At 52.3% G+C, this 278,896-nt stretch overlaps 10 protein-coding genes and 1 pseudogene across 26 annotated transcripts in view; 6 read left to right on the top strand and 5 right to left on the bottom strand.

Annotated features, from left to right (window-relative positions):
• Mcf2l (MCF.2 cell line derived transforming sequence like) overlaps positions 1–86,843 on the top strand; it is an 87,597-nt gene extending 754 nt beyond the window's left edge. Inside the window, exons 1-32 of one of the 5 annotated variants that reach the window (XM_070002588.1) lie at positions 13,304–13,683; positions 38,885–38,968; positions 42,068–42,182; positions 48,184–48,274; positions 54,256–54,375; positions 57,038–57,154; positions 57,674–57,823; positions 58,649–58,773; positions 59,935–60,049; positions 64,084–64,203; positions 64,572–64,763; positions 65,578–65,769; positions 66,256–66,415; positions 67,733–67,806; positions 68,017–68,093; positions 69,824–69,890; positions 70,570–70,685; positions 71,791–71,860; positions 73,891–73,983; positions 74,064–74,156; positions 74,710–74,835; positions 75,197–75,418; positions 75,642–75,734; positions 76,637–76,715; positions 76,817–76,883; positions 80,152–80,267; positions 81,084–81,176; positions 82,370–82,444; positions 83,950–84,071; positions 85,691–85,803; positions 86,019–86,122; positions 86,215–86,843. In XM_070002588.1, coding sequence (XP_069858689.1) covers positions 13,551–13,683; positions 38,885–38,968; positions 42,068–42,182; positions 48,184–48,274; positions 54,256–54,375; positions 57,038–57,154; positions 57,674–57,823; positions 58,649–58,773; positions 59,935–60,049; positions 64,084–64,203; positions 64,572–64,763; positions 65,578–65,769; positions 66,256–66,415; positions 67,733–67,806; positions 68,017–68,093; positions 69,824–69,890; positions 70,570–70,685; positions 71,791–71,860; positions 73,891–73,983; positions 74,064–74,156; positions 74,710–74,835; positions 75,197–75,418; positions 75,642–75,734; positions 76,637–76,715; positions 76,817–76,883; positions 80,152–80,267; positions 81,084–81,176; positions 82,370–82,444; positions 83,950–84,071; positions 85,691–85,803; positions 86,019–86,122; positions 86,215–86,300 — 3,600 coding nt within the window. In that variant the 5' untranslated portion in view covers positions 13,304–13,550 and the 3' untranslated portion in view covers positions 86,301–86,843. Of the gene's footprint in view, positions 1–13,303; positions 13,684–38,884; positions 38,969–42,067; positions 42,183–48,183; positions 48,275–54,255; positions 54,376–57,037; positions 57,155–57,673; positions 57,824–58,648; positions 58,774–59,934; positions 60,050–64,083; positions 64,204–64,571; positions 64,764–65,577; positions 65,770–66,255; positions 66,416–67,732; positions 67,807–68,016; positions 68,094–69,823; positions 69,891–70,569; positions 70,686–71,790; positions 71,861–73,890; positions 73,984–74,063; positions 74,157–74,709; positions 74,836–75,196; positions 75,419–75,641; positions 75,735–76,636; positions 76,716–76,816; positions 76,884–80,151; positions 80,268–81,083; positions 81,177–82,369; positions 82,445–83,949; positions 84,072–85,690; positions 85,808–86,018; positions 86,123–86,214 lie in introns of those variants that run through there. The other 4 variants (XM_070002589.1, XM_070002590.1, XM_070002591.1 and 1 more) reach the window with 4 other exon arrangements.
• Positions 86,844–90,478: 3,635 nt separating this feature from the next.
• F7 (coagulation factor VII) lies at positions 90,479–100,186 on the top strand. 2 transcript variants are annotated; one of them, XM_070001923.1, is made up of 8 exons: positions 90,479–90,582; positions 93,862–94,022; positions 95,990–96,014; positions 96,089–96,202; positions 96,892–97,032; positions 97,878–97,987; positions 98,167–98,290; positions 99,205–100,186. In XM_070001923.1, the coding sequence occupies exons 1-8, from the start codon at positions 90,504–90,506 to the stop codon at positions 99,795–99,797; spliced, it is 1,347 nt and encodes a 448-aa protein (XP_069858024.1). In that variant the 5' UTR covers positions 90,479–90,503; the 3' UTR covers positions 99,798–100,186. The 2 variants fall into 2 exon arrangements, with proteins under 2 accessions (XP_069858024.1, XP_069858023.1); XM_070001922.1 differs by having other exon boundaries at positions 90,479–90,606.
• A 3,248-nt stretch (positions 100,187–103,434) lies between these two features.
• On the top strand, positions 103,435–119,179 carry F10 (coagulation factor X). Of its 3 annotated transcripts, XM_070002584.1 has the most exons (8): positions 103,438–103,557; positions 105,275–105,435; positions 111,726–111,750; positions 112,913–113,026; positions 114,981–115,112; positions 116,867–117,108; positions 117,342–117,459; positions 118,530–119,179. In XM_070002584.1, exons 1-8 carry the CDS (start codon positions 103,491–103,493, stop codon positions 119,159–119,161), a joined length of 1,491 nt encoding a protein of 496 aa, XP_069858685.1. In that variant the 5' UTR covers positions 103,438–103,490; the 3' UTR covers positions 119,162–119,179. The 3 variants fall into 3 exon arrangements, with proteins under 3 accessions (XP_069858686.1, XP_069858685.1, XP_069858688.1); XM_070002585.1 differs by lacking the exon at positions 111,726–111,750 and having other exon boundaries at positions 103,435–103,557; positions 114,981–115,071; XM_070002587.1 differs by lacking the exon at positions 103,438–103,557 and having other exon boundaries at positions 105,370–105,435; positions 114,981–115,071.
• Positions 119,180–124,232: 5,053 nt separating this feature from the next.
• On the bottom strand, positions 124,233–125,797 carry LOC138813479 (high mobility group protein B1-like; annotated as a pseudogene).
• Positions 125,798–125,969: 172 nt separating this feature from the next.
• On the top strand, positions 125,970–136,173 carry Proz (protein Z, vitamin K dependent plasma glycoprotein). 2 transcript variants are annotated; one of them, XM_070001919.1, is made up of 8 exons: positions 125,970–126,051; positions 128,084–128,247; positions 129,200–129,224; positions 129,819–129,932; positions 130,396–130,527; positions 130,990–131,075; positions 134,584–134,701; positions 135,452–136,173. In XM_070001919.1, the coding sequence occupies exons 1-8, from the start codon at positions 125,982–125,984 to the stop codon at positions 135,967–135,969; spliced, it is 1,227 nt and encodes a 408-aa protein (XP_069858020.1). In that variant the 5' UTR covers positions 125,970–125,981; the 3' UTR covers positions 135,970–136,173. The 2 variants fall into 2 exon arrangements, with proteins under 2 accessions (XP_069858020.1, XP_069858021.1); XM_070001920.1 differs by lacking the exon at positions 129,819–129,932.
• A 1,130-nt stretch (positions 136,174–137,303) lies between these two features.
• LOC138813964 (PCI domain-containing protein 2) lies at positions 137,304–159,573 on the bottom strand. 3 transcript variants are annotated; one of them, XM_070002601.1, is made up of 14 exons: positions 159,464–159,573; positions 156,347–156,436; positions 154,302–154,375; positions 152,973–153,038; positions 151,127–151,168; positions 150,178–150,232; positions 146,610–146,713; positions 143,565–143,640; positions 142,471–142,612; positions 139,740–139,840; positions 139,053–139,126; positions 138,823–138,948; positions 138,133–138,260; positions 137,304–137,775 (listed from the first exon to the last, which is right to left on the bottom strand). In XM_070002601.1, exons 1-14 carry the CDS (start codon positions 159,497–159,499, stop codon positions 137,612–137,614), a joined length of 1,278 nt encoding a protein of 425 aa, XP_069858702.1. In that variant the 5' UTR covers positions 159,500–159,573; the 3' UTR covers positions 137,304–137,611. The 3 variants fall into 3 exon arrangements, with proteins under 3 accessions (XP_069858702.1, XP_069858700.1, XP_069858699.1); XM_070002599.1 differs by having other exon boundaries at positions 138,170–138,260; positions 159,464–159,571; XM_070002598.1 differs by having other exon boundaries at positions 138,137–138,260; positions 159,464–159,568.
• Positions 159,574–160,083: 510 nt separating this feature from the next.
• On the top strand, positions 160,084–198,480 carry LOC138813963 (cullin-4A). 2 transcript variants are annotated; one of them, XM_070002596.1, is made up of 20 exons: positions 160,086–160,257; positions 160,484–160,599; positions 169,430–169,534; positions 175,099–175,167; positions 176,295–176,368; positions 176,963–177,125; positions 177,467–177,556; positions 178,242–178,324; positions 180,383–180,450; positions 184,528–184,646; positions 185,334–185,526; positions 187,873–187,977; positions 188,098–188,208; positions 188,313–188,398; positions 188,669–188,776; positions 190,599–190,712; positions 192,631–192,736; positions 192,978–193,150; positions 195,895–196,047; positions 197,276–198,480. In XM_070002596.1, exons 1-20 carry the CDS (start codon positions 160,110–160,112, stop codon positions 197,369–197,371), a joined length of 2,280 nt encoding a protein of 759 aa, XP_069858697.1. In that variant the 5' UTR covers positions 160,086–160,109; the 3' UTR covers positions 197,372–198,480. The 2 variants fall into 2 exon arrangements, with proteins under 2 accessions (XP_069858698.1, XP_069858697.1); XM_070002597.1 differs by lacking the exons at positions 195,895–196,047; positions 197,276–198,480 and adding an exon at positions 194,821–195,495 and having other exon boundaries at positions 160,084–160,257.
• Positions 198,481–199,727: 1,247 nt separating this feature from the next.
• Positions 199,728–216,652, top strand: LOC138813958 (lysosome-associated membrane glycoprotein 1-like). Its single transcript, XM_070002583.1, has 9 exons — positions 199,728–199,928; positions 206,884–207,005; positions 210,181–210,394; positions 210,531–210,689; positions 213,486–213,754; positions 214,205–214,330; positions 215,050–215,116; positions 215,200–215,370; positions 215,764–216,652. The coding sequence occupies exons 1-9, from the start codon at positions 199,880–199,882 to the stop codon at positions 215,901–215,903; spliced, it is 1,317 nt and encodes a 438-aa protein (XP_069858684.1). The 5' UTR covers positions 199,728–199,879; the 3' UTR covers positions 215,904–216,652.
• A 1,552-nt stretch (positions 216,653–218,204) lies between these two features.
• On the bottom strand, positions 218,205–234,354 carry LOC138813957 (growth hormone-regulated TBC protein 1). 6 transcript variants are annotated; one of them, XM_070002577.1, is made up of 8 exons: positions 234,176–234,354; positions 233,843–233,994; positions 232,304–232,462; positions 230,920–231,044; positions 228,901–228,997; positions 221,833–222,005; positions 221,573–221,758; positions 218,205–218,557 (listed from the first exon to the last, which is right to left on the bottom strand). In XM_070002577.1, exons 1-8 carry the CDS (start codon positions 234,220–234,222, stop codon positions 218,468–218,470), a joined length of 1,029 nt encoding a protein of 342 aa, XP_069858678.1. In that variant the 5' UTR covers positions 234,223–234,354; the 3' UTR covers positions 218,205–218,467. The 6 variants fall into 6 exon arrangements, with proteins under 6 accessions (XP_069858678.1, XP_069858683.1, XP_069858679.1 ...); XM_070002582.1 differs by lacking the exons at positions 233,843–233,994; positions 234,176–234,354 and adding an exon at positions 233,559–233,735; XM_070002578.1 differs by lacking the exons at positions 233,843–233,994; positions 234,176–234,354 and adding an exon at positions 233,162–233,552.
• Positions 234,355–243,053: 8,699 nt separating this feature from the next.
• On the bottom strand, positions 243,054–254,087 carry LOC138813955 (collagen alpha-1(I) chain-like). Its single transcript, XM_070002574.1, has 2 exons — positions 254,007–254,087; positions 243,054–249,902 (listed from the first exon to the last, which is right to left on the bottom strand). Exons 1-2 carry the CDS (start codon positions 254,066–254,068, stop codon positions 245,822–245,824), a joined length of 4,143 nt encoding a protein of 1,380 aa, XP_069858675.1. The 5' UTR covers positions 254,069–254,087; the 3' UTR covers positions 243,054–245,821.
• A 6,833-nt stretch (positions 254,088–260,920) lies between these two features.
• On the bottom strand, positions 260,921–276,023 carry LOC138813956 (inactive ADP-ribosyltransferase ARH2). Its single transcript, XM_070002575.1, has 7 exons — positions 275,744–276,023; positions 271,472–271,636; positions 266,994–267,119; positions 265,017–265,157; positions 263,132–263,259; positions 262,863–262,995; positions 260,921–261,341 (listed from the first exon to the last, which is right to left on the bottom strand). Exons 1-7 carry the CDS (start codon positions 275,952–275,954, stop codon positions 261,184–261,186), a joined length of 1,062 nt encoding a protein of 353 aa, XP_069858676.1. The 5' UTR covers positions 275,955–276,023; the 3' UTR covers positions 260,921–261,183.
• Positions 276,024–278,896: the final 2,873 nt, after the last annotated feature.

The raw sequence follows: 278,896 nt of genomic DNA, 5'->3' as shown, positions 1-278,896 counted from the left end.
GCAGATCCGGCACAGGGCACAGTGGAGGCGCCCGGAGGGAGGAGTGGGATCTCTGGTGGGAGCTGCTCCAGCGCTGATGTCACCCTGGGTGGGAGGAAGTTTCTTCATGCCATCTCAGGGAATCGGGAGATGGCAGCTGCTTACTTAGTGTGAGGGGCAGCTGGGGTGCTAGCGTGCCTGTGGCCACCGCTGTCTCATGGGAAGCAGGCCGCATGCCAGCTCTTCCGCAGCACCCTAGCTGCAGGCCAACCCAGGTCCGGTCCCCAGGGGGCCATAACCATTGCTTTGTTGGAGGTGAGCTGCCTGCGGCCATCCCCTGCTTGCCTATTCTTTAGCTCAGTCCAGTCTTGCTTCTTGCTTCCTGATGTGGGGGCATGCCTGCAGGAGGCTGCAAACTATGGCACAAGAGACCTGCGTATGGCAGTGTGGACAGGAGCGGTGCACACACGGGGTACCTGCAGCATGCCCTGAGGGGAAGGAGCAAGCTCTCCTTACCCCAACCGCCATCTCACGTTTCCCTGCTGGCATCTGCTCAAGGATCCCTGTAGCACAGTGACTTTGGCTCAAGGTCATATATAGTCGCTCCTACTCCAGGGTTTGGATGGTGGGAGATGTGGGCAAATGACTTGATCTGGTAGCTGGTATGAGTGCTCAGAGCCAGGGGACCTCACTGGCCTCTGGAGGATGGGGTCATGGCTAGAGGCTTGAGCCAATGGCTGCCCTGAAGCTGCCTCTGGCTAGAGCTACCGTCGCTCTGCTGTGGCCCCCTAGGTGTTTTCTTGGCCATCTATTCAGGACACGCTCTTCTGACTCCAGATGACCTGGAACTGTCACCACCTGCGCTGAGCTGCATGAAGGGGACCACGTGAGATGTCCAGATGGCCTGAGAATCTGCATCCCTGACCTTGAGCATTTAGATTTCACAGGGATTCTGCTCCTAAGTCTGCTCTTCAGAACCATGTCCAGGAGCTCTTTCCAGCAGCAGCAGAGGCCTGTGTGATAGTATTCTTTTCTAGTGTTTTCAACTCTTTTGGTGTTCTTTTTAGATGGACAGTAATTCATTTTAGGGAGAAATGATACATGGACCTAGATTGGGGTGTTTATGAATGCAGAACTGGTGGCCTCAAGCTAGAATGTGCCTCTCAGTGCCTCTGACTCATGGGGTATGGGCAGAGTAAGGTCTAAGAATTTTCACCTTTAAGTCCCCAGGTTATATACATGCTCCTGGTTTAGAAATCAAATGTGGAAAACCATTGTAGTGGCAGTGTTGACTTCAAGTGGAGTCTTAAGCTTTGTGAATGGTGAAGATGTGGATGGATGGATAGATAAATGGATGGAGGGATGATGGGTAGATGGATGGGTAGGTTGGTGGGTGGTGACATGGATGGATGGATGGATGGATGGATGGATGGATGGACAAATGGATTTATGAATAGTTAAATGTGTGTGTAGTATGGGTGGGTGGATGGATATATATAGATGGATAGATGGATAGATAGGTGGATGGATGGATGGATTGGTGGGTAGGAAGATAAATGAATAGATGGATGGTGGTTAGATGGATGGATGGTGGGTAGTTGGATGGATGAATGGATGGATGGTGGGTAGTTGGATGGATGAGTGGATGGATAAATGGTGGGTAGATGGATGGATGGCTAGATGGATGGATGGTTAGATAGATGGATGGTGGGTGGATGTAGGAATGAAGGGTATATAGATGGATGGGCAGGTTGGATGGATAGATGGGTGGGTGGATGGATACATGGATGGGTTGATGGATGGATAGTTGGATGGATGGATAGATAGAGGGATGAATGGATGGATGGGTAGATGGCTGGATGGTGAATGGATGGATGAATGGATAGATGGGTGGATTGTGAATAGATGGACAGGTGGGTGGATTGGCTGGATAGATGAATTGGGTGGATGGTGGGTGAGTGCAAAGATGGATGGATGGTGGGTGGATGGATGGTGAGTGGATGGATGGATGGTGGGTAGTTGGATGGGTGAGTGGATGGATGGTGGGCGGATGGATAGATGGTTAGTGTATGGATAGTGGGTGAATGGATGGATGAGTGAATGAATGGATGGTGGGCAGATGTATGGATGGATAGTTGGATGGATGGGTAGTGGGTGAATGGATGGATGGATGAATGAATGGATGAATGGTGGTTGGATGGATAAGTGGTGGGTGGATGGATGAATGGTAAATGGATGGGTGGATGAGTGGGGGGGGTGGATAAATGGATGGTGGATGGATGGATAATGAATAGATGGATGGGTGAGGAGTGGATGGATGGTAGGTGGATGGGTGGAGGAGTGGATGGATGGATGGTAGATGCATAGATAATGGGTGGATAGATGGAGATGTGGATGGATGGATGGTTAGGTGGGTACATTTGGGAATGATGGGTAGATGGATGGTGGGTCGGGAGGTGACTGTAAGGATGAATGGGTAAATAACTAGGCAGTGAAAATGTGTTATATGACAAAGGTGGTAATGCTGGGGTGTGGCTAATGACCTTTGACTATTTATAGATGGAATGTGAGTTTGCCCCAGATGTGGATGGTGGAAGGATGCTTACAGGCCTGAGCCTCTGTCTGCTGTTGGGGTTCACCTTTGGTACCCATTCCTGTTGACCAAGCATTTCTTTTTCTCTTGTCACATCATCTCACAAACCAAGAACTAAATTTTGACTTTGAACTCAACCATTCTGGGGACTTTTTTTGTCCTATGTGATTTGTGAGCATCTTTTCAACATGCTCCTCTGAGGAACCCCAGCACCCATTGTGGTGTTCTCAGTCCAGACACCACATTAGAGAACGGGGTGCAGCCAGGCTTTCCGGGAAGGTTTGTCTCTAATCTCCAGGGAAGGCCGAAGCGGGACAAGAGCAGGCCTGTCGTGACTGGTAAGTGAAGGTTCTTGCTAGCAAAGGCAGGTGGTAGAAGGGAAGAGAGAAGCAAAAGCAAGCATAGCACTCAGATATACAGGCAGTGGGAGGAACTGGCATGTTGTGCTGTGAGTTCTACCCATCTACCCAACCATCCATCCACCTACCATCCATCCAAACCTGGCCTTTCAGGGATTCCCTGTGAGGTCAACTGGGGCGGAACTCCAGTGAGCAAGTGTGCTGTCTCCTGGGGTCATCGCAAAGTCGGGGTGGAAACAGCAGCCCAGCAGCGCACGTCACCTGTCCAGGCTCTGGATACCAGTTGTGAGGGCCCAGGAGCCTGCTTTTATGGTTGACTCAGTGACCGTTGGAGGGCCAGAAACGTGTCAGGAGGTCCTCACCCTGCTCTCGTGAGGCTGTGGGGGGCCATTAGAAAGAGGTCTTTGCTGGCCAGGCAGTGGCTTGGTCCCTCTCCTCCCCTACTGAGCCAGCATTTCTGTAAAATCCATCCATCCGTCTGTCTGTCCATCCGCCATCAGGGAACATTGCTGGTTGTGCTCCTGATAGAGGCACATCAACGGTATGGCTGTAAATTGGGGTGCTCTGCCTGTGGCACACAGAAGGCACATAGCACGCCGGACAAGGAGAGGAGCCCCTTCACGCCACTGTTGTGGTGGAGGAAATAACTCAGAAGTGGAAAGAGGAGGACATAGCAGCATTCTAAGATAGAGGGAAAAAAATAGAAATAGCTTAAGTGCATCACCATGGGGAACAAAAGTTATCGTGAAATTGTCACTGATGAAATATGTAAGCAGCCCCCTAATCTGTGAAGGAGTCCTGGGAACCCCTGAAGCCCCCATCAGTGCTGGGCCCCAGGCTTGCCACAACCATGGTCAGTGCTGGGCCCCATGCTCACCACGACCACAGTCAGCGCCACAACCACAGTCAGTGCCAGGCCCCACGCTCACCACGACCATGGTCAGTGCCGGGCCCCACACATGCCATTTTTCTGTCTCTGCCCTAGCACCAGGGTCTGAAGTGAGGCATGTGGCCACTGGGCTCATAGAAGAGTGCAGGACCCCGCATGGCTTATGGAAGTGCACAGGTCCCCGCGTGGCTCATGGAAGAGTACAGGACCCCATGAGGTTCACAGAAGAGCGCAGGACCTTGCATGGCTCACAGAAGAGCACAGGACCCTGCATGGCTCACAGAAGAGCACAGGACCTCCCATGGCTAACAGAAGAGTACAGGAGCCCACTTGGCTCACGGAAGACCACAGGTCCCCGTGTGGCTCACAGAAGAGTACAGGTCCCCGCGTGGCTCACAGAAGTGCCAGGACCCCACGTGGCTCACCGAAGTGCCAGGATCCCGTGTGGCTCACGGAAGTACACAGGTCCCCTCGTGGCTCACAGGAGAGCACAGGTCCCCGCGTGGCCCAGTTGGAGCAGCTTGTGATGTAGCATCGCTGCCATCAGTGACTGACATGGGAAGCAGAGTTAACATGGCCAGTGAACAACTGGATGTCCACATAGGAGAGGAGAGGCCTTCGGGTGATTCTACTCTCTTGATTTAAAATAGGTTGAATTTCACTGTTTTCCTTTGACTACAGTTAGGGAAAGAGAAGCTTCCCAAAGGCATGGCCATGCCCTTTAAGCACCTGAATCCTGCTAGAGGACACAGATGTCCTCTTCAGGGACCCGAGCTGAACAAAAAGAAAGCTCTCCAGGGGTAGGAATTGGAAAGCAGATACTACGAGGAACACTTTCTTTGGTATTCTGGAGCCAGGCTCCTTGGTCCTGTCAGGGTGGCGGAGAGGACCGGTCCCCGTGGTGTGCTGGTTGCCAGCCAGCTGGTGTCCTGTAGTGCTCCCTGGTGGCTTTTAACATTGCTCTGAACATTTTAAAACCTTCTCTGATTTCTCCATGTGCAATGGTTAGGACTATAAAACACCAAAGTCTGCTTTTCAGAAAAGCGTGTCAACCTAGGTGGCTGAAGACACAACAGACGCTGCTGTGAGTTCACACTGCATTTGCACATCTGGCTTATAACCGTGTGTAAGGGCTGGGTATGAGGTCATGCACCTGTAATTGTGGCCTCTTGAGAGGTGGAGGGACAACAGGATCTCAGTCTGAGGTCAGTCTGGGCAAAGTCAGCATGAGGCCCTGTCTGAGAGAGCTGAGTGGCTCAAACAGTGGAACGCTGGCCGCACGTGCTCAAGGCCCCAAGTTCAGTCTCCAGCACCACAACAAACTGTAACTCTGCATCTGTATTAAGCATGTTCCTACATTTTTTTGTCCCTGTTCCATAAAAGATCAGATACACAGCTGTTCACCTGGCACTGCTGTATTATATATCATAGCACTCCAGACACATTTCAAGTATAGGAAGGACATGGGTGAGTTCTGTGCAGATGTAACACCACTGTGGACGTCTGTGGAGGTGGGTGTCTGTGGAGGTGGGCGTCTGTGGAGGTGAGTGTCTGTGGAGTTGGGCGTCTGTGGAGGTGGGTGTCTGTGGAGGTGGGTGTCTGTGGAGGTGAGTGTCTGTGGAGTTGGGTGTCTGTGGAGGTGGGCGTCTGTGGAGGTAGGCGGCTTTGGGGTCCTGGATCCAATCCCCATGGAGAATTGCATCTCAAGGTATAGTGGAGGCCCCAGAACAGCATCTGGGAGATTCCTGCACATGATGAAGGGAGGATCTTGGTTTAGATTTGTAGAGACCCATATATTCATGCTTTGGTGGTGATTTGCTTGCTATGCTTTTCTTGGGTAAAACAGACAACTATAAAGCCGGTTTGAGCTGTGCTGGCTGTGCAGCCTTCTTGCTGCTGCTCCTTACCTTTCTGTCTTCCTGTGTCCCTCTCGTGATGACGTTACAAGGCAATGTCATCACGCCTGCTGGCTCTGTTCTTGCCCCGAGTCGGTTCCCGGTGGCTCCACCCTCACCTTCCACTTTTCCATAAGGGCCCTGTTAGGTATTTCATTGTGTGTGGCTCTGTGTTGTTTGCTGGTTACTTCATGGCAGTGGCTGCTTCTCTCTAACCACATTTGGAGTTGCCTAAGAACAATGTTCATGTGTGTACCCTGCAACCCCAATAGGCTGTCTGATCTGATGGTCTCCTGTCAGTCTGACAGATCTGATGGTCCCCTGTCAGTCTGATGATCTGATGGTCCCGTGTCAGTCTAAAGGATCTGATGGTCCCCTGTCAGTCTGATGGATCTGATGGTCCCCTGTCAGTCTGATGGATCTGATAGTCCCCTGTCAGTCTGGTGGATCCGATGGTCTGGTGAGTAAATGGGTGCTGAACCTTATGTTCCTTTTTTGTCCTTGGAGACGTTCTGGGGAGAGAATTTCACAATCAAACCACCTTTTCTTGTAATAAACAAGAAACAAACATTACAGAGAAAACTGACAAATATTTTCATTAGTAGAGAGCAATTGTTACAGTCCCCTAGGGCCCACAGATTCACTATTCAGCCAAACACAGCATGCCTTACCGAGTACAGATCTGCAGTTTAATCAAGTACAGATCTACAATGTACCAGGTACACATTCACAGTTTCCAAGCACGGATCCACACTTAGTCAAGTATAAATCCATGATTTACCAAGCACAGATCCACAATTTACCAAGTACAAATTCAAAGTGTAAGCAAGTACAGATCCATGAATTACCAAGTGCAGGTTCAGAATTTAATCAAGCTTAGTCTTCCATAGGTTCCCGATGAGAACTAGGCTACCTTTGTGTGTTTGCTTTATTCCTCGCATTTTTCCACAACTCAGGCTTGTGTGCACACGTGTGCCTGTTATCACACACGAAGTGCCGGTGCTGGAGATGTAGTGGCTTCCGGGCAAGTGAGAGGGAAGGGAGGTCAGAGGGCTTAGGCAGTGGTGGCCAGCCCTGCACCAGGGTCCTTGTGGTGGAAGAGACCCAACTGCACCAGGCACACAGAGCCCTCGAGTCTGGGCTCCTCATGCAGCTCTCTTTTTTTTTTTTTTTTTTTTAATTTTTTTTATTGTAGAGATACTATACAGAGGGTTACAGTTACATGAGTGAGGTAATGAGTACACTTCCACTTCCTCTTGAACATTGTTACCCCCTCCATTGTTTTCCCCCTACCATCCCCTCCCTCCCTCCCTTCCCCAAGGTTCTTTTTTTTTTTTTTTTTTTTTGATTTTTTTGATCGTGATTAAGTGATTACTTAATTTCCGGAAATTCACAGTATTGTGGAATAATGATGCTCATTTAAAGTCACAAGTTCATTCTAACTTTCCTGGAGCAAATTGTCTATCACAGTCTGTAATATATAACGGTGCTCATATGTTATATACCATATATGTGATCAGCAGCATGGGGATATTTAGTAGTGGTTCAACCAGATGAGTGGGAGTTCTTTGTTTCTTAAGTCCTGTTAGTTTTGTCATATCACCTAACATTTTGGATTCATCATCCACTTATCAGGGAGACCATGTACTGTTTGTCTCTTCGTTCTTGGCTTACCTCGCTCAACATGATTCCTTCTAGCTCCATCCATTTCCCTGCAAATGCCATTATTTTGTCATTTCTAATGGCTGCATAATATTCCATTGTGTATAGATACCACAATTTTTGGATCCATTCATCTGTGGTGGGGCATCTAGGTTGTTTCCATATCCTAGCTATTGCGAACAGTGCTGCAATAAACATGGAGGTGCATGTGTCTTTGTATATTGGTTCCTGTTGTTCAGGGTAGATGCCTAGAAGTGGTATGACTGGGTCGTAAGGGAGGTCAATCTTTAGCTTTCTAAGGACCCTCCAGACTGCTTTCCAAAGTGGTTGTATGAGTGTACATTCCCACCAGCAGTGTAATAGCGTTCCTCGTTCTCCACATCCCCTCCAGCATTTGTCGTTGGCTGATTTGTGGATGTGGGACATTCTGACTGGGGTAAGGTGGTATCTCAGGGTTGTCTTTATTTGCATTTCCTTCACCACCAGGGATGATGAACATTTCCTCATGTGTTTCTTTGCCATTTTTATTTCTTCATTTGAGAAGTCCCTCTTTAGTTCCCTTGCCCATTTAGTAATTGGTTTGTTGGGTTTGGGAGGGATTAGTTTCTTGAGTTCCCTGTATATACAGGATGTTAACCCCTTGTCTGATATATTGCTGGTAAATATTTTTTCCCAATTAGTTGGTTGTCTTTCTAGCTTGGTTGCGATAGCTTTATCTGTGCAGAAGCTTTTTATTTTAAGGTAATCCCATTTGTCGAGTCTCTCTCCAATTTGTTGTGACCCTGGGACTCTGTTCAGGAAGTTCCTTCCTGTGCCTATTAGTTCAAGTGTCTCTCCTACTCTGTCCTGCAGTAGTTTCAGAGATTCAGGTTTAATGTTAAGGTCTTTAATCCATTTTGAGTTGATGTTGGTGCATGGTGATAGGCTGGGGTCCACTTTTAGTTTTCTGCATGTGGCTACCCAGTTTTCCCAGCACCAGCGGTTGAAGAGGCTGTGTTTCTTCCATTGTATGTCTTTGGCTCCTTTGTCGAATATCAGCTGGCTGTAGGCCTGTGGATTTATTTCTGGATCTTCTATTCTGTTCCATTGGTCTTCGGGTCTGTTTTTGTGCCAGTACCATGCTGTCTTTGTTATTATAGCTCTGTAGTAGAGTTTGAAGTTCGGCATGGATAGCCCTCCCATATTGTCTTTATCCCCTAGAATTGTTTTGGCTATTCTAGGTCTTTTGTTGTTCCATATGAATTTTTGGACTGTTTTCTGTATTTCAGAGATGTACGTCATTGGGATTTTAATAGGAATTGCGTTGAATTTGTATATTAGTTTTGGAAGTATTACCATCTTTACTATATTAAGTCGGCCTATCCAGGAGCATGGGAGGTCTTTCCATTTCCTAGTGTCTTCTGCAATTTCTTTCTTTAACTTTTTATAGTTCTCATTAAATAGTTCTTTTACATCTTTGGTTAGGTTAATTCCTAAATATTTTATTTTTCGGGAGGTTATTGTGAATGGGGTTGCTCCCTTTATTTCCCTCTCTTCCTGTACATTATCAGTGTATAGGAAGGCAACTGATTTTTGTGGGTTTATTTTGTATCCTGCTATTTTGCCAAAGTGATTTATGATTTCTAAGAGTTTGGGGATGGAGTTTTTGGGATCTTGGAGGTATAGTATCATGTCGTCTGCAAAAAGGGATAGTTTAACTTCTTCTTTTCCTATGCGGATCCCTTTAATGTCTTTTTCTTGCCTTATTGCCCTGGCTAAGGGTTCTAGGACTATATTGAAGAGGAGTGGAGACAGTGGGCATCCTTGCCTTGTTCCTGATTTTAGGAGAATTGGTTGTAGCTTTTCCCCATTAAGTATAATATTGGCTATTGGTCTGTCATAAATGGCTTTTATTGTTTTTAGAAATGTTCCTTCTATTCCTATTTTCTCCAGAGCTTTTAGCATGAATGAATGTTGAATTTTGTCAAAGGCCTTTTCTGCATCTGTAGCGATAATCATGTGATTCTTGACCTTGGCTCTGTTGATATGTTGGATTACATTTATTGACTTACGTATGTTAAACCATCCCTGTGTCTCTGGGATGAAGCCTACCTGGTCATAGTGAATTATTTTTTTTATGTGTTTCTGGATTCTGTTAGCTAGAATCTTGTTAAGGATCTTTGCATCTGTGTTCATCAAGGAGATTGGCCTGTAATTCTCCTTTTTGGTTGGGTCTTTGCCTGGTTTGGGGATGAGTGTGATATTGGCTTCGTAGAATGAGTTTGGGATAGCTCCTTCCTTCTCTGTTTCTCTGAAGAGCTTGAGGAGTATGGGTATTAGTTCTTGTTTGAAGGTCTTATAGAATTCTGCTGTGAATCCATCTGGTCCTGGGCTTTTTTTTGTTGGAAGACTTTTGATAGCTTCCTGTATCTCATAGGATATTGGCTTATTTAATTGGTTAACTTCTTCTTTGCTCAGTTTGGGCAACTTGTATTTCTCTAAAAATGCATCCATTTCTCATGCAGCTCTCTTTAAAGAGATTTTGAAGTATCTGCCTGCCGGGTCCCTCCGAGGAGCCTTTGCTCAGATTGCAAAGATTCACAAGTACTGGGGTGGGGAGAGAGGGGGCATCTAAATCTAGGGAAGAGTCACTGAAGAAAGCTGAAGATACAAAGCTAGAAAATACAAACGTGCTGATTGTTCTTGGTGAGTTATGAGATGAGCCAGTTCTTCTGAATCTAAATTGCACATGCTCTGGGTTTTCTGTTGCTCATGTATTAATGCTGGATCCCAAAACATAAAACCTAGATTCTCAGTTGAAAGGAAGACACCCCTGGGCTACTTTACTCTGGCATTGCATTTCCTGAACGTGGCTGGGCAGGGCGGGGAGACGGGGAGGCCATCACTGGGAGGCTGCACCATCCTTGCAGATGGTGGTCAGAGCTGGGAGTCGGACCTGGGCTCTCCCATGCCAGAACAGCACGCTTCCCCTGAGCTGCAGCCAAGCCTTGCGCTCTGCACCTGGGTGGACGTTGCCGCTGCTGGACTTGGGCAAAATCTCTGAACATCGTTGTAGTGATTGGTCAGCATGATGTAGCTGTTGCTTACAAAGCCAGGAGGAGTGATTAAAAGGCTTGCGTCGAAGGTGGCAGGTTGCACACTGTGCAGGTCTCGTGTCCACCTTGGGCCCCTCCTGGTTTGTTCCTGGGTTCCTCATAGACCACCTCCATCGCAGGCCCAGCCCCCTCTCTCTGTGGGAAGGAAGAGGTTGGCATCAAAGCTGACAGAAAGCCTCTGAGCACAGCTCCCTGTGTACACCGCGCAAGTGGAAAGTGACCGGCAGTGGGGGGCACGCAGCGGCCACGTGCTCAGCCATGACTTGCTTCCCTGCCAGGTGGTGAGGTGGGGACTGGCTCCGGAGCAGCCCTGGCCAGAGCTGACCCGAGCTGAGGACTTGGCCGAGGGCCAACCTGGCCCTCCCTGGCCTTCTTGGCCAGTGTGTTGGCCAGAGCCAGGCTGGACCTTCCTGGCTGGGATGGGGCAGGAGGACATGGGGGAGGGGCTGTGGGGCCTCTCACTTGGAACCTGTGCAGTGGGGGTCCCGGGGCCCTGGGGGGTGGTGGGGCAGGCCAGTGGGCAGCATGGAGCCCAGGAGAGAAGCTGCTGTCTTTGCAGGGCTCTCAGGCCCTGGCCTGGGGCGCCTTGGATGCTGGGACTGTGTGTGCGGCTTGGAGATGCACCCAGCTCCATGTGTGTCTAGTGCGGCTTGCGCTTTTCTGTACAGAGCCCTTCCCAAGGCAGGGAGCCTTGTCTGACACCAGGTTACGGCTTGCTGGGGCTTCAGTTCCCCTACCCGGTCCCCAGCCTGCATCTGACTCCATCAGATTAAGGAAAGCAGGACGCTGAGGTTGTAATAAAGTTTATACTGTGACTTTCTTCATGGTAGCTAGAGGCCACCCCATCAAACACTCGGTTTCAGAAAAGCCGATCTTCCCCAGCGTCCTCCCTTCATTTAAGTGCCCGCCCTGTGGAGACACTCAGACCTCCGAGTGTTTGTCTGTTCTCACCGGAGCTGTCTAGGGCAGGGCGGAAATGGCCACTGCCGGACACAGGAGAGGAAACGAGCAGATTGAGAGTGAGGGTTCTTGAAAAAAGCTTTGGGCAGTAACGTGCTGAAACACGTTGAGTTCTATGGAGAGAATTGACCTAACCTTGGCCCTTGGAGGCCCTTGACCTGCACACTGCCCAGTGCATGGCCTCTGGCTGGCCTGCTCAGGGAGAGGGGTTGGGGCTGGTCCCAGAGCCAGGCCTGGCCACATTCCCGTGGCTGCATCTGCGGAGACCCATAGATGTAGAAGCGAGCACGTAGGACTCAATCCAGGATGTGGGAAGAGGCGTGGGTCTGGGAGCACCTACATCCATGGCCATCTGTGTCCCCTGAGTGTAGCGACTCAGTCGTGCACTTGCTTCTGTCTGGACACACAGGTGTGGGTGCAGAGGAGGCTCCCACGGGGAGGCGGACCTTACAGGGTGGCCTGGCCTCCACTTTGGTCAAGGACATCCCTTTGGCTTCTGAGTGGCTGGGCAGCCCAGGTGTCTCTCTGGGCTCTTCTGGGCTTTCTTAGCAGGATGCACAAAGAGGCCAGGCTGGGGTAGTAGTCTTCCGGACCACCATGCTGCCTCTGCAGGAAGCAGCTCCTGTGGATGTGCAGGGTAGGAGAGGGTGTGGGGCATCTGCCCTTCCAGCTGGAGCTGAACTCTGGCCTGGGTACTGTCCCTGAGCTCTTCAGCTCAAGGCTAGCGCTCTACCACTTGAGCCACAGTGCCATTCTAGGCCTTTTCTACTTAACGTGGTGCCGAGAATCGAACCCAGGGCCTTGTGCATGCAAGACAAGCACTGTACCACTGAGCCATGTGTCCAGCCCCTCGGAGGACATTCTAGATAGCAGCCCTGTTCCTCTGCACGGCTGCAGTGTGCACCTTGCAGTGGGCACTTCCTGCCCCTCATTCCCTGGGCTGTTGCAAGAAGATGAAAGGGGCAGGTCCTGGGAGGAGGCCATTCTGAGCATCAGAGGCCAGGTGTACACGTGGGTTCCTGCAGAGCAAGTGTGTGTGCCCGTGTGCGCCAGCCACTGCGAAGGGCAGCAAGGTGCCCGGAGAGGGGTATCTTCCAGAAGCCCTCCCGTTCATGGCCCCCGTTCAGTGTCCCCTACTACGCCTGGACATAGGAAAATAATGGTATGACAAGGACAGTGCTTCAGCCCTGGGCACCTTTGCAGTATCCTTATTAAAACGGAGCCGAGCCAGTGGCTCACACCTGCCATCCTGGGTACTCAGGAGGCTGAGAGCCAGAGGACTACTGTTTGAAGTCAACATGGGCAGAAAAGGCCACTAGACTCCATCTCTAAAAATAACCAGCAAAAAGCAGGGCTAGAGATGTGGCTCAGGTGCTCAAACACCAGAGGAGCAAGCAAGCAGGCCGAGCAAGTGTGAGGCCCCTAGTTCAAACCCCAATATTACCAAACAAAAACAGACCAAAACCAAACCCACCAGTGCTAAAATAGAGCGCCACAGCAGTGCCTGAGCCCGTGGGCAGCCCTCACTGGGGCCTGGCACTGCCCTGGCGTGGGATGGCCAGCCCCTTGGAAAGTGTCCTTGCAGGGCCAGCTCCTTGTGCTTCCTCCCCCCGACCCCTCCCCTGGCTGGCTGCAGAACTTCCCAGTTTGTTTCAAAAAGCCGGCAGCCGTCCCTCCCTTCCTCTCAGGCCTCTGGTTGTTTGTTTGAACTTGAGACTTCCTGAGGTGGGGAAGGTGTTTTGGCCTGAGCAGCTCCCAGCACTTTGTCCCGCCAGCCGTGCTAGGAAGGAAGCCCCAGCACGGACACACGGATGGGTGGGTGCGGCCGTCCCCACTCTGCCCGCCTCCAGCGGCACCACGGCACCATTTCCCCCCGTGCTCTGGAGCAGGCGCTGGCCCAGGGTTTGCAGGCTGGAGGCCGGGAGGGCTGTTTGTCCCTCTTTCTTTTGCTTTGCGACACGGTGAGAACCAAGGTCACCAGGACATCGGTTCTCGTGACTCATAGTGCCCAGGTGCCTCCTGTAGGCCCTGGCACACGCACGGCTTCCCAGCTCCCAGTGTGCCTGCGGGGGTGTTCACCGCCGGCCTCACGCGTGACCTGGGCTGGAGATTGACCCAATGTCGGAGCAGGGTCTGTCCAGGGGGCCCACCCGGCGGCTCCGGGCAGAGAAGGTTATGTCCAGGGGGCCCGCCCGGCGGCTCTGGTCACTGCCGAGGAGACGCAGAGGAGTCCCAGGGCGGGGAAAGCCGGGTGAGTCTGGAGATGGGGACGGTGTTGGCATCCTAGTACGCGGGCCTCTCTCGATAGTGTGTCTTCTACTATCAGACACAGCTTCAGGAAACTTGCAGGAGTCTGAACTGTGGACAGGTGGCCTACTGGGCATCTTCATTCGCCCCACACAGGCTGAGTCTGGCTTTGTCTGCTTTTTTCCTGGTTGGCATCTGTCCCCGGCTGGCTGGAGGCCCTGGCTGGACTGCTGCTTGCTACGAGTGCCAGTGGTCAGGAAGAGGACGCAGCCAGGCCTGTTTTCTGGAGGCATCCTCTCCGGCACCTTCTCCGATGGGCAAGTTAGGTGGGTAGGTGGCCCGGGGCTGCTGGTCACCTTAGCGTCCGAAGCATGGGCACTGCAGCGTGTTCAAATGGACAGTGCAGTGTTAATCCTTACAGCTCTCAGAATAATATTTCACACATTAACTTCCCAAGGAGCCAGCAGGGTGTTCCAGGAGGGTGAGCGGGACACAAGTCCGTTGTTGACTAACGTTCTGGCAGGAACCTGTGCCTGTCTCCCATCTAGAGATTTGGAACCTGCACTGTAAAGAATTTGGGGCTGCTTCAGCTTCAGGTTTGTGTGTGGCATTGTTAGGGTACTTGTGTGTGGCATTGTTCCCTGGGTACTTGAGAAACAAAGAGACAGTGTGCCAGCCCTAGGCCCTTTGCATCTGCTCCTCATGGTAGTTTGCGGGTGTTTTCAGCTCTACACGGACACCCTACTGTTTAGGTGGGTCAAGGTTTGCCTCAGGGTGGATGGTCAGCAGGTAGTCAGTGCCCAAGCAGAGCAGAGTGGATGTCCAGACCTAGCAGAGCTGGCCACAGCAGGCTGGGCGGCTGGCGGTTTGGTGTGCAGTGTGTGTGCAGATCGCCTAGGCAGTGATGCCCTCTGGGATGGCATCCCCACTGGAGGCTGCAGACGTGACAGACATGACAGTTGTTTAAAAGCAGTTGATACTTCAGGGACAAGGAGTCTGCACAGTAGCTCCTTGCTGTCTGTGTCTGGTGAGAAGTGAAGTCTGGGCTTGAGCTGGTGTACCATCCCCATGTGACAGTGCACAGATGAACAGGGGACACTGCAGAGAGTGGCGGGCGAGGATGGGATCCTGGGAATATGAGGACCGGCAGGGCAGGGCTCCCAGAGGGACAGGCTTCTAGTCAGATGGCCCCAGAGCCACTGCAGCAGGCAGGCTGTGTGCTCCACAGAAGCGGAGCGGGCCCAGGGCCAGAGTTGGCAGCCTGAGCACATGGCTGACACTCGGGAGGTGGGGATTTGGGGGAGTAGGCTGGGGGTGTGTGTGAACTCTTCTAGTGCTGTGTGTTCGGGGAGGGGCTGTTCCACTGCCTTTGTCCTGGATCATTTTCAGTTGTCTGTGAGTCATAAGAGATAGAAACACCTCCAAGCTGAAAGATGTAAATGGCCTCAGCAGGAGCGGAGCCCTGGGCTTGGCCTCCCAGAAGAGCCTCACTCACCGCAGGCCAAAGGCCTCCTCTGGAGGGGCCCTGCCCTCCCCCAGCCCACAGAGGTGGAGCCCACACTTCGTTCCTGGAACCTGCTGTGCTTGGTGCTGCTGGGGAGGGGGGCGGGGAGGGGGTGAGGAGGTGGGGGTACAGTGCCAGGACAGTCATCAGGAGGCTGCGGCCTCTACTGTAGCACCATTACCACACATACATGGTGGGCAGGATGCTGTGCATGGGAGCACCTGGTCGCTGGTGACACCTTGTGGCCACCTCCCCTCCTGCTCCTTAGTTCAGTCTTAGAGCTAGTGTTGCAGGAATGACAGGTGAAAAATGGTTGACATGTGGGTGTCACTAATTTTGTGCCCGGACTGGCCTCTAACCTCAATCCTTGTATGTGTGCAAACCACCATACTTGGTCTTCAAAGTAGCTTTAAATGTGCACATGCATCTGGAAAATGGTGCTGATGTGGCCTCTGTGACATGTGGTCCTGCAGTCAGTCAGATGGTCCTGCAGTCAGATGGTCCTGCAGTCAGTCAGATGGTCCTGCTGTCAGTCAGATGGTCCTGCTGTCAGTCAGATGGTTCTGCAGTCAGTCAGATGGTCCTGCGGTCAGTCAGATGGTCTTGCAGTCAGTCAGATGGTCCTGCAGTCAGATGGTCCTGCAGTCAGTCAGATGGTCCTGCTGTCAGCCAGATGATCCTGCTGTCAGTCAGATGGTCCTGTGGTCAGTCAGATGGTCCTGCAGTCAGATGGCCCTGTAGTCAGTCAGATGGTCCTGCAGTCAGATGGCCCTGTAGTCAGTCAGATGGTCCTGTAGTCAGTCAGTCAGTCAGATGGTCCTGCAGTCAGTCAGATGGTCCTGTGGTCAGCCACATGGTCCTGCAGTCAGTCAGATGGTCCTGCAGTCAGTCAGAGGGTCCTGCAGTCAGTCAGATGGTTCTGTGGTCAGTCAGATGGTCCTGCAGTCAGATAGTCTGGCAGTCAGTCTAATGGTCCTGTGGTCAGTCAGATGGTCCTGCAGTCAGTCAGATGGTCCTGCAGTCAGATAGTCCTGCAGTCAGTCAGATGGTCCTGCAGTCAGATGGTCCTGTGGTCAGTCAGATGGTCATGCAGTCAGTCAGATGGTCCTGCAGTCAGTCAGATGGTCTTTTGGTCAGTCAGATCATCCTGCGGTCAGTCAGACCATCCTGCAGTATGGACTTACATTCACAGACTTGGTTTTCATTTCTTCAGAAGCTCCAATAGACAGAAAGGCAGCTTTCAGCTTGGCTGTTGCTGTTCTCTGTAATACTTTAGAACCAGCCAGCAGGTGCGGGTGAGGATGGGAAGGCAGCAGCAGCTTGCTGTGATTCACAGTTTTGTTGTTTGTTTGTTTGTTTTTAATCTCAGGGAAGTTGGAGTGAAAGGCATTTTCTCACTGCACCCCTTGGGCTTGTGTGTGAGAAGGGGTTTCATGGTCTGGAGAAATCTAGTGGTTGTTACCATGTGGACATTTTGGGCAGCCTGGTCAAAATCAGTTTCTGGCTCCCATTTCTCCAGGTCACTTGAGGGCCTCTGTACAGGCAGAGAAAAACGCCAGGCCAGGGGCCTGTCCCCAGCCGTGTCCCACTTCTCTGTCCCGTCCCCTGTCCCACGTCCCATCCCCTGTCCTGTCCCCAGCCATGTGTCTGTGTCTCAGGCTGCAGAGAACAGCTTGATTCATCCTTCCCCTGAAGTTGCTCACAGGCCCCGCCAGGCGTGTGTAAATAAATACGCAGGGTGGAGCGAGGGGAAGTTAGCCGGGAGCAATTACCCTTCGAGCTGCATCCTGGTTAATGGTGAAATGAAAGCCAGGCAAGCAGAGCTGCACCTCACAGCGAGCGCCTGGAGCAGGACAGCGCTCATGGCCCACGGACAGTCTGTGCAAATTTCCGTGGCAGAAATGAAAAGCTACTATATCTACTCAGAGTGGTGCTCCTGGCTGCGCTCTGTGGCTGAGGGTGAGTGCCCATGGGGCCACGGGCTGTGGTGGGGGCCCTGCAGTGTGGACACAAGGAGAGGAGGAGAGACAGGGTCCCTTCTGGGCTGACCAGATGCAGCCATCTGAGCTGACTGGACAGAAGATGGCGTGTGGAGGGCACGGCCATGCACCTGCAGAGCCCCCAGTGGCTCGGGCTTTGAGGCCTGGCCCAGGGTGGCCTGTCTGCCCGCCCCCACCATGGCCCAGGGTCCCCTGTCTGTGCGGCTCTGCCCCCCCCCAAGGCCCAGGGTGGCCTGTCTGTACAGTTCTGCCCACCCCACCCCCCATATGGCCCAGGGTGCCCTATCTGTGCGGCTCTGGCCCTCTCCTCCCTCCCCACCCCCCGCCAAGGCCCAGAGTGGCCTGTCTGTGCAGCCCTGCTACCCCCATGTGGCCCAGGGTGCCCTGTCTGTGCGGCTCTGGCCCCCCCCCCCGCCAAGGCCCAGAGTGGCCTGTCTGTGCAGCCCTGCTACCCCCATGTCACCCCTCATGAAGCCACTATATGGCACTTTCTGCTGAGTCTGCCTTCTCCCTGTTTCTCATGAAAGGCCCAGCTTCCTCTCCTGGTTCCTAGGGACCACTGTCCACGTGGTGGTGAGGCCCGCAGAAGTGCTGCCTCAGACCGCAGCCAGGCTGCTGCCTCCCACGAGGCTGGAAGAAAGGCTGAGCCAGAGGCCAAATAGGGAACTGAAATCACCTTCTGTGGCCTGTGGCCCAGCAGACCAGGTCCTGGCATTCACAATCTTAGCCCCCCCATCTAGAGAGAGCAAGGGGCCCGGGAGGGACCTGTAGCAGGTGAGGCACCCAGAGCACGTCCATGGGCACGTCCACATGTTCGCACATGGGCAGATGGACTTCCCTCTGCCTCCTCAGCACTGAGCTTGGTGTTTTTACTTGAGGGAGCTGAGGAGACTAAGCTAACTTGTTCATCAGAGCCTCTGTGGGGAAGGGAAGGTCCTAGACCCTCTGCTTCCTGTCTGTGCACTAGTGTCCCTGCCCTGGGCCAGGCAGGGCTGGGGCAGGCAGGGCTGGGGCAGGCGAAGTGGGACATGATGACATCTAGCCACATCATTGCTGTACAAGTCGTGTTGCACACTGAGCCCACCCTGGAGAGAGCGTACCCTTACTCAGCTGATAAGTTGAACAGGGCTGCGGTCAAGACTGCTCTGAGGAGAGAGCTGGAGTCTAGAGGAAATCTGAGGGGTGGTCAGGGAGGTAGACGTCACTCTATGGACACGGGCAGCCATCCTGGCTCTGAGGCCCTCCTTTCAGCTCAGTGTCTGGGGCTCAGCTGCCCCTCAGGGCTGTTGATGTTTCTACTCTGCCCCCTGTGTTTTTTCTAATGTGATGTGATGAGCCTAGGTGAAGCATCCTCTGCACTGGGAAAGATCTCAGAGTACTCGGGGGAGGGATGGAGTACAGTGGGCTGGCAGCTGGGCTGGGTGGGCTGGTCCTCTTCCTCCTAGCCTGGTGGGGGGGAGGGGGTGTGTGGATCTCCTACGTGGCTCTGTGTGTGTGTGTGTGTGTGTGTGTGTGTGTGTGTGTGTGTGTGGCGCACGCGTGCTCACTAACCCCCAGCTGGCTCTGCTTTCTTGCTCCTGGGCTATATGAGTTCAGTGGTTTCTTTTGACTGTGTCAGCCACGACATCTTGTAGAGCTGTGGCGCTGTCTCCGTCATGACACCAGTGTGAGCCAGTGAACCCCGTGTGTGTGTGGCCCCGGGGGTGTGGAGGGGAACCTGCTGTGTGGTGTTCTCCTGGAGTCTAGGGCAATAGACTGCATCTCCTGGGAAATCTGCATCTCTATGGTAGAGAACTGAGTAATAAAACCAGCACCAAGGCTTGTCCTGCACATGGTACCTCCCCGGAGAAAAATGAAGACATTTCTCCAGACACTTGAGGTGGGGAGGGACCAGCTGACTACATGTGGCTCCACTTGGGGGGGGCACCTCTCTTTCCACAGTTGCCTAAACATCATCCCAAGTACTCCTCTCCAGGTCTTCTGTCTACAGACAGGAGTTTTCAGAAATAGAAACTTTTGTGATCAGGTAAGGATAAATGGACAAGATTCTAAAGGCCTAGTCCTTCCCCTCATTCATTCATTCATTCATTCATTCATTCATTCAACTCACCCGGGAAGCAGGCACTGAATGCCTGCTGTAGGCCAGGCCCTGTGGAGATACTGGAGAATAGGAACTCTCTTTGTGTGACTGGTGCTCACACCTGTAATCCTAGCTACTCAGGAGCTTAGAAAAGGAGGGTGGCAGTGCCAGGCCACCCAGGCAGAGAAGGTCATAAGACCTGTTCTTCACCCCTGGTTGCGGGCTGCAGCGCTACACCCTGTCCTCCCAGGCTACAATGGAGGCTGAGACTTAGGGGGCCAGCATGCCAGGCCGGCCTAGACAGAAGTCTGTGATACCGTCTCCACAGAGGAAGGCTGGGAGCGGCTTGCGCCTGTGATCTCCGCGTTGGCCTGAAGCGGAGGTGAACTCTGACGAGGGTCTTGCTCACATGAGACGTGAGACGCTATCCTGAGAGCAGCCTGTGAAAAACAAGGCTGGAGGCATGTCTCCGTGGAGTGTGTCAGCCTAGCTCGTGTGCACCCTCAAAATCAGTTCATGTTCTTATGGAAAATCACACCGTCTGTTGAGCCACCTGAAGCGGAGTAAAGGCTGAAGGCCGAGCTGGGCTGCCACAGGCCAGCTCCTTTCTTCCCCAGCCCTGCCTGGCAGGCATGGGCAGGAAACAAAGTCTGTTCCCGGACACAGGAGCTCCCTGCTGGTGCTGGACCCCGCCCTGCACCTGGCCCGTAAAAGAGCAGCTACCCTTCCACGTGCTGAGGACTGTATCCCGGCTCTGAGGACATAGCTCTTCCACCACACCCTGCCCTGCCAGCTTGCTTCAGGCCAGCCCTGCTCACCTCCATTGACCTGACCCCTGCCGGGGATTCCTACCCCCATTGGAGGATCCCTCTGAGCACAGGCTCCTCCTTGCAGGCATGCTCTCTGAGGATGTCACTCAGGCAGCAGGTTTTATAAAGCATGATTTGGTTGGAATGCTGGGAAATCTCAGAAGTGATAAGCAGCACAGCCAGTATGGTGCAACAGCACTCTCCTGTAATACCGGCATTCAAGAAGGCTGCAAAGCAGAAGGAAGATGGTGTATCCCAGGCAAGCCTGGGCTTTCTTAGCAAGTCCCTGTCTTAAAGAAATTAATCACTCCCCAAATTCTTCAAGACCATGAGTGGGTTAGGGGGATGCTGAGCACTGGACAAAATCTGTGCTTCCATCGATCCTGCTTTTTACCACTTATGACCAGTGGGCTGGCCTTCCTGCCCACAAATCATGCCACAGTAGGCTAGCCTTCACACCCAGGTCTCACACACGCAGTGGGCTGACCTTCACACCCAGGTCACTGACCTTCACACCCAGGTCACACATGCAGTGGGCTGGCCTTCACACCCAGGCCACACATGAAGTGGGCTTGCTTCACACAAGGACACACACACATACACACACACACAGTGGGCTGGCCTTCATACCCAGGTCACACATGCAGTAGGCTGGCCTTCACACCCAGGTCTTTCACATACAATGGGCTGACCTTCAGACCTAGGTCACATACGTAGTATCTGGCCTTCACACCCAGGTCACACATATAGTAGCTGGCCTTCACACCCAAGTCTCACATATACAGTGGGCTGGCCTTCACACCCAGGTCACATACATACAGTGGGCTGGCCTTCACACCCAGGTCACACATGCAGTGGGCTGGCCACACCCAGGCCACAAATGAAGTGGGCTTGCTTCACACTAGGACACACACACACACACACATACACACACAGTGGGCTGGCCTTCACACCCAGGCCTCAGGCCTCACACACACAGTGGGCTGACCTTCACACCCAGATCTTTCTTGTCTGAGGTCCTGGGAATCACAGAAGCCACTTTCTGCGCATGGGGGTGTGGCTTGCTCTGGTCTCCAAGCATCCCCTCCCCCCCCATCAGCAGACCCTTCAGGTGTCTCTGGGACCGGCTGTTTCTTTACTTGAGGAGAGTGGCTTTCTATCGGTGGACATTGAGCACTGTCTATTCAAGGCCTAGACTGCACTGTGCAGTCAAATCTGAGCCTAAAACTTACCTGTGAGTACAGGCATGCAGGGGCAGCCCTCAGCCTGAGCCAGTCAGGCTACTGGCTGGGAGTCTACAGTAATACCCTCCTCATCAAGCCCTGCTCCCTGGAGATTGGGTGCCTGCCTGAACCATGGGGAGCAGAAGGTGGGACTGGCTGGCTGAGCCCACAGGACGGGGACGGGGAAGCTTTCTCGGATCCCATTCTTCACCAAACTGGTTTTAACATTCTACTTAGGGCATGGCCCTTGCTTTTCCCTCCCCCTCGTCTCTCAGTGACTTTGTAGTTAGTCCATGGTGCGTGGCTGCACTGGGACTTCAGTGTTCGAAGGCAGACATCAGTAGAAGGTCAGAAACATGAGAAGCCTCACTCTAGCTCTGGTTTGCAAAGCACTGATGAGTGAGTTGTGCTTGAGCTCTGAACAAGATAAAAGAATCTCAACATTTGTGTGTATCTCACATGGCTGCCCGCAGAGATAACGAGATCAAGTCCTCACTTCCTGCAGTAGCCTGGCCTTTACCAAGCTCGGGCCAGGCACCCAGCTGTTCACCTCTGCAGACCACAGAAGATGCCTAGGAGGAGGCAAGGGAGGCTGGCTGTCCAGGAGCTCACAGGACACTCTGGGCGATGGTGGCTGGTATGGCTCGTTCTGATCTTGAGGGAGGGGTGGCTGGGTTTGGGACGGGAGACACCCAAAAAAAGCATGTCACATGCTAGTGTAGATGCAGAGCTGAAATGCAGGAGTTGCCTACCGCAGACAGCAGGTACTGACCAACAGTGAGTGCCCACTGACAGACAGCAGGTATCCACTGACAGCTGGTGTCCACTGACAGTGGGGTCAGGCTGACTGGGAGCTATGCTAGTAGTCAGGGGGCTTCAATTTCAGTCCAGGAACTTGACTCAACCACAGAGACCACCATGGAATTGTAGGCAGAGATGGGACATGAAACCTCTCTCACCAAAGAAATGTGGGAACTGTGGTCTCCCGTGGGACCTGCTGGATCCCTCAGTCCCAGCAGCAGGTCCCATGATCCAGACCTTTGGAGCTCGAGGGGTAGAGCACCAGCCTTCGTACTGCGTGCGTGTAGCGTGTGACACGAAGGCTGCAAGCAAGACATCTGGGAGCCCAGACTGAGGGCAACGAGGACCGTGCTAAAGGCTGAGTCACATCCGTGAAGAAAAGATGGAATTTCAGCGTGCGGCAGTGAAATATAAACTTTGGGGTGCGGGATAAAACAAGAATCCCAACCTCAGATCAGTCAACCAGAGGGACTATGGTGAGTCTGAGGGATGCGGTATGCCACCCAGAAAGTCATGCCAAGGTGGAGACTGGTGTATGCCCTGGGAGCCAGCGAGGAGCCGAGGGAGATGGGTCCAGGCAAGAAAGGGGCCACAGATACACAGCACCTGCTTGACACCTTACTCCTAGGGCCAGGGCAGGTGGTTCCAGACCATTTTTCTTGATTAAAAAAAAAAAGTGTATGAAGCTGCGCACTGGGCGCTCACACCAGGCTGCTGACCCACGGCCGGGCTGTGTGGGCCTCCTGACAGGCTACCATGCCTTTGTGGCAAATGTGTCATGATCGGAACCTTTCAGCCTTTCAGCTTCGTGACCAGTTTGAAGAAGTGAGTCAGCTTGTCCAAAGGGAATTTAAGGATTTTTGATACTTAAAAAGTGTTTTCTCGCCCCCCACACATTTGTTACAAGTGCAGCTAACAGAGTTACACAAGAAGCATTTCCCCTCTGAGCAGCCACACAGCTGTACCAGAGTCTGAGCATGGTGAACAGCCCTGCCCAGAAAGTGCACCTGACACCTGGGTGTCACTGTCCCACGCCCCTGTTCTCAAGCACTGTGTGTGTGTGTGTGTGTGTGTGTGTGTGTGTGTGTGCCTGCCTGCCTGTGTGTGTTGTGCGTGTGTGTTTGTGTATGTGTGAGCACACCAGTACTAGGCCTTGAACTCAGGTCCTGGGTGCTGGCTGTCCATTAGCTTTTTTCACTCAAGGCTGGTGCTCTCCCACTTGAGCCAAAGCTCCACTTCTGGCTTTGTTTTGTTTTCTTGGTGACTAGTAGAAACAAGAGTTTCATAGACTTTCCTGCCTGGGATGGCTTCAAAACACCATGGGGAACTCTGACATACACGGGATCTAGGACATGCATGGGAACTAGGACCGGGTTACAGTATCCCATGCAGCTCACAGAAATCTCATGGAGGTGTTTCATGGCATGCAAGACTTGAGTGTGCACCTCTTCCCTCTGCCTCCCCTGCATCTGCCCCAAGCATCTCTCCTCTAGATGCAGGTCTGAGGGCTGGGGCAGCTGACAGGGCCCAAGTCTGGGCAGAGCCCAGAGCTTCCTGGAATCCCAGGCTGCCTCCTTCCTTCTGCCACCCCCTCGAAACTCAAGCACAAACCTTAGACACACCTTGGCACCAGCTGAGGTTCAGGTGTGGCCAGGCAGCCATGCAGGGCCGGCCCCCGCAGGCTGCTCACAGAGGCGGTAGCATCCTCTTGGCCTGTGCTTCTCAGTGGGAGAGATCCAGACAGAGCAGCTTCCCAGCGCCAAGTCTGAGTTGGAACCCAGGATCCGCAGGTGGGCCCCAAGCCCCAGACCTGCAGGGTCAAGCGAGCCCTGGGCTTCCACCCACGGTGCCGAGTCCAGAGCCGCAGTGGCTGCTTGAGCGTCCAGACTTGTGATGTGTGGGCTGTGTGGGCAAGTGGAGGTCCCCAATGCCTGGCAGAGACATTTTGCCTGAGATAGGACCCCTGTTGGGGCCCCTCTGACTGCTGTCCCAACCCTGTCCTTGCGGCCCTGGGCCCTCGTGTGCCAGCAGAGTCCTGGAGCCCCGACGTGTCCACACTCTGGGTCTCCTGCTTCTGTGGCTTTTCGTTGACTTAGGATCCACCTGTGTTTGCTTTGCACATTGTTATCAGCCCACAGCCCACAGCTGCTGGCCCAGGCCGGCCCATTAGGTTAGTGATCAGAGGAGATGGCCACAGCTGCCCGGGGAATTTGGACCCTAGCCCTGTCCATCACACCTAATAGAGCGTTCACCACTGCCTTCCATGGGGGCAGGCCCACCGGACACAGGTTCAAGGCCTTTTCTGAGCATAGGGACACAGAGGATCTGGAGCTGCCTGGCTGTTTTCCTCATAGTTTCCTTGTCACAGTGTCTCCCTGTGTGTCTGATGAGTATTGCAAGGTCTGCTCACAGCCATGGCTCCCTGTGGCCAGGGCCTGGGGTTGAGTTTCATGAGGCCCGAGGTGTATTTGGGCTCAGCCGTAGTGCTGCGGCCTCTCTCTGCTAGTATCCCTGTGTTGTTAGGGGTGTCACTCCTGCCAGCCATTGAACCAGCAGTGAGACGTGGGGCTTAATAGTGATGTAAGCAGTGCTGAGCTGCCTGTTCCCTCCACCCTGTTAATCTCTGTAATCCCAAGGCCTGAGGCTCACCACTGCTGTTGTCACACGCATGAACACCCGGGAAATAGTACACGAAATAGAGTAATGTGAAGTCCCAGAGGCACAACGGGGTAGCGTGGGGGGGGGGAAGGGCAGGCTGCTGGTCAGGTGTGCCTCGGCTGCCACCTTGCTGGCCCAGGCCTTGTGTGGCTTTGCTGGGAGGAACGCTGGCCATCTCCTGACCACCGGGCAGGAGTGCAGGTGTGCACACTCCTCTCGGAGCGCTGCCTCTTCCACATCCAAAATCTCTTCACCTAGGCCACACAGGCCCACAGCCTCGGGGAAGCAGAGCATGATTGAGTTTTCCTGTCTGCAGTTTTTGGTCCAGAGTTCAGACTTTGACCTTGATTGGCCAGCAGTCAGCTGAACCGGTCAGGAGCTGAGTAGAGAATGTTGTTCTTCACTTCACCCAAGCTTTAACTTCAGACATTCTACCAGGTGCAATGTCAGCAAGCGGCAGTTGGGCCTAGAGCCCAGGCAGACCGCCTCCCGCCCCTTCCCTCCCCCCACCTCCCCTCTTTCACGGAGCCTTCCCTGGGGAAGCAGAGAGGACAGGGCAGCATGGTCCCAGCAGGAGTGGCCTGCTGGTTCCATGCTAGGCCTGTGGAGGACAAAGGGTTCGGTCACTCCTGGGGTCACAGGCCCCTACTATGTGCATACTTAGCACCAGGAGGGCACTGGAATTGGTGCATACTTCCATGTACAGGTGGAGAGTGAGAGTCACTGGAGGAGCTAGACCCTAGAGAGAGGACATGGGGGCCTGGGGACAGCCCCCCCCCCAACCAGAGCCCAGCTTCCTTGAGATGGGCCCATCGGGCCTAGGAATAACACTTTTCTTGGACTCAAGCCTGGGCCTGACACCCTCAGGTTCTGAGGCTCAGTTCTGGTCCCCTGACTAGTGACCTCACCTCACCCCAGAGCTTATGAACAGAGGCACAGGGCCCCCATGTGGATCACAGAGCCAAGCCCTGTCCTCCCAGGGCCTCCTGGATCTCGCGTGGTGTTGACTTGTGCTGTGCGGGACAGGCAGGTTCCTGTGTCCTACTAATATACCTCCTGTCCCACATCCTTTACTCCTTGGCTGGCTGACTTGTGAGAACTGTAAGGCCCTGCTCCCAGCTGTAAAAAGGGCTGACTGTGGGACAGATGGTGAAAGGGAAAACACACACACATGCACACATGTGAGTGCACACCCACGCATACGTCCAGAGCGGGTGTCACAGGGAGGTGCAGGCACACACATGTGCACCCATGTGCACACACAGGCCCCCTCAGCGGGTGTCAGGGGAGGCACACGCCATATGGGCAAGCTCCCCTGGGCAGCTCCTGCTGCTGTCCCCTGCAGCTCAGGTCCCTGTGCCCACTCCCTACTCGGCTGCCTTTGTGGATGGGACCTGGCTGAGCCAGGGCCCCTGCAGGGGGGGTCCAGACAGGCAACAGGGGTGCCTGAAGCTGCTGCCAGAGGCTCAGCTGCTGCTAGGCTTTCAAGAGTTAACGTCTGCAGGATCAGGGAGCCTCACCGGCTCTTTAATCAGGGACATCGAATCCGAGTGCCTGGGAGGAGCAGCAGCCGCCTTCAGAGGCCAGTGCTGCAGCAAGCCCAGGAGCAGCCCAGGGAGCAGTCGTGCCTGGGGCAGCCCAGGATGGAGCTTCGCAGCCTTCCTTTGTGTGCCCCAGGTGGGCGTTCCGGGAAACAGGTCCCTGGCCCCTGACAGACAGCCAGGGCTGGTGACATGGTGACGGCATGACGTTGAGCCTCCTCTCCCTCTTGTCCCAGGACATCACGGCCCTGTGGCTCCTGCTGAAGGCCCGTGCAGGTGTGTGGGGTTCCTGGGGTGACTGGGGGCGGGGACCTTTGCGGCTGGCAGAGGTGGGAGGGGCCCTGGGCTGGGCTGGCAAGTAAATGACGGGGTAGAGGCTGGTGTGGGGGATGGTACAGGCAGCTGCGCCTTTGAGGTGGGGGCGCTCCCTGTGGCCCCTGGACCCGCCCCTGTATCTGCTCCTGGAATGGAGTCGCATGTACCTGCGCGGAAGGACGGGAAACGGGGGTGCTCCTCTGCCTCCTTTGTTCAGGATTTCTCCTGTGTGGCCGGCGAACGAGGGAAGGCCGGCCTGGGAGTATTGTCCAGAGCCGGGTGCTTCCTCAGTGGGAGAGCAGTGCTGGTCACCAGCTTTGGGACTAAGAGGACAAGGTTCCTAGGGAAGGGAATGCAGCCACCAGCAAGGAAAAGGAGTACCGGCACACAGAGAGGAAGCAGTCATTGCTAAGAAAGGAAGGAAATGCATTTTGAGGTAATTGGCAATAATTATTTTGCAGAGGCCATTTCTGCCAAGTAATGATGAATAATTCATATTTTCTGTGTATTTTCACGAATGGAACCTCAACTGTCAGTCACAACAAATAAACATAGAAAGTTTGCCACTTTAAAATGAAACAACCGATGTGATAAATGGTGAGTTAAAGGGGCATGCCCGGCCTCCAAGGCTGGGCAAGGGTGGCAAGTTCCAGCAGCATTCAGGCTGCACCGGCCTCCTCTGCCTGGCCAGCTTTGCATTAGTGAGGTCCACAGGACTGCAGAACCAAGGCCCCAGCCCTCCTGGGCTCCATTCCTCCCTCTCTGTCTTCTTCAGTCTCTGTCACTCAGTCTCGAAATCTATGACTTTAAGGTAATCTCCTTGTCTCTCCCTATTTCTCTGCCTGTACCTGTCTCTGTTTTTTCTGTCCGTCTGTCTGTCTGTCTCTCTCACACACACACACACACACACACACACACACACACACACACTGGTGGCTCTGATCAGCTCACCCAGGGACACTAAGGGTGTCCCTGGAGTCACCTGTGCCCTTCTCCAGGGCAGGTCTTTGCCTGTACCTTGGTGAGGCTGGCCTTCTGTCCACACTATTGTTCGTTGCTTTTGTTTGTCTGAGAGGTGTTTGGTGAGTGCTAATGTAATTTCTTGTTTGCGCTGAGATTTTGTGAAGTCTGTAGCTAGTGGGGAAAATGTGCATGTCTGCAATTGGACTTTGAGAGCGGATGGGAATCCTGGGCCTGGGCCTGGCGCCTGGTACTGGGATGGGACAGACCGGCAGAGCACCTTTCCAGAGAGGCAGGCAGCTCACATGAGCTCCAGCAGGAAGGCCAGGCATCTGTTGGGGTCATCATGTTTTTCTGAGCTTTAATGGAATGATTTTTGTTTTCCTGTTAACAAATAATTATTCTAGAACTGGTAAAAAAAAAAAAAAAGGAAAACATCCACCAAAGTCTACCATCAAAAGCTCCTTTTCTAAAGAGCAGTGGATGGTGTACCAGGAACATGTGACATGTGAGTGTGCCCTGTGCATGTGACATGTGCACCATACCCGCACCTGTTCTATAAAAGTCAGCTGACACATAGAGGCCTCAGCAGGATGTGGGGCAGTGTAGGAAGTCCGGGCCTGGTATGGGCTGCAGCTCACCTGGCGGAGGCTTCCTGTGGAGTCGGTGTGCACCTGGGGAATGCAGGCAGGCACCACCCTGGCCTTTCTGGCCAGGTCACAGAGACCGTGCACAGAGACCATGTGTGCTTTACTCACACTAATTTTTGCTGTATCTGCATCCCCAGCATTGAGCTTCTAAACAGGGCAACCCCCTTGGTTGGATTTGCACCATGCTATCTGGTTGGGAGAGTTGCCCGTTGGTTGGATTTGCAGTGTGCCATTGTCTATTGGTGGAGTTGCCCGTTGGTTGGATTTGTGGTGTGTCATTGTTGGTGGAGTTACCCATTGGTTGGATTTGCAGTGTGCCATTGTCTGTTGGTGGAGTTGCCCGTTGGTTGGATTTGCAGTATGCCATCGTCTGTTGGTGGAGTTGTCTGTTGGTGGAGTTGCCCGTTGGTTGGATTTGTGGTGTGTCATTGTCTGTTGGTGGAGTTGCCCATTGGTTGGAATTGTAGTGTGTCATTGTCTGTTGGTGGAGTTGCCCATTGGTTGGATTTGCAGTGTGCCATTGTCTGTTGGTGGAGTTGCCTGTTGGTTGGATTTGTGGTGTGTCATTGTCTGTTGGTGGAGTTGACCGTTGGTTGGATTTGTGGTGTGCCATTGTCTGTTGGTGGAGTTGCCCGTTGGTTGGATTTGCAGTGTGCTATCGTCTGTTGGTGGAGTTGTCTTGGTGGAGTTGCCCCTTGGTTGGATTTGTGGTGTGCCATTGTCTGTTGGTGGAGTTGTCCCTTGGTTGGATTTGCAGTGTGCTATCGTCTGTTGGTGGAGTTGACCCTTGGTTGGATTTGCGGTGTGCCATCATCTGGTTGGTGAGCGTGGCGGTGGAGCTCTTCCCAGCCTCTGCTGGCCACCTGCAGGTTGCTTTCTGGCATGGACAAGTGTCAGGTTCACTGGAATTGGCCTTGTGGCATGACCTCTTGGCTTTTTCTCCCTTGGGCACAAGTCCCAGCAGCACGGGCCTTCTCTCATGACCCTCAGGCCTATGTGGAGGGCCTTACCTGCTGGAGGCTTGGGGGGGGTCAGGCCAGGGACTCCAAATAGTCCCAAACTCTGCCTCCAGCCCTGCTAGGCCCCTGGTCCAGTATACCATGGCCCACCCAGCACTCTGGCTGGAGATGAGGCTCAGGGAAGGGAATCTACCGTATACCATATGCATATGCACACATATGCACACAGAGCACAGGGACCAGCCCTTCCTAATGGGGTGTGTAAGCAGGTAGTGAGGGCAAGAACATACCCAGGGGATGTTGGTCATTGACCGGGCCTGGGACAAAAACAACTTGGACTTTGCCAGAGCTTTTGGGTTGCAGAACGATTTCTGAGAAACACCAGTGCTTGCTTCCTTCCAGTAGCCTGTGCGTGACCTGAGTGGGTGGGTTTGCATTTGTTAAGTAGAATTACTGAATTCGGCAGACTCTGAGGAACCGGGGGCACCCAGCACAAGGAAATGTGAGCCGGTGTGCGAGGCACGGCAGTTTCTGGGTTGCCTGGTGTACGTGGTTTCTGCCTCAGTAGCCGGGCACCCAGGCTCACCTGTCCATCTCTCAGCCATAGTCTCATGCTGGTCAGGCAGAGCCCAGGCCAACCCTGAGTCAGCCTCTCCCAATCCAACCTGCTGAGAGAGCGAACCTGCACTGAATGCAGCCTAGGGTGGCACAGCCACCTGGCGCACGTAGCCTTCACCCCACTGTCCTGCTCCAGCCGTACCTCACTGTGTGGGGCGTCTGGCTGCCCCTCCAGATGCCCTGGGGGGCCATGCTGAGGCCCCAGGTCCAGAGGAGGCCTGTCTGGCACAGCTGTGGCTCCTTGGACCTGAACAGTGACTGATGGAATAATCCTAATGTGCCATCCCTCCGCTCAACCCACCACTTCTCCACTGTATTCCTGCTGCACCCCTGCCCCCGGGACCCCTAAACCTTTTGGCCCCAGCCCCCAGAATGGGTGAGGGAAGCTGGCTGGCAGGATGGTGGGGCCAGGTGACCCTCCACTTCAGAGTTGGGGTCTGCCCCACAGGGGCCCTGCGCCATGGTCTGGAACACTGAGCAGGGACGAGGGCACCTCTGTCCCCACGGTGCACTGTGTGTGAGATGTGCTGAGGGAGGCTGAGGAGTTCCAGCACACACACCTGTGTGTATGCGCGCATACGTGCAATTTACACACACACACACACACACACACACACACACACACACACACACACGCACATGGTGACTGTGGAGAGGACTGCGCTCATCTCATCATTGTAGTCAGCATTTCATCACGTAACGTATGTTAATGTACCACATGGTGCTCTTTTAAGTGGCAGGATTTGTTTTAAATATTTTTTGTCCAAGACTGGGTATTGAATTTGGTAGATCTGATGCTTTTGCTCATTGGCTGGTGCACTGCCACCTGAGCCACACTTCCAACCCCTTTAAATGTGTTTAATTCTCTTTAAGTAGTTGTACAAAGGAGTGCCCATCCACCAAATCCATTTATGAATACTGTGTACCTTGATCAGTGTCACCCCTCCCATTGTTCTTTCTCACCCTTCCTGCTCCCTCAATCCCCTCGGTTCTGGAGGATCTATGTTTATGTCTGTGTGCACCCCTCTTCCTCTCTTCATTCATCTAACTCCTCCCCTTGACCTCAGCCCTCGCCTTTTACACGCCTGTTTCCTGGTGATCACTTTGTTGGACTGTGAGTTAGAAAAGCACAGGTCTTACTTGTTTTCTCAGTGAGTCTGGGGAACACAGAAACCGAGGTTGGGAGACCTTGCTGCATTCAGGTCCTGTACAGATAGCATGGCAGGCGCAGGCGCATGAAAGCCGGAGAGCGGAACCAGCTGCTCAGGCCGCAGGGAGAGCGGGATGGGCTGCAAGGGCCAAGTGGAGAGAGCGGGAGAGAGGAACGGGCCACACAGACTGCAGGGAGGGTGGGGATGGGCCAAGTGGGCTGAACAGAGAGAGCAGGAGAGCAGAACGGGCAGCTCAGGCCGCAGGGAGAGCGGGACGGGCCACACAGGCTGTTCTCAAGAAATAAATACTAAAGCCACCACAAGCCCACCCAAGCTTTCCCCAAGCCCCCTGCTGTCCCCATGACCTTCCTACCCCCAAGCTGGGGCCTCGATTACTGGTCTCCTGGAGGCCATCAGCCAGCCAGTATTAGCTGTGTGTGCACGAGGTGTACAGCAGGAGTGCTTCCCCGGTGACCACAGGGGCAGGATGACCAGACTGCCATGTGTCCTGAGTCTCTCTGTCCCTGTGCAGGAGGTGGCCGTCGGAGAGCCCTGCCTGGTGCCCTGCCCCACGGCCACCAGCTGTTCTGGGTGCAGCAGCTGCAGGGTCCACCCAGTACGCATACTGCTGGGTGAGCCCTCAGCTGCTGTCAGCACACACAGGCCTTGTGAGAAGAGGCAAGAGGGCAGGTGTGCCTCGGGCCCACTGGAGGGGTCAGGATAGGCAGGGAGGGATGCGTACTCCACATGCTAGCCTCTCCTCCCCGAGAGCTCAGGTGGCCCTGAGAGACGGGAGAGCCTTGGTCTATGCCCAGGGGAGGCCCAGAGCTGGAGGCCCAGAGCCAGAGGCCAGTCTGCTTTTGACGGCTCTCCTACATGGCAAACACTCTGAGCAGCTCTGCACAGCACCCTTCCTCCCCGTGGGGCCTCAGAGTGGTCAGATCTGGGGGTCAGCACTGAGTGCTCAGCACCCCCATCCCTGGCCCCTGAATGTACCACTAGTACCAAAGCCAGGAGAGGCAGAGGCATCAGAGTGGACTGGACAGCATGGCTAGGGTCTGTGCACTCTCCCTGGGCCCATGCGCCCCCTCAGCCTGCACCTCTGTGTGGACTCGTCCACCACCCTCCATGTGGTCCCTGTGTCTCAACCCCTTTATGCATTGTTTGTTTTTCAGCAGTACTGGAGTTTAAATCGAGGGTTTCATACTCACCTTAGCCAGCACTCTACCACTTGAACCATGCCTTTATCCCAGCCTTTTGCTGGTTATTTTGCTATTTTGGAATCTCACAGACCTTTCTGTCTGGGCTGACTCTGAACTACAGTCCTCTAGATCTCTTGAGTAGCTAAGATTACAGGCATTGGCCACTGGTACCCTGCTCTGTTACACTCTTAAAGCATGATTCAAAGAACTACAAAGAGCTCCAAGCCTCAGTATTTACTGAAAACTTCATCAGAGGTTTTCCAGTATTAATTTACATAAGGTATCAGTGGCATCCCAGGGGTGATTTCTTCTTTGACAGTTTTTTGTTGCCTAATTGGTTATGTCATTGTTAAACCTAGACATATGTTAGGGCTGTTTTCACCCCCTTCCACCACACGTCCTGCCCTTCCCACTAAGAGGTCATATCTGCAGTAGGTTTACACTGTCCGCTTGTGATGGGCAAGTCCAGTCCTGGCCAGTGGCAGGGTCACCGCCCAGATTGCTCAAGAAAGTAGAAAAGGCCAAGTTCGCATCACTAGGAAAGTGGTGTGGAGCCTAGCTGAAGTGACATATGTTTTTCTTTAAAACACCAACAACAAAAATCCAAGCCGGGCACCAGTGGCTCATATCAGTAATCCTAGATACTCAGGAGGCTGACATCTGAGGATCGTGGTTCAAAGCCAACACAGGCAGGGAAGTCCTTGAGACTCTTATCTCTAATCACCAGAAAACTGGAAGTAGTTCTGTGGCTCAAGTGGTAGAGCACTAGCCTTGAGCTGAAGAGCTGAGGGACAGTGCCCAGGCCTAGAGTTCACATACCACGACTGACAAAAAACAAACAAACAAACAAAAACCCAAAACACAAAAAAAAACCCAGGCCAGTTGCCAACAGCTCATGCCTATAGTCCTAGCTATTCAGGAGGCTGAGATCTAAGGATCGAAGTACCAAACCAGCCTGGGCAGAAAAGTGTGAGAATCTCATCTCCAATTAACCACAAAAAGCCAGAGGTGAAGCTGTGTAGAGTGCTAGCCTTGAGGGAAAAAAAGAGGGCTCAGGGATAGTGCCCAGGTCCTGAGTTCAAGCCCGGGACTGGCACACATGCACATGCATGCTCACATGCTCACATGCGCGCGTGCATACACACACACACACACACACACACACTAAACCCAAGACAAGCATCAGCTGTGGCTGGAGCCAGGCCTCCTGGGACAGTGCATGTCTTCCCTGTGTCTGCATCACACGGAGGCATCTCTGCAGAGCACCTGCTCAGTCCAGACCCTGGCTCTGCCCTTCCCCAGGATGTGTCCATGGAGGGCTGAAGGGCAGGTGCAGCTGGACGGCTGGCACTGAATCGTGAGCAAGGCTAGGAGCCCTTTCAGGCCCAGGCTTTGGGCCGGTTGCCGCATCATCTCTACGTCTTTCATCGTGTCATTGCTACAGGTGTATCCCAGGCCAGGGCTGGGGTGTGGTAGGTCCTGGGGTGTAGAAGTGGCTTCTTCAGAGGACCTGGAAACCTGACCACCAGGAGTGGAAAGGACCACATGAGGGCCAGACATGGCGCCTGGATCATTGGCTCCTGACACCTCACGTCGTCCCGGATTCGACCATGTCTGTCTCTGATGGACTCCTTTTGTGGTCCTGGGTCTGGTCGGTCCCTGACCCCTTATGTGTTTCTGTGCCTGGCTCCCATAGGGCACTGGAGGTCGGCACAGCAGCCCCACCCTCATCTGCCCTCAGGTCAGTTTCTGTGGCTCGTTCCCAGTCACTCTACAACGCACAGTGTACCCCAAGCCCTGCACCCCACTCCACTGGGACCGTGCCACTCCCAGCTCACCCCCGGAGGGGGTGGCTTACCTCTGGTCAGCACATGGTGCTGACCTCTGAGCAGCGGTGTTTCCCCACAGCAGGGGCAGCTTGGTGGGCCTTCTTCGTGCAAATGCAGATCGGAGTCTCTGAAGTCTCAGATCAGAAGCTGACTTTCAGACTTCACCATGTTGTTCTGGCTTCTCTCCTATGCTGAGAGACGGCGGGGGGGGGGGGGGAGGGGCGCTATTGTCCCAAAGCGGGGTCCTCATAGGAGGCCCACCCTAGAGCTGGGCTGCCCACAGAGGTGAAAGTTCAGTGAGTTCAACTCACCAGGCACTGTTGGCTCATGCCTGTAATCTCAGCTGCATGGGAAGCTAAGAGCGGGAGGGTTGTGGTTCGAGGCCATCTCAGAAAATGGTCACAAGACCCCATTTCAACCCATCAGTGAGCCATAGTGGGGTGCGCCTGCAATGCTGAACTGAGGTTGGGAGGAGAACTGTGCGGGCCATCCTGGAAAAAGATTGTGTCTCCATGGAGAGGGTGGGACGTTGTGGCACACGCCTGCAAGCCCAGGCTCTCAAGAAAGCCGAGCTCTTCCTTCAGGGCCCAGGGCAGGGATGGGTTCTTGATGCCCAGGACAGAGGGCATGGTGGTGGGGGAGGGGAGAAGGGAGGGCGGCAGCACTTCCCTGGGATGTGGGCTTGGGGCTGGGGAACTGGATGGTCAGACATCCCAGGCTTGGTGGCGGTGTGGAAGAGCAGCAGTTGCAGGTGCGCAGAGGGGCAGGCCCAGGTTGCAGGGCCCTGATGGTGGGGCAGGGGCAGGGGGGGGGGAAGCTCAGACCAGGGGCTGACACTCAGCACCAGGCCTCATCCACGTGTCTGGGGCCAGGGCCCCTTGGCAGATGGAGGGCGTAGAGTGGCTCCAGAGGACCGAGTCACCAGGGTGACTGGGGCCACCACATGGGGGGGGTCCACTGTGACCCCTCGCCATGCCAGCCACAGCGGCTCCCAACCCTGCCAGCTCTGCCCCACAGCCCACTCCGTCTCTCCAAGCAGGGGTCTGGGATGAGGCGTCCTGTGGTTAACGTGGCACCACCCTCACCCTCCCACCCCCGCACGGTCATCTGCTCTTTTAACAACAAAAATATATTTATGTCATCTTTTCTGTGCATCTTTATCTCAAAAGTTGTGAGGACCCATGGGCGAAAACATTTAGTGATGAAGTCAATTTAGGTGCTGCGTGTATGAGAAATATTTGTGGCTCACCCAAGAAAAGGATGGAGACTTAAAATGTGACAATTCTGCTAGCCCAGCTGGTGGAAATCTCAGACGTTCTGAGCAGCTGAATCCAACACAGCCCTCAGCATAGCAACAGCCTGTGCAAGAACTCCGTCCTTCTGGGACGAGTGACATCAAATATCCTCCTTACCAAATTGAAGTCTATTCTGCATCCTGCTGGCTTTTCCTCTGGCCCTTTTCTGTGGACATCCGGCCCTTGGTCGAGACTCTGGTGGGCCTGAGGGGTAGACACAGCCCCTCTGTGGCCTGTGACGCAATCCCCCGGGACCCTCAACCCCAGACACTGAAAAGATGCGATTGTATCTGACAGGGCGCAAATGCCCTGGAGAATAGGCTCTTTGCCAGCTATAAATAAAGGGTGATAATTAGCAAATAATAGGCTTTACTGTGTGGCCGGAGGTGCCCTCCTGGCTGAGTGGGCAGGGAGCCCTTTCTTCCCCCATCCCTGTGAGGGAGGCCGGGCCAAAGTCACCAGCAAACAGTAGGCCTGCCTCCACCGCGGGCAGTTGCTCCCCACCTTGGGCAGGTGCCCCCCCACCCACTGCCTTTCCTCTCTCTGTCTACCTGGCAGGGCCATAGTGGCCCTTGACTGCAGGATGCTGCTGTCTGGGCTGCCTTGTGCTCACACACAGGAGCTCTGTGAGGGCCGGCCCTGCCCTTTGACCCCATGAGGAGGGGCCAACCCATTTCCTGTTAGGACATTATTTCCTGGGAGACCCAGGTCACTGCAGGGTCTCTGTCTCCTTCCTGTCTGTCCACACATTGTGATTCTTGGATTTCTTATCTTGTATTGATTGGTACCGGGTTTTAGACGTCCCACTCAGAGCCCAGGGCTCCTGTGTGAGGTCCAGATGCTCCTTGCATGCCAAGTAGAGACACGGTGAAGGACAGATGGATCTGTGACATGACAGCAGTCAGTGCGTCTTCAGCCATCTCCATGGTACAGACATTGGCTTCAGGTTAAATAGGGAAAATTGGGGGCACATGGGAAAGCAGTCCCAGGTCAGAGGTGTAGACTGGTTGACCTCTAGCTCAGTCTTTGACTTTGAGGCTTGGTGTGTCAGCCATAGGGCTGGCTGTTCACTGCAAGGTGACAAGAAGACATCGCCTGTCCAAGGGCCAGTTTACCTTTGGTCACAAGATGCTTATGACAGGCCTGGCTTTTGAGAGGCCCGAGATGATCACAAAGTGGCTGCAGGATGAATGGCTTGAATGCAAGGGCACAGTCGTGAAGTTGCTGTGGGGCTGGGTGCCGGCTTTTACCTTGTTTTTAGTTAATTTACCAATCCAGCCTCTTATCCACAAAGCACAGATTGGACGAGATTAAGAATGCTCTCATCACATACCTTGGCTCTGTCCCATCAGTCCACAGTGGGCATAAAAAGGTAGGAAGGAAAAAAACTAGCACGGAGGTGAGCTTGAAGCACAAAGCACCCCAGGGCCTGCTGTCTGAGAAAGCCTCGCGAATGTCCTCGGTCGGCTGCATGCCAGGGCTGACCAGTGGCCAGGAAGATGCCCCTGGCCTTTTGACCAAGCATCATGGGGACAGTAGAGGGCAGGGTGCCTGCAGGGTTGGGGACGTGGTATCACACAGGGTGAGGGCCTTGAAACCGGACTAAAGCTGGGTAGAGAAAGACTCTAGCTGCAGGACAAGAGCTCTCACCTGAGGGCAGCCACACCTAGGCCTACCTGCACACACAGAAGCTGGTCAGCTTGCAGGGGACACATCTTCTGGCAGCCTGTTTGAACCCATGGAAAGTCAGCCACCCTCAGCCAACTGAGGCCCAGGAATGACACCATGTGCTCAGGAGCCTGGGTGTACCCCCATTGGAGTGCAGGGTTGGGGGGCATCTCAGCATTACCATCCGGAACCCACAGAATAAACGTGAGGAACCATCCAGACCACAGTGCTAGTCAGGACTCAGAATGTTCACATCAGGAGCCCTTACACTCAGCTTCTCCTGTCCTGGGTGGGGGCAGTCAGAAGTCTTTCCTTTTCCAGGGGGTGCAGTCAGACGTGCTTGGGGCAGGTCTGTAGACCCGGGGCCGACGTCTCTCTCATCATGGCCAGGCCCAGGTGGATCTTGGCCAGCCTAAGGCTCAGGCCTCATCCCGGGCATTCTGAACGACTGTCCAGTTTGTCCTGGATGCAAAGAGCACACTGGCCCCAGTGCCACTGGCGAACTCCCCGTGGTTTCTCACACCTTCACGAAAACCGCCAGTGTATCCCGCGAGAGGCATGGGTGTGCAGGCCGCAGCTCCCCTGGCCCAGCACATGATGTGTCGCCTTTGTGGGACTGTGGTCTTCAGTCCTACAGTCCCCACAAGTGGAAGCCCGGCCCCTGTCATTGGGCTGACACTGGGAAGTGCGCCCTGTGTGTTGAGGAGGTCTGTGTCTGAAGAAGGTGACTGTCATCTACTTCCCAACTCCTCGTGCACAGGGCATGCCATGCCATGCGGCTCTGACAGGCATGGGTAGGCCTAGCAGAGCCTCACCAGCCCCAGTAGAGGGGCCGGCAGGGGCAGGCTACTCATGTCGCCAGCCAGCAGTCAGGCACTGGGCTCGGGGCGGCTGTGTTCTGGCTTGTCTACATGGCTGGAGCCACAGGATCTAAGGTCGAGGCTGCACACATCTTCGGCCATTGTGGCCGGTCACCCAGGTGCCTGTGGCACGCCACAGGCACACGGTCCACAGGATCAGTCTCCAGTGTCTGTCAGTGCTTCTGTGCTGTGGGGCGTGGACAGATTCTACTGTGATGACGGAGTGTGGACAGCAGCATGCCAGCTGGAGGCCAGCCCTGTCCTGCACGGTGGCATCCATCTCTGCTCCAGCAGAGTCCAGCTGGGCCTGCTCCCTGTCCATCCCCAGGCTGCTGACCTGGAATTTGTGGTGGACAGAGCCGCCTATCCGTGCCTGAGGTCAGGACTCGAGCCTGCTCCGAGCCTGCTCCTGTTCTGCTTCACCTGAATCATGCACTGGAAAAGGCCATGGGCGTGTGGCCATGGCATTTGTGGAGCCCATGGGCCTCCAGGGTTGGGGTGGGGCGACAGGTGTCCTTGCCGGCCAGCACATCATTGATAGGCAACAGGTGAGCGCACAAGTGGTCTGGATGTCTGCCAGGACTAGGTGGGGAGCAGAGCAGGAGCTTGTTTACTTCATGAGTCAGGCCTAGCCCTTCCCCCCCTTCTCCCTCCTCCTCCTGTCCCTCCCCCTCCTTTCCCTCCTCCTCCCTTTTTTCCCCTCCTTTCCTTCTTCCTCTTGTCCCTCCTCCTCCTTTCCCTCCCCCTCTTCTTCCTCCCCTTCCTCCTCCTTTCCCTCCCCCTCCTTTCCCTTCCTCCTCTGTTCCTTCCCTCCTCCTTCCCCGACCTCCATCTGTCACTCTGTTTCTTTGCCTCCTCTCTCCATCATACACACATTTTAACCATTGATGGTGGCTCTCTGTGCTGGGAGAAACAAAAAGCTTGCTCCCATTGGAACCTGAAATACCTTTTTCCAGCACGTGATCTGACTGCAGCTCCCGTGTTTGTGGCGCTGCTGGCCAGGCTGGTCCCTGTCCCCCGGGCCCTACCTGTGGGTGTGGGCGCGGCTTCCTGCGGTGACGGTGCCTCTGCTCTTCCTGCAGATGAAATCATGCACCAGGACATCGTCCCGCTCTGCGCGGCTGACATCCAGGAGCAGCTGAAGAAGCGTTTCGCTTACCTGTCCGGTGAGTTCCGGAGGCTGGGAAGGCTGGGGGAAGGGGCAGCCTCTGTGCAGGGACCTGGCACTGCCTGGGCTGTCCTGGGACGGCACACCTCCCGGGGCTGAACTAGTCGCACAAGGCCTTCCAGACTGCTCCCAGCCACTGCCTGGGGAGAAGCCGGTAGCACGGCCACCCTGGCCACCCTGTCGTTAACCGGAGGGGTGGCCCGTCTATCTCCTCGGCTCATAACACAACACCCCAGGCTGGGTGAGTCATCCAGAGCTAGATCACGGTGCACACACCTATAATCCCAACTCCTCAGGAGGTAGAGATGGAAGGATTTGAGTACAAAGCCAACAAAATTAGTGAGGACCCCCCCCCCTTTTTAAAAAGTAAAATAGAAATAAAACAGCTAAGGGGCATACATAGCTCAAGTGGTAGAGTACTTGCTTAGCAAGTGTGATTGCTAGTAGCACAGAGAGAGACTGAGACAAAAACAGAGCACATGAGAGCCCAGGTCTCAAGAGGATGAGGTCAGAACTGCCCTGGGTTGAGGGCTGAGCAGCCAAAGCTTGTGAAGATGCTACGGTCCACCACCCAGTCTCCCTCCTAGCCTCCCACCACCCCTTGCCACCCCCATGCCCCAGCCTTGGGCCACTGGCTCCCACATTAACTGTGAGCTGCCCTGCCCTGTGGGCTGTATGTACCTGCGGTCGGCCCCACTGTATGCATCTCTCCCTGGCGTTCAGGAAACACCAGCCTGGAGCGTCAAGGTCCTTGTCAGAAGAGATCAAGGTTCAGGTCAGTCACAGCTTTCCTCAGTGGGCCTGACCAGATCAGCTAGTCCTGCAGGACAGGCTCTCCCTGCACAACAGACTCCAGACACCAAGTCGCACAGTGGATTCCTCCTCTGGCTGCTCAGATCCTGAGCTGGTGTCCCTCACTGCTCCACAGCCCGTCCATGCCAGGGTGTCCATCCATGCCAGAGTGCTATCCATGCCAGAGTGCCTATCTACTGCTTTATGCTGCTGCCCTCCAGAGGGCGCCCTGGGGTTTGAGAGGCCTAAGATGAAGCATCTCAGTGCTTACTGGTGCAGGCTTCTGCCTTTCATTTTCACCTCACCTGGCCCTCGAGGCAGCGTCCCTGCCACCCCCAGCACCTGGACCAACGGCAGTGCTATCAGTTCAAGAGCTGGGCCCTTCCGATCTGGGCGGGGCCAGGCCTCACACCAGCCTAGAGGTGGTGACTCTGGGAGGCCAAGGAGGCCCTGATGAGCCCACTCTCGGCCTGTGGAGTGGGCCACCTCCCCCCTGGGGGTTCCTGGGCCTCTACCCTGCATGAGGCCGCTGCCCACGCTTCTCTCAACACCTGCCAGTGTCCACAGCCTTATCTGCTTGGCTTCCTGCTCGGCTCTTTCCCACATGATAGTAAGGTTCTGAGTAGTTGAACTGCAGTTCTTTCCAAATGTGAAGCCACTGGTGTCCTGAGAGCCCTAAGGCCTCCTCCCTGCCTCCAGCACCTGGAGCCAGCACCTCTCTGGAAGTCACAGCAGTTGCTTCAGCCCATGCGCCTCACAAGGCAAGACCCATTGGGGCCGCTCAGAGTCAGCCAGGTGGAGTCAGCCAGGCCCTGGGGCCTCAGAGAGGCCCAGGTGCACCCGTCATCTGGGGCCAGCCTGCCCGCCCAGCGTCACATCGGAGGCTCCGGCACCACCCATGTGGTCTGGTTCCGGGTCCCCCGGAGCAGCCTAGAACCAGGGCAAAGGCCTTGCTGTGGCCATGATGGCACTTAGTTGGTGGCAGGGTAGCCCGGGGAGCAGCTGTGCTCTAGAACGTTCCCACAGGATGGATCCTGTGCTTGCAGGGGACGTGCTCATTGGGCATTGCACTCGGTGTGAGCAGAGCAAGCCCTTCCCATTCCCACACCACGTCAGAAAGCCACACAGTCACACTCGCATAGCTATGCCGTTGCAGCAGGTGGAGAAGAGTGTGTTCCCGTGGCGCGTTCCCCTGGCGCATTCCGTGGCAGGGAGAGACAGGGTCCAGGCCACATGGGCTCCTCCGTGGCCTGACTGCCGGTGTGGGGAGGCGGGGACTCACACACCTTGGAATTGCTATGGGAGCAGCTGTAGCCTGTGGTCAGCTTGCCGCCCACACAGGAACCCAGTGGACATGGAGCCGGCTGTACCGCATTCCCAGTGAGTCCTGTCAGAAAGCAAAGGGCAGGCGTGGCCACCCCCCCTTCCCCAGGCTTGCTGGCCTCTTCGGGTACCGTCCTCCTGCCCTTCATGAATGAAAAGTTGTCTCCTAGCGCCACATGAAGCTGAGCCACGGCAGGTCCAATCCCCAAAGGGCTGTTAACTGGGACAGATCGGACAATGGACAAAGCTTTCAGTCTGTGCAGCAGGGACCTGACCTTTCTTTTGAGCAGCAAGAATTCAAGATGACGAAGGATGGTTGAGAACCGAAGACAGCTCTGCTCAGCGCCACAAGGAACACTTCTTCAGTCAGGACAGGGCCGGAAGGCCAAGAGCCTCTGAGGCAATAGGCAGAGCATGGCTACTCAGAAGGGACACTTCTAGCCTGTGGCCCTGACTGGGATTAAGAGTTGGGGGACAGATGTCCTGTTTGAGGGTCACTAAATATTCCTTCTGTACATGTGCAGTTTTTTTCATAGATAATACAAGTCAGGTGCCAATGACTCCTGTCTATAATCCTAGCTACTCAGGAAGCTGAGATCTGAGAATCACTTGTTTGAAGCCAGCCTGGGCAGGAAAGTCCATGAGACTCTTATCTCTACAAAACTACTAGAAAAGCCAGAAATGGATCTGTGGCTCTAGTGGTAGAATGCCAGTCTTGAGTGAGGAAGCTAAGGGACAGTGCCCAGGCTGAGTTCAAGCCCCAGTACTTGTGTATGTGTGTGTATGTGTGTGCACGTATGCACTCTCTCACACACACACACACACACACACACACACACACACACACACACACACACACACACACACACACACACACACAAGAAAATACAGAACTGTGTGAGCCAGCCTTAGTTTCATTGACAGGGTACCGCCATTGTGGCTGGGCAGGAGACCCTGCTGAGTTTCCGTCATGTCTCCCCAGGTGGGCGGGGCCAGGACGGCAGCCCGGTCATCACGTTCCCTGACTATCCAGCCTTCAGCGAGATCCCGGACAAGGAGTTCCAGAATGTCATGACCTACCTCACCAGCATCCCCAGGTACGTGCCGAGAAGCCCAGAGCTGCTGTGGCCATGGCTGCGTGTGCTCGCTGTGTCGAGGAAGCCACATGCAGGCTTTGGGGGCGTCGAGGAAGCCGCGTGCGGGCTTCGGGGGGTGGCAACACTCCGTCAGGCAGGGGGCGTGGTCGGAGGATTTGGGAGCCTGTCTGACCATTTGTCTGGCTCAGCCCTGGGGGGTACGCTTCACCCTGGCTGTGCATTTCTAGCGGAATCATCCGTGACCTTGTATGTGTAAGGGCCAAGAGTGTTAAGTGAGCAGCAGTGTGTGTGCCAGGCCTCTTGCTAGGCCCACGCTGAAACAGAAAGTTCTACGCTGTGTCCTGCCTCCTTCTGCAGGAGCTGAGGGCTGGGGGACATCAGGTCTCCCCCCTCCCCAAGGTGCAGGGGACCACAGCATCCCTGAGGTTCAGGTTGCTTTCTGTCCAGCAGCAGTTCACCAAGTCCTTCAGCTGCGTACCTGGCTCTTTCTGAGGATGCAGGATGCCCCACTGTGCACCTCCTGCTGCAGGGGCCCCGTGGACCACACCTGGCTGAGCATGGCTATGGTGAGGGCCGGCGCTGGACTAGCTGGGCTTCCGCAGTCCTGGGTGGGGACAGGCGGTCCTTGGCGGAGCTGGGTCCGGGCTGTCCGTTCCCTCCTTTGCTGTGTGCTAGCGGCACTCCCGCCAGGGCCGCGTGAAATGCGCAGCTGGGCAGAGATCTCTCGTCACCGCTGGCTTTACTGGCTGTGCCTCCCCCAGGTCATCATAGACTTGACCTCAGCTACCTGCACCAGTTTTCTACTCAGAGTCCAGTGCTCCTGAGCACTCGAGACCCTCCATGCGATCTGGGGGCCCCAGGGCCCAGCACCGTGGTGACCCCTTCGCATGAGATTCCATCCTGTGCCTGCCGAAGTCACATCCTTCTGAAGCCACCTCATCCTGTGTCACCTCCGCGTACCCCCCCCGTCACCTCCGCATCCCCCGTCACCTCCCCATCCCCCATCACCTCCCCATCCTCATCACCTCAGCATCCCCCATCACCTCCCCATCCCCATCACCTCCCCATCCCCATCAGCTCCCCATCCCCCGTCACCTCCCCACCCCCATCAGCTCCCCATCCCCTGTCACCTCCCCACCCCAATCACCTCTCCACCCCCATCACCTCCCCATCCCCCATCACCACCCCACCCCATCACCTCCCCATCCCCCGTCACCTCCCCACCCCAATCACCTCTCCATCCCCATCACCTCCCCATCCCCATCACCTCCCCATCCCCATCACCTCCCCATCCCCATCACCTCCCCATCCCCCATCACCTCCCCACCTCCATGACCTCTCCACTCCATCCCCTGTCACCTCCCCGTTTCTCCCCCCCTCACCTCCCCACCCCCATCTCCTCCTCATCCCCATCACCTCCTTGTCCTGTGTCACCTCCCCTCCCCTGTCACCTCCTCATCCATTGTTCCATCATCTCCCATCACCTCCATGCATCCTGATATCTACTAACCTTGGTGAACGGTGCAGTTGAAATTCCTCCCAGAGCTGGCTTGCTTCTGTCCACACATGACCAGGGTTGTTCTGTGGCCATCGTGGTTTGTGACATGCCACAGCAACAGCCCCACATTCTTCATGCAAAGCCAAGACCAGGGACTGTCCAGGGTGCTGGCCCTGCCGAAGGCGTATCGCCTTTAGTTGTGAGGAAGTACCTCGAAGTAGAGGCCGCACCTTGGGTACCCTTGGAGGAACAGACAGCGGCTCAGGCACCCTAGGAGGTAGGGGCCACAGCTGGGATTTCCCTCAGAGGTCGGGGCCGCAGCTGGGCTTTCCCAAGATGCAGGGGCCGCAGCTTGGGTTTTCCAAGAGGCAGGGACCACAGCTCGGGTTTTCCTAGGAGGTAGGGGCCGCAGCTTGGGTTTTCCTAGGAGGTAGGGGCCGCAGCTTGGGTTTTCTTAGGAGATAGGGGTCGCAGCTCAGGTCTTCCTAGGATGTAGAGGCTGCAGCTCAGGCACCTTTACCTCCCAGCCCTGTTACAGCACCCAGCTTGCCATGTTACCCAGCCATCCCACGGGGGCTAGGCACCCCTCCTCCCCCAGGGGTGAACTGGATGAGGAACAGAGGGCGTCTGGAGCTTGAGCTTGACCTTGCAGATGCAGAGCAGTCACTGGGGCCGAGGCCCTGGGGTGAGGTTCTGCAAACCCTTGGAGGAGCTGCTGGGTGAGGCAGAGCAAACTTTACCTGGGGCTTCAGAGCTACAGAGCAGGCCTGGCCCCAGGCCTCTGCAGCTGTGGCCTCTAGGTGAGGCAGGGGAGGCAGGGCATCCCCTGTCCGTTGGTTTCTTCACCCAAGCTTATGAGCAGCTGGTCTTGTGACCTGGGCAGGTAGAGCCTGTCAAGCCTCAGGAGGGGACAGAGCACATTGCTCCGAGGGGCTTTGGCCAGGCGGGGGTGGGGGAGGTGGTCGGCTAGAGGTCAAGGGAACCAGGCCGGCTGAGCCACTGCCTGCCCATCCACCTACTCCCCGTCCGCCTACAGCCAGGGCTATATCTGGCGGGGTGTGTGTCTCTCTGGCCAGTTCAAGCAGCAAGGTCTCTTAATTCCCTGCTCTCCTCTAGAGTTACAGAGGAGGGGAACTGAGCCCAGTCCTGCCCTGAGGCTGAGGGTTTCATTTGATCTCCTGGGAAATTCTCTTCCTCCTCCCTTTGTCCCCAAGGAGGGATGAGGTGGTATTTCATGCCTGTGTGGTGTCTGAGGACCTCTGCACCCTCCACACACATGCATGTACACATGCATGCTCACATGCATACTCATACACATACAAGCATGAATGTACACACATGTACACATGCATGACTGCCCACATGCATGTCCATATACATACATGAACATGTGCACATGCACGCTCACATTCATACACATATATAAATGTATGCATGCACACATGCATGGATACCCACATGTACACTCACACACGTTCATACACATACATGCATGAACACATGCATACACGCTCACTCATACACATGCATAAGCACACACGCTCACATACATGAACACAATGCGCGCGCACTGCTCATACACATGTACACATTCACACACATACCTGAGCACATGCATGCACATGCACATGCACACACACTCTGGGACTCTAACCCCTACATGACACCCCAAATTGGAGATCCTGGCAGTGGCTGGGGCAGTACCTGCAGAGGGGAGCCTGGAAGATGTCTGCCCAGAGCTCAGTATGAGTAAGTTCTGCTCCCCCCACCCCTCCCACCTGAGGAGACCCCCCTCCCCAGCCTGGTGTGCCCCAGAGGTCTCCAATAGCCTTCATCCTGCTCCCTCCGCCTCTTGGACTCTTGCCTGATGGTCACCCCGTGTGGAGATTCCTAGCCCTTCTCCCCCCCAGAGCCAGCCAGAGGCCCAGGAGAAAACAGGCACCCAGGAAGATGGCCCCACAGCCCTGGGACCTGCTCAGGACTCAGCCATGCCCTGTGTGCACTGTGCCTGCACACTGCCCTGTCTGTGTAGTAGGCAGTAATGCCTGGCAGGCTGGGGGCCCGGGATCAGAGATAACGCCCGGATGCCAACCCTGCCTATGGCCTGTGGTTTTGCATGCTCACCACAAGAGGGCATGATTTGTCAGACTGCCCTTCAGAGACTAAACCTGCCTGGTGCCTCTGCCCTGCTCCAGAGCCTCACCTGTGGTTTTGTTTCAAACTGTTCCTTCGGCTAATCAGCCGGGGCCTCGCGTCTGCACCTGTGGGCAGGAAAGAGCTTTGTGGGGGATGCAGACAGAGTGGGGGTGAGGCTGTGACCCGCCATCATCACAGCCAGGCTGTGCGGCTCACAGAACCTTGACTCCGTACGTGGGTGTTCACCGTGGAGCGGAACATAGCTGTGCCGTGGTTATTCCAGTGTGTGCAGAGCGGGAAGTGGAGGCGGTTCTCGGCTGTGTCCCTGCAGGGCAGCCTCTGAGGGCCTGTGTCCCGCAGGGAGCGGGTGTCTGCCCGTCCATCCTGTCCTCATGGGGGTGGAGTGGCTTTTAGCAGACCTCACGGGGGCCTTTGAGGGCATTTCTCAAGATCACAAGTTTTTTGGTGGTGGTGGTGGTGGTGGTGGTCTTGGGGCATGAACTCAGGGTCTGGGTGCTGTCCCTGAGCTTTTTTGTTCAAGGCTAGTGTTCTACCACTTTGAGCCACAGCACCACTTCCAGTTTGCTGGTGGTTAATTGGTGATAATAGTCTAGCAGACATTACTGCTTGGGCTGGCTTTGAACCACAATCCTCAGATCTTAGCCTCTTGGGTAGCTAGGATGACCGGCACCTGGCTAGAGCACAAATTTTGTACTGAAAATTTACTACTGGGCCCATTGGTCTGAAGCATGTATAATGCCAGCCAGTCTTTCTGGGCCTCTCCTCTGTCACTATAGGGAGAGACGGGGCTTGGCTTCCTGACCAAGTCCCCCAAAGGCATCCCGGTGTATCTCCTTCAGTGCCATATGAAGGGGAGTTCCGAAGGGGGCGGCGGGCATGAGGGAGGGGCGGGGTCCTGCTGGCCGCAGTCTCCAGAGGCTCCAGGATGTCGCAGTTGCAGGCTGTGTATCTGGAGATCAGGTCTGACGCTGCAGAGTGCGTTTGGAGGCTTCTGCCTCTACAGGGTTTGCGGTCCACATAGACGCAGCGATCCGGTGGCCTTGTCCACCTTGCACTGAGCCATGAACCATGTGACCCAGGCCAAGACAGCAGGGTGGGAGTCACTCACAAAAGTAGCCAAGTCCCTCATGGGGCCACTGAGAAAGGGCTGGTGCACCTCAGGGCTCCAGGCTCTGGGCTCAGGGCTCCTGCAGTGCAGCCCAGAGCAGGGGACAGCACTCTTCTGTGTCTACCTCTCTTCGGAACAGTTCAGCTGGGCAAAGCAGATCTGCAGTCCTGCTGAGCAGTCGGAGGCAGGAGGCTATTAGGAGTAAAAGTTCAGATTTATGTGTGCATTTACCTGGAAGTATGTTTGCTATTCTTGAGCCAACTTACCGTCCACACGTGAAATCCTCCATTCTCCGGTGCGTGGTGTAACGTGTCATTGTTGAGTGTGCTCTGAGCGCCCCTGCTGTTAAACCAGAGGATCCTCGTTATAAAGTCACAGCCTCACAGACTGCACAATTAATGATGACGTCCGTAGAATCCTGACTTCCCCTTAACCCAGAAACGGCTCGCCTGGGCACTTTCTCAGGTTTAGAGCCAGGGCTTCTGCTGGCCGGTCCGCCTCCCTCCAATGGTGATTGGCTGGTGGTGGCAGCTGCTGGCACCACATGATTGGCTTGGATGTGAAACTCCCCAGCGGGATGCACACTTCCCTCTCCCACCCTGTGACTCAGGCTGGGGCTGAGCTGCGAAGCGGAGGGAGAGGAGGTTACACAACGGCGAGATGCTGGCCTGGCTCTGCCACCAACGTCGCTGCTGCCAAGAAGCGCTCATGTCCCATTCCCCACGGAGGCTCCGGAGCCTGAAGATGCCTTGGGGATTTTCTTCCCAAGTTGTAGCAATGCCACCGGAAGCGATTTTTTGATGCAGCTGAACGGGGAGGGAGAGCACAGATGCTGGGACTTGAGTGATGTGTGGGTCCTAGGATTGTTTCGGAGGGCTTAGTCAGCTGACCACGAAGGAAAGGGAAATCGTGGAATATACTACCCCACTCCCTTACTCCCCCTTCCCCCCTCCCGCCGTGTGACTGGAATGATGGGCCTGCCTGACCGGGGACTTGATGTGGCTGGTGGCAGGCTGAGCAGGAGCAACACGCCCATCCCTGCCCTCCTTTAGCCAAGAGTGAGTCGTGGCAGCCTTGCGATGGGGCTGCCCAGGGCCCTGGCCACGCTGCCGTCCGCCGAGGCCCCTCCCTGGCGTGCATTCTGATTTGCAGTGCGGGATGGCGTGGGCTTGCAGGATCGCGCTGTAACGTGGAAGCCTGGCTTCCTGAGCTGACGGCAGCCTTTCTCTTCGTTTCAGCTTGCAAGATGCTGGCATCGGATTCATCCTGGTCATAGACCGAAGGCAGGACAAATGGACTTCCGTGAAGGCGTCGGTCCTTCGCATAGCCGTAAGTGCCTCCCAGTCCTGGCGGTGGTGAGTGCTAGCTCCTCTCCCCTAGGCCCTGCAGTTTGTGTCCTGCTGTTTCTGCTGGGCAGGGAGGTATTGCCTGGAGGTGGCCAGCTGGGGTCCAGCTCAGAATGGGCAGAGTCCTGAACCCACAAGGGCTCTGAGCTGCTGGCCATGTGTGCATATGTGCATGTGTGTGTGCACACGAGTGCATGTGTGTGTGTGTGTGTGTGTGTGTGTGTGCATGGTGTGTTCTCATGTGGGTACTCTCAAAGAGTCTGTTCTAATTTGTGTCTTCTCTTAAATGGAGCATAAAAGTTCTGAGCAGACGCTGTGTGTTAGTCTTCAGGCTGGAGATGGAAATTACTGGACAGCTCTTTCTAAGCGACCCTTTCCTTTCCACATTCGTGCGGGCTACTTTGTCTTTAGATTTGCGAGCAGATGCCTGAGCCTTCCTTAGAGACCCCCCCCCCGCCCCCGTGCACCCTGGGCCCTGGGGCTGCAGCAGGGTGGGCAAGCCCCCGGGGCTGCTGTTTTTAGCCTGCAGTAATCATTTCAGAGGAGCGAGAAGGAGCTGGCAGAAATCTTATTTTCGGAAGTCTCTCCCCTCCCACCCACAACTACATGGCGCGCTTCTTGTGAGCTGAGCTCTCCACACCCCCTCTCCCGCCTGCCAGCCGCGGCCTTGCAGCTGCCAAGGACCCAGCGTTGCGTTATCCACAGCAGAGGCGGGTGCGTCACTGTTCTCTGCCCGCCAGACACCCCATCTCAGGGGCCCCCCATCACCCCAGCTATCCTCAGGTCCCATCCGCTCGGAGGCTCAGGTCCTGCTCTGCAGGCTCCTGGTCTCATCCTGAAGGAGAATGAAGGGCTGCACATCTGCTCTGATGCTCTCAGCCCACCTGCGGGGCTTGGCCCGGCCCCTCTGTGCGGTTCTGTGGGGCGTGCCCCATCCGCAGCCCCCACCAAGCCCTCCCAGGCCTCATCCATCCGAACGCCTCCCAGCGCTTGACAGGCTCAAAAAAGGCAGGTCTAGCCACCACATGGCCGCTGCCCACAGGACCACATGCCTGGCCCTGCAGTCCGTCCAGTCAGTCTCTTCTAGTGCACGTATACACACACACACACACACACACACACACACACACACACACACACACACACACACATCAGTGTTTCAACCCAGATAATTTTCATGTGCAATGTAGAGAACATCTGTGTGTGATCGCAAGGGACTGGACAGCCACATTTCCCTCAGAGGGCCAGCCGTTCCTTGGTACACACCCGAGGCTCCCGGCGGGGTATAAAGAAATAGCCACCCTGGCTTGTCAGCTTCACGCTCAGGCCCTAAGGACTCCCACACAGATGCCCTCCATGGAAGGCTGTCCCAAGGCATGGACCTGGAAGCCACAGAAACGGGGGTCCCCTGGCCCCCAGGGAGGGCCTGGGGGTTCTCGGGTCCCCAGGGAGGTATAGGGGTCCTCTGGTCTCCAGGGAGGGTCTGGGGGTCCCCCAGCCTCCTGACACACAGGTCTTCAGTGAGCTGCACTGACGTAATTCTTAAGATTCCCGCTATTCTTAGCCGCACACATCCCGCCTCGTGCTCTTTTCTCTACGGATGTCTTCAGCTTGGCTTGGAATAGAAAAGTAAAACATGGGCGGAGCCGAGACCCAGTGTTCCCCAAGTCAGCCCTGTGGGCCGCCAGGAACAGAGCCCGTTCCTGGTCTGACTGTGGGTGGAGGATGAGGTGTATGCCTGGTCTGAACCAAGGGCACAGGTGGAGGTGACAAGGCCCGGAGCTGAGAACGAGGTGCCTCCCTCCTCCAGGAGCGGGCTTGGAGCTCGCATGCCCCTGCAGGGCTGTCCCCATGGGACACCGGAGTGCCTGTTGTCCGCTGCTCCTACTCCATGGTGTGTGCGTTGTGACCTCTCCCGTTCTACTGTCTGTGTTCACATTCACATTTTGAATGGAGAAGCCTACACCCAATTCCATCTGTGCTCTAGAATCTTCAGCTCCAGGAAATCGAATGTAAAGTACTGTCTTGTGGGCTGGGGCCGGACTCCGCTTTACTCTGGGGCCAGTGCAGGGAGACACAGGCTGGAGCAGAGCAGAGCATGGTGAGCAGAGCACCACTGTGGTGAACGCCACGGCTGGTCTCCTGCCTGAGGACCGGGTACAGTGCTCCAAGGCTGAGATGGCAGCAGGGGCAGAGCAACTGGTAGCTGTGGCATGGGAGCCAACTCTGGAAGGCTTCTCCGCAGACTGGAAGCCGGGCAGAAAGGGCAGGCTCCAGACAGAGGGAATGGGTTTTTCCCAGAGCACAAGGCATAGGCACCAGCCAGAGAAGGTAGCCAGTGAGTGACCCCAAGTGGTCCTGTTGAGCACAGGCCACTGGGACAGGGTGGTGGTACCACAGCCCTCCCTGAAGAGGGGACACGCAGAAGGACAGGGAGCTGACCTTCAGGGAGCCTGGGCCCAGGCCCAATCCCCAGACTCTCCTCTAGAGGGCGCCTCTCCTCATTTTTCAGTGTGTCAGGGCCACACTCCTGTGCCCCGCAGGCCTGCTCCTCCCCCGTGGTTCCAATGGAGAGAGCGATGGCTACTTCCCCTGGGCCATAGGGTGCGAAATACACCTTGGGGGTCTTCCTGGAGCTTTGTCCTGTGTCCTTGTGGCTGTGCCGGCCCACTGACAATGCTTCTCAGCCTCCTTGCTGCAACAGGAGAGCTGCAACGGGCCCACCCAGCGTAGGCACTGCCGGCCAGCGTCTCCCATTCAGACCCAGAGGTGGTTTCTGTCTTCACACTGAGACTCCAACTTTCAAATGAAATTTTATTCGCCGTTGGCTACTTTCAGACAAATGTGACTGGTCAGGTCCTGGCTGCTGTATTTAATATTAAATAGACAACGTTAAAATATTAACTAGATGACAGGCCCGTGGGTGTGGCTTTGAACCTTAAGAAAAGTGACTGGGGCTTGAGGAGGGTTTTAAATTGTGGCCAGCCCAGTCGGAGCTGAGGAGAGCCGGGTGGGCTGCAGCTTCCCGGAAGGCTGCCGGAAGGGCGGTTTCCTTCAGTAGGGTCATAGAGGCCGATGTAGGAGTGTCCTCAGCCTCCGACTCAGCAAGGCTGCGTTCTCCCGACTGAGGAGTCACCACCTGCAAGTCAGCGGGTACACTGCACAGTGGTACACTTGACAGTGGTACACTGGACAGAGAGTATACTGGACAGAGGGTACACTGGACAGAGGGTACACTGGACAGAGGGTATACTGCACAGTGGTACACTTGACAGTGGTACACTGGACAGGGGGTACACTGGACAGAGGGTACACTGGACAGCGGGTACACTGGACAGCAGTACACTGGACAGAGGGTATACTGGACAGAGGGTACACTGGACAGAGGGTATACTGCACAGTGGTACACTTGACAGTGGTACACTGGACAGAGGGTATACTGGACAGAGGGTACACTGGACAGAGGGTACACTGGACAGTGCGTATACTGGACAACAGTACACTGGACAGCGGTACACTGGATGGTGGGTACAATAGACAGTGGGTACACCCGACAGCAGTACACTGGACAGCAGTACACCAGACAGCGGTACACTGGAAAATAATACACTGGACAGTGGGTACCCTGGACAGCGGTACACCGGACAGCTGTACACTGGACAGAGGATAAACTGGACAGCAGTATACCAGACAGGGTATACCAGACAGCAGTACACTGGACAGAGGGTACACTGGGCAGTGGTACACTGGACAGTGGTACACTGGACAGAGGGTACACTGGATAGAGGGTACACTGGACAGCAGTACACCAGACAGAGGGTACACTGGACAGCGGTACACTGGACAGAGGGTACACCAGACAGTGGTAGATTGGACAGAGGGTACACTGGAGAGAGGGTACACTGGACAACGGGTACACCAGACAGAGGGTACACTGGACAGAGGTGCACTAGACAGAGGGTACACCAGACAGTTGTACATCGGACAGAGGGTACACTGGACAGAGGGTACACTGGACAGCAGTACACCAGACAGAGGGTACACTGGACAGCGGTACACTGGACAGAGGGTACACCAGACAGTGGTACATCGGACAGAGGGTACACTGGACAGAGGGTACACCAGACAATGGGTACACCAGACAGAGGGTACACTGGACAGAGGTGCACTAGACAGAGGGTACACTGGACAGAGGGTACACTAAACAGCGGTACACTGGACAGTGTTACACTGGACAGCAGGGTACACTGGACAGCAGGTACACTGGACAGCAGGTACGCTGGACAGAGGGTACATTGAGCAGCAGGTACACTGGACAGCAGTACACCGGACAGTGGCACACTGGACAGCAGTACACTGGACAGCAGGTACACCGGACAGGGTACACTGGACAGTGGTACACTGGACAGTGGGTACACTAGCATCATGTGCATCGGGCATTGTGTGTGCTGGGCATCGTGGGCACCGGGCATCGTGGGCACTGGGCACCAGGTGCACTAGCTACCAGCACAGGTGTGGTCACTGGTGGCACTTCCTCCTGTTCTCCCCCAGGGCATCCTGGTCATAGACGTGGGTATCCCTGCAGGTAGAGATAGGCGTGAGTGTGGGCTGGGTCTCTCTCTGGGGTCTAGGGGTCCCTGGGTCACTTCAGCACAGCCTCTGGGTCTGTGGATGGAGCAGATGAGCTGGAGGACGTAGCCTGCCTAGAGAGGCCAGGATAGCTCCCAGCTCTCTCCTTCCCTAACCAGGAAAAGCCCCACCCAGCACCACTGCCCATGCCATGTTGAGGGTCTTATGGGCACTGATGCAGCACTGTCCCCTTCTAGAGCAAAGCCAGTGTCCACTGCCCTGGTGGGAGGTCATCCATCCAGGCCAGGCCACCGTCTACTGCCCTTGAGTTGGCTTGAGTTGCGGATGGGTCAGCCGTCTTCCTGGCAGTCAACTGCAGGTCCACTGCCCTGAGAGCGGGTCAGCCACAGGTCAGCTGCAGGTCTGTGTCCTCTGCCTAGGATTCAGGTCAGCTGCAGGTTAGCATCCACTGCCCTGAGAGCAGCCGGCTACCAGTCACATGCCTGCTTGGCCCTTAGCTGTCACATCTGATCTGGCGTCAGGGCTCGGCCACTGTCCTGCCTCTCCTATTTAAGAGCTTTTCACCTGATGATACAGAAGTCAGACTCAGGTCTGTCTCTGAGTCTGGGTCTCCCTGGACCCCACCAGCTGAGTGTGGCTGGGCTTTGGAGCAGCCCCATGAGTACCACCCTGTGGGGCTGCCCCAGGTCCACACTAGACACCAAGCATGCCTGGAGACACTCCTTTTTCAGACAGGGGGAACACAGGTTCAGCTTGGTCTCCATTTTGAAGATGGAGAAACTGAGGCATATAGGAGTCAGGTAACTAGGGTCACACCCCTTCTAAGTAGGTTGAGCAGTGACCAAACGCGCGTGTGGCTATTCAAGGGCTAAGAGTGGCGCTGCGGGCGGCTTGGCTTGCTTTTCTGTTTCAGACACCACAGATATGGCTGTTTAGCTTTTTTGCGGTTGTTTCGCAAGCCTGTTAGTGTCAGAGTACCCCAGACATGGTGGCTTAAGCAGCAAAAAAATCCGTTCTCCTGCGAGTTCTTGGGAGCAGAGGGCTTTGGAGGCTGATGGCCAAGAACCTGGGGTATTGCTCTGCTTGTGGAAACAGCCCCCTGTGTATGCCTGGCTTCACACACATGCTTTCAAGTGCATGTGTGCATCCAGGCTTCCTTCTGGTACAGCCTGCCCTGGGTCAGGGCCAGGGTCCGCCCCATGACCTCATGTGCCTGGTTACTGACCCAAGAGAAGACACCCCTCCAAATAAGGGTTGTCTTCCAACCCATGACAGCTTTTTACAAAGCAGCGGGGCAGCAGCGCGGCAGTGCAGCAGTGCAGCTCTGCATCCTCAGGCTGGGATGTGTGTGCCACGGGCTCTTCTTTCTCACAGGCAGCATTCCCAGCAAACCTGCAGCTGGTCCTAGTTCTCCGGCCCACGGGATTTTTCCAGAGGACTCTGTCAGACATCGCCTTCAAGTTCAATAGAGATGACTTTAAGATGAAGGTTCCGGTGAGTGTGCCTCCTACCTCGCCAGCAGCGGGACTGAACCTGACTGCATTTTTGGCCCACTGTGACTATCGGAATTCTCTAAGTAATCCCCGTGCCTCCGCCACAGAGCAAACCCCCAGGCCTCGTGGGAGGATGAGCCTCCTCACGGCTCCGTGCCCCACCTCCCCACCCCGCCTCACCCCAGGCTGCGTGGTGGCCCAGGGCTGGGCCCTATGGGGCAGCTCTAGAGTCACAGGGCATTTTTGCTCCAAGCCTCGGCCTTGCCAGAGCCCCACAAAAAAAGGAAGGTGTGGGAGGAGGGCGTGGGCAGCCCCAGGCCATGGAGGGAGCCCCCGGCCATCCCTGGTCATGGATGGACAGGGGCCTGGAACAGCCCAGAGAGCCCTAACTCCTCCTTGTGACTTCAGCCAGCACAGGGCAGCCCGTCCCTGCCTGTGTAGCTTAGCTCTGTGTGCTTTAAAATCGGAGGCTTTTTAAAGTCTTGGAAGCCTACACAATCCAGAGACCGCATAGCCTGACCTTTTAGCCTGTGTGACAGCTCTCCTGGACTCAGGGCAAACTACCATGAGTTCATTTCCTCCTCATGAAGAGGAGGGGAACAGGGACCACACCCGGCCCCTTGGAATTACCACCCATGCTACCCAGATGGCTTCTGGAAATCAAAACTTCTGGAAGCAACCGCCACCCTCCAGGCTATGGCTGCTCTCAGAATCTGGCCACAGCCTCTGACCTTCACAAAGCTGCTGCTACCCCCTCCCACGCTGCCGTCCCCTGCCCAAATAAGCTGAGGCCCTCTCTGAGCACATCAGGTCATTCTAGAATTACAGAAGAACATGCTGTTAAACGGTGTCAGTGTCTTTCTCAGATGTGGTGTGCAGCCTCGGTGCTGGGGAGAACAGCCAGGGGGCACGTGTGTAGCCCCGGCAGCTGACACTGAGGCATGGGGCACCGAGGGAAGTGACCACTTGCCTGGATTGCTCAGCCCAAAACCTCTGGAAGCTTGCAATTTTATTATTTTGGGGGGGGGGGGTTCGGTCATGGGGCCTGATCTCTGGGCCTGGACGCTGTCCCTCAGCTCTTCAGCTCAAGGCTAGCGCTCTACCACTTGAGCCATAGCGCCACTTCCAGCTTTTTTCTTTTTGCTTATGTGGTGCTGAGGAATGGAACCCAGGGCCTCATGCATGCAAGGCAAGCGCTCTACCACTGAGCCACCTTCCCAACCCCTTATAATTATAATAATAATAATTATTATTATTGTCAGTCATGGGGCTTGAACTCTGGACCTGGGGGCTGTCCCTCAGCTCTTTAGCTGGAGGCAAGCGCCCTACCACTTGAGCCACAGCACCACTTCTGGTTTTCTGAGTGGTTAATTGGAGATTAGAGTCTCACGGACTTTCCAGCTTGGGCTGGCTTTCAACCGCCATCCTCAGATCTCAGCCTCCTGAGTAGCTAGGATTACAGGTGTGAGCCACTGGTGCTTAGCACATATTATTTTATTTGATGAACAAGAAGTGGAATCAGCCCTATGACTGTTCCAAGTTTCAGTGAGAATCTGGCTTTTGTGTCTGTGCTTGTGTCAGTCCTGGGGCTTGAATTCAGGGCTAGGTCACTGTCCCCGAGTTTCTATTGCTCAAAGCATTTGAGCCGCTGCTCTACTTCTGGCTTTCTGCTGGTTAATTGGAGATGGACTCTCCTGCCCAGGCTGGCTTCAAATCATCATCCTCAGATCTCAGCCTCCTGAGTAGCTACGATGACAGGCATGAGCCACCTTTGCCTGGTAATCTAACATTTGTTAGAGCGGACAGCATGCTCCACTCTGGCTCTCAGCATCAGCCTGCTTACAGGTACTGCTGAGTGATTCCTTGCTGTGTGGCCACCCACGTGGAAAAGCCACGGGAGCCTTCCCCGGAGCCACAGACAGCTTGTCTCCAGGCGCCAGCAGACGTCTCTCAGGCAGAGTTGTCCTTGTGGGAATCCCTGCTCTAACACAGCGCTCAATAATACATGTCTGCTATCAAGTAGCACGGGCCTGGCCTCGGGCCCTCAGGACCTGATAGCTTTCAAAGTCGTCCATACTTCCCCTAAAGCTCAGTGGCATCCTGGCTTCACAAAGGGCAGGAGAAATGCAGAGCCGAGAAGGTGCAGTGTGGGAGGAGCTGGCGTGGCCCTGCCCCGATGGGTCCTGAGTACACCTTTCAGGAAGTGCTGGTTGCAACAAACACAGGGGCCTGGCTTTGTGGCTGCTAAGAGCGACTTCCTGTGAGGAGGATGCACCATTCCCTGCAGGGGCTGTGACAGCGCTGTCTTCTGCCCAGGTCGCGCCGTGCATTTTGCATCAGAGCTCCCCTCCTGAGAGGGGTGCATGTACCCACTGGGGCATCCCTGCTGGCCAGGCTCTCTGCCCTGGCTTCCCTGTGTGCCCTCGGGCCAGCATCGGCCCTCAGCTATGCCTGATGAGGCTTGTGCTACCACGTGTGCCCAGTGTACCAATGAGAGAGCCGGGTTGTGGAGAGAATAAGCCAGTCCTGGGGTCAGCCAGCCCGGAGGGCCAGGGCCACAGTGGTGTCACCAGCCATGCCATCCACCGTCCCTTGGTGTCCAGTCCTTCAGGACACAGCCTTCCCACTCCCCCGTCCTGCTGATGCCGGTCCTGTCCCCTCAGGTCATAATGCTAAGCTCAGTACCAGAGCTGCATGGCTACATCGATAAGTCCCAGCTGACCGAGGACCTCGGGGGGACCCTGTCCTACTGCCACTCCAGGTGGCTGTGCCACCGCACGGTGAGTGCCTGGGTCTCTGTGCTGTGCCCTGGCTGGGGCATGGTTAGTCCAGCAGGCCATTGCCTGCTCGGAAAGCTTGCTCGATTCGCTGGAGTTTCCTCCCCACGATGAGGCGATGGTCTCAATAGACCTTAGTCAGTGTAAAGAAATAGCCGGAAGAAATAGTCATAAGTTTGGGCGTGGCTTTGTCTTGTCCTTGGAGACAAAACTGTGTTGTTCAGTCCGGCACTTCCTTAACAAGGAGGGACACAGCAGACAGACAGACAGACAGAATGACTCCCATGCTGGGGAGATTTGTAAATCTGATGGTACATTCCTGACGAGGTGTGAGTCCACGGTCATAAGAAGGCATTTCCTTGCACACGTGTGTGTGCTGCCCTGCTGGTGCTCCCTGCACGCGTATGTGCTGCCTTGCTTGTGGCTCCCCTTTCTGAGGACTGTCGCGGTGGTGGAGGCTTTCAGGGTGGTGGCGGCGGCGGTGGGGTGAGCAGTCTCTGACCCGGCTCTGCTCTTCCCAAGGCCATCGAAAGCTTCGCCCTCATGGTGAAGCGGACGGCGCAGATGCTGCAGACCTTCGGGACCGAGCTGGCCGAGACTGAGCTGCCCAATGATGTGCAGTCGACCGGGGCAGTGCTGCGTGCCCACACGGAGAAGAAGGGCAAAGCGAAAGTAAGTGCCGGTTCCTGGGGGTACAGCTGGACCCCACCTGCCGGTGCCAGACGGGGGTGGGGTGGGGCGGGAGGGACCGGCAACTGAGCACAGTGTTGGACCAGCCTGGGGACGTGGGCATTTCAGATCTGCCTTCTCACACCGTGAGAGCCAGCTCTGAACCCCGTAAAACACAGTTCATATCTGCGGGTGGCTAGTACGGCCCCGGTGCAGAGCGGCTCTGAGACCTCGGGGCCTGCATTGAGCCAGGGCGGCGCAGCGTGGCTCACCCTGAGACCGGGTGGCGCCCTGGCAGCTGTGGTGTAGGCGGCTGTCATTTTGGGGCCAGGTTCTCTCGCCAGTGATCATGACAGGCGAGGCTGAACTTCCTGTTTAATCCTCTCATGCTCACTTTCCCCGGTACAGGCCGAGTCGCTCGCATTGCTGGTCAGCAACGTGGCTGGCTTTGAAGAGGGGGTGTCCACCAGATGGCTGGCACTGGCCAGGCCTCTGAGGACCGTGCCCAGCCTCTGCCAGTGCCCCCCCCGCCCCCATGAGGCAAGGCTGGCTGCAGGTGGGCAGGAGAAGAGCTGGTTTCTGGTTTCCTTTTTACCTAATCCTGTGCCCCAGGTGACGGTAACCCTAGCTCTGCCCCACCACCAGGAGCGAGCACCTGACAGCTGCTTAGACAGACGTCTAAGTGCAAGCAGGCTCATGATGGAGAGATGGTTTTGCACCCATCACGCACAATGCATCCGGGCACGCCAGACCACTGGGAGCCTGGACTGGGAGCCGCTGCGGGCCACCCGCCGCGGGCTGAGGTGCAAGGCTGCGTTGTCTCCGCAGGAGGACCTGCAGCTGGCGCTGAAGGAAGGGAATAACATCCTGGCGAGCCTCAGGGAGCCGCTGGCCGAGAGCACGGTGCTCAGCGTGAACCAGGACCAGCTGGACAGCCAGGCCACAGTGCAGAGGTGAGGCCCGGTCCTGCTGCCCATGCACCCCAGAGGCTCTCAGGCAAGGGAGTGGCAGCCAGTGCAGCAGGGGCACCATGGTGGCTCCTCTGAGTGCAGAGCAGGGTCCCCGGCGCACAGCCTCCAGGCTGAGGTGTCCGGCCGGGTGGGGATGGAAAGACACTGCAGGCCGTGGAGCTTCTGCAGGCCGAGTACCTTTGTGAGCAGGAAAGCAGTCAGGAGCCTGTGGCTCCAGCCTGGTTTGGGGGTGCAGGTTGGACTGTGGTTGTACAGGTGGAGCTGGTACCAGTCTCTCTTGAGTCTCCGCCCTCACTACAGAGCATAGGACAAAGCATTGCACACTTAGGGTCAGCAGGTGCCCGGAACTTGGGGGTGTCCTACCCTCACCCTCCAGGACAGGTGGGCACTGTCCCTGCTCCCACACAAGGGGACAGGCTCATGGCGCCTAGGCGGAGCCTTGCCCAGTGGCTCGGTGGCTGGCCAGGCCTGCTTGCCTGGCTGTTTGATGGACTTCTCCTGCCTGGCCACACACAAGGCAGGCGTGCTGTCCCAGGAGCATGGGGGCGGGGTGTGTGTGCCAGGGGCACAGAGCAGGCATTTGGTTAAGTGGTGCCCACCCTGGCCCACGAGGAGAAGGTCTGCCCGCTCTGTGGTGGGGACCTGGCCAGGGCCCTAAGTCTTCCTCGTCTGCCACAAGGAGCCCGCCCAAGCCCAGCCTGTGGGGTGCCGGGGGTGGAGGTGTCTGGGAGCCGTGCTGGCACTGGGTAAACAGAGCGGCAGGGGTGAGGCGGTGCTGGCCAGCATGACTCCAGGCCTCCCCGTGGCAGCCGCAGCTCTGCCCTGACCCAGGGCTGTGAACAGGAGCCTGGGCTTGCCCCGGCCGACCTTCAGGAAGGAATGGAGGCTGCTCTACCCATGACAGGAAGCGAGGACAGGGCTGGGTTTTGTCAGAAGTGCCTGTCCTTCATATCCCAGGGTCCATGGGTCCCACCTGCACACCCCAAGCATAGGGTCCTTAGGGGGCTGGTGGAGCTGAGCCCTGCCCCACCCAGGTGCTAGGAGATGCTGTCCGGGGGCCCTGCCCCATCCAGGTGCTGGCAGGCGCTGTCTGTGGGGGCCTGACCCGCCCAGGTGCTGTCCACTCACTGCTGACTCTCCCAGGCTCCTGGCACAGCTGAATGACACCGAGGCTGCCTTCGACGAGTTCTGGGCCAAGCATCAGCAGAAGCTGGAGCAGTGCCTGCAGCTGCGGCATTTTGAACAGGGTTTCCGGGAGGTGAGTGGGGGGTGCAGGGGTGGAGGATGTGGGGCCGTGCACCATGCTATGTGTGGCACACATCAAAATGCCAGCATGGGGGTGGCCAGGGACCGAGGAAGGCTGCTGGGAGCAGGTCGCCCTTTGGTGAAACTCGCAGACAAGCACAGATACCCGCACATGAGTAAGGACTGACCCCGGGTCCCCCGGTCCACGGTGGTCACTAACCACAGAGCAGCCACCACACCATGTCTGCCGTCGTGGCTGTGGATAGGACGTCCACCCCACCAGGACCGCTGGGTGCCCTTAGCAGCCAGCCGCTCAGCTCTTGGAGATCACTGTCACTTCCTCCTGCCATTTTGAGAACACTGTGTGTGGGGCACAGCGTGTGAGCGGCGGGACTGGCTCTCAGCATTGGTCACTGGTGGCAGGGGGTAGCTGTGCTTCCCTCCTTCTTACAGCAGGGTGGTACTGTGGTGCAGCAGATCCTCCCCAACCATCTGCCCACTGAACCATACTGGCGTCTTTCCGGGGTCCCCTGGACACCATGGTCAGGGCTGCTGGGAACATTTGGTTCATGTGTCCGTGTGGATGGTCGCTGAGCAGATGGAATCACATGTTTGCCGGTCCTTGTGGCATGACCAGCACCGTGCAGGTCTCCACACGTTTGCCAGTTCACATGGCATGACTAGCACCTGTATACATCACCACACATTTATTTAATCAGTGTTGTGTAGTTTTCAGTGGATGATTACAGCAGGTCGCGTTTGATTTACTTTATCCCATTTTTTTTGTGTATGTGCTGGGCCTTGGACTTGAACTCAGGATCTCACACTCTGACCTGGCTTTGTTTTGTACAAGGCTGGACCTTTACCATTTGAGCCACTCCATTTCTAGCTTTTTGCTATTTAGAGATGAGTCTTGCAGACTTTTCTGCCTGGGCTGGCTTCAAATCTGGATCCTCAGATCTCAGCCTCCTGAATAGCTAGGATTGTAGATGTGAGCCACTGATGCCAGGCTAAGTATCCTGTTTTTAAAAAAGAAATTGAAGTGGTGTATTTGTAACTTTAGTGTCCATGTATCCATTGCTAAATGTAGAAATAAGTTAATGCCTGTATATTCATGCTGCCTTCTGTAACCTTACTGAACATGTTTATCCTAGTATTCTGTTGGGGTTTTACACACTGATGATCAAGCCCTGCACAAAAGGGCTGACTTCTCCCCTTTGGCCATAGGCTTCCCATTTATTTCTCTTCTCCCTTATTACCCTGGCGACAGCTGCACCATTTGAACAAGGTGCTGGCAGGTGGGCATCCTCAGTTTTCCCCTCTCAGGGGAGAGCTCAGGCCTCTGGCCACCAGGCAGCAGGGGTGCGACAAGGATTTGTTTGTTTGTTTGGCAGTACTGGTGTTTGAATTCAGGGCCTCCTATTTGCTGGGCAGGCACTCTACTATTGAGCCACCCCTCCAGCCCTGCTGCAGGGTTTTGGTAGGTGTTATTTTTTAATCAACCTCAGTTTTTCTCCAGTCCTGTTTCTCTGGGAGATTCTAAAAGCCTAAGAGGCCGTTTATTTCCAGCAAATGCCTTTTCTGCATTGATTGGCATAACTGTGGTTTTTCTGTTTGGATTTGCTGATGTGGCAGGTGATACAGATTGGTGCTCACAGTCTGGACCAGCTGTGTGTCTCTGAAATAACTCGGTCATGGTGGTGTTTAGTTATTTTAATAACTTGCTCGATTCTACTTGATAATGGTTTGTTAGCAGTCTTTGCATCTGTGTTCAGGGAGGGACGCTGGCCTGTAGTTTTCTTTCCTTTTCTGGTTTTGGTGATGTTAGCTTCATAAAGTAAATGAGTGATGTTCCCTGTGCCCACTTTCTGGAAGTTGCATGCTGTGGTTCTGCTTCCTCTTCAAATGCTTGGTAGGATACTCCAGGAAATCCACCTGGTCCTGGGGGGCTTTTTAAAGTACAAATTCAGCATCTCCATCAGTTCTAGGGCTGCTGGAATTACCTGTTTCACACAGAGCAAGAGGTGGCAGTGTGACTTGAAGAGCCGGTCCCCTCTGTCTAAGCCGTGGGAGTCCTGTGTCCAGACTCCCTTCTGATCCAGCTTTCACCTTTCTCTCCCCAGCAGGCTCTGCGGTCACAGTCCTGGTTCCACTGTGGACACTGGTGATTCGCCACTTCCCTCTTCCTCTTCTGTGGTTGGAGGTCCATCACTGCCCCTCTTTTCAGAGAAACAACTCTGCTTTGTTGATTGTCTCATCACTGTCTGTTTTCAATTTGATTGCCTTCTGGTTTTATCTCTATTGTTCTGGATTTGTTTTAGTGTTTTCCTGGGTTCTTGAGGCAGAGCTTACATTATTTACTTAAGAAAATTCTTCTTTTTTAATAATATAAATATATATATATATATATATATATATACACACATGCATACACACACACATATATGGAATGCTATGAATTTTCCTCATGCGACTCCTTTAGCTGCATCATCAAAATTTTGATATTTGTATTTTCATTTAATTCATTTTCCCTGAACTTCCTCTTGATTGGTAATGTGTGTGGTTTCCAAGTGTCCACAGATTTTTCTTGTTACCTTTCTATTCCTGACTTCAGGCTGGAGTCACTGTGACCAGAGAACAAATACAGTTCTCATGTTTCATTTCTGAATCAGAGGTTCATCTCATGCCCCAGGATGCATTCTGACTGGGAACATTTCCCCAGGTCTGGGATAGAGGGTACTCTGCTGTGTATGATGCCCTCTGAAAACACCATCACACTGGGCTGGGTTCTGGTACTGAGCTCTGAATCTTGGCTGTAATTGGTCTATAGTCACAGAGACCCTAAGTCAAAGTGTAGGTGTGCTGGTCTCTCTCTCCCCACCTCGCCTGGTTCAGGGTGCATGCCTCCAAGCTCTGTTGGGCACACACACAGGATCCCCGTCACATGGTGTCCCTGCTTGTCTCTGTGACCCCCAGTGTTACGGAGTCTTCCTCAGTGTTCACCCAGCCCCTCCTGCTCTCCAGCCAGTGGCTGTGTTCTCATCCATTGCCTTCCACCTGCGGGCACTATTGCTTGAATGAGGTGCACTCAGCTGGCCACGCTGCTCTCCAGTCCTCTCTGCAATGCTGTCCTTCACTGGGTGGATTCCATGGCTCACAGTCAGAGCACTGGGTGGATTCCATGGCTCACAGTCAGAGCACTGGGTGGATTCCGTGGCTCACAGTCAGAGCACTGGGTGGATTCCATGGCTCACAGTCAGAGCACTGGGTGGATTCCATGGCTCACAGTCAGAGCACTGGTGGATTCTGTGGCTCACAGTCAGATCACTGGGTAGATTCCATGGCTCACAGTCAGAGTGCTGGTAGATTCTGTGGCTCATGGCCAGGGATTACTGGTGGATTCCGTGGCTCACAGTCAGAGCACTTACAGGTCCATGAGGGATTAAGATGGTCTCCTGGTTTTGTATTTTCTGTTTGTGATGTTTCTGCTTTTTTTGTTTCCTTTTTCCTGCTTTCCTATGGTCGCCTAGACATTTTCTGGAATTTCGTCTGTGGTGTTGGAGTTTGGTCTTGTGCGGCTCTTTCAGTGGTTGTCCTGCATACCAGTCCATACTTCCCAGATGGACGGCATCAATTACTGAGTGCCTACGACGTGCATCTGTATCTAATTCTTCTGCATGCCTTTAGGGCTATGTTGGCATAATTTCACTTTGAGCACAACATCTATACGATGAAAACTTGTCTTCCTTTGGGTACCAGAACTATGAGACATGAGAGATTTTGCCATCCCAGAGGAAGTGAGCCCTCTGCTGCCCCCAACAGCGGGGATGGGCCGGCCCTGGGTGTAGCCCACCACGTCCTTCCAGCACAATGGCAGGCTGGACAGAGAAGAGTGGGCGTCAGGGGTCTGAGGCCGGGCCCGTGCCTGGGTTCTCGGCCCAGTGTGACCCCCAGTGCCTCCTCCCTTTGCAGGCTGCCTCCTCTGCGCTTGGCCCGGGTGTCCTGTGCCAGGCATGGAGGTTCTGAGATGCCCTTCCTCCACTGCAGGTCAAAGCTGCCTTGGACACAGTGTCCCAGAAGATAGCCACCTTCACCGACGTTGGCAACAGCCTGGCACATGTGCACCACCTGGTGAAGGACCTGGACAGCTTCGAGGCGAAGTCCAGTGTGAGAGGGGTTTGTGGGTGGAGGGCCAGTGCCAAGCCATCACCAGAGGGCCCTGTACCCCCTGCTGTCAGCCACCTGAGCAGAGGTCCCCAGGGCTGCCAAGGTGTGTCACAGGCAGGCGCCTCCCCCTCCCCTCCCCGGGCCCACACACACCCCAGGCACGTGCCCTGTAGTCCGTAGCTCCTCTGCCATGCACTGTAAAGTATCAACTGATTTGCAAGAACAGTGCTCCTCAAGGCCAGGCCACCCGGGGCCTTGGCCCTAAGGTGGCTCCAGGATTTGGTAGCCCCAGCTTTGGGACAGGAATCCCTCGGGGTTGGGCCAAAGCGAGCTGTGCTGACCTTTCTTTGGGTGGCTGTGTCTTGCAGGCGGCTGTGGACAGGGCCCGAGCTCTGTCCCTCGAGGGCCAGCAGCTCATTGAGAACAAGCACTACGCCGTGGACTCCATTCAGCCAAAGTGCCAGGAGCTTCAGCACCTCTGCGACCACTTTGCCGCCGAGATCAGCAGGAGGAGAGAGCTGCTGAGCAAGTCCCTGGAGCTGCACAGCCTCCTGGAGATGGTAGGGGCCTGCCCGCACACCTGTCTACCCGCTGACCTCACACCTGTCCACCCATTGCCTGCACACTTGTTCACCCGCTGACCTCCCACCTGTCCACCCACTGCCCACACACCTGTCTGCCCGCTGCCCGCACACCTGTCCACCCACTGACCTCATGTGTCTACCTGCTGTCCGCACACCTGTCCACCTGCTGCCCGCACACCTCTCACCTGCTGATCTCATCTCTCCGCTCGCTGCCTGTACATCTGTCCACCTGCTCCCCGCATACCTCTCCACTCGCTGACCTCAGACCAGTCCACCTGCTGTCCACATACTTGTCCACCCACTGACCGCACCTGTCCACCTGCTGCCTGCAAACCCATCCACCTACTGCCTGCAAGCCTGTCCAGTCACTGACCTCAGACATGTCCACCTGCTGGCCACACAGCTGTCCACCCACTGACTGCACACCTGTCCTCTCCTCTCCCCCCACTAATGAGAGGAACCTGCCCCTGAGTACCTTCTGGCCCAGCCGAGCTCCTCACTGGCTGATTGGTTATTGCTTGAAGACTCGGTGCACCCCCTCCTTTCCTCACCATTGGGGGTGTCCGCACAGTACCAGCCCATAGGGCTCATGGCCTAGGAACTCAGCCTGCTGTTCACTTACACAGTGCCCTGCCCGCCTGCAGGGCAGGTCCAGCCCGGGGTATCTGTTGGACTCTATCCTCTGGCCTCCATGGCCGAGCTCCATCAGCAGATACACGGGACGCAGGGGGTGGGGCGCCACAGGGGAGACGGCCAGGCGCTAACCCTCATGGTGATGCTTTGTTCCCAGTCCATGAAGTGGTGCGATGAGGGCATCTACCTGCTGGCCTCGCAGCCCGTGGATAAATGCCAGTCCCAGGACGGTGCCGAGGCAGCTCTCCAGGAGATCGAGAAGTTTCTAGAGACTGGTGCAGAAAATAAGATCCAAGAGCTCAATAAAATTTACAAAGACTATGAATCTATCCTCAACCAGGACCTAATGGTAATTGGACCCGAGCATCCCTTCTTAAGTCCAGAGTCCTGGCGGCGGGGAGTTACCTTGCGGGGTGTCGGGAGGAATCCTTTAGGGAAAGGCCACAGACAGGGCATGCTGGGGGTGCAGAAGAGGAGGAAGGTGACAGAGGCCAGGCCTCCCCGCTGCACCCATCCACTAGCACAGGGGTCTCCTACCGCTTCCGGACACCCCCTGTGGCCACCTTGTGCCAAGGGTGGCATTCACACACGTGATTCTGGTAGTCCACCAAAGCTGGACTCCCCACTTCCAGCTGCCGGCCCCAGCCCCCCTTCAGGCCAGCAGGAGGGAGCTCTGCACCTCCTATGGCTGCTCCCTGCCCCAGGCCCAAGATAGATGCTGCCTGGGAGCCTTTGGGTAGGGAGGCTGGGCACAGTGAGGCCCATCCTGCCTCAGGATTGGTTTAACGACCAACACCCACCTCTATAAGATGCCTCAGCAGCTGTGTCGTTCCAGGACCACGTGCAAAAGGTCATTCAGAAGCAGGAGAGTATGCAGGACATGTTTCACCGCAGACAGGCCAGCCTAAAGAAGCTGGCAGCCAAGCAGACTCGGCCTGTGCAGCCCGTGGCCCCCAGGCCGGAAGCACTCACCAAGTCACCCTGTCCCTCCCCAGGTGGGTGCCGCCACCTCACCCCGTCGGGGGTCCTTGAGCTGGGGCAGCTGAGGAAGCCCCGTGCATGTTCCCCCTTCATGGCCTTCCCCTCTTCTCACCTGGGCCTCCTCCAGGGCCAGCAGTCTGCAGCCCAGGGTTCATCCGGTCTTAGCCCCACCCTTTTTATTTATTTATTTATTTTGTCAGTCCTGAGGCTTGAACCCTGGGCCTGGGTGCTTTCCCTCAGCTCAAGGCCAGCACTCTACCACTTGAGCCACATCACCACTTCCGGTTTTCTGAGTGGTTTATTGGCGATAAGAGTCTCTCGGACGTACTTCCCCAGGCTGGCTTTGAACCGAGATCCCCAGATCTCAGCCTCCTGAGGTGCTAGGATGACAAGCCTGAGCCACCTGCACCCAGCCCCACCCTGTTTTAAACAACAAGCCTCCAGAGAACTGCTTTGTGCCTCTTTATCCGAGGCCTGCACCTATAGCAGAGTGCTTCGTCCCTGCCTGAGTCCCACAAAGCTGGGCATGCTGGTGGTCCACCAAGGAAAGTTCCTCGGGTTGTCTCCCCTTCCCTTCTGCCCAGTACCCACTGCCCACTGTTACCAAAGCAGCACCCCCTCACTCTGCTCTGACTGCTCCAGCCCTCTGGCCATTCCCGACCCAGGGCACCATGTCCTGGGCCCTACCATGGGACCCCACTGGCTGCGGACCTTCCCTGCCCTGTTCCCCAGCCAGGTTCTCCCCAGAAGCTCTCCTCCACTGCCACGGCAGACACGGCTCCATCTTCTGAAACTCCATCTCCTGCTGTCAGAGCATTTCCTTTCCTTCCTTGCTTGGCTCTGTCACAGGGACAGAGATGAGGGGGCATGGGGCGGGGTCTCCTGTGGGCCTCAGGGCCTTGGCAAATGTCCAACACAAGGACTGAGTGCCTGGAGAACCAGGCTCTGCCTTCCTGCGTGTTGGGTTGAAAGGAGAATGCTTCCTGACCCATGTGGAGCCCCCAGGGGTCGCCCAGGGACCTTCCCGCCTGCCTGCCCTGTTCCCACCATTCCCTCCCTCTCACCAGCCAGTTCCTGCCTCGGCCCCTCCCTCTGCCTGCACTGTTTCATTCAGGCCCATCCCGCCCCGCCCAGGGGCTGTGGGGTGGTCCCTAGCTTTCTTGGGGAGCTCTCCATCCCTCCACTCCCTCACCCCCCTCACGCCCCACATCTACCTTCTCCATTCCCGTCCTTTCATCCACAGGCCTTTTCCTTTCCCTCCCCTCCCCCCGCTGGGCATGTTTCCCCCTCCAGGAAGAGCTAATGCCTCCTCCCCCCACTGTCCACCACAGGTACCTGGCGGGGATCCGAGAATACGAGCTCTGAGGGCAGTGTGGTCCGGAGGGGCCCCTACCGGAGGGCCAAGGTGAGGCAGGGGCGGGATGAGCCACGTAGCCCATCTGGGTGGCACAGCCAAGGCTTCTTAGCCCTCCCCAAGTGGCCACTTCCTGACCTGTGGGTCCATCCTTCGGAGACTGGCCCTCAGATGGGGACGGGGCCGGGTCTGGCGGGGAGAGCTGGCCTTTGAGGCTGCTTCTCCCCGATTTCAAAATTAGCACTGCTGTTCTCTTCTCAGAGTGAAATGAGTGAGACCCGGCCAGGCCGGGCCAGTTCCACGGGGGATGAGGACGAGAGCCTGGCCGTCCTGCGCAGGTGTGTGGCTGTCCCCCTCCCCCCTTCCCTCTCCCTTACCTCCCCCCTCCCCCAGTGGCCAGGCTGCGCTCAGCTCTGGCTGACAGTGTCTGGGTGTTGGTGAGCCATGCACTTCCATCCTGACGGGCAGAGTGGGAAGGAAGCTCGAACTGACTGAGCACACCACCTTAGGGGCCGATGTGCCTCTCTGCACGGCTGGGCTTGGCCAGATCCAGGGCTCTTACCCAGGCTGCCACCCTCCCCCACTTCACAAGGGCACCTGAAGGTCACTGAGTGCATGCTGTTTCACACGGCCAGCGGGACTTAGCTACCGAGTGGCTGGTCGGGTCTGCTTAAGCTCTTCGGTTTCCCCACAGTGCTGGGTCCCTAGACTCAGGGAGCCTCATGCAAACTGAAAAGCAGCTCCTCTTTGACCCCTGACCTGGGAGAAAGAAAGGTCTCACTGATCCAGGCAGGCAACACAAGCTCAGGGTGTGCAAACTGGAAAAAACAGAGCAGCAGGGGATGGGGGGCTTGCGCTAGTCTGGGAGGATGTCTCAAGGTGGTTGGCACTGTAGATGATGTGTGTATGTGTGTGTGTGTGTGTGTGTGTGTGTGTGTGTGTGTGTGTGTGTGTTTGTGTGTGTGTGACAGACACCATGGCTGACATGTGTGTCTGTTGGTCCCTGGATGGCTTCTGTCCTTCATGTTTTCTCTGAGGGCCTCCACCAAGGGAATGCAAGTAGGTCCCTCTGGCTGCTGGGGACAGTTTTGGAAGCATTTGAGCAAGCCGGTGCACAGGCAGCCCCCTTCCCTGAGCCTCTGCAGGAGTCTGTGAACAGAGCGAATTCTAGAGTCAGAATAACCCCGCTTGTTGATGAGCAGATCCCAACCCTCTGGCTTCTGAAGGAAGCTGAGGAGGCAGAGGCGGAGGAGGGAGGGTGTGGGGGAAGCTTCCCGGCAGAGCAGACTACTGGGTCCTGTGGCTCAGAGGGTGGCCTCCTTTCTGGCTGTCCGGGTGCAACAGGAGGGGCAGGCCCCTGAACCGTCCACCCCTGTCCACCTTGTCCACACCAGGACCTGGACATGCCGTGCATGCTGATGGTTAGACTGACCCATGCAAGCCCCAGTCCAGGAGCCCCACCTGCTCCTGCTGTCCTGAATTTAATCCAGGTCCACTGTGAGCCTCGCAGTAGGCCCATGTGGGAAGAAGGTCTGAATGGCCGATGGATCTGTAGCCCCGACGGTGGCCCGTGCAGGAGCGGAGTGCGTGCTGCAGGCCCAGGGGTGGGGCTGAGGCCGAGCTGCGGAGCCACACTGGATGTGGCTGGCCTGGGAGGGCCAGAAGACTCAGTGTGGGGAGGGCCAGGGTCTGCTGGTAGAGGAGCCTGCAGAGAGCCGACTGACCCACGTATGCGCGCAGAGGGAGAGCTGACTGACCCTCATGCACATGCACACGGGTGGAGCTGGAGGGTTGGCTTGTGCACATGGGGCCAGAAGGCTGGAGTGAGTTAGATCCCTTCTAGAAGGTTGTAGAGCTGGCCAGCCACCGTCCCGAGGGGCGAGGGCCAGGTGGGAAGGGCGGTCAGGGCATGTGCACCCTTGGACTCCACTTCCCCTTTTATCTTTCCCTGAGCAAGTCCTCTTAAGCATACCACTGTGTTTCTTGGTCCACACGTAAGACCAGAGACCCAGTTCTTCCTGCTGCCCCTCCTGCTCTAACCCGTGTGGCTCTCCATGCCCGTCCATAGACACGTGATGAACGAACTCCTGGACACAGAGCGGGCCTATGTGGAGGAGCTGCTCTGCGTTCTGGAGGTGAGGCTGGACAGGACAGGGGGGAAGGAGGAGGGGAAGGGGAGGCTGGACATGATGGGGTTGGGGAGAGAGGGAGAAAACCCACATCACCCTTGCTCTGTAGCTTCATTTTGAAACTCCTCTCAGAAACGAGGGCTCATTTGTATACACACAAAGCACGTGCCTTGTTCATAGGGGTCCCATTGGTAGCACCATGTCCTTCAGCCGGGAAGGTGCGGGAGGGGGTTGGAATGCAAGGTCTGCACTGGGAACAGGAACACCTGACCTTCTAGCATGATGAGATGTGTATGGAGGCTTCCAGAATGAGGCAGGGGTGGAGGTGCTGAATGCTCCCCGTGGTGCACTGGGGCGAACAGCTGCAGCTGGTCTTGAATGCAGGCGGGAGTGTGGTAAAAGAGATAAGCTTCCACCAGCAGCACCCACACCAGCTGCTGTTCATAATGCCCGTGTACAGCTTTGTCCAGATGAACTGCTTGAGAGACAATTGCCAATGATTAGGAGTGGAGCTGCTTTGTTAGTTCATTCACGTTTGTGGTGTTGAGAAGCAAGCTGAGAGCATTCGTGCCAGCTCAGTGCTCTGCCCTGGACTGGCCCGTCAACACCGAGCGACCAGAGCCAGCAATGCCCAGCTGCGGCCTGAGGCCTGGGCTGTCCGGGCTGACCCGTCCTCTCCCTACAGGGCTACGCCGCAGAGATGGATAACCCCCTGATGGCTCATCTCATCTCCACGGGCCTGCACAGCAAGAAGGACGTTTTGTTTGGGAACATGGAGGAGATCTACCACTTCCATAACAGGTGGGTCACCCTTGGTGCACTTCAGCACACACCGTCCGGTCCCTTGCTCTCACAGCTCCTTCACCCACCTGCAGGCCCTGGCTGTGCGTGGCTGACAGTCGTCCAGGATACGCTCAGAGCGGCAGGCCTGGGATTGGGGTGCAGGGAAGCAGGACAGGCTGGCTAGCCCCCGAGCTGTCCTCCCCCACCCCCAAGGTTAAGCTTTGGCACTGGGGACCTGAAAGCCACATTACCACTTTGGCTCATTCTTGAAAAGGATGGCGAACAGGTGTCACTCTTAGGAGAGCTAAAGGGCTGTCTGTCCCCAGAGAACAGGAGTGGCCTCTCTGTGGCTTTGTTGTTGGATGGCATAGCCATCCACTGGCATGCTGACCCGTGGCTCCACTTTGCTATTTTGTGGCTGTAACCTAATGAGCAGGTGCTTGCTTGCTGGAGCGCAGATGAGCCGGTAGACATTCCACACGGGTTTGGGGGAGGCGGACAGTGGACGTTTGCACCCCTGTCCCAAAGAGGCCTGGCACGAGCAGACCCCATCCACAGCACTGCCGTGGGGACTGGGCCCTGGAACCCTGGCCTCTGCCACCCCTCCTCTGCCTCACCGTCTCTCACCAAGAAAGATGCTGCCCATCACTTGCCCTGCAGGGCTACACACTTCCTGAGGGTTCCAGAACTTTCTCATGCAGCCGGGGTGTGGCCCCACAGCTCAAAGCTGCACTGCTCCCATGCAGAACGGCCCACAGTTGCTTCTTCTCTGGGGCTTCTTCCCAGGAGATGAACACAAGCCGGGTGTTGAGAGCAGAATCAGCCCTGCACTGGGGCTAGTGCCACCCGTGTCCTCCCGTCCATGCCAGGCCTGCTCTTCACAGCTCACATCTGTGCCTCTGCACCCACCCAGACACAGCTCCAGCTTCTGTGTGCACACTGGGTCGGAAGCAGGGACATAGCACAGGATGGGGTGGGTGACATTACAGGTCAAAGCATGATGTCCCCTGGAAAATGGCCACCACCGCAGGATGGTGTGGGTGACATTACGGGTCAAAGCATGATGTCCCCTGGAAAATGGCCACCACGTCTGTGCGTCTTGAGCACGTGCCCCTCTGCTTAGGATCTTCCTGCGGGAGCTGGAGAGCTGCATGGACTGCCCGGAGCTGGTGGGGAGGTGCTTCCTGGAGCGGGTATGTACCACCACATCGGCACGCACCGCGCCGCTCCCCAGACTACTCAGTCCCTATCTGTGACTCCAGTTTCCACAGCAGTTCCCAGCCCCAACCAAAGTACCGAGCACTAGTGCCCCCTGACCCCAGAAGGCCTCCAAGTTGGGGGGAGGGCAAAGAAAAGTTTTGAAGATTAATAACTAGCTTTTAAAAAGAGAAAACCCAGGGCTGGGAAGGTGGCTCAAGTGGTAGAGCGCTAGCCTTGAGCTGAAGAGCTGAGAGACAGCGCCCAGGCCCAGAGTTAAGGCCCCATGACCGGAAATTTAAAAAAAAAAAAAAAGAAAAAGAAAAAAAAGAGAAAACCCATAAAACACACGCTTTGGGGATACTAAAGTCAAGGCCGGCTGCAAGTTAGAGAGGCGGTGGGACTTTCCCACACAGGATGGTGCTGTTTGTATTTGGGTCTGGCCCTGGCTCAGACTCCTCACTTGTTCGATGACACTGGACAAGTTGCTGGTGCCCTCCCAGACCCAGAGGACACCGTCAGGTGGCGTGCAGGAGCTGCTAGTTCAGCAGTGTGGGAAGGAAGCTCACGTAGGAGACTGGAGCGATTTCAGGAAATAAAGAATGGGAGGCTGAGGTTGTCTGGGGTTGGCACTGAGTGAGGAAGCAGGAGGAGGAGCCGTATTTGTCCCAGCTCAGCCAAAAGAGATGCTGTTCAGGGGCGCTGTTCTGGGGCCAGGGTCACCTCACCCGCGGTGGTGCCCCGGGAAGCTCTCAGCAGTGCAGGTGCTCCGGCCAGCCACGCAGAGCTCTCAGCGGTGCATCCTTCATGGTGCCACGCCCACCCAGCAGGCCAAACCTGGAGGGGCCGCAGCCCCTTGTTCTGGGGGGAACGCCGCCGTCTGAGCCAGTTTTCAGGTGTCCGGGGAAGCTCCCTGTGGCAGGAGGCACGGATGGGCGCTGAGCTGCGCGGCAGGAAGGGCGGGGACGGTGGTGGACACGAGCTGACGCTGCCCCTCCCCGCCCAGGCTCTGTACTCACCCTAGTGCTGCTGCTGTGGCTCCTCGGCTGCACAACTGTCCCTCAAGGCGGGTGGACAGGGTGCTCACCAGGGAGGTCGGGGAGGCCTGGAGGCTCCGTGTCAGGGACGAAGCGGGGCAGGCCAGGGTGGACTGTGTCAGGGAGGACTCGGGAAGGGGGGGCAGGCTAGGGTGGACTGTTTTCAGGGAGGACTCGGGAGGTCGGCAGGCCAGGGTGGACTATTCAGGGAAGACTCGGGAAGGCAGGCAGGCCAGGGTGGCCTGCATCAGGGGACCCAGCCTGGCATTCTTGCTGAAGCTGGGCAGGGTGAGCGATATTTGAGGTATCACCTGAGCTGTCCCTGCCCTGGAGCCATCTCCACCCCAAAACTGTCTGTGTCCCAAAGCCCCTGTGTTCTGTGGCTATCAGTACCCCTAGAGTTACCTAAACTCTTAAACCAAGATGGTCTTAAAGAAAGATAGACCCTGATGCTGTCCTGCAGCATCTCTAGCCTAGTCCAGTGAGCCACAGCAGTTCTATTTCACACAGGGCTCAGGTGTGCTTGTTATAAAAACACTTGTATCAGTTTCCAAACTGCCTGAGAAGACCCTAGAACTGTGTGTAAATAACCAGACAGAGAACGGTAATAAACATAGCTGGCTACTGAAGGATAGATGCTGTGATTGATTGATGGACTGTCTGATAAAGATCTATATAGATAGGTAGGTAGATAGATAATAGATAAGTAATAGGTGATAGATAATAAATAATAGATGATAAATAATAGTTGGTAGGTAACAGATAAATAATAGATACATGATAGATAATAATAGGTGATAGACAGAGAGAGATGATAGATAGATGCATGCTACTGAAGAACAGGATGTGGCAGAACCCAGAGCACCATCACCACTGGACCACCCACGCCTGTGATCTGAGATGGTCAATAAGGAGCAGGAGCTCTCCACTGATAAGCAGAAGGGTCTGGCTGGGAGCCATGCATATTCCACTCCTTCCTCCTGCCGCAGATGGAAGACTTCCAGATCTATGAGAAATACTGTCAGAACAAACCACGCTCCGAGAGCCTGTGGAGACAGTGCTCCGACTGCCCCTTCTTCCAGGTAAGGCTTAGCCCTGCCTGACAAGCCTTCTCAGACAGAAGCTGGGGCCTTGCCTAACCTCAGCTGCTTGGCGGTTCCAGGAGTGCCAGAAGAAGCTGGATCACAAGCTGAGCCTGGACTCCTACCTGCTGAAGCCTGTGCAGAGAATAACCAAGTACCAGCTGCTGCTCAAGGTGCGCCCCGCCCCAGCAGCCCCCGCCTGTGGGTAGGCGTTTGCAGCTGCTTCCACACCACACGCAGGCCTGGGGATTTCCCTCAGCCGCTCTGCCCTGGCCCATTCTGACACCCGTGAGACCTGTGTGCTAGACTAGGTAGTGTGGGGGGAACCCGAAGATGAGCAGCCAAAGGGATCCCTGGGCCCCTGCTCATCCCGCTCCAGGGTTTTGTGCAGACAGGACCCTGCATCCCCGGATTCAAGACAGGCCTGTGCCCTCCCACCTGCCAGCCCACAGCCCAGTGGGAGCGGAGAACAGGGAGGTTCAAGTTTGCCCTGCATGGCAGGAAACAGTCGTGGCTATGTCTTTGGCCCTGGTCATAAGAGGAGGTGGAGGGCCAGGACTCACCCTTGCTGAGCCTTGAGCCGGGCAGTTCACTGGGGAGCTGCGGAGTGTGGTGCTCTGGCCCAGCTCCCGAGGCGCCCATCATGAGGGCAGGCATGGGTCTGTGCTGCTGAGAGCTGTCTCCATGTGTGAACACGTCCTCCGGCCTCCCCACACACACCCTTAGGAGATGCTGAAATACAGCAAGAACTGTGAGGGAGCCGCAGATCTGCAGGAGGCGCTGAGCTCCATCCTGGGCATCCTCAAGGCCGTGAACGACTCCATGCACCTCATCGCCATCACCGGCTATGACGTAAGGGGCCGGGCTGGGATGCCGAGGACGCAGCCCACTGGGTGCTCCTCGCTCCATCTGAGCTCCTAGGCCTTGATGTGAACACACATCACCCTGCGCCTAGGGAAAACCCAGGTTCTGAGCCAGGAGGCCCGGGTGGAACTGAGCAAGCAACCAGATCAACCATGAGGGTGCCAGCTGCATGGGGTGTCTCTGTGGGGGCATGGCCTCTCCAGCCCCAGTATCATCCACTCCCTCAGGTCCTGTCTGTCCCCGATGACCAGCAGGCATCCCCAGAGAGCAGAGGGGTCAGTCTTGGGTTTCTAGAAGATGAAGTGGGGAAGAGCAGTGTGTGTGTGTGCTGAGTATCCAAGTATTGCAGGGAAACCTCAGCGACCTGGGTAAGCTGCTCATGCAGGGCTCCTTCAGCGTGTGGACCGACCACAAGAAGGGGCACACCAAGGTAAAGGAGCTGGCCCGGTTCAAGCCCATGCAGAGGCACCTGTTCCTGCACGAGAAGGCCGTGCTCTTCTGCAAGAAGAGGGAGGAGAGCGGCGAGGGCTACGAGAAGGCCCCATCCTACAGCTACAAGCAGTCCTTGAATGTAAGCGCATGTGGCCTGAGCAGCGTGGCTCTGGCCTGCGGTGAAATCCGTGGCCAGACCCTGTTCCAGCAGATGCCAAGGGGCACAGACACCCAGCTCCCCTCTGCGCACATGGGCGTTGAGGGGGTCCTGCCATCTTTCCCTCCCACTCCCCAAATACTTCATCTTTGGATGAGGCGGGAGGTTGATAATGCTATTGCCTGTCTGGTTCTGCTCTTGACAGATGACGGCCGTTGGCATCACAGAGAATGTGAAAGGCGATGCCAAGAAGTTTGAGATCTGGTACAACGCGAGAGAGGAGGTCTACATCATCCAGGTAGGCGCTGGCCTGTGTCCAGATCATCCGGCGGGGCTCAGGCCATCCCACAGGCCAGGGGTCGGGAACTCTCGGGCCTTGCCTAAGTGGCTGAAACTCCATTCAGAACTCTGTGGTTCATTGCTGAGGGGCAGGAGCTGGTCCAAGATGGCCTTGGGGAGCAAGTTCAGACCCAGGTGCTGGGGATGCAGTCCCAGGAGCCACTCTGCGGACCTGGCTCCCTGATGGGGAGGATACAGCTAGCGGGTGGACTCAAGACAGCACCCTTTGCAGGAGCTCTGCCAGGGACTGAGCCACGTCCAGGCAGGGGCTTCAAGTTCTGATTCTAACACATGAGGACTCTCACCAGCCAAGACACTGCCACAGCAGCGTCACAGTCCCATCCTGTTGTCCAATGCAGCAGCCCCATAGAGCAGAAGCTGGACAGGGCCCCGCTCTGGCCCTGGGCGGCACCAGTGTGGCTGCCAGGCTTGGCTCCTCAGCAGCCCACTGTTAACCTGCAGCACCTAAGGCAGAGAGCCTCTTCTTTCTTGAGACAAAATATTAGTCCCTGGGTATAGCTGGTGCCAGTCGAGCGGCCCCACCATCCACCTGTGGGTTTCACACTTGTCATTGTCCTCACAACCACTCTGAGGTCATCTGTACGCAGAGTTCCCTCCACATGCCTAGCGGCCACAGCCCCTGCAGGCCGCCACTCCCCCTCATGGCCCTCTGCCCCTGATAGCTGCACCATCCATCCCGTACCACAGCAGGGGGGACACACACAGGCCTGCCCCCCCCCCCGCCTCCCACATGCCTGATGTGCTGGTCCATCCAGTGGTCCTAGCATGTCAAGACAAGAGTTAGGTTCACAGGGCCTGAGTTCTAACCCTGTGCTGACGCCAGCTTTCTTTGGGGAACAGGCACCCACTCCTGAAATTAAAGCAGCTTGGGTGAGTGAAATCCGGAAAGTGCTGACCAGCCAACTGCAGGCCTGCAGAGGTGAGGCTGCCTTCCGCTGTGGTTTTCTCTAACACTCATGGGCAAAACACTCAATGTTTTGCATGGGCAAAACACTCAACCCAACGTGTCCCCTCCCACAGAAGCCAGCCAGCACAGGGCCCTGGAGCAGTCCCACAGCCTACCTCTGCCCGCACCAGCCAGTACCAGGTAAGCACCAGATGCGTGTCCAGGGCTCAAGGAAGCAGGGCTTCTAATCTGGCATGGTGGCACATGCACTGAAGAGGGCTGAGGCAGGAGGAATACAGGTTCAAGGCCAGCCAGGCTACACAGAAAGTCCTTGTTTCCAAAAAAAGAAGAGCAGGACTTTTGCATGTGCCCTTGAGTTTGCTCCCTATGGTCATGGACCTCATGTGTTGGGGTGAGTTTACCCAGGAACCCATAATATCTGGACCTCACCTGCTGGTTCTCATTCTCAGTTAGTCCCAAAGACACCATCTCTGGTGCTCTGCCTGCAAGCACTGGTCCTGGCTCTTCATGGGTTTCTACTGGTGGATTACCACCTCTCACAGTTGGCACAGGCCAGGGGACCTGGGTCTCGACACTGGGTGATAAATGAACCTAGGACAGGCGCTGGCACTAAACACGGGTGCCTGACTCCAGGTCTGAGGCTAGTACTTGTTCACCCTCAGAGATGGCTTCCTGGTAACTTGTCTACCCCTGGGTCCTTTGTTATTTTATTTTCCTTTTTCCCTGCCCATTTCTTTAATCAATCCATGGGCCATCGGACAGTTAGTTATTTGTGTATTTACATAATATTTTAAAATTAAGGTGTTGTACAGATTACCATTTAATAAGTTGGGTAATGAGTACAATTCCTTAGACAATGTTGTCCCTTCCTTTGCTTCCCCCCAGTTTCCTCCTCCCATCCTTGGCTAAAAGTTATTTTCCACACCATTTACACTGAATAAGCCTATCTCATGCCTGTAAGCCTAGCTACTCAGGAGGCTGAGATCTGAGAGTTACAGTACACACACACACACACACACACACACACACACACACACACACACACACACACACACACACACACACACACACTGAATAACATGACAGCATTTGTTCCCCCTCCCTCTCTCCCTTTCTGTGGCCCCGCCCTTCATCCCACTACAACAAAAACATCCCCAAAGCAAAAACAAACATCACCATCACCACCATCACCATTACCACCACCATCACTATCACTACCACCACCACCACCAATAGCAACAAAACACCCATATTTCCATTTCTTGGAGTTCATTTCAATAGATGCCTTTTTTCAGTAGTTTTTTGTGCTGATCCTGGGGCTTGAACTTGAACTCAGGGCCTGGTCACTGTCCCTGAGCTTTTTTGCTCAAGGCTAGTGCTCTACCACTTGAGCTACAGTTCCATTTCTGTCTTCTTTGTGATTAATTGGAGATGAGTCTCACAGGCTAAGAAAGCCCTGGTTGGCTTTGAACCATGACAGTATTTTAAATGTTCAGAGTAATTATACCTTTAGGTTCCACCCCTAAGAGCATCCTTCTTTAGTCTGATGTTTTGTATGTGAATTCCTAGAGTCCTGGATACATTATCATATCTAGTTGTATTTTAGATCTAGCTTCCACATATGAGATAAAACATGCAACATTTGTCTCTCTGAGCCTGGCATACCTCACTTAACATGATTTGTTCTAGGTCCATCTGTTTCCTTGCAAATGATGTAATCTTACTTTTACTAATGGATGGGTAAAATTCCATTGTGTATAGGTACCATATTTTATTGATCCTATCATCTTTTGTAGGGCATCTGGGCTGTTTCTAGAACTTGGCTATTGTAAATAGTGCAGTAGTGAACATGGATGTGCAAGTGTATTTACCATTTTTTGGCTTGTGATGTTCTGGGTAGATGTCTAGGAGTAGTATGGCTGGGTCATAGGAAAGTTCTGTGTTTAGTTTTTTGGGGAACCTCCAAACTGCCATCCAAAGTGGTTATAGTAGTTTACATTCACACTAACAGTGAAATAGAGTTTCTTGTCCCCCACATCCCCCCGAGCATTCATTGTTGTTTGAGTTCATGATGTTGGCCAATCTAACTGGGGCTAGATGGAATCTCAGAGTTGTTTGGATTTGCACTTCCTTTATGGCCAGAGTCAGTAGGCATTTCCTCATGTGTTTATTTGCCAGTTGTTAGTATCATCCCCACCTTTGGCAAAGGCATTGTAGGACTGCAGGCTAGGTCCCAGGGCTGCTGGTCAGACCCCCATCCAAAGTGGGAGAGGGAGTAAATCCACTGGGGGACCTATCCCAGGTTTTGGCACCAAATGTAAGAATCCTTCACAACCATCCCAGGGGACCATGCAGAGGCAGGCAGACACAGGAGAAACATTACTATAAGGTTTATCAGAGGGACCATATTCCTCCAGGAGAGGGAGCACATAGTGTCTGCCCCATCCAGGTGGCAGGTGGTCTGGAGGAGGAAGTGAGGGCAAAAGTGAGGTAGGTGTGTGCAAGGTGGGTCTGGGCAAAGAGGGAGGGTCCAGCTGTATGGCAGGAACTGTAGAGCAGGGAGGAGCTCAGGTCTAGTTGGAGCTGAGGACCAGAGGTCTTACCTCTTCTTCTGAGAAGTCTCTTTAGTTCCCTTGTCCATTTTGTAATTGGTTTATTAGCTTTGGGAAGGGTTAGTTTCTTGAGCTCCTTGTGTTTTTCCGATATTAAGCTTTGTCAGATGTATTGCTGGTGAAGATCTTCTCCCAGTCTTTTGGCTGTCCTTCTAGTTTAGTAACTGTGTCCTTCGCTATGCAGAAACTTTATATTTTGATATAATCCCATTTGTCAAGTGTCTTTCCTATCTGCTGTGCCCCTGAGAATTTTTTCAAAAAGTTTCTGCCTATGACTATGAGTTTTAGTGTTTCTCCTACTCCATCTTGCAGTAATTTCGAAGTTTCAAGTTTCCAGTCTGACACTGAGGTCTTTGATCCTCTTGGAGTTGATTTTAGTGCATGGCAACAAACAGGGATCTGCTTTTAGTTTTCTACATATGGATGTCCAGTTTTCCCAACACCGATTATTGAAGAGGCAGCCTTTTTCCCACCAAATGTTTTGGGCTCCTTTGCATAGGAGTCATTTTAAAACAGACACCTGCTGCTGCCTCCTATTTGATAGGCAGGGACGGGGCTTCCTTCCATGTGGCTATGTCAGTGTCATGGCCACTTTGGGGCAGGCCCACGCAGGCAGTGCAATGGACAGCCTCCGGGTCCATGCAGGCAGGTCCATGGCCATCTCGGGGTGGGTCCGTGCAGAGAGTGTCACAGCCACCTCGGGACAGGTCCACGAAGACAGTGAGATCGGCAGCCTCAGGAGGGTTTCACGCAGGCAGCAAGGTGGACAGTCTCAGGGCGGGACACGGAGGAACTAACCCGCATGTGGTTCCTTTCTTGGCATCCGATGCCACCAGTCCCTGCAGAGGAAGCGGCAGGAGCGCCCGGAGGCCGGAGGACAGGAAGACGGATGCGCTGAGCTTGGAGGGCTATGTGAGCTCGCCACCGGCCCGGCCCCCCGAAAAGGGCAGAGGTGGGTGACCCCCTGGGGAGGCCGCATCTGTCTGCACCGGGCCACAAGGGCGGCCCTCCCACAGCGCTGTGCACCAGGGCAGGGGCATGCAGCCTCCTAGGGCCCGCCATCCCTCCCTCTACACCACGCATGTTCTGTGCCTCCTCCCTCCCTCCACACATGCTTTCTGCTTCCTGTCCTCCACATCACACATGCTCTCTGCCTCCTGTCCCTTCCCACCACACATGTTTTCTGCCTCCTGTCCCTACACAGCACGCATGCTTTCTGCCTCCTGTCCCTACACACCATGCATGCTCTCTGCCTCCTGTCCTCCACACCACACATGTGCTCTTCCTCCTGTTCTTCCACACCACACAGGCTCTCTGCCTTCTGTCCCTCCGCACCACGCATGCTCTCTGCCTCCTGTCCCTTCCCACCACCCATGCTCCTGTCCCTTCCCACCACCCATGCTCTCTGCCTCCTGTCCTTCCCTCCAACCGCGCATGTTCCTCTGCCTCCTGTCCCTCCACACCATACATGCTCTCTACCTTCTGTCCTTCCCTCCACACCACGCATGCTCTCTGCCTCCTGTCCCTCCATACCACGCATGCTCTCTGCCTTCTGTCCTGTTCCTCCACACCACACCTACTTTCTGCCTCTGTCACTCCTTCCACTCCACACCTCCCATGCTCTCTTCCTCCTCTCCCTCCACACCTCCCATGCTCTCTTCCTCCTCTCCCTCCACACCACACATGCTCTCTTCCTCCACACCACCCATGCCTCCTGTCCCACCCTCCCAAACCACACATTCTTGGCCTTCTGTCTTCTCCCTCCTAGACGAAGCAGTCTCTAGCTCCACCTCTGAGAGCTCAGCGCTTTCCATAAAGCGCTTCACGCTGCAGGGCTTTGGTAACCTCAAAGGTCAGAAAGGTAAAGATGGGGTACTTGAACCACCTCCACTCCCTCCTCGGTACCTTGTGCCATGACCCCCTATGGGGACCAGCTCAGGTGCCCCCACACACACACCACACCATGCTTGCTGAATGATGTTCATCTCCACGAGAGTCAAATGCCTAAAGTTATCTTTTAGGGGTGCCTCTTGGAAACACAAAAGGCCAGCTTTGCAAGAGCAGCAGTCAGAAGTTCTCACCTGCTTTTCTGGTTGGAGGCCTCCTCTTTGTCTGTTCTCTCCACCTTTCTTCTTTGCCTGTGGTCCCTTCCCAGCTGCAGTCTCTTTCCTGCAGAGTGTCCTCTGAGCTTTGGGGAACCGCCGCCACCATGGGTGCTTTGCCCAGGCTGCTCAGGCCGCTCTCCACACACTGCTCAGGACCCGGAGGCTGCTCAGGCCACTCTCCACACACCACTCAGGGTCCGGAGGCTGCGCAGGCCACTCTCCACTCATCGCTCAGGGCCCTGGCTGCACAGGCCACTCTCCACACACCACTCAGGACCCAGAAGGCTGCACAGGCCACTCTCCACACACCACTCAGGACCCAGGACGCTGCACAGGCTGCTTTCCACACACCAGGTCCATGAGGTCCCTCAGTGGGGCAGGCCTTGGTTGGAAGAGGGTTTTCTACGATTTATTTTGTACTTCTTTATTCATTATGTACTAAGCTTGAATTCAGCTTGCACTCTGTTTTAGCTCCTTAGTTTTAGCTTTTTCACTCAAGGCTGGTGCTCTACCACTTGAGCCACAGCTCCACTTAAGTGATTCACAAACTTTCTTGCCTGGGCTGACTTCAAATCATGATCTTCAGATCTCAGCCACCTGACTAGCTAGGATTACAGATAGGAGCTACTGGCTCCTGGCTGTGAAATACTTTTTAAGTTAGTCAAAAGCTTGAAGACTCACTGCCGGCACTGTTCTTGTAAAGCTGAGAGGTCCACGAGGCAGCCCCTAAGACGGTGACCGATGGCCAGTGTCATGACCTCCAGTGCCACGTCCACCAACACATCTGCTCTTGGGGGGGGGGGTGGGGGGAAGAGGGCTCTTCCCTCCCCTGGGAGGCCCTGGACCATTTCATTCATTCACAAACATTCCACTTGCTACCTCTCCTTGCTTGGCCATTCCTCACACTTGCTCTGTCCTGTTGTATTTTTGCCTCTTCCTCCTCCTGCAGCTTCTCCAACCAGTCCTGACAAAAAAGCTAAGCGACATGAAGTAAAGAGCGACCCGACTCCCTTTGGTTTACGAGGTAGTATGCTGCTGGTCTTGAACATCAGCCAGGCGGACCATGGGCCGTGCTAGTGCCAGGGTGGCAGTCGGGCGAGCTGGGAGTAGTCAGGGTGGCTGGCAGCCTCGTGCCCCGGGCAGGCACTGGGCACTGGGACACCAGGACACCATGCTTGCTGCCCTTTGGAGGCCCAGTACCGCTTGCCGCTGCTGCCCCCTGGTGGGTGTGAGTGCTGCTCACCTGCCCCAGGATACCAGCTGGAGGGTAGGGGGGTCTGCACAGAAGGCTCCCCTCCTCAAGTTCCCCATGACCTCCCATACACAGGAGAACCGTCCCCTCATGCAAGCCGAAGGGGCCCTGCTGCATGCTGGGAGTCAGGCTACTCTGTCTTGTGTTCCAGGGGTCTTCCCAAGTCACCTGCCCCGTCCCCCAGGATTCAGTTCATGGAGCTGGCCTTGTGCTTTCATTCCTGAGCTTTCCTAGCACTTGCAAAGCTGCATCATACCTCAGCCCCAGCAGCCAGCACGCGGGGCTGGAGCCAGGGCCCGGCTGTCTATCCTCTCCCCCTCCCCCCCCCCCCCCCCCCCGTTCCCAGACAAGGCCCCAGCGGTGCTTCAGAGTCACGGCCCACGAGAGACCGTCTCTGAGCCAGGTTGCCCAGCGCCTGTGTACTTTCCTAGCCTGTTGGTGTCTGAGGAGCACCAAGGCCCAGCCCCCCACTTTCCTAGGGAGATAAGAGAGGGTTTTCCAGAGCTGCGTAGTAGAAGCTCTCCATTCTACTGTGGGCCGGCCTCAGCCTGGATGCTGGTAGAGACAGAACCCTCCGGCTGCCCAGTTCCACAGGATGGGGACACAGCCAGGTCCTCATGAACCAGCACCCCCTCCTTCTAGAGAAACGCATGCTTATGGCCATGTTGGATATGCCCAGGTTCACATCTGCCTCCCTGGTGGGCTTGGTGTTGGTGGACAGTTCCCACATGTGGCAACTGCGTGTACCTCCGCCCGAGTGCAGCCACTAGCAGGAACCCGCTTTCTCCACCTCCCCCAAGTGGGAACTGCTGTCACCACCATCTGACACAGCAGGACCGGAGCGAGGCAATGGTGCAGGGTCAGGTCTCTGTTGTCTGTGCCAGGGGGTCGGCAAGAATGCTGGCCCGGTCACAGCTGGCCGGTCCGGGGCCACGTGGTGTTTTTATGAGACTGTTCCTCTGGGCGCCTGGTAGGTGTTGGCCATCATGGCAATGACGGAAGGCGCTGCTCTTCTGCATCAGCTCAGGGCAGGCGTGGGCCCCAGGAGGGGTGCCGTGCTGCGGGGGGCTCCCACAGAGCACATGCTTCCAGCCCGGTCCTCACCGCTGTGCAGTTGGAGCAAGCGTGTGGGACGATTTGGAAGTGGGCAGCCTGGGCTGGGACAACGCCGTCACTGCAGGAGTGAGTGTGAACCGACGGGTGAGGCCCATGGACCGCACTTGAGGAACGGCGACCCTGGCCTTGGCGTGGCCCTCATGGGAACCTGTGTCCCTCAGGCTGGAGCAAAACGTCCCACTCCCTGGAGGGCCCCGAGGACGAGGGCGGCTGGTCCAGTGCCGAGGAGCTTGCCAACTCCTCCGACGCAGAGGAAGATGGCGGCCTTGGGCCCACAAAGCTGGTAAGCGTGTCCTCCCAGAGGAGCTCAGATGCCCCTAGGCCTCTTCTTCGCTCTGTGTCCTCCCCATCCCCATGACCTCCCCATCGTCCATGTCCTCCCTGTCCCGCTGTGTCCTCCCATCCTCCCCATCCTCCCTAGCCCCCGTGTCCTCCCTGTCCCCCATGTCCTCCCCACCTCCCCATGTCCTCCTCATCCCCTCCTGTTCTCCCCATCCCTGTGTCCTCCCCATCCCCTGTGTCCTCCCATCCCCCCATGCCCTCCCCATATCCCATGTTCTCCCCATCCCCTGTGTCCTCCCCGTGTCCCCCGTGGCTCAGATGTCTTCTCACAAGGACGTGTCACGGGGTCTGCCTCCTCTGATTCCTGTGAGGGAGCCACAGTTCCTCACACTGGTCACTTGGGTTAGTGTCCAGCGTCAAGGCCCTGCAGCACACAGGCCTCCACTAGAGCTGGAGCATGGTATGTCCTTTGCTTAGGGGTGTGCCATGCTTTCACCCACATCCGCAAGATGTTCTGGCCTGGCTTACTTTGAGAAGCCACAGTGTCCCAAGGACAGACCCGGAAGACATACTTGCAGTGTGGCTCACATACTGCCTTTGTCCTGTTTTCAGTAGTGGGAGAGAAGACCTAGCACACACCAGGACTGGGGTGAATGTGTTCACCAGAGTGAGCGTGCTCACCAGAGTGAGCGTGCTCATGACCCACACCTGCCTGGCTGCAGTGTCCAGGCCAGGCCATGGGTGGCAGGGGCGGGGAGGGGGAGGGAGCATAGTCAGACAGCCGCTCCCAAGGACAGCATGAGCCAGGCTGCGAGACTCAGGGCAGAGGCAGCCTGGGGAGTCGAGGGGGCTGGGAAGGGCCTGGAAGGCCTGGGTGTGCTCCAGTGAGGGTGGCTCTGCCACACGAGGGCCACCGAGCCTGGTGCTGGCCTGGCCCCTGAGCCAGTGCCAGTGAGAAGCAAGGGCTCGTCTTGCTCCCCCCTCCAGCCCCCACCCTGCCTCCCCTTATACCGTGTGCTGGGAGCCTCCACCCCACAGTCCACATCCCACAGCCAAACTTACTCTGCCAGTGTGGGCCAGCCGCTGCCCTGAGCGGGAGGGGCCAAGGAGGCTCAGAGTGTGCATGCATTAGTAAGAGTGTGCATTCGTTAGTGAGAGTGCATGCATTAGTAAGACTGGGTGCATTAGTAAGTATGCATTCGTTAGTAAGAGTGTGTGTGTATTAGTCAGCAAGACCTGCAGCTGAGAAAGAGCACTTCAGGAAGCCGGGTTGGTGCAGAAGTCCTGGGCTTCAGGAGGGCACTGGGAGACCAGTGAGAAGCTTTATGTGGGCAGCCACACTGGTACATCTTTTCATTAACAGGATAGTGATAGCAGAGGTAGCTTTGTCCTGAGACTGGAGAGACGGGGGTCTCCAGTGTGAGCCAGTGGTCTGAGTTGCCCCAGCAGAGCCCTGGTCTGTGTCCTCACTGCTGGACAGTTCAGGTCCACTAGGGTGCACTCACCACTGTCTGGATCTCCATGGGGTGGGTGGTGGGCAGACACTGTGGTTTGCCTGCTGGCCCAGGGGGCAGAAAGTGCCGGCACACTGCATCTCAGCCACATGTGTCCGTGCCTCAGGTGCCGGGGAGATACACGGTGGCAGTGGACCATGAGAAGGGAGGCCCGGACACCCTCGCCATGAGAAGCGGGGACCTGGTGGAGGTGGTGGAGGAGGGCGCCCAGGGGCTCTGGTGAGAGGGTACTCCTGCCTGCCCCGTGCCAAACCTGCCCCTCCCTCCCACACCCCTGCCCGATTCCCTCACACCTGCCCCTCCCTCCTCACACACCTGCCCCCTCCTTCCCCACACACCTGCCCCTCCCTCACATGCCCAGCCTCGTGCCCCCCACACACACACCCCCACCAACGATGATGGAGAGGCCTCAGCTCCCTGCTCCCTCATTTCAGGTATGTCCGGGATCTGACCAGCAGCAGGGAGGGCTGGGTGCCGGCCAGCAGCCTGTCCACTCTCCTGGGCAAGTCCAGTTCAGCCCAGTGTCTGAGCAGCTCAGGTGAGCTCCCGGCCCTCACCGCCCTTTCGGGGCAGGGGTGAGGCGTGTGCGTGCCGGGAGAGGGCCGAGGAACTCACCCTGGTTTCCCGCAGAGTCGAGCCCGGGGTCGGCTGTGCTGAGCAACTCGTCCAGCTGCAGTGAGGGCTGCCCTGCGCCCTTCCCTGGCGTCCAGGCGTAGCGAGCCTCCGGGCACCTCTGCCACCCTCGGTAGGCCCGCATGCCAGCGTTGAGGTTTTCTCTTGCTTGGGTTTGCCAAGTTTGGGGAGGGTCCAAAATCAGGAAAACCCAGACAACCCTTGAGCCAAAGGGACCTCGGACCTCAGCACCAGGACCCACCTGGAGCAGAAGCTAGCGCCAGCTCCAGCTCCACTCCGGCTCCGGCTCCAGGAGGCAGACACCCACCAGAGCTTCCACATGGACAGGAAGGGCTGTGGTGATCCGCCCCTCGGCCACGGGCCTTGCCCAATCCGGGGGCCTCCGCTGAGCAGCCTCTCCACAGCTACCTGCTGTCTCTGGTTTGGTGCTCTCCATGGGATGACATCCGCAGGAGGAAGGGTCAGGGGACTCTGGTCTTTTATAGGTTTTTGATTTTTTTACACGGGAATTACTCCATGGCCATTTTTGTGGTACTTTGGCCTCGGCTCTTTACCAAGAATCACTGTGTTTACATGCAATGACAATTTGATATTGTATTTGATATAAAACTATTTTTTGTTACTGGGGTTTACTTGGAAGCACGCTGTTTATTCCGCTCACTGATGTGGGGACATGCTGGGGGCGCCTGGCACGGCGGCCGGGGTACTGCTGCAGCCACACCGCGTCTCCCAGACGAGCGCAGTGGGCCACGGAGTTCCTCGCGCCTGCAGACGGTTCATTTCCACCTGGAAGTTCCGACTCTAATTTAAAATCTTAACCTTCTTTTCTACAACAAAGGTTTTTTTTTTAAAAGCTCTTCATGGAATTAGGGTATTTTTATTGTTTTTAAAGAAAATGTAAAGATGCAGTCTCGGTGAGGCTTCTGGGAGCCGCTGCATCACAGGTGAGCACAGCTCGACCCATGCCTGGCACGCCTGCGTCCCCTCTCGGGAGCCACTTGCCATCTGCAGCAGCACCGCCCGGCACCGCCAGAACCACCGGGCCACACCGCGGCGGGCGGAGTGCAATGCTTCCCCTGGCCTCTGTGTTTGGGAGGCGCACGCTGTGCCTGTTGGGACGGACGGTTCCATGTGTGTAGATATGTCTCGTGTGTACATAGAGCTGGTGTAAAGGATGTATTTATCATCTCATGCTGCTGAATGTCTGTCACTTTACAGTCCCTCTCTGTCCCTTCTGCCACCAGACCACTGTAGCTCTTCCCTCCCTCCCCCTGCCCCCCTGATCCTTCCCCCCTGTCCTTGCCCTGGCCTACAGAGCCGTCCCTGGCCAGGCCTCCAGAGAATGATAATAAAAAGAACGTATTATACAAAGATTTCATCACGTTCCTGCTGGTGCAGATGTTACTTGAAAAATGAGGAACGAAACCTGCCTGCTCTCTGGTTAGACACTGACCCTTTCAACTCAATCACTTTACAATGTCACATTTCCACAGCTACTTGTCGTCTCCCACGTGATGTCCAGAGTCTCCATGGTATGGGTGACCTTGGAGTAAATGTCACCAGTTCCCGCCATCTCTTCCCTCAAAGGCACGGGTCCCCAGTGGCTTGCACACAAGTATGACTTGAGGCAGGATAGCAGAAGGGACCCTAGCACACACAGCTTTGTTCTGTCAGACAGTGGTAATGGCAACAAAAATGTGGAGGTGAGCCAGGTGCTGGTGGCTACTTGTAATCCTAGTGACTAAAGGCTGAGATGTGAGGATCGCAGTTTGAAGCCAGGCTGGGCAGAAAATTTTCTGTCTGTGAGACTCCTGTCTCCAATAAACTACTCAAAAAAGGCCAGAAGTAGTACTATGGCTCAAGTGGTGGAGCATTACTCTTGACGCTCGGGACAGTGCCCAGGCCCTGAGTTCAAGCCCCAGAACCAGCAAAGCAAAAAAGTGAAGGTGCCCAAAGAAATGTAGAGGAACCACGACAGAACAGTAATAATCACAGGGGTGGAGAATGAAGGAGGACATTGTCCACAGAAGGGAAGGGCATGGGAAACAGCACTAAATGTAGTGAAGAAATGAGTTGGGCTCTGTTTGACTTGTGTGCCAGAGACCTTAGTATATTCAGTGGACCTACTGGAAGAGCACGACGGACTGACAGCTGCTAAGGAAATCCTGAGGAAATGATTCAATGATTGGAAACACAAGGGAAGGATGGCCTATATAAAGAGCTGGTGATAGTGCCATCCCAAAATGGGATGTGGAATCCGGTGCTGCATCACAAGTATGCAGGTGTCTGATAATGAGGCTTGAACTACAGAGCCCGCCCCAGCTCTCAGGAGAAGGGCTTACTATCACTCATAAAAGTGGATCCTTGTTTAGTCATAAAAATAAAATATGTACCCTTTCAGCAACCATAGAACTTAACATGGAATATTTACAAAACAATAAACAAGGTTGTTTTTAAAGGTATGTAGGATTTTTAAATAGTGCTTCTAAGTTTGCTAGAAAGGCAATGTTATTGGGATCCTGATGGCGCTGCAGCTGACCTGGTATCTGTTGGCACACAGCTGAAAACGACAGAAATAGTGAGTTACCATTTAAGGATGCTAAAGAGTTAAAGAGCTAAAACTCAAGGGAAGTTTTTGATGGAATAACTATTACTAACGGAAGAAAATAAACCAAAGAAAAAGATGTCAAAACCAACAACGCTCCTCAGGGCTCAGCAGTCATGTGTGCAGGTTCCAGTGCAGGATCAGTGACTGACTGTGTGTGCAGGTTCCATGACCAAGTGTGCAGGCTCAGTGGCCACATGTGCAGGATCAGTGACCATGTGTGCAGGCTCAGTGACTGTGTACGGGATCAGTGACCGTGTGTGCAGGCTCAGTGACAGTGTGTGCAGGTTCCATGACCAAGTGTGCAGGCTCAGTGGCCACATGTGCAGGATCAGTGACTATGTGTGCAGGCTCAGTGACTGTGTGCGGGATCAGTGACCGTGTGTGCAGGCTCAGTGACCATGTGTGCAGGCTCAGTGACTGTGTGCGGGATCAGTGACCGTGTATGCAGGCTCAGTGACTGAGTGCGGGATCAGTGACTGAGTGTGAAGGATCAGTGACCACGTCTGCAGGATCAGTGACTGCATAGGCAGGCTCAGTGACCGCGTGTGCAGGATGAGTGACAGCGTGTGCAGGATCAGTGACCACGTCTGCAGGATCAGTGACCGCATATGCAGGCTCAGTGACAGTGTGTGCAGGATCAGTGACCGCATGTGCAGGCTCAGTGACCATGTGTGCAGGATCAGTGACAGTGTATGCAGGCTCAGTGACAGTGTGTACAGGATCAGTGACCACATCTGCAGGATCAGTGACCGCATATACAGGCTCAGTGACAGTGTGTGCGGGCTCAGCGGACTGAGTGTGCAGGCTCAGTGACCGCATGTGCAGGCTCAGCAGACTGAGTGTGCAGGATCAGTGACCGCATGTACAGGATCAGTGACCATGTGTACAGGATCAGTGACTGTGTGTGCAGGCTCAGTGGCTGCGTGTGCAGGATCAGCAGCTGCGTGTGCAGTCTCAGTGACCACGTGTGCAGGCTCAGTGACCACATGTGCAGGCTCAGTGATCGCGTGTGCAGGCTCAGTGACCGCGTGTGCAGGATCAGTGACAGTGTGTTCAGGATCAGTGACAGTGTGTGCAGGATCAGTGACCACATCTGCAGGATCAGTGACTGCATATGCAGGCTCAGTGACTGAGTGTGCAGGATCAGTGACCGCATGTATAGGATCAGTGACTGTGTGTGCAGGCTCAGTGGCCAAATGTGCAGGATCAGTAGCTGCGTGTGCAGTCTCAGTGGCTGTCTCAAGCTCTGTGGCTGTGTGCAGGTTCGGTGGCTGTGTGTGTTCAGGCCTGGTGCTGACTACTGACTCAAGCCTGGAGCTGGACTACTGACTCAAGCCTGGAGCTGACTACTGACTGATCCTGGAGCTGACCACTGACTGGCCCTGGAGCTGACCACTGGCTCCGGCCCTGGAGCTGACCAGTGACTCAGGCCTGGAGCTGACTACTAACTTGGGCCCGGAGCTGGCATTGACTGGTCCTGGAGCTGACCACTGACTCTGGCCCTAGAGCTGAACACTGACTCAGGCCTGGAGCTAACCACTGACTGGCCCTGGAGCTGACCACTGGCTCAGGCCTGAGCTGACCTCTGACCTAGCTGTGGCTATGTCCCAGCCTCCCCCCTTCCCTCCTCTTGACCTTTGCACTCCTGGAATGTCCAAGCAGGAAGCCGCGGCCCAGCATGGCTCTCCGGGCTCAGGCTCGCGGGCTCACCCTGCTCTGCTTTCTGCTCTGGCTTCAGGCATCCCAGGAGACGTCAGGTCTGTCCTCCGCTCTGCGCATGGGTGAGAACGGCAGCAGGCTGTTGGCTCAGGCTCTGGGGTGCCCAGGCCTCCAGCCTCGCCTATGTTCCTGCCACTCCAGTCGGCAGGGTCGTCACCAGGGCTCCCTTGGTTCAGGTCGTGCAAAGGACTGGGCCCTGGCTGCTCCCAAGGGAGAGTCTGGGCTGACAGGGTTCAAAGAACTTTTAGCCATAGGGTGCTGTCTCCCCTGGCCCCCACCCCCTATCAAGTCAGACAGGGAAGCGGGGTGGGCTGCTCGGGTGGAACTGCTTACCCCTCATCTCTGTGTCAATGGCCATGCCCTTGTGCAAAGCTAAGGCCTCAGGAGGGGGGCCGGGGGCATGTTGAAGGCCGGGAGCCCCTCAGACGCAAGATGGGGGGTAGGCCTGGGGCCCGTGTTGAAGGCCAGAAGCCCCTCAGACGCAAGCCGGGCCACATGGTGCCTGCTGGCCGCCACCATCACTGTCATACTCAACTTCAAAACGTGGCAGTGTCACCTTTCCAGCCCCAGACTATGAATTAACCTGGGACCCCGAAGGCTGTGAGGCTGCGTGGCTGGTGGAGCCTCCAGAGCCCAAAAGCTAGCAAGTTAGAGCTGCGCTCCTAGAGGGACAGAGCCAGGCAGGACTCTGCGGCTCTTCTTTGTTTTATTCTGTCCTTTTCGAATTCTCTTCAGTCTCTGGATTGCTTTGTGAGGCGATTTTCTGGGTCTCAGCTCTTCTGGTGCAGGCTTGCACGCTTCCAAGGTCCGGGGGTCAGCATCGATCATGTGCCACTGAGGTGTGAGGTTCTGTGGTGTGTGAACCTCTGCTGCCCTCCACACCCTGCTTCTGCTCAGGCAGGCTCTGCCCTGTGAGTCCCAGCGGCTCTCACCAAACCACTGGCTCCCAGGAATGGCGACAAGGGATGATCTCCAGATTAGAAAGAAAACATGTGACCTTCCGAGTGAGATACAGGGTCCCCCCCCTCCCTCCCAGTATGACACAGGATCCTCCCCTTCCTCCCTCCCTGTGTGACACAGGACCCTCCCCCTCCTCCCTCCCTGTGTGACACAGGATCCTGCCCCTCTTCCCTCCCTGTGTGACACAGGATCATCCCCCTCCTCCCTCCCTGCGTGACACAGGACCCTCCCCCTCCTCCCTGTGTGACACAGGGTCCTCTCCCTCCTCCCTGTGTGACACAGGGTCCTCCCCCTCCTCCCTCCCTGTGTGACACAGGGTCCTCCCTCTCCTTCCTCCCTGTGTGACACAGGATCTTCCCCCTCCTCCCTGTGTGACACAGGACCCTCCCCCTCCTCCCTCCCTGTGTGACACAGGACCCTCCCCCTCCTCCTTCCCTGTGTGACACAGTACCCTCCCCATCCTCCCTCCCTGTGTGACACAGGATCCTCCCCCTCCTCCCTATGTGACACAGGGTCCTCTCCCTCCTCCCTGTGTAACACAGGGTCCTCCCCCTCCCTCTCTTTTCACATTCACTTCTCAGCCCACAAAGCACAGCAGCAGGTTGCAGTGCCCCACCAGGGCCGCCTCCACCCCTCCAGGCCCTGAGAGCTCCTTCCAGGAGCCTGCCTCACCGCTGGGGCACTCAGCCCCTCCTGAGACGCAGGGGCCCTGCCTGCTTCCTCTCTAGGGGTCTTTGCTCCCCCAGCCACTCACCTTCCCACCCTTGCTCACCGCCTTGTCCTGTACAGCCCCACACCAGACTGGCCAGTGCACCCTCCCTTGAGGGCATTCCTGGCTCCAATGGCGCCCCACAATGAGAACACCCTCCTCTCCATCGCCACGCACCTGCCTGGTACATAGCCCTCCTATTTATTCGGGTATCCTTAAGAATTCTCAAAAATTACTTCTGTTCAAGCTGGAATTGGGTTTTAGACCTAAGGCCCCAACTCCAGGAGTCCCACACCAAGTCTGGCCACTCACCCTACAAACCAAATAAAGAGAAGTGGTGGAGCAAAAGTAGAAATTTATTCCGAGGCAGCACTGCTGGGCCTCTCTGATGATCTTTGAGGAGCGGGCTTGTGCCTCCGACTGGGGAGCAGGCGAACTGGCGAGGTTTGCATCTACCCTTGGGTGACCCTTCAATCTTTGTCCCAGAGCTGTGGCTGCTGTTTCGAGCCGTGGGTAGGAGGGACAAGTTCTCTGAGGGGGATCTGGCCTGAGTTTCAGCTCTTCTCTAAGGACGTTTTGCCTCTGGCTACAAGATGGTTTTCAGTGGGTCCTGTTTTCATGACTGTGGTTTTTCCTGGAGGTGATGGGGTACCTGGGTGAAGCTGAGGCTCATTCAACACGTCCCTAGGAGGTAAGGGGGCACTCTGGTCACCTCCTAGTCCCCAAAGTCACCAGTGTGCATTGAGAGCCGCCTCCCTCCCGGTGAAGGTGTGAGGAGGATTAGAGGGTTCCGTAGGCTGGCTGTCAGCACCCAGGACCCACAAGCTGGAGCAAGCAGCTCTGATGTCACCAAGCCTGTGGATGGCAGGCTGGGCCTGGCCTTCTGCCCTCCAGACACAGATAGGGCAGAACTGAGGATTTAGTTTCCAGGTCATGCCTGTGAGCTGCTGGGCAGCATCTATGTATCTTCTTTACCCTTGGTACCACTTTCTTAATCTTTGTATCTCATGATAGCATGGGAGGCCACGGTTTGTCAGACTATTATTTCCAACACCTTCCTCCGGGATAAGTGTTTGTAGAGTCTGAGTGCTTCCTTGTGATAATTTCCAAAGTGATGGTAGCCAGGTCAAAAAGAATGTCTGGTCAATTAACTTCATGAACGCATTGCCCTGCACTCACATGAAGGGTGCGGGGTAGCTAGTCATCCATGAAAGGCACGTACACTCAGACGCACATGCAGCAAGGCCTTGGGTTGTACCAGTAGGCCAGGCATACAGAGAACTAGCCCTTAGCAGAGGTGGGGACCCCCGATTCCTACCACCAAAAAAGAGAAAAATGTGGGGAAATAGTTCTGTGGCTGAGACCCTGCAGCCAGGGTAGTTTCCACGAGACCATTTGGCCTGGGTGGATTCTATGGCTGATGAGTACAATCCCACGTGGTGGTTTCCATCACTGAACAGACAGTCCCAAAACAGTACAGTCCCACATGGTCCCACCACTGAATGGACAGTCCCGAAACGGTACAGTCCTGCATGGTGGTTCCCATCACTGAATGGACAGTCCACAGGGTGGTTTCCACCACTGAACGGACAGTCCTAAGTGCTGGTTTCCACGCAGCTGCCATCTTTCACAAGGCTCTCTGTCTCAGTCTTCTTAGCCCAGGAGGAAGCGGACAATGTCTTGCATAGGCATAAGCGCGCCAACCATTTCCTGGAGGAGCTGAGACCCGGCAACCTGGAGAGGGAGTGTAAGGAGGAGCAGTGCTCGTTCGAGGAGGCCCTGGAGATCTTCAAGAGCCCAGAGAGGACAGTGAGTGCCCCTCCAGGACACCCCAGGCCCACCACGCACATAGGGGTGTCTGCCGGCCCACTGCTGTGGCATGTGGGGCACTGGGAGCCCTGGGAGCACACACACAGTCCCCAGGCACAAGTTGCTGCCTGGCCATGGTTCTTCTTTGTGTGCAAGCCTCCTTACCAGGCACACAGCTCCCTCTGCCGCTTCACATGCTAATTTTACATCAGAAAGGTCATTCAAATGCACACACAGTGTGTCCCATGACTTCTGGATGTGCTTCCATTCTCTAGGGAGCCAGGGTCACCCATGAAGGCATCCTAAGGGAAAGAGCAGCCCTAGCAGGGAGGGAGGGAGGGAGCTGTAGGTACAGCCTCTCACCGCCTGGCCCTGGCAGGAGCTTCCGTGAAAAGTGGGAAGAATAAGTAGTGAGCCAGAGTAACTGCACAGCATTGTCTTCTGATTTCTGATTTCACACACACACACACACACACACACACACACACACACACACACACACACACACACACACACACACACACACACACACACACACACACACACACACACACACACACACACACACACACACCTTGTTTTGAGACAAGGTCTTAAGGTGAAGCCCAGGCTAGCTCATAGTCCTTCTGCCGTAGCTTCCCGAGTGCTGGGCTCCATGAGGCTGATATATGTAAGACAGGAATCCGTCATAGCTCTTGGTGTCATTGCCAGGGTCTCCTAAAGCCCACGTGTGAGTCATGGCATGTTGCACTCCCAGAAGCCTCACACACACAGGACAGCTCCCACTTGCAAGAAGTCTCACAAGAGCTGCCCTCCTGGACATCCACCCACCCACTCACCAGGAGGTTGGCGGTTTGTTTTCTTTTTTTTTTCTTTTTTTTTTTTGTTTTTTTTGGTCGGTCGTGGGGCTTGAACTCTCGGCCTGGGCGCTGTCCCTCAGCTCTTCAGCTAAAGACGAGCGCTCTACCACTTGAGCTACAGCACCACTTCTGGTTTTCTGGTGGTTTATCGGAGATAGGAGTCTCACGGTCTTTCTTGCCCGGGCTGGCTTTGAACCACAATCCTCAGATCTCAGCCTCCTGAGTAGCTAGGATTACAGGCGTGAGCCACCAGTGCCCGGCTAGGAGTTGGCAGTTTGATGTCGAGGCTGGCTTGAGGTTTCAAGGCTCGCTTGACTCTCCAGCCAAATGGAGAATTTTTTTTTTTTTTGGTCAGTTGTGGGGCTTGAACTCTGGGCCTGGGCCCTATCCCTGTGCTCTTCAGCCCTGTGCTCTACCACTTGAGCCACAGCATCACTTCTGGTTTTTTAGTGGTTTATTGGAGACACGAGTCTCAGTTTCCTGCCCGGGCTGGCTTTGAACCATGATCCTCAGATCTCAGCCTCCTGAGTAGCTAGGATTACAGGTATGAGCCACCGGAGCCCAGCTAACTGGAGAATTTTATACCTTCTGATTATGTGCTAGTTTCCAGAGCACTTTCACGTTTATTTTTTGTTTACCTATTTTTATTATCTTTAAGGAGTTGTACAAAGGAGTTACCATTCAACAAAGCCTTTTATGGATGCAGTGACATCTATCTATTCTGTTTCCACCACAACCATGAGTTTGAAGGTCAATTGGCTCAAAGTCTTTTTATGAGTCAGTTTGCTCTCTGTGGCCTGTAACAGTCTGTGGAGGGCTTTGTCACCTGTCATTCCCACGTGCAGACGAGGTGTGTGCATCCACACGTGCACACACCTGGCAGTTGGGCTTTGTGCCACATGTCTGCTGGAGGGCAGTTCGGGCTGGCACTTGGCTGCTCTGACTGGAGGAGGGCAGCCTCCGCTGTCCCTGAGAGGGGATGATGAGATGATGAGCCCCTGTCACGCAGAGGAAATCCGCTCCCGAGCTCCGTGACCCTACTCGGGATTCTGCAGATGTTGAAGCCGCCTCTGTGGTGTGTCTCACATGGCTCTTCTTGTTCCTTAGAAGCAGTTCTGGAGTCTCTACACTGGTGAGCAGGAAAAGGGCCATTGGATCCTGCCCCACAGGCCTGCTCTTCAGCACACTAACGCAGCTCACCCACAGACGGGGACCAATGCGCCTCCAATCCGTGCCAGCACGGAGGTTCCTGCATGGACCAGCTCCAGTCCTACATCTGCTTCTGCCTCCCGAACTTCGAGGGCCGAAACTGTGAGACAGGTGAGGCCTGCTCCCGCCAGGCACACCCCAGGCCCAAGGAGCCCTGGCTGGCGGCTGCCCCAAGACTCCGGAGTTTGGACCCGGCCTCTGCGCAAGCTTTACCCTGTGCTAGAACCCTCTGGTTGCCCAGTACACATAGATACCAAAGGGCTCCCTGGGCCGTTACTGCTTCTTGATCCCAGCAGAACAGGAAGTGAAGGGTGAGGAGGGACTGAGGGCCTGGGTAAGTCCTGGTTGTGAGTCCCAGTGCAGGCCTGTCTGCCAAGCCAGCCCCTGACTCCCATCCAACCAGAGCAGGCTGGCAGTCCTTGGGCCCAGGCCCACACTACTCCTCTCCTCATGCAGGGCCAAGGGTCTGGGTTGCACACTGCGGCGGGGGTGGGATGGGGCTGTCCCCACACAGCCGGCCTGCGCACACTGCACACTGCAGGGAGGGGGAGGGGGAGGGGGAAGGGGAGGGGGAGGGGGAGGGGGAGGGAAAGGGGGAGGGGAAGGGAAGGGTCCCCACACAGCCAGCCCACCGCACACTGCGTGGCTACCTAGAGGCAGGTCTCACCCTTCCAGATTGTGCCACAGCACAGGAGATGCCCACAGCAGTGTGCGGCCCCCCTTCGTGGGGGCACTTGGGGGCGGGGACTGGCTCCTGCTGGCCTCACAGAATCTCCCGAGGCTGCCCCTCCCGTCCCCAGACAAGGACTCCCAACTGATCTGCGCCAATGAGAACGGCGGCTGTGAGCAGTACTGCAGCGACCACCCGGGAGCAAAGCGCTCCTGCGGGTGCCACGAGGGGTACGCGCTGCTGCCCGACGGGGTGTCCTGCGCCCCCACAGGTAACCGGCTGGGGGCCGGGGACGCCTTGTGCTCTGGAGGGCGGGCTGCCAGATCTGGGCGGCCACAAGTTAGCTCCTCAGCTTGGAGGCAGAGATGGGTCCTGACAGTTCCCCAGCACCCACCAGGCCCCTTAGGGTGGCCAGGGAGCAACCCAGCACAGTACGCCAGGGCAGCTGAAGCATGGTCTTGGACACCTGTGCACTGTAAAGGTGCTCTCACCACCCACACCTCACCTGGGTCCGCTGCAGGGCGCTGGACACCCAAGATCCCCCACTCTGTGTCCACTGCTGCCGGGTTCTGGACTCTGCATTCCCATTAGTGTGTGCTCCTAAGAAAATGAGGACTTCCACAACCTTGGGCCTGCAGGGCTGCACTCCGAAGCTGGGGAGCCCCAAACTCCATCTCCGCAGAGCACGGGGCTGTGCCTAGCTTGATGTCCACAGCCCAGGGCTTCTCCGGCTCTGGTACACGTGCATTCTGCCTATAGGGTTTCGTGATGCGGGTGGCAGGGCAGGGCGGGTCTTGCACCGATTGCTGTTGGTGCTGTGGATTCACTGCAAAGTGCAGTGGCGTCACCACTGCCCCTGCCTTGCATCTTCCCCAAACAACGCTGTGGCTTCTGACCCTGCCTGTGCCCTCAGCACCTGCCCTAGCGCCTTCCAGGGCCTCCCAGGGCCTTCCAGGGCCTGTCCTGCCCTCAGAACAGAGGCAAGGTGCCCATCTCCTCCGCCCCGCCCTTGGGCCTGAGGGGTGCCAGCCTGGAGCTTCTCAGCATTCGAGTGGTCTGAACGTCTACAGAGGAGCACCCCCACCTCAAAATCCCCTTGTGCTGATGTGTTCACAGTTGACTATCCCTGTGGGAAAGTGCCGATTCTGGAAAAAAGAAATAGCAGTGGCCCCCAAGGTCGAATTGTGGGAGGCAGGGTGTGCCCAAAAGGGGAGTGTCCATGGCAGGTAGGTGCCCCACCTCCTCCACCCCATCCACACCCACTGGGCAGACCCTGATCCAGCCCCGGGACCCTGCCCAGTGGATGGGGTCACGGATTCTGTGGGAGAGTGGTGAGGAGTGGGCTGGGCAAGGCCAGGCCTGCAGCCCAGGACGCACTGGCATGTTCCACGTCCACGTTCCCCAGGCCGCGCTAATCGTGCAGGGGCAGCTGCTGTGTGGGGGTATCCTGCTGACCCCCAGCTGGCTGGTGTCTGCAGCCCACTGCTTCGACAAGATCCACACCTGGAGGAACGTGTCCGTGGTGCTGGGTAGGTTGGCCCGCCCGAACGTGGGCAGCCCTGGGGCCCCACGTCCCTCACCTCCCTGACCATGGACACCCACCTGGGAGGGTCACCTCATCTCCTTGACCACGGATGTCCTGCAAGGGTCATCTCACCTCCGTGACCATGGACACCCACCTGGGAGGACTACCTCACCTCCTTGACCACTAATGTCCACCTGGGAAGGTCACCTGGCTGCATCCTCTCAGCCCTCTCCCACTCAGAAATCTGAAAGCCTTGGGGCTGCTGCACCCCTGCCTGCCCCTGCTGCCCTGCTCCACCTCTGCCCTGCCCACCCTGCAGCACCCCTGCCTGCCCCGCCCACCCCTCTGCCCTGCCCACCCTGCCCCACCCCTGCCTGCCCTTGCCCACCTGTCACACCCCTGATGCCCCTGCCCACCCTGCCACACCTCTGCTCCACTTGTCTCCCTCAAGCTCCCAGCAAGCCATGTGGGCTGGGCCTCTGTCTCGTGGACAGATGGGCAGATTGTGCTGGGAGAAGGTCAGGGACGTGTACCCCTCCAAACCCGGCACAGCTGCCCACGTTCTCCCCCCCTCCTCCCCATATCTCCCCCCCTCCCCCCACACACACTTGCCTAAACACCCAGGCTCTTGGCTTACCTTGCTCACACCCTTTCTCTGGTGTGGGCATGCCCTGCGTGCCTGCCACTGGAGGCTCTGCCTGAGGACCAGACAAGAATGGCTCCAGCCTGTCCCCACGGTCCTGGGACCAGACGAGAACAGCTCCAGCCTGTCCCCATGGTCCTGGGACCAGACAAGAATACCTCCAGCCTGTCCCCATGGTCCGGGCCAGGAGGGCGGATGTTGGGACAGGGGACGTGGCCACCACAGGGCATGTGGCCACTGTGGAAGTCCGGGTGTGACCGGGCTGCTTCCTCCAGGTGAGCATGACCTCAGCGAGGTGGAAGGCACGGAGCAGGTACGGTGGATGGCACAGCTCATCATTCCCAGCAAGTACATCGTCGGCAAGACGGACCATGACATTGCACTGCTGCGCCTGCACAGGCCCGTGGTCCTCAGTGACTACGTGGTGCCCCTCTGCCTGCCCAAGCGGGCCTTCTCTGAGGGCACGCTGGCCAGCATCCGCTTCTCGTGGGTCAGCGGCTGGGGCCAGCTGCTGGACCGCGGGGCCACCACCCTGGAGCTCATGGCCGTGGACGTGCCCCGCATGCTAACCCAGGACTGCCTGGAGCAGTCGCGGCAGACGCCCGAGAGCCCGGCGCTCACCGAGAACATGTTCTGTGCCGGCTACCTGGACGGCAGCAAGGATTCCTGCAAGGGTGACAGCGGCGGCCCGCACGCCACGCTCTACCGTGGCACATGGTACCTGACAGGCGTGGTCAGCTGGGGCGAGGGCTGCGCCGCTGTGGGCCACGTCGGTGTGTACACCAGAGTCTCCCGGTACACAGAGTGGCTGATCAAGCACATGAGCTCCAGGCCCCGTCTGGGCATCATGCGAGCCCCGCTGGATTAGCTCCCTGCACAGAGAGGGGGCAGACACAGCTGCCTGGAGGGGCCTTGGGAGGAGGGGAGCTAGAGAGAGGAGAGAGGCAGAGAGAGGGCAGGAGCTCTGCTTCAGAGACCAAGAAGACATGGCTGCACGTGTGGGAGAGGAGACAACCGCGGGCAGGAAGAGCGCCCGGCCAGCAACGCTGCCAGGGCTGCTCCCCACAGCTCATCCTGCCTGTGGGTGCCCTGACTGCCCTGCGGGGAACAGTAGGGATGTGCACACACATGTGCACACGCATGCACACACTCACACACATGCATACTTTCTCTGAAGGCTGTTCCGTGCTTCCATTGCTTCCCCTTCTGTGCAAGTGCGGTACTCTCACTTCAAATAAAGGACAGGCAACACATGCATGCGTTGGTGACACGCCTTTGGGTTTCCTGCAGGAGGATGCTTACTGTACCAGCTGCTCATGGTCCTCGGGCTGTGCCGCCGTTCTTCTGACTGGACGATGATGAGCAGTGAGGCTCCATGGCTCTGCGTGGCTTGTGGCACTGGCCGGGATGGGGAGCTGCATGGCTCTGTGGCTCCATGTGGCCTGCGTGGTGCTTGTTGGGATTGGGGAGTGTGTGGAAAAGGCTCCATGGCTCTGCGTGGCCTGCATGGTGCTGGCCGGGAGCCGTGTGGCAGAGGCTCCGTGGCTCTGCGTGGCCTGTGCGGCATGAGCCAGGATCGGGAGCCGTGTGACAGGAGGCTCCATGGCTCCACGTGGCCCATGTGGTGCTGGCTGTGATGGGGGCCGCGTGGCAGAGGCTCCGTGGCTCTGTGTGGCCATGGCGCTGGTGCTCACCGAGCCCTGCTGTCAGTTTCATCATCCCTGAAGCAAGCATCCAGGTGGGGGTGTCCTTTAAGAAGTTCCTGCCAGTGTTGAGATGGCCACAGACCCCGTGGAGTAGTCTCCCCCTGCCCTCGAGACGTCTGAGGACACAGGGCACACGTGCCTAGGAACGACCAGGGTTGCATCACAGAACACAGACCCCCGTGTCCCGGCCTGGCTGACAGCGCAGGTGGGGAAGGCCCCTCCCCAGCACCACCACACCCGTAGCCAGCAGAGGCGTGAGGGAGGGAGAAGGGGAAACAGAGCCCGAGTGCTGACCCACTGGTGCTGCCGGTATGTGGACAAGTGAGCTAGAAGCAGACCCAGCCCCGCCCTCGTCAGCCCTCACAGGGCTGCGAGGTGTCCCCACGTCAGGGCACCCACACCAGGAAGCAGTCTCGAGACTGGCCTTGCATCTAGCGACATTCACTTCAGAGCAGCCCAGAGGCCAGCAAATCATGGCCATGTGTTTGTAAACAAAGATTTCTTTGTGCACACCCATTTCTTTGTTTAGCCTCTGTGAGTGGTCCAGACGGGGACCAGCCAGCCACCAAACCCATCTGGCCCACACAGCAAGGGCAGGAAGGGTTGGCTCAGCCAGACCAATTCCCAGCCGTCTTCCAAGCCCATGCCAGACTCCAGAGCCCTGTCCATCTTCACTCTGTGCCTTGGTTTCCCCATGTGGAACAGGCACCGGCTTCCGTGTGTTGTAGGGACAGGATCAGTACTGGTGTCCTGAGGACCTGCAAGAGTGCAGTCAGCACCCATGCCCCTCGCCGTCCCCCTCTGGAGTGAAGCAGAGCCATGTCTGGGGTGCATGCTCCCTGGAAGCAGCGTTAGCATCATAGAGGGAAACTGACAGGAGAAGATGGGCAGGGGGTAAAGGGGGCTGGCAGCGCCCCAAACCATGCAAGAGGGAAATGGAGGCAGCGGGAATCCCAGGGTAACACTTGCCAGCCTCAGTTTCCCAACTCACAGGAGTAATAGCCGATGCTCAGAGCTGGCCAAAGAGGTACATCTGTAGGAGGACCTGATACCAGGCCTGAGATCTGAAGATGCCCGGGCATGCTGTGCTGGTTGTGAAGTGGGTCCCCCTCTCTGGGTAAGGCCAGGAGAGGGTGAGGACTGATATTCCAGAATGAAATCACTGTTCATCCTTGGTCCCTGACCTCAAGTCTGCCACAAGCATCTCACCTTTTACCCTCACACAATCGCGTGCGCTCTGCACACTATCAATGCCCAGAGATGGTACCAGGAAGGATGGGAGCCAGGTACCAACTACCCCATACCTGCTTTCCTAGGTTCACGGCTGCCCGGTGCATGGCAGTGACCAGCAGTGAGACTCCAGCCCCTTCAGGCCCACACCTGGCCTCAGCCCAGCCAGAATTGTTCACTGAGGTCCTCCAAGCCAACCACACCCTGACTCTGGGCCGTATGCACATACCATGGCCACACTACTGTCAGTACAACAGCACAGCACACACCACAGGCAGCACCCCGCACCATGCATCGGCTGGCCTTGTCGCTAAGGAAAGGACAAAGGCCCAGTGGATGCAGTTTCTGGGAAGGTTGAAGTCAGCCATGATGCTCACTCACTAAAAGCTAGGAACCAGAGCCCAGTCTCCACTTAGCCTTTGAGTCACCAGCATGGAGGCTCTGAGTTGCTTTTGACATCTTGTCTGGCATGGACCAGAGGTACTCCCAGGATGGCACTGCAAGATTTCCAGACTTGGGGGGGGGACTCCCATGTCTGCATCCTATTCCCAGCACACGCACCCAATAGCAACCCACAGTCCCATTCTCCATCTAAGCATGGCCCAAGAGTCCCTTTCCCCTACCCACCTCCTTCCCTCTCCACCCTCCTCCTTCCCTCCCCACACTCCTGCCTTTCCTCCCCACTCTCCTCCTTCCTCCCCACCCCCTTCTTTCCTCCCCACACTCCTGCCTTCCCTCCCCACCTCCTTCTTCTCCCCTACCCTCCTCCTCCTTAACCCAGACCTTACTGCAGGGCAGGACAGCAAGGGACTGTAGTCCCTCCAGGCAGAGTGGGTAGCTGGGGATTTCCAAGCCGGCCTGTTGTCAGAAATGGCCCAGCCAGCCTGCTGAGGGCATGAGTGTACTGTTCCAGCAGACTGGCACACTGTGTGTCCCCTCTCCCCCGGCACCCTGCTGGCTCACCATGCCATAGCCAGGGCACAGCCACACCCAGGGACACGGCTACCACGCCGTAGCCAGGGCACGGCTTTACCCAGGGACATGGCCACCTACGCCGTAGCCAGGGCTCAGCCTCCACCGAGGACATGGCCACCACGCCGTAACCAGGGCACAGCCTCCACCTGGGGACATGGCCCACTACGCCGTAGCCAGGGCACAGCCTCACCTGGAGACACGACCACCATGCCGTAGCCAGTGTGGGTCAGTTGGGGGCTAAAAATCTGGGTGCAAACCCCACATCGGTGCTGGTCCAGACCATGCCTCACTTTTCTCCACACTGCTTCTGTTCTTAGGCAGAAGTGGGGGTGACATTCCCACTACAGTTGTAAGGGTGAGCAAAGGCATAAGCAAGGGACAACAACAGAAAGAGCAGGAAAGGGCATGTCTGGCCTCTCAGAACAGACTGCACATGCCCACAGCAGGCCAGCTGGGTGCAGCTTCTGACAACAGCCACCCACGCTGTCTGGAGTGACCACAGTCCCTGCCCTGCCCTACAGTGAGCATGGGCTCCAATCAGGAGGACAAGATAAGCAGGACAATGGCCATTTGGGGCCCAGGGTGATGACCCTTGCCCCTGACCCTCCCATCACAGCAGGGACAGGTCACTCACTGTGCTTCGCCACACCATGGCGGGCCTGCGCCTCGTCCTGCTCTGCTCCATGCTGGCCAGCCTCCTGGGGCTCTCCAGAAGCCGTGAGTGCCGGGTCCCAGGGCAGGGGGAGGGGTAAGGGCTATGGGGGGGGGGTGAGGTGGGCTGTGGGCTAGTGCAGATGGTGTGAGCATGTGTTCAGGGCTGGCTGTCCTGCCCAGGTGCAGTCAGGGCCAGCGGTGGGCCCTGTGTGGGGCAGCCAGATGGACAGAACAGGGCACAATAAGAGAAAGGGAGAGAGGAGAGGGAGGATGAAACAGACAGAGCATGAGCAAGGGACAGAGGGACGGGGAGAAAGCCTGGGACCGTGACAAGAACGTGGAGGTGGAGAGGAGATGGTATGGCCGGCAGAGACAGGCGCTGCAGGCTTGGCAGACACCTGTGGGCAGCTACATTGAGCAAGGCCAGACAGACGGGTATGGGGCTGTCCACTGGGGCAGGCAGGGACGACTGTCTACATGGACAGACAGACGGGGCAAGTCAAGACAGATAGACGGGCATCAGGACCAGACATCAGGCTGTCTGTATAATCACCAACAAGACCAGAGTCACAGAAGAGTGTCCATGATTAGAAAACAAAGGAACAACTAAACAAGATGCACGGTGTACACTGGGTCACTAGAGACTGAATGAGGGCTGGAGTCTCATTAATGTCTTAGGCAAGTGTTCCACATACTTAGCAAGTCTTGTTTTCTCTGCGATCTGAGCTGTGGCTACCAGCCATGCTGGATCTGTGACTGGCTGAGGATTGACTGACTCAGGAGCAGGGCTACTCATAGAGCCTGCATTTGGGCCAGAGGTGGAGCCCAGAGGCCAGGTGGGATGTCCAGCCCTTCCCCCTTCATTCATCCAACAAGTGTTTATTTAGTGAGCACTGCTTTGCCTGGCCTAGGAGCTAGGTCTGTAGGACAACCAGAGCCCCTGGGTTCCCTGTTGACACCAAATGCAGGGCGGGGGAGGGGCTTCCTCTGGCCTCTCAGTTCCCATGGGAATCACAGGTGGTTGAAATCCACACCTGAAAACTACTTCCAGGTGTCCTTCAGCAAGAACAGCCTCGCACATGAGGTTTTAGCAAGGGTTTGTTTTATTGCAACAAAATAAGGGAGGGAAAAATTCTGGGGGTGCTGGAAGGCATTTCCTGATTCCCACATGGAAGTGTTGCTTCTATCTGTGGTCTCCTATCCATGGTATCTGATCTGTGGTCTCCAATCTGTGGTCTCCTATCTGTGGCCTCTTATCCGTGGCCTCTTATCTATGGTCTCCTATCCATGTTCTCTGATCTGTGGTCTCCTATCCGTGGTCTCCATACTTTCTGAGCTGGGAAATTCATGTGGCCATGTCGTGTGACCCCCCTCTCCTCAGACAAGGGACTCTGGGTGGCTGCTGTGGGTGCTGCCCACTGTCCTAAGACATGGGGGTGTGGCCTAGGTGTACAGTGGCACAGGAAGCCGCAAGAGCTCTCCATTAGCAGGAGCGCTTGCTGTGTATCATCTTGGGGGAGATGGCAGGAGTGGGGGCACTCTCATTACTCGGCACCAAAAGGGGGCAGCAGGAAGGACGCCCTGGGTGCTTGTGTTCTTGTTTAGTTTTTGCTTCCTGGGTCCAACCTTTTCAATACTCATTAGAATTAATTACTTAAATTAATAAAATGAATCTCCCCATCTCCCGGGCTATCCTACATCAGTATAACAGTGAAGCGAGGAGGCCCAGGGGGAGGCCAGCCCTGTCCAGACACTCACCATCTCCTGCCCCGTCTTCTAGTGTTCATTAACCGGGAATGGGCCAACAATGTCCTGGTGAGGACTCGCAGGGCATACTCCCTTTTTGAAGAGTTGAAGAAAGGCAACCTGGAGAGGGAATGTGTGGAGGAGACATGCTCCTACGAGGAGGCGCGGGAGGTCTTCGAGGACACGGACAAGACGGTAAGGCAACGCCAGGACCAGTGTGGCCACCATCTGTGGACCTGTGTGGCATGTCAGGGTGTTCATTCCGGGCTCCCTAACAGCTGGACTCACGCGCAGGAAACAGGGTGGTGGGAGAGGTGAGCCAAATCACTGGAGGAAGATGGGAACTCTGTAAGTAGGGCCGAATCCACTTAAGGACAGACATTAATTAAAACAACTCAGGACTTGGTCAATGCTCCCTGGCAGCCCACACTTGGACACTCCAGTGGGCACCCAGGGCCCCCGGGCCAGTGTGCGGGACAGGCAGGAGACAGAACACATGGACGCCTGATGACTGTGGCCTACAGGAGGGCCTGATGGGGCTGGGCCTTACACCTACCTCATCCTCCATCTCCAGAGGAAGCACAGCCTCTAGAGCCAACCAGAAATGGAGATAGGCCTGGCTCTCCTCACCTTTGGCCTGGGAAGCCTACAGGCACTCAGCTGAGGCAGAAGTGGTAAAAATGAGCTAGGAAGGCAGCATAATCAGGCTCTGCACACGTAACTGAACTACGACTGAGATGGAAATGATGCAGTCCCCAGTCACCTCCCCAGGCTGCGGGGGAGGCTCACCCTGCTCAGTTTCTGTGGACACACCCCTTTCTGGTTTGCTCCAAAAATGTAGTTGCCTGCATCCTGAAACCACTTGCTCAAGATTGCCTGGAAAGCCAGTGACCATGTGGCCATCAAAACTGTGTTAGTTGCTTTTGAGTAGTGGACCAGGGACTAGAGGAGACCACGTAAAGGGTTTTGCCAAAGTCACAGGCTGAGGTGCTGAGGTGTAGGGGTGGGAGGGGCTGTGGTGAGGAGAGCTGTTCATCTCATTGCAGACAGGAAGGAGGGCACACAGGAAGGAGGAAAGGATACACACTCCCAAAGCAGACAGGAAGGAGGGGCACACAGGAAGTGGTCAAGGATACACACCCCCAAGGTAGACAGGAAGGAAGGGTACACAGGAAGTGGGCAGGGATACGTACCCCCAAAGCAGATCGGAAGAAGGGGCATACAGGAAGGGGGTAGGAACATGGCTTCTCCCAGCTGAGTCCTGTCTCCTAAGGTTTCTAGAACCTGCAGAATCAGTGCCACCAGCTGGGTGGGACCAGGCAGGGGCCAGGCAGCAGTACGGAGCACATGAAGGTGTTCTGTCACCAGAGACATTCTGCACGGGGTAAGTGTGCTCCAAGTGCTAGTCAGTTCTTGGGCCCCATTGCAAGTAGGGTGCTGGTCTCAGTGCAGAAGAAAATACCCACAAAGAGTAGGAAAATGGTAAAGAGTGATTTATGGAAAAGCAAATGTATGCCTCAAGGCCATAGACAGGCACTGAATAAGAGCCACATACAGTGGAGCTGTTGGGGATGGGCTTTGTCTAGTAGTGGGGAGTTCCTAAAGAGACCCCTCGGCTTGCGGCCCTTCTCACGTGGGGTGGCCCCCCAGGCAGTGGCTGCTGGGTGTGGGAGGGCATAGCCTGTCCAACTGCTCTGCCCTGCCTGTCTGATCCTCTGCCTTCCGGTTCAACCTGGGCATGAGCCAGAAAGTGGTCCAAGGGAGGTGTGGGGTCACTATCTGAATCCCTGGGTCCAAGGGGGTCAGGTTGCCAGCCAGGACCAGCTCATGGAATCATAAACGAGAGAAATGGTTTGGATCAAGCAGCAGGCTGCCCCTGGGGGTGCAATCTGCCCCCTGGAAAAGGCTGGGGAGCACTGGGAATCAAGCAGAGCCTTGCTCTCTGTTGTTCCATCCTCACTAGAGCCTCAAGGATGTTAAAATGCCACAGTCATTGAAACTACTAGACTTCATTGAAAAACCTTTTCAGGGGAAGATCTATAGAAGACATGTATCATCCACAGCAAGACCCCATCTATAAGACATTTCTTGGATGGACTGTGATTGTGAGACACTGATTACCATGTTAGACATTGTCCCCAGCCTCTGACCACCTGTAAGAAAAACCTGGCACTAAAGCAGGAGGGCTGTTCGAGGATTTTACTGTAAGATACTGGTGTTCATGACACTGACAGGGCTTGAGAAATCGGATGCCAGTTCTGGAGTGAGGGAATTGATTGGAGTCACCACCCCGGCTTCACAGCGGTGAGTTCTGCACAGCCCAGTTACTATGATCCCATGGAAGCCAGGGAAGGACTAGGTCAGGGGGAGGCGAATCAAGGAACAGCCTCCAGAAGGCCGACCTGGGAGGCGACTCCCCCAGCATTTGTGGAGGATTCAATGTGGTAGAAGAACTTGAGAACACCTGGAAATGATCCAGAAATCCGCCTACCAGGAGCCTTGTGGTAAGAGGTTTGGAGTTCTCCTGCTTCCTGGCTCCTCTGCAGCTTCACCGCGTCCTGCAAGTGACTCACCAGAGCCCTTTGTGGGACTTGCCACGGCCTCAGAGCTAGGGGGACACTCTGCAGGGATCTCAGAGCCATATTGGGCAGACTCTGCACCGAGTCTCACAGCACTTGGAGCAATTATCATGAAGAAGGAAGCACATGGTTGACCTGAACACAGGCACTTTCCAAAAAACAAGGCACGGGTGATGCTGGTGCTGACATCACAGAGGAAAATGCTACCCCCTCCCCACCTGATGTCACCTGCCCATCCCAGGCCAACTGGAGCACAGCCTCAACCAGGCCTGTGCACTTCAAGAGGTCCTGACACAGAGGAAGGCACTCTGCTTCCTCCATGTGGAGAGCCAGAGGGAAGCAGGAGTCTGTTACACAGACACGGCACCTTGTTCTACAAGGCGATGAGTGATCACATCACGTGACCTGGTTATCATTACATTTCTGCAGAAGATCACGGTTTGCAAGGGGATCCATCTGCCCAGTGCAGCTCACTGCAGGCACCCAAGGAAAGAAAGGAAAAAGAATTATTTTTACTATATTGCCAAATGAATGATTTATATGGAATAAGAAAATCCACAACTTCAGGAATGACTTTCATTTTAAGTATTTGTGTAATACCGGTGTGCGTGTGCTCAGCACATGCAAAGCCCTGGCGCTGAGCCCTAGCACTGCCAAAAGAAGAAAAAGTAGGGCTGGGAAGGTAGCTCAGTGGTAGAGTGCTCGCCTTGCATGCATGAGGCCCTGGGTTCGATTCCTCAGCACCACATAAACAGAAAAAGCCAGAAGTGGCACTGTTGCTCAAGTGGTAGAATGCTAGCCTTGAGCTGAAGAGCTGAGGGACAGCGCCCAGGCCCAGAGTTCAGGTCCCATGACTGGCAAAAGAAAAAAAAAAAAGAAAAAGTAGCAAAAGTAATTAATGCCAATTCAAGTTCACATTTCACTTTTCCCATGGGATCATTTCCTCCTCTTCTTACTCGTACAAGGTTACCGTACCTGGACTGTTAGAGAGGTAAACTTATTTTGTGCAATGAATCTGTTTATTCTTCTCATGTTTTAAGCATGTAAGTTATTTTAAAATATTGCTGCTATGAAGACACACGTGTATTTTTTGTGGATTATCTTCTAAGAATGGTTTCTCCAGAGAGAGATTACTGAGGCAGGACCCAGATCCAGCTGGATGGGGAAGGCACAGCCACACTGACCCCGGCACAATGCAGCTACAAAACCTGCCAGATGTGTGCAGCACCACTGGGGCACGCTAGGAATAAAGGTCACTGAACTCCAAGGACACGCCAGCTAATCTGTGACCCCCACAGATGCCCCCACGGACACACTAGCTCTCCTATGACCCCCCACGGACACCCTATGGACACGCCAGCTGACCTGTGACCCCTCCCACAGACATCCCACGGACACGCCAGTTGACCGGTGACCAAGCTACAAAACCTACTCAATGGACAAAGAATTACCTCTCAGGCCTTCGTGTTGCTGGAATACAACACCCAGGTAGGGAGAGGTAGCATAAATGCCAATGAAGGGTAGGAACAGAAGTCAGGGCCCAGGCACAGATGGGTTCAATGTCCAATGAGGGCCCCGTCTCTTCTTCCGATGGCTCCTGTTGCAGAAGAAGGAAGGGCAAAAGGATTCATCTCCACCCCGAGGACAGAATCTTCATCACCTAATCACTTCCTAGAGGCCTCAGCTCTTAGAAATATCTCACTAGAGATTCCTTTCAGCACGTGATGCTCAGGGACACTGAGACCATAGCAGTGTTGACACAACGATACCTTTACATTCCAGGAAGGTGAGCCTGACACGAATCACACAGCTATGCAAAACAACACAATCCTGGATTGGACCTCAGTACTGCCAAACACATATACACAGGCATGCATACACAGAAATATATATGCATACATGCATACATAGAAACACATAGGCATACACATATACATAGAAATACATATGCATATGTGCATAGAAAAGAAAAAAATGGGCTGGAAAAGTGGCTCAGTGGTAGAGCGCTTGTCTTGCATGCATGAGGCCCTGGGTTCAATTCCTAAGCACACATAAGCAGAAAAAAAATCCGGAAGTGGCGCTGTGGCTCAAGTGGTAGAGCACTAGCCTTGAGCTGAAGAGCTGAGGGACAGCGCCCAGGCCCAGAATTCAGGCCCCATGACTGGACCCAAAAAAAAAAAAAAAGAAAAAGAAAAAGAAAGAAAAGAAAGAAAAAAAATTGACCAACTGGAGTTTGCAAAAACTAAAACTTCTGACCTTTGAAAGGAAAAACTGTCAAAAGAGTGAAAATGTAAATTACATACTAAGAAAATATGTTTCATTCACATATCAAAAAGGATTCAGAATAAAGAAAATTTACACCTCCAAAGAAAAATATAAACACCAAGCTAATTCAGAGAGGAAGGGCCTCTGGTGGATGCCTGTTAGTAGAAGTGACAAGCAGCCCCTTGAGAACAGAGCCAGCAACCTGAGCGATCAGAGAGCTGAAGAGCAGTGTGAGGGTTGGGGGGAATATGGCTTCCAGGACAGGAAGGCAGGGGTGAGCTCCCCACTCCGAGTTTTTTATACAACTATAAAGATATCACCTGACTCCCATCTCTTTCCTGACGTGGGGGAGGGGGGAGTTGTGCCACTAGGTGGGCCTGTGCTGTATCCTGAGGGCAAGTGGGGGGGGGGGCTGGGCGGGGCCTGTGCTGTACCTGAAGTAGTAGGAGGGCAGGTGGTAAGAGTGGAGTGGGGAAGGGATGGGCAGGGCCTGTGCTGTACCCCATGTGGTGGTGTTTTCCTCACTCAACAGTTGCATTGAAATCCATAGATTTGTACACCAAAGAATGGCTTTACTCCATGATAATGCTTGAGCTGAAAACAAATTAAAGCCTGTCCATTTATTTCTAAGGCTTCCATAACAAAGTACCAAGAGCTGGGTGCTTCATACCAGAGGGATTGATCCTGCCAACTTTGGAGAAAACAAACTTAGAATCAAGGCGTTGGCAGTATGGGATCCTGCTGAAGGGGTCCCTCGGCCGTGGTCCTCTAGATGCATGCCTCCCTTCCCTGCCTCCCTTCCATCACGTGGCCTTCCTCTCCCAGGTGCCTCAGGTCCCACTTTCCATCTCTTGGAAGAACACTCTCATTAATTTAGGGCCTACAATAATCCAGCAGAATCTCATCTGGTGCCTTCCCTTAATTATATCCACACAGGTCTTATCTTCAGGTCCTGAGTTTCCAGTCCCAAGCCCTATTTCTAAGGTCACATTCTGAGTTTACAGATAGATCTGGAAGGGCCAACTATAGGCCATAAAAGAAAAAAGAGATGAATATTTTTCATGTAGTATAGACTGTTGATGGCCTGTTTTAAGCTAATTGCAATGGGTATCTTTCTGATTGGCAAGCATGTGACCCTCTTCTTAATTTTAAGACCAAGTATGGTCACTAAAAACCACTCACCAATCAGCAGGGTGTCACTCCGAGCTAGCACATTTTTTTTTTTTTTTTGTCGGTCGTGGGGCTTGAACTCTGGGCCTGGGCGCTGTCCCTCAGCTCTTCAGCTCAAGGCGAGCGCTCTACCACTTGAGCTACAGCGCCACTTCCGGTTTTCTGGTGGTTTATTGGAGATAGGAGTCTCACGGTTTCTCCTGCCCGGGCTGGATTTGAACCGCGATCCTCAGATCTCAGCCTCCTGAGTAGCTAGGATTACAGGCGTGAGCCACCAGCGCCCGGCGTTAGCACATTTTTGATATCTGACAAAGATGGTGCAGCTCAAAGATGGTGTGCACCGAAGCCATGAGGGCACAGCCACAGATCCCACAGCTGTCCCGTCCATTCTCCATCCAGGCACAACAGGGCGGCTGCAGGGTGGGGAAAGCTCTGTTTCCCTCATTAATTCTTAACTATTCTTTCTTTTAGAATGAATTCTGGAACAAATATGTAGGTGAGATACTTTCTATTTTTATCTTAAGTGAAGGGGGTTTATTGGACATTTAAATTAGGATAAATTTGATTCTTAAACACTCCTTGAATTTCCTTCCTGCTCCTATTTACATCTTGCTCATTTCACGTGTGTCCCTTCTGGGCATGTCCATCATTGTTAAATAGTTTTCTAGTCATTTTATCTTTTTTTTTTTTTGTCAGTCGTGGGGCTTGAACTCTGGGCCTGGGCGGTTTCTCTGTGCTCTTCAGCTCAAGGCGAGCACTTTACCACTTGAGCACCACTTCCAGTTTTCTAGTGGTTTATTGGAGATAAGAGTCTCAAGAAGTTTCCTGCCTAAGCTGGCTTTGAACCCTGATAATCAGATCTCAGCCTCCTGAGTAGCTAGGATTACAGGCATGAGCCACCAGCACTCGGCTCATTTTATCTTAATTCTAGTTTTGTTACTTTCTCAAAGATTGTTTTTCATTTTAAAGATAGGGTCTTGCTGTGTTGTTCAGAATCTCCCCCATCCCATGCTCTGATGGTCCACTGGCCTTGGACACCAGAGGGGAGCACCAGGTCAGCTAAGACAGAAATCTAAGTCAGATCCTTCCTGTCCGAGAATGCCAGGCACTGTGGCCATTTTGATATAACTGTATGACACAGAAGCAAAACCTGAGTCTGAAACTTGGGCAGGCGAGGTCATGCCCCAGTGTCCTGTGCAAGGGACAGCACTGAGACTTATTGATGTGCGCCTTGGTGCTCTGAGCAATGTGATCCACATAGTCCGGAAGATGTGGAGCCCGAGTAAGGCCTGAGTGACATCTTTGGACTCTCAGTACACCCCGAGTCCTTGACAACAGGAGCCCTAACACCTCCACCAACCCCTGGCCCAGAAACGAGTGTCACACTCCACCCGTCCCCTATACCCGGAGGCCCCTGTGGCCCCTCAGGCCCCCCTCCGATGCCATGCACACTAAAGCATCTCAGGATCCTGGCAGTCCAGGGTGTCACATGCAGCTTCCGTGGGCCGGGAGAGCTGAGTCCAGGCAGGATCTGCTCTCACAGGATGGGAAGCAGCTCAGCTGCAGAGGAGGCAGAGAGGCAGAGGCCAAGGCAGCACCTCCCTCCTGGGAAGAAGGGGGGTACTGCCTGCTGACTCGGTTTCCAACCCTTGTTGCAGATGGCGACCAGTGTGAGAGCAGTCCTTGCCAGAACCGGGGCTCCTGTCGAGACGGTGTGGGGGAATACACGTGTACCTGCGAGGAAGGCTACGAGGGCAAAAACTGCGAGTTCTGTGAGTCCTTCTGCGGGTAGACACAGCCATGGGGGGACACAGCCAAGGGGACACAGGACACAGCCACAGGGGACACAGCCATGGGGGATACAGCCATAGGGGACACAGCTATGGGGGACAGAGCCACAGGGAACACAGCCACAGGGGGCAGAGCTACAGATGGACACAGTCACAGGAGACAGCCACAGGGACACGGCCACGGGGGACACAGCCATGGGGGGAAGGGACAAGAAAGCAGCCCTGAAATCCCTTGTGAGACAACTGTAGTGTTTCTTTTTTTTTCTTTTTTCTTTTTTTTTTTTTTTTTGGTCGGTTGTGGGGCTTGAACTCTGGGCCTGGGCGCTATCCTTCAGCTCTTCAGCTCAAGGCGAGTGCTCTACTGCTTGAGCCACAGTGCCACTTCTGGTTTTCTAGTGGTTTATTGAAGACAAGAGTCTCACGGACTTTCATTGCCCGCGCTGGCTTTGAACTGTGATCCTCAGATCTCAGCCTCCTGAGTAGCTAGGATTACAGGCGTGAGCCACCGGTGCCTGGCTGTGTTTCTAACAGATCTTCTGCCCACACACCAGCCCTGCATCTCCAGCCTAGGTGGGTGTGACCTGAGCACAGAGGGCTCGGCTTCTCTGTGGCTCAGATCCCAGCATCCTGGTGATGTGGCATGTATGTGCATGTGCACGTGCACATGTGTGCATGTGAACCCTGTTTCCCACAGCTGCTGCATGCTCCTCATAGTTGGTCCTAAGGCTCTAAATCAGCCTCTCTTGTTTATATTTGTCCATGCAAGCCTTACTGAGGAATATTCAAAACAATGCAGTTAAAGCTTTCTGATATAGTTCATTGTACCTTGGGAAATCAGCGTTGTCTCTAATCTGGTGGTGTACTGGCCTCGCTGGGGTGTGTGCTCAGGCCCCATGCTTTGGTGTGTGCACTCCGCTCCTCAAACCTCAGCCCTTTGTGCTTCAGCTACTTTTCTGGTCTTGCTTTTTTCCTGGGGTGTCCCTGGGACAGCAGTTGCCCGACCTCTGCTTCCCGTGTGGCTGGATTGTAATGTGTGCCATCGGGCTTCACTTGGTTTTTGAAAGAGTCTCACTAACTTCCTTCCCTGGATGACCTAGAAGTTCTGCCTCCCCAGTAGTTGTGATTACAGGTGTAAACAACCAGACCTGGCCCTGATGATGAATGCTTTTTAAATAATAAAATAGGTTACTGGAGCCCACTGCCTTGGCAGTTCTAACATGGAAGGCTAACCTAAGTCAGTTGTCGATGCAGGAGAGGAATTTTGTTACAAAGATGTGCACACACACACACACACACACACACACACACACACACACACACACTACTCCCAGGCCAGTCGTCCCTAAAATGAAGGCTTTGCAGTCCTTTCTGCTGCCTCCTAACCTTCCTCCCTCCTAAGACCTCGTTAATTGGGTGATAGATAGCAACACCTGCTAATGCAGACGCACATAGAGCAGAACCTGGGGTAGAGATGGGTGCTGGTTAAAACTCCATAAGTGCTGATCTTTGCACTGTAGTTAGTTCCCACGCAGACGAGAGCAGAGCCCTGCTCAGCATGGCCGTAGATAGGTGTGATCACAAGGGGAGTGGGAGGGGGCCGGGCCTGCGCTGGAGACCCTGGGGTCCTGCACTCATTGCTGCTACCACACACCCAGCTGGAGACACAGGCTAGCCCGTGGGTGGTCACCAGGGGGGCAGCACTCATGTGGGCTTGGCACCCAGGCCTCGTGTGGCCTGCGGTGGTCTCCCTAAGTGTGGACACCGTGACTGCCGGGCTGGGCCTCCTCCGGTCTCACGGCCAGGCCGGGCCTCCTCCAGTCTCATGACGGGGCTGCTCTTGCACCTGCGTGCGCATGTCTGCCGGGGCTGGCTCCTGTGCAGACAGTGGGTGGCCATGGCGGCGCCCGCCCACTGTGGCTTGTGCCCTGCCTTGCAGTCACGAGGAAGCTCTGCAGCCTGGACAATGGGGACTGCGAACAGTTCTGCCAAGAGTCCCAGAACTCGGTGGTGTGCTCCTGTGCCCAGGGGTACGTCCTGGGGGACAACGGCAAGGCCTGCATCTCCACAGGTGGGGGTGGGGCAAAGGTGGGGCTGGGGCAGGGGTGGGGGTGGGGCACAGAGGGGTGGGGCATAGAGGATGGAGTTGGGGGCACAGAGATGGGGCAGGGCACAGTGGCACCCTCATCTGCCTCTCGATGTGCTTGGCTGGTTCCTGACCCCCACCCAGAATGTGCCCAGGGGAGTTAAAATGCAGTCTCAGGCCCACATCTCAGAGAGCCTGGACCTCTGAGCACACTGGCAGGCTCCAGTTGGGGCCCTCAGCTGAGCACAGTCTGTCCTGTGGCCTGAGGGGTGCACCACTCTCCCTCTCATATTCTTCTCCTTGGCGACAATTTATTTGCAAATCCTAATAGTGCGTACTTGTAACCCCAGCCTTTTGGATACTGAAGCAGGAGGATCGTGTGTTCAAGGCCAGCCTGGGCTACATAGTAAGATCTGGCCTCATAAAACAAGCAAGACACATTTGTTCTAGAAGATAAGTGATCAGAAAACAATGGCTCTGTTAACACCCTTCAAGGACCACTTCAATTATGCAACACTGCAAAAAGACAATGGAGGTTTTAATGTCCACTTGCAATGAAATGTAAAAAACTCACTCAGAAATATTTTAGCCAGGGGCTGGGAAGGTGGCTCAGTGGTAGAGCGCTTGCCTTGCATGCCTGAGGCCCTGGGTTCAATTCCTCAGCCCCACATAAAGAAAAAAGCCGGAAGTGGCACTGTGGCTCAAGTGGTAGAGCGTTGGCCTTGAGCTGAAGAGCTGAGGGACAGCACCCAGGCCTAGAGTTCAGGCCCCACGACCGGACCCAAAAAAAAAAAAAGAAATATTTTAGCCAAAGTCATTTCTTAATATGTATGAAAATTATTTTAATTCTAGGAATACTCAACACTCAATTTAAAATAAACTCTAGTGCTTGTAAACAAAATAAGGAGCGTGCAGGGTACCTGAGTGGCAGAGCGCTTGGCTGGCCTTCCTCAGGCCCTGGAGAGAAGGAAGAGAAAGAAAGGAAAGGAAGAAAAAAAGAAAAAGGAGAGCCGGGCACTGGTGGCTCACGCCTGTAATCCTAGCTTCTCAGGAGGCTGAGATCTGAGGATCGCGGTTCAAAGCCAGCCCGGGCAGGAGAAACCGTGAGACTCCTATCTCCAATAAACCACCAGAAAACCGGAAGTGGTGCTGTAGCTCAAGTGGTAGAGCACTCGCCTTGAGCTGAAGAGCTGAGGGACAGCGCCCAGGCCCAGAGTTCAAGCCCCATGACCGACCAAAAAAAGAAAAGAAAAGAAAAGAAAAAGGAGAAAAGAGGAAGGAAGAAAGGAGGAAGGGAAGGAAGGAGGAAAACAGTCAGGTAAATAGCTTTCCAGTGCAGAAAGCTCTGTTAAGTCATGGACAGTTTAATTCAGGGTTTGGAAGCCCAGGGATACAAATATCAGCCACACTAGCAAATTGCCAGCCGCAAGGCCGCAGTCTCGGCAGCCAACTCCCAGGGCACTGAGTGTCCACAGCGTGGCCAGCAGTGCTCAGACCCGTGTGGGTGCAGACATCATGGCTGCTAGCAGACAGGAGTGGAGGAGAAGCCCCTGTGCTTGGCCCAGCACTGTTGCCCTTTACTCTCAGGCCCTGCATGTCCTGCTGTCCCCCTCCTACACCCCTCCCCCCGCTGGCCTTGGCTCTCCCTCATCGCTCTCACAGACGCGCCAGTCTCCAGGCCCCACTCAGCCCATTCAGGCTGGTGCCACGTGCTGTGTCTGGCTTTGCTGTCCCCTCAGAGCTATACCCCTGTGGGAAAATTACTCTGGGACACCGTGGCAAGAGGTCAGTGCTCCAGGCCACCAACAACAGTGAGGACATCTTCAATGTCCTGAACTGGACAGCGCTGTACGACTCGCTCCCCACGGAGGACCCAGCTAACCTGCTTGACCTCAACAACACCAGCCCGGAGAAGGACAGGAGGAACCTGGGCCGGATCGTGGGTGGCCGGGACTGTGAGGCCGGCGAGTGCCCCTGGCAGGTAATGGTCCTGACCCTCATCCGTCTGTGTGGGTCTGCTGGGGGAGCATGGGGGCTGAGTCTTGGGTCTCTTGGCCTGTAACCTGAGGGAAAGTGCTAGGAGCTCTTGGGGTAGGGACGAGCTCTGGGGCAGCAGGCATGGAGACTCCTCAAATAAGCTCTTGTTCTGTGTGGCCTGGGTGGCTCTGTGGCCCATGCCACCTGCACAGTTTGTAGACATAGTTGCTCGTGCAGGCTCTCCTCATCAATGAAGAGAACGAGGGGTTCTGCGGCGGCACCATCCTGAATCAGTTCCACATCCTGACAGCCGCCCACTGCCTCCACCAGGCCAAGAGGTTCAAGGTGAGGGTAGGTGAGTGTCGCCCGAGCCCAGGGCCCACTGATCCTGATGCAGCCTCCACCATCAGAACAGGTGGGGTTGGGGGCTGCCTGTCTATGCAGCCGGGGCTAGATGAGGAGACCCCATGCTCCAGAACCCCACGCCCTAGGAGACTCTATATCCTAGAAGACCCCACTCCCAGGAGACCCCCATGCTAGAGGGGTCCAGTGTCCCATGTGCTCAGGGACCATCTGAGGTTGAGTTGGGAAGACCTGAAGGCCAAATGTAATAGGAAGGAGCCCTGGCTGGGAGATCGGGACCAAGTTAGTCCTCCCTCATTTTCTGCTTCCCATTTTTTTCAAGTTTTCAAATGTGATTTCATGACTTTTTTTTTTTTTTTTGTCGGTTGTGGGGCTTGAACTCTGGACTTGGATGCTGTCCCTGCGCTCCTCAGCTCAAGGCAAGCACTCTACCGCTTGAGCCACAGTGCACTTCCGGTTTTCTAGTGGTTTATTAGAGATAAGAGTCTCTCGGACTTTCCTGCCTAGGCTGGCTTTGAACCTCGATCCTCAGATCTCAGCCTCCTGAGTAGCTAGGATTACAGGCATGAGCCACCGGCACCAAGCATGACTTTTCTTTTCTTTTTTGAGTCAGGTCAGATTGGCCTCAAATTCTTAATCCTCCTATGTCTGACTCTCAAGTGCTGGGTCCCAGAGCTGCTACCGTGCCCAGCTATATTTAGTATTAGGGAGGAAAAAAAAAACCCACTTCTTTCAAAGTAGCCAACGTAGCTGTGTGCTAATGGCTCACACCTGTCATCCTCAGAGACTGAGCTCTGAGGATCATGGTTCAAAGCCAGCCTGGGCAGGAAAATCCATGGGACTCTTTTTCTCTAGTTAACCACCAAAAAGCTAGAAGTGGAGTTGTGACTCAAGTGGGAGAGTGCCAGCCTTGAGCAAGAAAACACTCAGGGACAGCACCCAGGTCCCAGGACCAACACACACACACACACACACACACACACACACACAAACACACACACATGTCCAACATCCACATGCTGGTACCAGGATGCTAACCTCTGCCCCCGTCTCTGGCCCCAGGGGACCGGAACACGGAGCAGGAGGAGGGGAATGAGGCGGTACATGAGGTGGAGGTGATCGTAAAGCACAACAAGTTTGTGAAGGAGACCTACGACTTCGACATCGCGGTCCTCAGGCTGAAGACGCCCATTGTGTTCCGCATGAACGTGGCCCCTGCCTGCCTGCCCCAGAAAGACTGGGCCGAGGCCACCCTGATGACGCAGAAGTCCGGCATCGTGAGCGGGTTCGGGCGTACGCACGAGAAAGGCCGCCAGTCCACCACGCTGAAGATGCTGGAGGTGCCCTATGTGGACCGCAACACCTGCAAGCTGTCCAGCAGCTTCTCCATCACCCCGAACATGTTCTGCGCTGGTTACGATGCCAAGCTGGAGGACGCCTGCCAGGGGGACAGCGGGGGCCCGCATGTCACCCGGTTTAAGGACACCTACTTCGTGACGGGCATCGTCAGCTGGGGGGAGGGGTGCGCCAGGAAAGGGAAGTATGGGGTATACACCAAGGTCACTGCCTTCCTCAAGTGGATCGACAGGTCCATGAGGGCCAGGGAGCTGCCCATGCCCCAGACCCCATCACCCATACCCCAGACCCCATCACCCATGCCCCAGACCCCATCACCCATGCCGTCGCCTCAGTAAACAGCTGCCCTCACCATGGCTGGAGTCCTTGAGTGTTGCTGTAGGGTGGCATGGAGCCGCAGCTCCCATCCCCAGGCTGCTCCTCCTCGAGACTCTTCCTTGGAAGTGCAGTCCCTACTCCCCCTCCCCGCAGACCCCAGTTTCTGTGGGAGGGAGGCTTGGGCTCACACTAGAGCAGAGCCCAACTGCCTGTCACAGTTTTGTTCCTGTGTGGCCTGAGCTCTGACCTCCCTCCCCACCCTCGCTCAGCCACAGAGCTCAGCCACCCAGAGTCAGCGTCTGGAGCTCTAGGTGCACACACCTAGGGTTCAACACCTGCTGTGGCCGGGGGCCCCAGACCCCACGAATGCTGGTCGGGTGGCATGTGGGTGCTGGTTGCTGTGACACAGGCATTGTGGTAGGGGTGTTCCTCTGAGTTGACTCTGGGACAGCCAGGTCCCTACCAAGAAGGCCTGCACTCCTAATGGGCGTCATGGAAACAGGAGGCCACTGTCCCCACGCCACCCCCCGGATTTACCCTGAGAAGGACTGCGTGGTGTGTGCACAGATCAAGTGCCTGCTCACAGAGCAGGACGGTGACCCCTCACATGTGGATTAGGGATGGGGTAGAGGGAGCTCCAGGTCTCTGGGATGAGGCTGTCCCAGAAGTTTCTGGAATTCCTCCAGTGACTTGCACCTCCAAGTAGGGCCCATGGTACCACCTCTCCTTTCCCTGCCCTGCTGCAACTCAACACTGCATCCATGTCCCAAGTCACACGGTTAGGGAAACCAAGCAGATTTTCAGTTAACAGAACTGGCCATCCAGATGGAGCTGCCCTGTGTTTCCCAAAAGTCCCAGTACAGTTTGCATTTTGCGCAACTTTGATAAAGCAAAGGTTAAAAGTTCTAGAACAAAACTTCCCCCAACGTTGGGAGCAGACAGAACCTTTTGTAAACAGGAGGTTTTGTAAGGTTAGGAAAAGTCAATGTGCACAAGCCCTGTTTCCTGGAACCTGTCGGGGGTCTCCCCTTGCCTGCCCTGCACAGACCCGGCCAAGCCCCGGCCTTTTGCAAGCCTGCTGTCTGCTGCCTGCTTGCTCCTAGCCCAAGTCACCCTGCTCCCAGGAGGGAAGGCTCAGCTTCCCGGCATCTGCAGAACTTTCTCTAGGCTGCAGAGTGACTCTCTGGTCCCATCCAGGCCCCAAGGTGAGCCCTGGATTCCTATTCCCAGAGATGACAGCTTGTGTGGGCCCTAAGGGAACTCTGAGAGGCTCGCAGATCAGCAGCAGCTGGGCATGCGCTGCAGGACCTTCACCCTGTGTGTCACAGGCATGCCACAGAAACGGAGGGCCATGGGGAGCCCGCATTGTGGATGGGTATGGACAGGTCTCTGCGGAGGCCTATCCAGAAAAGAGCCCACCCAGGATGTCCTGGAGGGAAGGTGGGAGGCAGGGGGCATCAACAGCAGACATTTAACCTCTCATCTGAGCAGCACATGCTTCAGCAGCAGCATATTGCTGACTAAAGCCACCAGCAACATGCCTAGGGCCTGGTCTATGAACTCGCTCCTCCAGTGACTCTGGGGAGGCTTATCTTTGTTCAGAACAACAATCCATTGGAAAGTGAGACCTTGCGGACAGAGTGCAGCAGAAGCAAAGATGGAGAAGAGAGGGGTGTGACATTTCCCCATGAGAGTGATGAGCAGACTTGCATACCACAGTCATCATGCCACAACCAGGACACTGCAACCACAACACCACAGCCAACAACAATATCGGTTGTGATATTGCAGTCATGACACCATAACCGACATACCACAGCTATGGAACTACAGCCATAATACCACAGCCAACCACAATATCAGTCATGATATTGGAATTTTTATGATACCACAACCACAGCACCACCACCATGACATCACAACCGACATGACACCACAACCAACATGATACCACAGCCATGAAACTACAGCCACAATACCACAGCCAACCACAATATCAGTCATCATATTGAAGTCGTGATACCATAACCACAGCACCACCACCATGACGCCATAACCAACATGACACCACAACTGACATGATACCACAGCCAGTGGCATCATAGGGCCGAGCCCTATGCTGCTCAGAGCCAGAAGGGAGATGACCCCTCAGTTCTTGGTCCTGGGGTGCTGAGACATTGCCTCACTCCAGGGGACAGGCAGTTTAGAAGCATGGTGACGGGTATGGAGCCCAAGACTGTGGAGAAGGACACAAATGAACAGGAGAGCTTTGCCGGAAGACAGTGGCTTTCTCCAGTTCCTTCGTGGATATGGCCATCTTTGCAGGACTTGGGATGAGTTTCTGTTCTGGAGGGTCCTGCCCCCTAAAGCCGCCAGAGTGTCACTGGTTGGCAGGTGTCATCATGACCCTCTCTGCTGACCCAGCCAAGGAAGCAGGGAATGGCCAGGACAGGCAGTGCTGAGTCCTCCTCACCTCTGAGTGCCATTCTAGGGCTCAGAGTCACTCTGTTCTCACAAAGGTGGTCCCTGTTCTTGGGGTGTTCCATCTGTAGGAAGGCCTGGCTGTGTACAGTTCCTGGATGCTCAGAATGCACCTCAACAGGACCAGGGGAGCAGTGCGAGGGGCGTGGTCTCACCAGGAGTGGTGTGGTCAGTCCAGGAGGGGTGTGGTCTTATCAAGAGGGGTGTGGTCTCACCAGGAGGGGTGTGGTCTCATCAGGAGAGGCATTGTCTCACCAGGAGGGATGTGGTCTCATCAGGAGGGGCATGGTCTCATCAAGAGGGGTGTGGTCTCACCAGGAAGGGTGTGGTCTCATCAGGTTGGGTATGGTCTCAGGAGGGGTGTGGTCTCAGGATAGGTATGGTCTCATCAGGAGAGGCGTGGTCTCTCTAGGATGGGTGTGGTCTCACTGGAAGGGGTGTGGTCTCATCAGGAGAGGTGTGGTCTGAGCAAGGGGAGTAGTCTTAGCTACATCTGACTGGACTTTGTGGCTGTCCCTGAAAATATGAGAATCCCTGGGCTCCGTTGACCCCAGGTCAGCACAGGCTGGGACACAAAGCACACAACCAAGCCTCATGTGGGCAGCAGTAGCAACTCCCACAGGAACCGGAGGATTTCATAGATAGCTAGTGGCAGATATGAATGTGCTCAAGGTCACTTTTAGGTTCTGTCAGACCTCGCCAGGGGCCCACACAGAGGAAGAGGCTGGCAGAGGGTGGCAGTGCCCCAGTGTGAGGGAGGGTGCCAGCCCTGGGATGTGTCACCAGACCAGGCCCATCCTCCTTTCCTTATTTCCTGCCTGGTCCTGGGTGGCTGAACCCCAGGGTGGAAGGGCCACCACCAGTCCCCAGGGAGGCCCTAGGAGAGGTGCCTATCCTCAGCAGATCAAGGACAAAAGTGTGGATGTACCTGGACCAGCCTGTGCCTGTCTCAGCCAGGAAGGAGGGAAGAAACATCCTCTAGGCATGTAGACATCTCCAGGCCTCCAAACAGGGAGAGTGCCTCAGGGGTCCATGTAAATCACAGACTCCAAGAGGACCTCGCCCCACGGGCTATGAGCACACAGCTGCCTGGAAGACACAGAAAGGCCAGGGCACATTGTGTAGGGCTGATGACAGAGGGGACCAAGCTGGGACACAGTGAGGTCCCAAGACGCAGACAACCAGGCCACTGGGGGAACAAACCTTGGGCTCTGCGGCCCCCATCTAGCTCTGCCAGTGCAGGGATTGGAACAGCCCAGGAGGGAAGGCCACAGAGAGGACAGCCCAGCATTGGAAGGACGAGGCGCAGCATGGCTCCAGGGTATTCAGAACTCAGGAGTCAAAGCCCCTAGCATGTGGCTTGTCTTTTCCCACAAAGGGCTGGGGGATGAGGCTCATGTTGTACTAAGGGATGGGAGGAGGGTGGTGGGCGCCACTTTTGATGTTCTGATGAGAGTTGTTCTGTGGGATTTGTTGACCAGAGGGCCTCTTGGAGGTGGCGGGTGAGAAACCTGCCACGGGAAACCACCGTAGAAGTCGTTTTATCACTGCTATAATCTGAATGTCCATGTCCCACTGTTTTTCATATTCTGAAATGTTGACTACACCTCATACCGAGGCCTGGAGCCTCTACCTCTCTTCCTGGGGGGGACACCGCCGGGCAGCACTGTCCATGAACCGCAGCCCCACACCAAACCCTGACCCTGTTGGTGCCTCTCCTTTGATTTCCGGCCCCTACCACTGTGAGCCGGGCGCCTCTGCTGCCTGGAAGGCACCCAGTCTGCAGATGTTGTCCTGGGGCTGCCGGCACACAGCGGAGCCTGTGAATGACTCTCAGTCAGATGCACCTGGCCCTAGCCTAGTTGCCTATTTTTTAAGCAGGTCTTAAAATTATTTAGTGATTTTTAAAAACTAGTACCTCACACTTGCCTGACTTGTTTACTCAGCTGATGCTCTATCACTTGAGCCTGGTCTCCCACACAGCTTTTTGCTGGTTGTTTTGGAGATAGCTGGCTTTGGGCTAGCTGGGCTAGCTCTGAACCAGATCTGAGCCTCCCAAACAGCTAGGATTACAAGCAGTCTAGCAAAATGTTCTGAAAAGTGTAAATTTCTGCATGGAATTGTCTTGAAGAGCACATTTTTCAAGCCTTTTCATAACAGGTGGCACAAAGATTGTTCTTTTTTTTTCACTAATAAAAAAATTGTATTTACTTAGAAGCATTCAGAATGTCCACAAAACAGCTGCAACTTTTTTTTTTGCAATTACAGAGTGGTATTCAGTTAACAGAACAATTCTTTCATATAAGCTGTGTCAGACAACTGAAGATTAAAAACTACCATCCCCATATATAACTAATTTGTGCTGTGCACCAACAAGAACCTGCTTTAAATTTCCATGCCAATTTACATCCCTCATACTGTATCAGGCAAGGTTAGTGGCTATTGAAAATACCACCAGGACAGGGCTATCTAAAGATACATTCGGTAGTGTGTTAACTATACAAAAAAAAGAGACACTGTGCAGTTTAGAAAGAAATCTTACACAGCCTTACATTTCAATTTTTTTCTTTAAAAGGAGTGAATTGTGCACAGGGGGGTTAAATGCTTTATAGACAGGAAAAAAACTGTGCTAGAACCAACTTATTCATCATCATCCTCTTCATCTTCATTCTCATCCTCTTCATCTTCCTCTTCTTCGTCCTACTCATCTTCCTCCTCTTTCTTCTTCTTCTTGCTCTTTTCAGCCTTCACAACTCCTTTTCTTTGCTGCCTCAGGCTTTCCTTTAGCTCGGTAGGCAGCAATATCCTTTTCATACTTTTCCTTCCACTTCGCGGCTTCTTTTCATGAGGCTGCTTGTCATCTGCAGCAGTGTGGTTTCACGTCTATCCCAGTTTTTTTGCAACATCACCAATAGACAGGACAGGATGTTCCCCTTTGATTTTAGGGCGATATTCAGAACAGAACAAGAAGGCCGAAGGAGGCCTTTTGGGTGCATTGGGATCCTTGAACTTCTTTTTTGTTTCCCCTTTAGGAGGGATGTAGGTTTTCAGTTCTTTTTCATAACGGGCCTTGTCTGTCTTGGCCATATCTTCAAATTTCCCTTTCTCTTTAGCAGACATAGTCTTCCACCTCTCTGAACACTTCTTAGAAAAGTCTGAGAAGGAGCTGGGAAGGTGGCTCAGTGGTAGAGATCTTGCCTTGCATGCCTGAGGCCCTGGGTTTGATTCCTCAGCACCACATAAGCAAAAAGAAAAAAGCTGGAAGTGGCGCTGTGGCTCAAGTGGTACAGCGCTAGCCTTGAGCTGAAGAGCTGAAGGTCAGCGCCCAGGCCCAGAGTTCAGGCCCCACGACCGGACCCCCCCCCCAAAAAAAAAAAAAAGAAAGAAAGAAAAGTTTGAGAAGTTGACAGAAGCCTTTTTTTTTTTTTTTTTTGTCGGTCGTGGAGCTTGAACTCTGGGCCTGGGCATTGTCTCTGTGCTCTTCAGCTCAAGGCGAGCGCTCTACCTCTTGAGCCAAAGTGCCACTTCCAGTTTTCTAGTGGTTTATTGGAGATCAGAGTCTCACGGACTTTTCTGCCTGGGCTGGCTTTGAACCATGATCCTCAGCTCTCAGCCTCCTGAGTAGCTAGGATGACAGGTGTGAGTCACTGGTGCCCAGCCCAGGTGCTTCTTCTTGTGCTCCTCCTGGCAAGTTTGCACAAAGAATGCATATGATGACATTTTGCCTCTTGGCTTCTTAGGATCTCCTTTGCCCATGTTTAGTTTTTCCTCCGCGAGGCACAGAGTCGCTCAGTGCCTGTCCGGCTCTCGCTTGCCCCTGCGTTGTCTCTATGGAGCTCAATGTACTGCAATGGCCATGAGAGTGGGAGCCAGCACAAAGATTGTTCTTAATCCTATACAATTAAGTTCCAGGTGTTAGATGATTTTGGCTTACCCACTGAAAATTAACTGTTTTTGTTTTTGTTTTCCTTCCTTCCCCTTGGCAGCACTGGGGTTTGAACTCAGGGCCTCATGCTCACTCACCAAGCAGGCACTCTATACGAACCACTCCTCCAGCCATGGATTTTCCCTTCACCATAGTTTGTAGGTGTTCACCGGCTTCCCTGTCACTCGGAGGCTGCTGGCCTTGCTGTCTTTTTACCTAAATGAGATCTTCTGCTTCGGTGAGTATTCAGTTTTGCCTTTCTGGGCATCACTGGCACACGCTCCCCGCTCAGGCTGCTGGCGGGCAAAGGCTGGGGGTCGCTCTGCACAGCCCTTGGGGTATTCTGGAGCCTGCTGGCCAGGCCCCTCCCCAGGGCCCTGGACTTTGCTGTTTGCAGACCTTGTCCTGCCCGCCCTGCCAGACCCTGCGTTAGCATGGCCGGCCGCGTCCTGCTGCTCTGGGGGCTCCTGCTCCTCCTCGTCCTCCCCCAGGTGCGGCTGTCAGGTAGGCGACGCTCTCTGGTCTGTCCCTTGCCCTTTCCAGCACAGCCACGAAGCTTCCTCGGGAGGGTGACCCCAGGGGCCCCGGCAGAGTGGGGTGGCTCAGGTCAAACCAGCAAGGACTCAGGAACAATTTGCTCAAAGACGGCTGGGGACATGGACTCCCCGGCCTCCAGCAGGGGGCCTGTGGCCACAGTCTACCCAGACCCTGGCCTACAGCCTTTCTTGGAAACAGGGTCCTGGCAGAGGCCACTAGCAGGACAAGGTTGTCCTGCTGGAGGCCCGGTGCCGACAGAGACACAAGAAAGGCTGTGGAGGAAGAGGTGGGCCTTAGAACTCTGTGGCCTTAAGCCCAGGGATGTGGAGGCCCTGCAGTTGGTATGCATAATACCTGACCTACCCACGGGCTCCAGAACCATGCGTTCTCTCATCACCATGCCCTTGGAGCACACTCCATCCAAGCAGGAACTGAAGCAAACATCACCAATGACAGAATGAGGACCAATGAGGCCAGCAACAATTTACACAGACAATGAAGTCAGATGGGTAGGTAGGTAGATAGATAGACAGACAGACAGATAGATAGATAGATAGATGTATCCTTCATTGTGCCATAGGCACAACTTCTCCCAGGTTGGGCTACTTTTAGCCAAAAAAGTTAAGGGATGAGCCAGGCGCCAGTGGCTCATGCCTGTCATCCTAACTACTCAGGAGGCTGAGATCTGAGGATCGTGGTTCAAAACCAGCTCAGACAGGAAAATCTGTAGGCTCTAATCTCCAATTAACCACCAGAAAACCAGAATTGGTGCTGTGGCTCAAGTGGTAGAGCATTCTCCTTGAGCTGAAAAGCTCGAGGACAGCGCCCAGGCCCACAGTTCAAGCCCCACGACCAGCAAAAAAAGCTAAGGGATGGTGAAGAAGTGGAGGAAGGTGCTTCTCCTTCACATATAAAACCATGAAGCTGCATGTGCCAGAAATGGTGTATCACCCACCAGAGTGGTGCTTGGAGCTTCAGCCACCACACCAGGCAGCAGCATGGAGGGAGGGACAAAAAAACGGAACTGGGGGCTGCACCCAGTGTTTTCAAGAAGGCTCTAAAAGCTCTCAGGGGTGACCCCCAGCCCTGCTGTTTATGTCTCCTGGCCAGCGCTTGGGCCTCCACCCCTGCCCCCTGCCTTACAGAAGTCTGGAAAATGGTCTTTGCTTTGGGTAGCTGTGAACTCAGGGGTCTGTAGAAGGGCTGCCCGGGGTCAGCAGAGTGGACCTTGGTGCCACACTTCCGTCTCCACCCATGACACCAGCTCCCAGGCTCCCTGCCCTCTCTCTGTCATTTAGAATGTTCTCCATGTCTGCCCTGCATGTGATCCCAAGGAGGCCACAGTGCTGGGCCCCACTGGCCTGTGGATGGGGAGGCCTAGCCTATGTCCAGGCCTGTGGCTGCCAGGGTCAGGATCTATTTATTGCACCTTCTCCTCTCTGACTGAAATGGTTCCCGTTTTCCACTTTCTGCCCTGGCTGTGATTCTTCCCTTTGGTGGGGAGGCGGCTCAGCATCTACACCTGTGGCACAGGTGGACTTTCACACGTCTTGCTCCTCCCAGGCCCGCACTACACTGACAGCCACAGCCTCTCCCAGCAGCAGATACGGGGAGAGGGGTGGTACTTGGATTTGAACTTGATTTACACTTGCCAGGCAGGTGTTCTACCACTTGAGCCATTCCCTCAACCCTTTTTGCTTCAGTTGTTTCTTGGGTAGGCTTTTTGCCGGGCCCTGGCCTGATCATGACCCTGTTTTGTACACCCCTAGAATGACAGGCCCACCCAACACACCCACAGGGCCCTGCTTCTCTACTGGTAAAATGTCCATCTGCAGAACAGTGTCCCCGTGGCTGGGGTCAGGCACATCGCAGGGATGCCTGTGCTGTCTCAGTCCTGTGGAGCCCAGGCAGCAGGGGTGGGGCACGCAGCTAGCTGATGCCCCATCCTCTCCTGCAGTGTTTCTCTCAGCACCCCCTGATGCCTCGCCCTCTCCTGCAGTGTTTCTCTCAGCCCCGAGAGCCAGTGCAGTTCTCCGGAGATGGAGGCGTGCTGGCTCCTACCTCCTGGAAGAGCTCCTCCAGGGGGACCTGGAAAGGGAGTGCTACGAGGAGATCTGCGTCTACGAGGAGAGCAGGGAAGTGTTTGAGGACGATGTGCTCACAGTACGTACACCTGCTCAGGGCAGAGCACGCTCACCCCTTAGGGCTGGGCCCCTCCCCAGGCACAGCTGAGTTCGGCCCCCGGCCTGGCCTCCGCTCACGACCACACTCACGACCACACTCACGACCACGCTCACGCCCCCCAGCCTGGCCACCACTCATCACCATACTCGCGACCACGCTCACCCCCCAGCCTGGCCTCGCTCACAACCACGCTCATGACCACCCTTAGTGGCCCTGGCTCAGGTGCCCTTCCAAGGAGCTGCATCCTGGTGCAGGTGCTGGGGCTGGTGGGTACCTGATCCTGCAGTGGAGGAAACACAGGGAAACTCAGCCCACCCCAGCAGCCAGGGAGGGTCCCCACTCCAGACGAGGCAGATGACCCTGTCCATCTCAGGACCCTGGGACTTGTGACTCCATTGTTCCAAATCACATACACATACACACATGCACACACGTACACACTCCATCCCTCCCTCTCTGTCCCCCACTCACCCTTCCCCGCCCCCTCAGCTCTCTCCCACACATGCCCCTCCCTGCCAATGTCCCGTGTCCTCCTGCAGTTGCAAAGAGAAAGGGTGGTATGTGTTCTCCAGTGTGCTCTGTGCTGCCCTGTGCTTTGGAGGCAGGCCTGGGGAGAGAGCTGTCAGGAGGCGAGGCGGTGGGGCTGTGTTCCTGCATCCCCACAGTGGGGTTCCTGCGTCCCCCATGCCCCTCCATGAGGTTTCTGTGCCCCCCTCAGTGGGAGGTGCTAGGCGTATGTGGATAGATTGGTTTCCTGGAGTTGGCAAATGTAGGTTCCCTATAACTAAGGACCTGCTAACTAAAGAACTACACGTCCTCCTCTCTACCAGCATGTCCTTCTGGGTGAACAACCCATCTTTCCTTGATGTTCAAGCCCATCCACAAGGCATGTGCCTGTGCTAGTGACTATTTTTATGTTTCTTGTTCACAGGAGGAATTCTGGAGGCAGTACAGGGGTGAGTGGCTCTCTCCCTTGGGTGTGCTTTTCTCTGTTACCTCCTGGGGTGGGTGAGGCTGGAAGAGCCCTGCTGGGCCCCTGGACCTGGCCTTCCAGGCCTTCAGCTCCCGGGAGCCAGCATTCGGCCCCACCCCAGGGATGTGTCAGAGAGCCCTGCGGACTGCCAACAGGCATCAGAGGAAGCCCCATGGTTCCTTCTTGCCGAGAGTGTGTCAGGCGTGGGAGGGGCAGCTAGTGCTCACGTGTGGGCTCCCAGAAGGCTCAGACTTGGGAGACCTTTGATCTGACCCAGATGCATGTAGCCTGAGGCCTGCTCAGCAGGCACAGAACTAGGGGACTTGGGGCTGGGGTAGGGCTGGGGGAAGGGGGAGCCAGGGACCTTCCTTAAAATGAGTTGGGAAGAGCTGCAGACACCCCACGCATGCAGGCAGGCAGAGCAGCACACCCAAAGGAGGGAGCGGGCTGAGCAGGCAGGTGAGGTGGTGAGGAAGGGAGGCAGCTGCGGACACCAGTGGGGGCAGGAGGCACTGGAGGCCAGCTCTGCATTGACAACAGAGGTGGCACTGCAGGCTCAGAGCTCCTGTCCCCATAGGCGGCTTTCCATGCAGCTCCCAGCCGTGCTTCAACAACGGGTCATGCCAGGACCACATCCGCGCCTACACCTGTACCTGCTCCCCTGGCTATGAGGGCAAGAACTGCGAGATGGGTGAGGCTGCCCCGCCCCAGCGGTGCCCGCTGCCTCCCAGGCACCAGGTGGCCCTGGGAGCCTACCTGATACACTAAGGGAAGCCCTCCCACTATACTCAGCATTTCCCTGGGCATTGGCCATGTCTGTGGCCAGCCATCCTGACCCAGAGAGACCTCACAAATTCTTTGTGGCATGCAGTCCCCCTCTCCCTGTCCCCAAATCTACCCATGCCCCATCCACAAGCTGGAGAGCACACAGCTGTGTGTCCTCGTGGGACCAGCTCATGGGAAAGCTAGCCTGCCCAGACCTAGACACACCACCACACTGATGGAAACACAACCAGGAGGGCAAGCGCAAGTGCCACGGTGTCTTCAAGAGGTGCCTAAGTGCATACTGCTGGTGTGAGAGCCCGGCACCCGGACAAGGAGCCAGGCCCACGCACAAGGGGATAGCATTCCTGCTTCACCCTTTTCCTTTTCAGCTACAAACGAATGCCACCCCGAGAGGACGGACGCGTGCCAGCACTTCTGCCACCCAGGACAGGTGTCCTACATGTGCAGCTGTGCACGGGGCCACCGGCTGGGCCCAGACCACAAGGCCTGCCTCCCCATGAGTGAGTCCTCACGTGGGCCACCACACCCTCCTCCCCTCACAGCAATGGCTCAAGCTCTGTCCTCCCAGCCAGAGTGGCACTGCCCTGTGCCCCAACACCTGCACCGCAGGGGAGCCAAGGGGAGAGGGAGAGGGGCGGGCTTCATGCTGCACACACGCCGATGGCCTCTCATTCAGATGAGGCTGTCCTGCACATGGACGTGTGTGTGCCTGCAGACAAGCCGTGTGTGTCTGTGGACAAGCTGTGTGTGCCCATGGACAAGCCGTGTGTGCCCGTGGACAAGCCATGTGTGCCCGTGGACAAGCCGTGTGTGCCTGTGGACAACTTGTGTGTGCCTATGGACAAGCTGTGTGTGCCTGTGGGCAAGCAGTGTGTGCTTGTGGATCACCTATGTGTGCCCATGGGTCACCTGTGTGTGCTTGGGAGACACTGACTTCCTTCCTCTTGCCTCCACACGTGAAGACCCATGTGCATGTGGGGTCCCGTATCCTGGACATGCCACCCCGGCAGGCGGAAGCTGGCCAAGTCCTCCCAGCTTCCCTTGGCAGGTAAGAAACGTGACCTCCTCTTACCTGTCATTCCTGTCTTCTTCACAAAGGCTCTGGCTAAGGGTTGGGTGTAGCACAGCACAGACGGCTTGCCTAGGATGCATAAGCCAGATTCATTCCCCAGCACTGCAAAGAAGGTAAAAAGAGGTGATGACAAGCCATTCTGATGTGGCAAGCTCCTTACCCATCTGCGCCTCACATCCTGCCTTCCCGATGCTGAGCCTGCAGTCCCAGGGTCTGCAGCATCCGGTTCACTAGAAGTTGGGTGTTTCCAGCCGGCAGGCCACCTCCCTGGGAAACCTGAGCATCTGGGTGCCTGCTTATGGGCCAAGCTGTGGCCCCTCTGCCGTAGGGGACAGGGAGCCTGCCCCAGGCACAGTCCCTCTCAGCTCTTGGTTTTAAATTTTTTTAAGTAGTTGTACAAATGGGTTCCCATTCAACAAATCAGTTTATGAGTGCAGTGCCTCTTGGTTGAAGTTACCCCCTCCATCTCCCCCACTTCCCTTCCCACTGCCCCTCAACCTGCCCAGTTCCATTGAGCTCTGTGGTTTTGCTCCCTACATTTCTCATTTTGCATTCATTCTGTTATTTTTCCCCCCCTTGGCTGATTCAGGAAGTTAAATGTTCTACTGTTTCATAGTGTTAACACACACACACATAACACACACAAACACACACACACACCCCTTCCAGAACAGGGTTTGAAATCAGGGCTTTGCACTTGCTTGGCTTGCCTGCTTGGCTGGTGCTCTACCACTTGAGTCATGCCTCTTGCTGGTTAACTGGAGATGGAGTCTGGTGGACTCTTCAACCTGGGCTGGCCTCAACCGGCAATCCTCTAGACCTCAGCCTTCTGTGAGCTGCAGCTCCTGACACATATGGTTGCTCTTGACACAGAAGTAGAAAACCTGACGAAGCACGCAGGGCTTCCTCTCCTTCCCCTCCCACAAAGTGCCACTGGGGCCAGGAATTAATTGTTTTCCTGCCTCATTTAGAACTCCATGGAATAGGCCTCGCTTTCTGACTTTCTGGAATTTTCCCTCTTGCTTGCCTCTAGAGCTTCTAAGGCAGGGCCTTCCCTCTACTTCAGAGCAGCCTGGTCTGATACCAATGGGACACTCACCACAGAAGCAATTTCAGCTCTCTTAGTAGCCACATTCACATGAGTAAAAGTGAAGTCAATTTTAACAGTCTATCTTAATATAATCCATTGAAATGTTATTTTTGAAATTGTCTATTTACATTTCTTCATACTGAATCTTCAAAAATCTACAGAACAGGGCTGAGAAGGTGGTTCGGTGGTAGAGTGCTTGCCTAGCATTCATGAAGCCCTGGGTTCGATTCCTCAGAACTATATATACAGAAAAAGCTGGAAGTGGTGTTGTGACTCAAAAAGCAGAGTGCTAGCCTTGAGCCAAAGAAGCTCAGGGACAGTGTCCAGGCCCTGAATTCAAATCCCAGGAATAGAAAAAAAATCTACAGAACGCGGCTCCGGGGCCCGTCAGTAAGCGTGGAAGGCCATCCTGAGGGAAGGACAGTAGGGAATGCGGCTCCAGGGCTTTCAGTAAGTGTGGTAGTACATCCCTTGGGCAGTGTGTATGTGTGTGTGACCTGAGTCCGATAAGGCAGTGTGCTGGGCAACATCACTGCAGCGGTGGGGGAGGGCAGGGGAGAGGACAGAGCTGAGCCCTGGGCCTGGCAGAGCTGAAATGCCAACTTAAGAGCAAATTAGTTAGATGGAGCAATAGAAAGGGAAGGACAAAGCTGGACAGCTAGTTGTCAGCTTGATGACCTTGTGTCTCTGCTGTTCCTCTGTAAGCTTCAAAGAACCTTTATTCATGGCCCATTGTCTGCCACTGTCTACCCATTGGTGTGCCAGACTCCAGCCTGGGATCTCCCAGAGTAAGGCGGGCAGGTGGAGGGGAGCTCTGAGCCTGCAGGGTGGTGGTGCCTAGCTGTGCCAACACACATGGCCTACACATTGCCATCCTCCTCAGCTTGTTTGCACACAGCTGGCGCTCTATCACCTTGAGCCATGCCTCCAGTTGGCTTTGTGCTGGTTCCTTGGTGGTGGAGTACTGTGGACTTTTCTGCCCACGCTGGTTTCAAATCAAGATTCTCCAGGTCTCAGCCTCCTGAGTAGCTAGGATTCCAGGCGTGAGCCAGCATGTGCACTGTGCGCTGCATCTCATGACAATTTTGTGTTCAGTGGGACATAGTGAATCACACACAGGCCAGCACAGTTTGTCAGCATGTTATGGGCATGCTGTTTCTAGGCCTCGTTGGTAGGACAAGAACCGTGCCCAGGTGGATATTGAGCATTCCTGCCAGAGGCAGGGCTGCCGCACGCTCTGCCCAGAGCCCTGTCAGATCTGTGCCCACTAGCAGCACACTGGAGCACCCGCTTCCTCCTTTCCAGTCCTCCATGGTTCTTCGTGGCCTTCGGCAGCCCCCATCCACATATACACGCCTGTCATACATACATGCCCGTCATACATACATGCCCATCACACATACTCCCCTGTCCATACATACACACACACACCCGTCACAGCCGCTGACACCTGCAGCCCCAGGTCCCATCAGCCCTGGGTTCCATTCTGTGACTCAGCATCGGGGCGCTCCACTACTCCATCTCAAAAAGCCTGTTGGGCTCTGCCCAGATACCTGTCCTGCCATGAGCCACCTCGACACTGGGCAGGTAGCAAGGCACCCACCTGCCCAGAGCCACATGGAGTCCAGGTAGTGGCCCAAACACCTGTGCTGTCTCAAGGCAGCTCCTGAGGTGCCTGGCCATGTCCGTGGTCCCGAAACCAGAGATACATAACATTTGTCTTATCTCCCTCCTTCATGAGGGCATCTGCCAGAACTCTGCCTGGCCCAGAGGGTAGGCACATGCCAGTCAGTGCCAGAGGCCATCGCTGTGGCATGCACAGTGTACATGCTCTGTTGTGCTTTTTTTTTTTGGGGGGGGGGGTCCGGTTGTGGGGCCTGAACTCTGGGCCTGGGCGCTGTCCCTCAGCTCTTCAGCTCAAGGCTAGCGCTCTACCACTTGAGCCACAGCGCCACTTCCGGCTTTTTTCTTTTTGCTTATGTGGTGCTGAGAAATCGAACCCAGGGCCTCAGGCATGCAAGGTAAGCGCTCTATCATTGAGCCACCTTCCCAGCCCGCACGCTCTGGTTCTTATGGAACAGATCGCTAGTCATTAGCTTTACTGCCCCCTGAATCCTGCAAATAGCTGCTCATGTCCAGTCCTGGAGCTTGAACTCAGGGCCTGGGCACTGTCTCTTAGCTTCTTTTGCTCAAAGCTAGTGCTCTACTACGAGCCACAGTGCCACTTCTTTTTTTTTTTTTTTTAAAGTTTACTGGAGATAATAGTCTTATTCCTACCTGGGCTGGCTTCAAACAATGATCCTCACATTTTATCCTGCTGGGTAGCTTAGATTACAGGTATGAGCCACCAACACCTGGCTGGGTTGCTATTAATTGTCTGTCTGGTTTTTGAAGGTCAAGTTAACAAATTACAAAGGGCAAGACTTCTGTGGTGGTGTTCTCATACAGGAAGATTTTGTGCTGACAACCGCTAAGTGTTCTCTGCAACACAGAAATATTAGTGTGAAAGTGGGTAAGTACTTTTTCATCAATTTTTATTAAATTCATTTTCATTAAAAAATTATTTCAGGAGCTGGGAACCTTGCTTAGTGGTAGAGTGCTTGCCTAGCATGCACAAAACCCTGGGTTTGATTCCTCAGTACCACATAAACAGAAAAAACCGTAAGTGGCACTGTAGCTCAAGTGATAAAGTGCCAGCCTTGAGCAAAAGCAGCTCAGTAACAGCACCCAGGCCCTGAGTTCAAGCCCCATGTGTGACCAAAAACAAAATATTTTATTAAATGATCCTATTTAAGAATAAAAAAAAATAAATCAGAGATTCAGCTCTGACACTGAGGTATAGCAGTGGTAAGACAGATGTCTGGCTGAGATTTGGGACCGAATTCCACCATGAGCTCAGAGCATGGCCCTGGCCTCATCTCCAGGCTTGTCTGTACCTGCAAAACTTTTCTTGTCAGAGGTTGCAAGATTTCATAGCTTGCTAACCTGTTCTATAATGAATCTGAAAAATCTTTAAATACATATATTTTCACCCTCTATTCTCACTTTTGAGTCAGCAAACTAACTTGAAACACTTCCCGACAACCAGTTCTCAACGATTACTGTCTCCCTGGCCATTTCTCAAAACCCAGTGTTCCAAATCATGCACTCTTGACTTCCAGACAGGGTAAGGGAGGCTTGGGAAGTGCTGGGATGGTTCTTATCATGATCTGCCTTCAACTCCCGCCAACACGGAAGGCCGAGTGTCTGCCCACGATTGTAGGTTGTGACCCAAGCAAGGAGCCACAGGCGATCAGAATCAAGCGTGCTCACGTACACCTGTGGTACGAGGAGGAGTCAGGGCAGAATGATGTCTCCTTGCTGGAGCTTGAGCAGCCGGTGCCATGCCCAGCCTTGGGGCGCCCCGTCTGCATACCTGAGAGAGACTTTGCTGAGCGGGTCCTCATCCCGGGGACACAGGGCCTTCTCAGTGGCTGGATCCTCAATGGCACTGACCCAGGCACTGTGCCAGCTGGACTGCCAGTCACACATGTGGATGGGGAGGAGTGTGAGCAGGCCCTGAATGTGACTGTCACCATGCGGACCAGCTGCGAGCGGGGCGAAGTGACGCCGGGGCAGTGGCTGGAGGGAAGCACCGTCACCAGAGAGCACCAGGGCACCTGGTTTCTCACGGGGATCCTGGGCTCATCCCCAGCACCACCACTGGCCGGGCAGGCACACAGGTTCCTGCTCACTACCATCCCCCGGTACTCATTGTGGTTTACACAGACGATGAAGTAATGGAGACTCGGCCAGCCAGAAAGGACCCAACATGAGGTGGGAGTTCAAACTTCAGCTGCAACCATGAGGAGAGAGACTGACAGGGTGGCTGTCAGGAGTTGGGGCTTGTCCAGGCTCTCACGCCTATGCCACTTGGAACTGTTTATCTAAACATGGCTCTTAGGGGGAGAAATGAGATACAATAAACAAATCTGTTGGTCATAAGCCAGCCCAGTTTCTGAAATTTGCTTTTCAAGTCTAAGCTGCATGCTCATAAATGCACTGCAGGCCAGCAGTGTCTCAGCTGGAAGCTATCCACTAGGCTCTCTGCGGCCCTCTGAGCTGAGCTGCTGCTCTCCCAGGGGCCTGCAAAGGGACATGGGGAGGTGGCCTCCCGACCCTTCCTAGGCCTTTAAGAGAGCCCCCAACTGCAACACGGGGCACAGGCCCACACCCAAATGCCCACCGGGCACAGACTTGTGAGCAAAGCAAGGAGAACAGCACTGCAAGCCAGCGACGTTTCCACAGCCGGACACTGATGCAGGCACTGATGGAGGCCCATGCAGGGTGAGGACACTGACCGAGACTTCATCTCCCATGGGGCGAGCTCTGCACTCTGCCACTGTTCAGGACAGGGTCTGCTTTCTCCACCATGAGGGACAAGCAGTTAACATTTCCTCAGCAGAAAACACGCACACTCCAAGCCACTGGTGCTGCAGGCGACTCCTATGAAAGCCCTGCAAGCAGCACTATCCCCAGTTCAGGGCTTCGAAGGGTGCAGTTGTACTGTGAGGTTCAGACCCAACAGGACAGCAGCCTTGTTCAAGGGGAGTGACAGCACCCGAGCCTTGGAAGGGAGCATCCCCATGCAAGACCTGGCCTCAGGCTTCCAGCCTCCAGAACTGTGAGGAATCCATCCGTTATTTCAGCCTATGATAGTCTGTTACAAAGCCTGAGCAGACTAATACAGGCCAACTAAGATTTGGAACGTCCACATGAACAAAGTTCTTTTTTTAAAAATATACTGAGTCAGGCTCCTGTCTGTAATCTCAATTGCCTAGGAAGTGAGACAGGAGAATCAAGGTTCATGGGTAGTCCAGGCCAAAATCTGAGGAGACCCCTATGTCTCAGACCTATCTCAATGTTGTGCCTGTGATTCCAGTTACATTGGGAGACAGAGGTCTGAAGATCATGGTTTGCTCAGGCAAACATGAGACCCTTATCTGATTAAACAGCTCAAGTAAATGGGCGAGGGCACTGTTGATGTGGCAGACCCTCTGCCCCATAAACACAAGGTCAAGTTCAAATCCCAGTGGCATGAAAGAAAAAAGTCTTAAGTTAACAAAGCATTTTAGTCACATGAAACATTCAAATTTAATGTATGAAAATAAACGTATCCTGGAAGATATAATAAATGTCATTATTATAAATTCAGAATACTTCTTTTAAGAAGGAAAAACTACAAACAGTTACAAAAGCCCGTCCATCAAGAGCACACGAAGGTGCAACTCCATCCCAGGAGCCCACTAGCACTGCAGGTGGCAGCAGCGGAGCTCGGAGGTCTCTGCATGCTGCCAGGCCCACGCTGGTCACAGATGGCTGGTCAAGATGAGGGTGCAGACTTCAAGGAATTGGCATGCTGGTGACCTCAGCTCCGGTGGCCTCAGGAAAGCCCTCCAGATCCAGGCTGCAGAAAGGCTCTCCAGTGGCCTCCAGTAGAGGAATGCCCCGGTGGGCTCAGCACACAGTGGACAGAGGAGGGAATGGGTTCTGCTTGCTGACAACCAGCTTCTGATGCTGATGCGATATGTAGCCTTTGATGTGACCCTGGACAGAAAGAGAAGGTGGCCTATTGACAAGTCCATGTCTGACCTGCGTCGGAAGCTGGTGATTCAGTTATTTATCCCTGGGCATACAACATTCCTCCTCTACGTACGTGTTGGGGGACAATGAAGAAACATGTAGTGAACAAGGAAATGCGTATTCCGCATATGATCTCCTCCCCACCTTTCCCAGACATGTCTCTGCATGGTATTTTCTGGGACAGAATTGGTTCTGTCAGAAATACCTCCACAAAGCTGAGTTTAAGGCCAGCCTGGACTACACAGTGACCTCTGTATAGGACCTTCCCCCAGGCCAAGCCCTGGTCCTGTCAGCCACGGCCTGGGCGGCTGAGGAGAGGACGCACCATGTAGATCAGGTTGGCCAGGATGCACTGCACCTCATCAATGTCCACGTCCTCCACGCGCATGAACTTCAGGGCCACCAGAAAGGCGTCCAGAGACAGCTGGTGCGTTCTGAGCAGCAGATACCTGGAGGGAGGTGGAGGCCCAGCTGACAGGGTGCACTGCTCAAGGGCCAAGGGGCCGTGCTTGGTGGGAAATGAGCGCTTCTGACGAACCTGTGCCACCAGAGGCAGAAGCTTTCACTACATACACCAAAGATAGACTCCTAAAATGAGAGCTATGAAAATGCATCTTACCTCTTTATTTTAAAAGGCCATTATACTATAGTACAAATAGAGCTTCCTAAACATGTACTGGATAGTTCATTCATCCTTAGGGGCCTCTCTTTCATGTTAAGAGCTGTGAAATCAGGATATATAGATTCAATTGGTCCTTAATATTGACGACAGACTACTTATGTCTGTAAACAGGCCTGTCTTATTCAGGGTCGAAGGTTGTATAAGAACAGGAGCTTGCACAGCTTAAATTCTTGACACTCAGGGTCAGGGGGAGCCCTAGCTTGAGCGGATGCCAGGCGTCCAGCACCCTGGCTCATCGACCAGTGTCGGCAGCTTACATGACCCAAACCGGTGGCCATGGGCAAAGAACACCGTGCCCGTAGCCAGATGGAACGGCGGCCCGTACTCACACTTTCTTGAAGAGGCTCCTATAAGTGATGATCTTGAGCTTCTCCAGGATGAGAAAGATGCCGCAGCGAATGAAGAAGGTCTCATGCTTTGCTAGGGCCTCATGGAGCAGCAGCAGGTTGCCCTCGCTGGGCCAGCAGGGAGACACAGGGAGGAGAGCACATTAACGTGGCTCGCACACCACACGTGTGCAACACACCGGCACACACCAAGCGTGAAGGAGGAAACCCACCTCACAGCCTTGGTCACCTCGGCGAACTGCATGAGGTGGTACTTTCTCAAGAGCTCAATTGTTGGCATGTGGCCCTGGGACAGAACAAAATGCTTTCATTTCAACACAACTGTCTCCAATAAAATCCTTATCAATGAATTATGTTAAAAAAAAAAAAAAAAAGGGCAAGCCAAATTTTTAATCAGTGGCTGAAAGAAACTGAACACTTCCTAGTGCACCAGAAGTAACTTGGGTGCCCGGGTGCCACACAACTCATTCAGCGGCTGCGACCTTGGTCACACCCTGGTGTCCCTCATCAGCACACAGGCAGGGTGGCCAGAGGGAGTGAGAAATCCTCCAGAGAACCTGACCCAGGCATAAGGGCTCATGCAGAGGAGGGGATGGAGGCATGGCACCGCTGCTCTCCATCATCGGCTAGGCTAGGCTGCCCTGTGAGGAATTCAACCCCGTGTGGAGACCAGTTTCGCTCACTCACTAGGTATTTAGGGAAAGCAAGGATTCAGGTTTACTTTCAAATTAAGGTGAGCACAGCTCCTGTGGAAAGGTCTGGAAGGCGGGCCATGCAGCAGTGCTGCCCGGGAACTGGCACAGTGCACCCCTCTTAGGCACTGCTCACATGCAGCTCACACGTACCACCTCCTCCCTCTGAGTCCTCAGAGCTCCGGAAATGACAGACACACCACTCACCAGAAGCATCTTCACAGGGAGCAGGTATATCAGAATCATTCTCTTGTTCTTCTGACTGGAGCGGTGGCAGTGCTCGAAGGCAAAGGACAGGTACTCCTCAGCTGCAGGACAGACCACACATCAGGCGGGCCCACCTGACGCCCTGAGCTCCCACAAAAGGCCAAAACTAGCCAGGTGCCAGTGGCTCAAGCCAACACTCCTAACTCCTCAGCAGGCTGAGAACTGTTAAAGCCAGTCCAGACAGGACAGTCTGTGGGACTGTTTCCAACTAAACAGCAAAATGCCAGACTGGAGGTATAGCTCAAGTGGTTCAACACCAGCCACGAGCAAGCATGTTGTGGTGGACTGTAAAAACAGTAAGGTACATGCTGCTTCCTTTTATGGCCCCCAAACAGGCAGCCCAATTTTGCTTCTGTCAGTAGTGATGCTTCTGAAGTAAAATCCACAGCCACCTGAAGAGGTCCACAGAGCAAAAGCGGCAGAAACTAACTTCTGTTGGGATTCCGATTTGCCAAAGTTCATCTGCCAAGCCATTATGGCTAGCATATCAACTTGGAAAACAAAACATATTACAGATGAAACTCCAGACCCATCTGAACCCCACATAAGCATAGTAAAGAGAGCCCCCACCCCCCAGTTCAACATGCAATCCAATCACCACATACATGCTCATTACAATGACAATGAACTCTCCTGTTTTGTTTTGTACCCGTACTGAACTCAAAGCTGTTCAATCTCACTTGGCTTTTCTGCTCAAAGATGGTACTCTACAACTTGAGCCACACCTCTACTTGTGACTTTTTGGTAGTTAATTGGAGATGAATCTCATGGAATTTTCTTGCTAGGGCTGGGTGTGAATCTCAATCCTCAACCTCCTAAATAGCTAGAATTACAGGTGTGAGCCACCAGTCCAGTGACAGTGCGCTTATTTATGTGTAACACATTAGTTCCAATCTGGCAGCAGCTTTCAAAGGCGCCCCATTTCACACAGAACAGCTCAGGTTCAAAACACTAGAAATGTATGTGGTGCCGAGCATAATCTCGTCAGCTGCACAGCACAGGAGTTTAATGCATGCTCCTAGGACCTGTCAGGATGGGGCATGAAGGTGAAGAGCAGACTGGTGCTGGACAGAGAGCCCAGTGCCCCGGACGGGGAGCCCCACTGACCCAAGCCTGGATCAAGAGCTTGGAGGGAAACAGGAGGTTTCTGTCCCCTGGGGCAGAAGCCACAGCAGCACTGTCCGTAGTGAACAGTACATTTGGACCTAATTGCAAAGGAAAGGATGCTCCCACTCAGCAGCACGTTGTCTGCAGACCCTGCGGCCAGAGCAGCAGACCCTGGGTCAGGGCCAGAGTCCGACGCCAAGGAAATCTTCCCTGGGAACTGCTACCCTGTTCCTGAACTGGTTAGCAGGACGTCATGTTTCTTTTACAGTAAAGTGAAAGATTGAATGAGATGGTCCTGAAGGAACTCTTCAGCCCTGAAAGTTTCAGAAACCATGGCTCTCCAGCTACCATGTTAATCAATCATCTGGTGGTGTTCAAAACTTCCACTCAATAAGCCCACAGTATACATTCTATCAATACCTAAGAGACCCAAAGATCATTTAAAAGCTCCTACTCCTAGGTTTTTTGTTTTAGAGAAAGAAAGGAAAAAAGAAAAAGAAATAAGGGAACAACCAAGGAAAGTTTTTCTTTAAAAACCTGCCATTTATTAGAACATTTTATGGGTGAGTCTGAGAAGCTCTGAAGCAGCAAGTGGAGCTTGGCAACAACAAGGCTTTCTGCCAAGAGAGGCCCTGGCCGACTGCAGGCAAGGGAAGCCATGGTTTGCCGCACAGCCCCACGTCATGCCGCCATGCATGCTTCAGACCAAATGAAGGAGCATGTTCCAAAGTCTGCTTTGAGTGTGTCAGAAGAACAACTTCATACCCGTGAGTTAGCACAGGAAGCTACTACTGTGGGCACTGGTTTGCCGTCAGGGAACCCTCCACCGGTGTGGACCAAAGACATCCCATGTGGCTATTTTAAAAGCACAAACCATCTAGGGGTCAGTGCCTCATGCCTCTCAACTACTCAGGAGGCTGAGATTTAGAGAATCACTGTTTGAAACCAGTCCAGGTAGCAAAGTCTGCAAGAATTCATCTCCAATTAACCAGAGAAAAGCAAGGCTAGAGGCATGGCTCAAGTGGTAGAGCAGTAGTCATAAGCAAGCAATCTGAATAAGAGATTGAAAATTTGAGTTCAAGTTATCAAAGTAATGAAGGAAAAAAAAGCACAAACAGGAACCATGGCCCGAGGCCTCAGGACCCCCCCCCCCCCGCCCTTCTCCCCTACTACTTTCAGGGCTGTCCTGGTAGGGCTGAGGTAGTGCAGCAACAGAGCCAAGCGCTGTCCTTTGCTCCATCTCTTGGGTCTGCACACCAGCACACTGGTTGTGCTATAGGTAAGAGGCCAAGAGAGAAACAGCCTTTTCTCTACTCCCAGGTGGCTTTGCCACCTCAGAAGTAACATTCTGATCTGCACTGCAGGGCCCCAGCATTCATTCAAGGCCCCAAGCACAAGCTTCCTTTATTTAACAAGCTTTAGTGTGGAAATGACACATAACCTAGACTGTCGACCTGCACAGTCCACCTGTCAGAACTGCAGTTCTGCAGTTCAGAGACTATCTGCACCACTCGAACCACTCAGAACACATGGCTGGTTCTCATGTTTTAGACGAACAACATACCTTGCTTGAAGTCACTATCAAACATGGCTTTGCGACCCACATAGTATTTGTACGTGACTCTCTGGGCAGTGCTATAGTCTTCTTTCAAGTTGGAGCTGTCAATGGCTCTGATTAGGGGTTTACACAAATGGAGTTTGTTGATCTGTAATAACAGTCCATTAAAGTATTTAAAAATAAAAACAGGGAGGCAAAAGGACATGAACTTATGCTTTTAAGTATGTGTCTTTAAAATGGGAATAACAAAACCTTCTATGTCATTGAGGTTATTTAATAATAATAATTGCTGACAGTGGCTTGTACCTATAATTCTAGCTACTCAAGAGGCTGAGATTTGAGGACTGTGGTTCAAAGCCAGCCCAAACAGAAAATTCTGTGACTCTTATCCCCAATTACCCACCAAAATACCACAAGTGAATGTGTGGCTCAGATTTAATAGAGTGCCAGCTTGGAGTGAAAAAGCTAAGCAAGATAGAATAGCTGAGTTCAAGCCCCAGTACCGGCACGGTGCATATGTGAACACACACACACACACACACACACAGGAGTAATAATAATTTTAGTGGCAAAAACCACACACTCAGGAAATCCCAAGCTTTCCAAGCAGTGCTGCCCGCTCTTCAGGGAGCTGGAGACTAATGAGGAGGAAGGGGCACCTCAGCCTGGTGGGGACAGGACAAATGTCCCACTGAACAGGAGGCAGGCATTAGCCACTGACAGCTACTAGGCTGCCCTTTGGGGAGGGCAAAAATAATGATCTATCCATCTACAAGCCCCACGACTCTCATCCCTTTGTCAGTCTACATGCCCCCTGATTTTCAGAGCCAATACTGCACAGAGACAGTTCTTCAACAGGGCTGGCCACCCAGCATACAGGGCCTTGCTCGTGGCCTGCAAACCACTTCAAGCTTTCATATATCCATGCACCATGCAGAACAGAGCCTTGAATTTGGGAGGTGCTCGGTTCATTTCAGCTATCAGGATTATGAATGGGGTCAGTATCATTTCCGGGGGCACGCCAGGGCAGTCCGGTAACCATCAACAGTGACGGTTTATCTGGGAAGACAGAGATCATTCGGACTCACACAAAAGCGTACCTTAAAGTAGATTTTAAACAACTGATTCACCAGAAACAGCATCCCCCACTTCTTGGAGTCCTCTATGCCAGCACGACTATGGGGAAATAATGTTTTAAGTTACAAAGGAAATAAACATTTCATAAATCTCAAAATAAACTACCTCAAAAATTGTATCTTGAGATAAAGTCCCACAAATCAGTGAAAGAGATGTCCTGCCTCACAGAAGACATTTAAAAAAACAAAGAGTTAAGCCAGGAAATCTAACACTTGAACATCTGGTTACTCTCTCTGGCACAGCACATGACAGCTGCCTGGTTTCTCCAGTGCTAGGTAAAAGCTGACTACTTCTAGACATGCTGCAGGCCTCTTCATGCACAAGGTCACCAAGGCAGAGCCCACTCTTCAGGGAGACACCAGAGTGGTGGCAGACCCTGCTTCAAAGGCCACAGTGGGGGCAGAGTAAAACAGGCTGGGGTTTGGATATGCATTTCTCCTCAAGACAAAGGAGAAGCAACCATGTGGAGAAGGAAGGCATTTCAATATTTGTACCTGATTCTGAATTTATTTTTAAATAGGTAAATTGAGGGCCGGAGGCATACCTCAAATGGTACAGTACCTGTCTAAACAAGTGCAAGGCCCTGAGATCAAACTCCAGTACCACCCTACCACCCTCAAAAAGAAAAAAGGAATAAAAGGACAAAATAGGCAAGTACAAAAATGTTACACTCTGCCAGGCACCAGTGGCTCACACTTGTAATCCTAGATACTCAGGAAGTTGAGATCCAGAAGACTATGCAGGAAGGAAAGTCCTTGAGACTCCATCTCTAAAATAACCTTCCCAAAGCTGGGCTGGATGCATCACTCAAGTGGTAGAGGGCCAAGCAAGCAAACAAGCAAGCAAGCAAGCAAGAGGCTTTGAGTTCAAACCCTGGTACTGACAAAAAAGAAAAATTAAACACCCAAAAAAAACTACATTCCTGTACTATCCTGCTAATGATAAACCAGGATACATGAGACAAAGGCAGTGTCCACCGGGGAGTACAACTGCTGGACTATGTGGAACCAAGACCTAACGAGATGAGGAATGGGCAGAGGGCTCTGGGAACAGCTACAGGACCTCAGGGTCCACAAGCAGACCTGCATGGCGGCCACTGGACCATCCTCCTAGCCGTCCTTGGTGACCTCATGTATGGCGGCCTACTAGGGTCCCCACTGATGTCCTTGGTGACCTCATGCAGGGCTCCATTGGGAAACGTTTCAAATCTCTGACCAGCTCTATCACTGCTTTACACAGTCCTCTATCACTGCTTTACACAGTCCAGGTACTATACCCGTATCAGACAGGCTCTGCTTAACAATCTTCCCATTGCGGTAAGTTTTGGGTCCTGAGGAAGTATACAGCTCACCCACTGTGCTTCATAGTGTTGCTTTGGCATGGGTCCTGAGAATACACTGCCTGATCAAAGGTGAGGTAACTCACTGCTGTACACAAAGAGGCTCATACCCAACTCCAAGCCTGTGGTAACATTCACTGAGTGCTACCATGCCAGTGACATGGCGTGAGACCAAGACCTCAGCACACTGCCGTCTGTACACTTCGCACCATCTTCTGAAACACTGAGGGTCACAGGTGATGCTGTGGAGAGCCTGGGATCCCAAGGGGACCCTGGACCACACGGGACAGCCAGGACGGCCTAGCAGGACCCCAATTCAAAACAATAAGAACCCTACAGAAAAAAAAAATCACACACACAATGGCTTCAAATGTGATATAAGTAATAAGGAGATGGAGCGAGATAGAAATTCTGAAATAGAGTCAGATGGAAGGTCTGGAATTAAAAAATATAGAAAGACAACCAAAACCAGCAACCTTGCAAGCAGGTCAGTACAATTATCTGAGATGGAGAGGAGAAAGACTGACAACTAAATCACAAAAACCTAACAGAAGCTAACTTCAAACCTAAGCAGCTCTGTGCACTGGTCAGGTGCGAGTTACTGAATGATGGCAGGGGAAGAGCCTAGTGAGACCAGGGCGAGCAGAGTGCGGTGACAGGTGGGAAATCCAGGAACTACACCGGCACCACGAAGTGGTGATGGGAAAACGTGGTCCATCTACACAGAGTTGTCAAAATGAAGACAGGAGCTGGAGGTGTGGCTCAGGAGCTGGAATGCCAGCTGTGAGTGAAAAAGCCAAGTGAGAGTGCAAGGCCGTGAGTTCAAACCCCAGTGCTGACACACACACAAAGACAAATCAAAGTGGTTCCAGAAAAACCAGTCAGCGGGAAGAGCCCACAGTACCAAGGGAACCAGAGGAGCAGCAGGCCAGGGTGGGGACAAGATAACCGCCAGCTACTTTACAGGCTCTGAACTGCTTTCTGTAGGCAACAGCAACACCTACTGTAGGGTTACAGTTCATGTCCACAGTAAGCTAAGAGTGGGAGGGGCCGTCCTGCCACAGTGCTAGGCACAGTGCACCGCTATACACAGTCCATTCTCACTCACTCAGGTGCACCGTTACACACAGTCCATTCTCACTCACTCAGGCGCACCACTACACACAGTACAATTCTCACTCAGGTGTACCGCTACACACAGTCCATTCTCACTCACTCATGTGCACCTCTACGCACAGTACAATTCTCACTCAGGTGCACCACTATTTACAGTACAATTCTCACTCACGTGTACTGCTACACACAGTATAATTCTCAACTCACATGCACTGCTATGCACAGTCTCACTCATCACGTGCACTGCTACCCACAGTACATTCTCACTCACGTGTACCACTACGCACAGTACAATTCTCAACTCACATGCACTGCTACCCACAGTACATTCTCACTCACTCACATGCACTGCTACCCACAGTACATTTTCACTCACTCACGTGCACTTCTATGCACAGTACAATTCTCAAGTGCACCACTATGCACAGTACAATTCTCTCTCATGTGTACCACTATGCACAGGACAATTCTCACTCATGTATATCGCTACGCACAGTACATTCTCACTCATGTACACCGCTACGCACAGTACAATTCTCAGAGCCTCACTCACGTGTCACTGGCACAGACGCGGAAGCAGCTCATCAACAACTCGGCAGCTTTTTCCAGCATGTCCCCAACTTTGCTCTTCCCCTTCTTTACCAACTGCTGATCGGCCTAATAGAACAAAAACACGTCTATTTTTAAAGCAAAAATGGGAATTAAGAGTCCAAATCCTGAAAGGTTTTAAGTGCATAACATACTTTTAAATTTTTTTTTCTTTTTCTGGCAGTACTGGGTTTGAACGGAGAGCCTCCACTTGCTAGGCAAGTGCTCTACTGGTGGGTCATGCTCTAGTCCTGGTTTGCACTGATTTTTTACCCAAGCCAAAACCTAGACCACAATCCTATTTAACACTTCCCAGTGTAGCAGATGTAACAGGTGCACACTCACACCAGTGTTAACCCGCCTGTCACACAGCACTGTCTGAGGCTCACTCCCTGAGCACCTTCCCTTGCAGGCTGAACAGGCACGTCCAATATGTCAGCTGGGAGCACATGTGCAATTCCCTCATCTTTAGGATGTTAAAAGCACAAGCTCCTCTCACTTCCCAGCATGCTGAAGGCTTTTCCATGAAGTTTTTAGTGTCCTGATTCTCACTGGAGGAATGAGTCAGGGCAAGAGAGATCAGGAAGCTCTTCTGCAGCACCAGACAGCAGCACTGCATGCCCGGCACTGAGGACCTGGCCCCAGACTGAGGACCTGGCCCCAGACTGCCTGCCCAACTGGCCTAGCACCAATATCCCTGATGATGCAGCAAACAATGTTCACATGATAGCCTGATGGCACTGGCACTAGGGAAGGCACCAGGCAAGGCTGGCACTGCAAACTGGACTTGCTGCTTTGCTTGTAACGACTCACAAACAGCCAAACAAGCTGGAGTATCTCACACCATTCCCTCAAAGGCAAATGAAACAAGTCTGTCACTTTCAGGCAAACAAATGACTGGGTTAGCTATCAACAACATCTATGCTTCTAATAAACAAAACAAAGCAAAGAATCTGGGCCTGCAACTGGAGTTATATAGTCCAACGCTGGCTCAGGCAAAGGTGTTAAGACCCTATCTGAAACGCAAATTAAAAGTATGGGGTATGTCTCAAGTAGAATTGTGCTAGCTTAGCACAAGGCCCTGAATTTAATACCCAATACCAAAACAAAACAAAAACCCCACACCTAAATTCTGGGGGTGAATTATGATCAAAGCACATTATATGCATGTATGAAAACATCATGATGAAACCAATTGAAGATGTGATTAAAAAAAAAAAAACCTTACAATTTTGGAAAACTAGTAGTGACCACTGTGGAATCAGCTATTCCCATTACTTGGAGCCTTTTCTGATGAGGATGCTGGAGGTACTAACAAACACAGGGGTCTGGGGCTTGTGACCTTTTTATTTCCTCACTGACAGTTCAGCACTTGGAACTGCTGTATAACCCAGCAAGTCACACTTTCCAAATAACTAATGAGGGTCTGGATTTTGTACCCCAAGGTGACATCATCGACATCATCGGGTGGGGCCCGTGTGCTTATGAGACCATGACCCGTCCACATAGGGCACAGAGGGCACATCTATGAACCAGACGTGGATCCTCACTAAACATACACTGCTGACATCTCGCACGCTTGACGTCCTGGTCTCCAGAACTCCAGGAATTACTGTCTGCCTTCTACAGCCCTCCTAACCCAGGGTATGCTGGTGGAATAGCCTGAAGAGGCCCAGAGAGAGTAGCAATGATACCATAATTACACATGAGTGCAAGACCCACTCTAAGGCAGGGCAGACCAGTGGAATTTTATGTGATGGTAGAACAAATTCATAGAGAAGCTTCTTGTAACAAACTTCAAAAAACTCCCCAAGGCTGGCATGGGTGGCTCACACCTATAATCCAAGCTACTGAGGAGGCTGATATCTGAGTATCACAGTTCAAAGCCAACCTGGGCAGAAATGTCTGTGAGCCTTGTATCTCCAATTAACCATCAAAAAGCCCAATGTGGAGCTCTGGCTCAAGAGTAGAGTGCCAGCCTTGAGCACAAAGGCTAAGAGTGAGAACTCAGACTCAGAATTCAAGCTGTAGGACCAGCAAACAACAAAAACCACAATCAACCCTCCAAATCTGTAACTCCAGCACTCAGGAAGCTGAGGACTGCAAAAATGTGAGGTCAGCTGGGGCTACAAAGACAGGCCTTGGGCCAAAAAGCCAAAAAAACAAACAGAAACCCAAAACCATAGAAAACACGCTTCTCGGAGGTTTGGTAGTGTCACAAAAATTATCGCAACAGTTTGAAAGGCTACTAGAACATGACTCCTTTCCACCAGCGTCCGCCTTCAAAGGGCCTCACCAGAACCAACATCTTCAAGGGAGTACAGAAGCAGCAACACTTCTGAGAAGCAGAAGGAGCAAGCTTCTATTCGAGTTTCAGGGTCTACCAAAAGTGTGAGATGTGAAAGAAATGCCCCTCCTAGGGGATTCTGTCTTGCATATAGTGACGTTTCATTTAGAAGGCTAGTTGTATTAGTAGGTGAAGGATTTACTACTGCTCTTTGTCACTGAGTAGGGGAGGGGTGGGGCTCAGGCCCCCTCAGGTGGAGGGACCTTCGGACTGGCCTATGGAGCTCCACACTGCAGAGCAGACACCAGGATGTAAACTGTCCTTGGCTGCCCACCCATCTTAGCCTCCATGTGTGCTTTCATCTCTGCCTATGGCATGTCCACATTTCTGGAGGCAAACAGGAACCACTGCACCTGACACTGCTCATCTCGCCTTCCCTCTCCACCTGCCCCCATCTCGGAGCTGCCTAGGCCCAGGCTGATCATCCCAAGGTTGGAACAATCTTTGTAGGACGAATTAGGAGAGGCTGTCTTTGTCTGGTCTAGGTCTGGATACTAGCCACAATTGTTAAAGCCATAAAGAAAAGAGGGCAACTGTGACCCACTAGCCCACTGATATTGATCCCCAGGGATCAGTTCCACAAACCAAGGGCCTTCGCCTGACACCATCAAAGCCCTTGGCCAATGCCTAGGTGCACATTAAACTAGAGCTCATTAGGGCAGGGTACAAGTCCCATCAGGGTTAAACGACAGTGCAGAATGTCCTATTTTTATCGTTCTACTCCTTAAGTGGCTAGCGAGGTGCAGAACACCTTGCTCTGCACAGCAGGGCAGAAGTCCACCTGCAGCCACCAAGAAAAGACAAAACAGCCCAGTCATCCCAGACTTCGTTTCCTACATAAGACACAGCCCACCTCCTTCGCATTCCTCAAAGCTTTTGGAAAGACATGAAATTAAGCGTCAGATTTCAGCAAGCTTTACTTTAAAAACAACAGTGGTAGGGGCTGGGAAGGTGGCTCAGTGGAAGATTGCTTGCCTTGCATGCATGAGGCCCTGGGTTCAATTCCTCAGCACCACATAAGCAGAAAAAGCTGGAAATGGTGCTGTGGCTCAAGTGGTAGAGCACTGGCCTTGAGCTGAAGAGCTGAAGGACAGTGCCCAGGCCCAGAGTTCAAGCCCATGACCCACCAAAAAAAAAAAAAAAAAAGCTGATTTCAAAAACAACAATGGTAGGAAACTGCACTTACATTGTTGGCAAACACTCGAAGGTCAAGAGCCACCGCATACATGACAGGCAAGGCCCTGTGGGAATAAGCAAATGGGCCTGAAAACCACAGGTTTAAGATTTCATCCTGGAGGAGGGAAGGATACTGGTGTCCAGAGCCAGTATATAAGATGGGTCCCACCTCTCCCCATCCTGACGACTTCTATCTACTGCCTTCCCTTTCACATGTCCAGGCTTCCTGGACAAATGGGAGACCACATACCCGCTGCCTGCTCCTACCACTGTCCCCACCCAGTCACAGCCCGGTATACCTGGGGCTTCCCATCTCCCCACCACCAGCAAACACCTCCATTTCAAAACATGTGTCTTAGTAACATTTCCTGGCAGGAACTTGTGTACAAAAAATCATGCTGAAGAACAGCTTGTACAAGCCCAGCTGGCTGAATTAGGCTTCCTTTCTGGTACAAGCTAAGTCTATACTAAAAAAAGGAAAAGAGGTGAGATGTTGGTGTAAACAAAACTTAAGTACCCACGGTTTGCTAATGGATCATAAATCTTAAAAATACAACTAACTTCCCTAAACTCAACCCTACAATCCAATATCACTCGGGCATTTATCCAGAAGACTATAAATCAAGACACAATGAAGACCCTTGCAAAAATTACCAGGAAGCTGAAAAGTGTTTTTCAGAGGGAGAAAGATTAAGGAGGGAAGGGAGGACACAAATGGAAAGAGGAAGGGTGGCCAAATATAGTCTTAATATTCAATGTACAATGTGAAAATGGTAATTTGAGGGGGATGGGTAGGGTTGGAGGATGGGGAAGAATGATGGAAGAGGTGACACTGGTCAAGATGTACTGTATCCATGTTCTGTTAAACTGAAACTCCTTTGTAGAGCTACTTAAGTAAAAAAGTTAAATTAAAAATTGTCACATACTCATTTCTAGCTTTTTTTTTTGTTTATACGTACCAATTTTCTTCTTTATGAGCCTGAAATGCTCTCAGGAATGATGTACTACATTAAGGAAGGTAAACCACACAAAACTCAAACCAGCGACACATGATAAAATAAAGAACAAGACACCAATGCTCGTGCCCATAATTCCAGCTACTCAGGAGGTAGAGATCTGAAGATCACAGTTCAAAGCCAGTCTAAGCAGGAAAGTCTGTGAGTCTTATATCCAATTAACTAACAAAAAAGCAGAATGTGGAGCTATGGCTCAAGAGGTAGAGCACTTGCCTTGAGCACAAAAGCTCAGGGACAGTGCCCAGGCTCTGCGTTCAAGCCCCAGGACAAACACAATAATAAATAAATTAAAATAAATAAATAAATGGAAGATTCTAATTTCTTTTTTTTTTTAGGTCCAGTCGTGGGGCCTGAACTCTGGGCCTGGGCACTGTCCCTCAGCTCTTCAGCTCAAGGCTAGCATTTTACCATTTGAGCCACAGCGCCACTTCCGGCATTTTTTTTCCTTTTTGCTTATGTGGTGCTGAGAAATCAAACCCAGGCCCCAGGCATGCAAGGCAAGCGCTCTACCACTGAGCCACCTTCCCAGCCCCGAGATTCTAAATTTTAAGGAGTTCGGCACATCTTTTAAAAGATTGTGTGAGGGTGTGGCTCAGTGGTAAAGTGCTTGCTCTAGCATTGCAAAAAGAAAAAGTGCCACAATAGTTTGCTCTTAGGAGAAAAAGTTTGTGCTCATATTAATCTAAATATCTAAACATTAATTGAAATCTTATTACAGCAAAGTATTCTAAATATGTACCTTCCACCAAAGCAAAAAAAGAATTTTTATTACAATATTTTAAAATATTACAATATTTATGTCTTAACAAAAAATTGTGTCTGGTTCTGTGTGTGTGACAGTTACTGGGGTTTGAACTTCGGGCCTTGTACTATCACTGGCTTTGTTTGCTCAAGGCTAGTGCTCTACCACTTGAGCCACACTTCTACTTGAGGCTTTTTTTGCTGGTCTCATGGACTTTTTCTGCCCAGCTGGCTTTGAACAGCAACTCTCAGATTTCAACTTTACTGAGCAGTGAGGATTACAGTATGAATCAGCCGTGTACAGCTATGTTTGGTCTCTTTAACCACAGATGGTTGTGAGTACTTTTAATGCTTCAGAATCTGCAGTACAACGCTAGTTTTAACATCTCTGGAGTTCTTAAATTCTAAGGCGACTTGGCAGTAGTCCACTGTCTTCTGGGTATACTTAAATAAGGCAGTTCTGCTTTTTCTTTTTTAATCTAGAGATATACACAAATTATTGGCACGTTCATCAATAAGGACCTTAACCATTATCTACAAAGACTTATATAAGGTCTTTATGACCACATTCAATGATGATGTGTCTGAGTCCACTCTTATCCAGCTAGGCCTGAAGTTCAAACTTCTTAAAGTGCAACAAGTGACTTAGCAGTTCTTCTATACTCAATGTGTTAAAGTCAACAAAATACTACTTTTAACAGAATTAAATAAAATTCTTTCTCTCCCCGCCCCCACCCCAGTGCTAGGGGCCATATTTGACACCCAGTGGCATTTGCTAAGCAAGTGCTCTAACACTGAGCTAAACCCCCTCATCCCCGACCCCTCCTCTTGATTGGCACTCTCTCTGACTCTATGAGTAACTAGATAAGTCTTAAGATTCATACTAAACTTAGGTACCAAAATAAAATATCTAGAATGAATGCCACTTCCAAAATATTTTAGTTTCTTCCTAATTGCAAGTTTGAACAACTGGTTCAAGGTTTCAAGAACCCCAATAAACCACTGCACCCACCATATACCATGCAGCTACACGTGTGACAAAAGATATTGGACTATCACCGTCTGGCACTTGTAAGCCTCTATGAAGTCATGGTTCCCCACTGCATAGGTGCACCTGGAAGAGAGGCATTAGAGAGGGCATTTGTACAATGGAAACCCAGATGCCAGTCATGTGGGCCAGAGCTCAGCTCTGCCTCCCCCAACCCTGTTCTCTCCTAGCTCTAGAGGGAAAACTAGATCTCCTTCTTGGCAGCTGATGAAGGCTCAAAGGAGAAAACATCTACGATTACTTGAACTAGAGTGCGTTGCTCTAGAACTTGAATCAGGCCTCTGGCCCTTCTTTGCTCAGCTTATCTTTCAGGTGGTAGGGTCTTGCTCTTTGCCTCATTGCCAACCTTGGAACTCAGTCCTCTGAATCTCTGCTTCCCAAGCAGCTGGAATGACAGGTGTGAACCATCACACCCAGCTCTATGAAGTCTGAGCCCACTCTGTAAAGTCCCAGAGGGGGCAGTTCCAGCAGGTCTGGGTAGAAGGTAGAACACGATCCCACCCCTCTGCCAGTGGGCCGACCTGGATGCTCTAACTGAATCCTGCCGGGCTTCGTTTCATCATTAAATCTGAAGCCCTGCCACATGTTACAAAGACAGCCTCATGCCACAAGAGAGAGAAGCACTTCCACTTTTCCAAAGACAATGCTGAGTTTTAAGGGTTTCCTGCTCCAAGACCTTACATTCAGACTGCTCTGAAATGCAAGACAAGCAGGCGGAAGGCAATCCAGTCTGTATGGCTTCAAGACATAAAGTTCTGCCTAACCTGGGAGATGAGAGTAACAGACACAACATGAAAATAGGAAGTATTTTTGCTGGGCTCAGGTAGCTCACACTTATAATCCTACATTCTCAGGGGGCTGAGATCTGGAGAACTGTGGTTCAAAACCAGCCCAGGCAGAAAAGTCTATGACATTCCATCTTCAAAAATAACCAGAAAGATGTTGGGCTGGAGGCATGGTTCAAGTGGTAGAGCACCAGCTGAACAAGCCCTGAGTTCAAACCATAAGACTATCAAAAAAAAAAACTTTTTACTTCGTTTTGCTCAGCTCAGTTTCTTTTCCAGCAAGACAAAGAGGCTAAAAATGGGCACATTTCCTGCAAAAAGAAAGGCTGACCATTAACAAGTGACCCTTTACAGCAACACACACAGTCACATGCCCCTTCACAGGCTTTAACCGTGAGGTAAGAAATGCACTCTTCTGCCCTCCCAAGTCAGTTACTGCTTCAAGCAAAAGATGATGCAAGACCAGACCTCTGCTGAGCTCAGCACTTATAGACATCCTCCAGGGAACTCAGTACTTCGTCTTTTTTCCTTGCCAAAAGATTACCTTAAATGAGCTGCAAACATTTCATCATAAGGGGGCTCCAAAACTTGCTGACATTTCTCTTCTGGAGAGGCCATCTAATTTATAAGGAGAAAAATGGGGAAAAAATTACCAGCACAGAAAAACACTATATATAGAGACAGGGACAAACTCATTCAAAACTTCATAGCTGACAGTAATACTTTGTTATAGCACTTCTAAACAACACAATCATTACTCTACAGTACATGTCATATTTCAACAGAACAAGAAGTCTGTGAGTATAATTCACTTTTTTTTTTTTTTTTGTCAATCATGGGGCTTGAACTCTGGGCCTGAGTTCTGTCCCTCAGCTCTTCAGCTCAAAGTGAGCGCTCTACCACTTGAGCCACAGTGCCACTTCCGGATTTCTGGTGGTTTATTGGAGATAAGAGTTTCATGGCCTTTCCTGCTCAGGCTGACTTTGAACTGCCAGCCTCAGATCTCAGCCTCCTGAGTAGCTAGGATTACAGGCATGAGCCACCAGCACTCGGCTGAGTACAATTCACTTTTACCTGATACAGGCGGATAAATATCCTGGGCACTTTCACATGAACTTCAGTACTGAACATCCAGTTGGTCAAGAAAGCATTACAAGAAACAGTTATGGTTTATTGAGTAAGCATACATGGAAGGAGCACAAGTCCTGGGCTGATGGCTGACACGGATTTGTTAACTTTCCCTTCCTCACAATTCAAAATTGCTATTATTTGAGCACTGTGTGTACAAGGGCTTAACCCTAACTTCTGTGTCACCAAAGTGAAATGTCTTTGGCATGTGGTGGTCAGTGTGGCTGGAGGAGACTGGCACTGGAGAGGGGTTGCCCAGCCCAGCGGGGCTGTGAAGACAATAGAGGGGAGAGGGAGAGCTGACCCCTGGGCTCCTCACTGTTGCCCAAACTGGGACACCATTTCAACTTTCTGGCCCTTGGGATCTTGACCACATCCCTGGCTTTCTAGCCAGGATCACTAGTGTGGGTCTGTCTCTTTGAGTGCATTAAAAGCAAAAGGGAATCAATGAATACTTACTAATAAGGATACATGCACATTCACACATACAAACATGGGAAAATCACCATTTCAGTCCCTAGCGAAATGACTGATTCTGATGGTGGCCAACAATGTTGGAACTACACCAGAGGGTTGATGGATGCTTGACAGGCAGGCATGGGTCTCCCCACATGAACAACACAACAGGAGTTGCACAGCACGCATGGTGGGGTGCTCCGGTGGCCTGACCCATGTGAAATCTCTGGCTTCTACTCAGCAGCACACCACTTAGAACTATCTGCCCACCAGAAACCCCCAGGAGCTGACAAAAATGTCTGCTGCCACGAGACCTGGAAGGCTTGGTGTAAACTGCATTTATACATGGCTGGACCTGCAGCAAGCTCTGACCACCAGTAGACAATAGCCACCTCTAACAAAAGAAGACTCTACTTCCCCAGAAGCACATACTCCAACATTACCATGGGAATCCATGGAGAAATAAAAAGTACTACAAAGTAGAAGTACTGCTTTAAGTACCACTTAAAGGCCAAATCAAGGATGCGTCTACATCCAAGCAGGAGTTGACAGACAGACTCCAGGGTGCCCAGTCCTGGATCTCTGAAGACCACCTGCGTCACTGTGGCAGGAAGGTAGTGGGAACAGCACAAGAAGGAGAGAAGGGCAGGGCTGTTCACTAACACCCTGCAAGGCCTTGCTTTGCTGACCCACTGCTGAGGGGGAATTTGCATGTGTTTACCTGTGGTGAATGATGGCCATTGGGCTTTGGGGACAGAAAGTTGTGGACAGGGCCTACACTCAGCCTTCCCACTGGATAACCTTAATGTGATGCTCACTCCAATCCTCAGCTATGCAGGAATACAGAATACAAGGCTCAGTCAATGAAGCAATTACATAATCATAAGGGAACTTAAAGTTCTCACTAAAGTGGCAATACTGTTTTTCTATTCAAATACTAACTTCTCTGCAAAACTGGCTGCCTCCTAATTCTCCCTAGAGACCTTATACACAACTCTCATCTACCTGTAGCCGTGGGTTTGCAACATGAGGATGCTTGAAAGACACCAACTCTGCACAAGATGCTCCATCTCTGGTGTCAATTGCTTCATACACCTGAAATATGAAAAAAAAAAAAAAAAACCTAAGTAAATAGGTGAATGTCCCATACAGAGCCAACATATTATGTATCACTAACACCTATTTTCTCCTTTTCAGAAAGGAAAAATCAAAATCCAAAAAGTTAACATTCTTTGGTCAGTAAACAATCATTTCATGTGGAAATCAAGTAAAGCTAATGCTTCGTACTTGGTTATTAATGAAGGTTGGGTTACTGTAACTTGACTTGGTCACAGCAATATATTTAAGGGTTTCTTATATAGCTAAAAAAAATCAATTAAAATGTCTTCTACTCTAAATATAAAAGGGAATGGAATACCTGAGAAAATGATGTCACATTCTGATATTAAAACTTATTAGATGTTAAAACCAGTGAAACAGGTAATAATACCAGACAATTCCACAATACCACTTCCTGCTGAGTGGTAAAAAACTTATGGATAGCCAGGTACTGGTGGCTCATGCCTATACGCCTACTTACTCAGAAGGCTGAGATCTGAGGATCATGGTTCAAAGCCAGCCCAGGCAGGAAAGTCCGTGAGACTCTTATCTCCAATAAACCACCAGAAAACCAGAAGTGGTGCTGTGGCTCAAGCGGTAGAGCACTCGCTTTGAGCTGAAGAGCACAGGGACAGTGCCCAAGCCCACAGTTCAAGCCCAACAACCAATCAAAAAAAAAAAAAAAAAGCTTATGTGTGGGAAAACTGTGTAACTTGGTTTGGGAGAAAAAAGGACAAACTATACATAGCACGAAGGCATGCAAGCTGACTGCCTGGGGTAAGGGTAGGGCCAGCAGCTGGCGAGAGTAACTTTATATACCTCTGTTTGGCGTGAGAGGCCTGGGTTACTAAAAACATCTGTAATTAGAAAACCAAATACATTGTTTTGTGTATGTGCAAGGGATTGAACTCAGGGCCTGTCACTCAATCACCTGTCTTGCTTAGGAGTGGCTCTCTACCACTTAAGCCATGCCTCTAGTTCAACATTTTGCTGGTAATTTGGAGATGAAGTCTCTCAAACTTTTCTGCCTAGACTGGCTTCAAACTGTGATCCTTTGGTTTCAGTTTCCTGAGTAGCTAGGATTACAGGTGTCAGCTATCAGTGAAAAACAAATGTACTTAAATTAGATCTACAAAAAATTCTAATCAGACAAGTGAAAAGAAAAACAGCATAAAGCTGAATGTATAGTATGATTTTATGATAAAAGATACATAAAGTCATGCACACATCTCGTTCCTTCCCTCCCTTCCTTTCTCTTTGAAGACAGGGTGGATACAGCACTGAGTTGTTCAAGCAATCTCCCAACTAGCTAGGACTACAAGCACATCTCCCAGATAGCCCATGTGACTTGGTCCAGGGACATCATATAAGCAGGATATTCAAATGACCTGAAACACTTAGGTAAAGGTCCTCAGTACTGCATCTTGTCCATGAAAAGCAATCAGAACCCTGTACATTCCCACCAGAATACAGATGTTTCTTGACATTCAATAGGTCCAAGTCTTAATAAACCCAGTGTGTTGAACACAACAACCTATGGGATCCCACAGCCTGGCAGGAGTGCACACTGTAGTGCCTGTTGTTTCTGTCATAAGCCATGCCCTGCTGCTGCTGTACAACATGGCAATCATATATTGCTAGCCTGGGAAAGAATCTAAATTCAAAACCTGAATGTGCACCCCACCCCACCATAGTAAAGTTGAAAGTTCCTGAGAGACCATCTGTAGTTAGTTAAGAGGAGCGACATTACTAAATGCTAGAAGACTACATAAAGCATGTGCAATGCTTGCACTGGTGTTAGGGTTAAGTTGGAATAGCTTCTACAGAAAAGTGGCATTACTAAAGCAAGAAAACACCTTTTGTGGCTCTGTACTGGGGCCCAGGGTCTGCACATAGAAGAAGGGGAGACATGCCACCAGAGCACATACAGGAATCCAATATCCCTTCCTAGAAAACCAAGTCTGCAGCAAGTAATTCCTCATTTAATCAACAGAAGTTCATATGCTTCATCCTGACAAGGTTTGCTTCATGGCTAGAAACAAAGGTGCATTACATACAATCACAAAATACTGGGAATACCTGTCTATAGGACAGTGGCTGGAACACAGCAAAGCACCAGCTCAAAGGCATGTCCCTATACCCATCATTGTTTTTCTTTTTCAATGAGGGGGATCTCTATGATAGATCAGAAGGTAGCTCTAGAGAGTATTTGTATCCGTACCCATCTCAGGAAGACGACTGGGGCCCAAACAGAAAAAAAAAAAAGTTTCTGTGGTCTGACCAGGGATGGGGAACACCGAGAAGAAGGCTATGACAAGGTCTGAACTTAGCGAGGGTGGCCTCCTTCCTGGGCTGGGGCAAGCACAGGGGGCCCTTTTCTTCTCACATCCTCGAGATCTTTGTCTGCGGTCCCTGGGAAACGTAGCTTGAAGTCTGTTTAGCTCCACTGAGGTGTAGTCTTATGGAAATCACAGCCTCCTTGGGCCATCTGGGCACAAAGAACCAAGACCCCAGACAGACAGACCCCCCTCCCCCGCCCCCGCTCAGGTGAGGTGTGCCAGCCACAGGGCGTCGGGCGCGGCCTGCGGGGTGGGCTCGCTGGCGCTGTCTTGTTTTGGAAGTGAGGTCCTGTTTCTTTGTCAGATGTGGCCCTCCTAGCCGATGCTTCCAGTGGAGCGGGGATTACGGGTGGGTACTACCTCGCCCGGCCGCAAGCTGACTCGAAGGGAAGCCTCCGGATTCAATCCCCGATGTTTGTCTGTCCCGCGAGCGAGGCTCGCCCGAGACTCCGGCCGGCGGTGGCCCCGGCCAGACTGAAGTCAGGGCCCAGGACCGTCCCGCGCGCCCGCTCGGCCGGCCCGGACCTCGGCCGCACCAGCTGCCCTCTCCCTTGCGGCGCCCGCTTGGCACTCGGACCCCCGCCCGGCCTCGCCCCTTCGTTGCCCCGTTCCTCCCCCGAGGCCGCCGCCCCGGAGGCCGAGGCTCCCAGGCGCCGAGCGCGGGCCCGGCCAGCCGCGGACTCACCTGCTGTAGGTACTGGTTGATGGTGATGTGCGCCATGGCCGGCGAGCGCGTCACTTCCGGCGCGGGTCCGTCTCCGCCACGGGCCCCGGCGCCGGGGCCCCCGCGCGTTGGTTCCGGAGGGGGACGACGGGAGCGGAGTCGCGGAGGCGCGCGCTCGGGGACGCGCGGAGGCCACGGCCGACTTCCGGGCGCGAGCAGCCCGCGCCCCGCCCCCCCGCGCGCGTCTGGACCCCGCCCCTCGGAGCAGCTGCCGCGGCCGCCCCGTGAGGCGCCCCCGGGCGGCCGGGCGGCAGGGGAACAGACAAGACGCCCTGGTCCCTGGCTTCCCCGCGGGAGGGGGCCGCCGCGCGCCCGAGCGCCTCGGGCCTGGGGGCGGGGTCGCCGTGCGCGCTCCCGCGCGTGCGCCCCGGGGAGACCGGCGCGCACGCACGGGGGCGGCGCCGTGCGCGCGGCGGCCGTTGGGCGTCGGGCGCGCGGGGGGCGGCGCGCACGGACGGGGCGCCCGAGCGGAGGAGGAGCTTGGCGCGCACGGACGGGCGCCGGGCGGGAGGCGGAGGAGGAGCCGGGCGCACTCGGACGGGCGCCGGGCGGGAGGCGGAGGAGGAGGAGCCGGGCGGCGCGGGGCGGGGCGGCGTCCGGCCCAGCCATGGCGGACGAGGGCCCGCGGAAGGGCAGCGTCTCGGCACTCGTGGGCCGCACCAACGGCCTTACCAAGCCCGCGGCGCTGGCGGGGGGCCCCGCCAAGCCGGGGGGCGCGGGCGGCTCCAGGAAGCTGGTCATCAAGAACTTCCGAGGTGGGTGCGCGCCGCCGCGGGCGGGCGGGCGGGCAGGCAGGGGCCGGCGGGGCGCGCGCTGGGACGGGGCCGCCCGGGCCGCCTAGTGTCGGCGCCTCGGGGTCCGCGCCCCCCCCAACCCGGGCCGGGCCTCGTGTCCCCCGCTGCCCCCGCCGGGCGCCGGCCACGCGCCCCCGCGCCCTGTGCCGGGCCGGGCCGCCCCGCCGCTGACCCCATCTCCCCACAGACAGGCCGCGGCTGCCGGACAACTACACTCAGGACACGTGGCGGAAGCTGCACGAGGCGGTCCGTGCCATCCAGGGTAGCACGTCCATCAAGTACAACCTGGAGGAGCTCTACCAGGTGGGCGGCGGCGGGAGGCGACGGGCGGCGGGCTGCGGGTGGCGGCGGGCCACGGCCTCGGGCCTAGGCCCCGCGCCCAGCGCCGGCCTCCCCGCACAGCACGGCCCGCGGGCCAGCCGCGAACTCTCCCGGCCGCTCGGTCGCGGCTCGCGGCTTCCCGCCCCCCCCCTCCCCCCGAGGGAAGGAACGCGCACGGCTTTTCTCCGCAGCGAGCCGTCCGGCGGAAGGCGGGTGGAGTGGGCGGGGGGGGGCGGGAGGCGAGGAGGACATCTTGCTGCGGGAGTGCTTCCGAGAGCAGTTCTCGTGGTGTCAGGCGTTTGCTTATCCAGGAAGGAGCCCGTTCTGTGTGTGTGGGGTAACGGCCCTCAGGATTCCCAGTGGCGCTGTAGGGTGTGGAACTGTGTTTGCCTGAGTACACCATCCCTAATCCGACAGGCCGAGATGAACCAAAAGTTAAAACTTTGTGAACGCAAACGCGAGACCTCACGTGGAAAATTCCACCCCCGAATTTTGGCCTGATCTCAGACAAAAACAGGTGTGCTAAAATTACCTGCCAGCCACGTAAATGGGGTGTATACGAGGCTGAAATTTCCTGTTTACGCTTGGATCCCATTCCCAGAATGGGAATGGCTTACTTTCTCTGTCCCAAGGTGGCCCCACAGGTTTCACCTAAGGTCAGTTTGGTATGTACACGTCCACTTTTTGTCTGAGTGTGTGAGTTGTCTTTAACATCCGCATTATTCGAGGCATAATTTGCCTGTAGTATGTGCTCCAGTAGGTTTTAACAGTTGAGTTCAGATGTGTTCCCTGCACCATGGTCTGGAGGATTTCCATCACCCACATAGGCATCTGAGCACATTGCAGTCAGTCCTCTCTCCTAAGTCCCGCCCCAGCCACCACTGATAGGCTTTGGGTAGATATTTTGATCTTTTATAGTTTCTAAGTGGAACTGCATTTTACCAATTTTTTTTTGTATATGGTTTTTAGGATAGTGCTTTTGAAATAGATACATACTGCGATAGTCATTTGTTTCTTTTTACTACTGAGGGTCTTGTGACTTACACGATGGTATATATCTCTTGTGACTTACCATGATAGTATATATCTATTCATTGGTTAGCAGACATTTGTGTGTCTGGCTTGAGGTTATAAACACAGGTGCCAAGAGCATTGGTAAATCTTTGAGTGGACATATATCCTCAGTCCTCTCAGGAAAATATCTACACATTACTTAGTCTGTACAGAAACTGTATGCTTAATTATAGCAATATCGTGTTTTTTAAAGTGTTCACACCATTTTGCATTTCTACCAGCATTGTATGAGAGTTCAATCGTTCTCTATCCTTGCCAACATTTGGTGTTGTCTTTTTAATTTTAGCTGTTCTAGTAGGTGTTTAGTGGGTTTTCAGTATGGCTTTAACTTGCATTTTCTTACTGATAGTAAGCAGTTTTTCATGTATTTGCTTTTTTATACATCTTTAATGAGGTATCCATTCAAATCTTTTGTGTTTTTTTCAGTTTTTAATTGTATTTTTACTTTTTGAGTTGCTAGTAAGACAGGGTTACTCTGTAGCTAGCCCCGGCTATCCTTTAACTCACATGAAGTTCAGGCTAGCTAGCCTCAAGCCCTCCTGCCACCACTTCCCAAGTGCCAAGATGATCGCAGCTGCTACACTACCACAATTACTACACTATCACCACTGCCTGTTCTTTTTTTTTTTTTGTTTGTTTGTTTTTGTTTTATCAAGTTCTTCTCATTATTGGGTAGTGAGTTAAGTATGCTGGATACAAGTCCTCTATCAGCCTTACAAATAATTCTTCCAGTGTGTGGCTTGTCTCTTAATTCTCTTAACTATGTCCTTGAAGAGCAGTAGTTTCAAATTCTGAAGTCTAGTTTATTAACTTTTATGAGTTGTACTAAAAGCACACCTAAGAGGTCTTTAAAATCTCTTAAGTTCACAAAAGTTTTGTTCTGTGTTTCTTGTACACATTTTGGAGCTGTAAGTTTTACATGTGGGTTTGTGAAGCATGTAGAGGGGGTTTACATACTGTGATGTGTGAAGTACAGTGTTTTCCCCCGTGAATGTCCAGCCATCACACCATTGGTTGAAAGCCCATCCACCTGTATCCTAATTGCCTTTGATTCCTTGTCAAAGATCAGCTGTCCATGTAAATAGGTGTGTCTGCTCCTCAGCTCCATCCTTCTCTGAAGCTTGTTGGCACTGTTGTTCCATCATACGTTTATATGAATCTTCAAACTTGTTTGCCAGTACTTACCAGGAAGATAGCTAGGGGTTTGAGGACTGATGTGGAAGAATCTCTAGCGGTGTAGAGAATTTGGGTTTTAGCATACTTGAATCTGCTAATCAATTCTAGGGTTAGCTCTCTGTTTACTTAGGTCTTCATTTCTCTCTTTTTTCATGGTAAAGAGCTTACGCATCTTTTGTGGATTTTTTTCTTAATCATTTCACATACTTGACAATAATATTTTGAGTTACTTTTTCTGGTTTTTTTATGTAGGAATAACACTTTTTTTTAAAGCATATTGACCTTGTCCTGCTTTCTTGCCAACCTCAGATATTTCTGAAGCCACTTGGTTTCCTTGTGGGAAAGCTTAAAACACACAGTAAGTTTTCTTAACCCACCAAAAATGGAATTTCCAGTAGCTTCCTTTCTTCCAGTTTCTGTCCTTGTGCACAACTCCCTCTTGTCTTCAGGATTTGAGCCCTCTACCACATCCTAATCACTATTACTGTTACCTGCTGAAGTCTTTCTCTTTACTGCTCAATCTAAGTCTTGAAGTTCTTTGTGTCTGTTCAACCTTTAAACACATGGACTTCCTTTGTTATAATTGTTGTTGTCCTGGTTTGCTAATTCTGTATTAGTTTTTTTTTAATTTTTTATTGTACAGATACTATACAGAGGGTTACAGTTACATGAGTAAGGTAATGAGTACACTTCATATTGAGCATTGTTACCCCCTCTATTGTTTTCCCCCTACTATCCCTTCCCTCCCTACCTTCCCCGAGGTTCTTTTTTTTTTTTAATTGTGATTAAGTGATTACATAATTTCCCAAATTTCACAGTATTGTGGAATAATGATGCTCATTTAAAGTCACAAGCTCATTCTAACTTTCCTGGAGCAAATTGTCTATCACGGTCTATAACATATAACTGTGTACACATATACACCATACATATGATCAGCAGTATGGGGATATTAGTAGTGGTTCGACCAGATGAATGGAAGTTCTTTGTTTCTTAAGTCCTGTTAATTTTGTATCGCCTAACATTTTGGATTTAACATCCACTTATCAGGGAGACCATGTACCGTTGTCTCTTTGCTCTTGGCTTACCTCGCTCAACCTGATTTCTTCTAGCTCCATCCATTTCCCTGCAAATGCCATTATTTTGTCATTTCTAATGGCTGCATAATATTCCATTGTGTATAGATACCACAATTTTTGGATCCATTCATCTGTGGTGCTGTATTAGTTTTGACTGACTTATGGGTTTTTTTTTCTTCTCCCCATATAGGTACTATTTTCCTATTTCTTTTGGGTCTGGTAATCTTTGATTAGATGATGGACATCTTGAACTTTAGCCGGTGTGTTAGATACGTTTATATTCCTAAAAGTATTTTTTACTTTTGTTTTGAAGACATTTAAATTGGAGACTGTGTGGTCTTTTGCTTTTAGATTATGTTAGACCAGGCCAGAGCAGTATTGTGTACAAAGCTGATTATCCCCACCACTGGGGCCAGACCATCCTAAATACCCTATGTGAGCCATGGATACTGTTAACGTCCAGCCTTCTGGATGATTCATTCTCTGGTGTTTGTAGTTTCTTTACCACATGCTTGCCACGTGTTGGTCATGTGCTACTGAATGCTTGGTCCCTGGAGAGCTCTTTTATTTCCAGGGTCCTCTGGCCACATCTCTTTTCACCAGTTGCCTTGCTGGTTTACTCAGCAATGCACAAAGCTTGGAAACCCTGTGCGTGGCTGCATGAAGCACTCATGAAGCCAGAGCAGCTGGGGCCTTTCCATCCCCGTCTCCCAGAGATCACTGTGTTTTTTACCCCAGAGTCTGGTCCCTAAAAACTACTACTTCATACATTTTTTTGCTTGCTTGTTTTTTTTTTTTCCAAGCAGAAGCATTCATTCAGTCCTTTTACTTCATTTTGACTAGAAAAGGAAGGATCACTCCCAGTACCTAAACAGTCAGGTTTTTAGTTTAGTAAAGCATATCTCATGGCTAAGGCTTAGTATTTATTGTTTGTTTTGGCCTGTAGATTTCATCATTTGGTATCAGTTGCTTCATCATTTTCCCCCAAAATGGAGAAAATACTTGGCCCTACCTCCCATGCAGTGACAAATCATAATGTCCCTGGAGCACCTGGGTGTCCCTTTGAAGGATAGGCATGCCCCTGATACAGTCACTGCTTTCTTCCCAAGGAGAGTGCTTCTATCCCAACCATCACCAGGCTCTGCAGAGAGCACTGCACTAGTGCACGAGCTGCTTTGGTCTCTAGAAGAGGTGGGTCCAAACAGAAAGGAAAGTGGATTTGGGATACTGACCCCCAGTGGGCAATGCATCCCACCTGCTGCTCCAGAACCAAGTCCCAGCATTTGCTTAAGAATGGTGTCTATTCCTTGCTAGAGATCTTGTGGAAATACTGGTTCTTATGAAAGTTTTAAAGGTTTTCAGAACTCTTCATTCCCTGTCTAGGCCTTGGAGCCTGCTGCCTGAGTTTCCTTCTCGTAGAGGTCTCCCGAACCTTGTTTGCTACTGTATTTCTGTGTGGTCATGGTGAGGTGGGGAGGAAGTCTCCACACACTCATCGCCCTTTACAGTAACCTGCCATGCAGGAAAGTGTTGTAAAGAAGACCAAGTTTAGTGTAATAACCACTCAAATGAGAAAGCACACCTGTGCATCTCAGCCTCTTGTCAGCCTAATGGCCAACAGGAAGCTAAAGACTGTACTTCCAGAGTCTGCCAGAGGAAAATGCAGTGCATGGTTTCAGACCGGAAATTCCCTCTGGGAGGCCTGGCTTCTGAGAAGAGCCAAGCTGTTGTCTGGGTACAGACTGCACTGTCTCTCAAAGAGGTCACTTCAGCGAAGGACCTGGGTTGTACAGTCAAGCATTCATTGTATTGGTGGAATAATTAAATCTGATGTGAAGCCAGGCACCAGTGGTTCACAGTTGTCATCCTAGCTACTCAGGAGGCTGAAATCTGAGGATTGTGGTTTAAAGCCAGCCTGTGCAGGAAAGTCTGCAAGACTTTTACCCCCAGTTAACCAGCAAAAAGCTGGAAGTGGAGGTATAGCTCAAGTGGTAGAGTGCTAGCCTTGAGCAAAAATGCTCAAGGACAGTGCCTAGGCTCCGAGTTCAAGCCCTAGGACTAGCACCAAAAAAGAAATGACAAAAAACAGTGCTGTGAAAAATGCCAGAAAAATGGTGACAAATTTACGCATTGATAGATGAATTGAGAAACCAACATATTATTTTTTTTCTTCTTTCTTTTTTTTTGGGGGGGGTGTCCAGTCGTGGGGCCTGAACTCTGGGCCTGGGCACTGTCCCTCAGCTCTTCAGCTCAAGGCTAGCGCTCTACCACTTGAGCCACAGCGCTACTTCCGGCTTTTTTCTTATGTGGTGCTGAGGAATCAAACCCAGGGCCTCATGCATGCAAGGCAAGTGCTCTACCACTGAGCCACCTTCCCAGCCCCGAGAAAGCAACATATTAATAGAAACACATTTGTTAAATTCAATACTTAACAAAACTAACACTGTGTACCCTGACAGATACACGGGAACTAAGGTTCTAGTCCACTTCTGAACTTGGTGTGGACATATTTACCACCTCTCTCCCTCTTCCCAGGAGACATTAGTTTCCGGTCATTCCTGTTTGAATCCTGATTTCTTTCTGTGTTGTCATTTACTTTTCGAGGCAAGAACCTGGAGGGAGCATGCTCTGTTTTCATTTCTTCCCCATGGGACAGACCGGTCCTGGTGGAAATGGTGTGCCAGGCCTGCTCAGAACAGGGTTGTGTTTGTGGAGGAGGTGCTTTCAGTCCCACGTTGCTGTGGCTGTGCCTTGCCATTTCTACCCACCGAGTGTTTTTTGGTAGTCAGCTGGGCCTTCATGTAGTAGGGGCTTTGACTTTTGGTGTTTTAAATCACTCTGGATGGGAGCGATTGTTCAGGTCTTGAAATGTTTGCAGCAGCAGTGTGCATGTTTAGGTGACATTGGATACCACCATATGTATTTTGAGCAGTTAGACATGGGCGCATCATCGTGGTGTGACCTGCTCGTAGAGTGTCCTGCTGCAAGAACCTGTGAGCAGAGTTTTCCTATAGCACAAGGAGAACCAGAGCTGTTACAGCCCCCACCCCCGTCCACCTGCCCGCCTCTGGTTATTAGTTAGAATACTTCTGTAGAATGATAGTTGACAGCACACGGCCTGAAGTGCATGCTCTTGGCTGGATCAGCACACCCTGTCCCTAGGGGGATCTTAGAGTAAGGCAAAAATCTCAAAAAGGTGGGTTGCAGAAAGAAGACTCCATGCAAGGCTGTGCCTGAATAGTACAAGGTGCTTCAGAACTGCTGCCTGCCTTGGGGGTCTTCTGACTCAGCACATTTCCTAACAGTGTGTCGTCATACAAGAATCCTGACTGGGCTCTGGAATTGAGTCTCTCAGAAAATGGTCCTCCCAAACTGCTGTATCATGAAGGGTAGGCAGCACAAAGCTTACCTTGATAGTAGTCAAAGAAAATAGATTTCCTCATATTTACTTTTTTCTGGTCGGTTGTGAGCCTGCCTGAAATCTGGGCCTGGGCACTGTCCCTCAGCTTTTCAGCTCAAGGCTAGCTATCTACCTTTTGAGCCATAGCACCACTTCTGGCTTTTTATGCTTATGTGGTGCTGAGGAATTGAACCCAGGGCCTCATGCATGCAAGGTAAGCACTCTACCATTGAGCTACCTTCCTAGCACTGTTTTATGTACTTTTTAAGAACCAGGTTTTTAGGATACACTAATGACTAAGAGCTGGAGCAAGCCTTTGTTGTGAGGTTATCTAGATGATAAGGAGAACAAGAGTTACCACCTCTTGGACTCAAAACTGAGACATGATTCAGTAATTTGGGAGAGGAAGCTGTAATCCTAGCTACGCGGAGCTGAGATCTGAAAATTTGAGGTTCAATGCCAGTATAAACTGACACGTCATGAGACTGTTATCCCTAATTATTCAGCAAAAAGAACTGGAGGTTTGGCTCAAGTGGTAGGTGCCAGCCGTAAGCCAAAAAAAAAAAAAAGGAAATAGAAGACTAAGGAGGAGACAAGGAATCCTTTATTTCTTGCTAAGATAAAATGTATAGGGAAAGTGTGTTTTTTGTAATACTGACAACATAAAGTCGTTAGAAAATACATGGTAATGTTGAAAATAGTTTTACACTTTCTTTATATCCTTGTAACTATGTACATGTTCTCCTTGGTGTAGTAATCACGGTGCTTATGTAACTTAGGTGCGTGCCGTGTTAATTGATAGAATTAGTATAGATACAGCTTTAACTTACATTTTTTCCTAGGAGAAGATCCTATAAATTCTCTATATTATTGCCATTTTGTCTGTTGGCATACTTTTTAAGTGCTTCAAAACTAGTCATAAAGGCTGGGAAGGTGGCTCAGTGTTAGAGTGCTTGCCTTGCATGCATGAGGCACTGGGTTGGATTCTGCAGCACCATATAAGCAGAAAATGCCAGAACTGGCACTGAGGCTCAAGTCGTTGAGCTGAAGAGCTGAGGGACAGCACCCAGGCCCAGAGTTCAGGCCCTACGACCGACAAAAAAAAAAAAACAAAACTAGACAGAAGAAAATTTATTTCTATTTATGATAATATTACATTAAATTCAGACTTTTGCCATGTAAATGAGATTTAAACAAAGTTTTATTAGAATGTACATGCATTATTTTTTTCATATGGACAAATACTTTGAGGAACAAAAAATTGCTTCAAAAGGTTCATTGAGACAAAATTTCAGTGAATTTACATATGTAGCCTTCAGCAAATCAACAAGAATAAATCCATCTTGGCCTATGCACAGCAGTATCCCTGACCATTAGAGTGAAGAGGGCTGTCCCTTCCTCCCCAATCCCCACCTGGGGAAAAGAAACTTGAACTGCTGTTTGCCATTGTAATAACCAGGATAAACTTATACTCCCTACTCAGAATAGAGAATTGGAGTGGAATTTCTAGACACATCTGTAGGATCCAAACCTGTACTGATGTCCTGTGACTGTTGAACTTAAAGGTCCTTTTGCCCCTGCTTTCTGGGCTCCAGGCTGCCATCAGGCCTGAGATCCTTACTGATTCATTCCTGCCATCCTACCAAACTTACTGTATCCAGCAGTCAGTGCACATGCTCAATTGTACCTGGAGTTCTGGGCTTGTTCACAGATGACCAATGTGCTGGAGGTGGAGGAGGTTAAACATTATACAGGTACCCATGGCTCACACTTTTAATCCTAGCTACTGAGGAGGCTGAAAACTGAGGATCATGGTTCAAAGCCAGCCCACGCAGGAAATCCTTGAGACCCTTCTCTCCAATTATCCCCCCCCCAAAAAAAAAAACAACAAAAACAAGTGGAGTTGTGGCTCAAGTGGTAGAGCACTAACCTTAAGCAAAAAAAAAAATTTCAGGAACAGCTCTCAGACCCAGAGTTGAAGCCCCTCTGGTCAGCACTTGGGGGGTGGGGAGATGGGTACAGAATTCTTCAAGGAACTCATTTGTTTGTGTTGGGTGTAATTCATTTTTTTCTTTCATTTTAGGCTGTTGAAAATCTTTGCTCTCACAAAGTCTCCCCAACACTCTACAAGCAGCTACGCCAGGTCTGCGAAGACCACGTTCAAGCACAAATCCTACCGTTCAGAGAATATCCTTTGTGTGGCTCATGCAGTTTCTGTTCACTACCTAAGTTTCTTAAACCTGAACTATAGAAGGTAAAGGGCCAGTGTCCTTAACATTAAAACCACAGCTTTTATGTTATTTATAGAACAAAAAGGTTCAATTTCATATGTGATAGCATTTTTAAAAATTTGTGTTTTTGTCTTTTTTTTTGTTGCGGGGGCTTAAACCCAGGAGGTTGCATTTGATAGGCAAGCATTTTGCTGCTGAACTGTATCCCAGCCCAAGTGTGGGTTTTTTGGTTGTTTTTAGCATTGATTTTTTTTTTTAAGTGAAATCCTTAGCATTTAGATTACTTGCTGATATGAATAGGAGGTCAACATTCCTTTAATTGTTGGACTATTTGGTAAAGGTTGGAATTGTCCTTTGTTTTAGGGGGAAAAAAACCCCTGTATTAGGTTTTTAAACTGTAACAAATTTACAGTCCCCCTCCCCCACCCCACATCTCCATCCATTCCTGGTGTGTCTTGTCAGGAGTCAGGCACAGTTCATCTACTTCTTTGCTTAGGGTCTAATGGTCCATGGTCCTTCCCTGAGGGTGGGTCACAGATGAGTAGCAGATTTCTTTTCTATGGCACTGTAGGTACAAGGTCCCTACTTTTTTTTGGTCAGTTGTGGGGCTTGAACTCTGGGCCTGGGCTCTGTCCCTCAGCTCTTTAGCTCAAAGTGAGCACTCTACTGCTTGAGCCACAGCACCACTTCTGGTTTTCTGGTGTTTAATTGGAGACAAGAGTCTCACGGACTTCTTGTCCAGGCTGGCTTTGAACCATGATCCTCAGATCTCAGCCTCCTGAGTAGCTAGTATTACAGGCATGAGCCACTGGCACCTGCCTGGTGCCTACTTTCTTTCTGGCTCTAGTGGGATCACTTAGCCCAAGAAGCTTCCCATATCACTGTCATGGGGCTTCTTGCAGCACTTACTCCACCCGCACAGTCTGCAGTGACCAAGTCTCTAGTAGTGGCGCTCAGTCTAGGTGTTCCTTACAGCTGGGGAGAGAGACTTATTCAAGGCGCCCTCTCAGGACTGGCAGAGGGCATCTTAGGATTGCTACCACACCATCTGGGGCTAATGTCCATAGGGAAGTCCTTGAGCAACTTAAATCTTGTCTGGCCTGTTCCTGACATACTTTAATCCGTCCTCAGTCTGGTGCCTGTCCTCCACATTGCCACAGCTGCCAAGTCCTATCAGTTGGGCATCAGAAGAGCTTCTATCTTTGCAGAAAATGTACTGTGACTGCTTTTCTTTGTTTGCAAAATGAGGTGGCTAGAACTTGCCCCTTTCTGGTGTTCTTCTGACTGAGTATGTTTTTCTTGTCATCATCCTACTTCTGAAGTTTTCTGGCAAAGCTGCACTCTAAAGACTGCAAGGACATATTAGAGAGACACAGCCATAAGTCCTTCTGGACCCTGTAAGTTTTCACTTACCATAGGAGACATGTGTGAGGTGTCCACATATCACGGGAGACATGTATGAGGTGTTGGGCCTTTGTCCCATTTGGGGACCCTGTTGTAGTTTGAAGCTGCAGAAGCCTGGTCTGTGTTTGAGTTCATCCACAGCATTCCAGGATGCTAGCCTCCATCAAAGTGTTATTTTGCTCTAATCGAGTTGGCTTGAAAACCGCTTTTTAATGACCCATTTGAATTCTCTTCCTGCAGTCCCACCCTTCATGGACTGAAATCTTGACCCAACTCACTCAGCAAGATCTTGTTTTTCTGTCTTAAGATCCTGGCCCAGGTAATAGAAAAATGACTGCCATGCCTGATTACTACCCTTTCAAGCAGGGCTGACTGTTGCAGTAGCTCTATGATGCTATGACAGAAGACTAGCATATCAGATATCCTTAGTGGCAAGGCATCAGTTCAGACACACTCAGCTGTGAGCTGCAGGCAGAAATTAGACAAGTCTCCCAGAGAGTGAAATACTGAATTGTACCTTGAAAAACATACAGCTTAGCTTGCCAGCAATGTGTTGTGGCAAGATCCGTATCTTAGAGAACCTTGAGCAATTTGTCTTGCCCAGAATTTGGAGACTGATAGAATCCAAGTTGAAGATTTGGCTTTATGTGTGTCATTGAGGAGTTGGCCTTGACTGAACATTTGATATTAGCTACAGATTTTCTAAGCAAGAATCCAACAAAAGGGCTGGGAAGGTGGCTCAGTGGTAGAGTGCTTGCCTTGCATGCATGAGGCCCTGGGTTCGATTCCTCAGCACCACATAAGCAAAAAGAAAAAAGCCGGAAGTGGTGCTGTGGCTCAAGTGGTAGAGCACTAGCCTTGAGCTGAAGAGCTGAGGGACAGTGCCCAGGCCCAGAGTTCAGGCCCCACTACCGGACCCCCCCCAAAAAAAGAATCCAACAAAATTAACTTTTTCTGAGAAAATCACTTTGGCAGAATAATAAGATAGATTTTAACCCCTCGGCAGGGACAGCTCCACAAGAAGCCCAGTCATGGTTCTTTGCCTCCCACAAGCATGCTGCCTGCTGTTAAGAGTGTGCCAGTGTTGAGGCCAGAGATGATGGGGTGGAGCCATCAAGACAGAAAGGACTCTGGGACTCAGATGGACAGCACTATCACTTCTTGGGCCAATGCCTGCATCTGGTAAATTCTGCACCTCCTGCCCCTTTCAAGGTGGTACAGGATGGGGGTTCTTCATAGATGACATACCAGCTGGCCTAGTCTAAACCTATAAATACAACTGACAAAACTTGCATTATACAGCATAGCAGCCCTTCTCCTCACCCCCACAGGCAGTGCTGAGTTTCACCTGCTATTCCTAGAAGTCAGCAAGAGGGAGAACATGGAACCCAACAGAAGCCTCTGCCCATAGGTTCCACTGGGTGGGTCCTCATCATTGTATGCCTAACCATGGCTGGACTTCTGGTAGAGATACTGCTCATCTCACCAGATGCACAACAGCATGTCCAGAGTACTTGCTGGGATGAGCAGGCCTGTGTCTTGTGACTTGTCCTACATCTTGCAGCATTGTACCCATACGAGCTGTTTCCTGGGGAAGAAATGACCCTTGACACATAGCTGGCCAGTAGTCCCAGGAAGTGCTGGGGCTCAGCCGCAGCAAATCATGGATTTTTGTCTTTGTGCACTACGGTGACTAGTGAGAGGCATGTTAATTACACAGCCAGAAGTGGATGGACATTACGTCGTGTGATGATTTTCTCAGATGTTGTAAGGAACAAGGAGGCCTACACCAGGCTAGCATCTGAATTGATTGGCCAGTGTGTTCAGAATGTGGGCACTGGCCTGGCACACTTCCAGCCTAGTGTACATCATGTGGGTTTGCCTTCTCTTTAAAAAAAAAAAGAAAAGAAAATTAGCCATTTTGCCAGGTACTGATGGCTTATGCCTACAATTCTAGCTACTCAGGAGGCTGAGATCTGAGGACCGTGCTTCAGAACCAGCCCAAGCAGGAAAGTCTATGAGCCTCTTGTCTCTAATTAACCACCAGAAAACCAGAAGTGGAACTGTGGCTCGGTGTGGTAGAGTGCAAGCCTGGAGCAAAAAAGCTGAGAGACAGTGCCTAGGCTCTTGAGTTCAAGCCCCACAACTGAAAAAAATAATAATCATTATCTGGATGGCTAGGGTTTTTTGCCACTTGTCATGAACATTATTTCTGCTCTAGAAGGCCTGCCTCCCCTGTAGGCCATGTAAGTCCTTTGAGAGGACTGGCTCATCTCTGCGGTGAGGTGAGTCGCTGCTGAGTTCTGTTTTGGGATAAACTGACAGTGTCTCTCATTGCTTGTGAGTCTTGGCATCTAGAATGGTTCACTGTTGCCAGTCTTGGGTTGATTTAAACTCTAAGAGTGGAATGTAGGGAAGGCTACACTGTGTGATACTAGTTCACTGTTCAGTACTTTTTCCTTGGGGCTTTACAGCATTCTTCTATGGGAGTGTCACTCATTTAATAGGCACTCCACATTTTACATCTAAGCAGGTGATGCGCCAAGTACAGCTTTGGTGTAGGGATTTGTAACACCCAAGATGCAAGGTAGTATTAGATTGACTGGTGTCAGTTAATCCTGTCAAGGATTTTGCAACTGCGAGGTCTTCATCCTGAGGTCTTCATCCTGAGGCCCGTGACTCTTCACTCTGCTGAGGCAGGCCACGTTGGGTTCTAGGAACCTCCTAGGTCTCACCATGGACCCATAACTCTTCACACAGCGGACGTGTTCCATGAGGACTCTGGGAACCTGCCAGCTCTCCCACTATGGCTGTTGTTCAATGCTTAGAGTCAAATGACTCTTAAGCCATCTTACCTTTTATGAGGTATCACTCACACCTTGCTAAATGATTGTGATGGCTTCTGGTTTGCCTTTTTGAGATTGTTTGTGTAGTATAAACGGGAACCTCACACTTTCACAGACTCCCCTGAAGGGTCAGCACGGGCCTCACTGTTTCTGAATTTCTTTCTGGGCTCCTTGACGAAGGAAATAAAATGGAAGGATCACTGGCAGTAGAGGCACCCTTGGCCCCTACAGTCTCCTGAGCTTTCTTCCCTTCTAGGAGCCTAGCCAGCACCCCTGGCCCCCCTTGGGCCCCTCTGGTTGATGTAAGAATTGTCTGTCCTGAGCATACCACACTTGATCCAGTTTCTTCTCCCTTTGAGGGTTTCTGTGTTTCTTCACGTGAGCTCTGGGTGTCGTACATGAGCTCCTTGACACAACCTGTGTCAACGCTGGCAAGTGGCAGACAGGCTATAGCCCAACACATCCAGCTCTTTGCATCCAGACAGCTGTAGTGAGCCTGGTGAGATCAAATGAGAGGGCCTGTGAGAGGTCCTTGCTCTAGGGAATCTGTTCTGTTTGGCCTTTAAGGCCAGATAAATAAGTCTAGCTGAAGATGTAGAGTTTGGCCATGAAGTAACTTCATGTTAGTGTTACAGAAAGTTTTCATTGCACTAGAAGTAAATCTTGGTCATTCTCTCCCTGCCAGCTACTCGTTCCTATTAATACCTTGCTTCCTGATTTCCCAGCCAGGCATAAACTCGAGGAGCTAGCTCATCCTATTCCATTTGTGGAGTGGCGCCTGGTGCTATTTCTCCCGGCTCCTTGTTTCAGCTGGCAGGGTCTGAATGGGACTTGAAGGTAACATGGGTGGGGAGGTTCCAGTGAAGGGAGGGAGAGAGCTCGGGCAGCACAGAAGTAATACAGGCTATGAGTTACATGAATGAGAACTGCTGGTCACAGGCCATTGGGTGGCTGGGTGGCTTATAAACCACAGGCATTATTTCCACAGTCTGCAGGCTGGAAGTCCAAGTCACAGCACTAGCAGATTCTGCATCTGTTCTTAGATGAGATTGTTTCATTGCGTCTTCATATGGTGAAGGGATGAGGCCACTCCCTGGTGTCTCTCAGACCTCCAGATACCATTTGTTTAGAAATAGGACTTCATTCAGATGCATGGTCGTTAGTATTCTGATTGCTAGAATTTGATGTTTGGTGGAGGAAGGAGCTAAGTCCACTGTTGCACAATTGCATGAGCTTATGCTTTATTGAAGTTTCCTTAGCAGGTCTGCACAGATTCACTAGACAGTGTTTTATTTCTAAAGAAGATTAACACGTGCTGGCAAGATCACTGCAGACAAATGGTAGGTCTGGGGATTTCTGTCAGTGCTTACTGTGTGTGACGTGTATCCCTGCACTCAGCCAGGGCAGAGCCTCTGCGGCTTCTGCTCTCTTCTTGCACAATTGCACTTTGCCTTTTGGAGCCTCAAGCCTCTCCTCTGGCCAGAGGGAAAGTACTTGGAATCTCTGAGGTTCCACCTGCTTTCAGCCCCACAAAGCTGCCTCCTGCCTCCCTCAGAGCCTCAGGAAGGCATGTGCAGGTCCCAACCTGAGAAGTAGAAATTCTCCTTGGTGCTGTAAAAGCACAGAGCAGTGAACAGCAGAGTTGATCAGTGGATCTGAGTGGGAAGTTGAGGTCTTGTAACAGGCTCAGGACAGGGGTGTTGGCCAGTGTCAGCTGCAGATCAGCGTTTGGTTTTGATATGTAGGGATGATAAACTAAGCTCTCAAACATTGCTCTGAGAACCAGTTCTTTGTTTCAGCTGCATGACAAATCTTAGACTGCACAGATGTGTTGACTCTGGATTTCACTCATGTAAATTTTTAGTATGGCCTGGCTCTTAGTGACCTAAATGAGGGAAACCAAAATAAGCAGAGCTTTAGAAGTAAACCATACTCTCGTTTTCTAAAAGAGGTTAGTAGGAGGCATTGAATGTCTCTCTTCTGGGATACATGCCTGTTGGGTCTAAGAAATGGAAACATCTGCTGGGGAAGGTGTTTACATGTCCACAAATCTTACCACACAGTAGACCTTTGCTCAGTTCCACACAGAACGGTTCACTGTCCACATTCTCCTTGCTCGGCTGGCATCAGAGTCAAGTGTATACAGGTGCCGAAAAGCCTTGAGATAAGTTCTAGAAAGGTGGCACCACTCCCAGGTCTAAAAGACTCAACATCAATCAGAAAATTCCAAAGAGATCCTCTAGACTTGAATGCTTTAAACTCCACAGTCAGAGCTGTTTTAAAGAAATGAAAATCAAATGCTAAGGAAGAAAAGTTCAGACAAAAATGAGTGTCTTGGTGCATGGTTTCTTTCCATATTAAAAAAAAAAAAAGCTAAATTCAAGACAGGTAGCAAAAGGTAGTCCAAAAGTAATCTTGAATAGTTTGTTAAATGAGTGAATAAATAATTTTTCTTTCTGATCCTCAGATCATGATCAGAAGTATTTTCCTGTTTCTGGACCGCACATATGTCCTGCAGAACTCCATGCTCCCTTCTCTCTGGTGAGCATCTGGCTCAGTAGAGCCTTGTATTCCTTCTCTCTGGTGAATGGCCCTTGGCCCAGCAGAGTGGTGCCAGCACAGTACAGAGCTCCTTATCGGACAGGGTTCGTGGAAGGTGGCTCTGGCTGCTGAATTACCTTCCCAAAATTTTCAGACTGTGAGCTGAGTAAGCTTGGTGAACTCGCAGATTTCAGATCGCTCTGAGAAAGGACAAATTACAAGAGAGCTCAGGAGTCCAAGGAGAAGTTCTGGTAATGACAGGTGCAAGAGTGGGTGTGGAGCAGGTTCCCCCAGTGTGGAGCCTGTGGTCTGTACAGTTGTGGTCTCTCAAGTGCCTATGTGATGTGGATATCTTAGGATTTCCTAGGATTACTTGGGCACTAGTTGGCCTGACCTCTCCAGAAAAAGCCTTTAGGGTGGCAATGTGAGGCATCCTGGACTGGCTCAAAATAAGAATATTTAAAGAAGACTCTTCAACATCTGGGTGTAGAGAGAATTAGCAGCTAGTAGCATTTGTTTTGGATAATGCCATAACACAGCTGGGTTTGGGAAGAGGCAAAACTAAAGCCCGATTCTCTATTGCTGTCTGCACAGGGACATGGGGCTGGAGCTATTCAGGAACCATATCATCAGTGACAGAATGGTACAGAGTAAGACCATCGATGGGATCCTGCTGCTAATCGAGCGGGAGAGGAGTGGTGAGGCTGTGGACCGGAGCCTGCTGCGGAGCCTGCTGAGCATGCTCTCGGATCTCCAAGTGAGGCACCCCCTGGGGCCACATTCAGTGCCCATGGGTGGTGCAGGTGGGAATGGTGGACTAACAAGTATTAGCTATACAGATGGGACTTTCTTTAACCTTTGAGGAGGGAGTGGTCAGGAGCCACAAAAAGGAAAGATTGGTAAACATGACAACCTAGAAGTGATAACTTTGTCATGGAAAACACACCAAAAATGAAAGTAAAAATCAGGTGATAAGCTGAAGAGAAATACCAACTACACATAAAAGCCAAGGCTGTGTGGTAGGCACAAGAAGCTGGGGAGTATGTGTTGCCACCTGCCCACTCAGCTGACACTGATTAATAACTGCTCGTTTTTCAGGTATATAAAGATTCGTTTGAACTGAAATTTTTGGAAGAGACTAATTGTTTGTATGCTGCAGAAGGCCAAAGATTAATGCAAGAGAGAGAGGTGAGACAGCAGAGTGGTCTCTATTTGCATTTTCATCCATGTGAGAAAGCCTGCACAGTATGAATAGCAAACTGATAGCCAGTGGTCATCTGATAGCCTCTGCTACACAGGAAAACCTAGTCTAGAGGCAGACCAAGGGACAGCAGGGCAGACACTGACCATGGTTCTGGATCCTCTGTTAAAGAGGTTTCACATCTGCTAGGGACATCATGACTGTCAGGGGCAAAGGATCTGTTCACTCCTGGACCTGCAGGGTGCACTTGGAGGCCTCTGCAGCCACATAGATAGGTGTCCTCTGCAGACAGCCTTAAGCCTGGTCTGGGCATGGCAGTGGGCACTGGGGCTTAAACCTGTTGTGGGCCTTAGTGAAAGGCTGCCTGTGGCATCCCCTATGCTTTGTGGTAAGTAGGGAACAAGGTGGAGCCTCATCCTCCCACTATGCTTTTCTCACATACTCTCAATCCGCCTGTCCCCACTTGTCTTTCAGATTTCTCATACACTGTGCTTTTTAAAAATTACTGTTATTGGTATTTCATGAAGAAAAGAATTTCAGAGAATCTATTTGTTGGCAAAACAGGGATTTGAACTCAGAGCCTTATACATTCTAGGCAGTCACTCTACCACTTGAGCCATGTCCACAGTCCAGAAATCTTGCTACTGATGTGTTAAATCTCTTCTTTGGAAGGTTCCAGAATACCTTAACCATGTGAGTAAGCGTCTGGAAGAGGAAGGAGACCGTGTGATCACTTACTTGGACCACAGCACACAGTAAGTGCGTTTTGCTTGTGTTTACCCAGCTTGCTGTTGAAGTCAGTGGTGTCTCTGTTCATTTATCTAAGACTACCTTCACAGTGTTCTCGCTCTTAAAGGTGCCTGCTTACCATTTGTCCTTACTCTGTGCTTACAAATCACACTTCTCCCATAAGTGCTGCATGAGTTTTCCAGAAACTGATTCCAGCAGGCATTGCGTGTTGACAGTGACAAGGTGGGATGTTGATGAGGCAGTTGGTGTTTGGGCCTGAACTCGGGGCCTGTCTGTTCGCTCTTTCAAGGCTTATTCTCTACCACTTGAGCCACATCTTCATTTCTGGCTTTAGAAATTTTAAGACCTGAGGTTGATGAGTCACTAGGAAAGTAAAACAGGAGAGGTCATGTATTTGTGCCAGAGAATGTCCTGCTATGATGAGAAGAAGGGATGGAGACCCAGTCATGGGCTAGAAGGGACAGAAGCAATGTGATGGCTGGGTGGAGCTGAGCCCTTGATGGCGGACAGGCAAGAGGAAGAAGAGGGACCAGATCACGGAAGAAACACCAAGAATATAAAAACAGCATGTTTCACAGGCGAAGTTGTGTTCACACATACCATGTGCAGGAACTATGGTCCTGGGTGTCCAGCCCAAAGCCAAGCTAGGTGAGGACAGGATTGCTTTGGGTGAGGTGCATTGTCACGCTTCCTTTTCGTGGTGGAAGAAAAAAGGGACAGTAGCCCTCAGAAGACAGTGCGGAAGTGCCCAACTGGTCCCCAGAGGACCCAGTTCCACTCATGACCCATCGCCATGGGCAAGTCAGTCTCCTCTCTGAACGCATTGTCCATGTGTGGAGTTGAATGTGAAACGACAGCTCTGTCTTTATAGGCTACAGTGATACTTAAGTTGGAACGTAAAAAAATTTCCTCATATCACGGTTCAAAGCCAGCCCGGGCAGGAGAGACCGTGAGACTCCTATCTCCAATAAAACCACCAGAAAACCGGAAGTGGCGCTGTAGCTCAAGTGGTAGAGCGCTCGCCTTGAGCTGAAGAGCTAAGGGACAACGCCCAGGCCCAGAGTTCAAGCCCCACGACCGACAAAAAAAAAAAAAAAAAAAAAAATTTCCTCATAAGCTTTGACATAAAAGATTAGGATGATTCCCTGGACTAGTAGCGCTTGGGAGAATAAGGAGATGCCCCTAATCTTCTGAAAAGAACCAGAAAACAAAAATTGAATTGTGGACAATAAATAAGCCAAGAAGAAGATTTCTACACCTAGTGAACGTGGCAGATTTGCAAGTGCTCTGTTGTTTAACAGGCTTATGCCTCAGACCTCAGACAAGTGTCCACCACAAGTAGGACCCTGCTCAGCAAGATAAGGGAAAAAATGTACAGGCAGAGGGAAGGACTGCAGAAGTCAGCAGAGGGTTAGTTAAGGACAGGTGAAGTCACAAGAGGATGATGGTGGGTTGGGTCTACAGAGTCTTCACCTGCCATTCCCTTCCACGCTGTGGAAGGTGACAACAGAAGCAATGTCAAGACAAGAAAGCAAACTGAGGTGGGAAGATGGGAGTGAGGCCAGCATCTGAGCGCTAAGAAGATGGTCACCATGGCAAACTCCCGAACTCCTGAGCACTGGCTCAAAGGTGCCACTTCCCAGGAACAGCCAGGCTGCCAAGCCAGCATCATGACTCGTGCAGAGGTCAGACCAAATTCCCCTGTTCATTCCCTAGGACACCAGACTTGCCTCAGCAAGTGACAGGAAGTGCCACATGGTGGGGGCCATAGCCAGAAGCCCCCGTCTGAGGAAGAGAGCAAATATGCCTGCCAGCCAACCCAGCTCCTACCTTCTTGAACCCCACCTGTCAGACCTGGGCCCACTTGTGGACCTGTGCATATTGCTCATCATTCATGGATTTAGAACTGCTGGTAGAAGATGCTGCTGCCTGTTTGTGTGAGGAAAAGCTTGCTCGTTGGCCTATGCTCTGCCTGGTTGCAGGCTGACTGTACCAGATTTAACTTGCTCACCTCTGCCAAAACCTCTGGTTTTGCTGACACTTGTTCTGTTCTGCCTTTACAGAAAACCACTGATTGCTTGTGTGGAGAAACAGCTACTAGGAGAACATTTAACCGCAATTCTCCAGAAAGGTATGTTTTCCTAATCTCAGGTGAATTAAACTGAACACTAATCTGTAACTCATGAGACTTGGGAAACATTGCACTTAGCAATACAAGGATATTTGTTATTTCCATAAAACAAATTGCTAAAATGATTTCTAATACTCTAAACATTGATGGAAAAATGGTGAAGCAAGGTGTGGTGGACCATGCCTGAAATCCCTTCAGTAAGGAGGACCACAAGATAGCCAGACCTTCTGAAAGCAAGAAAGAATGTTTACTGCTAAGGCACAGAAGTGTCCTGCAGACCAGAGTGTCCTAGGAGAGGTAGGTGCCCAGGGCAGCATGCTACCCACTGGGAAGCGGCAGCTCTCAGCATGGACTTACTTCTTTTTTTGGGAGGGGGGTTCCGGTCATGGGGCCTGAACTCTGGGCCTGGGCGCTATCCCTCAGCTCTTTAGCTCAAGGCTAGTGCTCTACCACTTGAGCCACAGCGCCACTTCCACCTTTTTTCTTTTTGCTTATGTGGTGCTGAGGAATTGAACCCAGGGCCTCTGGCATGCAAGGCATGTGCTCTACTACTGAGCCACCTTCCCAGCCCTGGACTTATTTCTTTACTGTCTTATCATCCTATGCATCTTACCTACCTGTGGACATGCACTGGCACGTGTCGGGTTCTTCCCGCTTACTCCGTGTAGAGAGCAAACAAATCATCCACATTGTCTAGGCAGAGACTCGCTTTCTTTGGGAAAGAGTGTTCTTAAGAGTGAGAGAGTGTGCGTGCGTGCGCGCACACACACATGCCCACACACGTAAGTACTCAGCTCTTTGGGCTTAAAACTCAGGGCCTGGGCACTGTCCCTGAGCTGCTTTTGCTCAAGGCTTGCATTTTACCATTTGAGCCACAGCTCTGCTTTCATTTTGGTAGTTTAGAAGAGATTAGAGCCTCACAGACTGTCCTGCCTGGGTTTGCTTTGAACTCTGATCCTCAGATCTCAGCCTCCTAAGTATGTAGGATCACAGATTTGAGCCACCAGCCCTCAACATACTGTCCCTTTTAATCATTTACGTGTGCAGTGTTGCTGTCTGAAAGCCATTTAGAGTTTGAAATGAGCAGCTTCTCTCTCAAGCCCTTGGATCCTAAAAGCTTAATTGTAGAAGTCCTGGTAACATGCCCCACATGTATTCTGCCAGATGCTCGTGCTCTCCCCAAGGAGATACTTAAAACCCAATAGGAAGGAGAGCCGGTCTTGTCAAATATCTGCTCACCCAAGCCTCTTCCTCAGGTAGATGTCTTTCAGAGTTAGAGTGATCCTGTGAAACCATTGTCCTTGTTTACAAACAAACAGGAAACAGCTCAGAAGCTTGATGTGGTCCCTGACCACATGACTTGAAAGTTGAGAGCCACAGCTCCCTTGTAGATACATTTTCTACTCACACTACACAAAACCCTTCACAGCCGGTGCCGGTGCACCTGTAATCCTAGCTACTCAGGAGGCTGAGATCTGAGGATCATGGTCAAAGCCAGCCTGGGCAGGAAAGTCCGTGAAACTCTTTATCTCCAATAAACCACCAGAAAGCTGGAAGCAAGTGCTGTAGCTCAAGTGGTAGAGCGCTAGCCTTGAGCTGAGGAGCTGAGGGACAGCACTCAGGCCCAGAGTACAAGCCACACGACTGACAAAAATCAATAAATAAAAACAAAAAACCCTTTTCAGCCAGTGTATTTCCATATAAATGAGTACTTCATATCCAAGCCCTGTAAGAACAAATGCATTCATTGACCAAGATACATTGTGCTCATAACCTTATTTTTGGGATTGAAACCCTTGTATACTATTATTTAGTTCATATATATATATATATATATATATTTAGTTATCTATTTATTAATGCATCTAGTGGCTAGGGATGTGGCCTGTGTAGCTATCAAGTGTAAGGCCCTGAATTCCAACCCCTCCAAAGCCAGGCATGCCTATATTCCTAGCTGAGGCTGAGATCTGAGAATCACCATTCAAACACAGTCGGGCAGACAATCTGAGACTCTTGTCTCCAGTTGAGCAGCAAAAAGCCAAAAGTAGAAGTGTGGCACCAGCCATGAGTAGAAAAATGCTGAACAAGAGTTTGAGGCTCTTGAGTTCAGAAGCCCCAGTACTGACAGAAAAAAAAAAGTTGCATCAATAGATCAGAAGTAATCTTGGGTCATAAGAAGCACCTGGAGCTTTAGTGTGGGATCTACACGCCGCACTACAACCCCTCACCACACATCTGCATGTGCCAACTGCCAGGTGTATACCTGGTACCCAGACTAGAGGCATGCAGCTTGGGCAGTATGTAGAGCTTACCTCCTTCACTCTGCCTAGCTGCTTCTCCAGTGGCCAGAAAGTAATACTGAGAAAATCTAACTGATTGCTACTGTGATTTAGTGTTGGAAAATTGTTTTGAAATTTAAGACAATAAATCTGGTGGGCGCTGGTGGGTCATACCTATAATCTTAGCTATTCAGAAGGTTGAGATCTGAGGATTGCAGTTCAGAACCAACCAGAGCAGGAAAATCCATGAGATCTTCAATTAACTACTAAAAAGCCAAAAGTGGACTGTGGATCAAGTGGTAGAGTACTAGCCTTGGGGGGGGGGGGAATAGCCTAAAGACAGCACCTAGACCCTGAATTGAAGCCGTGGTGCTAGCATCCCAAGGAAATAAATCAGAACATCTTAGAGAAATGGAGTGAGGAAGGGTGAACAAATGCAGTCATAGTACTTAACATATACTGTATAAAAAAGGAACTGTGCAGCTTGTGGGCAGGGATGGGAGGGGGAAATGGGGAAATGGTAACCCCTCTGTACAACACCTTCATAATAATAGTGTTTTATGTGTGTTGTGTGTTTGCTGTCTTGCCAATACTGAGTCTTAAACTCAGGACCTGGGCACTGTCCTTGAGCTTCTTTTTTTCAAGGCTAGCACTCTACCAATTGAGCCACAGTGCCACTCTTGGCTTTTTCTTTTTAGGTGGTACTGAGGAATTGAACCCTAGGCTTCATGTATGCTAGGCAAGCACTCTACCACTAAGCCACATTCCCAGCCCTTAAAGTTATGTTGTTAAAAAATATTTTGATGTTAAGAACTTTAAAATAGGTGGTAAATAATAAATATTCCTCCATTTATTTGTGAATAAAATCAGTTTAAAAAATTTAATGCCCCAACCAGGCACTGGTGACTCATACCTGTAATGCTAGCTACTCAGGAGGCTGAGATCTGAGGATCACAATTCAAAGCCAGCCCAGGCAAGAGAGTCGGTAAGACTCTTATCTCCAATTAACCACCAGAAAACCAGAACTGGTATTGTGGCTCAAGTGGTAGAACGCTTGCCTCGAGCTGAAGAGCTGAGGGACAGTGCCCAAGCCCAGAGTTCAAGCCCCACAATTGACAAAATAATAATAATTTTGATCCCCCCAAAATAGTAAAAACTGGAAACAAGTCTGAAAAATAAATCATTATATCATATTGCTTACCTCTTAATAAACACATTTTTTTTAAAGCACTGGGGTTTGAACTCAGGGCGTTACACTTGCTAGATACTCGTTCTGTCACTTGAGCCACACCCCTACCCCTTTTTTTCCCTTTCGCCTTGTTACTTCGCACATAGGTCTTTCCTGAGACCACAATCCTCCCCTGTATAAGGTCCCTTAAAGAGTTCCTGGGGTCTAGTTAACTTTTTGCCAACACTGGCCTTAAGCACATTATCTTGAGGAGCTAGATCCTAGGTATAACCACCAATCGTGACCTAACGTGCCTGATGGACTAAAACAGAAATAACTAGGATCATGCATTTCCCAGGGAAAATTGTTGTCTAAATGTTTTTTGGCTATTATTGCTATAGTTTACAAAGGGTTTTTGTGAACGAAGAATACATTACCCTAGCATACTGAGGAAATTCAGCTTTTCCTCATCAGTCCAGTTCCACATTTAAACGGAACAATTTAACCTGCATAGAAGCAGAGGTTTACATACTCCTTGAATCTCCAGCTTAAACACTAACTTGTGTGTTGTTCACTATGTTGTGGACACTTGCTTTCTGCTGTAACCTCTCACTTTGTGCACACTTGCAGGGTTGGACCACCTACTGGACGAGAATAGAGTGCCAGACCTCACACAGATGTACCAGCTGTTCAGCCGGGTGAAGGGCGGGCAGCACGCACTGCTACAGCACTGGAGCGAGTACATCAAGGTGGGGCCTGTGGTCCCCAGGACAGTGCCTGCCAAGATGCACACAATGTCCCTGAGCAGGGAATCGGACTGTTGTCAGGGGCTATCGATTCCCATCATAGAGACGTGGAAGATGGTGCTTTATCATTTCCCTCCAAGTCACCTGCTCATATGTTTCCTTAGCATCTGAGATAACACCAACCTTGGACACTGTCCAAGAGGACATGTGCAGCATCCGTCCTCACCATAAGTACTAGCTGAGTTGCACAGTCCTACCATTAAACAGCAGTTGGTGCATCTGCTCACCAGACATGCTTTTGCTTAGAGCTGCTATATGCTTTGGTATGGTTTGTTGTTCTGCCTGTTGCTATATTTCTGAGCAATCCTAATTTAGGATTTATAGCCCAGATTCGTGCTTCCATGTTGCCAGCATTTTTCTACATCACTTGTACGGTGCCATGCAGAATCTCTCTGGGTGTTGTGTTGAGCAGAAGTGATGCCTAGTGCTAATTTAGGACCTCTTTGGATGCCGGACCCAGTCTTCCTGCGGGGATGGCTGGGCAGTGTCTGCCACCGCAGAGGAGATGTCACTGGCATCTAGTAGGCAAGGCCAGGGCTGCCGGCAGGTTGTGTGGTTGCCTGAAGAAATGCAATTGGGCTCATAGACTGTAAGGACAGGTCCTGATTTGGTATTTATTTGCTTCTGCAGACTTTTGGGACAACGATTGTTATCAATCCTGAAAAAGATAAAGACATGGTGCAAGATTTGCTGGACTTCAAGGACAAAGTGGACCATGTCGTAGAGGTGTGCTTCCAGAGGAATGAGCGCTTCATCAACCTGATGAAGGAATCCTTCGAGACGTTCATCAACAAGAGACCGAACAAGCCTGCAGAATTGATCGGTAGCACAACACAGTCCTGGCCTTTTAGTAGGAGAAAATAAAAAAGGACTGGAGTATATTTTTTTCCCCAAGTGGTCAACTCCTTATGGGAAAGTAGTTCAGGATTCATATCAAGCCTTATCAGGACAGTTCTCAGCAGTGCATGTCTCCTCTGCACACCCATCAGGGAAAACATGGTAGGGATTAAGTAAAGATATGAAGCCTGGCATCCCATGCAGAGTATTGTTTTAGTGTATACATCCTGGACTTGAGCCATAAGCCTCTGTCTGGACTATAAGCAAGTCATGCTCAAGTGTGTGAATACCCTTGCTTTGTGAGGACAGCATTATCAGTATTGGGTGGTACTTAATGTGAAATAATCTTTAATCGCCATATTTATATCCTCCACCCAGAATTAAATTGAAGTTAGGTAAGATCTCAAAGGGGCAGTTTGGCTTTTTTGTTTGTGCTAGTTCTGAGACTTGAACTCAAGGCATTACACTGTCTTGACTTTTTTGCTCAAGGCTAATGTTCAACTACTTTAGCCACGGCTGGCAAATTGCCAGTGAGACTTGTGGACTTTCTTCTCCAGATTAAATTCAAACTAGGTTCCTCAGATTTCAGCCTCCATATTAGCTAGGATTGTCGGTGTGAGGAACCAGCACTCACAAGGGCAGGGTTTTTTCTGTTGGTTCTTATGCCATTCCTAAGGCCTGAACTCAGGGCCTGGGCACTGTTCCTGAGCTATTTTGCTCTAGGCTAGTCCCATCACTTAAGCCATAACTCTCCTTTTAGCTTTTTTTTAGTGCTTAATTGGAGATAAGAGTCTCATTGACAAAAAAAAAAAAAAAAAAGTCTCATTGACTTTTTTTGGGGGGGGGGAGTGGGAGGAGGGTCCAGTCATGGGCCTGAACTCTGGGCCTGGGCGCTGTACCTCAGCTCTTCTGCTCAAGGCTAGCGCTCTACCACTTGAACCACAGCGCCATTTCCAGCTTTTTTTTTTTCTGCTTATGTGGTGCTGAGGAATCGAGCCCAAGGCCTCATGCCTGCAAGGCAAGCACTCTACCACTGAGCCACCTTCCCAGCCCGAGTCTCATTAACTCTTAATCCTGCTTGGGGCTGACTTCAAACCATGAACTTTAGATCTCAGCATCCTAAAGAGTTAGGATTATAGGCATGAGCCACTGGTGCACAGCTATTTTTTCTAAGATAACAAGTAATAAAAGCAACAATAAGGGAAATGAACATGGGGTGGAGGCGTGGCTCAGTTAGTTGGTAGAGTACTAGGCAATGAGGGAAAATACTAGTTTTAGACCAAAAGTGAAATGACAAATGGTCAGAACAGTGTAATTGGGCTTTTTTACCCTGGGATCCACTGGCTTCCTACAGAGGATGGACATGAAACCTTTGGGAACCTGGGCGCCTGGACTTTGGAAGTCTTGAGGTCTGCCATGGGGGCTTATGTCACTGTCCCAGCCACCTGAGACTGGTTTGTGCAGCGTCAGAAGCAAGAAGCTCCAAAGGGAACACATTCATCCCTTCATTTTAAGTACTCAAAGACCTGAGAACAATGCTCTGAACATAACCTTTCGCTTATTAACACACCTCGGGAAGGGTCCTTCTAGTTCTGTGGCATTCAGTATGTGTTCTGGAACCCAGTTGCTGTTTATCTGGGGTTAGAAACATAAGAGCTCATGCATGGTTTGAAGCCAGCCCAAATGGGAAAGTCCTTGAGACTCTTTGTCTCTAAGCACCAGAAAAGCCAGGAGGGGAGTGATGGCTCAAGTGGTAGAGCACTAGTCTTGAGCAAAAATGCTCAAGGACAGCACCTAGGCCCTGAGTTCAAGCCCCTTGATCCACACAAAATAAAAATAAAAAGACACTTTAACCTATATAAGGACCACTTGGGGAAAAAAATGTGCTTGAGTTTTTCTTTCCTTTGCTGAACTTCAAAAGGCTGAACAGGGGGTTACAATTTAATGTGTCCATGTAGTTATCCAATGCTTCTTGTGGAGTTGCCTCTTCTACCATTCTTCCATGTCGTGTCCCCTATCCCCAGACTCGGCTCATGTTTCCTGCTTCCTTTTTCTCATATGTACATTGCATGTCCTTGCTGTGTTTGTTCTCTGTTCCCTTTTTCATTTATCTACCTCCCTCTCAAAGCATACTACTTTGAAGATTCCATTTCTGGATTTACATTTCATAGGAAACCCTCTACTTTTGTCATCAGTTGCTTGTAGAACTCAGAGGCTGTTTGTTTTTTTCCCAGTGCTGGGTGTAGAAACCTAGCTTGTACACTAAGCAAGTGTTGTACCTCTGAGCTGCCTCCCACTAGTTCTTTTCTAACTTTAATTGTTACTCTCTCAGCTAAGCATGTGGATTCAAAGTTACGAGCAGGCAATAAGGAAGCCACAGATGAAGAGCTGGAGAGGATCCTGGACAAGATCATGATCCTGTTCAGGTTCATCCATGGTGAGAAACGGGTGCTGTGTGGCCCCAAGATCAGTATCAGGCCCTCTCCAAATGGATAACCTTAGCAAGTCATTCACATCAGCTGTCGAAAGCCTGGCTTTATTCTATGTGGTTTCACAGGTAAAGATGTTTTTGAAGCATTTTACAAAAAAGATTTGGCAAAGAGGCTGCTTGTTGGAAAGAGTGCTTCAGTTGATGCTGAGAAGTCCATGCTGTCGAAGCTCAAGCACGGTGAGTGTATGGGTGGGCCTGACGCTGGGATGGTGGGGTGGGCCTCATGATCCTGCCCCTGCCCCATGGGGTGAGAGCCATCCTTCCTACCTCTCCTGATACAGAGTGCGGGGCAGCATTCACCAGCAAGCTGGAGGGCATGTTCAAAGATATGGAGCTTTCCAAGGACATCATGGTTCACTTCAAGCAGGTAAGTCAATTTTTTTAACTAAACCACTGGCTTAAGTGGGCCTAAGGGTCTGTTTCTGGTGCATAGCCAGCAATTGAAAAGTCACTTCTGTTGAGGTGAAAGCATAGTATTGGCTGGAGCAGAGTATGTTCTAGAATCCAAAGTAGTTGCTGACATGTGAGAACCATTGTTTTAACATTATACCATTTTCTTTTCTGGACTCTATTTCTGATGATAATCCAAAATATTTTACCTCGGGTTTTATTGTGTGTGTGTGTTATCTGTTTTTAGCATATGCAGAACCAGAGCTCTCCAGGTCCTATAGACCTTACAGTTAACGTCCTTACCATGGGCTACTGGCCCACATATACACCCACGGAAGTGCATCTCCCTCCGGAGGTGAGTGTCCACCCACCTGATGCCACTAGGACACCCAATGGCAGTCAAAGCCTGGTGTCTTCTGTGGTCTCTGGGAGGCGGTATTTGTATTTGAAAGTGACTGCCTTGCTTGTGGTCTGTGTTTGCCTCAACATCCTTCCCTTCAGCTTTCAGTAATGCTGAAGTCCTGAGAATACTGTCAGGGGCCTGACGTGTCAGCCAAGCTGCCGGGTACTGAGCTTCCTTGGGTTGCGAGGAATCCTGGGGTTAGGGAGGCAGAACTCCAGCATGTTACAGCATGCTCACACCATCAGTAATAATGGCAAATGAGGGAGAAGGGCCAGCTCCTCGGTTGGACAGAGAGAGCTTCCTTTAGTGGACTAAGGACAAGGGATTCTGTCCTCAGCAGAGGAGTGGGTAAAAGTCGACAGTGCAGGCAGGAGTTGGGATTATGCCAGTCCAGGTTAGGGAAAGTCAAAGTCTACCCCTTGAGGTCTCTCCTGAGACACTGGCATCCAGTCCCTCATAAAACAGATTTCCTTTGCAAGACAGGCTCATTTCTTAATTTCTGTGTTGGTAGCACTGCTCAGTAGCCTTTCTTTGATTTTTGTCTTTTCTACCTCTGTCTTCGCTCCATGTCTGCCCTCTCAGCAGCTGGCCAGCATGTCCCTTTGTTTCTCAGCTCTGCACAAGGCCCCCTTTTACGTTGCTCTTCTCCCTGCCCCACTTTACCCTCGGGGCTGGGCTAGCTTGTAGTCCCTGACACATGAGCTTTGTCCATTGCCAGTCCCCACATGTCTGCCAGGTCCCCTCTGCTGTGACAGCTGCAGGTGTCTGTGCTTCACATGACAGTTTCTCAGGAAGACTCTAGGCTCCTGTCTCAGCAGCTGTTCTTTCTCTTCCCATTAAGACCCAATTTACCTTGGCCAGAAATTCTCCATCTTATGCTCCTGGTGGGTCTTTGTGGCACTGCCAGTGTTGCTGCTTCTCATCCTAAAACAGTTATACTTAAGAAAGTGCAAGAGCTGGACACCAGTGCTCAAGCCTGTAATTCTACTACTGGGGAAGCTGACACCTGAAGATTGAGGTTTGAGGTCAGCCCAGACAGACAAATCTGAGAGACTCTTACCTCCAATTAACCAGCGAAGAGCTTAGATGTAGAGTTATGGCTCAGTTAGTAGAGCACCAGCCTTGAATGAAGAAGCCAACAGACAATATCCAGGCCCTGTACCATTAAGCTCTAGTACCAGCATGGAAAAAAAAAGTACAAGATGGAAAGTATACACAGTATAGTTCAAAGAATGACCATCAGCCACATGTGTGGCATTTCTCTCGCAATAATGTTTTTCCTGCATCATGTGAATGTAGGTTGCGTAGTGCCCTAGGCTTTAATATTTGAGTGGGTGTCTCTCCAGAACACCTAAAGTACCTATTTAGTCAGATGTCAGATTCCAGAGTGTGGAAAAGGAACTGTCTAGGCCTGTCTATAACACTGCAGAAGTGGGAGTGGGAAGCCCAGCAGCAGGCAGGACAGGTGTTGCAGACACCACCTTGACCCAGGGTGGCCTGTGCTGTGCTGGCTGCACTTGACTATATGTGTTATTGGCTCTGGCTGGCAGGCATGGGGTCTGTAGGACACAATGTTTCTGATATTAAGTACCAACTTGGGAACTGTAATGGGAAGTTCCAAGCTCTGAGGATGGTGGGCATTTTCATAGGTAGTAGAATCCAGAGAAGTAAACAACAAAATTAAGGACTCTGCTTTAATTCTGCTGTAAAAACTAGTGTGTAGCTGTTGCATGAATGTGCTCAGCTTGGTCCCTGTGTCTCCCACTCTTGGCAGATGGTCAGACTTCAAGAGGTATTCAAGACATTCTACCTGGGCAAGCACAGTGGCCGGAAGCTTCAGTGGCAGACGACACTAGGGCATGCGGTGTTGAAAGCAGAGTTTAAAGAGGTCAGTTTTTGGCTTCATTTTATCTTGCTTTGTGAGTTGATGGGATGCTTAAAATATCTTTGAACTTTGGTAGGAAAGAAGGGAAAGATTGCATTATTATTTAGCTTGTTTTCCAGGTCAATAAAATGAGTAGCAGTTAAAGTGCTATTTGTTTCACTTATCAAAATTCAGTAATCAGGAATTACCTTTTTTTCCCATGGGAAAAAAGCACTGATTGTGAAGAAGAACCTCATAAAAGCACAATTGAAGAAAACAGTGTTGTGAACATGCATTCCATTTCTGTGTTCTCCCAGCCAAAGAGTTACAAATTGAACTACAGTGGGGTGTTATTTGGGTTTTTTGTTGTTGTTGACGTTTTTCCAATACTGGGGCTTGAACTCTGTTAGGCACCACTGCTCCTTAGCTTTTATACTCAAGCCTGGTCATCTACCACTTGAGCCACAGCTCTACTTTTGACTTTTGGTAGTTAATTGGAGATAAGAGTCCCATGGACTTTCCTGCCCAGGCTGGCTTCAAAATGCAGTCCTCAGATATCAGCCTCCTGAGTAGATGGGATGACAGTTGTGAGCCACCAGCACCTGGACAATGTGCTGCTTTTGACCACAGGGTTGAAGGGAGACCATCTCCTGCAGCTTGGGGAAGGATGGCCCTTGGAGCAGCATGAGGGCCACTTCCTGACTTAGTTCCAGGCATCTTACCACATGGTTTTTAAGTTTGCTGTTTCATCTTCCTTTTGTTTGTAGGTGTCAGTGAACAGGTTATATAATTACCAAAGAGGGCCTTCAGAGTGTCAGCATGCTCTTTGCTGAAGCCCCTTCCCCCCCCCCCCCCATTAAGAGCTGGAAATCCTACTTATCTGCACATTATGTAAATTGTACATGCACATTTTGTGTGTCGTTGTACATTGTTGTCTACATAGCACCACATATTTTATTTACAGTTGACTTCCTGCATCCCAATTATTTTCTTGCTCAGTATCTTTATTTAGGACACCTGTAACTGTCTACATGAGTCAGGGATGGTCTCTGGACCCCGGAGGTTGCATCTGAAGCTGCCCTCTGACCCTCTTCCCCATGTCCTCTATACCAAGCCTAGTTTTTGATTCAATCTTGTTATGTAGCCCAGGCTGGCCTCTGATTTATGTTTCTGCCGTAGCCTTCTCAGTGCTGAGATTACATGGCATGTACAGCCATGCTAGGCTTCAAGAGAAGAATTTTTAAATGCAATAACTTAAAAGAAGTCATTCTGTCCCTTTGTAACCGAATTTTAGAAATATAATTTCTTCTTAACTTGATGGCTAGTGATAAATTCTTTTTTGTATATGCTGCTCCGGGGGGGGCTTGAACTCAGGGACCGTACGCTATGCTTTGCCTGACCTTTTTTTCTCAAGGCTAGCACTTGGCTTTTTTTTTGTTGTTGTTGGTCATGGGGCTTGAACTCTGGGCCTGGGCGCTGTCCCTCAGCTCTTCAGCTCAAGGCGAGCGCTCTACCACTTGAGCTACAGCGCCACTTCTGGTTTTCTGGTGGTTTATTGGAGATAGGAGTCTCACGGTCTCTCCTGCCCGGGCTGGCTTTGAACCATGATCCTCAGATCTCAGCCTCCTGAGTAGCTAGGATTATAGGCGTGAGCCACCAGCGCCCGGCTAGCACTCTGCTTTTTGAGTCACATTTCTACTTCCAGCTTTTTGGTGATTAATTAGAGATAAGTCTCATTGACTTCCATGCCCAGGTTGGCTTTGAACCTAAGTACTCAGATGTCAGCCTCCTGAGTAGCCAGGATTACAGGTCTGGCCAGCAGCATCTGGCTTTATTGGTAAATTCTTAAACACACACACAAAAGTTTAAGAACAGCAGCAGCTTATTGACTTGCCAAGCGTGTCTGAACACAGCCTCTCAGTGACAGCTCTTTTTCTTTCAGGGGAAGAAGGAGTTCCAAGTGTCCCTCTTCCAGACATTGGTGTTACTTATGTTCAACGAAGGTGATGGATTCAGCTTTGAAGAAATAAAAATGGCCACCGGGATAGGTAGGTAAACCTACTGTGAACATTAAAGATAAGTAGAAGTAGATTGGGTATAACAAAGTAGTAGAGCACTTGGCTACCTTATGTGAGGCCCTGGGTTCCATACCCAGTGCCACAGCAAAGGAGAAAATAATATTAAAGGGAAGCAAGTAAACTCAATTGCAGTTGAATTGATTTCTTGTCATTATTGACCAACTCTTGCTCACTTTACCCCAACCATTGCCTATGTTTGCTCCCCATTCAGAGGACAGTGAATTGAGAAGAACACTGCAGTCTCTGGCTTGTGGTAAAGCCCGTGTTCTGATTAAAAGTCCTAAAGGAAAGGAGGTAGAAGATGGAGACAAATTCATTTTTAATGGAGAATTCAAGCACAAGTTATTCAGAATAAAGATCAACCAAATTCAGATGAAGGAAACCGTATGTACAAGCTTTCCCTTTTTCTTTATGGGGCAGGCATTCGCCAAGGAGAATCCTTGGTGTTTATAGTTATTTCTGGACTGAGGTTAGCGCAATTTCTAAATAATGTGGATATCTGTGTTCATAAGGGTACTACTTTCATGTCTTTCTTTCATTCCATACTCAGTAGGAATGAAAATGAGGAAGATATTCACAGGTTGGTGAGCGAGGTGGTATCTACCATGTCAGAGCCTGCTGCACAGACAGCGTGTGGGCTTTGCAAAGCCAGCATCTGTCTTTAAACTTTGCAAAGCCTTCATCAGCTACTCTGAGCCCTCATCTTGGGGAGGGCCTCTGTCTGGGCTCGGGTGTCACAAACCCACAGCAGCATGGGAGCTGGTATAGCAGCAAACAGACCTGGAGCCAGCCCCACAAGGCCCTTTGTTTTGTGCAGTCCTCACACCCCAAAACCAGCACCTGTGTCTCCTCAGCTGCCTGTTTCCCTGAAAAGGTCAGGTCTGTCGTGTGTGTCAGAGGGCCTTTGTGAAGGGGCGTTGAGGTGACAGTTCAGAGGATCACTCCCCCCACTCCCAGCCCAGACAGGGTTTCATTACCCTGAGGTAGTCAGTGTGTGGACAGAAAAAACATTCTGATCACTCAAAAAAGAAATACAATATAAAGTATGTTCATTCTCACCAATACTTTTTTCTTTTTCTTTTTCTTTTTTTTTTTTTTGGTATTGGGGTTTGATCCTGGGGCCAAGCACTTGGTCAGCTTGTTTGTTCAGCTGGCACACTACCATTTGAGCCACATCTCCAGCTCAGGTTTTGGCATTGGAGTTGAGTGGACTGTTGACACTGGTTTTCCTGAACCACTACCCTTCCTGTCTCAGATTACAGGCATGGGCAACCAGTGCCCACCCTGGTCCTTATATATTAAAGGGTAGGGTGTGGCTCGGTGGTGGGAAGCTTGCATAGCTTGGTTTGTAGATGTGATCCTCAGCACCACAAATAATATAACAATAACATTTGCGTATTTTATTTTTTAATTTTTGGTGCCAGTCCTAGAGTTTTTGTGCTTTCTCTGTGCTTTTGTGCTCAAGGCTAACACTCTGTCATTCGAGCCATAGCACACTTCTGGCTTTTTTATAGTTAACTGAAGAGTCCAGTGGACTTTACTGTCAGAGCTGGCTTTGAACTGTGCTTCTCAGATCTCAGCCTCCTGAGTAGCTGGGATTATTTTATAGGCATGAGCCACTGGCACCTGGCAGGGTTTTTTTGTTTTGTTTTTTGTTTTGGGGTTTTTTTTTTGGTACTAGCACTGGGGCTTGAACTCGGGAATAGGCGCTGATTCTTCTGATTTTTGTTAAAGCTAGCAGTCTACCACTGGATCCAGAACTCCATTACTGGCTTTTTGGTCATTAACTAGAGATAAGAGTCGAAGATTTTTCTACCTGGGGTGGCTTCAAATATCAGGCTCCTGAGTAGCACTCTTATGCATTGGGAAGCACCCACAGCCCAGAATAAGGCCTGTAACGCATGTGCACAGCCCTGCCCAGGGCCGTGACTTGTTAAAATGGGCGTGAATGTGGGTGGGAAGTACAGGAAGTCTGGGTGGCTGAGTGGTATGAAGGCCTTCTTTAAAGAAATGACTTAGCATTATTCAGGAATTGAGGAAAGGTAACTTTGCAGACAGAAGAGGAAACAGCCCTGTGTGGCCTAACAGCACGGAACCCAGCTAGATCACAGAGAGACTACTCAGACCTGCACATAACCACGGAAAGTGTAAGAAGTAGAGGTGGGTGTGGTGCCCATAACCTACAAACAAAGGGGACCTTTTTTCCTTTGTATTTTATGACTGGTTATTATCAGTATGTATACATTAATGCCATTTTATATGTGCACCACCCCTAAGCTTTTGCTCAAGGCTGACAGTCTGTCACTTAATTCTGTTTTGTTGTGTTTGTCTTATTTCCAGCCACTTGACAAATTTTTCATCAGCTTAGGTGTTTTTTCAGTTGAATTTTCTGGACTTTTCTTTCTTGATTATAAATAGTGTTGTTTCGTTTCAGCATATCTCTTCAGTTGTCAGTTGTATGGCTTGTGTTTCCTAAATAGTACATTTAAGAACTAGCAGTGGAAATTTCTCTTCTTCCTGTTTTATCTCGAGTACAGGGAGTATATTGAAGGCTCAATCATCCCCTTCCTGAAACTTACTTCTGTCACAGATGTAACAGGTCATGCTCGCCCCGTTGCTGCTGCAGCTCATTAGGCTCTGTTTAGCTCAGGTTGTCCCCTGGCACTTCTCACTTGTTCTAATACCTACTCTTCATGGTGTTCAGGTCTTCCACTTATGAAAAGAATCCTTATATCCTGAGATATTTGTTAAAAAAAAAAAAAAGTTTTCAGTTTTCATTCTTCAGCCTCTGTCAGCATGTAATCTGTAATCTGACCTTGGAGTGCTTTCTTGATGCTGCTCATCTTGGCAAAGCTTATATATATTTGTGAGATTCTTAACTCTAATGAACTTCCAGTCAGAAGTGGAGCTGTGGCTCAAGTAAGTGGTAGAATGCTAGCCTTGAGCACAAAAGTTCAGGGGCAGCTCCCAGGCCCTGAGTCCAAACCCCAGGGCTGGGAAAATAAATAAAGCAGGAGTCATCTGCATCCTGGCTTAGTTTGCATCAAAACAAAGTTTTTCCTCAAACCCAACAACATGAACCAACAATGGAAGTAGCTTTACACCATTCTTTTCTTTTTTCCATACAGGTTGAGGAACAAGTTAGCACTACAGAGAGAGTGTTTCAGGATAGACAATACCAGATCGATGCTGCAATTGTCAGAATAATGAAAATGAGGAAGACTCTTGGGCATAACCTTCTGGTCTCTGAACTGTATAATCAGCTGAAATTCCCAGTAAAGGTAAGTGTATCCACAGCAAGGTTGATGGCCACAGATCATTTGAGACTCTCACTGACAGACACACAGAGCATGTTGGACTCACTGTCCTAGCCATCCTCCTCAGATCAGGGTTGTGCTCTCACAAAAACAGACTGGGAAGCAAGATGCAAAGGCCTGCATCCACATGTGCCCATCATCCTGGCAGGAAGGGCAGACCCATAACCACAGGATACTATACCAGCTTGTAAATGCCGGATACTTTGCTCCATAGTTGTAGCAGTTAAGGTCACTCAGCAGGATCTGGGAGGAGCAAAGCATTTCAACTGCAGCCCCAGTCAGTTCAGTTAACTAAGCTAAGGGAGTGATAACCTTGGTGATACTTGGTTGTTGCTCTGCCATGTGAAAGTCAGCCTGTCCCTCTGTTCTGGCGGATTCAGAAATAAGTCATCAATGCTTACCAATTAGGCCAGAAGGTACCCCGTTCTCAAAGCTTTGGCTTTGTTGCTGATCTCACTGGTGTGCTTTGGGTGAGGAGTCTCCTGCTTCTCTGAAGCTTGCTCTGACCCTCTCTCTGTACTAGGAACTAAGTAGTCAGCACTTCCAGGATGGGTAGGAGCAGTGCCTGATCCACAGTGATGCATGCATAGCTCCGGTGTTGTTCTTTCCCACCTCTAGCCAGCAGCTTGTTTTTCCCTCTGCAGACAGAGACTCAGCAGTTAAACAGGGAGTAGTATAGTGTGTGGCTGGCCAGAACCCTAGCCCCTGCTTTTAGAAGTAATAGGATTTTCAGCTATATTTTGCAAAATTTATGGCCCATCACTAAATAGACTTACTATTTGGAAAGTAGTGACTCCTTGACATAGACCTGCCTCCTGATAGAGTAGAGCTGGCTAGAGCATGGATGTCCTGGTCAGGAACACTCAGAATCTGGGGAGACACTGTAGCATATACAGTGTTTCACAATGAAGTATGGGCTCTCCAGCACAAGATTTCCCTTCCAGGTGAGAGCCTGTCACTTAGTAGAGTCTGGTGCTCTAAGTGCATGGCCAGCAGGGAGGAGTAGTTTACATCTCCCAACCTTGCCTTGAAGTAGGAAGTTTTGTTCATTTTGTAATTATCAGTAGCATGCACAAATATGTCTTTGTATATTTTTGTTGCAATAATTACGTACCTCACGCATGATGTATTATATTCCCTTTTGTTTCTAGTGTGGTTATAATTAGGAATTTTGTTTGATTTTCTTTTCTAGCCTGGAGATTTGAAAAAGAGAATTGAATCACTTATAGACAGAGACTATATGGAGCGAGATAAAGACAGTCCAAATCAGTACCACTATGTGGCGTGATGTACCAGCGTATTGCTGTCTCCCATGAAACATTTTAAACACTAGAATGTGTGAAAAAGCAATGAAGTCCACGTGCCGTTTTCAGGACCCCCAAGACTGAGCCGGCTGTGGACATTCGGACACCAAGGAGAGATGATTGTTGGTTCCTTCTTCCCAAGGCTCAAGGCTGTCCAGATGACACATATCTCTTTCCCCTCCATTTCCTCCTCTAGTTCTTTTAGACATTTAAATTGTTTCTGTTGCTCTGTGGAAAGTAACTTTTTGAGGCTGGACAGGAAGATATTAGTTCCTCCTTCACAGGTCTTATTCTTAGGGCAGAAAGCACAGTCATGGTTTGAGTAGTTGTGGGATTGCGTTGCACAGTGGAAAGACCCGACATGCTTCATATTCCCCACTATGAGTCCTGGCAGCCATACACACTGAAAACTGAAGCCCTGAGTTGGTAGACGCTGGAGTCAGTATCCATGCTGCCACTTCACCACCTCCGGGAGCCTTGACCTCTGTGTTCCATGTCCTTCCAGAAAGTTTTAAATTCTGTTGCCTGGTTTCTTAGAAATCTGGTTTCAAAGTGATATCCTTGATTGCCAAGAGGACATTGTATCTGATGTGCGTGATTAAGTGCCCATTGCCACCACCAGTTCAGTTCAGCTGATTTTCCTGTGCAGTTCTGTTTTAAGGCCTTGGGATTAGCGTGTTGCTGTTTTCATTCTGAGATTGAGTCTAGCAGTCCCTGGTTTTTGCATTGGGGTGACTGCTCTTTGATTTTTTTTTTTTTTTTTAGGTTGCAGTATTTGTGTGATTACCATAATAAAGTGTGGTTTGGTTTTACAGTTGTGTCCAGGGAGCGTCCTTGTTCTCTGCCCACTGTAGAGAGCTTCACAGGAGACCCAAGCCTTGACGTTGTGATGCAGAGGTCATTTTGTTGAGAGACTAAAAGGATTTTGTTGGCACCTGGCCAATTGTGCACATACAATGTTGAGCAGTGACAGGAAGGTTCAGTAGTGATGTTAGTATGGTAACTGACAAAATACTTTTGTGATAACACTTAAAAAGTACTTTATATTTTACAAAATAGCATGTTTCATTTTGATTAAAAGCTACCAAAGGACTTTTGATCATGGTATAAGTGTTTAAAGCAATATTTTCTGGAATATACCAAGTTTATATAATTTGATTTTATGCTAAATTATTAAAGAATTTTCCCCTTTTGAAACATGCGTGTTTAAAATATCTTTTGGGTTCTGATATTAAAATCCTTATTCATTAAGCATCATCTTTTCTATATTTGTAAATTTTCATTTGAGTTCTACAACTGGGCCTGTGAAAGATTTCTATTTCTCTTCCTTACATTTTAAGTTCATTGTGTCTAGAGATTGTTAATACTGTATGTAATTTAACGTACTTTGAATAAAACTAGTTTAATTGGCCCTAAAATTACATTAATAAAACATTTTGGTATGCAAACTACACATTCCTTCTGTCACTAACTGTTAATTACTTGTACCACAGATGAAGTAGCCAGAGGCAGGGAACGCCTGTCATCCTCATGCGTCTTTGCCTCCCTGGTCACCACCACTGCTCAGGAAGGGCAGTGTACCTTACTTCTGTCTCATCGTTTCTGTCCATTCTCTTGTCAGTGCCATTCTGAACTGTTTTAAAGATTAATGTGGCAAAATGGCTTAGAAGAAATTATTGAAAAGGGCAGGGAAAATCAAATTGGAGAGAGTGAAATTGCTTGCCTTTCAGATAAGCAAATGTAAAGCCGTTACCCCACATGATGAGACATTCAGGGTAGCTTTTCTCCGAGTACAGGCCAAAATGGAAGAGGGTTTTCACCAGTCACCAAGAAAGCAGCATTACAAATGTGTAAAATCCCTGGTAATGAATGGCGCTGAGTGGGTGGCCTCGGCCGGCTAAAGCTGCTACCCTGCCTTCAAAATGCGGCCGGGCCGGTTCTGGAGTGGAAGGGCGGGCGGGGCGAAGGGGTGTCCAGACCCGCGCCTCCGCGTGCGCTTCCCGGAGCCGGCGCACCTCCGGGGGAGGGAGGGGTGGCCTGTGACTGCGGGTGTGCCGCCGGCCCGGCCGCTGCGCGGCTCCGTACCACTTCCCATTTTCGGGCCTCACTTTCTTCGGCCTTGGCGGTTCCGCTTCCTTTTCCCAAAACCGCGGCCTGCTTTCTCCAGCCGCCGCGGGAGGGGTGGGTCACGTGGCTGGGGCTCACGTGCCCGCCACGGTCACGTGCCCCGGCGTCCTCACGTGGTGAGGAACCGAAGGGAGCCAAGCCGCTGCGCCCGACGCACGCTCTCGCGAGACCCGCAAGTCACGTGACGGGCGCGGCGCCACTCACGTGACAGGCGCCGCCGGCCGCAGGGTCTCCTCGGCGCCGGTGCCGCAGCGGGCCGGCCTCTGCGATCGGTGGACGCCGCCCTTCTGCCATCGCTGCCCCGCGCCCGCCCGACCCCGCGCCATCGCCGTCGCCGCCCGCTGGGGTCCCGGCCGCTTCGCGTCATGGCGGTCCCCGGCCGCGCTCGGCGGCCGCTGCTGCTGCTGCTGCTGGGTGAGGGTCGGGGTCCGCGGGGTGGGGGAGGCGGGGATTCGCGGGCCCGGCGGCTGCCCTGGCCGCCCCAACCCCCGCCCGGGGCTCGCCCCGAGCCCTGCGAAGGGGGCCCCTCCGCCGGCGCGCGCGCCCCGACGGCAGCCGGCCGGGAGTCGGGCCGCCGCCCCTCGGGCCGCCCTCGCGCCGCCGGCCCCTCCGGGGGTTGGGGCCTACGCGGCCGGGAGGCGCGTGCGCCGACTTCTGTCCCCGAGCGTTGTGCTCGGCGCCCATGGGGGCCAAGAAGGGAGCTTCCCGTTCCCGACCCGGCGCGGCCGGCTCCTCCCGAGCCCCGTGGAGGCCGCGGGCGGGCGGGTCACGTGAGCCGGGCCGGCGCTCACGGGACTCGTGCCCGGAGTGCTCCCGGACACCCCGCGCCCCACACCGGCCCGGACTCCTATTGGGACCGCATCGGTTGGTTTCCCGTTTCCGTGCAGCCGTGTGTGAAACGCTTGCCATTGAGAAAGAAGAGCTGGCGGTGGCGACCACGGACCTGAGGCCCAGCCCCGCGCCGTCACCCCGGGGCGGGGACATTCCCGGGGCCGATGTCACCCCCCGGGGCCGGTGTCGTAGAAAAGGAGTCGCGGAGCCTTGCAGTGTCGGTCAGAACTGCCTCCTTGTTCTCCGAAGGGCTTGTAAAGGCCGGGGACGCAGGCAGCGGTGCCGCAGCGGCCAGCCTGTTCTACGGCCCTGAGTCTGGCTGTCGCTGGGGACGGAACCCCTGCCTCGCAACGGTCACATTTAGCTGGCTGTTTTTTCAGACTCACTTTTAAAATGGAGAGAAAACGCACCACTTCTGATTGTCTTAACCTAGAAAAGGAGCAGGCTTCACATTTAATAATCCAACTCTTACAATGGGCATTTTACAGCTTGCGTTTAGGACCACGTTAGGTGTCGTTGTGAGTTCGTTTTGTTAAAATAGTCTCTAGTTGCGAAGGATTTTCAAGTCTAGAAGCTAGTCGATGGGTACAGTGCATCTTGATCCATGTCACCCCTCTCGCTGTTCTCACCTACCACCCCCACTAAAATGACTTTCAAATTACAGCTTCTACATTAATAACTAGAAATTAGCTGAGTTCTGTGGCTGATGTCTGTAATTCCTAGTTACTCAGAGATAGGGGTAGAAGAGCCCCAGAGACAACATCTCCAAAATAACCAGCAAATTGGAAAAATTGTCAAAAGCTGCCATTATGACTGCTTCATAGAAAGCACAAATACGTGAACCGAAATTAGGATGTAATAATGTAATTTCATATGGGACTCTAACATTGAGGTCAGTAGATGGCTTTCTTCCTCTTTCCAGGTAGAGACGTCGCTTGACTCCAGAAGTTGAATTAACTTTATGCTAATTAAAGTTGCCTCAACTATGCACTTTCTTAGTTATTCAGACTAAATTCTTTACTAGATTTCAGGTCAAACTTTTTGTGGTACTATTATTTTGAATTTGTGTTAGGTTAGATCCACCCCAGAGAGTTACCTCCCAGACTTTTAACTTGGGCTGGGACACTAGGTCACTTGTACCGTGTTTTTTTTGTCGCTCGTGGGGCTTGAACTCGGCCTGGGCGCTATCCCTGCGCTTTTCAGCTCAAGGCGAGTGCTCTACCGCTTGAGCCACAGAGCCACTTTCAGTTTTCTAGTTTGTTGTTGGAGATAAGAATCTCACAGATTTTTCAGCCCAGGCTGGCTTTGAACGGAGATCTTCAGATCTCAGCCTCCAGAGTAGCTAGGATTACAGGGTTGAGCCAACCACACCCGACCTGTACTGTGTTTTTATGTGGCTGTTATCATTCTTCAATTTAGAACCTGATCCATGCCTGACATATTAACACCTGTTCAGAACTGCATGAGTAAATGTCCAAATTTAACTAGATAGACAAAACCAACTGTTTAGAAATATATGTGTGTAGCCGGGCGCTGGTGGCTCACGCCTGTAATCCTAGCTACTCAGGAGGCTGAGATCTGAGGATCGCGGTTCAAAGCTAGCCCGGGCAGGAGAGACCGCGAGACTCCTATCTCCAATAAAACCACCAGAAAACCGGAAGTGGCGCTGTAGCTCAAGTGGTAGAGCGCTCGCCTTGAGCTGAAGAGCTGAGGGACAGCGCCCAGGCCCAGAGTTCAAGCCCCACGACCGACCAAAAAAAAAAAAAAAGAAATATATGTGTGTATACAGTTCTTAACCAAAAAAAAATTAGTTACTATGTAAATATGTGTATGTATATATATATGTGTATGTATATGTAGTTCTTAATACTTACATGCATGCAGATATACACAGAAACATATTTCTTAACCAAATATACATATGTGTGTGTGCGTGTGTGCACGCCCCTTGCCTCTAGATGTTTTGGTTCAGTGTCAGGGTGAAAGTGAGTGTATTGCTGTTAAAAAGAAAAATGCCAAATTTAAAAAATGCCAGAACAAGCTAGGGTATGATTTCTTATGAAAATTAATTAAACTTTTCAGAGGATTTCAGTTTAGCATGTCAGTTTATGAGTATAGTGCATCTTGATCAAGGTTGTGTGTTCTGTCCTCAAGATGGCATGTTTTTTTGGTTTTTTTTTTTTGGTCATGGGGCTTGAACTCTGGGCCTGGGTGCTGTCCCTCAGCTCTTCAGCTCAAGGCTAGCACTCTACCACTTGAGCCTAGCTCCACTTCCTAGATGGCAGGTCTTTATGTCCAGTGCAAGTGTCTTGTAATTGGAAGCATGTTTTCTTCCCAGTGCTGCATGGCTGCAAGGTCAGGCCCGGGATATGCATTGAGCCAGCCTGTGGCCAAATGTGGAAGCAGGTTTATACTGCTTCCTTCTGTGTGACCTTGATAAGTGGCTAGCATCTCTGCCTATCTCTTTACCTCTACAGGGGAAATACACCTATTAGGGTTGCCATGTGCTTTGAACAACAGCTGTCAGAAAGTAAGTATATTGCAGGTGCTTAAGCCATCTGTAGGGTGGCTTAGGCTTTAGTCCAAGAGTGGCAGGCCAGCTAGGTCAATAAAATCAGAGACACCCTTCAAAAACAAAGTGTTTTTTAAATAGTACACTTTTATGTACTTTTTGCCAGGACTGTACTCAGCAGTGAAAAGTGCACAGACACTGCTCCTGTAGGAGCTGAGAGCTTAAGCAGAAAAGGCTAGCTTGGAACCAGTGCCCCTGCCCTCCACCAGATGCTCAACTATGTTGCCTGGTGAGATGTTCCGACACTCCTGTGGTGTTTGCGCCCTTCCTTCCTCGGGTAATAAACTGATGATTAGGGTTGCTGCTGGCTACTTAAGTGGTAGAAGCTAGCTAGTGGTAGACTGGCGTCTATAACACAGTCGCATGCCCTTGTTTCAGAGAAGAGGATTTCTTTTTCTTTTTCTTTTTTTTTTTTTTTTGGTCCGGTCGTGGGTCCTGAACTCTGGGCCTGGGCACTGTCCCTCAGCTCTTCAGCTCAAGGCTAGCGCTCTACACTTGAGCCACAACACCACTTCTGGCTTTTTTCTTTTTTGCTTATGTGGTGCTGAGGAATCGAACCCAGGGCCTCATGCATGCAAGGCAAGCACTCTACCACTGAGTCACCTTCCCAGCCCTCAGAGAGGAGGATTTCTACAAGTGGGAATATTTTGAAAGAACTTACCGAAGAACTTACTTGAAGAACTGAGTACATTGGCTTTGTGGTTGTTGCTGCTGCTGTTGTTGGTTGTGGGGCCTGAACTCTGGACCTGGGCGCTGTCCCACAGCTCTTCATCTCAAGGCTAGTGCCCTGCCACTTGAGCCACAGTGCCATTTCCAGTTTGAGTTCCACAGACTAGCCAGGCACCGGTGGCTCACACCTGTAATCCTAGCTACTCAGGAGGCTGAGATCTGAGGATCATGGTTCAAAACCAGCCCGGGCAGGAAAATCCATGAGACTCTTACCTCCAATAAACCACTAGAAAACTGGAAGTAGTGCTGTGGCTCAAGGGGTAGAGTGCTTACCTTGAGCTGAAGAGCTGAGGGACAGCGCCCAAGCCCTGAGTTCAAGCCCCACAACTGACCAAAAAAAAAAAAAAAAAAGTTCCATGGACTTTTCTGCCTGGGCTGGCTTGAACCATGATATCCTCAGACCTCAGCCTCCTGAGTACAGGCGTGAGCCACTGACTGGTGCCCAGCTTACATTGTTTTTTTTGTTTTTTTTTTTTTTGGTCGGTCGTGGGGCTTGAACTCTGGGCCTGGGCGCTGTCCTTCAGCTCTTCAGCTCAAGGTGAGCGCTCTACCACTTGAGCTACAGCACCACTTCCGGTTTTCTGATGGTTTATTGGAGATAGGAGTCTCACAGTCTCTCCTGCCCGGGCTGGCTTTGAACCGCGATCCTCAGATCTCAGCCTCCTGAGTAGCTAGGATTACAGGCGTGAGCCACCAGCGCCTGGCTCTTACATTGGTTTTTGAGTTAAGGACAGAACTAGTAGTCATCAGGCAGGTTGAGCCCTTGACACCTGTCAAATCTTAACTGACTTGAAGGATTTTTATTTATTTTTTATTTATTTATTTATTTTTTGCTGGTCCTGGGGCTTGAACTCAGGGCCAAGACCCTGTCCTTGAGCCTCTTTTTGCTTAAGGCTAGCATCCTACCACTTGAACCACAGCACCACTCCTGGCTTTTTTGTATAGTTTATCATTGAGTTTGTAGTTTATCATTGAGTTTCATAGAGACTTTTCTGCCCAGGCTAGCTTCAAACCACAATCCTCAGATCTCAGCCTCTCCTCAGTAGCTAAGATTTCAGGTGTAAGCCACTAGCTAGCATCCAGCTTTGATTTGAAGGGTATTTTTGTTTCTGCCAAAACCAATTGCCTCTATTAATGGAGTTCTTTTCTTTTTTTGGGGGGGGGGAGTCCAGTCGTGGGGCCTGAATTCTGGGTCTGGGCGCTGCCCCTCAGCTCTTCAGCTCAAGGCTAGCGCTCTACCACTTGAGCCACAGCGCCACTTCCGGCTTTTTTATTTTTGCTTATGTGGTGCTGAGGAATCGAACCCAGGGCCTCATGCATGCAAGGCATGCGCTGTACCACTGAGCCACCTTCCCAGCCCTGGAGTTCATTTTTTAAGGTATCTGACCATTAGTATATATTTTTCTTATAATCCTATGTTCTAATGCTTTCAGTGATTTTTTTACTCTTGTCCAGAATTGCCTTCTGGTGGGGTAAAACTCCTGTTTTAATAATTCACGAAAGGACAGTTAGGAAGGGCTGGCCTGGATGTGTTCCCATGTAGGCATCCATGGTCTCTGGAATCTTCCTGCTAAGGATAGCTCAGGCCAAGGTGGGGTTGGAGAGGGACCAGCTTCAGTCTTTCCTCTAGTTTCAGTGCACATTCCTCCATAGTTGTTTGCCACTTCTGCCCTCCTCTGGCCCTGCTGTGACTCTTCTGTAGCTCTGCTATGCTCCTGCTATCCCTCACAAACAGACGTAAGGATATTCTATTTTTAAAAACCTTCACAGTGTTGAAAATAAGCTGTGGAATCATCTCTTTTTCAGAGTGTAATTCATTTGTTGGAAATGCTTTTAGTGCAATGTTGCCTGAGTATTTCAGGATTTAAAAGCAAAACATGATCAATTACATAGGCTTCCAGAAGTGGACCACAGTTTGCTTCATCCTCATCGAGCAACTTTGCTCATGAATATAGATTTTTGTATTCTCTGTACCAGAGGCCTATAGGAAGGGAAGGTTGTGAGACTTCTAATTCAGTTCTTGACTCTAGGCTCAAATAACAGCAAGTCTAATGTTTAATTCCACCCTAGGGTAGAAATAGTTGGAGTCCATTTACTTTCCTGGGGAATAGAATTTTAAATGAGAAGTTGAGTGTCTTGAGTGTCCTTTCTTTGAGGATTCTGTCTCCCAAGTATGTTTGAGTCATGTTTACACTTAGAGTGACAAATGAGGCTCTGCGTGTGTGTGTATGTGTGTAAATATATAGTGATGGAGTGACTTGGTTGGGCAGCTGGAGTGTAAATGCTCTTTAGAGGGATGGACATTTGATAGTCCAGACCCCAGTCATGGAAGGAAATGCACAGGCTTATAGCAGCAGGACAAATGAAGGGCTGCTGTCTTCTGGATAGTGCACACAGTAGAAGCCAACAGGTGTGTTTGGCTTCAGAGCTAGCCAAAACATTTTTTTGCCAGTCTGTAAATGAAATATATATATATATTTCTGTAAATATATATATATATTTTTTTTAAATGATTCATCAAAATACTGTTTTTCTACTAGTGATCATAGTATATTTGGTGCGAGGCATCTTGATCATGGCAGTGAAATTTGTTAAAGAAGCCAGAAAGGAAATATTCAACAGTGACAGCTGTAGCCAGAAAAGACCTGTAGAACTGGTATGCATTCTTGGACATTTGGACAGTACAATCCCATCTGGCAGATTGAAGGTGTGGTGAAATTTCTCAGCCTTATGTGAGTTAAATGGGACCACTGTGTTTGAGTCCATGGCTTTTCTTAGCACACCACTTAGTGCCTGAGAAGTAAAAGACAAACATAAATTCCAGGTTTAGGACTACAGTGACAGGTGTTCCTCTCCATCAATTTCTGCAGAGGTTTGATATTAAGACTGAGCTGTGGTCCAAGCCCCCACCACATCTTACAGATAGATCCTCTGAGGAGCTAGAACTGCATACGCCTAAGATTGGCCCAGAAATTGAGGTTTGAAATATAGTACAGCTTCTAAAATTTTAAAGTACCAAGTAACTGTAGGCTGGGCTAGCAAACTGATGTGAAGGTTTAGAAATCCCGATTTCAGAACATCTGGGGAGATGGAACGCCCATGTGAGAGCCGGCCTGCATATCCACCAGTCTTGTTCTTCAGTGGTTGGTAAAGTGGCGTCCTCTCATAAAGTCTGTTGCTGTTGCAAACCTCAGTTGAACTTCCATACAACTATGTTTCTTTCTTTACTGGAATCAGCGGGACTTGCACATGGTGCCTCTGCAGTGTTCACTGTGAAAGACAGCAATGGAACGACTTGCATAATGGCCAATTTCTCTGCTAACTTCTTGATGAGCTACGAGACTGAGCATGGTTCTCGGGTAAGAGACACCAGCTGTCTGTGTGACACTCTTTAAAGTTGGTGCTCACATGAGCACATTTCAGGAGTCCCACGACTACAGTCAGAGTGCAAACCCTGGTTTTTGTTTTGTTTTGTTTTGTTTTTTGTTGGTCGTAGGGCCTGAACTCTGGGCCTGGGCGCTGTCCCTCAGCTCTTCAGCTCAAGGCTAGCGCTCTACCACTTGAGCCACAGAGCCACTTCCAACTTTTTCTGCTTATGTGGTGCTGAGGAATCAAACCCAGGGGCCTCATGTATACAAGGCAAGCACTCTACCACTGAGCCACTGTAAACCCTTTTTATCTGGCGTTTACTGTTGTCGCATTTTCCAGTTTCATCACAGGGCAGTACTTCATTCTGTTCATATCACAATTTGCTGTATACTCCCCTGATTATAGGTAGTTGGTTAATTTTCCTTTAAATTCTTTTTCTCTGAATATAGTGTGTTAATTCTAGCTATGGGTAGACTGAGATTGCGAGGATCAGCATTTGAGACCAGCTTGGGCAAAAATTTTGCTGGGCTTGCCCTCCCAGGCACTCAGAGGCTAAGATAGGAAGGTTTTATTCCAAGCCAGCCGAGGAAAAAAGTTGGTGAGATTTCAACTCAGTGGAAGAAGCTGGCATCTTGGCATGTGCCTGTCATCCAGCTACAAGAGCAAATCATGTCCATCCACGCACTGTATTTGGTTTTGGGGAATGGGTTTAAAAAAATAGTTGTTACATGTAAATTATGTGACAAGTGGAATCATCTATATGCAGTCATGTGGTTTATAATTTCACAACATATTCACCTTCTTTGATTCCATGTTGTTTTTAGGGTGACATTAATATCATTCCTTACTTTAGTTCTTTACAACCTTGATCATATAGTAGACATCAGTGGTTTACAATTCTTTGTTTTTCTTGGTAAATTTCAGCAGTTTAGTAGTAAACATCTTTTTTTGTTTAAAGAGTTATTCTTTTTTTGTTTCTGTTGTTTTGTGATATTTTTTGGATATAACCCATGCTGGCCTAGAACTCACTACGTAATCTGGGTTGGCCTTGAACCCTTGATGCTCCAGGCCTATGTTACCATACCAGGCTAGAATCATTATCTTTAAACAAACAGTTCTGTACAAAAATGTAGTGACAGCTTTTTTTCAAATAAATACAAGCTGGGCTGGGAAGGTGGCTCAGTGGTAGAGTGCTTGCCTTGCATGCCTGAGGCCCTGGGTTCGATTCCTCAGCACCACATAAGCAAAAAGAAAAAAGCCAGAAGTGGCGCTGTGGCTCAACTGGTAGAGCGCTAGCCTTGAGCTGAAGAGCTGAGGGACAGCGCCCAGGCCCAGAGTTCAGGCCCCACGACTGGACCCAAAAAAAAAAAAAAAAAAAACAAATAAATACAAGCTGGGGACCAGTGGTTCACACCTGCAGTCCTAGCTACTCAGGAGGCTAAGAGATGAGGATCATATTTTGCAGCCAGCCCTGGCAGTAAAGTTTGTGAGGTGTTTATCTCCAACTAACCACCAAAAAGCCATTAGTGGAACTGTGACTTAAGTGGTGGAGCACTAGCAGAAGGCTCAGAGACAGTGCCCAGGCCCTGAATTCAAACCCCAGGACTGGAAAAGAGCAGCAAAGAGCAGGAAAAAAGTATGTTGCGGGGAACAGGGAGAGGGATGGATGGTGGACGGAGTTGGTCTTGATGCCCAGGATATAGATTGAATTTCAAGACATTTTAGAGCCTAGAGCCAAGCGAGAGTATGAGACCCTAGGTTCAAGCCCCAGTACCAGCACCAAAAAAAGAAAAAAATTATGTTCAAGACAACTTTTGGTTGTCTTTTTTTCTATTTGAATAGAAGCAGAATTTTAAATTACAAATAATTAAATCAGCTTTCCCTTAGACTTAATTTACTTTCTAGTCTGTTACTAACATCTAATACTCTGTGGGTTTTGTTGTTTACATTAAAATGAATTCCTTATAGAACTATAGCCTACCATGATTTATTATGTATTTCTTTTTTCTTTTTTTTTTTTTCTTTGCCAGTCCTGGGGCTTGAACTCAGGGCCAGGCACTATCCCTGAGCTTCTTTTGCTCAAGGCTAGCACAGTACCACTTGAGCCACAGTGCCACTTCCGGCTTTTTCTGTTAATATGGTTCTGAGGAATCAAATCCAGGGCTTCATGCATGCTAAGCAAGCATTCTACCACTAAACCACATTCCCAGCTCTAATTATATATTTCAAAGGAACTTAGAGTTGGAGGTTTCCAGCCCATAGAAAAGATGTTTCGAATCATCCTAATTGTATAGCTGTATTAAATTGTACTGTGTCCTACATATATGCAAAGAATGAATCAAGTAATTTTATTTATTTTATTTTTTTGCCAGTCCTGGGGCTTGAACTTTGAGTGTGCGTGCTGTCCCTGAGCTCCTTTTGCTCAAGACTACCACTTGAGCCAGAGAGCCAGCCACTTCCAGCTTTTTCTATGATTAGTTACAGATAAGACTTTCCTGCCCAGGCTGGCTTCAAACTACAACCTTCAGATCTCAGACTCCTGAGTAGCTAGGATTACAGGTGTGAACCACCAATGCCAGGCTTTTTTTTAATGAATATATTAACATTAATATCTGAGATGGAATTGAGTTACCCTCAGTTAAGTCCAACTTAAGGGGAAGATCTCTTTCTTTGATATTAACTTTTTTTTATTTAATTTTTATTTTTTGTCAGTGGTGGATCTTGAACTCTGGGCCTGCATGCTGTCCCTCAGCTCTTCAGCTCAAGGCTAATCATCTGCCACTTCCAGTTTTTCTGGTGGTTAATTGGAGATAAGAGTCGCATGGACTTTCCTGCTCTGGCTGGCTTTGAACCATGATTCTCAGATCTCAGCCTCCTAAGTAGCTAGGATTGAGGCCTGAGCCACTGGCACCCAGCTTTTTATTTCTTTTTTCTTTTTTTTTTTTCTCATGTACTCAGGACCTTATGCTTGCTTGAGCTAGCTAGCACTCTACCACTTAAGCCACTCTCAGCCTGGCTTTGGCTGGTTAGTTTGGAGATGGAGTCTCTCTGACTCTTCTGGGTAGGCTTCTGGGTCCCAGCATTCTGAGTAACTAGGATTATAACCATGTACCACTAGTGCAGGCTTTGCTTTTGTATTTTTGTGTCCCTTTGTGTTTGTTCTAGAATGCGTCCATCAGCCTGCCCCCCTCTGCTGAAGTACTGAATAGCAGCTCCTGTGGAGGGAGATCTTCTGACCCCAGTCTCACAATTGCTTTTGGAAGAGGATACTCACTGACTCTCAATTTCACAAGAAATGCAACACGTTACCAAGTCCAGACCATGCGCTTCACTTATAACATGTCAGACACGAAAACTTTCCCCAACGCCAGCTCCAAGGGTAAGAACCAGAGCTGACCACTCACTATGAGAAGATACAGAGTTGGGATCTAAGGTCATCTTGGGTCACTTTTAAGTACACAGGTTGTTCACAGTTACTTCTCTCGTTTTAATTTTTTGTTTGTGCTTGGGTACAGGAAGTCAGTCTGAGGAGTCCTTCACTGACATCAAAGCAGACATTGACAAAAAGTACCGGTGTGTCAGTGCCATGCAGATCCACATGCATGGTGTGGTCGTCACACTCAAGGATGCCACTATCCAAGCCTACCTGTCCAACAGCAACTTCAGCCAGGGAGGTAGGTACTGGCCCGGTGGATAGCCTGCTTCTAGGCGTGCACGCGCACGTGCGTGTGTGTGTGTGTGTGTGTGTGTGTGTGTGTGAGAGTGTGTGTAGAGAGAGTGTTTGCAAAACTATGAAATCTTTCCCTTTGCAGAAGATGACCCCTTGTGTACATGGGTGTACACTCCTCTACTCTTGGTTCTAAGTGTGCAGTCCAAGGCTTTGTGCATGCCAGACAAATACTCTTATGCTGAGCTAACTTTCCCACACCTGGGGTGAGCACACCTTCACTGGAAGGGTGGAGGCTCACACACAAAGACGGGGCACATACTCATATGGAATCTGGAAGCATTACTTCTGGAAATGGGAGGCAGAGTAGAAATGGAAAGAGAACAAAGCTGCAGTTGGACAAGAGAGTCAATACTGAAGCTCTTGTTGTAAAACATGAGGAGATATGTAAAGCGATATACAGGATATATGTTCATTAAGTCATGTTAACCATTCTACAACAAGAACATGTTTTACATGTACAATAAATACACACTTTTTCCCAGTATTCAAGATAGAGCTTTAGGCTTCACTCATGCTGGGAAAGGTCCTGTGTTACTGAGCCACATCCCAGACTCATTCATTCAGGCGGATGGGAGTGGAAGAAAAGCAAAGCAGTTGAATCCTTGCCTGTGTTGAACCTGTGTCTGCCTCCTGGGTGTCTTCCATTCAGTCCAGCCTAGCTCAGCCCATCCTGGGCAAGTGCAGAAGAGTCAGCATTTGCATCTCCTTGTAAGGAAGTGACAGCCCCTGGCCTACACCTCTTGACCAGCAGTGGCCAGGTCCTAGTCCTCTTCGGCTACCTGGCATTGACGGGACAGTTAACCTCTCTACACCTCCTGACCAGCAGTGGCCAGGCCTTAGCCCTCCTCTCTGCCTGGTATTGACAAGTACAGTTTTATTATTATTATTATTATTATTATTATTATTATTATTATTATTATTTGTAAGTAGTCACAGCCTGTCTTTGAAGAAAATTTGTACAAAGTGCTTAGGGCCTGATAAGAGTAGCAAATGGAGCTTACTGTTTTCTCATTCTTCCCTTAGGGCCTCCCTCCCCAATTTGTTTTACAGTTACTTAAGAAAATTCTCCCCAAGTCCCATGAGTCAGATTGGAAATTGTCCCTGTTTGGAAGGATTGAGGAAGTGTGATCTGTGGGAGACTGAGTGTCCTTGCATACATCCAATCATCAGAGGCCCCCTTTCCCAGCCTAGAAGGGACCCAAACCTTCCACTGCCCCCAGACAGCCCAGGCTGGGTCTGCTTGGTGGGGAGACGGTTGCAGTCCAGACAGCTGCCATCTTCTCAGGCACTTGGCAGTGGCCAGTGCTAGGAGCTGTGTTCAGCTACAAGTTCACAGGTCACTGGACTTGGCCCAGCAGCCTGCCTTGGGGCCATCAACAAATGCTGCAAGAATCTGGAGAGTCTGTCTGGCCTGTTGACTTTGTCCTGCTTCTGAAAGAAGAACACATGCCTGGTTGCATGGCCCCATCAGCCTGGGCATGGGTCCTGGGTGTTTCCACTTCCCAAGAAGTGGGAACTAAAGACCAGGGCTGTGTGCAGATGGCTGATGGCTGGAGAGAAGCCTGAGTTGAAATGCAGCAGTTGGGCTCACTAATTTTTAAGGGCAAAGTCTTTAAGAAGGACTTTACTCTTGCAGCAGAGTTAGGCTCACTGATTTTTAAGGGCAAAGTCTTTAAGAAGGACTTTACTCTTCAGATCACTTTTGAGTTCATAGCTAACTGCCTCCTGCGCTAAATACCACCTTTTGCTTCTGAGAGCCTTTTGCAAGATTCCAAGTGGGACATGTTTTGGGGAGTTTTGTTGTTGTTGTTATTGTTTTTTAATTTTTAATTTATTTTTATTTTTTGTTGGTCTTGGGTATTGAACTCTGGGCCTGGGTGCTGTCTCTCAGCTCCTCAGTTCAAGCAAGCATTCTACCACTTGAGCCACAGTGCCACTTCCGTCCCCTCCCCTCTTGTCTGTCACGTTCCACCTGTCTCAGGTTTTCTCACTCAACTTTTGTGCATGTATGTGGGGTGCTCTGGCTGCATTTGCCTGCCACCCTTCTTTTCATTCATCTGCCCCCATTCAATCTCCTGTGTTAACAGCTCTTCATACTTATTGAACTGTGGACTGCTCCAACAGGTTACAGTGCTACGTGTACCGTCCTTCAGTCAGTTTGGTCATGTACGTGCATTCATGGCCCTTTATGTTGTTTTAAGTCTCATTTCCACATAGAAGAGAAAACATGTCTTGTGTTTGTCTGAGCCTGGCTTAATTCACTCATTGTATAGTGCTGGCAGGTGACAGCTCTGAATGACTATTTGGATCACCACATTGGGTGATGTATGTGGCAGGGCAGACTTCAGGGTCATCCTGCAGTCCTCACCAGCCAGTGTGGCAGGTAGGGCTTCCCCTAGCCCGGGCGGGGGGGGGAGGGGTTATCCTGCAGAGAAAGCACCGCTCACTGCTCCTGTGTGCAGTCTGAGCCAAGGAGAATGGTGCTCAAGAGCTACAAAGAGTTGGTTGGAAGGTGCCTTGGGTCTCTCATTCCTGCTGCTGAGAGCTTCCATCCAGTGTCCCTAAGGAGACATGAGCGCTTACCAAAGCTGGAGAGAATGGTATGGGGGCAGGCGGCAGGGATTGCAGCAGGAATTCAGAAGGATGAGTGGGCCTGCTCACTCACAACTGCACAGGCAGCTGGTGGTTGGCAGCAAGCAGGAATTGGAACGCCATCCACACACACTTCCTCTCCCCACAGAGACACGCTGCAGGCAGGACAAGCCCTCTCCTACCACCGCGCCTCCTGCACCTACCACGCCTCATGCGCCTACCACACCTCCAGCACCTCCTGGACCTACCACAGCTCCTGCACCTCCTGCCCCTACCACACCTCCACGTCCTGCACCCACAGCTGGGCCCACAAGCCCCTCAGTGTCCAGGTACAACGTGAGCGGCACCAACGGGACCTGCCTGCTGGCCAGCATGGGGCTGCAGCTGAATCTCACCTACGGGCGGAAAGACAACACGGTAGGAGTGCCACTCTGGGCCGGTGCCCAGCTGCCTCAGCCAGGCAGGGCAGAGGCCAGCGAGGGCTGGCACTGGTGTAGGACTTCATCCACTGCCCCAGAGCTTGGGTGGGCAGGGCCGTCCACCCAGGAGCTTCAGTACTGGCCTGACGCCTGACAGGAAAAGTGCAGTGACCCTCAGCTGTGGTCCACAGCCAAACATTCCTGTGCTCTTGTTCAAAAACTGTTTCTCTCCTCATAGTAACACTGCCTTGGGGTGGGAGAAAATGAGGTGAGTGGGTGAGTTTTACAGCACATGGCTGTGGGCCTCTGAGGGTTGTGGGCTACCATGTCCTAACTGAGCAAAGTGCTGGTCTCAGTGCCATCACTCAGGACTACTCCCTGTGTGGAAGAAGGTGGGGGTGGACAGCCCCGCAGCCTGGCAGGCTGACTTGTTTGCTTTTCTTTTTAGACTGTGGTCCGAGTGTTCAACATCAACCCAAACCAGACCAAAGCTTTTGGGAGCTGTGGTGCCCAGATGGTGGTCCTGAACTTGCACAGCGAGGAGGGGTTCTTCCTGACCTTGCAGTTTGGCATGGTGAGGCTCTATGCTCTATCTGGGCACATTCACTGGCGGCTTCTTCCTGCCACCTTCAGGACTGAGATTCCTGTTCCTTAATGAGCTTGTAGTTGCCATGGGTGTCCAGATAGGAGAGTAACTGGGGGAGAGCAGCCCTCACACTGCCTTCAATGGTGCTGCTCCAGCTTTGCTGCCGCCCTGAGCAGGACTGACCTGAGTTCCCTCAGCAGATGCTTGGGGTGGCTACAGAGAGTAGCAGGTGAGTGTGGCCAGGCCTGGCTTGGTAGCACAGTGAGTCACTGATACCTGAGCTCTTGGTTTCTTGGGGTCTGATGCTGCTGCCCGCCGCCCAAGGCCTGCGTCTTATCACCCTCAACTGTGTCCAAGGATGAGCCAGCTGTAGTCAGCAACAGAGAAGATTTAACACCAGTGGTACATTTTTTTTAAACTTATTTTTGTGATGCCAACAAATATGGCCAGGGCCTGACACATGCTAGACAGGTTGACAGAGGTCATCAGACTGTAAATACTTGACTTCACTGTGCAGGTGAGCTGACTGCACTGGGACCGCATATAGAACTTCCCTGTACATTAAGAAAAGGGTTCGTTGTCGTCATGGCACACTGTATGTGTAGTGATGGGCCTTCTGTTCTGACACTGGACCCTGGGAGTCTGCCTGTGTATGTGGTTGGGTGGAGGTCTTCTACGTGGCTAGTGACTTTCCCCTGCTTTTTCAGAATGCAAGTGCTAGCCAGTTTTTCCTGCAAGGTGTCGGGTTGAACATTACTCTTCCTGATGCCGAAGGTGAGCCCCCCTCCTCGCCACCCCTGATCCTTGTTGGCCCTGTGCCAACGGCCGCAGTGCTCACACTTCTCCTTGCCTTGCAGTGCCCCTGTTCCAAGCTTCCAACAACACACTGCGAGCCTTGCAGGCCACCGTCGGGAACTCCTACAAGTGCAACGCTGAGGAGCGGCTATACGTCACCCAAGCCTTCTCCCTCAACATCTTCAGTGTGTGGGTACAGGCATTCAGAGTGGACGGGGACAGATTCGGGTCTGGTGAGTAATGCGAGGGCACCGTGTCCACAGCAGCAAAGCAGCAGAGGGCCACGCCATCCTATGGGGGCTGGCTGGCCTCTACATGGCATGAGGGCATGGAGGCTCACTCCTGCCCTGTCTCCCCAGAAGATTCTGGAGAGGACCTCCTGAAGGGCTAGGACGGGGTGCAGGATGTCCTCAGAGGTGGTGCTTAAGGTGTGGAGTGCTCTGAATGGGTCTGGAGCCTGGGTGTGGCATCCACACTGTCTGGAGTGGACTATCCGCTAGTCTGGAGTTCCCAGCCCTGTAGAAAGTGCTCACCTGTGAGCTCCTCCCAGGGACAGTGGCCATCATCCCAAACTGCCTGCTCCCTGGGGCTGCGTGGCACAGCACCACCTGCTGTCTATCTTGCAGTGGAAGAGTGTCTGCTGGACGGGAACAACATGCTGATCCCCATCGCTGTGGGTGGCGCCCTGGCGGGGCTGGTCCTCATCGTCCTCATCGCCTACCTCATTGGCAGGAAGAGGAGTCATGCCGGCTATCAGACCATCTAGCCGGCCGGTAGGCGCTGTGCGGACCTGCAGGGTCTGTGCTCTGGTCCCCGTGCTTAGGTGAATGGGAGGGGATGACACTTTCTGGCAAACTGTTTTCAAATCTGCTTTATCAAATGTGAAGTTCATCTTGCAACATTTACTATGCACAGAGGAGTAACTATTGAAATGATGGTGTTAATTTTGCTAACTGGGTTAAATATTTTGCTAACTGGTTAAATGTTAATATTACCAAAGTAGAACTCTAAAGGAGGACAAGAGTGCTTTTCTGAATTGGCACAGGCTCAACTCTCATTCGACGTTTTAAGATTTGGTGTTTGGTTTCTTCATTCTTTGCTCAGATTTAAGCCTTACAAAGGGAATCTCTGGTCTGAACTCTGGGGACTGATGGAGGGTGGCTGATCACTAAGCCTTCACATTTAAGAACTGAAGACAAAGCAGAAGCGCTCGGCGTGAACATCTGGACGCCCAGATTGCACTGTTAGATGTGGGGGACCATCAGATGTCTCCCACATTCTGCCAGCTGTGAGCTGGTACTTTTTTAGTATAAAAGGGGCGTTTTTTATTTACTTTTTGTAAAGTGGTTTTCAGTCTTCTGTTGGCATTCAGGACGACCCTGTTTCTGCACTGTGTACAAGAATATTCACTCCACCAAAGTAGCCGTGGTGGCTGGAGGTTGTACACTGAAGATCGGCTCACACCTAACGCATTGCCTGTAACAATGCTAATAAAGTCTCCTTTTTCCGTCTGGACCTTGTGTTTGTCAGCCACCCTGTGCATCAATGGCATGGGCTGTATCCCCTGGGGTCTCTATGCGTGGAGTACAGCCTGTGAGGGCTGCCTGCCCTGTGCTACAGTCTGACCAGTGGTATCCCTTGGTGGGTCTCAGCTTACAGCTGTACAGATGTCGTCTCTGCAGGGACACTCCGTGTCACAAGAACCACGGATCCACTAAAAGGGGTGGAGAAGCTTGGTTCTCACAGCTTCCCTGCGGCTCTACCTGCCCCTCCTTCCTGTCAGTGTGTGTGGTATTGGTGTAGCTGAAGCTGAATGGCCAACCTCTCCATTCAGACCACCTTTCTCCACTTGCTTATAAAGTATAAAAGCTTGAGAGTCTCCTAGCTAACGTAGAATTCAGTGAAGAAGCACTGTAGACCAGGGCTGGGTTCCATACCCAGCAATGAGAAAAAAAAAAAAGGAAAGCTCCTTGAGCACACATATTTGCACAAACACACACCTAGGTCCCACCCCCCCCCTTCCATACCTCAGAAAATGCATCAGACGCCCATGTGCTCGAGGTGCAAGCAGAGGCTGATCTAATGCAGAGCTCTGCACTCCAGATTCACAGCCATGGCAGGTGAAGCCAAGGGTCTCTGCCCAGCACTGCTGGGACCCAGACTTCAAGGTCTTTGTAGTCATACTTGGTCCAGAGAGCTGTAGTACCCAGGGCTGGCAGAATTGGTGGTGCCGGCAGCCTGAACGCCGTGGATCAGCGTCTCCTTCAAGGGAACAGTTCTGCATGCCTGGCCAGCACTTGGGAGCTGGCTGCCCAGCTGTCTAGGCCTGGTGCCCATGGGTACACACCAGAACTTGGTAAGAGTGAAGAATGGCCTTTTGAAAGAGCAGGTGTCAAGCAGGTGTGCTTGAAGGGGCAGCAGCTTCTGGGGACACGGGCCTGGGCCCTGTGAGGCCATCTGGTATATGACAAGACAGAGATGTTCTCTACAGGCATCTACTTATACCAATCATCACATGTCCTACAAATGAGGTTCTAACTAATAGCCTTGGCAGGAAGGTGACAGCCCCTGGTGTAGCTAATAACTCGGCCCTTTTGTCCAGTGGCCCTGGGATGGGGGCAGGGCTGAGCTGCAGGGCAGGAAGCCAGCCCCCTGGGAGACACAGTCACCTATGGTCTCTCCAGGAGACATCCTAGACCAGGAGGAGGCCCTGACAAACCAGGTCTGTAAGCAAAAGGTCAATTTTGAGAAATGGAGTCACAAATGATAGTCCTAAGCAAGCAGGCAAGCTCAAGAGTAGCATGGGCCAGCTAGCTTCCACCCTGTCTTCCCAGCTTGACTTGTACCTTGCTGGTCTGCCTAGGGCTGGGCCTGGCCCTGTCCACGGGGCAGGCAGCACAAAGAGCTAGAGACGGCACCACTTTTCATACCAGAGCCTTGACCTACCTGGCCATGGCTATGTTCAAGGCCCATTCACTCTTACACCCCCTGCTCTTCCCACACACCTTGAGAAGTCAGACCACATGCTGGCCTCCTTGAAGGACTGAATGCAGGCTTAACAGTACTGGCACGCTTTATTAAATACAAATGCACGCTGTACATTGTATATATTACTAATGTCTCTGACAAAATATATTCCAAGAAATTTTTGGTATAGCTAATAATTCAAAAGCTGTTGAATGGCATAATTTTAAATCATTCTTTAAAAATTTAAAAAACTTCCCCACTAAAGTACGGAGACTTCAGTATTTACACCAGGAGAGCAGTAGAAATTGGTCGCGGGTTGTCTGGACATGAAGCTGTTGTGTGTGGGGGAGCGTGGGGTGTACCTCAGCCCTGGGCCAGCAGTGCTGCCCGGCAGCTCTCCCGGAGTCTGGAGATGGTCGTCATGGACAGGCTCCCCGGTTCTGAAAATATTTTCTGGAAGAGACAGAGGAGCTTAAGAACCAAAAAGGCGGCAGCAGGATGCTTTGCCTTAGCTGTCTCCTAGCAGGAGCATGACAGATGGGCTGCCTGGCCCTGGAGCTCTGGGTGTCCTGAGGGGTCAGGATCCCACGTCAGCCTGGGGCTGTGGCTTTTGTGAGAAGATGCAGCCAGTTGCCCATCTGCCTCCTTTAGATTTTTTTGGGGGGGGGGGCAGTCAGGGCTTGAACTCTGAGCCTGGGTTCTATCTCTTAGTTCCTTTTGGTCAAGGCTAGTGTTCTACCCCAAGAGCCACATTGCCATGACTATTTCCATGATTAATTGGAGATAAGAGTCTCAAGGGCTTTCCTGCCCAGCCTGGCTTTGAGCCACGATCGTCAGCCTCCAGAGTAGCTAGGATGATAGGCGCGAGCTGCCAGTGCCCAGCTAATTTTCTTAATGTTAGAATAGTACCACAAGTCCACCTGGAGGCTCAGCAGAGCCATTCAAGCCAAGCTGGAGTGGCCAGCCTTTCCTGCAGAGCCTACTAGGGGCCTGTCTCTGCAGAGACACACACCTGGCTGGGCCTAATACACACTGCACCTTCTCCAGTTTGGGTGATAAGGGTAAGAGGCAGCAAAAGAGCAAATCCCTCTTCTTATCAGAGCAAGAACTGGGCGTAGGGCCACAGAGGGCCAAGTGCTGAGAGCCCTTCCTACCCTGAGTCTGACTCAGGGAGACTGGTTCCCTCTGGAGGTGGTGCCTGGAACCAATTATATAAATTGAAATGTCTACAGTGAGAATAGCCTACAATAATCCCTCCAGTTCCAAGGAAGCTGGGGTCCTGGGTTACCACAACCACTTTTTGTTGTACTAAGATTTGAACTCGGGCCTGGTGCTTTCTCAGCTTGCTTGTTCCACTGGTGGTCTACCACTTGGGCCATGCCTCTAGCCTGGCATTTTTGCTGGTGATTTTGGAGCAGGAGTTTAAGGGACTTTTCTGCACAGACTGGCCTCAAATCTCGGTCCTTTGGATCTCAGCTACTGAGTAGTTGGGATTACAAGCATGAGCTACCAACAGGTCTTGGACACCAGTGTCATAATCCTACACTGTACTGAGGCTGAACTTGGCCTTCTCACTTCCAGCAAAGCACAATTCTAGGAAAATGAAAGCCCTGGGGCTAGGAAGATGGCTCAGTGGTAGAGTGCTTGCCTTGCATGCATGAGGCCCTGGGTTCAATTCCTTAGCACCACATAAGCAGAAAAAGCCGGAGGTGGTGCTGTGGCTCAAGTGGTAGAGTGCTAGCCTTAAGCTGAAGAGCTGAGGGACAGCAACCCAGGCCCAGAGTTCAGGCCCCATGGCCAACAGAAAGAAAATGAAAGCCCTCTGCAACACACCTAGTACTTGTGGGCTGGGCTTTGGTATCACGTAAACGGTGGCAAACAGGTGGCCAAGGTCCCTCCCAGCCTCTTCGGAAGGCTATGTACCCCTCAAGTGGCCTGCCTTGGCAGCAATCAACACAGCTGCACGTGGCACCCAGAGGCCCGAGAGCACACCAAGCAGCTGCAAAAGCTCCTGTGGGCAGCAGAGTAGAGGTCACGCCACCTCTGGTCACTGGAGCTGGCACTGGGGCCTTCAAGAGGCCAGAAAAACAGGTTCTGTTTTCAAGTCCACTCGGGACTTGTGAAGCCTCTGGCTGACACCTACAGGGTTTTGGCAAGGCAGGCTCCAGGAGAACCAGCCCGGCCCACCAGGAACAGGAGGGGCCTGCCACCTTCCCAGTTTCCTCCTGGACCATCCCGGGATCCACATGGTCACTGCAGCTGCCAGCGTGTCTCACCCATCCTCAGAAGAGCCTTGTCCCCACAGTACTGGGTTTCTCACTCAGAGTCAGGCACTCTATCAGGTAACACGCCCTTCACACACATAGAGTCAGCTCCTTGGGGTTATCATCGCCAGGGCCCCTCCTCTCCAAAGACACAGCTGGTAGGCCTGGCAGGTCAGCGCACTGCCCCACTACCTGGACTGATGACCCGGAGGCGCGGTGGCCTCTGTGGCTTCATGGAGGCCCCTTGTCTGACGCTGCACTGGGACGGGGAGCCGGCAGCCTTCCAGGTGGGGAGCTTGCTCCTGGTCATTGGAATGCCAGCCCTTCTCAGCCCCAACGCAAACCCAGCCGCCCTCCTGGCATTGAGCCAGTGTCCCATGGACAGCTGGCCAGGAACCTGTTGTTACTTCAGAATAAAAGTGATAGTGAGAGGCTGGGACTGTGGCTCAGTGGTAGAGTGCTCACCTAGCATACATGAAGCCCTGGGTTCGATTCCTCAGCACCACATAAGCAGAAAAAGCCAAAAGTGGTGCTGTGGCTCAAGTGGTAGTGCTAGCCTTGAGCAAAAGCTCAGGGACAGTGCCCAGGCCCTGAGTTCAAGCCCCAGGACTGGCCAAAAAAAAAAGTAAAAATAAGAAGCCAGCTGCAGGCTGCGAGCCATCAGGGCTTGCAGAATCATTAGGAGAATCATTCCTAAGTAAGAGCCAGCTGTGCTCCAGCCTCTCACCCTCCCCACAGGGCCTCGGTCAGCAGGGACCAAGTCCAGCACACAGCCTGCATGGGACTGAGGCAATGACCGTCTGGGTGATGTCACCACCTTCAGTGGCAGACTGGTCAGGAGACCCAAGCACAGGCTCCAGAGGGGCCAAGAGGCCACAACAGGCCACACTGGCGGGGCTCCACAATCCTGGCAGAAACACACAGCGCAGGTGCAGCACAGCCTGCCCTGTGGGTGGCCGGCAGAGGCCTGGCCACTAGGCCAAGTGGAGGTAAGTGGAGCACTATGCTGTCGTGGTTTGGCTCCCAGTTTTAGTATGCGTGAGGAGGGAGAGATGGTGAGCCCCAGACTCCATCAGACTAGCATGGCTTCAAGAAGGAAGAAGCCCTGGGAAGGGCATCCTGGCAGAGGCTCAGAGGCCCTGGGAAGGAGGGCATCCCAGCAGGGGCCGAGCCAGGGGTCCCTGTGGGAGGCCCCAGGCCTCACCTGCATAAACGTGTGGCACTCCATCACGAAGTCCCCTTTGGTGATCTGCTTGAACTTGTCGCAGATATCTGGAACACTGTCTGCTTCCAGGATCAGTGCTTGGTGATGCTTAATTAAGGTGAGGGCCACGCGGAAGATGATTTTGGAGCCTTCGTTGAACAAGCAGTCCCAAATTCGAAGCACGGTCTGTGGAGACATGGGTCCATGTCACCTGGGAGGCCACCCGCATGGCCTCGGTCCTGAGCATGGTGCCCGCTCACCTCCACGGGCAGCACGTCCACGAACAGGCAGACAAACCAGCGAGACACCACAAGCGTCCACAGCACACCGTGGCCATCCATTAGGGCTGCCACCGCTGGCAGTTTTGTCCTCACCAGCTCGGCGAGGACCTCCTGATCTGTCTTCAGGCCCAGCATGGCAGGGCTGTAATAATCTGTGGTGGCAGGAAGAGGAAGCTGAGAGCACTGGCACCTGGCTCTACTCCTGGCAGCCTCACTCCCTCCCGGGCACCAGGCCGCCCCAGGAGAGGAAGGGCCAAACCCCAGAGGGAGGGGCTGGGAAGGAGGCAGAGCCAGAGGCCCAGGTCAGATGCGCCTGCTCAGTAGATGGAAAGCTGCAGGTAGGAAGTAGCCAGTGGAGTTGTCTCCCACCCATTCTTAGCAGGGCTGTACACAAGAGCAGAAAGTGACATCATGGGTCCACAAGTGAGCCTGTGGGAAGGGTGAGATGCTGACACATACTATGCCTATGTCAGAGGGCACCTCAGCGAGACTGATGCCGTGTGTCTCCACGCACTGGCGGCCTGGGGGTCATGGAGACAGACTGGAAGGGAGGAGGGAGGAGTGCACAGGAGATGCTGGTTTGGGAGAGCTCTGTGATCATGGAGCAGCAGCTGCAACAATGCGACATTCAATGCTGCTGGCTGCCCAATTACAAACAGCTCTGCTGGTAAACTCTGCTATATGAGTATTTTACCACAATAAAAAGAACATAGAAAGTCAGGCACCAGTAGCTCATGCCTGTAATCCGAGCTACTCAGGAGGCTAAGATCTGAGGATTACGGTTCGAAGCCAGCCCAGGCAGGAAAGTCCGTGAGACTCTTATCTCCAAAAAACCACCAGAAAATCATAAGTGGTGCTGTGGCTCAAGTGGTAGAGCGCTTGCCTTGAGCAGAAGAGCTGAGGACAGCGCCCAAGCCCAGAATTCAAGCCCCATAACAAAAAAATAAAAAAAAAAAGGGGGGGGGGGAGAGAGAGAAAAGAAAAAAAAAAAAACACACAGAATAGGGGCTGGGAAGGTGGTTCAGTGATAGAGTGTTTGCCTTGCATGCATGAGGCCCTGGGCTCGATTCCTCAGCACCGCATAAGGAAAAAAAGCCAGAAGTGGCACTGTGGCTCACGTGATAGAGCACTTGTCTTGAGCTAAAGAGCTGAGAGACAGCGCTCAGGCCAGAGTTCAAGCCCCATGAAAAAGAAAAGAAAAACAGACTTTTTAATCTTATTAAGACTTTGTGCTGGGGCTCCAGTGGTAGAGTACCTGGCCCTGAGTTCAAAACCCCAATACTGCTAGGGAAAAAAGGCAACCACTATAAAATAGATAAATAAACATTTGGGTTTCCTACTAAATAGATGGCTTGTAAATATGGTAGGTTGCTATACATTGTAATGCTCGGGAAGTCATTCAAGTAACTTTTCACCCAAGGAGAGCATATGATACACACATTACACACCAGCCACATGCCCTATTCACATGTAAACACCTGGAAGTGGGGTTGGTGGTGTTGACTGCCGTGGCTGGAAAAGAATCACTGAAAATACTGACTCAAGTAGAGCAGGGCTTGTCTTATATACATTCCCTATTCTGTCTTATACACGTTATTCTTATATACATACCCTATCCGGTCTTATATACATCCCCTATTCTGCCTTATATACATATGCTATTCTGTCTTATATACATATGCTATTTTTTTTTTTTTTTTGGTTGGTCGTGGGGCTTGAACTCTGGGCTGGGCACTGCCCCTGTGCTCTTCAGCTCAAGGCCAGCGCTCTACCGCTTGAGCCACAGCACCACTTCCGGTTTTCTAGTGGTTTATTGGAGATGAATCTCATGTACTTTCCTGCCCTGGCTGGCTTTAAACTGCAATCCTCAGATCTCAGCCTCCTGAGTAGCTACGATTACAGGTGTGAGCCACCAGCGCCGGCACATATGCTATTCTTATATACATACCCTATCCTGTCTTATATACATCCTATCCTGTCTTATATGCATGCCCTGTCTTATTATATACATATGCTATTCTGTCTTTTTTTTTTTTTTTTTTTTGGTTGGTTGTGGGGCTTGAACTCTGGGCTTGGGCGCTGTCCCTGCGCTCTTCAGCTCAAGGCCAGCACTCTACCACTTGAGCCACAGCACCACTTCCAGTTTTCTGGTGGTTTATTGGAGATAAGAGTCTCATGGACTTTCCTGCCCGGGCTGGCTTTGAACCGTAATCCTCAGATCTCAGCCTCCTGAGTAGCTAGGATTATAGGCGTGAGCCACCAGCGCCCGGCAATTCTGTCTTACATCTGTCTTACATACATACCCTACACCTTGTTTTATTTATTTATTTTTGGTCGGTCGTGGGGCTTGAACTCTGGGCCTGGGCGTTGTCCCTCAGCTCTTCAGCTCAAGTCGAGCGTTCTACCGCTTGAGCTACAGCACCACTTCCTACCTTGTTTTATATACATACCTTACCCTGCCTTATGTACATATCCTGTCATATACATACCCTATTCTGTCTTATATATGTATGCTATTCAGTCTTATATAAATACCCTATCCAGTCTTAAATACATATGCTATATACATACCCTTTCCTGTCTTATATATATATCCTATTCTGTCATATATATATACATATCCTATTCTGCACCTGCCTCTGAACCTTCAGCACTGGTCTTCCTTCTTCCTCTAGCCCCGGATTCTTTTGTTCTTAGTTTTGAGGCAAGGTTTCCTTATGTGGCTCAGGCTGGTTTTCAACTGTGATCCTTCTGCTTGGGCCTCCAGACGGCAGGATGACAGCTGTGGCCTCCACACTGGCTTTCTTCCTTCACTGAGCCAGTCCCATTCCAGCGGGCGAGGTGAGGCCTGAGGATTGTCAAGGCCGCCCCACCCTCTGGGCTGTGTGGAGGGAGGGCTGAGCAGGAGCCGCAGGGGATTTGCAGAGTGGCTCCGTGTGACCTTGGCCCCGGCACAGAGAGGCTTAGAACAGCTTCCAAAAATATTCACTAAACTCACCCTGAACTCCGCAGCTGAGTCAGTCTCCCAGGAGAGGATTGGATTAAACCCACCTCGCCACTCCTGGACACACTCCTTACAAGTGGAAAACCAAGCGAGCAGGCATCCAGCAGCTACCACTGGCTCGGCCTGGTCCTGTCTATGCCTGTCCACTCAGCTCCAAGGGCCATCTGCCCCCATCAGCTCCTCACCCAGGCTCAGACACAGCCCCACCCATTCCAGGACAGGTGGAGAAGTGTGCCAGCCCCAAGTTCTGGGGTCATATGGATTATATGACACATGCTCCTAATGGACAAGGACCAAATCATTTCACCAATGAGCATCCTTAGGACACCTTATCCAGGGTGCTGGGGCCTGCTGTGGGAAGGGAAGAGGGACAGAAAAAAAGGGAGGGAGTGAGGGAGGGAATGAAGGAGGTGGGTCTCCAATGTCCTGTCTGCTGTGTGGGTACCAGGGAGGACGCAGGCCTAGAGCCCCAGTCAGGAGACCCAGGCCTGCACTACCTGCCGAGTCTGGGTGCCACTCTGCAGTCTACACACAGACCCCAGTCCGTACCAGCTCTGAGCTCTCCTGTGGGCAGTTCTCCATGACCTTGGGAGCAGTCCTGAGGTCTCTGCCACCCAATCACCCCTTGGGGTGACCCAAACTCTGGCCAATTCTCTGGGGGCTGCATGTGGGGAGGGCATTCCTGTGCCTTCCATGGAACAGGTGATCCCCAGAATTCTCCAGCAACTCGGAGATGTGACACTGCTCCAGCTAGGTAAGGACGAAGGAAGATGTGACTTGTCCACCCCAGGTCCCTCCTCTGCCCTGGGCCACGGGAACCAAAGGTCTCAGAGAACCAGCAGGTGCAGGAAGAGCTCAAGAAACAGCCCCTCCACACACACAGCTTCCTCCTTCCAGCAAGAGCAGTGCTCAGCTCCAACCCAGGGAGGGCAACAGCAACACCAGGCTCACAGCAGCTCCCTCTGTGACCTCAGCCCCTCCAAGGGCAGGTGCCACACCAGAAGAGGCCACATCCTCAAGGGGTCACAGAGCGTGGCTCTAAGTGTTCGGCTCCTGGGACTCAGCTCAGCTCATGTGATCTGAGTCAGGACAAGGGAATCAAGGCCAACAGGAGGACCAAACCTACCACACCCAGGACCCAGAAGCCCCCTTCCCTGGCCCAGCCAGCAGAGTCCAGCCCACACCTGGTAGAAACCAACAGGACAGGGAGCTAGGGCCTACTGAATGGGCCTTGCCAGGAGCAGATGGCTCACGCCTGTCATCCTAGCTACTCAGGAGGCTGAGATCTGAGGATCAAGGCTCAAAGCCAGCCTGGACAGGAAAGTATGTAAAACTCCTATCTCCAGTTAAGTATAAAAAAAAAATCTGGACGTAGCACTGTGGCTCAAGTAGTAGAGGATAACCTTGAGCAAAAGGACTCAGGGACAGCATCTAGGCTTTGGGTTCAAGCCCCACAACTGGCACAAAAACAAACCCAACAGGACAGGCCTTCATGACCACTGCAGGGCAGGCCTGCTGGCCCCTGCTGGGCTACTTCTGCAACAGCAATTAGCAATGTTCCCTAATTGCAAGGAAAGAAAACTTAAATGCAACTGGTTTTTCAAAGGTCAGGCTCACATGGGTCTCCTGGAAGTTCCACAGACCAAGTGAGAAGCCAATGAAGTTGGTGGGGAGGGAAGAGAGGGCAGGGAGGGCAGGCCCTTTGAGAGGAGGAGCAGCAAGAAGGGAGGGCAGGTGCAGGGGGGACGCAGGAGGGCCCGGCTGCAGAAGGTGCAGGAATCTGTCCCCAGAGATGCGCCCATCCACACCCTTCCACTTGAAGGCACCAAGTCTCCATTGGAACAATGACCCCACGACTGCGGGAGTGGGGGGCAGGCACCACAGAGATGCAGGCCGAGACTTCGGTACCCCAAGCCTGCTCAGCAGTCACCTGCTCTTCTGTGAACTGAGGCAAGATCATCATGGGAGTAAAGGGAAGTCCTGTCACAGGTGGTGAGATGCGGAGGAGCAGGGTGGGGCAGACCGGCCACACCAGGCCGAGGATGAGAAGGGGGAGAGGCTTCAGGCTGACGATCTGGGCTTGCCCTGCAGTGAACTCAGCCCGGGACTAGTCAGTAGTAGGTTCCATGGCTCCCCACCTCCCTGGCTACGTTCTTCCTCCACGAAAGGGGCAGACACTTCCAGCAGTAGGTAGCATCCTAGAGGTCTGACAGCCCTGGCTATGGGAATCCGTGTCCTCAGCACTGGAAAATGCTGTTGTTAGTGCTCTGCTCTGCCTGACCTTGTCAACTGCATCCCTTTGTCATTAGTGCTCTGCTCTACCTGACCTTCTCACCTGCAGCCCTTTGTCAGACTTTTAGGAATTTTTTTGTTTTATTTTTGGTGGTGCTGGGGCTTGAACTCAGAACTTGGAGTCTTGTGCTTCTTAGGCAGGCACTCTACCACTTAAACTGTGGCCCCAGGCCCTTAGCTGTTCTGAAAGAAGAGCTTATTTCTCTTTATGCCCCAGCTGGCCTGGACTGCAATCTTCCTACTTGACTTTCCCCAGTCCTGTGGGTCCAGTCTTCAGCATGGCAGGCCCTCCCTCTGGGTCCCATTGACTCAGTCAGCGCAGCAGGCTCTCCCTCTGGGTCCTGTGGACTGTCTTCAGTGTGGTAGGCTCTCTGCTCGGGCCTGTGGACCCAGTCCTCAGTGTGGCAGGCTCTCCTCTGGGTCCCGTGGACCCAGTCCTCAGTGTGGCAGGCTCTTCTCTGGGTCCTGTGGACTCAGTCCTCAGTGTGGCAGGCTCTTCTCTGGGTCCCGTGGACTCAGTCCTCAGTGTGGCAGGCTCTTCTCTGGGTCCTGTGGACTCAGTCCTCAGTGTGGCAGGCTCTCTTCTGGGTCCTGTGGACTCAGTCCTCAGTGTGGTAGGCTCTCTTCTGGGTCCCGTGGACTCAGTCCTCAGTGTGGCAGGCTCTCCTCTGGGTCCCGTGGACTCAGTCCTCAGTGTGGCAGGCTCTCCTCTGGGTGCCGTGGACTCAGTCCTCAGTGTGGCAGGCTCTCCTTTGGGTCCCGTGGACTCAGTCCTCAGTGTGGCAGGCTCTCCTTTGGGTCCCGTGGACTCAGTCCTCAGTGTGGCAGGCTCTCCTCTGGGTGCCGTGGACTCAGTCCTCAGTGTGGCAGGCTCTTCTCTGGGTCCCGTGGACTCAGTCCTCAGCATGGCAAGCTCTTCTCTGGGTCCCGTGGACTCAGTCCTCAGCATGGCAAGCTCTTCCTATGGGTCCAGTGGACTCAGTCTTCAGCATGGCAGGCTCTACCTCTGGGCCTTCTTGGGTCAGCACTGTACTGCTTCAGGCTGAGGCAGAAGACCCTTCCTGCTTGCCCAGCTCTCAGGCTGCTGCCTGCCTCGATGAACCACATGCCCCAGCTCCTGGGACCTTCCAGCTGCTTCTTCCTTGTGCGGATGTCTATGTCTGTGATCCTCTCCAGGGCCCGAGCCCAGCTTCAGTGAGGATGCACGCAAAGGTATGCAGCCACTCATCAGAGCCTACACCTAGCACCAGTGCCCTGGCCAACAGGTGAACACCCTCGGGCCTGCCACCTCCCCACTGTGCAACAGGCTTGAAGCGAGTGTGTGTCGCTCAGCCGTCTGAGAACTGAGACATGTGCGCAGTGTGACTGCAGCCAGGAACACACTGTAAGCCAGGGAGATGGCAGCTGAAGCCATGCAACCCTCTCTGAATTTTTGTGGGGGTTTTTTGTTTTGTGTTTTTGTTTTCCCAGTCCTGGGGCTTGAACTTAGGGCCTGGGCACTCCTGAGCTGCTTTTGCTCAAGGATAGCACTCTACTACTTGAGCTACACTAGAGCTTAAAGCTTTTTCCTATTAATTGGAGATAAGAGTCTCAAAGGCTTTCCTGCCTGGATCGCTTAGAACCTTGATTCTCTTACCTCTGCCTCTGGAGTAGCTAGCACTACAGGCATGACACATGGGTGCCCCACCTCAGCTGACCATTCAGTAATAGTGAAAACAGGAATACACTGCCCAGCAGGATCATCAACATACCAGGGAGTATTCTTCCAACAAGGGCATCCAAGAGCCAAAAGGATTCCTCCTCATTCTTTGTTATAAGAATCAGATATCCTGCTATGAAATTCATGCCCTGAAACCAAAAAAAAGTGAAAGAAAATTTAGTCTTAAACCACTATGACCCTGTGACCGTCTGGCTGCTAAGTACTGGGGTTCCATCCAGTTCTCTTGTTTCTCTCTGAAATTGGCAGGATTCTGGAACACCAGAACACCATCTAGTTTTGTTTAGGCAGCTTACATAAAATGAAGAAAAAATAAACAGTTAAAAGAACCCTCTAGGGCTGGGAATGTGGCTCAGTGGCAGAGTGCTTGCCTAGCATGCATGAAGCCCCAGGTTCGATTCCTCAGTATCACATAAGCAGAAAAAGCCAGAAGTGGCACTGTGACTCAAGTGGTAGAGTGCTAGCCTTGAGCAAATGAAGCTCAGGGACAGTGCCCAGGCTCTGAGTTCAAGCCCCAGGACTGGCAAAGAATAAAACACTGAGGGAGGAGAATGACAAGGATCACCCAAGCCCAAGCTACATAGATACTTCTGGTCTCCAAAGGAAAAGACTGGGTGCACAACTCAAGTAGTAGAGTGCTGCCCAGCAAACACTAAGACCAGCACCAAGACAAAGTCAAAGCTCTCTCCACATCTACTTCTGCTGTGGTGGACAGTCCAGGGCAGCTGCAGGAGGGTCACAGCCTGTGCAACCTGATCTTGCTGCATTAGTTCTGAAAGTGGGCCCCCCCCCGGAGAACTGCATGGGGGGTGGGGGGACGTCGAGAGTGGGTTCCCTCCTGGAAGACTGCACAGGAGAGGGGGGCGTTGAGGGCGGTTCCCTCCTGGAAGGCGGGGGGGGGGGGAGGGGAAGGAACGGGAGGACTGTCGAAGGTGGGTTCCCCCGTGGAGGACGGCACTGGTGGGGGCATCGAGGGCAGGTTCCCTCCTGGAGGCCTGCACGGGGAGGGGGGGCGGGAACGGGAGGGCTGTTGAAGGTAGGTTCCCTCCTGAAGGACTGATTGGGGGTTCGGGAGGGCCGGGAGGACCGTAGAGGGCAGGTTCCCTCTGAAGACTGCATTGGGGGGCGGGGGGGGGGGGGCTGTCCAGGGCAGGTTCCCTCCTGGAGGACTGCATGGGGGGGGGGCTGTCCAGGGCAGATTCCCTCCTGGAGGACTGCATGGGGGGGGGGAGCTGTCCAGGGCAGGTTCCCCCTGGAAGACTGCATGGGAGGGAGGCCTGTCCAGGGCAGGTTCCCTCCTGGAGGACTGCATGGGAGTGGGGGACGGTCCAGGGCAGGTTCCCTCCTGGAGGACTGCATGGGATGGGGGTACGGTCCAAGGCAGGTTCCCTCCTGGAGGACTGCATGGGAGGGGGGAGGAGGACTGTCCAAGGCGGGGTCCCTGCCAATACCATTCAGGTCCTGCCACCATTAAATAACCTTAGCCCCAGACCCCCGAGGTGTGTGAGGTGCACAGCTCAGCACAAGGAGAGCCACTGCCCGATCCAGGCATGGCATCAACTTCTGGTCAAACTCCAGGACAGTCAGCACCTGAGGCTGTCCCTCTGTGCTGGGCCATGTCTGCACACTGTGGTAGAGGCCTGGACTCAGCTGACAGTACCCACACCATCTAGAATAAGCTGACAGTACCCAACCTCCTGGACTAAGCTGACAGTACCCACACCACCCAGAATCACCTGACAGTACCCATGCCTCCTGGACTCAGCTGACAGTACCCATACCACCTAGAATCACTTGACAGTACCCAGCCTCCTGGACTCAGCTAACAGTACTCATGCCTCCTGGACTCAGCTGATAGTACCCATACCACCTAGAATCACCTGATAGTACCCACTCCTCCTGGACTCAGCTGACAGTACCCACACCTCTTGGACTCAACTGACAGTACCCACACCACCTGGACTCAGCTCACAGTACCCACACCACCTGGACTCAGCTCACAGTACCCACACCACCTAGAATCAGCTGACAGTACCCATGCCTCTCGACTCACCTGACAGTACCCCACACCTTGGTTGTGAAGCCCATAGGCCAGCAGCACATTGTGCAGAGCGCTCTGTAGACAGGGCTCGGCTGTCTTCCGGAACTTCACATTGTCTGGGAAGGTTCGGTTCAGGTCTGCAGGGGAATTCAGCAAAGGTCACCTCAATCTCTGCTCAGCCCCCGAGGGCGGGGATGCTGGTTCTGTCCAGGTCTTGGAAGAGCTTCCACCACCCTGGTTGGACCAGACAGAACAACCCTGGTCACCTGGCTGTGGAGTGCAGCCCAGGCAACAGTGTGTGATGTGACCACGAAGGCAGACAGCTAAGCCAGGCCCCAACTGTCACCAGAATCAGGATGGCAGAGTGGCCTTCCCAGAGCTGCTTCACTGTCCACGTCCACCCAAGGCAGGCCAGAGCCTGCCTTACCAGGCCCTTGGACAGGGCTCCTAACCTGAGGGCCGGTGGAAACTGCAGGCTAAACATTCTGAGCCGCCTCCCTTCAGAAATAAACAAACAAAGCTAGATGCCAAGAACTAAACAAACTGATCTTATCAAAGTCTCCCTGCTCTGCCTCTTCCTGCTTACCCAAGGCCCAGACTCCCACCACACCCTCCCTTCCTGAGACCTGCACCTTCCCTTCCAGAGCATGATGTAGAACTGTCTGTGGGATCTCAGTGCCCTTGCTCGTTCAGACCATACAGACCAGACCTGCTCACATCTTTCTACAGGACAGGAAAAGCCAGGTGGGCTATGGCTGGCAGCGACACTTTCTCTGCATGAAGGTGGTTCTGTGGGCATGAGAAGTCCACCACATGGTCTCTATAAAATAGTTGACAGCCGGTGCCAGCAGCTCACACCTGTAACCCTAACTATTCCAGGAGGATGAGATCTGAGGATCAGAATTCAAAGCCAGTCTGGCAAGTCTTCAATTAACCACCAAAATCCAGAACTGTATCTGTGGCTCAAGTGATAAAGCACTAGCCTTGAGCAGAAGGGGCAGCACCCAGACCCTGAGTTCAATCCCCAGGACTGACATAAAAAAAAAAAAAAGTTTATCCATACGAAACAGAACTAGCCTGTAACCCAACCTTCCTGCGCAGGGCATACACCCAGAAGGACCAAAACAGGAACGGCAAGAGACAGCTCCAGTCTCGCTGGTACATGGGCAGGTAAATGGGTCCACACATGGGGCAGCGTGCAGCCTTGTGAAGGAGGGAAAGACTTCGATGGCTTGGAAGAGCCCAGAGATGGGCTGTTTCAGTTCTGACTCCCCCAAAAAGACAATTCCAAATTAAATCTGTTGATGCATCTGCAACAACTCAAATCTCTGCACTGCCTTAAGCCACAAAGGTGGCCAGAAATCATCGCAGACCTGAGAGGGGCCCAGTAGCCCACCTGTCCTGATGGCCTCTTCCAGGCTGGAATTTCTCTCTCCCTGGAGCAGCTGGTGATAGTAGCCAGGGTGCTGGTCCATCTGAGCCTGGGCTCCACTTACAGCCATCCAGACTCGGGCCCTGTGCTCCAGTGGGATCCCCTTCCGGACATAGCGCTTCACTGAAACAAGAGGACCGCAGTGAGCTCAGAACCCAGATGGCCAGGGAACCCTCATATCAGACTCCAGCCCAGCTATTGACCTTCCTAAGTCATGATGGAAAGGATCTAAAACCTTGTGTCTTCACCAAAACTGATGCATACTCTAAAGAGGCTCCAAAAAGCAAGTCAGGTACAACCACGAGGCCAGATGCTTGGCTTCACCAGCCAGCCACCATGAGGGGTGGGCAGGGGCTGGAGAGCTGGTCTACATCCTAACGGGTGGCCTGGAAGCAGGAAGGCCCAGCCGCCCAGCGAGCTGCATGCCAGAAGGTAAGGCCTGGTAGACGGGCTCTCCTCAGGCCCTGCTCAGGTACTGTATGGACAGCAGAGCCAGCCTGGGTGAGGTATGGTGGCAGACCATGTGTGGCACAGGCGAGGAACTGGCTTCCATCCCCAGCACTCAAAAGGAGACAACAAAATCAAAACGGCAAGCAGAGATGCTTGTGGACATGGGGAAGGGGCCAGCAGATGTGGACCACGTGTCCAGGCACACCTCTACCACGTGGGTCCCCCCAACTCTGTACCCTCTCTAGCGCAGCCAGCCCTGGTACTCCTGCCTTCGGAGGCAGCTCCCCAGCACACTGCGCCTGAGCACTCTGGGCCTGCTGGAGTGGCCCTGCCCTTCCGCCCCCTGGGCCAGCAGGCAAGTTGCTCATTCACTCATTCAATAACACGAAGACCCTGCCAGCCAAGCCAGGGCTCCTGGTTGGGACTTGGCCGTGAAGAGGACATTCCCCTCGGACAGGAAGGGGTCTCTGCTTCTTTCTAGAAGGCAAAAGAAAAGACTAACAGGTTGGGGCTGCTTTGAGAAAGGCGGTGGGAAGGGGAAGCCCCGTGTGGGCACCTGGTGAATGTCTGGGGAGTCGGGGCGAGCCCGGGGGCCAGTGGGAGGGGAGAGTTTGCCTCAAGAGTGGACTCGAGGCCCGGGCCAGATGAGCCCAGGATATGCGTGACGCCGGCGTGGAAGGGGCAGCCCAGGGGCCCGGGAGACTCCGAGGAGAAGGGCTGGGCTGGCAGCTAAGCGCAGGCTAGGCTTCAAGCCCGCCCTCCCCACCACCTTCTCCTGGAAGGCCAAGGCACCACGGACTTTGCCCAGCCAGAGGAAGAGGGTGCGGCCCCAGATGGGCCGTGGGCGGTGCCGGGATGGGCCCAGCAGGGATGGTCCGGCAGGGATGGCCCCGGATGGGCCCCGCAGGGACGGGCGGCTGGACCTGGTCCTGGGGGGGGAAGGGGGAGAGGAGGAGGCAAGGTCGTGGCGGCAGGGTCCTGCCCCGCAGGGTCTCATGCCGCAGGGCCCCACGTTGTCGCAGGATCGCGCCCCGCAGGCTCCACGCCACTCACCCGTCCGGCTCCTCCGCACGCCGCCGTTCCCCCGCAGGAGCCGGGCCCAGCGGCCGGCCCGGTGCGCCAGGACGCCCAGGTAGGCGGAGGAGAACGCCTCGTACGCCGCGTAGTCGAAGTCCGCCGGACGCTCGAACCCATACACATCCACCCTGCGGCGGGAAACCTGCTCCAGCCCGCCCCGCACCGCCCCAAGCGGCCCCGCGACCCCGCGTCCCCCACGCGCCACCCTCCGCACCCCCTAGCCCCCGCCTCCGCACCTTTCCCCCCCCTTCTTTCCCTCCTCTCCTCCCCGGGATACGCAGCGCAGGCCTCGCTGCGCTCCGCACCCACCTGGGCACCGGGTCCCGCGCCGCCAGCGCACGCTCCGCGGACTCCATGCGGGGAGGGGCTGCGGCCCCGGACCGCACCTCTGAGCCGCGGGCAACGCGGGACCCTGGGATGCCGGGAGTCCCAGGCGCGCGACTCCTTCCGGCGGGGGGCGGGGCCGGGCGGCTGGGAGGGGCGGGGCCGGTGTGGTGGGCGGAGCCTCACAGGTGGAGTTGTGGGCGGGCCCGGCGAGGAGGTGGAGTGGGCGGGGACGAGCGGATGATAGGGGTGGGCGTGGTCTAGCGGAGGGAGTGGGCGGGGCCGGACTCTGGAGGGCGGGGCCGGGCGGCGGGGGCGGGGCCGGGGAAGGGTGGCATGGCCCGGGGCGCACGCGGGCGGGGACGAGGCGCACCCGGAGTCCGGGTGCGGCGGGGTCGGCGGGGGACTGTCCTGGGCTCGGTGCCGCTGCCCCCGCGGCCCCGCTCAGCGAGGGCGCTGCGTTGGTCGTTTGTATTTTCCTGACCTTCCTCAGTTTCCCGTCCCCAGTTTGGAAATCGGACTCAAGCACGTCGTACACAAACTCCGGGGACCCAGGACGTGGAGCCGGCGGGGGCGGGGCTCGGCCTCGGTGCGGCTAGACCCGGGGTAGCCGGCCCCGCGACTCCACAAACAGAAGCTCCCGTTCTCCCCACAGGTGCTGTTGGGTATCCGCGCTCTGCAACCCGGTATCCGTCTCCACCGCAAAGGCGCGGCGCCTCCTGTGACCCCCTGACCTCCCGCGTGCCCCCCGGCCTCCCGGGCCCTCTCGGCCTCCTCCCACCCCGGGGCCCACGTCCACCTCACCTGTCCGAGACCTTCCAAACTGGAAGGTTTTGGGGTGCGGGAAGAAGCTTCTCTCCGGCCTCAGCCCCGCCCAGGACAGGTGCTTAGACGGGGCCGCCGCGGGGTCCCGGCCAAATCCCAGCCCCGGACCGCCAGGGAGGCGCTGAGCGTGCGGCAGGGACACGGCCTCTCCCGTGGACGCTCACGGTCCTCCGAGCTCCCCTTCCAGAGATTCCCGGGGGGCCTGGAACGGGGCCTGCGCCGGGATCCGCGCCCCGACCCGACCCGGACGCCACTACCCGACCCGGACACGGACCCGCGCGTCCCGACCTGAACCCGGATCCGCGCTGCTGCGGTCCCCGGCTCCGCCCCCCGCCCCCAGCCCCAGCTCCTGCGCCCTCCAGTTCTAGCTACCCGGCCGCCCAGGTTCCTAGGTACAGCCCGAACCAGCGGCTCCTGGCTTTGGACGTTGTCACCTGCCACGGCCCGTGCCCCCCACGGCCCAGCACTCCCCGAGCTCCGGCCTCACGTGGTTTTTCCCTGGCAGACGCAGGCAGTTGCTGTCTGCGCGGATGGAAGGACTCCTTCCTTTGCGGGGCTCTAGCTGCCTCCCTCTTCTTCCTGGGATTCCTGCCCTCCACTGGGGTGTGGGGTGGGCATCCCCAGCCTGAGAGCCGAGGAAGGCCTGGGCCTCGAATGTTGGAGCCAGATGTGGTCCCAGGTGCTGAGAGTTGGGTGAGCGTGGCCGCCCTCCAGGACACATGAAGAAGAAAGATAGGTGCTGCCTGGCTTTCTGGAGTGTGGACACCCAGCGCTGAGCTAGGGGCTCCCTCCTCTCCGCAATGCCCACTGAGGGCAGGAAATGGCTGTGCCCCTCAAGTCCCTGAGCCAAGTGCCATGACCGCAAGGACCCCCATGAGTGGCCGGCCAGGTTATCTCCCTCCCTCCCTCCCTTCCACCCTCCATCCTCCCCCAGCCTCAGGCCTCCCCCCTTTCCCCTGCAGTGAGGAGGGCCGGATCCCAGGTAGAAGAGGTGCGATGCAATAGTCACCACAGCACGGAGGGTCAGATGAGCTTCCGGAGTGAGCCAGTTCTGGGGACATCCACTCAGTCTGAAAATCTAGGCCAGCACCCAAGACAGTCAGGGCTGGAGATGAGTGGACAGACAGGACTGACAGTGAAAGGCTGAAGATGGCAACAGCTGGCCTTCTTGGTGACTGGCTGGTCCCAACCACCCAGGTGGCCAGCCACAAGGAGGTCTCTCTGCCACCCTTCACACCTGACAGCACGCTCTGCGGCTTCCAACCCTGGCTGAGCCTGGAGCCCCTCGAGCCCCTCCCTGTACTGGCCATTACAGAGTACCAGAGACCACATCTTCCCTACGGGAAATCAACCCTGAAAGACAACAGGGCACCTGGAGGTCCTCCTTAGCCAGCGCTGTGAAAGCATCTGACACAGTCTTCAGCAAGGGGACAGAGGGAGGGGCAACCACCAAGGACTAAGAAGAACCTACGGGCCTGGCCTGCAGCGTGTGGATGACCAGGGACAGCCATAGCGGGCTGGACATCCAGCTGGCTGAGGAGCAAACTCTGTGGGTGTGCAAAGGGTACCACACCAATGCCTTATTTGATAGGTGTACGCATCATTACTTTATTCATGGACACTGACACTAGTGAGACTAGAGAAGAAGAGCAAATAAAGCACACATGTTCCACTATCCCCTGCACCCCCCCCCCCAGCATCACTGAGACTGGCCACGCCAGCTGGAGAGTCAGCTCCAGCTGCTCCAGCCCCAGCTCTGCCTCATGAAGTATGCACTGGTGTCTTCACTAATCCCTGATGGGGTTCTCCTGACCTTTGCCCCCAATCTGAGCAGGGCTTCTGTGGGGAATAGGTTCTGTGATGAACAGACGGCCCATCCTCCAGCTCTAGCCCACAGACTCCTTGTGTCCTCCCAGGCCCACACTGGACTGCCATGGACAGGAACACCCTTTCTCTCTTGCTGTCCTCCTTATGAACTTGCAGGCCCAGACATTCAGAGGTCTCCCGGGTCTTAAGGCTCTTTAAAATTTGTAATTTGTTACCCCAGCAATCACATTCAATCCTGTTTCTATGTGCCTAGCAGATTAAAAAAAAAAAAAAAGAATCTAACATTTGGAATTGGCTTTGAAAATACTATAACAAGGAGAAAAACATGAAGGGAGAGAAGGGAAAGGCACAATGATAAAAGAAAAAAAAAAAGTCTCTGCAGATGATGAAGGCCCTGGGGTTCTGCCATCTGTCTGGATGGTGTCCTGGAGCTTACTGCCTCTCCCCTGCCAGGCAGGGCCTGAGGGCTTTGGGTCCTCACAGAGGCTACCTTCCTAATCTCATGACTGCACCAAGACTCTAGGTGGGACAGTAGCATCATGGCAGTGACATTACCAAGGGGTAGAGGGGCAGGAGGCCTCCAGAACCACACACACGTCTCCAGAGCCCAGCTGGTTCCCAAGGCCCAAGCAGGACCTGTGGCAACAATGAATGGACATGGACGGGCTCAGCGGCCATCTGGGGACTCCTCACCCCAGGCACCTCAGGGTGCCAGTTCAGCACAAGCTGGGGTGAGGTAAGCAGCTCCTCCCTCCTCCACAGGAAGAAGAAAGGATGGGAAAATATGGCAGGTCCACAACTGCTGTCCAGCAACACGCATGGCTTCATTCCTGTCAGCGCTGCAAGCTGGGCCCTCCACACATCTTTTAAAGAATGGACTTTGGGGGCTGGGAAGGTAGCTCGGTGGTAGAGTGCATGCATGAGGCCCTGGGTTTGATTCCTCAGCACCACATAAGCAGAAAAAAAGCCAGAAGTGGTGCTGTGGCTCAAATGGTAGAGCACTAGCCTTGAGCTGAAGAGCTGAGGGACAGCGCTCAGGCCCAGAGTTCAGGCCCCATGACCGAAAAAAAGCCTCATTAAAAATTAATTTACAAGGGCTGGGAAGGTGGATCGTGGTAGAGTGCTTGCCTTGCATGAGAGTGCTTGCATGAGACCCTGGGTTTGATTCTTCAGCACCACATAAGCAGAAAAAGCTGGAAATGGCTCTATGGTTCAAGTAGTAGAGCACTAGTCTTGAGCTGAAAAGCTGAGAGAGAGTGCCCAGGCCGATTTCAGGCCCCATGACCGACAAAAAAAAAACAAAAATGGACTTTCTCTTCCGCTGAATAGCCTTGGTGGCAAATACGTGTCATAACACAGGGAAGAGCCCAGGAGAGCCACCAGGGAAGAGCCCAGGAGAGCCACTTGGCCCAGTGCAGGTCCCTGAGAAATGCGAGCGCTATAACATGGAGCAGCGCTCCAACAAGCCAACCTGAGGCTGGTTCTATATCCAGACAAGGGCAGGAAAAAGAGACACAGAACAGGTAGTGGATTTGTCCTTGTCAGTACTTTCCTTGTGGCAGTGCTGGGAGACAGGACAGCTGGTAACCTTTCCCGCATGTGGCTTAAAGCTGCGAATGTCCTCAGTCCCGTCTGGTGGGATGACGCGGCTCTTACCTCTGGGCCAGGCTTCTTAAGGTCAGATAAAAATTCAGTTTGATAGCCGGGTGCTGGTGGCTTATGCCTGTAATCCTAGCTACTCAGGAGGCTGAGATCTGAAGATCATGGTTCAAAGCCAGCCTGGGCAGGAAAGTCAGTGAGACTCTTATCTCCAATAAACCACTAGAAAACCAGAAGTGGTGCTATGGCTCAAGTGGTAGAATACTCACCTTGAGCTGACAGCGCCCAAGCCCAGAGTTCAAGCCCCACCACCAACAACAATAAAAAAGTTCAGTTTTGGTCGAGTGAGTGCTTGCATTCAGCTTTCAGCCTGGCCCATGAAGGTTCCAGTGGCTTTTGTGTGCTCCTCCATTTCCCCTTGGCTTTCCACTTCTCCAATCAGTATGCTACAGTTCACCTGAGGAGGCCAGGCGGATGGCACCAACGCTCCTGCTGTTCCCGTCAGCGGAGGGAAGAAGACAGGGCCTGGGTGACAAACACCCCACCTAGGTAGGGGCTCCTGCCCGCTGGGTCACTGAACCTCTTGTCTCGTACCCAAGACATCCCCTAGGCTGGAGACTTGAGATGGAAAGTCCCTCTGTGTCCTTCAGGGCTGACCTTACATAAAACAGAATCTCTCCACAACTATTGCTGTCCTCCTGTAATTTTTATTTAACACGAGCCAACACAACTCTGTCTGTTTTTGTGAGTGGAGTTGGGATGTGAGCCTCAGCACCCCAGCAGTGCACACTCACCCTGGAAGCCTGGTTGGAGAGACCAGAAGTCAGGCTTTTTTGGCTGAGCACTGGGGAGAAACCGGTGTGGTGGCCTGAGCTGTCTTCAGAGTACTTACAGCAGACTCGAGGTTTGTGAGAAAGACAAGCAAAGCAGGGACTGGGGTTCTGTGGAGGCATCCGGGTCCCTTCTCTGTGGCTTGGTCATGATCTTAGGCCATTATTACCTTGACAGTGTCTCAGCACCAGCCACTCAAGCTTTGCTGATGCAGGGTACCCTGCTGCTTAGGCAATAGGGACGTTTTTTATGTGGGAAGAGTTTGCGACTCTTGCATAAGATGTTCATCAGCCAGGCCTGTCCTTTCTGGGAGCCAAAGAAATGGCAGGAGAGAACCACTTAGAACAGGGAAAGGTGTCAGGAAGGCACATGCAGCCTCTGGGTTGAGGGTGTTCAGTTGGAGAATGCTGGGTGCCAGGCAGGGTTCCGGAACAGGATGCTGCAAAATCTGGCCACATAACCTCTTACATATGATGCATACTAACACAAAATAAAGGCAGAGGTGCCAAGCTTTTATTCTGCTTTCCATTACCCACCAGGCTTGCTCAGGCCCAGCAAGGAGTCATTTCTTTAGCAGAAGTAGTCTCGAATGTCCTGTTGCAATTCCAGCCAGTGGCAGAGCTATGAAAATGGAAGACTAGACATAAGGAGCCCAGGCCCAGATCTGGAAGCCCATCCCATGGCGCCTGAGAGGCCAGCGTGGACACAGAAGGGAGCGGAGGGGCTCTGGTCACAAACCAGCCTCACAGCTCCAGAAGGGCTGACAGGAGGGATGAAGGAAGGAGACAGATAACACGGGGGCAGCAACAGCTGCATCTCTTCTGGAAACAGGCAGAGAACTTTTGAGAACCCAGGTCCTGTCTTCCCTCCTTTCTCTGTCTGCTGTTTCTGTGTGTGGTGACTGTAGAGGTAGGAGAGTCCAGGCCACACTAAGCTTGAGAGAGACTTTTGTACATTTCTCACCCACTCACTGGTCCAGGCAGGCCAAGCGGGATCCGACCCGTGGGTCCTCAGGCAACAAAGGACAGGGACATGTGAAGATGGGTTGTGGTATCCTTCCATTCATAGGTGAGACTCTGGGCTGGGAATGTGGCTTAGTAGTAGAATTGCCTGTCTGGCTAGCATGCATGAAGCCTTGGGTTCGATTCCTCAATGCCATGTAAACAAAAAGCCAGAAGTAGCACTGTGGCTCAAGCGGTAGAGTGCTAGCCTTGAGCAAAATAAGCTCAGGGACAGTGCCCATGCACTGAGTTCAAGCCCCAGGACTGGCAAAAGAAAAAGACTCACTTCATAGGTGAGACTTTGTCCATGTCACACCTCCCTGATCACCGCACACTGGCCTGATCACCTCACCTGATCACCTCACACCACCCTGATCACCTCACACAATCTCCTCACACAATCACCTCACCTGATCACCGATCACCACACACCACCCTGATCACCTCACCTGATCATCTCACCTGATCACTTCACACCACTCTGATCACCTCATGCTACCCTGTTCATATCAGCATTACTCAGCCTGGTCCAGAAGAGTGGGTGAACCACTGCAGTTAGGCATTGTGCTTCAACACGGCATGAAGTTCAGGATGTGGTGGGAAGCAGCGGCCACACTGAGGGAGCAGTACCAGCACACAGGCCTCAGTGGATGGGCAAGTGGGCAGCGCCGTCACATGGACCTCAGTGGATGAGCTGAAGACACAAACCACAAGGGAGCAGGTGGTCCTGGTGCTAGCTGTGGATGAGCCCACATTCCCATGGCCCCAGCAAGACAAGTGGGAGCCTGTGAGCCGAGACGGTGCTGCTCTGGATCTGTGAAAACAAGACACTGCTGTGTGTGTGAGGGGAGGGGAGTCTGAAGGGTGGGAGGGCAGGAGGGCGGAAGGGGCAGAGAGGAGCCTGCCCAGTGGGGCTGCAGAGGTTCCATGGGGTACCACGGTCAGTGTCCTGGTTCTCCCTGGCAGGCAGGGCCAGACCCTATCTCCCTCTGAGCCCAGGGGTGGCAGAGTTGGTTGTGACAAGATTTCATGAATTCCTTGTCTAGGCTGGCCTCAAATGTCCATCTTCCCAGCCTCTACTTGCACGTAGCTTGGGTTACAGATACAAACCACTGCACTTTTTGCCTGGCCTATTTGGATGCACATTCTCAGTTCCTTAAGCCCAGTCAAAGCAAGTTGTTCACAGTGAGCCAGAGGAGCTGGTTTGTACCAGCAGCCAGCGGCTGTGGAGCCTGCTGGAGCCCACACTGGGGAGAGGCTGACCCTCACCACGTGGGCCTCCCTCTGGGGTTATTTTTAGAAGCTGTTGACATTTATCAACATCCACCTCCACCCTGCCCCCTCTGCTCTGAGTGACCTTTGGCCCTCCGCTAGAATAGGCACCAGCGCTCATACGCTCATTCAGGGCCTCTGTGTCTGTGGAGGGACCGCTGCCTCCACCATCCAGACAATAGCGTGTACACACACACACACACACACACACACACACACACACACGTGCACACAAAGAGCTCTAGAAAACACAGGTGCATGTACACAGCACACGCACTAAACACATGGATGTGTACACAGCACATGCACTAAACACATGGATGTGTACACAGCACACGCACTAAACACATGGGCATGTACACTCTGAAGGAACTCTGGGAGGGACACGTGATCAGCCTGACATCTGCCACGGGACTCCCAGTCTTCGGCCCTAGGCTGCAGCCCCTCCTGATAGGGGCAGTCAGACCCAGGCAGAGGACCCAGCCCTGTGCCATCTGCCTGGTTCTGAGGTCAAGACTGTGCAGCTGAAAGGCAACAGTTGCTGACGTCATGTGATTCTGTGGGTGACTCCAGCTCGTCTGCTCTAGTGTTCCTCAAGGGACCTGTGGTCGGTGGACAGGCCCTGCCTGACTGTGCAATTCTAGCCAACCCCTGAACTCCAGCCAATGGTCAGGCTTGGAGACAGACACTGCCCCCTGGTGGCCCCTGCTGGAGGTACCAGAGGCAGTAGGTGAAGAGCCAGGCAGGCACAAGGTGACATACCCCTTAGTACATCAGCGAGGGGACTTGGTAGGCCATCCCGGCTTACAGGGAAGTGAGTTCTGGAGGGCTCAGCAACATGGACATCGTGGCCAGGGGATCATACCTGCAGCCTGAGGCAGCCCTGATGTCTCGTGTAGTGTTCACTTTCTCATTCTGAGTGTCCCATGTAAATTCACATGGTAAGAGATACATGCAAAGACAAGAAACGTGTTCTATATCCTCACCGCTCACAGCTTTGTGTAAGTGCACAGTTTCCCCCTTTGCATTCATTTACACCTGTAGATCCACTATTTCATACTGGGATTTGAACGTAAGATGTTAAGAGGCTCCATTTCTCAAAATTTCACAAAAATGCTCATGTGTGTCTATGGCAATGTGCGTTGAGCCACCCTACACCTTGAGATCTGCTCCCAACTCCACAACATTCATTTTAAGCACCACTTTTAATGACTGAATAGTGTTTCAGTGAGTAGTATGTCAGAAACTAGTCTCTTATTTTTGGACACTTCTGCCATCTGTCCTTGTATGGAACAATAAAATGCCACATCAAAGAGACTCTTAAGTATTTTTTTATAAACAAAATAGCATATTTCCTGGACCTATGCTTTTTAAAGGTTCTTGATAATTTTTTTTGCCAGATCTCTCTATATGAAAGAAGGCTCAGGAATGTCTGCCTAGCAATCATGAAGCTCTAAGATCGAACCCCAGTACCACCAAGAGACAAGGACCAAATGTGTAATAAGAAATATGCTTTATTTCCATGTGGGGGGGGAATCTATTTTCAGCTATATGATAATAAAAGATTTAAAAGTAACAACACAACAAAATTCACTGTTACTTTTTCCAAATAATCCATTTTAGAGTTGTTCAAGTGTAAGGAAGGAAAGCCCTGTCTAGCGTGTGCAAGGCCTTGAACTGCAAGAGAATGCGATCGAGAGAGATCTGGTAAGGAGCCGTGGACCAGGTCCTTCCTCGAGGGACATGCGTGTGAGCTGTGGCTTGCTCTGCGGTGCTCACAGGTGTATCAGGACACCTCGGGGGCCGGGAGAGCCTGAGGCAGGGTGACTAGTGAAGGACTCAAGCACATTCACTGGAATAAGCTGAAAAGGTGGAATGCGTACGGGACCGTGTGCACCCCACCCCTCAATATTTTTTATTCCAATCTGGGGGCTGGGATGACAGCGAGGGGGATGGAGGGTGTCCTCTCCAGAGGATGACAGCCATCCGTGGAGTTGTGACTGCTGCTATTTAGTCCCTGCAGGGCAGGAACTGGCATTGACCCTCCTAAATCCGAGGAGACTCACTCTGCCCAGCCACTCCGTGTCCTGCAGCTACGGCTGCTGCTTCCCACGGAGGAGGGGAGGCTGACCATTCTCCACCACTTGGAGCCATCTCCTTGTCTTTCTTGTTTATTTAAAAATAGCAGCAAGTCCTGCTAATTTTTATTCCTAAAGGGAACATGAGTGATTATAATATTTTTATCTCCTGGCCTGTCACCATGTCCTATGCCAAACATCACCTCATGGAATAGGTATAAGAAGAGGGAATACGTGAAGAGGTTTTGCATCAGTGTGTGTGCACATGTGCGTGTGTGTGTGTGTTACAATCCTACCCCACCCAGGGCTCTAGGCATATGCCCTGGTGAGGGTAACTGACAGCACCAAAAGGCTGGGTGGTGGCCTCTGCTGGGACTACCCGCCCTCCTGGCCCTCCCTGAGTGTCCATGGCCCCAGGATGGAAGGCCCCAGAAGTCAGTCCTACCCCCACGAGCAGGCCTCACAGAGGCCCTCAGGGGAGAGGTTGCTGTGGGGGGGGGCAGGGAAAGGGGGGTGTACATTGTAGCATGGGCCCCACCCAGACACAGGAGGTATGTTCTGCATCAAGTGACTTTTACACACACCAACTATGCCACGGAAAGTCCTGTGTGCCTAGCAGAGCCCCCAGGGGCCAGGAGCAGTGCCTCCTAGAGGAGAAGACAGACTCTGCACACCTGGCTGCTCGAACAGGCACCACCTGGTCTGTCCTTGCAGGTGAGAAAGCTTCCAATTTGCTGGAATTTATTCTGTTTATACTGATCAGAGGGTTGAAGGAGACAGAACTCTGCCCCTGGACAAGGCACGGCTGGCACATGCACACTGATATAGGAGGATCCTTAGGCCCCAGGCTCAGCGGGCATAGCTGTCAGCTAGACAACCATGCAATGCTGAGCTAGGAATCATCTCTCTCTGAAAAGATATTCAGGTCAGAAGACAAAGGAGATCACCGTGTACAGGGCCTGCTGCAGGATAAGGGGCATTTGAGGGAATTTCCCAGTTGTAAAGGGGGTGAATGGGAGGAGGCCTCTCCAAAGGCAGAAGCTGATTCTGCAAAGAGGGTACTGCGCCGACAGAGCACATGGGCAGTGGTCCCCACCACACTCCTGGGGAGACTGGGGCTTGGTGTGTACACGAGGGACAGAGTGGCCATGGCGTCTAGACTGCGTGGGTGAGCCCAGGCCATATAATATACATGGTCCCTTACAGTAGACACACTAAGACAACAGCCTGGAAAACAGGCCAGGGTGGTTAAAAAAAAAAAAAAAAAAGATCCTGAAGCTGGGGGCTGGTGGCTCACACCTGTAATTACCTAGCTACTCTAGAGGCTGAGATCTGAGGATCTCGGTTCCAAGCCAGCCAAGCAGGAAAGCCCAGAAAACTCTTATCTCCAATTAACCACCAGAAAACTAGAAGGAGTGCTGTGGCTCAAGGTGTAGAGCACTCACCTTGAGGGAAAGAGTTCAGGGACAGCGCCCAGGCCCTGAGTTCAAGCCCCATGACCACCACCAACAGCAGTAAAAAGATCCCAAGGCAGTGTGACCCTCGGGACATCCCTCTTTCCTTGTACTCCTTCACAATAACAGTAACAATGACAACAACAATACATGAACTCTCGGTGGGGGCAGGTTGTTGCAGTAACTGGGTTTGGGCAGCTCGGCACTGGCCACGTGCTGTGGAGCCAGCACCTCTGTCTCTACATCTGAGCCCTGGCTGTGGGCAGCAGTGGGCTGGTGCTGGCCATAGCATGCTCACCATCCCAAATCCCGTGCTGGGGACCCTGGCTCCCCCAGGCATCTCTCCAGGATCGCCATGGAGATGAGCAGGATGCCCCAGGGTCCTGCCAGTCCTGTGACCACCACGAGATGGGCATTGGCCTGCAGTCCTGCAGTCAGGCACATAGAGCCCTCTCCAGGCATGCAGGCCAAGGCCACCATCACCGTGCCAAGCAGTGCTTGGCAGGGACATGGAGGAGCAGCTCTGGAGCTCTGAGCCCGAGGGCCCAGGGAGGGTCACCCACGGCCCAGGAGCAACGATGCAGATCAGACACAGCATGCACTCAGCCAGCGACTCCTCACTCAGAGAAGCTGCGAGGTGCCGGCTCCAGGCATGAGGCGGTCTCTGAAGATGGCTTGCTTGGGGGCAGCACACACAGGGAACCCACGCTGGGTGTTGCAGTGCTGGCCGCTTGCAGCAGGCCCTCATTTTGGGGGTGCAAAGGTGTCGGTGGCTCGGAGGATGGTGGGTCTAAAGGACAGGTCAAAGGCTCTCTGGTCGCTGAAGCTTTGGGCTTTGTACTTGGTGTAATGCAGGGGCCTCCTGTGATGCTCTCCATCTGGCCAGTCCCTCTCTGCCCCTGGGGTGCTCGGGAGCCCCTCTACAGCTGGGGCCTGGGAGGGCTGACCCCTGGCATCCGACCTGGGCCAGGCAGAGCCATCCCCTGGCTCCAGGGGGCAGGCTGGGGCCCGGCTGTGCCCCTGGAGCTGGCTTCCTCTGGGTGAGCTCTGGGCGCCCGGGCTGCCCTGAGTGTCTGGGCTGTCATGGTCTCTGACTCTGGGGGCTGGCCTCGGGGGTTCTCCAGGTACACCAGCGGTGGGCACCCCTTCCCCTGTGCAGGCTAGCTGTGCCTGGGCCTGGGCAGCCATCCCACTGGCCAGCCCCTGACCCTGGCCCTGACCTTGCACAGCCAGGCTGCCAGGACTTTTGAGCTTCCTTGAAGTGGCTGGAATCACACCAGCCTGGGGGCTGCCACCTGGGGCTGGGCTGCTGGCCCGCCGTCCACACGGCCCCAGTGCTTGCTCCTGGCCCTGAGCCCTGTGTGGGCAGGGCTTTGCCACCATTGCTGTCTTCTCACCCCCCGCCAGGTCCTGAGCAGCCTGTGCCTGACGCTCTGTCATGCACAGCACAGCCCTCTGGTCCAAGGGTGCTGCCCCCCACTTTTCAGACCCCTCTGGCTGTCCAGCCTGGTGCCCGGCACCAGCTTCCTCCAGCCTGAGCTGGCTGCCATCTGGCACCCCCTGGTCCACTTGGGCCCCAGGTCCCAGGCTCTTTGCCTTGGGGGCAGCCCTGGGCAATGCCTGCTGTCCCGGATCCAGAGGCTTCGCCCCCAGCACAGGCACCGGAGCATAAACACTGGGGGATGGGGCACCAAGGCCAGGGTGCGGTTCCAGCCCCAGGCCCCTTGGACTTGGTGTCGGTGGACCCACAGAAGGCGGCTGGCCGCGGTTGGAGCTCAGGAGCCCCTCAGACCTCTCCTGCGGACTTCGGGACACCATGTTGTCACGCAGAGCATTTGCTGCCATCGCTGAGTTCCTGCCGTCTGCTCCTGCACTGCATTTGCTGGCTGCCGGCTGAGTTTGAGCACAAAGTTGGGGATTGGCAGGCACCCGGCTGGTGTGGGCAGTGTCCCCGGGCCGAGCAGTCAGGGCTTCCCTGGCCAGTGGCAGAGGCCTTGCAGTGTCTCCCGAGAACTGCCTTTCTGCGGCTCCTGGAGAGATGCAGAGGTTTTGAGGGAAACCCTCTTCAACAAGACAATTTCCTTCAGCAGCAAAGAGATGTCTCTGTGCTGCTCTGTCTTGCTCATCCAAAGCAGCCATCTCTTCTGCTGTCTTGTCTTTTGGGTCCTGGACACCTAACTGTGGTCTTTCCTTATGTCCAGGGCCCTGAGCACTGACCTCCTGTGGTCTTTCCTTGTGTCCAGGATCCTGAGCACTGCCCGGCTGTGGTCTTTCCCTGTGTCCAGGGCCCTGAGCACTGACCAGCTGTGAACTTTCCCTGTGTCCAGGGTCCTGAGAACTGCCCGGCTGTGGTCTTTCCTTGTGTCCAAGATCCTGAGCACTGACCAGCTGTGGTCTTTCCTTGTGTCCAGTACCCTGAGCACTGCCCAGCTGTGGTCTTTCCTTGTGTCCAAGGTCCTGAGCACTGCCCGGCTGTGGTCTTTCCTTGTGTCCAAGGTCCTGAACACTGCCCGGCTGTGGTCTTTCCTTGTGTCCAAGGTCCTGGGCACTGCCCAGCTGTGGTCTTTCCTTGTGTCCAGGGCCCTGAGCACTGCCCGGCTGTGGTCTTTCCTTGTGTCCAAGGTCCTGAGCACTGCCCGGCTGTGGTCTTTCCTTGTGTCCAGGGCCCTGAGTACCACCTGGCTGTAGCACTGTGGGTCTGGTGACATTTCCGGTGGCCATTGCTTCTCCAGAGGCATTAGTGCCCGCACTGGGTATCTCATCTGATGAGGACTGTCTGTCCTTGTCCAAATCACCACTGATGTTTTTCTCATCAATCCTTGGGGGCAAAATGGACTCCACCACGGGCCTTCTGCCCTCTTCCTGCCCACACAGAATGCTCTTGTTTGTTGTGGTAGACTCCTCAGGCCTTGTACAGCCCTGTGTTGGGGCCAGCATGAGGGAGGACAGCCCTAGCTGGACGGCTCCCGGTCTCGAGTGGCTTCTTGGTGGGGTAGGGTGGGCGGGTGAGGCCTTGCTGAGAGATGCTGGTGTTTCACTTGTTTCAGTCGATGGATGGGTCGTCCAACTGGACTCCGCACTCTGCCCCGAGACACTGTGGCAATTCCTGAGGCCCAGTGGGGTACCCTTCCCACAAGGGCTTTCAGAAGGTGCCGGCTCTAGGCCCGTCTGCGGGATGTCACGGTTGGCATGAGCTGCTCCTCTGGGGTCCCCCTGTGGTCCTTGCTCTTTGGCAGCACCGAGGATCTCTGGTGTAGATGTCCCCTGGTACTGGTGGCCCTCCTTGTTCTCAGCTCCAGGAGCAAGTGCTGCCGGTATCCTTTCAATCACATTCTCCCCTCCAGAGACATAGGAGCCCTTGAACTCTTGACCAGATGCCCTTGGCGGTAGAAGGAGAGGGGCTGGCATCTTGTGGACAGTGGGAAGCTGTGTGGTTGTCTGTGTAGGCTCAATGGCAGGCTGCGCTTGCTGCGCGGCCTGGTCTGCTCCAGGGTCCAGTGGGGGAATCCATGCTGTTGCCTCCTGTTCTGGAAGGTGCCACTGCATGGCAAAGAGGGGCTGGCTCTCCGCATCTGCGGGTGCTCTGTCTGCCTCATCTTCAGAACTGCACATGGTCATGGTAATTTCAGGGGCCTCTCCTGCATCCTGGCCGTGGCTTGCCAACCCCTGTGTCTTGTTCCCAGCAGCTGCTGCCGCAGCATCCCCAGGGCTGGCTGAAGACAGCACGGGCACAGGGCCAGGAAGGGCTTTGCCTTGGAGGGAGATGCAGCAAGAGCCTGGCGGGGGGCCACACTCCGAGCTGGGAGCCATGAGGCCGAAGCTATGCGTGTCTGCCTGGGGCTCAGAAATGGTTGCAGATTCTAGTTGTCCTATGGGTTCCCCGTTCAGGGGCGCCGTCCTGTCCCCCAAAGTGGAGGACATGCTGGTCTCTCTCTGGGGATGCCGCCTGGAATCTAAGTGACTGATTTTCGCACAATGAGACTGCCAACTCTGGGGGCCACAGACGATGGTGGCAATGCTGAGGGCGGGCAGGGGCTCGGCAGTGCAGGCCAGAAAGCGAAGCGGGGGTGTCCTGGTGAAGCTGGGGGCCATGGTGGCTGTGTGTAGTACTCGCACCTGCGGCCTGTGCACCTTCTTCCTCTGCTGGCTCCTGCTTTTCCGGCCCCCCCTGTGCAGTGGTAGTACACTGGCCTCGGAGTGCAGGCAGCTGCTCTGCTCAAACTTCTCCTTCAGCTTGGACAGGATGGAGCTCCTGCCCACAATCCTTGGCAGGAGGCCTCTAGTAGATCCGGGCTGCTGCGCAGAGGACTTGTCCCCTGTGTCTTTCTCCTTTTCATCCACAGCCAACAACTTCTTTACGATGTTTTTCACAATGCTCTTCCCGCCAGGGGGACCCCAGCGGGGCTTCTCGCTAGGTGGTGGGGGTCTGTGGCCAGGGCTGCTGGCTCCCTCCTTGGTCTTCTCCATGAGTCTGTTGATGGTGGCACTTACGAGGCTCCTGCCAGGGCCCTGCTTGTCCTTGGAGATCAGCCGGCCCACCTCCCGGGTCCTCTTGAGGTAGGGCTCTCGGCCAGTGCCCATGAACTTGGCCTGCAGAAGCTGGAAACGTGTGGGCCGTCGGCTGGCCTCTTGGGACGGGGGTGTTCTGCCTGCGCTGTGCGCCCTGTCCTCGGGCCTTGGGGGCCCATCTGCACACTCGGACACATACAGGAGGAGGCTGCTGAGGAGCGCCCGGGCCCCCTCGTCGCACGTCCGGCTCAGCTTCTTTCTCAGCGTTGGAGCATCAAGGGGCATCTTACTGTTGCCAGTCTTGCTGCTCTTTGCACTGTGGGGGTGGGGGAATGGTGGTGATATATTTTATCATTTCTCCAAGATACCTCTCTAGAACACCTCTGATGGGGTGGTCCCATGTTCTCCGGGCCCCAAGAACCCATGGGAAGAGCACAGGACGGGGCAAGGCTGCCACTTGCCATCCTTCTCAGGATGCCTGGGTGTGCAAAATGTCCCAGCCCAGCAAAAACTCTAGGCTCACTCTGCTCCCAGAGGCTCTGAAAGGTTTACACTTGTTGTGTGACTAAGCCTTGGAGAACCATATATAAGGCTTTTTCAAATAAAAGGATATGGGGCTGGGAAGGTGGCTTGCCTCGCATGCATGAAGCCCTGGTTTTGATCCCTCAGTACCACATAAGCAGAAAAAGCCAGAAGTGGTGCTGTGGCTCAAGTGGTAGAGTGCTAGCCTTGAGCAAAAGAAGCTCAGGGACAGCGCCCAGGCCCTGAGTTCAAGCCCCAAGACTGGCAAAAAAAATTTTTTTTGCATAAAAGGATATATTTTGTTGGTATCATAGGCAAGAAAAATCAAGCATAAAAATGTATATTTTCTGTGTGTCCTATGAGTATGTCAGATCAAGAAGATCAAATAAACATTATCTAAGTAGGAAAGGTAAAATTAACATTATACTATTTTCAAACATAAGACTCAGGGTCACAGGCCCAGAGACAAAGATCTGAGGACAGCTGCAAACCCCCAGGCTCTGGATAGCTGAAGGACCAGTGTGAGCTCCATCTGGCTCCTGGGCAGAAAGTGGTTGGCCCTCCAGAAGCAGCTACACTGTGAAGGGAAGCTGGGTGCCAGCTGGGCCCCAAGGAAGTCCTCAGCGGGAAGACACCCGGGAGAGGGTTTTCTGCCACAGCCTGGGCTTTGCTTTGCTCTGCAAAGCATCAGGCTAAGAAGTCCTGCTCTTGGAACATACTAGACAACAAATAGGACTGGAACCAGAATTTTGACACTGCCAAGGCACCTGAAGTTATTCATTCTGGGATGATGATCACAGATATGGAATAGAGATTCATAGGCTAAAACGAAGATCTTACTGTGCTATTTATAATATTAAAAAGACAGCTGGGTGTTGATGGCTCATTCCTGTAATCCCAGCTGCTCAGGAGGCTGAGATCTGAGGATTACGATTCTAAGCCAGCCCAGGCAGGAAAAGTCTGTGAGACCCTTATCTCCAATTAATCACCAGAACACCAGAAGTGGCTCTGTGTCTCAAAGTGGTAGAGCACTAGTCTTGAATGAAAGCTCAGGGACAGTGCCCTGACTCTGGGTTCAAGCTCCACAACCAACAAAACTAAGATGAGGGGGTGAAGGGATGGTTCAATAATAGAGCATCTGCCTCGCAAGCATGAGACCTTGAGTTCAAACCTCAGCACAAGGGGCAAAAGTTGGGAGCACTGGGGCTTTAGATAAGGCTCATCTGTACGGTGGAAAGCTGCAGCACAGCAATCTGTGCAATAAAAACAAAAGCTGCAAAGCCACAGAAACTCTAGCCCAACTGTGAATAGCCTGGAAGGAAATGTGAACACATAATCTTCTGCATTTGAGAGAGAGAGAGAGAGAGACAGAGACAGAGACAGAGACAGAGACAGAGACAGAGACAGAGACACAGAGAGAGAGACAGAGAGACAGAGAATTTTCAGAAGCTGCACACAGACGTCTTTCTTCAAAGCTGTCACAGAGATATCCCTGGTTGGGGAGCATGACAACCACCTGGTCACTGCTAGCTCTTCCAAACCCCCAGATGATCGTAGGTGGTTTGTGTGCTATGTTCCTACAATGGGGTTCTGCATTGGAGCAGAGGATCTACCTGTAACACAGGCTCCCCCCTCCTTTCCTGCCCGTCAGTGGGCTCACACAGAGCACTGGTGGCCATAGGATCTAGGGAACAGAAGCCCTTCTGCCACGTCCCTGGAGGCCTACGACATTGTGCAGACCCCATCCAAGCATCCCAAGGAGGTGGAGGCCTCTCCAAGCCTCAGACAACTGTGTGCTCCAAGACCGATGTGGGGGGCGGGGTCAGAATCTCACATAAGAGCTACAGCCTCATGTAATGGTAACACCTCTGTACGTCACCTTGATAACAACAAAATTAAGAAAGAACTACGGCCTGAGGACACCAAAGTCATGGCAGCTGTCAGACCACCTGGCGCATGGAAATGATGTCTACATAAAAACCTCTGAGAACTAGCAGCAGCTGTGCTGTCTCAGACCCAAACACCATGGCTCTGAGCAATCAGGATGCTGTCCTCATGGTGTACACCAGTTCCAAGGCCATCCCCAGACTGTCAGGCCACAGCCACCTACGCGTCCCCAGACTGTCAGGCCACAGCCACCTACGCGTCCCCAGACTGTCAGACACAGCCACCTAAGCATCCCCAGACTGTCAGGCCACAGCCACCTACGTGTCCCCAGACTGTCAGGCCACAGCCACCTACATGTCCCCAGACTGTCAGACACATCCACCTACGCATCCCCAGACTGTCAGACCATAGCCACCTACACGTCCCCAGACTGTCAGACCGTAGCCACCCACATGTCCCCAGACTGTCAGGCCACAGCCACCTATGCATCCCCAGACTGTTAGACCATAACCACCTACGCGTCCCCAGACTGTCAGACACAGCCACCTACGCATCCCCAGACTGTCAGATCACAGTGACCTACTCATCCCCAGGGCTGTCAGGCCACAGCCACCTACGCATCCCCAGACTGTTAGACCATAACCACCTACGCATCCTTAGACTGTCAGACACAGCCACCTACATGTCCCCAGGGCTGTCAGACCACAGCCACCTACGCGTCCCCAGACTGTCAGACCACAGACACCCACACATCCCCAGACTGTCAGACCACAGCCACCTACATGTCCCCAGGGCTGTCAGACCACAGCCACCTATGCCCCTGTTCTGAATGGCTGATATGGCCTTGGCCGCTTTTCTCAGATGGAAAGAGCAGAACGCCCGGTTCTGGCGCCACCCTTCCATGTGGAGGCTGGCTCCAGCCCGCATGTGCTGTCAGCAGCATCTGGCCAGCTCGGTCCAATTGCCTGACCCCATCCAGCACCAGCCACCGGGGGTCAGGCTTCAGTGGGAGCTGGCCTCAACAGTGTGCTCAACTTCCCAGGTGCCGTCAGCCAAAGGATTCTCGGGGTCTCTGGTCCAGGGATGAGATTCAACTACATCTCCCTAACCTCTGCGCTGTCTGCCTCCAAAGGCAGAGGATGCAGGGAGTCTTAGCGGGGTGTGGGGTGCAGGCTCCTGGGGAAGCTGTGCACACTGGGTGGGTTTGAAGGTCCCTGCGTTCACACCTCTGGGATGAGGAGAGACTCTAACCTGTAGTACCTCGGCAGCAGGTGGTCAGTATCTTCACCCCTAGGGGACACAGGACATGGGCATCTCCTAGTGGTTGGCCACATAGGCTCTGCTGCACCTTGAGGCTGGCTGCTGGCTACTGCCCAGGGCCAAGTCTCTGACTGGGCCTGGGATATCTCAGGCACACCCTCTGCAGAGACTCCCCAATTCTGCCTTTCCCACTTTCTCTGCCTCACTGGGTGACACATCCATAGGCTTCAGGCCCACAGTCACTTGCCCAACAGCCTCAGGGTGTGGCAGACCCGTCCCTGCCAGCTCTGCCCCTGCCAGCCTGCCGCACCTCCCCAGGGCCTCCACCCAGCTGCTGTCCTGGGGCTGCTCTTTGCACCTCCCTGAGGGCCTGGCTCTCAGCTGACCCGGAGGGTCAGGCCTTCAATCGTGTCTCTCCCATTCAGCCACCCACCTCCATGGGAGATCTCTCAGGACTGCCTTATACCCAGTCAGCTCCTGGGCCTGGCAGACTGAGTTACCACCTCTGGGATTCCAAATCTCATGCCCTCCAAGAGGATGTCAGTAGGCCTATGTGCCCTTCACTTTGAGCAGCAGTGACCAATACCAACCCAATTGGACAAGGACCAGGCCTCACATGTCCTGGTGTGCAAGCGCCCAGAGCCAGAGCCATGGACACAGGCAACCTCATGTGCAAATGCCCAGAGCCAGAGCCAGAAACTGTGGCAGAAGGCCTTGCTCCCCATGCCGGGGGATAGAGAAACAGGCTCACCTGGCACAGGTGGCTTCGGGAGGCTCCGGGAGTCTGTGTCCCTCAGGAAGCTCTGTGGTCATGTCGTCTGTGCAGCTACTGGACTATTTCACTCATCTTGAGGACTTCTCAGGTTGAGTCATTAAGATGACTGAAATAACCACACTGACGACAGGCAGTGGGGACATTCTGGCCCGGTGACTAAAGGCCATGACGCCAGCCACACAGGTGCTCACCTGACTGCTTCTGACCCCCCACCCCCTACCCCCCGGCCTGAGAGAGAGGGAAACTGGTCTGGCATTGAACTCCCACATCTCCTTCCTCAGGAGGGAGAAACCAGGGAAGTCATGAACTAGAAGTTCCACTCGGATGGAACTCTCCAACTCTCCCACTCAGGTGACCTCCCTGCACTGCCTCAGGCCACCGTTCCCTGGCTCCCAGACCGCTCTGTGTGGGGGTGGAGGCCGCCACTCCGTGGATGTATAAATAGGAGGAATTTAGGTTGGACTCGCTCTGAGTCCTTCTTGCATGGAGGAATCACAGAGGCCTAAACCCAGCTTGGTCATTCTTGCCATGCCATACGGCACCACACTTCAACTTATGACCCATTAAAAAGGCACCATGTCACCATGACAGGCCAGCAGTCTACCAAGGACAAACAGGTGGGAACCAGTCAGGGGTCAGACCAATGCTTACGGTAGACATGACTGTGCCCTTCCTCTACCAGCCCAGGACAAGCTCCAGAACGTTGGGAAGGCTCCTGCAATCACGTAAGAGACCTTTTTGCTCACAATGCCATCAGATGCTTTCTTGAGATTTATAGGCACGGGCTTAAAGGATTAGACCAAGGCCTTACATTCTTTTCTGGTGAGCCAGGCCTGGCCACATGGCCAAAACCATGACTCCACAGCCCGAGAAGGGGTGTTGACGAAGATGCAGGTGGTGTGTGGCTGTAACGAGAGAAGGAATACTTCACAGCACTCAACAATCATATTAACCCAAAGTCCTTCTTCCTTGCAGGACTCTTCCCTGCCTTCCAGGGATCACCTCTGAAAAATCTCCCCCATTGCCAGTCAGCTCCAGCTGCCTGGCCGTCCTCAGTTCCTAGAAGCCTCGCTCACCCCTTCCTGGGGCCGTGGCAGCAATCACTCTACCTCATCTGATGACCTCACGGAGTGCTGTGGCCAGGTAGGCAGGAGCACCAGGGCAGCTCAGGCCCACAGCCCACACTGCAGGGGTACTGGTCATAGCACTGACCACGCTGAGACCCCAGTGCTACTTCCATGTCTATGCCCTCTGCACTAGAAGGCAGGCTGCACATTTGTCTCTTTACCACAGTGCCAAACCGTGCCACGCTCCGGAAGTAGGCAGATGCTTGAGCCTGGACACCTGGTTCACCCCGGAAGTAAACACACAGGCTCACCCCTTCCCACTTTGCTGCTCACTCTTCTGTAGCTCCACTTCCCCCACCCCCTTGCCTGGGATGGCTTCCCTCCCTTCTCAGTAGACTCCTACAACCTCCACACCCTACTTCAGATGCCTTCCTTCACAGAGTCTTGCTTAAGAACCCCACACTACCATTCTGTGGAGTTCCCTGTGGTTTGGGCAGCAGGGCCCTCAGGACCCACAAAGTCCCTGAATGAAGCCTGGCACAGGTGGCTCATGCCTGTAATCCTAGCCACTCAGGAGGCTGAGATCTGAGGATGGAGGTTCAAAGCCAGCCCGGGCAGGAAAGTCTGTGAGAGTCTTGTCTCCAAATAAAACCAGCAGAAAACCGTTAGTGGTGCTGTGGCTCAAGTGGTAAAGCACTAGCCATGAGGTGAAAAGCTGAGGGACAGTGCCGAGGCCCAGAGTTCAAGCCCCAGGACCAAAAATAAAAGTCCCTGCATCAGTGGGGGGGGGGGGGAGATGTCACTGCCACTTGTGACTCGCCTCGTTCCCCTCTGACCTTGGCACCCCTGCTCATCCTGCCCTATTTGAATGAGTGCACCCCACACGCAGGCCTGGGAGGCCGGTGAGGCCCATGCCACCTGACAGCCTGTTCTCACGTCCCTCAGATACAGACAAGCTGCAGAGCTCACTTAGGAGAGGACAGAATCCGCCGCTCCAAGGACAAAGTCAACATAGGCTCCATGCGCCTTCCTAATTTAGGCATCAGTGGCTAGTTGGCAGGAGGGTCATGTGAGACCAGGGACACACCGGGCTGCTCAGCTCAGCCTTGCTGGCCATCATCATTGATGTTTATAGACAATAGCAGATGGCAAGTTCTGCCAGGCTGCCCCCTCCCTGCCCCCCGGCCCTATCCTGGGCTCTCACCACAGACCCTGCAGCCGGGCTTGCTGGCCTTGTCCAGCTCTCAGAGGCCATGCCTGGGCTGCCTGAGACTGTGGGCGACCTCCCCCCCACTGCAGGTCTCCCCCCGACACACACACATTGAGCATCTTCCATAGGGAAAACCACTCTGCCTGTTTCCTCCCGGGAGATCGGACGAGCTCAGGTGGGCTCTGCAGGGCAGCCATCCTGTGGCCCTTCCCTCACTCACGGACAGACTCCTGGGCGCCACCAGGTCCTCAAGGTCACTCTGGAGATGCTCTCTCAGACAGTCCTGCCCTTTGGGTGGGTGCCCCTCTATGGTAGTCTCATCCAGTAAGTTCACATGTTGGCAGGTTCAGTGCCCAACTGGGGCATTAATCGTGACCTGCTCAAGTGGGGAGTCGCTCAGGAAGCTTTTAACACTACCTTTAACAAGAGACAGGCATCCATCACCTGACCATCCTCTGTCAATCAATCACATCTGCCTCGAAGCAGTTCTGCCACCTGCTCGAGCCCCCGTGCACACGTCTAATGCTGGGGAAGGAGTGGGCCCAGGCCTTGCGCATTCTGGATGTGCTTCACACTGAGCTACACACTCAGTGTAGACTGGGGATCTTTAAGGTGAGGCTCCCATTATTTTACACACAAGCTTTATATTAGGCTTAGAAAGAAGAAAAAAAAACAAAACATCACACACTAAGAGATAAAATGTTTTCTGATAAGGATGGGAAGATGGCTCAGTGGTAGAGTGCTTGCCTTGCATGCATGAGGCCCTGGGTTCAATTCCTCAGCACCACATAAGCAAAAAGAAAAAAAAAAGCAGGAAGTGGTGCTGTGGCTCAAGAGGTAGAGCGCTAGCCTTGAGCTGAAGAGCTGAGGGACAGCGCCCAAGCCCAGAGTTCAGGCCCCACGACTGAACCCACCCCGCAAAAAATGTTTTCTGATAACCTAGAAGACCAAGGGCCAACTGGGAACGAGCAAGAGTGGCTCTGAGCAGCCATCAGTGTTAGTGATGATTCAATGTGTGTGCGATTGCATGTGTACATATGCATGTGAGTGCACGTATACACACACGCACATGTATACACACATGCATATGTATACACACATGCATATGTGTATATACATGCACTCAAATGCATATGTACATGTGCGTGTGCACACACATGTTCTGGGACACATGCTGTTGCTGAACTTTTCTGCCTACTGGTGGCACTCTACCACTTGAGCCACATCACCACTTCCAGCTTTTTGCTAGTTAAATGTTAAGAATGTTAGCTAAGAATCTTGCATAATTGTCTGCCCTGGCCAGCTGTGAATGGTAATCTCAACCTCCTGAGTAGCCAGGATTTTAATGTTGACTGTGAGCCCTAACTTGTCAACTCATTCTGAGAGTGACTCAGTCCAGTAAAGCCATATAACATGATTCATTATTATTACTGTTATTTTGTAACTAGGTAGCTAACATTCAGATAATCTGAATGTCTGTATTTTTCTGGAAACACATCTAGCTAAAGATTCACCTGAACCTTGATGCTCAGAAGTCTTGAAGGTCTTGTCCCTATGCCCACATGGGTGGCTGTAGCCATGAATGACAGGCTGTGAAAGGCAGAGGAGTGTCCTGCCATCATTGCTGTCAGTGACATCAGGTTATGTCCAAGGCTGTGGCTGACAGAGGGCATCTGGTCAACAGGCTGTGATGAACAGAGCTGTGTGGTCAACTGGGCTGACTGAGGCCTGGGACTTGGACTTTCTCCAAAGCACCGAGCTATAAATAAGTGACCAGGAGGTTTTTCTGGTGCCTAATTTCAGCCTCTGCTTCTCACTGCTCCTCAGTACCCGTGACAGATTCAGAGCTGGGAGAGGATTTGGGAGAGCAGGCGGCTAAGCTTCTGTTATAAATTTTCAGTATAAACAGATTAAAAAGGAGACTGGTGACACAGTTGGATAACATGAACTATAATAAATAGCATTAAATTGCAATAGGTTGCCACTGTGTTGGATAACAGCAGTACCTCAAGGTTATACCTCCTGGCTAAATGAATGTAATGGCTATGGAGCATGCGCTGAGGAAATTCACTGAAACACTTCTGAGGAAAGGGAACAGTGCCTGTGGTTTGTTCTTGAGCAATAATAAAATAGAAGGCACACTGCAATTTCAGACCTGGGAAGGCAAAGAAAAGTGTTTTAAATGAAATATGGCATGCCTGTGTCTTGGGGAGAGGAGACTTCTCTCAGAGATGGGAAGTGACATGATTTGTTTTTTGTTTTGATGATACTGGTGTTTAAATGCAAGGTTTCTCACTTGCTAGCAGGTACTCTACCACTTCAGCTATTCTTCCAGCCTGACATTGAATGAAAAGAATGGGTGTTTAGAGTTTGGCAGAGTAGAACACACCTGTATTCGCAGCATTAAGGAGGCAGAAGCAGGACTGCAAGTTCAAGGAAAGTCTGGGCTACACAGTAAGACTCTTTCAGAAAAAAAAATTAGAGCTGGGGACTAATGATACATGCTTGCAATCCTAGCTACTCTGGGGGCTGAGAACTGGAAGATCGCAGTTGAAAGCCAGCCCAGGCAGAAAATTCTGTGGGACTCCATCTGCATTTAACCAATGCTGGATTGAAGCGCTGCAAAGCTGATCAAGAGTGAGGCCCTAGGTTCAAGCCTAGTACTGGCACAACAACACTAATGGACAATTTAAGCCCTATCAGGGCTAGAGTATATAAATTATGGCACACTCATACCACTGAGTACTAGAAAGACTGGGAAATTTTGTGTGTGCACAGGCATGTGTATATATGTGTGTATATATGGGAAAATATTTTAAATGTGTATGCATGGACATGTGTGTATATATGTGTGTGTGCATACAGGAAAATATATTAAAATCCAGGATAGTGAAAAATGCCAAAAAGCAAGTTGTTATCCACTATATTGCCTATCTGTGTGTGAATATAACACACAAATACACACGTCTCTCCTCCCACACACAGCTCTGATCTTGTGTGTGGAAGAAACTTCTGGAAGGGTGTATAAGAAAGGAACTGTGGCCTGTGTTCTGTGTGTGAGTCCTGTGAGGGTCTGGGAAGCTCGTGATTCACGTCACACCAATGGTATCGTTGCATCTCTAACGCTGTGTGAATTACTTTTGTAATAAAATCTAAATCAGCAATATAATTATTTCTAACATTCAGATTCAGTATTCACCTCATTACTTTGCATGGTTTTATTTTTCTTTCCAACTTTGTATTTCTCTGCAATAGCAAAATAAAATTCGGGAACTTTGTGACACCTAAGAATTTCACTTTGGCTTATAATTTTAGTTTATAATCCATTTATGAATAGACTCACATATTGATTCTCACCAATAGATCAAATTCTCCCAAACTGCCCAGGAGGTGAAGCTCACATCCTCTGTCCACTGGGGCAGCTCCTCCCCTGCTCTGGGGACTGAGTGAAGGACCACTCTTGGGGTAAACCGGTGACATGGAATGACATACTTCAACCACCAAACAGTGCTGCGGTACACATCTAGGAGAAGCTCCAACTTACCTTAATTGGGTTTCCTTCCTGAAAGTGGACTGTCTGCTAAAGTCTCCACACCTGCTGCTCTTGGCTCGGGAAGTATATAATAGGAAGCCCCTCAGCTCATGCCCACTGCCTGGTTCTGACTGAAGAGTTCACTTATCCAGAAATGCAACCTGCACACACTTGGCCACACCTGCTCAGTGCAGAACAACAGACTCCTACTCCACACTGCTCTGTGCTGTCCTGCGAAATGGAAGCCATAGGCTCAGGTCACGCCTGCTTCCTTACCAGCCAACGGGAAGAGGGGCTGGGTAACTGTCGGAAGCCCCAAGATGCCCTGAGCCTGTGCTGGCAGTCCCCCTGCACTGCTATGTGCTGCTTGCTCAGCTGTCTATCACACACATCCCAAGGGGCGTGGGGAGGCATGTCACATCTCGCCCAAACCATCTCCCCAAAGCAGATGCGGGCTATGGAGGTCCACGCACCAGCCATTCCTCTGAATATCTGTAGGGAGCCCGTGGTCCTCTCCCTAGAAGTGAGAACTTAATGAAAACACAGAAGCAGCCTCACTCCCCAAGCCCAGTGCTCAGCTAATTGCTGCTGAATCACATCAGCCACCACTTAAAGAAAACTGTTACAAAGCCACTGCCAGGGACAGGAGCAAGTGTCCTCCAGGTCTCAGCCCTGTCCTGATCAGAGCCTGCAGGAGCAGGGCCATTGTGGCTGAAGGCCTCCTCTGCACTTGAACCTGACCCCCCTGAAGTGCAATCTGGGGACCACGGGAAGAGGCAGGCATAGCGATAGGAGAGTGGCCACTTCCTACTTTCTCAAGAGGTTGATCCAAGAGAGACTGGTTTACCATCTAGTGTGACTAAGCCTTGCCTGGTGAGGCTAAACACAGTATTTTAGGTATCTCTCAAGGGACCCAGAAGTGATGTGTCTCCACTGTGGGACAGGAACATATCTTCCAGCTGGTGAGCTGCATTCTCTCCTCTGTGACTAGGCAGCAGGCATGCCAGCAGTCAAACCACATGTTTACCAGGAGGTAGAAAAAACCACGTGCTAGTGGTTTGTGACAGAATAAAATGCACCATTGTCCAAGGACACTCACAGCCACTGTATTTGGAAGGAGTGTGGCAACCACAAGGCAAGGTTGGTAGCGTGAGGTAGCAGTGGAGGCATGGGAAGGTACTCTCATAGGACAAACAAAGTATTTTATAGAGCAAATTGGATTCTGAAGTTGGGGAGGGAGTGGTTAACATTTAATTGTCTGACTGGACACCCTCCCCTACAGAGGCTACAAGCTTGCATGTGGAAACTACAGCTGCCTTCTGGAAGGGGAATGGTAGAAATGCTTTACTTCTCCTCCGTGGACAAGCGGTGGAGGGCTGAGCCCAAGTCCTCCAGTCTGCCCTTGTGCTCCAGGTTCTGGTACAGGCCCTGGGGGACGGCATCCAGGCCATGCAGCAGGCCAAACAGGCAGCCGGCGATCATGCCTGTGGCCCCACTCTCACCTAGAATGGAAAGCACAGCGTCCCAGGGGGCTCCATGCACAGGGCTCGGTTCCTTCCAGGCCCAGCTCCATAAGCCTCGTGGGCTGACGGCCCCGCAGCCACCATACTCCATCAGCGAGGCCCCCATGTCCCCTCCTCCCTCCTTGCACCTGTGCACCTGCCTCCCTGACCTACAGCTCCCTCAGTCCATGCCTGGCTCTGCTTCCCAGAATTGAGGGGCATGTGCCCATCATGTACTTCCCACAGACTCAAATGGTTTTTGAAATTTGTCTGAGTACACAATTAGGACACCCTTCCTGAGTTTGTTTCCAAATTCAAACGCAAAGAGCCCTGCTATCTCTAGGAGTGACAGTAGCTGGAAACCTTGGAACCACTGTGGGTTCCTGCCCCCACCATCCCTGACACCCAGGCCTCTCCAGCTATGCCTCTGCCTCACAGGCCCCCACCAGGGCTCTTTCCCACATGACTGCTGCCATTCAGCCTCCATTCACAGGCTGCTACTGATTCCTGGCAATATCTCATATCACTCATATCCAAGCACGCATGTATACATGGACACTCAAGCTTACACTCACAAGTATACACACACACAAACCCACATGTGCATTCACACACACTATCTCATGCCCGGGCACATTTGTGTACACGAGCCCTGTGTACATGTCTGGGTGAGCACGTGTGTGTGTGTGTGTGGTGTGTGTGTGTGTTTGTGTGTGTGTGTGTGTGTGTGTGTGTGTGTGTGTGTGTGTGTGTTTGGTGGGGAGAGAGTCTGGAAGGGTCAAACGGGACCTTGCTGGGGGGAGGGAGGAATACCAGGGCGGGAGCCTGGGAGCAGACATGGCTGAAAACCCAGGAAGACTGGCGTTTTTCCTGGGAGAGGCTTGAACCTTTCCCAGACACCCAGAGCAGGGAACAAGGTGAAGGAAGGGTTGCTGCATGCAGCCAGGACTATGAACTCCTGAGGCTACTCTCTCCATCCTGAGAGCAGGATGGTTCTGAAACCAGCTGTTCTCTCAGGGGGAAGGGCACCAGACAGCTGAGGGTCTCTTCACGTTAATACATTGTGACATACAATGAAGCTCAATTCCTTACATAATTTTCTGTCATCAACAGAGGGCTCTAGCCACAAACCTGCAGTCAAACACAGATGCATTCGCCTCCAGTGCAGTCAGCAGCGAAGAGCTCAGGAGCAGTGACTACGCTTCAGGGTCTGCCTAAGCCACTCGGGGTACACCCTGGCTCCTTGGGCCATGCCTGGCTCCCAGCAGTTTACTCCTCCCACCCCCTCAGCTGTCTTCACCCCAGTGCTCTGCACTCACTCCACCCTGCATGCTTTCAGTGAAGAGGGGACCCAGCAGGCTGCACTGCTTCCTTCCATCCACCATCCCCCTGCTCTCTGCTGGCTCCCCCAAAAGCCCATGGCTGGGCCCTGAGCAGTGTCAGCACCTCCATTGTGGTGCGCACGGAGTTGAGAGGTGTTGGAAGCACCTGGAAGCCACGATCACAGAGGGGGACCCTCACCTCTGTGGAACATGGCCCTGTTGCACAGCTCAGCCCAGCTGCTCCCAGCTGCAAGGAGGGCGTCATAGGCTATCATGGGGGCATCATGGCCTCGTCGTCCGCCTCGGCCTTCTGAGCTCCATTTCTTATAGGTCTGAAGAGAACCATGGGTCAGCGTGGTTCCCAGCCCAAGATCCCAACCATCTCCAGAGGCCGCTCTGGGCTACCTGCCCTGCACACTGGCTGGGCACTGTGGTGTGCAGGCACACCCAGGGCCAGGCCAGACTCACCTTCTCTCTCTCCTCTGCATCATAGTTGTCAGGAAAGGTGGCTTTGCCTTCCATGTCTTCACTGATTTTTCTCTCCTCCAAATAAAACTGCCATTTAGCTTCAAAGTAAAACCAATGTTCCTGGTACTCTAAACACAAGCACAGGAAAGGTGGGCTGATGGTGCCCAGCAGAGGTGGGAGCAGGACGGACCGCCTGTGCCCAAGGACGCTGTGCTGGAAATAGGAACTTCGCAACATGTGGCTGCTTTAAACGACAAGGAAAGTGGAGATAGCACAACGCAGCTCTGCAGTTGTTTAACTGCATTCTAAAACCAAGCAGTGATTGCAATATTGTAAGGGTATTCTCTGGAATGTTTTAAAGCAAGAATTTCATTATTTAGGAATGAGGATGTAGCTCAGTGGTAGAAAGTTTGCCTAGTAGACATGAGGTCCTGAGTTCAATTCTCAGCACTGAAAAACACAAACAAATGGACCCAGGCACCTGTGTCTCATACCTGCAACACTAGCTACTCAGGAGGCTGAGATCTTCAGGCTCCGGGTTGTAAGCCAGCCTGAGCAGGAAAGTCTGTGAGACTCTTATACCCCATGAGCAAGCAAAAGGTCAGAAGTGGAGCTGTGGCTCAAGTGTAGAGCACCACCCTTGTGGGGGAGAGGAGACAGTACTTTTCTAAAATTTTTCTACTTTTTTAAGAGATGCAAAGGGGAATCTTAGAAAGAGAGGGGGGAAGTGTGGACAAACACAATCATAATATTCAGTATACTATGTGGAAAATGAACTATGCAATTTGTGGGCAGGGACCCATGGGGACTGTGAAGGAAGGGATGACATTGTCCAAAAGAGATATATACTCATTACCTGAATTGTGAAATAGTAACCTTTCTTTACAACACCTTAATAATAATAAAAATTATATATTATTTATTTTTTTGGTCAGTTGTAGGGCTTGAACTCTGGGCCTGGGCTCTTTTGCTCAAGGCTAGCAGTCTACCACTTGAGCCACAGCGCCACTTCCGGTTTTCTGGAGGTTAACTGGAAATAAGAGTCTCATAGACTCTCCAGCCTGGGCTGGCTTTGAACCATGATCCTCAGATCTCAGCCTCCTGAGTAGCTAGGATTACAGGTGTGAGCCACTGGTGCCCAGCAATAAAATTATATTTAAAAAAAAAAAGCCAAGGAACAGCGCCCTGGTCCTAAATTCAAGGCCATTAGCATGTCACTCATATCCACAGAGTGACAAGCTTTGGGTTAACTGTGGCAGATGGAAACTCTGGGTGTATATGCCCTCACAGGGCACAGACCCCTAGGGATTTGGGGCCTGAGGACTCATGGCACAGGCAAGGCGCCCCAGTGTGGGAGGCAGGCTTGGCCCTTCCTTCCTCTGTAGAAATGGGTCCCTTCTCTCCTGCACTAGTCATCCAGGTCAGCATGAAAATTCAAGTATGGGCCCAAGCTGAATATGTAGTTAGACAAAGAGTGGAGGAGTATGGTAGTCTCTGCAGAGGCTGTGAGGTTCTGGGGAAGAAGTTTCTGCCCCTCTGTGCACCTAGTACCACTCTAATCTGGTGTTTTCCCTCTACTAGGTGAGAACCTTCCAACTTCACAGGGTTAATTCCACTTAAACCAACCAAGGGGATTCTATATCTTGTGCCTCTAGGTGTAGCCAGTAGTGAGGGGGTAGAGCTGAGCTTCGGTCTGAGCGACTTCACAGGGTTAATTCCACTTAAACCAACCAAGGGGATTCTATATCTTGTGCCTCTAGGTGTAGCCAGTAGTGAGGGGGTAGAGCTGAGCTTCGGTCTGAGCAAGTGTGCTTGTGTGTGAGCTGAGAACAGCCTCTTTCCCATGAGGGAATCTGGAGGGAGCTGAAGAGGAAGCTGGGCTCACCTGCCATGTGCCGGATGGTCTTCTTACAGTACTCCTCGGCCAGTGGGACTGTCCGCAGCATGTCTCTCCCCCATTGCACAAGTGGTTTTCCTTGTATGGCATAAGAGGCAAACAGAGCCGTGCACAGGGACCCAAGGAACCCTGGAAGGCAGCAAGAAACAGCTCTGTCACCTGGCCTTTCTCCGCCCTTGATCAGCACACACTGGAGGGAGAGGCCCACCTTTCCACTGTGGGGAGTCAATGACTCTAAGCAGGGCAGAATCCACCATAGGCCAGGCCACAGGGGAGGAACACTCAAAAATGGCTTAGAGTGTGGCTATTCACAGAATTGATGCCCACCAGTGGCTTCAGGGCTCTTGTCTAGAACTCAACAATGCGCCATCTCAGAACAAGGGGAAAGGCCTGGACTGGCAAGCCCAGGTCTGGGGCCTGGGGCTGGACTTATCCTGACCACATGTACCCTTGGCCTCCCTTCATGGGCCTTCCTTCCTACACTTTTTTTTTTCCAGTCGATCATGGGGATTGAACTCTGGGCCTGAATGCTGTCCCTCAGCTCTTCAGCACGAGGCTAGTGATCTACCACTTAAACCACAGCACCACTTCCGGTTTTCTGAGTAGTTTATTAGAGATAAGATTCTCATGGACTTTCCTGCTCGGGCTGGCTTTGAACCTCGAGCTTCAGATCTCAGCCTCCTGAGTAGCTAGGATTACAGGCATGAGCTACTGGCGCCCTGCTTCCTTGGGACGCAACACCTCAAAGGCAAGAAATATAAACTCGTTAATTAGATAATAACAATTGTAATACATGCTACCAGAGGCAATAAACTATATAAAATCAAGCCCTTTAAACACTTTTGGTCCTCATTCTAGCAATGTATGGACCATTCAATCATTAAGCATATGACTAAGAGTTCTCAAATTTTAAAATGTTTTAGAGATACAAACTCTTAATCCAGATCCCTGCATGCTGACCCCTGATAGCACCTGCTCAGTGTTTTCAGGTCTGCATTTTGAATTCACTTGTGATTGTAGCAGTAGGAAGTAGGTGCTGCTTCAGCACCTACTGCTTGTCATCGGGGAGGAGAGTGGACAGCAGGAGTGAGGCCTGTGAGTCTGGCAGGATGCTCTCCCCATGAGCTCCACTGCTCACTGCGGTTCTCATTTGCACTCAGATGCTTTCTAGAAAAGCCCATTGGCTCTTCTGCCTGCCGGGGGAATGTCACAACAAACATGGGAAAGCGGCTGCAAAAGAGCAGCCCTGGAAACTGTGTGTGAGGCTGCGGCAGTAAATCTGCCAGCCTTGCCTGACATCCCTGAGCACGACTGGTAGCTTTTTGAGTGTTTTTTTTCTTTTTCTTTTTATAACATAGCTGACGGAGCCACAGCCTCATGATCTTCCTACATTTCTGCATTACTCACTGGGGCCTTCTTGGGATGTGGCCGGCTGTGCTCTGTCAAGGCGCCACCCCTGGATGATGTGGTGGTGGCCACTCTGTGCAGACCGTGTGGCAGCCTGTACTTGGGGACTACTTACTATGCTCACCATAGCCCAGAAACGGGGTGTGATGGCCATCCTCACTATCTCCTCCTAGTCCGGGAGGAGACAAGGCATGGCTAGGCTCTCTGTGGTCCCTGGAAAATATGCCAGAGTGGAACCAGCTCTGCCTCCACCAGACAGTATGGTATCAGCCTAATCCCTGGTGACTGAGTCCTACCTTTCGTTTCTGACATGAACAATACTAGAAAACAAGGAAAATTCTTGCCCTTGCACAATTTCTTCAATGTCACACCACACTTAATGCAAGTTTACTGTGAGGAGGAAATCAAACATACATTAAGTAAAGCTGAGGATAACAGATGAGCAAACAGTGGATGTGATTGCCTGAGAGTTCTAGTCCTGTGCTGGGAGCCAGAGTCACATAGAAGCAGAAGCAAGCTTAGATGTCACGACATCATTCCTGTCTTGGCCCATCTTACCTGTGGGATGGTTGTGGGTCATTCTGCCACACTCGATGCTGACTTCGATGAGGGTCTCCAGCCGCTCTGGCTTCCAGTACCTCATGCCAATGCACATTGCTTTAGTGGCAGCTCCAAATCCTGAGCCTGCATGGGAGATAAACACCTGAAATTAGACTCCTATCATATCACATCCAGCATCTGGCATTCATAATAATTTCTAAGTGCAAAAACTTATACAGTGAGAGGGAAGTATAACCACAACTCCTCTGTACATCACCTCTATAAGAACAATAATTTTTTAAGTGTATAGTAACATGTTCATAAGAATTTTCCTTAAATAAATGAACAACAGACAAGCCACTCAGATACCTAATTAGGGAAAAGAAATTTAATAGGTCATGTTTGTAAGAATATTGAAAGTTATTCAGCCATAAAAAGCAGTTTTTGGTGGCCTGGGGATAAGCTCAAAATATTCTCCTAATTGATAAAAATAAAATGTAAAAGACAGGGCTGGAAAGGTGGCTCAGTGGTAGAGTGCTTGCCTTGCATGCATGAGGCCCTGGATTTGATTCCACATAAGCAAAAAAAGCAGGAAGTGGCTTGTAGCCTAAGTGGTAGGGCGCTAGCTTTGAGCTGAAGAGATGAGGGACAGTGCCTAGGCCCAGAGTTCAGGCCCCATAACTGGCAAAAAGAAAAAGAAAAAAGAAAATGTAAAAGACAAAATTGTACATATGGTGTTTTTTCAATTATATATCTTTTCTTTTTAAAGTTATGATTGTATTATACTTGAGATACACTTATAACTCACATCATAATTGATATACAATATGCAGCATGTGTTTAAAGTGTGGACTTGATAACGCACAAGCACATGGACCAGGAAGAGGGATGCAGAGTAAGACATCTGCATCCCCAGCCTCTCACAGCTCCTGCACACATGATTTGAAGACTAGGGGACTGTATTTTCTGGACTCTGCATAAGTGTGATTACACAGAACAACTTTCATGTAACTTAGCTCTGATACTAGGTCTAATTATTTTAACTATCCCAGCCACCTGTTGAGATGTAGTCTCAGGAACTTTTATGCCTGAGCTGGCCCTGATCCTCTGATCGCTACCTCCTGAAAGTAGTATAATTACAGGACTCAATCATTATGCTAAGCTTCCTTTCCTCTTTCTTGTGTTGAGATGGAGTCTTGATGTGTTGCCCAGGCTGGTCTTGAACTCATGTACTTTAGCAATCCTCCTGCCTGAGATACAAGCAAAATCACTGTTTCTAGCTCTTTATTTTCCTTGTAATTTCTGTAAACTCTATAGTGGACTACTGAAAAAGAAGGGTTTTTTATTATTTCAAATCAGAATAATTGCCAGGCACCAGTGCCTTATAGCTCTAATCCTAGTGACTCAGGAGGCTGACTAATCATGGCGCTAAGCCATCCTGGGCAAGAAAGTCCAAGAGACTCTTATTTCTCCCTAACCACAAAAAGCAAGAAGTGGATCTGTGGCTTACATGGTAGAAGCTAGCTTTGAGCACAAAAGATCAGTGTGCCTAGGTCTAGAGTTCAAGCTCCAGGACTGGCAAAAAAAAATCAGAATACTTAATTCAAAGAATATAATGGCAACTGTTTTGGAAATATTTGTGTGGGTAACAGACTGATGTGTTTTATGATTGTAATCAATATAGTGTCATGTACTAATGGCCATTTTATGGTTTTTTTTTTTGCAGTGCTCAAGACTGAACCCAGGGCCTGAATATTATTCATATCAGGCAAGCAAGTGCTCTGCCACTGAGCTACAGCCTCAGCCCTGAGAAAATATTTTCATATGGACAAAAACAAAAAAACAAAAAACAAGGGCCGGGTGCCGGTGGCTTACGCCTGTAATCCTAGCTACTCAGGAGGCTGAGATCTGAGGATTGAAGTTCAAAACCAACCCGGCCAGGAAAGACCGTGAGACTCCTATCTCCAATAAGCCACTAGAAAACCAGACGTGGTGCTGTAGCTCAAGTGGTAGAGCATTCGCCTTGAGCTGAAGAGCTGAGGGACAGCGCCCAGGCCCAGAGTTCAAGCCCCCTGACCTACAAAAAAAAAAAAAAAAAAGGAAAATGAAAACAACTATTTAGAAAAGAGAGTAAGATTATATGAGAAAAATGTTAAGCCAAAAAAGATGATGCCAAAATTTTGCATCATGTTTTAGACATTATAATGAGATTATGCATATATTTTGTAAAGGGACTTCTTATTTCCTAGCACTATCTATGGAGACAGTGACCAGCTGCTCTAGGTGCTCTAAGGGGAGGGCAGCACAGGGTCTGAGTGCTGGGAGGATACCCAGGAAGGGCACCAGCATCATGAGGTCAGAGAGAATCTCCAGGTTTGCCCCTTACACAGGACTTGGCATAAGTGACTGGCATAATGACTGAGGGTAGCACGTGTATTTAAGCCTGGGCCAGATCACTGGATTGATGTCTTCATGACTGAGTTTTTTTTTTAAATGAAAGCTCCAAAATATTTAAATTACATAATAGGAGACATTCAGATAAAAAAAAAATACTTGCAGTAGGAAACTGGAGTAACTGAGAAATTCATTTATCAGAAACTATTCTATATATCCAGGCTAATGCTCCTTTGTGAGCAAATACTTAAGACTGTAATTAGAGTAATGGGTGCAACTGTCCAGCATGACAGAAAGCCCTCGGACTTGTGACATGCTTCTGTCAGTCTTTCTGTGTAGGGTGAACAAAGGTGGTTACTAATCTATTTTAAAAGAAAAAGTCAGTGAACTGTTCATTTTCCTAGAGCAGGATGATAATTTAAATTAGAAACCACATGATCTGATTCCAAACTTGTGCTGTTACAGTTCAAATTTGTCCCCCTAGCATCCACATCCTGAAGCCTTGTAGTCAAAGCATAGTGTTCAGGGGGAGAAGAGATCTTTGCAGAAGTGAGTGGATCCTGAGGGCTGGCCTCATCAGTGAATTGACCCACTGATGGACTCACAGCTTGAGGGGCTACTAGGAAGTTGTTGATTTTGCAGGAGGTGGGGCCTAGGTAGAGGAAATATGTCACTGGGATATGTTCTCAAAGGCTATGTTCTGTCCACAGCCCTTTTCCCCGCTTTCTGCTTTTCTCTGCTTCCAGACCACCACCAGGTGAGCAGTTTACTCTACCACACTTTCCCTGCCATGATGCTCCACTTTACCCAAGACCTGGAGACAAAAGAGCCAAGTGACCATGAACAACACATGAACTCTCTCATTGTGCACATTGCTTCTAAAAACACAGCTGGAATGGATCCAGATGCACTGGTTGGCATCTTGCAATAATGCAGTAGTTTGGTGAATAATGATTTACCAAACTTTAGTAAGGGGCTTTCCATAACTCAACATATAAAACTACTTAATATTTTAAAATATTTTTAAAGTATGCCAGTGAATGATGCACCATATTAACTTCCAAGTTCTACTGAGACACAAAGATGTCCTCCAGTGTTTTCAATACACGTGATGATGCACACACCTCTGTTCACTTGTTTTAGTATGGCCTCATCAAAGGGACTTAGAACCTCTATAATTGCCAGATAGTGGGTGTGTAAACTAAATAATTTGACAGATAATAACCTATTTTCCTGTGAAGAGGTTGTGCCATCTTTACCCTAACAGGAAGCTCTGTGTACTCCTCCCTATGACAAAAGCAATGATCCTATGACTCTCCAATTGGTAGCCAGTCTACACATGCTCAAACATCCCCTCCTGGTGGTGAGAAGGCTGTACCTGCTCAAACTGCCCCTTTGGCCTACCAGGGGCTGCCAGAGTAGCTCTCCTGGTCCTACTTGTGTTCTGCTATGTTCCCTTGTTTCAGGTATTCTCCCAAGCTGAGGCGCCTTGTCTACTAAAGCTAAGTCCAGGTTCCCAGTGTCCCAAAAGCTTTGGGGGAGGGGACCATAGAGCAGAGGGGCTGAACTCTGGGCCAGAAGCTCAGCTTAGGGGCCTTGTTCTCCCTTAGAAAAGGGCCCAGGACACAGGCCAGGATGGAAGGCTCCTAAGTGGCAGAGGCTGTGGATGCCTGCATGACACTCCCACAAACACAAAAGTAGCATCATGGAGATGTGCAGACAGATGGCACAAATTCTTACCAAAAGGCAAACTCCAAGGGAACACAGTGAAAATTAGTCCTTAACAGAAACAGAAATGGATGGCAGGATCCAACTGGGGAAGCCTGGGTGGTGCCTCAAGGACAGATTCCTTCAAACACACATGGGCACATGGGCAGGGACACCCAGCAAGGGGCTCCACATGGACAGAGTCCTCCAAACCCCACCCATATGGGCAGGGATGGCTAGCAAGGGATACTGTGTGAACAGAGTCCTCCAAACCCCACCGCATGAGCAGGCATGGCCAGCAAGGCCTCCAGGCATCCTACGGATGCCATGGTGGTAGCAGGTGGACAACCCATGAGACCCTTTAATACTTCTGAAGAAAAGATGGGTTCCCTGACCCTTTTCACTAAAGGGCGTGTGCCAGGCCAGGAGGTAGTTATCTGGCTTCAGCTGAGAACAGCCCTCCACAGTAGCTGGGTCTGGCCGATATTCTGGAAGCTTCTCCACCGTCTCCACGTAGCGCTTCACCATCTCCCGATATAGGTCGTCCAGGCACCAGTAGTCTGGGAAGAAAGGGTAGGAGCAGACATTAGCACAGACACTGGTGGACAGGGCTTGGGTGCAATGATGGACTCCAGCCAGTTGTTATGGAAGTAGACCATCTCACACCTGCTACCTGGAAGTATTTAATGCACAGGTCTCCTTCCAACCCAGACCTCACAGATGTTTGTTTGTCTACCTATTCTCACATTATCTGAGAATCTAAGGAAAACCTGCCAACTTCATTTCCCATGTGAGAATGGAGCCAAAAATTTGTCTGTTTCTGGGCTCAGAGAACAGACATGGTTCCTGTGACAGAGGCTGATTCTGGACTGGCACCAGCTCTTGTCTCTTCCCACAGGAACCTCATGCAGTACAAGGCCATTATTATCATACCATGTCTGGGAATAAGTATGGGATCAAGTCCCAAATGGATCATGGAGCAAAGAGGGCATAAAGAGCCAGACAAATCTGACACCCACCCCAGCCCAGCAGAGTATGGACCAAGTGCATCTTAGATGCAGATCTTTCCACAGCAAAATTTGTCATTCTGTTCCAGATAAGGCTCAGTAATGTGTTGTTTTGCCTACAGACAGAGATGATGGATTTTGCACAAAGGCAAAGTCTTCTGATCACTAAGCTAGACTACTGCCTAGAGGACACAGATAGTGCATCTCAACACTAGAATCCAAGACATCTGGCTGTGGCTGTAGAGGCCCTGTACCAGGGGAGGCCGGTGAGGGGTTGTCTTACCGTACTCTTTTTCACAGCCACCAACACATCATTATAATGTGCAAAAGCTGTTCTCATGGACTGGAGACTATCATCAGGAGATACCACTGCCCCCCTTTTCCTTGGCCATGGTGCCCATTTTGGGAGCTGCTGGAGGAGATGAGGGCAGAGGGCCACTTGTGTCAGAGAAGTAGGACAAGAGAATTCAGAGGTCATGTTGTGACTTGTCCAGAGCCTGGCTCAGGTCCTGTGCTCCCCTGTGCACAGCCCTGAGAGGAAGGTCAGGGGAAGTTCTAAACAGTTGAAGCCCCCACCCTTACTGTGAACCATGGGGAAAGAAAGAGCTTGTCCCCAGTCAACTCGCAGAACCCTGAGCACTGAGGCAGCCCTTGGGACTCTTTCCTGGACCACTGTATACCTAGCTGATGGGAGCTGGGGGAGGGAGGGGCAGGTAGGACCTTGCTCAGGAGGAATGAATTCTGCACATCCTACGAGAGTGCCACAGACACCACTGCAGGCACAAAACAAGCCTGTGCTGTGCACAGGACCCCGCTGTGCAGAGCTGGAGGGTCTGGCTAGGCTTCTAGGAGTCCCAGAGTCTGGCAGTCACTTGCCGGTACTATCTATTACAGCCCTTATTTCCCTCCATCCTGACCAACCAGATGGGCACTTTCTGAATCCTCTAAAATTTTTCTTCTGGGATTAGATACTATGAAATCTCATACTTAACTGATAATTGGAAATTTTTATCAAAACAAAATGGAAGCAAAGATCCTTGTTTCCAGGTTAGAATGTAAACTAGAAAGTAGAATGTAACCAGAAAATTGAAAAGTGTTTCAAAAGCTTCCAGTTGTGGGACTGCTGTGCTGTATGGTACAGCTACCAGTCCCATTTTCCCTATTGGTCTTGCATTGGAAAGATAAATCTGTTTAGAAAACTTCCCAATGGTTCCCAACCAACATTGAGCCAAGCAACGTGTCTCATGCCTGTAACCACAGCACCATGGGAGGAATAGAGAGAGGTATAGATTGAGAATCAAGATCAGCTAAAACAAGTTAGTGAGACCCTATGTTAACTAATAAGCTGGACATGGAACTGAAACCCTGTCATTCACTTATAGAAGGCCATGAAACCACTCTGGCAAAGTGTGAGGCCTTATGTGAAGCATAACTGAAGCAGGAAGGACTAGGCATGTCTTGTAGCTGCCAGACACAGCTGTGTCCTGGGTGCTACATGACTTTGCCAGACTGCACTGTGCTCACTGCTATAGACCACATGGCCAGGGCTCAGAGGGCGACAGCCTCATGAGTGACGAAGCTTCTTTAAATGTGCTAAGTGCAGCTTGTCCAATTCCGCCTGTCTTGGGAGAACAAGCAAAGAGCCACTGTACACTGCAATTTTTTTTGGGGGGGGTTCCGGTCGTGGGGCCTGAACTCTGGGCCTGGGCACTGTCCCTCAGCTCTTCAGCTCAAGGCTAGCGCTCTACCACTTGAGCCACAGTGCCACTTCCGGCTTTTTTCTTTTTGCTTATGTGGTGCTGAGGAATCGAACCCAGGGCCTCAGGCATGCAAGGCAAGCGCTCTACCACTGAGCCACCTTCCCAACCCTACACTGCAAGGCCCTTTGTGTGGCTGTGTACTGGTACACTGGCATCAAACAGGAGGCCAGCTTCAGGACTAAGGGTCACCTGCTTGTAGCTGTAACACACTGTAGCTTTGTCTCAAAAGCCATGTGTCTGGCAGGCCGTTATCAAGGGGAAGGGGATGCATTACAGCTTGGACTGCTGCAATATTATTTTAATCTAAAGGAGCCCATCTGCCCAAGAAGCAGTGATATTTGGATCTCATAATTATGTAGCATAAAGATGCTTCACCACCAGACTCCTCTTGTCAGCTCTTGCTAGTTTCAGAACCAGTTGATGGCATTCTTATACAGTGATGGCAGAATCAGGAAATACTTGGATTTCACAATAGTCAGAAAGATACTTCACCATTCTCCACAAGCTATGACACCTTATCTTATCGTCGTGCCTTAGCTTGCTATTTTGGGACATGGCATGGATGGCATTCCTATACAATGACTGCAGTGCTAAATGGAGCATGTACACGGCAGACAAATGGAATGGTCAAGTAAATGCATAACTGAAATCCACTGGCTTTAATAGCTGCTCTCAAGCCTTCACTCTGAAATGATAGACTAATAATATCTACAGGATCCCAAAGAGCACAGCATGTATAGGAAAGTTGTGTATACTGTGTATCTGTTTTTCTGAAATTCATATACAACTTTGGTCATCCTAATACTAATCTACTCCTTACTGCTGCATTTTCTTTTTTTTTTTTTTTTTTTGTCGGTCGTGGGGCTTGAACTCTGGGCCTGGGCGCTGTCCCTCAGCTCTCCAGCTCAAGGCGAGCGCTCTACCACTTGAGCTACAGCGCCACTTCCGGTTTTCTGGTGGTTTATTGGAGATAGGAGTCTCACGGTCTTTCCTGCCCGGGCTGGCTTTGAACCGCGATCCTCAGATCTCAGTCTCCTGAGTAGCTAGGATTACAGGCGTGAGCCACCAGCGCCCGGCTACTGCTGCATTTTCTTAAATACATTTATGTAAAAGCAAGGTGAAGCTGTCATTTGAGATATGTGTTTGGTATGCGCACACATATGCACACACACACACATGCCAGTACCTGGACTTGAACTCAGGGCCTAAACTCTGTCTCCAAGCTTTTTTGCTCAAGGATGGCACACTATCACTTGAGCCATAGCTCCACTTCCGGCTTTTCTGGTGGTCAGTTGAAGGTAAGAGTCTCATGGACTTTCCTGCCCGACCTGGCTCTGAGTCATGATGCTCAGATCTCAGCGTGAGCCACTGGTGCCCCGCTAAACCACAATTCTTTGGAAATCAGACTCAATCCCCAATGATATTCTAATGGGAAAATTGTAATGGAAACTATAATTGTATAATTTCAAGATGGCTCGAATTCCTACTTATCTTAAAGAGAATATAAAGTATAAGACCAACTCAACAAGAAGCGTCAATCTCTTGCAGTACATAGCTGTGTTTGCCCCCTGCCCCCACCTCCATGGCTCCAAATGCACCAAGTTTGCCTGGGATACAAGAAACTGAGTGCTGGCTGAGCTGACGCTCAACAAGTGGAAGCTGCGGTCCAGCAGCTGAATCTTCCTTATCCATCAAGATCACAGGAGAAACATGACCTGCTGCCTGTATGATGTACTGAGAGACACCAGTGCATATTAAATTGCCACTTTTAGCAGCGGCATCAAGTAACACTGGCTCCTGGGTACACCGCCTTCAAGGCTCCAGTGCTTACTGAGAGCACATGAGCAGCCGTACACCATTCTCTTTACCACAACTAAGCAGAGCACTTTGTGGATCCTACCTGTGGTGAGAGCCTCGGCCGTGGCCATGTGCATGATGCTGTTGTCACTCACTGGCCACTTTCCAGGCGACAGCACAAGGTGGTTGAGTCCCCCAACCTTCTGCAGCTCTTCTTGGATGGAGCCTAGAGAACTGTTTTCCCTGCAGACATTCCCATAGCCAAGCGCATCGCCCACACTCCCCAGCAGCATTGCAGCCTTGAACTTCTCCATCTTCTTCTCAGCTGCCTTTGTCCTTCCCTGCCACCCTCAGTCCGTCCTGCGGACACTGGTCATTGTATCACTATCCAGCACCCTCCAAATGGCCAGACTTATCTTTCCTGCTTTAGCAGGCACCAATGAGAAGGACTGAGCTCACCACGTGGGAGGCGTCTGGACAGCCTTGGCTCCCAGCAAAGGAGCACGTTGGCATGGGGCCCCATCCAGAGCAAGCTTGGAGTACTAAAGCAAGCCCTGGCTCTGTGGTCTGGAGGAGAACGCCCCCGTGTGGGCAGAGTAGTGCAGTACGGTGGAAATCTGTGAAGGTGTAGTAGTGCGTGGTCAGGGCCACTATGGAGCATTCTCCAAGCTGCCGTCTTCATGGCTTTGCTTTTCCTAGAACTTTCAAATCAATGCAACGTACCATCTTGCCATTTCTAACGAATAGTTATTAGAAATTTCTAATACAGTAAGTGTGGTCTTTTGTGTCTGGCCACTTTCAGCATAATGTTGAGATTCATCTACTGGAGTTTCAACTTTTAAAAAACTTTTCAGATTATAAAATTGAGGGCAGGGAGTGGAGCTTGGTGGTGGAGCATTTGTCTAGTATAAATGAGGCACTTGGTTCATTCAATCTCCAGGGCTATGGGGGGGGGAATCAATAAATCATTTTGGTAGGACACTTGAAATGTGTCTTCCTTTGAAAAAAGGTACAGTGTTTTCTCACCATTCAATGTCCAACAAGATGCTCCAGTGCTAGACTACAGAAGGGTGAAGTCTTAGCAGGTGCAGAGTCAGTGCCACCAACAGCTTTACACCACTTCACACACTGCTATGGAAACCAGTCATCAGATGAGGTGAGATAGGCAGAAGTAGCCAGGCGCTGGTGGCTCACACCTGTAATCCTAGCTACTCAGGAGGCTGAGATCTGAGGATCGCGGTTCAAAGCCAGCCTGGGCAGGAGAGACCGTGAGACTCCTATCTCCAATAAACCACCAGAAAACCGGAAGTGGCGCTGTAGCTCAAGTGGCAGAGTGCTCGCCTTGAGCTGAAGAGCTGAGGGACAGCGCCCAGGCCCAGAATTCAAGCCCCACAAACGACCAAAAAAAAAAAAAAAAAAAAAAAAAAAAAAAAAAAAAGAGATAGACAGAAGTGTAAAACTGTGAGCCTGGCTTGAAATGAAATAAATTAGAAAGAAAGCTATACCGTTTTGTTCCCTCACCTTAGCAGACACCACATTCCTGGCTTTCATCCCGCCTGGATATAAAAAAGGCCTCTAGTAAGACTCTCAGGATACAGAAAACACAGCAAGATACCCTTGAGCAAACACACTGGACTGCAATTCTGTAGAGTTCTGTGAGCCAGCATAATTTCCAGATCTGAAACCAGCAGCCCTTCAAACGGGGTGGTACACAGTGCCTGCTCCAATAGGACAGCAAACACAGAAGCAGCTGGCAGGGCATCTGTGGCCACCTGCCTCAGGGGACACTGGGTAGCAGTGTCTGCAGTCAAAGGAGTGACAGTCTAAGGCTGACTTCTTGACTCACGGGCCGCTGAGGAACAACCATACTACTCGGCCCACACTCCCAATAGCAAGAGAAGACTCACTAACCTGGTCACTATGACTCAACTTTGTGTTTAGAATGGCAAATACAGCAACAACAACAGAAGACAAGTTGATCCTAACCCCCACTTATGAAGCCTAAAGAAATGTGTGGAACACTTATAACAAAACCTGTTACTATGGGGCTGAGAAGGTGGCTCAGCAAGGCTCAGCTTGCCTTGCATGCATGAGGCCCTGGGTCTGATTCCTCAGCACCACATAAGCAGAAAAAGCTGGAAGTGGTGCTGTGGCTCAAGTGGTAGAGTGCTAGCCTTGAGCTGAAGAGCTGAGAGACAGTGCCCAGGCCCAGAGTTCAAGCCCCATGACTGACAAAAATAAACAAAAACCTGTACTATATCACTCGGATGCAAGGATGATGTCTACACCAGAAATTCTTGGCAAGTACTAGAACAGGAAATATGTACCTCTTAAACCTATTATGTTTAGTTAATTTGTTTTCAATCTGTCTGTACATTCTAGTATCTACCTCCTATAGACTCCTCTATAAAGTAAGTGTGCTATAATGTCTGACTTGGAACAGCCCTATTCAACATGTGACCTGATACTGAGAAAGAAACCTAAAGTGATTGGCACTGTCTGCATGGGACATGCGTGTTTACCTGGGTGGTAAGTCAGATGCAATATGACTGAGTGGCTTGCTTCCTGGTTGCTATCCAGGAAGCTTTCTGTAAGGACAAAGAGTGTCTTGTGCAACACAGAATAAAGGACATCACAACACAAGGGAAAATAATTTATTTTAGTGCTTCTCAAGTTCTCAGCATGTTTATCGCATGCATGATTCAAATGAAAATAAGAAAGCACAACTCTGAAGAGGTTTTGTCCAATTACCAATATTTAGAATCTGACAACCTCATAGAATTTTAAATATTAAAATAAATGTTGAGTCAGAGCTTAAAGGACACATAGCAGAATTGAGAAAGGTCACGTGGCTTGTCCTCACCATACCACTAGTCATGTCCTCTCACAGGGAGGATCCACTTCTTCAGAGTCCGGTCTGTCTCCACCCCTCCACCCCTTTCCCTCTTGGAAGTTCTCAGTGTCACCAATGGATTCTGTTGCAGGCTATGCACATTTCAGAGCTGTTTCCTTAAGCTAGGGTGTATCTCCTTCTCAGAAACCACTTTGATGGCCCAAGTGGAGCATACGTTCTGTACACAGGTGTTGAGAACCCATCCTGGAGTGGCCCTAGCCACTCATCTCCAGGCCGTGTTGTAGGTAGAGCAGCAAGGCACGCTGTGATACCAAGTCTTGGCAAATGTGAGGTAGGGTCAGTGCAGTAATGTTCAGAGCCTGACACTAGAAGAGCAGGCGACACGTAGGCCCTCCATGCTGT

The sequence above is a fragment of the Dipodomys merriami genome, unplaced genomic scaffold (genome assembly GCF_024711535.1).
Source record: "Dipodomys merriami isolate MVZ:Mamm:240054 unplaced genomic scaffold, mDipMer1.0.p SCAF_6, whole genome shotgun sequence".
Classification (NCBI taxonomy): Eukaryota; Metazoa; Chordata; class Mammalia; order Rodentia; family Heteromyidae; genus Dipodomys; species Dipodomys merriami.
The sequence above is the reverse complement of the archived record's forward strand: the minus strand, read 5'-3'. Positions and strand labels throughout refer to the sequence as shown.

Excerpts from the sequence above, each read along its gene's own strand:
- F7 (XM_070001922.1), top strand. The coding sequence starts at position 90,504 with ATGGCTCTCCGGGCTCAGGCTCGCGGGCTCACCCTGCTCTGCTTTCTG. Across the intron at positions 96,203-96,891 it reads GGGCCGAAACTGTGAGACAG|ACAAGGACTCCCAACTGATC; the intron begins GTGAGGCCTGCT and ends TCCCGTCCCCAG. Across the intron at positions 97,988-98,166 it reads AAGGGGAGTGTCCATGGCAG|GCCGCGCTAATCGTGCAGGG; the intron begins GTAGGTGCCCCA and ends CACGTTCCCCAG.
- F10 (XM_070002584.1), top strand. The coding sequence starts at position 103,491 with ATGGCGGGCCTGCGCCTCGTCCTGCTCTGCTCCATGCTGGCCAGCCTC. Across the intron at positions 103,558-105,274 it reads CCTGGGGCTCTCCAGAAGCC|TGTTCATTAACCGGGAATGG; the intron begins GTGAGTGCCGGG and ends CCCGTCTTCTAG. Across the intron at positions 113,027-114,980 it reads GGGCAAAAACTGCGAGTTCT|TCACGAGGAAGCTCTGCAGC; the intron begins GTGAGTCCTTCT and ends CCTGCCTTGCAG.
- Proz (XM_070001919.1), top strand. The coding sequence starts at position 125,982 with ATGGCCGGCCGCGTCCTGCTGCTCTGGGGGCTCCTGCTCCTCCTCGTC. Across the intron at positions 126,052-128,083 it reads CCCCCAGGTGCGGCTGTCAG|TGTTTCTCTCAGCCCCGAGA; the intron begins GTAGGCGACGCT and ends CCTCTCCTGCAG. Across the intron at positions 130,528-130,989 it reads CAAGGCCTGCCTCCCCATGA|ACCCATGTGCATGTGGGGTC; the intron begins GTGAGTCCTCAC and ends CCACACGTGAAG.
- LOC138813964 (XM_070002601.1), bottom strand. The coding sequence starts at position 159,499 with ATGGCGCACATCACCATCAACCAGTACCTACAGCAG. Across the intron at positions 153,039-154,301 it reads ATGTTTGCAGCTCATTTAAG|GTGCACCTATGCAGTGGGGA; the intron begins GTAATCTTTTGG and ends CCTCTCTTCCAG. Across the intron at positions 146,714-150,177 it reads TTCGAGTGTTTGCCAACAAT|GCCGATCAGCAGTTGGTAAA; the intron begins GTAAGTGCAGTT and ends TTGTTCTATTAG.
- LOC138813963 (XM_070002596.1), top strand. The coding sequence starts at position 160,110 with ATGGCGGACGAGGGCCCGCGGAAGGGCAGCGTCTCGGCACTCGTGGGC. Across the intron at positions 177,557-178,241 it reads GATTAATGCAAGAGAGAGAG|GTTCCAGAATACCTTAACCA; the intron begins GTGAGACAGCAG and ends CTTCTTTGGAAG. Across the intron at positions 190,713-192,630 it reads TGAAAGCAGAGTTTAAAGAG|GGGAAGAAGGAGTTCCAAGT; the intron begins GTCAGTTTTTGG and ends TTTTTCTTTCAG.
- LOC138813958 (XM_070002583.1), top strand. The coding sequence starts at position 199,880 with ATGGCGGTCCCCGGCCGCGCTCGGCGGCCGCTGCTGCTGCTGCTGCTG. Across the intron at positions 210,395-210,530 it reads CCCCAACGCCAGCTCCAAGG|GAAGTCAGTCTGAGGAGTCC; the intron begins GTAAGAACCAGA and ends GCTTGGGTACAG. Across the intron at positions 215,371-215,763 it reads CGGGGACAGATTCGGGTCTG|TGGAAGAGTGTCTGCTGGAC; the intron begins GTGAGTAATGCG and ends TCTATCTTGCAG.
- LOC138813957 (XM_070002577.1), bottom strand. The coding sequence starts at position 234,222 with ATGGAGTCCGCGGAGCGTGCGCTGGCGGCGCGGGACCCGGTGCCCAG. Across the intron at positions 232,463-233,842 it reads CGTGCGGAGGAGCCGGACGG|TGAAGCGCTATGTCCGGAAG; the intron begins GTGAGTGGCGTG and ends CTCTTGTTTCAG. Across the intron at positions 218,558-221,572 it reads AGTGCCACACGTTTATGCAG|AAAATATTTTCAGAACCGGG; the intron begins GTGAGGCCTGGG and ends TGTCTCTTCCAG.
- LOC138813955 (XM_070002574.1), bottom strand. The coding sequence starts at position 254,068 with ATGACCACAGAGCTTCCTGAGGGACACAGACTCCCGGAGCCTCCCGAA. Across the intron at positions 249,903-254,006 it reads CCCGAAGCCACCTGTGCCAG|TGCAAAGAGCAGCAAGACTG; the intron begins GTGAGCCTGTTT and ends CCACCCCCACAG.
- LOC138813956 (XM_070002575.1), bottom strand. The coding sequence starts at position 275,954 with ATGGAGAAGTTCAAGGCTGCAATGCTGCTGGGGAGTGTGGGCGATGCG. Across the intron at positions 267,120-271,471 it reads CACGCCCTTTAGTGAAAAGG|GCTCAGGATTTGGAGCTGCC; the intron begins GTCAGGGAACCC and ends TCTCCCATGCAG. Across the intron at positions 262,996-263,131 it reads ATGCAGAGGAGAGAGAGAAG|ACCTATAAGAAATGGAGCTC; the intron begins GTGAGTCTGGCC and ends GGTTCTCTTCAG.